We start from the raw sequence: 284,744 nt of genomic DNA, 5'->3' as shown, positions 1-284,744 counted from the left end.
CGCCCGGCTCTAGTTTTCTTCATGGTTGTCTTTTATAATCATGATGTAATACTTTATTATGTTAGTTCACTGTAATTTGTTACACACTCTCCTATTGGTAGTTGGTAAATTGTCTTGATTTTTTTTTTTCTTTTTTTTTGCGAGACAGAGTCTCGCTCTGTCACCAGGCTGGAGTGCAGTGGCACAATCTTGGCTCGCTGCAGCCTCCGCCTCCGGAATTCAAGCGATTCTCCTGCCTCAGCCTCCCGAGTAGCTGGGACTACAGGCACATGCCACCACACCATAGAGACGGGGTTTCACCATGTTGGCCAGGGTGGTCTCTATCTTTTGACCTTGTGATCCGCCCACCTCCCAAAGTGCTAGGATTACAGGTATGAGCCACTGCACCCGGCCTTGAATTCTTTTTCATGCTCTGTGAATGTGGCTTTTTTGCTTTATTTTAGAGAAATTATTATACTCCAAGAAGTGTATCTAAATGGTTATTTGACATACAGTGCTACAAACACTGGGTTAGTTTGATTAAAATGTTCCTGAGTAGTTTTGCTGAAATGGCTTTGTGTTTCTATGGGATCACTAAAGCCTTTTGTAACTTAGATTTCTAGCTAATAAGCGGCGTGCGTTTATCGTACTTGTGAATTTTCTATTATAGACATTTCGCTTACTCTTTCTGTGTAATGTTTGTTGTTTGGTTCTTGTTTTTTGAGGCAGGTTCCCACTCTGTGGCCCAGGTTGGGGTGCAGTGGCATGGTCTCAGCTCACTGTAGCCTTGACCTCGTGGGCTCAAGTGATCCTCCCACCTCAGCTCCCCAAGTAGTTGGGACTTCAGGTGCATGCCACCATGCCTGGCTAATTTTTTATATTTTTTGTAGAAACAGAGTTTCTCCACGTTGCCCAGGCTGGTCTCGAGCTCATGAATTCAAGCAATCCTCTCACCTCAGCCTCCCAAAGTGCAGGGATTGCAGGCGTGAGCCACTGTGCCTGGCTATTTTACGTTGGTTCTTTTGAATATATCCCTGAACAAAATTTGATATTCAGCGCTTTGTTGAAATGACCCTTTTTCTTTCACACCTCCACATCAACATTGATGTCTCTATTGCCACTCAGAGGGTCATGGCAGCCCAGGACTGCTGGGAGGACTGCAGTTCCTGAGTGCATGCTGGGCTCTCCGCCGGCTGCAGGGCCCTTACTGATTCATTTGTGCTGGTCTCTAGGTAAATGTGGCCTCTGTCAAAACTGAAGAAAAAGGCCGGGCTCGGTGGCTCACGCCTGTAATCCCAGCACTTTGGGAGGCCGAGGCAAGTGGATCACCTGAGGTCAGGAGTTTGAGACTAGTCGGGCCAACATGGTGAAACCCTGTCTCTACTAAAAATACAAAAAAAAAATTAGGCGGGTGTGGTGGCAGGTGCTTGTAAACCTAGCTACTCAGGAGGCTGAAGTAGGAGAATCAGTTGAACCTGGGAGGCAGAGGTTGCAGTGAGCCAAGATTATACCATCATGCTCCAGCCTAGGCAACAAGAGCGAAACTCCATCTCAAAACAAAGAAAAGACTGAAAACTGAGGAGGTTTTGTTCTATAAAAATGTCTCGGGGCTGGGCGTGGTGGCTCATGCCTGTAATCCCAGCTTTGGGAGTTTCGGGAGGCTAAGAGGATCACTTGAGCCCAGGAGTTCCAGACCAACCTGGACAATATAGCGAGGTCGTATCTCTCTAAAAAAAAAAGCCAGACATGGTGGTCTGTGCCTGTGGTCCCAGCTACTTGGGAGGCTGAGGTAGGAGGATTGCTTGAGCTTGAGAGGTCAAGGCTGCAGTGAGCTATGATTGTCACTGCACTCCAGCCTGGGTGACAGAGTGAAACAGTCTTTAAAAAAAAAAGTCTCAAATTATAAATACTTGTCAAAGCTTTTTTCTTTTTTTCTGAGACAGAGTTGCACTCTGTCCACCAGGCATCTGGAGTATAGTGCCAAGATCTGGGCTCACTGTGTCCTCTGCCTCCCGGGTTTGAGTGAGTCTCCTGCCTCAGCCTCCCGAGTAGCTGGGATTACAGGCATGCCCCACCACACCTGGCTAATTTTTCTATTTTTAGTAGAGACAAGGTTTCTCCATGTTGGTCAGGCTGGTCTCAAACTCCCAACCTCAGGTGATCTATCTGCCCGCCTTGGCCTCCCAAGGTACTGGGATTACAGGCGTGCTCCGCCGTACCTGGCCTCCGCCGTACCTGGCCTCCAAGCACTTTTTATTTAATTTCTACGTCACTTTTTAAATATTTGGTCTTGGCAGTTGGATTTTTAATATTTTGTTATAAATTATGTTTCACAAATGAGGTCACCTGTATGCTGTTAAGCACTTTATTATCTCACAAAACATGTCTTTATCACCTCGTGTAGTTTTTTTGCCGTTTTGGACCATGTGGTGCATATAGTGCTTCACTGTCGTCCGTTTGACCTGTCCAGTTTATTTTGATGAACATAGGCGGTTTTCCAGTTGCTCATTTTGCTTATAATAGTAAATTCAAACACTTCTGCAATAAACACCTTCTTTGTTTAAAGAAACATTATTTAAATGAACGTTTCAATAGCAAAAAAAGTAGTGATAGCTTTTCTCAAATATTTATCTCACCCTGAAACTGGTATGAATTGTTTCAATTTCAAGACACTTTAAATGCCGTTAGAAATTACATTAATAGAAATTGAGTCTGTGGGGTTGTTTTGTTTAGAGGCAGGGCCTTGCTCTGTTGCCCAGGCTGGAGTGCAGTGGAGCAGTCGTAGTTCACTGCAGCCTCACACCTAGGCTCAAGCAATCCCCCTGCCTCAGCCTCCTGAGTAGCCGGGATTGCAGGCGGACACCACCATGTCTGATTGATTTATTTTGTCTTTGTAGAGCTGGGGTATTGTCATGTTGCCCAGGCTGGTCTTGATCTCCTGGGCTCAAGCAATCCTCCCACCTCAGCCTCCCACAGTGCTGGAATTACAGGTGTGAGCCACCACACCCAGCTACAAATTTTTGATTGTATGAATAATTAAGCCAACTTTCTCTTAGACTTGAAATACTTTTTAAAAGTCTGTTTACTGACATGTAATACTGACGTGTTTTGTTTTTTTGTTTATATCAAAAATGAATATCTCAGAGGTGATATCTCAGGTGGAAATGGAGTATAAGTTTATATCAGACTTACAGAAAATCTTTCTTTGAACTTTTAATAACCTGAACCCAATTGGGTTATATTTAATTGTGTTTATTCTAGAATGTGACCTTTGACCTGCCATCAGATGCAGAAATGCTCAACAGCAGCTCCTGTGGAAAAGAGAACACTTCTGCCCCCAGTCTCGTGATCGGTTTTGGAAAAGAACATATGCTAACCCTCAAGTTCGCGAGAAATGCAACACGTTACAGCGTCCAGCTGATGAGTTTCGCTTATAACTTATCGGACACACACCTTTTCCCCAACGCAAGCTCAAGTGGTAAGAACCACAATGGGCTGATTGTGAATCGATAGAAAATTGGGTTGGAGGATTGTCTAAAGTTACGTTTAACTAAGTATTACAGGCTGGGCATGGTGGCTCGTGCCTGTAATCCTAGCCCTTTGGGAGGCTGAGGCAGATGGATCACTTGAGGCCAGGAGTTTGAGACCAGCCTGGCCAACATTGCGAAACTCTGTCTCTACTAAAAATATAAAAATTAGCCAGGTGTGGTGGCAGGGGTGCCTGTAATCCCAGCTACTTGGGAGGCTGAGGCAGGAGAATCACTTGAACCCAGGAGGTGGAGATTGCAATGAGCCAAGCTCGTGCCGCTGCACTCCAGCCTTGGTGAGAGAGTGAGACTGTCTCTAAAAACCAAAAATCACAGAGCCGGGTGTAGTGGCTCATGCCTGTAATCCCAGCACTTTGGGAGGCAGGCAGATCACAAGGTCAGGAGTTTGAGACCAGCCTGACCAACACGGTGAAACCCCTTCTCTACTAAAAATACAAAAATTAGCCTGGCACGATGGCATGCATCTGTAATCCCAGCTACTCAGGAGGCTGAGGCAGGAGAATTGCATGAACCCGGGAGTTGGAGGTTGCAGTGAGCTGAGATTGTGTCACTAAACTCCAGCCTGGTGATAGAGCAAGAATCCGTCTTAAAAAATAATTATAAAAAATATACATAAAATAAACTAAGTACTACAAATACTGTGTAATTGTAATTAGCCAGGCCTTTATAATTGTGATTTTTTTTTTTTTAAATAATCTAGAAACCAAGACTGTGGAATCTATAACGGACATCAGGGCAGATATAGATAAAAAATACAGATGTGTTAGTGGCACCCAGGTCCACATGAGCAACGTGACCGTCACGCTCCGAGATGCCACCATCCAGGCGTACCTTTCCAACAGCAGCTTCAGCAGGGGAGGTAGGACGCTGACCCTTGACCCTCTGGTGCTAACGATGGGGTGGTTGGGCTGCAGTGACTGTGGGTGACCTCACTTCTCTGTGTCCTGGCACTGGGCTCTGTGCTTGGAAGGCGTGTGCACACAGCCAGGGACACATCTCTGCAGAACGTTCTCAGACTTCTTCCTAGGGAAGGTGACCTGTAAATGTGGACACATGTCAATTAAAAAGGGTGGAAGACTAGGGTGAAATGTGCCAGGACAGATACAAGCTATTATGTGGTCTCACTCCTGTGGGAGCTAAAGAAGTGGGACTCAGGGAGGTAAAGAGAATAGTGGTCACCAAGGGTTAGGGGTAAAGTTGGTCAAAAGATGGAAAGTTTCAGGAAGCCCAGGTGCAGTGGCTCATGCCTGTCATCCCAGCACTTTGGGAGGCTGAGGTGGGTGGATCATGAGGTCAGCAGTTCAAGACCAGCCTGGCTAAGATGGTGAAACCCTGTCTCTACTAAAAATACAGAATTAGCTGGGCGAAGTGGCGGGCGCCCGTAATCCCAGCTACTGAGAGGCTGAGGCAGGAGAATTGCTTGACCCGGAAGGTGGAGGTAGCAATGAGCCGAGATCACACCACTGCACTCCAGCCTGGGAGACAGAGCAAGACTCTGTCTCAAAAAAAAAAAAAAGGTTTAAGGAAGACAGGAGGAATAAGTTGGAGAGATCTCTTGTGTAGCATGTGACTGCAGGTAATATAATATATTGTGGCTTGAATATTGCTAAGTAGATCTTAATTTTTCTCACCATAAAAAGATAAGTATTTGATTTTAGCTGTCACACAGGTAGATGTATTTCAAAACATGACACACATGGTAAATACATACAATTATGACTTGAAAATGTCAGAAGGGCAAAGCAGTTGAAACCTTTGTGCCTTCACTGGGCCAGAGATGATGGGATCAGGGTCACAGACCTCTCAGTTTGAGCCGGTTGCCTTCACACAGAGACCTGGTCTTAATCTCCACCAGCTCTGGCCGGCCAGCTTCGGGACAGGTGCAGAAGGACCAGCACTGGCTCTCTGAGGAGGTCAGGGCCGCAGTGATGCACCTGCTCATCCAGCACTGGCTCTCTGAGGTCAGGGCCACAGTGATGCACCTGCTCATCCAGCACTGGCTCTCTGAGGAGGTCAGGGCCGCAGTGATGCACCTGCTGATCCAGCCGCCGGGCTCTGGGGTCAGGCAGGGTTCAGGCCACCTAGCCCCAAGATCTTGGGCAGAGTAGTTAACCTCTCAGTTTCTTTGCATGTGGGTTGAGATTAAAAGCCTTTCTTAGAAGGTGGTTAGAATTAAAAGAGAAATGTGTGCAGAGTGTGTATCTCAGCATCTGGCACAGAGTAAGTGGCAAACACCCGGTAAATCCTGTTACTGTTGAGCTTCTCTCCGGAGCCTCGCAGTCCAGGCAGGTCATAGGTCATAGGTCATTGTCATTTTGCTGAAGCTTGAGGGCCTGTGCTTTGCCTTAGGGTGGCTCCTGGCTGGTAGAAGTGTGTATGGAGACATGACAGCCTTCTCTAATTTTAATTTTGAGAGCTGCTGTGGAGACCTTTGGTTTGCAGCGTTCCTCAGCATTCTTGCTTAAGGCTGAGGAGTGACTGCTGGGCTCCGGGCAGGGGTGGGGAGGACTCCTGCGGCCGACCCCTCACCATGCTGGGTTGGTCCTGCCCACCTCCGGTTTCCATAGAGCCCATGAGCTAAGAATGGGTTTTATGTTTATAAACTTAACATACCAAAAATCAGAAAAAGAGTATTTCGTGACACATGAAAATGATGTAAAATTCAGTGTCTATAAGTGAAGTTTTCTTGGAACCCAGCCACAGTCATTTGTTTACGCAGTATCTGTGGCTGCTTGTGCATGAACAGTGGCAGGGCTCTGTTGTCTTCAGAGAGCCGCAGCCCACAAAGTCTAAAATGCTTACTTTCCGGGACCAGAAGGCTCTCATTCATCTTGCCTTTCAGTACATCACGTCGTCTTATCTAAGAAAGCTTGGGGAGCTCACAGATTTTATTTTTAAAGGGAATAAAGCACAAGTCAGCTTTGAATGGACTTTGCTTTTGGATTTGTACCTTCTCTCCCAAGGATCTTAAAGGCAGGGCTGATGTGGCTGGGGGTGGCTCACTCCTGTAACCCCAGCTCACATGGAGGGAAAACTCTGTCACCGCGTCTTTCCTCTGCTGTCACTCCAGCAGCCACCATCAACACAGAAGGCCTCTGTGACCACATATGGCCAAGCTTTTCCCCACACACCAAGCAGTGGACACCAGCTGAGTGTCCTCTGATTCAGTTCTGACCCCATCTGCCCGGAGAAAGGTCAGGTCCCACAGGTTGAGGGCTCCATCCCCAAGAGTGCCCTCCTTGCAGACCAGTCGGAAATCTGGGCCTCCGGAACGTCTGACCGACCAGTTCAAGTTGGGGTTCTCATGACCCCCTCTTGGGTTTGATTAATTTGCTGGAGTGGCTCACAGAACTCAGGGAAACATTTATGGGTTTATTATAAATGATAGTGGAAAGGACACAGAGGAAGAGACACGGGGGCCAAGGTATGGGGAGGGACATGGACGCCGCGCCTCCGTGCCCTCCCTTTCCCACGGACGCCGGGCCTCCGTGCCCTCCCTTTCCCACGGACGCCGGGCCTCCGTGCCCTCCCTTTCCCACGGACGCCGCGCCTCCGTGCCCTCCCTTTCCCACGGACGCCGCGCCTCCGTGCCTTCCCTTTCTAGGATGCCAGCCTCCAGGAACCTCCCTGGGGTAAGCCGCTTTTGATCTTCCCAAACCCAGTCCTCTTGGGCTTCTGTGGAAGCTTCATGACCTCAGCGTGTCTTCTCCTAGCCAGTAGGGCAGGACCCTATCTGGGCAAATCTTAAGACCTACAGTCAGGCCTGGCCAGGTACTCACACCTGTAATCCCAGCACTTTGGGAGGCTGAGGTGGGTGGATCACTTGAGCCTAGGAGTTGGAGACCAACCTGGCCAACATGGTGAAAACCCATCTCTACTAAGAATGCAAAAATTAGCCAGGCGTGGTGGTGCATGCCTGTAGCCCCAGCTACTCGGGAGGCTGAGGCAGGAGTATCACTTGAACCTGGGAGGTGTAGGTTGCAGTGAGCCGAGATGGCGCCCCTGCACTCCAGCCTGGGTGACAGAGGGAGACTCCATCTCAAAAAAAAAAAGACCTATCAGAAAGGCAGGGAACATGAGAGTCCTGCCTTAGGACAGGTGAAAGGGGCCGGAGGTGGTGGCCTGACACACCCCGCATTATAACTGAAGACTGTAACAGAGGCTGTGGGTGAAAGTCATTCTAATCTCACATACACCCTTGAGGCTCTGAATTGCAGCATGCAGGTCAGTGTGAGTGTCTGCTGCTGCCAGGAGATGAGGAGAGGCCTTCAGAGCACATGGGCTTTGGAAAGACGGCAGAGTCTGGGAGGACCCGGCTGCGTGCCGGTCTCCAGAGGGGGCTGGGGGAGGTGTGCCCATGGCCCCCTGGTTCTCAGGGCTCCCCAGAGGCTCCTGCACCACCACCTCCCCCCGGGCAGTGCGGGGGACACGCTCCACGGCCTCTCCCTCCGTGTCCTCGGCCCTCGGCAGGAAGGACTCTGGTGTTTTGTATGCGATCGAGGAAGGGGAATGTGGGTTTGCATGTGTAATTCTGGTAGAAGGAAGAGGGTGTTTTCCACACTTACTTCTCGAGTTCTGACTTTTTAAACTGGTGGTTAGACACGATGTTTTGTTCGTGCTTCCAGCCTAACTTCTTGTGGCCACTTTACAGAAACTAGGTGGTAAATGAATGTGGATCACAGGTTAGACATTGTCAAAGCAGCGTAGGTTACGCGTTTTTCCTGCGTTGTGTGGCCGTCTAGACTGGAGTTTGGAGACTGGCCGGTTTTGATTGGGTTTTGCACATTTAACTTTTGCCTGTTTAGCCGTGTTCTGTAACATTCTATACGGGAGCAGCGAAGCCGCTTTTTTTGTTTTTGAGGCAGGGTCTTTGCTGTCTCCCAGGCTGTAGTGCAGTGGCACCGTCAAGCCCACTGCAGCCTCAGCTTCCCAGGCTCAAGTGACTCTCCCGAGTTAGCCTTCTGAGTAGCTGGGACTACAGGCACATGCCACCATGCCTGGCTAATTTTTTATTTTTATTTTTATTTGAAACAGAGTTTCACTCTGTTGCCTAGGTGGTAGTGCAGTGGTGTGATCTTGGCTCACAGCAACCTCTGCCCCACCCACACCGGGTTCAAGTGATTCTCCTGCCTCAGCCTCCTGAGTAGCTGGGATTACAGGCACCTGCCACTGTGCCTGGCTAATTTTTGTATTTTTAGTAGCGATGGTGTTTCACCCTCTTGGCCAGGCTGGTCTTGAACTTCTGACCTCATGATCCACCTGCCTTGACCTCTCAGAGTGCTGAGATTACAGGCATGAGCCACTGTGCCTGGCCCTGACTAATTTAAAAACAAAAAAATTTGTAGAGATGGGGTCCTGCTTGAACTCCTGGGCTCAAGCAGTCCTTCATCCTTGGCCTCTGAAAGCGCTGGGATTGTAGGCATGAGCCACTGCACCTGGCAGCTGAGGCTGTTTTGGAAAGGAGTGGTCAACCTGCAGCTTAGCCAAGGGCAGTGAGCGAGGTCTGTGAGCACATCCTGGATTGGGACGGCTGCCGGTGCCTGTGGCGCCTGTCACTGCAGAGCTTGGTGTGGTTACTGTAGCTCCTCTCTGCCATCTTCTGCTCTGTCCAGAAAGGGCTTTTGCACCAGGGCGCGGGGGGACTCCTGAGTTGTGTGTCTCAGAACCACTTGGGGTGCAGCTGTAGGCAAGGTTCCTGGCGCTCTCCTCCCCCAGGCAGAGGGGATGTGAAGGTGGGAATTGGCCACCGAAAGTTGAGATGGAGGCGGAACCAACAAGCGGCCGATGGAGTCACAGGCAGCAGGTTCCCCGCAGGGTCCCACCCTGGGTGTTTGGGGCTCACTTGTGCCGACTCAGCCCAGTGGAGATGTGGAGAAGATCGAACTGGGTAGAAATTACATAAATCCTATTTTTGAGTACCCACAGAAACAAGGTGGTAAAAGAAAGAACCTGATTTCAAGGTTGGTGTTGTGTGGGTGTGAGAGTGTCAGCCACAGAAGAGTCGGCAGAGCTCTACCTTGAGTTCAGTCTGCCTTGACTTTCAATATAAATGTGTGTTGTGAACATCTTGGTGGGTCAGATGCTGAGGGACAGAGTCACATTCAGACTGCTCAGTGCCCTCGGGGTGCTACGTGGCCCCTCTCCACAGACTCCCTGGACTGCGCCCTCCTGTCCAGGGCTTCAGATGCACCCACACTTGCCGCCTTCTCCCTAGTGAGGATGCCTGTCCATCCCCCCCACCGCCCCCTCCCCAAATGAAAACCCAAGACAGCTGGCTAGCCTTGCCCACCTTTGCATCTCTGCTCACACGTGGGGTCCTCACAGAGTTGCCTGACTTCTGTCCTGCCAGAGGGTCTCTGGCTGCTCTGTGTCCCACCTGGCTGGGCTGTGTGCGCCACGGACCCTCTGTTTTCTTCTGGGTGGTGTTTCCAGCACAATCCTGGCACCCATTTGACAGCTCAGGGAGCAGTGACTGAGTTATCACCATTTCCCATGGGGTGGGGTGGCCAGCCACGCAGCGCAGCCTCCTGTGTTCACTCCTTTGTGACAGCGTTCAAGGCCCTCTCACCCTCACTTGACGAAGAGGGTGGCACAGTGGACACTGTCCAGCCACGGGGCATCCTGGGTGGTGGGAGCCTGTGCCTGCCGCCCTGAGCTGTCTGCTGTCTGCAGGACTCAGCTCTTCCCTGCACATCTAGAAAGGCATTAGTGAGAGCACCTGGGGAGTTTCGTTTCTGAGTCTGGATCTTACTGTAACTGCTGCTGCTGATGAGAAACCCAGACCTGGATTCCCTCCACTGTACCTGCAGAGACGCGCTGTGAACAAGACGGGCCTTCCCCGACCACAGCGCCGCCCGCGCCACCCAGCCCCTCACCCTCACCCGTGCCCGAGAGTCCCTCTGTGGACAAATACAACGTGAGCGGCACCAACGGGACCTGCCTGCTGGCCAGCATGGGGCTGCAGCTGAACCTGACCTACGAGAGGAAGGACAACACGGTAGGGCCGGGGCCTCACCCACGGGAGGGGGTACGGCAGGGTGGGGCCGGGGCCTCACTGACGAGAGGGGGGACGGCAGGGTGGGGCCGGGGCCTCACCCACGAGAGGGGGGACGGCAGGGTGGGGCCGGGGCCTCACCCACAAGAGGGGGGACGGCAGGGTGGGGCCGGGGCCTCACCGACGAGAGGGGGGACGGCAGGGTGGGGCCGGGGTCTCACTGACGAGAGGGGGGACGGCAGGGTGGGGCCGGGGCCTCACTGAGAGAGGGGGGACGGCAGGGTGGGGCCGGGGCCTCACCTGGGAGAGAGGGGACCTGGGAGGGGGACAGCGCTGTAGGGTGGGCCTCACCTGAGGGGCGAACAGGCCTCTGTAGGGCCGGGGCCTCTGAGAGTGCACAGCTCTGCAAGTCATGCTTTAAGTCGGGATGGGAGCTCAGCTTGCAGGACAGGACCCTATAGGACAAGAGCTGGGGTGTCTGTGTCAGTGAGTCCGTCTTGTAGGCGCACAGCTGTCCTGCTGGTTCTGTTGTCCAAGGCTGCTGTCCCAGCAGGCCTGCGGAGCAGTGTGGCCCACGGAGCCTGAAATGTTCATGTGGCCCCTGATAGAACATGAGGTTTCTTTACATGTTTATCATGGAAACATTTAAGTGTTACATGTTTATTCTTTTCTTTTGAAACAGTTTTTCTCCCCTAATAGTGACGGGCTGTGGGTTTGCGGGGGCGAGTTTGCAGGGTTGACGGCTGCAGGGGGAGGTGGCGCTGGTTGGTGCTGTCCACGTGGGGACACCGCACTCCGAGAGCAGCCGTCACTCGGCCGGGAGTCATCTTGGGATCCGCAATCTGCGTCAGCGTGGACTTGCAGTGTTTCCTTCTGGTTTTGGTTAAAACAAATGTGGCCTTGAATTCATGATTTCAGGACTGTTTTTCTTTTTTTGAGAGTGTGGCGGACCCGAGCTGGGGTGATGACTTGCTTGCTTGTCTTACACAGACGGTGACAAAGCTTCTCAACATCAACCCCAACAAGACCTCGTCCAGCGGGAGCTGCGGCGCCCACCTGGTGACCCTGGAGCTGCGCAGCGAGGGTGCCACAGTCCTGCTGTTCCAGTTTGGGATGGTGAGGCTGGGCGTCCCCTCGTGCCCTGTGTCTGCTCATGGGAAGCAGAGTTAGGAACGAGGCAGCCTCACTTTTTTCTGCCTTTTTTTAATCCTGGTTAGTCAGCAGTCAATTTGGGTGGGGCTGCTGTGCCCACAGTGGGGTGGCTGCAGGGGTAAGGCTGCTGCTCCGAGGCCACGAGGCCTTTTGGCCTCAGACGCTGCTGCCCTACGGCTACGGGGTGGCATTTCTGCCTGGAGCACTCCTGTGCAGTGAGCAACACAGATAGGAAGAATATAAATGTCACTTGTCACTCTTTTTAAGGCGCTGTGCCGATGAATTAGCAGTTCAGTTTCTTATCATTTGAACTTTCCAAATCATGCTTTCCTGTGCCGTGAGAGCTCCTGCAGGCCCCACTTCCCAGAGACTCTGACTCTATGAAGAGGTCTGGAAGGACCAGCCTGGCAGCACAGGGAGGCTCTGTCTCCACAGGTAATAAAACGAGCTAGCCGGGCGCGGCGCTGCACGCCTGTGGTCCAGCTACTCGGGAGGCTGCAGCAGGAGGATCGCTTGAGCCCAGGAGTTCAGGTTGCAGTGAGCCGTGATCACACCATTGCACTCCAGCCTGGGCGACAGAGCAAGACTCTCCGAAAAGGGTCTGGAAGGGACTGACTGAAATTTTCATTCCCTGGAGACACACGGTGCCTTTTAGAGCCAGGATACTCTAGTTTTGTTCTGACACTAGAAACACAGGAAGTCAGGTCTTTTATCAAATGACCTTTCAAGTTTGACGATAAATGTCGGGATCTACTCAGTGGTTAAAGACCGTCTTTCTTTTTAAGAATGCGAGTTCTAGCCGGTTTTTCCTGCAAGGGATCCAGTTGAGCACAACTCTTCCTGATGCCAAAGGTGAGAACCCAAAGCTCTGGAGCCCCCGCCCCCACCCAGCGTCCTGGAGTCGCTTGACTTCTGTGTGTGTTGCAGAGCCCACCTTTAAAGCTGCCAACGACTCCCTGAGAGCGCTGCAGGCCACGGTCGGCAATTCCTACAAGTGCAACGCCGAGGAGCGCGTCCGTGTCACGAAGGCGTTTTCCGTCAACATGTTCAAAGTCTGGGTCCAGGCTTTCAAGGTGGAAGGTGGCCAGTTTGGTTCTGGTGAGTGTCGCCGAGGGCAGCTGTCTCGGGGTGTAGAGGACGCGCTTCAGACTCCACTCATGGATATGTAATCCCTTCTGTGTGGGCTGGGGCAACACCCCTGTTCCTCTGTAAGAAGCCATTTGTTCTTCCTGGTCTGAGATTCTGGAGGAAACTCCCCTGCTTTAGAGAGGCCCAGCGTGTCTCTGAGCTAGGAACCCCTGGTACCATTTGAGAGTAAGGGTGTCACTTTAAGAACAGTGGTGGCGTTTCTCCCATGAAAGTTGAATACAAAACCATCATCCAATGCGCTCTGTGTTCTAGGAAGCCCAGAGGCGCTGGACGCGGCACAGCTGCCCAGCCACAGCCCCCGATTCCAGCTGTGTGGTTTCCCAGCTGTGCAGAGCGTGCCAGTCTCTGCAGCGGCTTCCCCAAGCGACAGCTGGACCTGGAGCCGTGTGCCAGAGTTCCTCTTGCCTTGTGGCGGATGTGGGGGAGTGGTGGGAGAGAGGCCTGTCTGCAGGCCCCTGTGCGAGTGGAACCTGACGCTGTCCGTGTGTCTTGGCAGTGGAGGAGTGTCTGCTGGACGAGAACAACATGCTGATCCCCATCGCCGTGGGCGGCGCCTTGGCGGGGCTGGTCCTCATCGTCCTCATCGCCTACCTCGTTGGCAGGAAGAGGAGTCACGCCGGCTACCAGACCATCTAGCCCGGCGCAGGCGCAGCGGCCGCGGCCTCGGTCCTTTCCCTGGCATGGGGTCCTGTCGAGGGAGGCACAATTTCTGGCAACGTTTCTCAAATCTGCTTCATTCAATGTGAAGTTCATCTTGCAGCATTTACTATGCACAACAGAGTAACTATTGAAATGACGGTGTTAATTTTGCTAACTGGGTTAAATAACATTAATATTTACCAAAGTAGAACTCTAAGGAAGGGTGGGAGCGCTGCTCTCTCCGAGGGAGGGTGGGAGTGCTGCTCTAAATTGGCACTGGCTCAACTATCATTTGACTTTAAGATTCTGGTGTTTGGTTTCTTCATTCTTTACTGCACTCAGATTTAAGCCTTACAAAGGGAACGCCTCCGGCCGTCACAGTTGGGACGCATGAAGGTCACTCGTCGTTAGGCTGACATGCTCACACAGTTTCAACAGTAGAGAGGGAAAGTCCTAAGACAGAACTCCAGAGATGAGCGTCCAAAGTGCTCCAGTTCAGCTTTAAAGGCCAGGACGGGCTGGCCACACGCGGCTGGCGGCCCAGTCCGCGTTCCAGCGGCGGCACTCGGCGGCACGTCCTTGGGCGTTTCTAATGCTCTGCGGCTCAAGGGCTGGCACTTTTTTAAATATAAAAATGGGTGTTTTTATTTTTTTTGTAAAGTGATTTAGGTCTTCTGCTGACATTCAGGGTGATCCTGTTCTGTGCTGTGTACAGTGTTAGATCGATGCGCACTCCTGGTGTGTCGCCGCGGCTTGGGGGTTGTACACAGGATCGGCTCACGTAACGCATTGCCTGTAACAGTGTAATAAAAAGCCTCTTCTTTTTTGTCTGGGCCTTGTCCTTTTGTCAGCTAAAACGGGAGCTCGTGAGAGGACGTCAGGGAAACGGGGGTGCGGCTGGTCTTGGTGCAGTGAGAGGACGTCAGGGAAACGGGGGTGAGGCCAGTCTTGGTGCTGTGAGAGGACGTCAGGGAAACGGGGGTGTGGCCGGTCTTGGTGCTGTGATAGGGTGTCAGGGAAACGGGGGTGCGGCCGGTCTTGGTGCTGTGATAGGGTGTCAGGGAAACGGGGGTGCGGCCGGTCTTGGTGCTGTGATAGGGTGTCGGAAACGGGGGTGAGGCTGGTCTTGGTGCTGTGATAGGGTGTCAGGGAAACGGGGGTGAGGCCGGTCTTGGTGCTGTGATAGGGTGTCAGGGAAACGGGGGTGCGGCTGGTCTTGGTGCTGTGATAGGGTGTCAGGGAAACGGGGGTGAGGCTGGTCTTGGTGCAGTGAGAGGACGTCAGGGAAACGGGGGTGCGGCTGGTCTTGGTGCTGTGAGAGGACGTCAGGGAAACGGGGGTGCGGCCGGTCTTGGTGCTGTGATAGGGTGTCAGGGAAACGGGGGTGAGGCTGGTCTTGGTGCTGTGAGAGGACGTCAGGGAAACGGGGGTGCGGCTGGTCTTGGTGCTGTGAGAGGACGTCAGGGAAACAGGGGTGCGGCCGGTCTTGGTGCTGTGATAGGGTGTCAGGGAAACGGGGGTGCGGCTGGTCTTGGTGCAGTGATAGGGTGTCAGGGAAACGGGGGTGAGGCTGGTCTTGGTGCTGTGATAGGGTGTCAGGGAAACGGGGGTGCGGCCGGTCTTGGTGCAGTGATAGGGTGTCAGGGAAACGGGGGTGCGGCTGGTCTTGGTGCTGTGAGAGGACGTCAGGGAAACGGGGGTGCGGCCGGTCTTGGTGCTGTGATAGGGTGTCAGGGAAACGGGGGTGAGGCTGGTCTTGGTGCAGGGAGAGGACGTCAGGGAAACGGGGGTGCGGCTGGTCTTGGTGCTGTGAGAGGACGTCAGGGAAACGAGGGTGAGGCCGGTCTTGGTGCTGTGAGAGGACGTCAGGGAAACGGGGGTGCGGCTGGTCTTGGTGCTGTGAGAGGACGTCAGGGAAACGAGGGTGAGGCCGGTCTTGGTGCTGTGAGAGGACGTCAGGGAAACGGGGGTGCGGCTGGTCTTGGTGCTGTGAGAGGACGTCAGGGAAACGAGGGTGAGGCCGGTCTTGGTGCTGTGAGAGGACGTCAGGGAAACGGGGGTGTGGCTGGTCTTGGTGCTGTGATAGGGTGTCAGGGAAACGGGGGTGCGGCCGGTCTTGGTGCTGTGAGAGGACGTCAGGGAAACGGGGGTGTGGCTGGTCTTGGTGCTGTGAGAGGACATCAGGGAAACGGGGGTGCGGCTGGTCTTGGTGCTGTGAGAGGACATCAGGGAAACGGGGGTGCGGCTGGTCTTGGTGCTGTGATAGGGTGTCAGGGAAACGAGGGTGAGGCCGGTCTTGGTGCAGTGAGAGGACGTTAGGGAAACGGGGGTGCGGCTGGTCTTGGTGCTGTGAGAGGACATCAGGGAAACGGGGGTGCGGCTGGTCTTGGTGCTGTGATAGGGTGTCAGGGAAACGAGGGTGAGGCCGGTCTTGGTGCTGTGAGAGGACATCAGGGAAACGGGGGTGCGGCCGGTCTTGGTGCTGTGATAGGGTGTCAGGGAAACGGGGGTGCGGCTGGTCTTGGTGCTGTGATAGGGTGTCAGGGAAACGGGGGTGCGGCTGGTCTTGGTGCTGTGATAGGGTGTCAGGGAAACGGGGGTGCGGCTGGTCTTGGTGCTGTGATAGGGTGTCAGGGAAACGGGGGTGCGGCTGGTCTTGTTGCAGTGAGAGGACGTCAGGGAAACGGGGGTGCGGCTGGTCTTGGTGCTGTGATAGGGTGTCAGGGAAACGGGGGTGTGGCTGGTCTTGGTGCTGTGATAGGGTGTCAGGGAAACGGGGGTGCGGCCGGTCTTGGTGCTGTGATAGGGTGTCAGGGAAACGGGGGTGAGGCTGGTCTTGGTGCAGTGAGAGGACGTTAGGGAAACGGGGCTGCGGCCGGTCTTGGTGCAGGGAGAGGACGTCAGGGAAACGGGGGTGAGGCCGGTCTTGGTGCAGGGAGAGGACGTCAGGGAAACGGGGGTGAGGCCGGTCTTGGTGCAGGGAGAGGACGTCAGGGAAACGGGGGTGTGGCCGGTCTTGGTGCAGGGAGAGGACGTCATGGAAACGGGGGTGAGGCCGGTCTTGGTGCAGTGAGAGGACGTCAGGGAAACGGGGGTGTGGCTGGTCTTGGTGCTGTGATAAGGTGTCAGGGTTGTTCAGGGAAACGGGGGTGTGGCTGGTCTTGGTGCTGTGATAGGGTGTCAGGGAAACGGGGGTGCGGCTGGTCTCAGCACAGCCTGGTGTTGGGAGAGCTGACGTGGCCATTCTTACGGACGGTGGTTTTAGGTGGTTAGATGTCTCAGGATGTGTCTTTGGTTTTGAACAACGCGGCCATATTGCTGTGGTCTCTCCAGGCAGACACCCACCCATGTGTTGAAGAATACTGTCACAGTAAAAGCGGGGGGAGGTGAGGAGCGGGGCTGGAACGTGTAAGAACAGCACCCTTCGTGTCTGCCGAGGCGGAGCCCTTTGGAGCATCAGTGCAGGGCCCCAACATGGTCATCAGGGCTCCCCAGTTTAAGATGGAAAGTGGCTGTGTTCAGACCTGAGGCTCGAGATCAGATCACCTTTAAAAAGGCAGCGTCCCTCCCCCAGGCCACATGGGGAGTCCTCTCCTTGGTCCTGGGGAAGAAGGTGGCTGTGCTGACAGCCTTCAGAGCAGGAGCTCACTGTCAGGATCCGTAGACGTTAGTGAGGCTGAGGACAGACACCAGCGCCCCAGAATTCAGGCTCCAACCTGCATCTCAGCACCACGTCCCAGAATCTGGCTCCGAGAACTCAGAGTGGGTAAGGTCCCAGGTGGCCGCACACCACGTGCTCTTCTAGCAGGCCTTTCAAACAGCGGAGCCGTGCTGTGGGGCAGGAATGGCCAGGTGGGAGCAGGTGCCTAGCATGGTGAAGGCCACAGCAGTGGGTCCGAGCACTCTCAGACTCATCCTGGGTCTGAACAGTGCAGGGAGTGATGGGAAGCTCCTGGTTCCTGCTGCTGACCCAGCAGGCCCCCGTCAGCCCTTTGCAGATGTTTTAGGATTGTAGTGTCGTTAAGAGAGGATTCTGGAAGTAGCCTATACTAAAGCAAGCAGTGTCCGCCTGGAGGGGGAAGGAAGGCTTTGGAGGTCCCAGACCCAGCCGGGAGATCCCCCTGTGTGAGCCGGGCCTGCATGGCAGCAGAGCTGGCAGCACGTCCCCCGCAGGCGGCAAGGCTCTGACACCAGGCCTGTGATGCCGGTAGCCCCGCCTTGGAGGCACCAGCTGGCTCCACTTCCAGGGGAGTCACAGCCACTCCTGAGTTCTTTCTGGGCCAAACCCAACAAGCAGGTGACATCAGAGACGGTGCCAAGCCTGTCCTGTCCAAGCCTGGACCACAGCGTGCACGGTCCCTGGCAGGGGACTCTGGGTGCTTGGCTGGGGCTGGAGTGTTGGGACTGGGGCCAGAGGCCGGGGCACGGGGCGCCACGTCTGCACTGCGTGATGCACTGGCACCTTGGCAACCCCACCTTTGGCTGCGGAGGAGGAGGGCTGACCCCAGGGCCCCAGAGCGGTGTGGTGACTGATGGCCGGGGTGGCTTCTGCCCTGATGGTGGCGAGTTGTGAATTGGGACATTTGGAGCTGCTTGGCCCCAGCTTTGTTAATGGCCTGTCCCCAGGGCAAGGGGTACCTCCTGGCTCATGCGCCTGCCTCGTGCTTGAAATGAGGAAGGGCCCAGATGGCAGCGTGATCATATGGGAGGTGAACATCGTCCCTTGGGCATGGGGAGGCCACATCCTCTCAGGACGGCTGCCATGGCTGTGCTGCCTCTAGCGAAGGCCGGCCTCCTCCTGGGAGAAGTGGGGACAGGGTCTGCAAGGAGCACCTGCTGTAGATGGACACAGACCTGGAGACGCCAAGGGGAATTTACAAGTAGCTGCTGAGGGCACTGGCCAGCTCGGAGCAGCCTGTCCGCCCCCGACCACACTGTCTGTGCCTCCCTGTTGTCCCACCCAGGGCTCAGCCTGGCCTCAGAAATTCAGCCCCCGAGGCGGCAGGCAGGGTTGTCAGCGTGGCCAGGAGGCAGCACAGCTCGTCCGGACAGGACGGGAGGGAAGGGAGGCTCAGGGCCTGGAGCCGGGCCCCCTTCCGGCTGGGGCCCAGTGTGCCAAGGCACTCGGGCTACTTTAGCCCTGGTCCCTACGGCCAGCACGCTTGTCTGGTTCATTCATGTCACGTGATAATTTTTAAATCATTTAAAAAATTCCCTTTCATACATAGATACCATGGAATACTCTGCAGCCACGAAAGGAATGAGATCACATCCTCTGCAGGACATGGATGGAGCTGGAGGCCCTTATCCTAACTAACACACCGCATGTTCTCACTTGTAAGTGGGAGCCGAATGATGAGAACACTCGGACACAAGGGGAACACCACACACTGGGGCTGTCGGGGAGGGGAGGGGAGGGGACAGCATCAGGAGGAAGAGCTGAGGGATGCCGGGCTTAACACCAGGGTGACGGGGGTGACGTGTGCACCAGCCCTGCACACCCTGCACCTGTGCCCCAGAACTTAAAAGTTGTAGGAAAAAAATTACCTTTCTAAAGAGAAATCACCTACTACACGCAGGAGCCTCACATAAAGTGAACACTGTTCCACAGAAAGGAATAGAGGACGCTGCCGCCGGGAAGGCCACGGTGATCGCTCGCTACTCTAGTTTCCAGTGGGCTGAGAAACATCACAGACTCACAGGTGTTGGCATACTGTACTTTATTAGATACCCACATTCACATTTTATAAATTATTCATGTCTTTGGGTAAAAATAAGTTTTCTTTAGAAAAGTATGACTTCATAGCTAATCATCAAAAGCTGGTAGAATGACCTGATTTTAAACTTCTCTTTAAAAAAATTCACAACTAAAGTGTAGTGACGTCAAGTATTTACAGCGACAAGAGGGAAAGCCGTGACAGTTGGTCCAGTGTCAAAATCGTCGTCAGCCTGGAGCCGGGGAACCCAGGGCCGGGCGCTCTCACCCCTGTGCCAGCAGGCGGGCCCTGCAGCTCTCACGCAGTTTGGCGACAGTGGCCATGGATAAGCTTCCAGGTTCTGAAAATATTTTCTGGAATGCAAACAATTAGTTTAAAAACAAACCCAACACCACAATTCTACCTCAGCTGTCCCAGACTGCGGCAGACCGATGGGTGGGGCCTCGTGTCAGGCAAGGCAGGAACAGCCCACGTCCGAGGGGTTCTGGGGTAACCATCGCACTCCTGCCCTGGGGCCTAGGACCGCAGCTCTGCTGCTCAGAAATGTTGTTAAATGAATCAGCTGAAGCATTTAACTTTTTTTTTGTTGGTTTTTTTGCGATGGAGTCTTGATTTGTTGCCCAGGCTGGAGTGCAGTGGCGCGATCTCAACTCGCTGCAACCTCCTGGGTTCGAGCAATTCTACCTCAGCCTCCTGAGTAGCTGGGACTACAGGTGCACACCACCACACCCAGCCAATTTTTGCATTTTTAGTAGAGACGTGATTTCACCATGTTGGCCAGGCTGGTCTCGAACTCCTGACCTCAGTGATCCACCCGCCTGCAGAACCAGTTAAGGGGAAGGCTGCTCACTGTGGTGCAGGCTCGGGGTTGCCTCCCTGCACCTGAGCTGGGGCTGGACCTGCAGGACCGGGCTGCCCGTCCTTGAGGAGGCTGGGGCATCTGGAAACTCCTTAACATGGGCAGCACTTGCTTGTGCTGAAGTGTCCCTTGGATACCACGTGGTGAGAAAGAAGGTGCTCTCCCTGGAAAAGACCATAGCAGTGGGGCAGCGAGGGCACCAGCCGGGGGCCAGGAAGGACACCTGCAGCACCGGCAAGGCGTGGTCCCATAGCCACAACCACGCAGTGCCGTCTGGACAAAGCACACCCATCGCGAGGCTGTGGCAGAGTCAAATTACGCTTGGTGCCCCTGGTTCTCCCACTCAAGGCCAGAACCTTGGGAAATAAGTGGCCTGAAGGGCAGAGGCAAAGCGAGGGCAGAGGATGTCTGACCCACGTCTGCCACCCAGGCCCTCCTGGAAGTGCACGCTGCCCACCTGATTTAGGATCCTGTCAGGGCTGCTGGGCACGGGCTGGAGAAAGCTGGGGAGCTTCAGGCCACTGCCCAGCACGTGTGCTGACCCAGTGGGTGCAGATCAGGGCTGAGCAGGAGCCAGGCCAGGTGGCTGAGTACCCCCTGGGCTCCTGACGCCCCCTATCCTTACAGAAAGCTAGTTTGTGTTGGTTCTGTAACTTCTCATCTAACTCAAATGAATCCCCAAGGTCACACTACACCATCGGACACCAGCCTTCACTCACGAGCGCAGGGTGACGCCACACCGTCAGACACCAGCTTTCACTCACGAGCACAGGGTGACGCTAAACCATCGCACACCAGCCTTCACTCAGCGCAGGGTGACGCTAAACCATCGCACACCAGCCTTCACTCAGCGCAGGGTGACGCTAAGCCATCGCACACCAGCCTTCACTCAGTGCAGGTTGACGCTAAACCATCGCACACCAGCCTTCACTCAGCGCAGGTTGACGCTAAACCGTCGCACACCAGCCTTCACTCATACTACACCATCGCACACCAGCCTTCACTCAGCGCAGGGTGACGCTAAACCATCGCACACAAGCCTTCACTCAGCGCACGGTGACGCTAAGCCATCGCACACAAGCCTTCACTCAGCGCACGGTGACGCTAAGCCATCGCACACCAGCCTTCACTCAGTGCAGGTTGACACTAAACCATCGCACACCAGCCTTCACTCAGCGCAGGGTGATGCTACACCGTCGCACACCAGCCTTCACTCATACTACACCATCGCACACCAGCCTTCACTCAGTGCAGGCTGACGCTATACCATCGCACACCAGCGTTCACTCAGCGCACGGTGACGCTAAGCCATCGCACACCAGCCTTCACTCAGTGCAGGGTGATGCTACACCGTCACATACCAGCCTTCACTCATGATACACCGTCGCACACCAGCCTTCACTCATACTACACCATCGCACACCAGCCTTCACTCAGTGCAGGCTGATGCTATACCATTGCACACCAGCCTTCACTCAGCGCAGGATGACGCTAAACCATCGCACACCAGCCTTCACTCAGCGCAGGGTGATGCTACACCGTTGCACACCAGCCTTCACTCATGATACTACACCATCGCACACCAGCCTTCACTCAGTGCAGGGTGACACTAAACCATCGCACACCAGCCTTCACTCAGCGCACGGTGACGCTAAGCCATCGCACACCAGCCTTCACTCTTCAGGGTGACGCTAAACCATCGCACACCAGACTTCACTCAGCGCAGGGTGACACTAAACCATCGCACACCAGCCTTCACTCAGCGCAGGGTGATGCTACACCGTCGCACACCAGCTTTCACTCATACACCATCGCACACCAGCCTTCACTCAGCGCAGGGTGACGCTAAACCATCACACACCAGCCTTCACTCAGCGCAGGGTGACACTAAACCATCGCACACCAGCCTTCACTCAGCGCAGGGTGATGCTACACCGTCGCACACCAGCTTTCACTCATACACCATCGCACACCAGCCTTCACTCAGCGCAGGGTGACACTAAACCATCGCACACCAGCCTTCACTCAGCACAGGGTGATGCTACACCGTCACACACCAGCCTTCACTCATACACCATCGCACACCAGCCTTCACTCAGCGCACGGTGACGCTAAGCCATCGCACACCAGCCTTCACTCTGCAGGGTGACGCTAAACCATCGCACACCAGCCTTCACTCAGCGCAGGGTGACACTAAACCATCGCACACCAGCCTTCACTCAGCGCAGGGTGATGCTACACCATTGCACACCAGCCTTCACTCATGATACTACACCATCGCACACCAGCCTTCACTCAGCGCAGGGTGACGCTAAACCATCGCACACCAGCCTTCACTCAGCGCACGGTGACGCTAAGCCATCGCACACCAGCCTTCACTCTGCAGGGTGACGCTAAACCATCGCACACCAGCCTTCACTCAGCGCAGGGTGATGCTAAACCATCGCACACCAGCCTTCACTCAGCACAGGGTGATGCTACACCGTCACACACCAGCCTTCACTCATACTACACCATCGCACACCAGCCTTCACTCTGCAGGGTGACGCTAAACCATCGCACACCAGCCTTCACTCATACACCATCGCACACCAGCCTTCACTCAGCGCAGGGTGACGCTAAACCATCACACACCAGCCTTCACTCAGCGCAGGGTGACACTAAACCATCGCACATCAGCCTTCACTCAGCGCAGGGTGATGCTACACCGTCGCACACCAGCTTTCACTCATACACCATCGCACACCAGCCTTCACTCAGCGCAGGGTGACACTAAACCATCGCACACCAGCCTTCACTCAGCACAGGGTGATGCTACACCGTCACACACCAGCCTTCACTCATACACCATCGCACACCAGCCTTCACTCAGCGCACGGTGACGCTAAGCCATCGCACACCAGCCTTCACTCTGCAGGGTGACGCTAAACCATCGCACACCAGCCTTCACTCAGCGCAGGGTGACACTAAACCATCGCACACCAGCCTTCACTCAGCGCAGGGTGATGCTACACCATTGCACACCAGCCTTCACTCATGATACTACACCATCGCACACCAGCCTTCACTCAGCGCAGGGTGACGCTAAACCATCGCACACCAGCCTTCACTCAGCGCACGGTGACGCTAAGCCATCGCACACCAGCCTTCACTCTGCAGGGTGACGCTAAACCATCGCACACCAGCCTTCACTCAGCGCAGGGTGATGCTAAACCATCGCACACCAGCCTTCACTCAGCACAGGGTGATGCTACACCGTCACACACCAGCCTTCACTCATACTACACCATCGCACACCAGCCTTCACTCTGCAGGGTGACGCTAAACCATCGCACACCAGCCTTCACTCATACACCATCGCACACCAGCCTTCACTCAGCGCAGGGTGACGCTAAACCATCGCACACCAGCCTTCACTCAGCACAGGGTGATGCTACACCGTCACACACCAGCCTTCACTCATACTACACCATCGCACACCAGCCTTCACTCAGCGCAGGGTGACGCTAAGCCATCGCACACCAGCCTTCACTCTGCAGGGTGACGCTAAACCATCGCACACCAGACTTCACTCAGCGCAGGGTGACACTAAACCATCACACACCAGCCTTCACTCAGCGCAGGGTGATGCTACACCGTCGCACACCAGCCTTCACTCAGCGCAGGGTGATGCTACACCGTCGCACACCAGCCTTCACTCATACACCATCGCACACCAGCCTTCACTCAGCGCACGGTGATGCTAAGCCATCGCACACCAGCCTTCACTCTGCAGGGTGACGCTAAACCATCGCACACCAGACTTCACTCAGCGCAGGGTGACACTAAACCATCGCACACCAGCCTTCACTCAGCGCAGGGTGACACTACACCATCGCACACCAGCCTTCACTCAGCGCAGGGTGATGCTAAACCATCGCACACCAGTCTTCACTCAGCGCAGGGTGATGCTACACCGTCGCACACCAGCCTTCACTCATGATACTACACCATCCCACACCAGCCTTCACTCATGACACTACACCATTGCACACCAGCCTTCACTCACGAGTGCAGGGTGACGCTACAGCGTCGCACATCAGCCTTCACTCCCGAGTGCAGGGTGACGCTAAACCGTTGCACATCAGCCTTCACTCATGAGCACAGGGTGACGCTAAACCGTCACACACCAGCCTTCACTCACGAGCGCAGAGTGACACTACACTGTCGGACACCAGCCTTCACTCATTACACTACAGCATCGGACACCAGCCTTCACTCACGAGCACAGGGTGACACTACACCGTCGCACACCAGCCTTCACTCACAAGTGCAGGGTGACGCTACACTGTTGCACATCAGCCTTCACTCACGAGCGTAGGGTGATGCTAAACCATCGCACACCAGCCTTCACTCATGACACTACACCATTGCACACCAGCCTTCACTCACGAGCGCAGGGTAACACTACACTGTCGCACACCAGCCTTCACTCACGAGTGCAGGGTGACGCTACACTGTCGCACACCAGCCTTCGTGAGTGCAGGGTGATGCTACACCGTCACACACCAGCCTTCACTCATGACGCTACACCATCGGACACCAGCCTTCACGAGCGCAGGGTGACACTATACCATCGCACACCAGCCTTCACTCATGACACACCATCGCACACCAGCCTTCACTCACGAGCGCAGGGTGACACTAAACCGTTGGACACCAGCCTTCACTTAAGACGCTACACCGTCGGACACCAGCCTTCACTCATGAGCACGGGGTGACACTAAACCATTGCACACCAGCCTTCACTCACGAGTGCAGGGTGATGCTACACTGTCGCACACCAGCCTTCACTCATCACGCTACAGCATCGGACACCAGCCTTCACTCACGAGCACAGGGTGACGCTAAACCATCGCACACCAGCCTTCACTCACGAGCGCAGGGTGACACTACGCCGTCGGACACCAGCCTTCACTTACGATGCTACACCGTCGGACACCAGCCTTCACTCAGCGCAGGGTGACGCTACACCATCAGACACCAGCCTTCACTCAGGAGCGCAGGGTGACACTACACTGTTGGACACCAGCCTTCACTCACGAGTGCAGGGTGACGTTACACCATCGGACACCAGCCTTCACTCGTGACACTACACCATCGGACACCAGCTTTCCCTCATGAGCGCAGGGTGACGCTACACCGTCGGACACCAGCTTTCCCTCACAAGCGCAGGGTGGTGTTACACTATCACACACCAGCCTTCACTCACGAGCGCAGGGTGACACTAAACCATTGGACACCAGCCTTCACTCACGAGCACAGGGTGACGTGACACCATCGCACACCAGCCTTCATTCACAAGCACAGCCTGTTTTCACCAACACTGTCCTTAGGTCTTGTTGGAAGAAAACTGAGCCTCTAAAATCACTCAGCCAGGAAACGCCATTCAGATGTGTCACAAAATCAGCATATTAACAAAAATTACAATCAAGAAAAAAGGCGAGACTCAAATTGTGTTTCTAAGAATCAGAGGCTATGGAATGGCAGATTATGGGGGCCCCTTGTGAAACACGAACGCACAACACTCCAAACCCGTGTACACGGGTGGAGGCGGGAGCTGCGGCAGCTCCACGGCGAGACTCCGTCACCCAGTGCACCAGCGACTATGGGTGAGAGTTTAGATTCATTGGAAGGTTGTGCTGGGGGTGGTGACTCACGCCTGGAATCCCAGCACTTAGGAGGCCAAGGTGGGAGGATCACTTGAGCTCAGGAGTTTGAGACCAGCCTGGGCAACATAGGGAAACCCCATCTCTACAAAAAATTTTAAAATTGGCCAGGCATGATGACAAGTGCCTGTGGTTCCTGCTGCTTCAGAGAATGGCTTGAGCCCAGGAGGCGGTGACTGTGGTGAGCTGAGATCACACCGTTGCACTCCACTAAGGCGCAGATGGAGACCCCCTTCTCCAAAAAGAGCCGTGGCTGTCAGTCTTGCGGGAAAGAAGCCATCCACAGAACGACAGGCACATGGTCGTCTCCCCCAGGGCAGCCTGGGCTGCTCTTCCCCGTGCACTTCACGGCTCTTTCTGTTAATTATTTAGTGACATAACTCAGAAGGCTAAGACGGAAGACACCTTACTGTCTGTGGCCTCAAACAGATCTGAGGGGCTCAGAGTCCTGTTTACCGTTTAGTCTCGAAGCTGCTGCTCTTCGCCTTTGGACAAAGCTCATTCTAGGAAAATAACCCATCTCCGGCACACCCTGGGCACCGCCAAGCCAGCCAGCAAACGAGGTTCCTGGAGCAGACCCTCCCAAGGAGGCCTGGGCCTCGGCTCCCTCAGGAAGCTGACGCCCCATTAGGCTCTGGAACCTCACCCAGTGGCCACCAGCCTGACCTCCGAGGACGGGAGCTCTCCCCTTCCAGAGCAGGCACGCGTCCGCAGCGAAGCTCTCCAGTTTCACCTGACGAGCCCCCGAGTGAGTCACAGCTAACTGCTGCGTCCTCTGCCAAGGGCTTGTGTCTGACATCTCTCATTTCTTTTTTTTTTTGAGACTGAGTCTCACTCTGTTGCCCAGGCTGGAGTGTAGTGGTGCGCTCTCGGCTCACTGCAGCCTCCACCTCTGTGTTCAAGTGATTCTGCTTCAGCCTCCCAAGTAGCTGGGACTATAGGTGTGAGCCACCACATCCAGCTCATTTTTGTATTTCTTAGTACAGATGGGGTTTTGCCGTGTTGGCCAGGCTGGTCTTGAACTCCTGGCCTCAGGTGATGTTTTCGCCCTCAGCCTCCCAAAGTGCTGGGATTACAGGTGTGAGCTATTGCAATGGCCACCACTCTCTTCTCTTTGATGAGGCCCTGGCTACTGAAATAGCCCGCGCGCCCACCATGCTGCATCCAGAGGGGCCCTGAGCCTCCATCGCCTCTCAGGGAGCTATGAGCAGCATCCCGGGCCTGAGCCTCTCCTAGCCTCTTGGCCTCGTCAGAAGGCCTGTCGGGTGCAGCTCCCATGTCACCCTCATCAGGGCCTGAGTCTCTACCGCCCACGCCAGGTCCAGGACCCAGTGGGGAAGCCGGGCATCGGGAAGCCGCCGTTCCAGCAGCACAGGCAACAGACGAGGACAGCCTGTAGGTCCAGGAGCAGCGTCCGCGGGGAGAGGAAAGCCCTGGGAGGCCAGGCATGCAGGACAGAGCCGGAGGCTCACTGACACTGGTGCCCGTCCTGTGCACCCTCTCGTGGTCAGAGCAGCCCTGGGCTGCAGGGAAGGCGGGGCCCCCCAGGGGAGGGGACGGAGCCACGTGTGCCCCGTGAGCACCCGCAGACACTCACCTGCATGAACGTGTGACACTCCATCACGAAACTCCCTTTGGTAATCTGCTTAAACTTATCGCAAATGTCTGGAATGCTGGTGGCTTCCAAAATAAACTCCTGGTGCTGCTTAATTAAGGTCAGGGCCACCCGGAAGATAATCTTCGAGCCTTCGTTGAACAGACAGTCCCAGATCCGAAGCACTGTCTGCAGAGACACAGAAGCCCGTGTCACGCCCTGGCGACTTGCCTGCCCGCCCTGGGCCCCGAGCGAGGCGCTCACCTCCACAGGCAGGACATCCACAAACAGACAGATGAACCAGCGGGACACCAGCAGCGTCCACAGCACACCCAGCTGCTCCATCAGGGCTCCCACGGCCGGCAGCTTTGCCCGAACCAGCTCCCCCAGCACCTCCTGGTCGGTCTTGAGGCCCAGCATGGCCGGGGTGTAGTAATCTGCCAGGCAGGGGGAGAAGAGAGCCTAAGAAACTCTGCTCACCACCACGAGCCCCATTCCCCTTGCAGCCAAAGAAAACAGGGCCACCCCCCAAGGACCCCTCTCAGGAGGGAAGGAGAAGGTGGGAGAGGAAGAGTCGGGCTGAAGCCTGCAGACACAGGGCTCACGGGGAGCGACCCTCACAGCCAGGCCTTTTAGGACATCCCTGGGGCTGGAGGGCTGGGCTGGAGGCCGCCCGGCTGGGCGACAGTTAAAGTCTGCAGGTCGAGGGCCGGGCGCGGCGGCTCGGCCCTGTAATCCCAGCACTGTGGGAGGCTGAGGCAGGAAGAGCACCTCAAGTCAGGAGTTCAAGACCAGTCTGGCTGATAATGGAGAAACCCCGTCTCTACTAAAAATATAAAAACTAGCGGGTGTGGTGGCAGGCGCCTGGAATCCCAGCTCTTCAGGAGGCTGAGGCAGGAGAATTGTTTGAACCCAGGAGGTGGAGGCTACAGTGAGCCGAGATCACGACACTGCACTCCAGCCTGGGAGACAGAGAGCAGGACTCCGTCTCAAAATGATAAATAAATAAATAAAAATCTGCAGGTGGCAAACAGGGTCCTAAGGAGAGGCAGGCACCCCCAGGTTCCTAGCACAACTATTCACAACACCCAAGAGACGGAGGCAACCCACGTGTCCATCGGCAGATGAGTGGATAAGCAAAAGGTGGATGGCCACACGACGGAGTATCATTCAGCCTTAGAAGGGGAGGGAGTCCGGCCACAGGCCACAGCAGGGGGAGGGAGGGAAGGGGTGACGGGGACCAGGATTCTGTCTGGGAAGATGCAACAGCCCTGGAGAGGGCGGCGGCGATGGTTACGCCACGAGGTGAGCGGCCCTGATGCCACTGAGCTGGAAACGTGGGTAAGATGGCACATTCCGCGTTCTGTGCGTTTTACCACAACAAAAATAAAACTCAGACAAATGCTTCCAACAGCGTGTCCTTTCGAACGGACATTTGTGTCACCAAAGCACTTTTGCGTTTCCCACGTAACTTTTTAGCTTGTCCTGTAATGACTTACAGTCAATTTCAGTGCTTGGATTTGCACTGGGAGAGAGTTCAGCATGTGACCCGTGTGGTCGCGCCACACCCTCCCAAGCGCGCCTGGCCCCGTCCTGCAGGTGCACAGCCTCCGCTGATGGCTGTGCAACTTGGCCTCTTGCCATGCGGGGCTGAGCTGTTCTTGCTATTTTATTTATTATTTTTTTAGACAGAGTCTCACTCTGTCGCCCAGGCTGCAGTGCAGTGGCACAGTATCAGCTCACTGCAACCTCTGCCTTCTGGGTTCAAATGATTCTTCTGCCTCGGCCTCCCTAGTAGCTGGGATTACAGGCACCAGCCGCCACACCTGGCTAATTTTTGCATTTTTAGTAGACACAGGGTTTTGCCATGTTGGCCAGGCTGGTCACAAACTCCTGACCTCAGGTGATCCACCTGCCTCGGCCTCCCAAAGTGCTGGGATTACAGGCATAAGCCGCCGTGCCCAGCCTGTTTTTGTTAATTGAGTATCTCGGTTAGAATAGAACCATCACAAAAGCTGACGCAACATCACGGTCCTGTCATCGCTTTTCAGAGTCAGCACACAGCGAAGTCGGTTTAATAGTAAATACTAATGCCTCCGAAGGTGGTTTAGCCAGAGCCATTTCAGTGAGCAAACGCCAGGGATTAAAGTCCTCCCTTCCATATCCTTGTTTCGCATCTGCCTCTGGGGCTCTGAGCTGAGCACATCCTGGTCCAGCTGTGGGGAGAGGACGAAGAACCATCAGCGCCAACCCCGGTTCTGCAGGTGACCCCAACCCCACAGGTGGCGTGGCAGGGGGCCCTGAGCACCAGGCAGCAGGGGTCTGCAGAGAAGCGTAGCCTGACCTTGGCCCCGGATACAGAGAAGCTTAGAGCAGCTTCCAAAAATAGAGGCGCTGAACTCATTCCCTAAACTCCACGGGGCTGAGCCGGCCACCGAGGGGAGGATTAAACGAAAGCAGCAGCTGTTGTCCTTTCCTTGAACGTTGAGGGCAAGGCGGTTCCTCCCAGGCCCAGCCGGCGCAGCGGCCGCTCCCTGCAGAAAGGGCTCATCCCTCCGGGCTGACACGCAGGCGCTCATGCTCCCGGGAGTGACCACCTCACCTGGTCTTGGCTCACCTCCCTAAGGCTCCTTGTCCCTGTCCTCCTGGGGACATCCACACCTCTGCAAACAACCCAACACTACACTCGTCACCAAGGATCCGGGATGGCGCCTCCCGGGCCAGGACAGGAGGGGGCGCAGCTGTGACATTCCCCTCCATACCCCTCAGGGTCTGCGGTCAGATGTGGGCAGGGGCCACACACAGACGGTGACCACGAGCATCTCCACGTGGCTGCGGCTTCCTCCTCTCCACTCCGTTCCCACTCTCCAGATCTTCCTCCATGAGCACGTGTGAGTCCGAGACCACACTCTCACACGCACTCGCAGGCCGGTTCTCCAGCCGGGTGCTTTCAATTAGAAAATAAAGGCTATGAGGTGAAGACTCAAAAAACATTTTTTTTTTAAGAAAGGATCTCTACCTGTCACCCAGGCTGGAGTGCAAGGGTGCTATCACAGCTCACTGCAGTCTCGACCTCCTGGGCTCAAATGATCCTCCCGCCTCAGCCTCCTGAGTAGCTGGGACACATGTGCACCACCACACCCAGCTAATTTTTTGTTTTGTATAGAGACAAGGTTTTACCAGGTTGTCCAGGTGGTCTGAAACCCCTGGGCTGCCAAACATTAAATGGTTTGCACAGACTTCTATGAAGGGAGCTTCATTCCCAGGGGTGTGTCCCTCTCCCTACCAGGGCAGACACTCCTGAAATCTGCATCTCAAACCTCACATGCGGTGGCTCACGCCTGGAATCCCAGCACTTTGGGAGGCTGAGGCAGGTGGACCACCTGAGGTCAGGAGTTTGAGACCAACCTGACCAACATGATGAAACCCCATCTCTACTAAAAGTAGAAAAATTAGTTGGGCTTGGTGGCGCATGCCTGGAATCCCAGCTACTCAGGAGGCTGAGGCAGGAGAACTGCTTGAACCTGGGAGGTGGAAGTTGCGGTTTGCCAAGATAGCACCATCACACTCCAGCCTGGGTGGCAGAGTAAGACTCCATTTCAAAAACAAAAACCTTACAAAGCAGCCTTGTGGACTTAATTTCCCTGATTTCCTTCCCAGAAGCCTGAAGGTAATAGGTGCCCAGGATGGCGAACATGCCCAGGCTCCAACCACGCTTTCCCAGGTTGTGTACGACGCACGTGTTGATAAAAGTCTGTTTCTCACTCATTATTCAGTCTTCAGCCAGTCCTAGGTACAGAGCCCAGCTGGGGGACCTAAGGTGTACACGGTAAGAGATTTCCTCGTGCACACTCACACCACACGGGCACACATGTACACGCACACCACACACAGGCACACGAACACCACACAGGCACACGCACACCACACAGGCACACGTGTGTATATGCAAACCACACGGGCACACACACCACACGGACACACACACCACACAGGCACACGTGTACACGCACACCACACAGGCACACGCACACCACACGGGCACACACACACCACACAGGCACACGTGTATACGCACACCACACGGGCACACACACCACACAGACACACACCACACAGGCACACGCACACATGGGTACACACACACCACACGGGCACACACACCACACAGGCACACGCGCACCACACGGGCACGCACACCACACAGGCACACATGTACACACACACCACAGAGGCACATGCACACCACACAGGCACACCACACAGGCACATGCACACCACATTGGCACACACACCACACAGGCACACGCACACCACATGGGCACACACACACCACACGGGCACACACCACACGGGCACACACACACCACACGGGCGGGCACACACACCACACAGGCACATGCACACCACATGGGCACACACACGGGCACACACACCACACGGGCACACGGACATCACACACAGGCACACATGTACACATGTACACAGGCACACATGTGCACACGCACCACACGGGCACACGTGTATACACACACCACACGGGCACACACACCACACACAGGCACATGTGCACACGCACACTACACGGGCACACACACACCACGGGCACGCACACCACATGGGCACGCACAACACACGGGCACACGCACAACACACAGGCACACACGTGCACACGCACACCACGAGCACACACACACCACACGGGCACACACACGGGCACACGCACACCACACGGGCACACGCACACCACACGGGCACACACCACACAGGCACACGCACACCACACAGGCACACATGTGTATATGCACACCACACGGGCACACACACCACACGGACACACACCACACAGGCACACGCACACCACATGGGCACACACACACCACACGGGCACACACACCACACAGGCACACACATCACACGGGCACGCACACCACAGAGGCACACGAACACCACACAGGCACATGCACACCACATTGGCACACACACCACACAGGCACACGCACACCACATGGGCACACGCACACCACACAGGCACACACGTGCATACGCACCACACGGGCACACACACCACACGGGCACACACACCACACGGGCACACGGACATCACACACAGGCACACATGTACACAGGCACACATGTGCACACGCACCACACGGGCACACGTGTATACGCACACCACACGGGCACACACACCACACACAGGCACACATGCACACGCACACCACATGGGCACGCACACACGGGCACACGCACAACACACGGGCACATGCACAACAGGCACACACGTGCACACACACACCAAGAGCACACACACACCACACGGGCACACGCACAACACACGGGCACACGCACAACACACGGGCACACGCACAACACAGGCACACACGTGCACATGCACACCACGAGCACGCACACACCACGCGGGCACACGCACACCACACGGGCACATGCACAGCACACAGGCACACGTGTACATGCACACCACACGGGCACATGTACACCACACACGTGCACATGCACACCACACACAGGCACACACATGCACACACACACCTGCATCCCCTGGACAGTGTGAGGCAGAGCTGTAAACACACACCACACGGGCACACGTACACCACACATGGGGGCAAAAATGCACCACATGGGCAAACACACACCTGCCTTGATCCCCTGGACTGTGGAGTGGAGCTGTACATGCACACCACACGGGCACACACATGCACACACACCTGCCTCGATCCCCTTAATGGTGTGAGGTGGAGCTGCACATGCACAGCACACACGGGCACACATGTGCACACACACCACACACCACATATGGATACATGCACACATGCACAGCACACCACACACGGGCACACACACGCACACGCACGCCTGCCTCGATCCCCAGACTGTGAGGTGGAGCTGTACACACAGTGCCCCATCACACCAAATGCTCCAGGGTGTGCTTCCCCAAACAACGGCCTGGCCACCTAGGCCCGGGTCAGCACCACCTCCTAGTTCCCAGACACCTTCCGGAGGGGTCGAAGGACTCCGTGAGTACAGTTTCCACAAACACATCCCAAGGAATCCACACAAGAACGAGCTTAGGGAGCCACACTGACAAAAGGCCCAGGGACACACATCACGCCAGTTTCCCGGAGAAACAGGCTGGTCCGGGTCTGGGGCAGAAGGCTCACAGGATGAGACCAGAGCAGCCCGTCCTGCAGATGCGAGGCAGCGGATGGCACCACGGTCACGTGCCCAGGACTCAGGAGCCAACCACAAGAGGCTCCCGCAGGCCACAGAGGGGGCAACCTGAGCTCCAAGGACAAAAACCCTCCTGTGTGTGCAGCCCCGGAGTCCACGATTACACGGACACTCACCACTGCCCGGCCCGCTTCCAGTGACCAGACGCCAATTTATGATCTTGAGGGTGGGGCCGTAAAGCCCAGGGATCCAGCATTTATCCCGCCTCCTCTAAAAACTCATAACTCACAAGCATGTTTTTAGAAACACGTGAAGTGCTCTCGCACACGGGACATCTTGAGACGGAGAGGGAGGGCCCTGCTTTCCTACCATCCCCACCCTGCGCTGCTACGACCATTTGCCGCCAGCCTGTGACTTTTGCACCTAGAAGGTGACTAGTTAATAAAATTAAAGTCAGCTGAAAAGATAAAGCAATCGAGAAAAACAGAAAATAATGAAGAACAGCGAATGTTTACCGAGGTATTAACTTGGTTCGGAGTATGAATCAGTAACGCGCACCAAAAACAGAACTGCCTTTCCCTCTGAGCTCCACCACCTTCTGGACTCTCGATTTGAGATTATAAACAGGCAGTAAGGTTGCCCTAGGGTTAGAATGAGAAACTAGTGGAAATTCCCAATTTTCCAGACAGAACAAATCTTTGAACAGAAATAAAAGTGGCTAATCCTTCAGGTAACGAACGGAATGACTTTCTAAGTGGGGTGCGCAGAGCAGAGAGGGCCCCCCCGGCAGCGCAACAGACTCCCACAAACACGAGACAAGGAACAGACCGCTTCTTCCTAACTTCTCTAAGTTTCACTAATTCTTAAACCTGTCAGTTTTACAATGCTAAAAGTTTTATTTTAATATCTATAAATACCCAGTAGGTGTACATATTAATGGGGTCCATGTGATATTTTGATACAAGCATTCAGTATGTCATGATCAAACGTGGGCCGCTGGAGGCCGGCCGCGGCAGCTCACGCCTACAATCCCAGGCTGGAGTACACTGCCAGACACAGCTCACAGCAGCATCAACCTCCCGGGTTCAAGCTATCCTCCTGCCTCAGCCTCCCGAGTAGCTGGGATTACAGGTACCTGCCACCACGCCCAGCAAATTTTTGTATCTTTTAGTAGAGATGGGGTTTCCCCATATTGGCCAGGCCGGTCTTGAACTCCTGCCTCAGATGATCCGCCTGCCTCAGCCTCCCAAAGCGCTGGGATGACTGGTGAGAACCACCGAGCCCGGCCAGAATCTCTTTCTTTCTGAGGCTGAGCAGCACTCTGCCGAGTGTGTGCACCCCACTTTCCTCATCCATCCGTCTGCGGTCAGACACCTGGGTCGATTCCATCCTGGCTGCAGGAGCGGTGCCACGGCGCACGCTTTGACAGACACCCTGCAGCACAGTAACTTCCTTCCTTTTGAATACACACCCAGCAGTGAGAATAAGACAGATTTTGTGTGTGTGTGAAGGCAAAATAAATACCGTAAAATTTAATTAAAAAAAAAAAAGAACATGCAAAGGACTCTGCACTCGCTAGGTAAGACCCAGCCCCCAATCCTCCTCTGAAAGGCAGGCGCCCTCCATGTGCTGGGAGCTAGGAAGGGCCAACTTGGACTTGGCACCAGGCCGGGATTCACCAAGGCCTGGGAGTCTCCACTGCTGCCGGGAGACCGAAGGGCGGTTGGGGGGCTCTGGCTGTGGCGGGGCGGGGGGAGGTGAGGTGAGGGGGCTGGCTTTGGAGTCACCCGCTGGGGTGCCCCTGCCTGCACCCCACGCCAGCTGTGCAGGAGACCAGCCCCTCACCCTGGGCCCCACCTCTGTACTGGGAACGCAAGACCCCACCTAAGGTCCTGAAGCCCTGAGGGCAACGGACGCACACCAGCCAAGTACCCGCCTGGCACTCAGCCCTAAGACAGCCCTAGGACTGTAGCAACCACCCCTGCAGACAGCGCCGTGCTCAGGTGAGAGGGCCCTGGGAAAACCCGCCGCGCTTCCCAAGTGCCCTGCACAACTTTCCAGATTCCAGAAAAGGTGCAGAGAAGCTACCATGAAATAGCGTTTCTGACTTGCTTACGTGGTTACATTTCACAGGAAAAAGCTAACAGACCCGTTATATGCCAATCACACAAACTGAGGCTAGGTGTGGTAATCCCAACACTTTGGAAGGCTGAGGCGGCAGGATCACTTGAGCCCAAGAGTTTGAGACCAGCTTGGGCAACACAGCAAGACCCTGTCTGTACTCAAAATACAAAAATTAGCCGGGCGTGGTGGTGCACACCTGTAGTCCCAGCTAGTTGGGAGGCTGAGGTGGGAGGATCACTTGAACCGGGGAGGTTGAGGCTGCAGTGAGCTGTGATCGCGCCACTGTACTCCGGCCTGGCAACAGAGCAAGACCCTGTCACAATAAGTAAATACACTTCAGAAGTAGCTAAGATCTCTGGTTAAATACTTAATAGAAAACTGAGCAATTACTTAAATTTTAAGATCCCACTAAATGAGAACAACTATCTTAAGTCAGCAGTTTGTCAGCATACAACTCAGTAAAACTTTAAGTGCTATAATCAGGAGACCCCGAATGGAAAAGCAGCAACCACTTTTTTCCCTAATGTATAGAGTTATTTTTTTTTAAGTAGCTTATGGAGAAAGCTGGTACCGAGAGGCCCTGGATGGTACAAACAGCCTTCTGTGAACCACCTCACGGAGTCAGCTCACACCTAAGGTGCAAGTCCGCAGATCTGGAAACCGGTGCGTGCTGAGCCCGGCTGCCTGATTACTCGGTGTGATCTGATCCCAGAACAGATGCTCCTGACCCCAGAGATGAGCCTCCTGTGACAAAGCCGGCCCAACGGGGCGTGGCCCAGGCCACGTGAGCACCGCCCCCAGGACGGCGACCTCAGGGAAACCCTCTCAGGAGGACGCAGGAACACACCTCTGATGTGGCAAGTGGGGTGCCAGGAGCCCACCTCTGCCACAGGGCTGAGCTGTGGTCCCCACAGAAGGTGGCTTGTCGGTCCGTATCTCGGCCAGTCCTTCCAGTCAGAGCTGAGGTGTTTCTATGTGGAGTTATTATAACCTGACCTATTTCACTAGTTTTCAAGGGAAACCAGGTCAGACCCGTCTTTCAGGATGCAGGGTGCGGATTCAGGACTGCAGTGACTCATGACACGCCTGTCCCGAGACGCGGCCCCCTCCACCCTCAGACACGTGGCAGGACCTGGCGACCCTCCTCCTCTGGGGTGGCCGGGAACCATCGCCCGCCCGGGGAGCGGCGTCTGCACCTTCCCCTGCGTTCCTTCCATGCCTTGTTTGAATGGTGGCTGAGGGAGGTCTGCATGGGCTCTGGAAGAGGCCGTGGGTGTGGCAGGTGTTCTGGGCTGAGAACTCGGGGTGTGGGAAGTCTGTGCGTGGATGGTCACAGGCCACGGGTAGCGTGTCCTCGGGTCCCTTCCTAACTGAATTGGGATTAGCGGCATTTGCTGGTAAAAGTAACTCCCTTAACTGGACCCCCTCTAAGTGACGAATGAGCAATGCATCAGTCAGTCCTCCTGCGTTCCACAACGGTGGTGGGAGAAGCCCGGAGAGGCAGCTGTGCGGTGCAGGCCTCGGGCGGGGAGGCCTGGGTGGGATCTCAGCCCCTTGACTCGTTGGGGGCCTGAGTACCAGTTACTTAATCCCCGCCAGCCTCAGCCTCCTCCTTTGTAAAAGGACGACAAGGTGCATGACATTTTCAATGTCCAGACAGACTTGCCCCGTGGCCGCTGCTCCACAGCAGGGAGGGTCCGTGCTGCACCACCGGCCTGGAGGTCTCGGGCGGCTGCAGAAGGCTTCGCTCCACCCGTCTTTCCATCTGCACCTTCATGCTCACCAGGGAACTTGGCCGTGGGTTCACAGGCCTGGGGGCCGTGCAGGTCTCTGTTTTGTAAATTTCCTGTTAGGCACATTCTTCACCTGATGTTCTGCTGAGCTCTTTCTTTTTCTGCTTAGTTTTTTTTTTTTTATTTGAGTCAGAGTTTCACTCTTGTTGCCCAGGCTGGAGTGCAATGGCAGTCTTGGCTCACTGCAACTTCCACCTCCCAGGTTTAAGCAATTCTCCTGCCTCAGCCTCCCAAGTAGCTGGAATTACAGGTGCATACCACCACGCCCAGCTAATTTTTGTATTCTTAGTAGAGACGAGGTTTCACCATGTTGGCCAGGATGGTCTCAAACTCCTGACTTCGGGTGATCCACCTGCCTCGGCCTCCCAAAGTGCTGGGATCACAGGCGTGAGCCACGGCGCCTGGACTTTCTGCTTAGAGTTTTAGAAATTCGCACACACAGTCCAGACGCTAACCCTTTGTTCATTATATGGATCAAAGAGAGTTTCTCCGAAGCCGCAGCTTATCTTTTTACTTTGCTTGTGAAGACTCTCACCAAAATTAGTCTTTAAGTTTTCCTGTGATTGAAATCATTGAGGCCATCTATGCTTTTCTGAATTATGTTCAGTAACTTCCCTCCTCCCCACGACACGATTCTTATACATTTTGTTATCTGAGTTTCAAAGTTTTGATTTTTTACACGAGTATTAAATCTATCTGGAATTAAAATATGGGATTAATTTTTTCTTCCATGCAGTCAACGGTCACTGAATTACGTGTTAAACAGTCTTTTTCCCATTAATTGGCGTATCTCACAAAAGACATTCCTGCAGATTAACATGCCCGCCGACAGGCCGATTTCTGTCTGGCTTCGAAATCCTGTTCCATTGGTCTGTTCATCCACTCATAATTCAGTGCACTTCGGAAGGCTGACGTGGGAGCATCACTTGAACCCAGGAGTTCCAGACCGGCCTGGGCAGCACAGCGACGCCATGTTAATTATGAGAGCATTACAATATATCTCGAGTGTTCTTCCTTCAATCCTTTTCGGCTCTGCCCTGGATTCTTCCATATGATTACGCCATCCTTTCATTTCTGGAATAAAGTATCTTCAAATAAAAAAATACTTCATAACCATCTGCAGGTTCAAGTTCGTCATATTAATAATTGAGATTTACACAGTTCTATTCAGCAGTGAGATTAGCCTACATGGTGTCAAGGTTGTCCCAGCTTCATAACATGACATGATGAGCACTTTCTCTTTTTTGTTTTCTGCAAGATTGATTTAATTAATTAATCAATCAGTTATTTAATTAGACAGGGTCTTGCTCTGTCACCCAGTCTGGAGTGCAGTGGCCTGACCTCAGCTCACTGCAACCTCCGCCTCCCAGGTTCAAGTGATTCTCCTGCCTCAGCCTCCCAAGTAGCTGGGATTACAGGTGCCCGCCACGATGCCCAGCTAATTTTTGCATTTTTAGTAGAGATAGGGTTTCACCACGTTGGCCAGGCTGGTCTTAAACTCCTGACCTCAGGCGATCTGCCCACCTCGGGCTCCCAAAGTGCTGGGATTACAGGCGCGAGCCACTGAGGCCAGCCCAGTTCCTGTGATTTTATTTGAGACGGGGTCTTGTTCTGTCACCCAGGCTGGAGTGCAGTGACAGGATCTCAGCTTTCTGCAACCTCCGTCTCCCAGGTTCAAGCGATTCTCCTGCTTCAGCCTCCCAAGTAGCTGGGACTACAGGCGCGTGCCACCTTGCCCGGCTAATTTTGTATTTTTAGTAGAGACAGGGTTTCTCCATGTTGGCCAGGATGGTCTTGAACTCCTGACGTCAGGTGATCCTCCTGCCTCAGCCTCCCAAAGTTCTGGGGTTACAGGTGTGAGCCACCAAGCATGGCCACATTTTTTTTATCAGTCTTGCCAGAGAGTTGTCTGTCAGTTTTCTCAAGGGAACAGATTTTTGTCTCAGTTCACCTTTTCTTTTGCGTCTGTTTTCTGTGTCACTAATTCTCACCCTTTCACGTGAGCTATGTAGGTCTATGAGAACTCTGGAAATACATACCCCAGACTGGTGGCGGCACAACAGTCACCTCTGAGGAGCAGGCAAACGGACGTGCTAGTGAAGGCCGGTCGTTTTGTAGAGATGGGGCCGCCTCGCTTTGTTGCTCAGGCTGGTCTCAAACTTCCGGGCTCAGGTGATCCTCCCACCGTTCCCAAATGCTGGGATGACAGGTGTGAGCCCCTCTGCCCGGCCTTGTCAGTTTTTTGCTTGTTTTTGGTTTTTGTTTTTTTGAGATGGAGTCTCTCTCTGTCACCCAGGCTGGAGTGCAGTGGGGTGATCTCAGCTCATTGCAACCTCAGCCTCCCGGGTTCAAGCTGATTCTCCTGCCTCAGCCTCCTGAGTAGCTGGGATTACAGGCGCCTGCCACCACGTCTGGCTAATTTTTGTGTTTTTAGTAGAGATGGGGTTTTGCCATGTTGGCCAGGGTGGTCTTGAACTCCTAACTGCCAACCTCGGTCTCCCAAAGTGTTAGGATTACGGGCGTGAGCCATAGCTCCCAGCCGTCACTTTTTATTCAATAAAAAGTATTGTATTTTTTGAACTTCTGAAATGAGAGTGTATCTGTGCATTTCTTATATAACTTAAAAAGCAGCAATTAAGAGCAGGGCAACCGTGGCCCCAGAACGACCCAGTTCGGGTCACTCTAACTTGGAGAAGGACGCATATCCGCCGCCGTTCTCTGCCGCTGGGAGAGCTCCGAAGGGATAGATAACCCCGTTTCCTCCCAGGATCGGAACATTTTAGCTTCACACTTTCTTTTCTTTTTGAATCCAGACCTATTTGCACTGCAGTCTGGTTCAACTTAATCTCATAATGGATGTCGGAAATGACATCTCAGGGACTGAAGAAGCGCCCGGCCATCACACCAGCCCCGCGGGACTCGCCCCCGCCCTCTGGGTTGGCGCTGAGCCCCTGACCCGAGCTCCCACCCGCTGCTGCTTGGGGTCACCCTCCGCAAAGACGGGACTCGTGTCTGTTCACCAGAGTTTCCCACACCCCTCAACAGCGCCCAGAACATGACAGGCTTTCAACAAAAACGTGGTGAAGAGAACCGCACGGCCCACGGGGTGAAGATTCGCCACAATTCGCACGCGGACAGAACCGCAGCAGGCTGGGCCGTTTCCACGTTCGGAAGCCTCCTGACTCCACCTGCCTCTAAGGTCACCATTCCACCGCGGTCCAGGCGTTCACCGAACTGAGCTGAGACAGCAGCACCCTTTCTGCCCCGCTAGGCTCTGCCCGCTGCTGCTGCCACGCCGGGTCCCGGGATCTCTGTGGGGCTCCGTTCCTCTGGGGTAGGCAGCTCTCAAGCTGGTCTCTGGCATCCCTGTCTCTGCGCCCTTGGGTTGAGGGTGGCACGATTCCTCCCTGCCCTTAACAATGCGCTCAGGCTTCGCCCCGTCGGTGACACACACTGTGGTCTGTCAGTCGCAGTCTGGATCTGAACCAGGTGCTGCCGCGTACAGCAGCGTCAGGTCAGCACGCAAATCCTCCCGGCCCGCAGTGTCTGCACCCTGGAAACGGGGTGACTGTGTACATGGGCCGCGGCTGTCCTGAGGCCAGAACGAGGACGTGCGCGGCTCAGCGGGAAAATGACGACGCAGGCAGGAGCTGAAGCCACACTCGCCCCCCACGCTCCAAACACCAGGGACTGGCCGGGCTGCCCTCATATCCCTCTTCCCTGCAGGCTGAGCATGTGGCCCCCTTGACCTGGCACCACAGCCGGGCTGGGGACCGGCGGAGTGGTCCCAGCCCCTGGCCCTGCCCACCCCACGGCTCCTCGACTTCCCTTCACAAGTGACCTGACCTGCAGCTCGTGGCCTGCACCGGCCCTCACCATAACCGGCGGATAGGCTTATTCACTAATAAACACGTTTTAATTTCAAATAATTAAACATTAATAAACAGAAAAGTAGAAAGGTTTGAAAAGAATGATTTTCACCTTAAAAAGTAAGTGACTGTAGATACATACAGGGCAATTCGTGTACTCTCACGGGTGGTCTCAAACTCAGTAACAAACACACGCACGAAACCAAGTGAGCCTCTCAGAGATTCTGTGACCAATACGAACTGCACAGTGGTACTCGATGGACACAGAAGTTGCCAGCCGAGGAAAGGGTGAGCCAACCACACGGCTCCAGCTGCCCGCAAGTGCCAAGACAGGGCACAAGGCCCCCTGCCGGCCCAGGAGTGAGCGGCTGCTGCAGCTGGGACCTGGCCACTCACACGGGTTTCTCCTCTTCAACTCAACTGCAAAGACATTTTTTTTACTGCAAAAAGATTTTTGGCCAGGCACATTGGCTCATGCCCGTGATCCCAGCACTTTGGGAGGCCGAGGTGGGTGGATCACCTGAGGTCAGGACTTTGAGACCAGCCTGGCCAATGTGATGAAACCCCATCTCTACTAAAAATACAAAATTAGCTGGGCATGTTGGCACGCGCCTGTAATCCCAGCTACTTGGGACGCTGAGGCAGGGGATTTGTTTGAACCTGGTAGGTGGTGAGCCGAGATCGCGCCACCGCACTCCAACCTGGGCGACAGAGCGAGACTCCGTCTCAAAAAAAAAAGGATTTTAACCTCAACTCCTAAACAATTCAACCATGCTTTAATTAAATCTTGATTTCTCAGGGAAGTCATTTTGGTAGCACCAGAAACAGGATAGTTACGGCACAGGGTAGGAATGTTCAACGTACCAGGTAGTATTCTTCCAACAAGAGCATCTAACAGCCAAAAGGATTCTTCTTCGTTATTTGTGATGAGAATCAGATATCCTGCTATAAAATTCATTCCCTGAAATTAGAAAAAAGAGAAACAGAAATTCACACTGAGTTTACACGATTCTGCAACCCTTCGGCTACTGACTACCCGGATTCAGTCTCTCCTGCTCTTCCCCAAACCTGCGGAATTCCAGAATGGTCCGTCAGTAGCTCGCTGGAGTTGCCGAGCACCTACCATGCAGCGATGTGTTTCGCCGAGCTTACATGAAGAAAAGAAAGAGCAAAAGGAAATAAAGAAATCCTGAATACGAAAATTAAAGACTCTTCCACCAATGGTAACCGTGTGATATAATATAATTTACCACTGGTTTCTAAAGAAGTTTCTATCTACCAATAGCACGAAACTCTCTAACAGAGACAAAACTATATCAATGCCCACATTTTAGAAAAACCGTAAGGAACACATTCTGACACTCGGGTGTTGGGAGAATTTCGTGGTGGAGACCCTTTCGCGAAATCGACGTGCACACGTGTCAAAGGGCGGGTGCTGCCTGCAGCCATCACGGACAAGGCCCCTTCCATCGAGGCAGCCCCGGACCCTGGGGGCTTCGCAGCCCTGAGTCAGCGCATTTCCAGGCCACTGGGTTTTACGACTTAAATTCTCTTGTCGTTCATCTGTAATTTTTTTTATTTTAATTTTTTTAATTTTTTAAAATTTTTTTGGTGCTGTGACTTGGATTGTAATTTCTAAAATAAGTATTTTTCTAGTAATAAGGGAAAAGAACCCAGCTTCGGTCAACCAACATCAATTAACCGAGGGGCAGCCACAGAGCGCCAGGCCAGCAGCACCACAGCGGCTTCCGTCGCACGCGGATAGGGCGCCGTTCTCCCGCAGCCAGAGCGCTCACGGACACGCAGCCTTACGTGACCCCTGACCTGGAGCTCCCCTTAAAAACAGACCCGAAGAGTTTGACTCAAAAACCAAAGTAACCAGTGCGGAGATCACGTTCCCGAGGATGATGATGGAAGTGCTGGGAAGAACCGACCCCTTTGAGCTGATGACGGAAATGCGAGGAAGACCCCTGCGGCCGAGAGCAGACCCCTTCGAGCTGACGGTGCCACCGGTCCTGGGAGAGGGCAACTGTGCGGACGTCATCAGCACAGGGAAATGCAGGTGGGCAATCGTCATGCAGAAAACGCAGAACACGGCCGGGCATGGTGGGGGATCCCAGCCCTGTGGGAGGTGGAGGGGGGAGGATCGCCTGAGCTCAGGAGTTCAAGACCAGCCTGGGCAACATGGCAAGACCCCAATCTCTACAAAACATACAAAAACTACCCGGGCGTGGTGGCGCACCTGTGGTCCCAACTCCTTGGGAGGCCAAGGTGGGAGAATCGCCGGAGCTCAGTGAACCAAGATCATGCCAATGCACTCCAGTCTGGGTGACAGAGCGAGACTCTGTCTCTAACCAAAAAAAAAAAAAAAAAACAAAAAGCTAAAAAAGCAGGACACAAGCTCCTACGTGCACTGCATAACTCTCCACGTGTGCTATGCATTGAACCATGTCCGCCGCCCCCAAATTCATCTATGGAAGTGCTAACCCCAGTCCCTCAGGCTGGGACCCTGTTTGGGAACAGGACTGCTGCAGATGTGGTTACAGGGGGGTCAGGGTGGTGCAGGTGGGCCCGAGTCCAACAGCCTGGTGTCCTTGTCACAGGCGGAGCTTTGGACACAGGCACGCACAGGAGGACGCACGTGGAGACGCAGGCAGAGACAGGAGTGGTGATGCCACCCGCCGGGGGGCACCCAGGACTGCCAGGACCCAGCAGAGCTGGAGCGAGGCCTGGGACAGTCCCTCCCTCACAGCCTCAGAAAGAACCCTCCCTATAGATGTGGTGACCTCGGACACACAGCCTCCAGAGCTGAGAGAGAATTTGTTTCCACTGTTCACCAGGCTGTGGCGTTTCATTAGGGCCTACAGCAAACTAACAGGGGCACATCTATGCACACAACATGTACGTATGTGCGTAAACGTTCCAAAAACCACCTGAGCTCTGCCATTCTGTTAGTATATCACATTGTGTTTTGTTTTTTAAGAATAGAGATGGGGGGGCCGGGCGCGGTGGCTCACGCCTGTAATCCCAGCGCTTTGGGAGGCCGAGGCGGGTGGATCACGAGGTCAAGAGATCGAGACCATCCTGGTCAACAAGGTGAAACCCCGTCTCCACTAAAAATATAAAAAAACTAGCTGGGCGTGGTGGCGCGCGCCTGTAGTCCCAGCTACTCGGGAGGCTGAGGCAGGAGAGTTGCCTGAACCCAGGAGGCGGAGGTTGCGGTGAGCCGAGATCGCACCATTGCACTCCAGCCTGGGTAACAAGAGCGAAACTCGGTCTCAAAAAGAAAAAAAAAGAATAGAGATGGGGTCTTGTTATCCTGCCCTGGCTGGTCTTGACCTCTTGGCCTCAAGCAAACAATCCTCCTGCCTTGACCTCCCAAACTGCGGGATTATAGGCAAGCGCTGCCCAGGTGGGCGGTAGGGTTTGCTGTCTTTCCCAGGCTGGAGTATAGTGGTGCAGGCCTGACCTCCCAGGCCAGATGATCCTCTCACCTCAGCCCCTCCAGTAGCTGGGACCACAGGCATGTGCCACCACACCTGGCTAATTTAAAAATTTGTTTTAGAGATGGGGTCTCACCACCTTGCCCAGGGTGGTGTTTGCATTTTAAATAAAGCTGGTTTTGGCAGGGTGTGGTGGCTCACGCCTATAATCCCAGCACTTTGGGAGGCCAAGGCAGGTGGATCACCTGAGGTCAGGAGTTCAAGATCACCCTGGCCAACGTGGTGAAAGCCCGTCTCTACTAAAACACAAAATTAACCGGGTGTGGTGGCAGGCGCCTGTAATCCCAGCTACTCAGGAGGCTGAGGCAGGGGAATCGTTTGAGCCCAGGAGGTGGAGACTGCCGTGAGCTGAGATCGCACCACTGCACTCCAGCCTGGGCGACAGGGCGAGACTCCGTCTCAAAACAAAAAGCTGTTTTAAGCAGAATGATGTAGAGGGTTTCTCGGCCGTTCTACCTCAACTCCAGAAGGCCAAATCCTTGCTCCTGGACAGTCATAAAAGCTGCGAGCGGCAGGAATCCTGTCTGCAAAGGAGGGACCCTCCCAGCTTCACCCGAGGTGGCACTTCCTGCCCGCTGCAGAGCCGCACACGCCAGCCCGAGGCGCGGCTGGTGCTGGTGGCGGCGTCCCGTGGCTCTGCTGCTGGCCTGTCACAGGGGCTCTCCTCCTCACACACGTCTCACCCTCGGGAGCATTCACTCTGCCAGGGGCCAGGCCTGGGCCTGTCAGGCGGGGCTCAGAGTGCCAGTGGCCCACACTCCCGCAAATGTTCACTCAAACTGCATTTTCTGGAGGGTACATGCCTGACTCCCGGCTCCGACAGGACGTGTCTGGAGGCGTCACTGGGAATGCCAGTTAAAACAATTTAATTTGTTTCAAACCACCCATCAGGACGAGGTCCTTAACTGTCCTCCTATAAACATTTAAGCCACAACCCCTAGGAACCTGTGAAGCACACGGCCTGAGTGCCAGGAGAGCTCTCCAATCCCGGTGGCAGCCGCGGGCGCAAGGCTCCCAGCCACGGGGACTCACAGGCAGTCCCGGGCCGTGCGTGCACCTGAAACCTCGCGGAGGCCAGCACTGCCCGGACGCCTGCCCCGTCCTCGGCAGCTCAGAGACCGGAGCGGCACGAGCGGCTAAAAGCCCGGACAGGACACACCTGGGCGGGGAGACTGCACGGCTGCCCCGCATCCCGGCCTGTCTCCTCCGCCTTCATCTGCGCTCAGCTAGGCGGCCCCGGGAGGCGCGAGGACTCTCCCAACCGCACCTGCTGGTTCACACCACGGAACCAGCCAGCTGGGGGTAACAGTGTGGGTGGCAGACATGCCAGGAGTGGCCTCAGAGGACCAGTCACCCCGTACCACATATGCCCCACAGACCAGCACACGCACCCCACAGCACACGCACCCCACAGCACACGCACCCCACAGCACACGCGCCCCACAGCACAGCACATGCACCCCATAGCACACCCACCATATAGCACACACGCCCCACAGCACACGCGCCCCATAGACCAGCACACACACCCCACAGCACACACACCCCACAGCACACATGCCCCACAGAAGAGCACACACACCCCACAGCACACACGCCTCACAGCACACATGCCCCATAGACCAGCACACACACCCCACAGCACACACACCTCACAGCACACACACCTCACAGCACACACACCCCACAGCACACATGCCCCACAGACCAGCACACACACCCCACAGCACACACACCACAGCACATGTGCCCCACAGACCAGCACACGCGCCCACAGCACACACTCCCCACAGCACACACACCTCACAGCACACACACCTCACAGCACACGTGCCCCACAGACCAGCACACGCGCCCACAGCACACACTCCCCACAGCACACACGCCTCACAGCACAAGTGCCCCATAGACCAGCACACACACCTCACAGCACATACACCCCACAGAACAGCACACACACCCCACTGCACACGCTCCACAGCACATGCACCCCACAGCACACACACCTCACAGCACACGTGCCCCACAGACCAGCACACGCGCCCACAGCACACACTCCCCACAGCACACACACCTCACAGCACACGTGCCCCATAGACCAGCACACACACCCCACAGCACACACACCACAGCACATGTGCCCCACAGACCAGCACAGGCGCCCACAACACACACTCCCCACAGCACACACACCTCACAGCACACGCGCCCCACAGCACACGTGCCCCACAGCACACGCCCCTCAGCACACACGCGCCCCACAGCACACGTACCCCACAGCACACACACTCCCCACAGCACACGCATCCCACAGCACACACACTCCCCACAGCACACACATCTCACAGTACACGTGCCCCATAGACAAGCACACACACCCCACAACACACGCGCCCCACAGAGCACACGCACCCCACAGCACACTCCCCACAGCACACACACTCCCCACAGCACACGCATCCCACAGCACACGCACCCCACAGCACACGCGCCCCACAGACGAGCACATGCACCCCACAGCACACGCACCCCACAGCACACACACCTCACAGCACACACACCCCACAGCACACACACTCCCCACAGCACACACATCTCACAGTACAAATGCCCCATAGACAAGCACACACACCCCACAGCACACGCGCCCCACAGAGCACACGCACCCCACAGCACACACACCTCACAGCACACACACCCCACAGCACACACACGCCACAGCACACGAACCCCACAGCACACGCGCCCCACAGACGAGCACATGCACCCCACAGCACACGCACCCCACAGCACACACACCTCACAGCACACACACCCCACAGCACACACACCCCACAGCACACGTGCCCCACAGACGAGCACATGCATCCCACAGCACATGCACCCCACAGCACACACACCTCACAGCACACACAGCCCACAGCACACACACTCCCCACAGCACACGCATCCCACAGCACACACATCTCACAGTACACGTGCCCCATAGACAAGCACACACCCCACAGCACACGCGCCCCACAGAGCACACGCACCCCACAGCACACACATCTCACAGCACACGCACCCCACAGCACACACACGCCACAGCACACGCACCCCACAGCACACGCGCCCCACAGAGCACACGCACCCCACAGCACACACTCCCAACAGCACACGCATCCCACAGCACACACACTCCCCACAGCACACGCGCCCCACAGCACACGCGCCCCACAGCACACACACTCCCCACAGCACACGCATCCCACAGCACACACACTCCCCACAGCACACGCGCCCCACAGCACACGCGCCCCACAGCACACACACTCCCCACAGCACACGCACCCCACAGCACACACACTCCCCACAGCACACGCACCCCACAGCACACACACTCCCCACAGCACACGCATCCCACAGCACACACACTCCCCACAGCACACGCACCCCACAGCACACACACTCCCCACAGCACACGCACCCCACAGCACACGTGCCCCACAGCACACGCACCCCACAGAACAGCACATGCACCCCACAGCACACGCACCCCACAGCACACACGCCTCACAGCACACGTGCCCCACAGAACAGCACATGCACCCCACAGCACACACACCGCAGAGCACACACACCTCACAGCACACATGCCCCACAGAACAGCACACGCGCCCCACAGCACATGCATCCCACATCACACACACCTCACAGCACACACACTCCCCACAGCACACACTCCCCACAGCACACACACGCCACAGCACACGCACCCCACAGCACACGCGCCCCACAGAGCACACGCACCCCACAGCACACACTCCCCACAGCACACACACTCCCAACAGCACACGCATCCCACAGCACACACACTCCCCACAGCACACACATCTCACAGTACACGTGCCCCATAGACAAGCACACACACCCCACAGCACATGCGCCCCACAGAGCACACCCACCCCACAGCACACACACTCCCCACAGCACACGCACCCCACAGCACACACGCCTCACAGCACACGCGCCCCACAGCACACGCGCCCCACAGCACACGCACCCCACAGAACAGCACATGCACCCCACAGCACACGCACCCCACAGCACACACGCCTCACAGCACACGTGCCCCACAGAACAGCACATGCACCCCACAGCACACACACCGCAGAGCACACACACCTCACAGCACACATGCCCCACAGAACAGCACACGCGCCCCACAGCACATGCATCCCACATCACACACACCTCACAGCACACACACTCCCCACAGCACACACTCCCCACAGCACACACGCCCCACAGCACACGCTTCCCACAGCACACATAACCCACAGCACACACCCAACACACACCCCAGAGCACACACTCCCCACAGCATACACCCCCAACCCACACCCCACAGTACACACCCAACACACCCCACAGCACACACCCCACAGCACACATGCCCCACAGCACACACCTGATGACACACCCCAACACACACCCCAGAACACACCCGACAGCACACACCCAACACACATATACCCCACAGCACACGCACCCCACACCAGCACACACGTTCCACAGCACACGCCCCCACACCAGCACACATGTTCCACAGCACACGGGCCCCACACCAGCACACACGTTCCACAACACACGGGCCCCACACCAGCACACACGTTCCACAACATATGGGCCCCACACCAGCACACACGTTCCACGGCACACGCCCCCACACCAGCACACAGGCCCCACAGCACACACACACACACCAGCACACACGTTCCACGGCACACGCCCCCACACCAGCACACACGCCCCACAGCACACACACCCACACCAGCACACACGTTCCACAGCACACGCCCCCACACCAGCACACACGTTCCACAGGCCCACACGAGCACACACTCCCCACAGCACACACACCCACACCAGCACACACGTTCCACAGCACACGCCCCCACACCAGCACACACGTTCCACAACACACGGGCCCCACACCAGCACACACACCCCACAGCACACGCACCCACACCAGCACACACGTTCCACAGCACACGCACCCCACACCAGCACACACGTTCCACAGCACACGCCCCCACACCAGCACACACGTTCCACAGCACACGCACCCACACCAGCACACACGCCCCACAGCACACGCACCCCACACCAGCACACACGTTCCACAGCACACGCCCCCACACCAGCACACACGTTCCACAGCACACACCCCCACACCAGCACACACGTTCCACAACACACGGGCCCCACACCAGCACACACACCCCACAGCACACGCACCCACACCAGCACACACGTTCCACAACACACGGGCCCCACACCAGCACACACGTTCCACAACACACAGGCCCCACACCAGCACACACGTTCCACAGCACACGCACCCACACCAGCACACACGTTCCACAGCACACGCACCCCACACCAGCACACACGTTCCACAGCACACGCCCCCACACCAGCACACACGTTCCACAGCACACGCCCCCACACCAGCACACACGTTCCACAACACACGGGCCCCACACCAGCACACACACCCCACAGCACACGCACCCACACCAGCACACACGTTCCACAGCACACGCACCCCACACCAGCACACACGTTCCACAGCACACACCCCCACACCAGCACACACGTTCCACAACACACGGGCCCCACACCAGCACACACACCCCACAGCACACGCACCCACACCAGCACACACGTTCCACAACACACGGGCCCCACACCAGCACACACGTTCCACAACACACAGGCCCCACACCAGCACACACGTTCCACAGCACACGCACCCACACCAGCACACACGTTCCACAGCACACGCACCCCACACCAGCACACACGTTCCACAGCACACGCCCCCACACCAGCACACACGTTCCACAGCACACGCCCCCACACCAGCACACACGTTCCACAACACACGGGCCCCACACCAGCACACACACCCCACAGCACACGCCCCCACACCAGCACACACGTTCCACAGCACACGCCCCCACACCAGCACACACGTTCCACAGCACACGCCCCCACACCAGCACACACGTTCCACAACACACGGGCCCCACACCAGCACACACGTTCCACAACATACGGGCCCCACACCAGCACACACGCCCCACAGCACACGCCCCCACACCAGCACACACGTTCCACAACACACGGGCCCCACACCAGCACACACGTTCCACAACATACGGGCCCCACACCAGCACACACGTTCCACAGCACACGCCACCACACCAGCACACACGTTCCACAACACACGGGCCCCACACCAGCACACACGTTCCACAACATACGGGCCCCACACCAGCACACACGCCCCACAGCACACGCCCCCACACCAGCACACACGTTCCACAACACACGGGCCCCACACCAGCACACACGTTCCACAACATACGGGCCCCACACCAGCACACACGCCCCACAGCACACGCCCCCACACCAGCACACACGTTCCACAGCACACAGGCCCACACCAGCACACACGCCCCACAACACACGGGCCCCACACCAGCACACACGTTCCACAGCACACGCACCCCACACCAGCACACACGTTCCACAGCACACGCCCCCACACCAGCACACACACCCCACAGCACACGCCCCCACACCAGCACACACGTTTCACAACAGACGCACCCCACACCAGCACACACGCACCCACAGCACACGCCCCCACACCAGCACACACACCCCACAGCACACGCACCCAACACCAGCACACACGTTCCACAACACACAGGCCCCACACCAGTACACACGTTCCACAGCACACGCCCCCACACCAGCACACACACCCACACCAGCCCACACGTTCCACAGCACACGCCCCCACACCAGCACACACACCCACACCAGCACACACGTTCCACAACACACAGGCCCCACACCAGCACACACGTTCCACAGCACACGCCCCCACACCAGCACACACACCCACACCAGCACACACGCCCCACAGCACACGCCCCCACACCAGCACACACACCCCACAGCACACGCACCCCACACCAGCACACACGTTCCACAACACACAGGCCCCACACCAGCACACACGTTCCACAGCACACGCCCCCACACCAGCACACACACCCACACCAGCACACACGTTCCACAGCACACGCCCCCACACCAGCACACACACCCACACCAGCACACATGTTCCACAGCACATGCCCCCACACCGGCACACACGTTCCACAGCACACGCACCCCACACCAGCACACACGTTCCACAGCACATGCCCCCACACCGGCACACACGTTCCACAGCACACGCACCCCACACCAGCACACACGCCCCACAGCACACGCCCCCACACCAGCACACACGCCCCACAGCACACGCACCCCACACCAGCACACACGTTCCACAGCACACAGGCCCACACCAGCACACACGCCCCACAACACACGGGCCCCACACCAGGACACACGTTCCACAGCACACGCACCCCACACCAGCACACACGTTCCACAGCACACGCCCCCACACCAGCACACACACCCCACAGCACACGCCACCACACCAGCACACACGTTCCACAACAGACGCACCCCACACCAGCACACGCGCCCCACAGCACACGCCCCCACACCAGCACACACACCCCACAGCACACGCACCCCACACCAGCACACACGTTCCACAACACACAGGCCCCACACCAGCACACACGTTCCACAGCACACGCCCCCACACCAGCACACACACCCACACCAGCCCACACGTTCCACAGCACACGCCCCCACACCAGCACACACACCCACACCAGCCCACACGTTCCACAGCACACGCCCCCACACCAGCACACACGTGTGCCACAGCATGCGCCTGCTCCTCCTGCGCCCGAGGCGGAATAGAGGTGGTCAGCTGTCGCTCCCCGTCCTCCCTGCTGAGTAACAGCGTCCAAGCCTCGTGAGGATCAGGACGTGGAATTCATGAATGGGCTGACAGAGACGTGAGGCCCGCACTGCCCAACCTGCAGCTGTGGACGACAGCCTCAGGCTTGCGTCAGAGGGTCCCGAGGCTCACCTGGCAGTAGCCCACGGCCTGGTTATGGTGCCCGTATGCCAGCAGCACATTGTACAGGGTCTTCTGTAAGCAGGGCTCCGTGGTCTTCCGGAACTTCACGTTGTCGGGGAAGGTCCGGTTCAGGTCTGCAGGAAATTCAGGAGGAATCACCCACAGCTTTCTGCTCTGCAAGCCTCCCACCCCTCCAGCTGCCCCGAGGGTGGCCGCCTGGGTTCCACCCGGGACTTATAGACGGGTTTTCACCCTAGCTGCACAGCAGACTCAACACAGCCAGGGCGACGGGCTCACCAGGGCCAGGAAGGAGGGGGCGATCCCTGGACTCGGGGGCGGAGGGGACCCCAACCGTCCTTCCCAGACTCAGGGACAGCAGAGCAACCCCAGAGCTGGCAGCCGGGCCGTGGCGCCCCTCCTCGATGCCCGTCTCCTCCCGGCCCCCAGCACAGGCCTCCTGCACCTCGGACCTCACGCCTAGCAGAGGCGACTCTGCCTCGAGGACCCGGGGTGACAGGTGGAGAGAAATGCACACAAAACTTTGGGATGTTTAATTAATTCTGAAGATCCAAAACGGAAAGGACAGAATGAACCAAGACTCCTCAGAGATAAAGGACACGGCTGAGCGCTGAGAAATGAAGAAACCCCGTGTGGCCACTTGAGTGTGCGGGAGGCATCCCTGCCGGCCTCCTCCTTCCTCGGCACCAACCCTCCCGCCATCGCGCCCGGGCATCCCTTGGCAGAACAGTGGCCTGGCCAAGCCGTCCTGTGCCGGGGGACTCTAACCAAGCCTCATGCTGACCCAGCACCAGGCCTCATGGAAGCTGACCTCCACGTTAGCCCTGGACGCGGGCCGGGCAGGAAGGGGAATGCCGGCCTGACACCTCCGCTGGTTTCTGCTCCCACGGGCCCCACCTCTGTTAGAGGTGTTCGCCGGGCGCCTCGGGCGGCCACCAGCGGATGGGCGCTTTCTGCACAGGTTCCAAGATGGACTCACAGCAGCCCGCTGGCCATGACACTGAGACGGATGGGCGCGCGCCCCGCTCTGGAGGAACCCACCCTCCTATGGTCTCTGTAACTGCTGCAAAATACCGTGAGTCTGTTTCCGACCTCAGGGCCCAAGCCTCGTCTTTGCTTACAAAACGCTAGATTTGGGCAGAACATTAGTTCAATGGCTCAGAGCACGGTATTTCTCGTTGTGTTTTCTTACAAAAGAGCTGTGTCCCCCCTGGAATTCTAAACATTCCAAAAAACGGAGTCAGCCAAGGGGAAGTTAGTATTTTTGCTATTTCAGACTAGAGTGACTGGCTATATTCATTTCTACGTAATGTTGAGTTTTTCCATATATACATATATTTTTTGAGACAGGGTCTCACTCTGTCACCCAGGCTGGAGTGCAGTGGTGCGATCACGACTCACTGCAGCCTCAACCTCCAGGGTGCAAGCGATCCTCCCCCCTCAGCCTCCCGAGTAGCCGAGACTACAGGTGCACACCACCACGCCTCGACTAATTTACGTATTGATTTGTAGAGATGGAGTTTTGCCATGTTGGTCAGGCTGGTCCTGAACTCTTGAGCTCAGCTGATCCGCCTGCCTCAGCTTCCCGAAGTGCTGAGATTACAGGCGTGAGCCACCACCCTCGGCTTTTGGATACGTTTTGATGCCATCCTGTGGGGAAGGAGAAGGCCCATCTCTGCTGGAGGTGGACAAGCAGGGGAACCTTCCCTCTGGGCGCAGGTGGCCCGATGCAGGCTCTGCGGGCCTGGACACCCACTGTATGGCTCCCGAGAGAGGACTGACCCGGGTGCCTCCAATGACTACGCACAGGACCGTCACGGATCCAGCAGCCCCACACTCTGGGTACGAACCCACAGCTGGAAGCAGGGACCCCAGCAGAATCCGCATACCCACGCTCACGGCCGTGCCACGCGTAACAGCCGCACGGCAGGAGAGCCCCAGTGTCCACCGACAGATGGATAAATGAACAAACCTCGGCCTGCCCACGCGTGGATTGTCATTCGCCCTTAAAGAAGGAAGAAGTTCTCATGCGAGACGCAGCACGGAGGATCCCTGAGGAATGAGGTGAGGGAAAGGACCCTGGCTGCACAGGACGCAGCCCGCAGGGCTCCTCTTATGTGACCCTAGAGTTCCCAAAGCATGGAGACAAGCGCCCAGCGGGCTGCCAGGGCTGGGCGAGGTCCCGGGGGCCAGTGCTTGACAATGGGGGCCGAGGTTCAGCTTGGGAAAAATGAAATGGTAAATTTTATATTATGTATATTTTGCCATAATAAAAAAAAAAGACTCAGCCAGGTGATGGCTCACTCCTGTAACCCCAGCACTTTGGGAGGTGAAGGAGGGAGAATCCCCAGAGCCCAGGAGTTCAAAACCAAAGCCCCATCTCTACAAAAAATAAAAATTAAAAAAATGAGCCAGGCCAGGCGCGGTGGCTCACACCTGTAATCCAGCACTTTGGGAGGCCGAGGCAGGTAGATCATGAGGTCAGAAGATCAAGACCATCCTGGCTAACAAGGTGAAACCCCATCTCTACTAAAAATACAAAAAGTTAGCTGGTCCTGGTGGTATGTGCCTGTAATCCCAGCTACTAGGGAGACTGAGGCAGGAGAATCGCTTGAACCTGGGAGGTGGAGGTTGCAGTGAGCTGAGACTGAGCCACTGCACTCCAGCCAGGGCGACAGAGCAAGACTCTGTCTGAAAAAAAAAATAAAAAAGAGCCAGGTGTGGTAGTGCACACCTGTGGTCCCGACCACTCCCAGCTACTCAGGAGGCTGGATCAGGAGGATCACTTGAGCCTGGGAGGTTGAGGCTGCAGTGAACCATCACTGTGATGGCACCACTGCACTCCAGTCTGGGTAACAGACTGAGACCTGTCTTAAAAAAAAAAAAAAAAGGCCAGGTGTGGTGGCTCACGCCTGTAATCCCAGCACTTTGGGAGGCTGAGGTGGGTGGACCACCTGAGGTCAGGAGTTCGAGACCAGCCTGGCCAACATGGAGAACCCCCATCTCTACTAAAAATACAAAAAATTAGCCGGGCATGGTAGCAAGCACCTGTAATCCCAGCTACTAGGGAGGCTGAGGCAGGAGAATCGCTTGAACCCGAGAGGCGGAGGTTGTGGTGAGCTGAGATCGTGCCACTGCACTCCAGCCTGGGCAACAAGAGCAAAACTCCATCTCAAAAAAAAAAAAAAATCATCCAAAAAAACCACAAAACAGAGCCTTTAAATTCATTTTTCAGACAGCAGTGCTGTGTTTTAATATGCACCCCGCTCCCCACCGCACCCGAGCTCTCCTCTTTCCAACCTGAATCAGCGTTTCTGGCCGCCAGGCTGTGCATGTTTGGAGGCCTTTGGCGGTGATCACTCTGCGGTCAGGATGCAGCGTCTCCCCTGGTGGCCCCAGCACCAGCCTGGGGAGCCCCTCCCGCTGGCTCTGCCCTGTGACAGGAGACCCCCAGGACCCCCAGGACGGGCGGACGGGCAGCAGGATGCAGCCTGTCCTCACCATCCCAAGTCCTTCTGACCTCTCGGCACTTCAAAGCCACTGGGTTTTAAAAAATTAAGTATATTAAGAAAGAAAAAAAATTCTACCATACGCTGAGCATAAAAGAATTAAGAAAGAAAAAAAATTAAGTATATTGTGTTTAAATGTGTATTTCTCAAAAACTGTTAAAATCAGAAGGGCAGGTGTACTTTCTAAATTATTCAATTTAGGTTAACCGATTTTGTTAGCACTTTGAACTTCTGAGCGCTGGTGACCCTATGGCTATGTGATTACTGAGTAAATCAGAGGGGAAGGCAGACCAGCAATTATTTAGACACAAAAGCGGGGACGTCTGCAAGGCCACGCGACCAGCGCCCGGCACGCACCCGCGCGGCGACAGACGCCGCTCTCACTGTCCTGCGAGTCTTCACGGAGGATAACTGCTCCTTCGTGACCGTCTCCTTAGCAGCCAGCGAGGCCCGTGAGTATTTGCTGAGTGAATTAAGATCGCTGTTCTCCCCTTGCAAAGGCTTGTTTTGATTCTTTTGTGGATTTTGAAGACATCACGGCAGTGAAAAGCAGCAGGTGCACAGCTCACTCCTGGACACTAAGACCAGACACGGTGGAAACCGGTTCCTTCTGGCCCCAGCCCCTGTGCCAGAACCCCACCGCCACGCCTCACCTGTCCGGATGGCGTCCTCCAGCCTGGGGTTTCTCTCTCCCTGGAGAAGCCGGTGGTAGTAGCCGGGATTCTGGTCCATCTGAGCCTGGGCCCCACTCAGCGCCATCCAGACGCGGGCACGGTGCTCCAGCGGGACCCCTTTCCGGACGTAGCGCTTCACTAAAACCCGAGAGGACAGAGGACGCCTGAGCTGGAGCAGAGGCCCGCAGAGCCCACGCGCCTGACACCTGCCGCTCTCACCACTGTTCTTCTGAAATCAAACATTAAAAAGACCCAGAACTTCATCTCCACCAAAACTGGGACACACGCTCCTTTAAAAATTCTGCTCTCCCTCCCAACAGAGCACAAACCAGACCAGCTACAGAACCACCCCTACGCCCACTTCACCACCTAATGCCAGGTGGTCGGGACACCCACGCCCCCGATCAGATGGGTGCTCTGGAAAGTTCCCTGGGAGCTGTGCAGAGGAGCAGCGAAGGGGCGAAACAGTGGGAGGCCAAGCTGAGAACGGAGCCCGGCGGGGCTCGGCAGTGAGCCCTTGGTGGGACCCGCGGCGGGAGCCCACGGTTTCCGTGCCAGACACCTCTGTCCTGTGTGTGCAGTTAATATCTACCTATTGCAAGCTACTGCATTTTGTAGGGGTATTTTAATTGACAATAAATATGTGAAAAATTAGTAATTTTCTAATGGCCACAGAAACACGTAGGAACAGAAGCCAAAAGCCAGGCACCATCTCCATTAATCAATACTGAGTAATTTCCTAGGCGGAAGGAAGAGCTATGCATGACAAACACCCAAATTAATTATGATAAGTCCAAAGGGGTAAAACTGTGCTGTTAACCTACAAAACAGTTAATTCTCAAAGCAAATATTTAAAATGTTGCTGTTTCCTTTGATGCTGAACTGCACTATTTTTATTTTATTTTATTTCGAGATGGAGTCTGGCTCTGCCGCCCAGGCTGGAGTGCAGTGAGTTCAAGCGATTCTCCTGCCTCAGCCTCCCGAGTAGCTGGGATTATAGGCGTGCACCACTACACCCGGCTAATTTTTGTATTCTTAGTAGAGATGGGGTTTCACCATATCAGTCCGGCTGGTCTCAAACTCTTGACCTCGTGATCTGCCCGCCTCAGCCTTCCAAAGTGCTGGGATTACAGGCATAGAATCCTGAGGCATGAGCCACTGTACCCGGCCCTGCACATATTTTAAAAGAAACTATTCTTTTAAAAGAAACCATACTTTGGAAAAAGAAAAAAAGCATATGCAATTTGTGGAATTCCATAAGCTGCCATAAAAAGAAAAAACTCCGAGGCCCCAGCTGTATTTAGCAGATAAAAAACTTAAAATAACTTTATAGGCTACAATCAAGAAAAACGCTACAGGGTAAAACTTTATGCGCTCGAATTCCAAGGTGATCCACAACTTATGATCATCTGGACACAAGCATCTTAAGATGCAGGCTCTGGAAGGACAGACCCTTTTCTGTCCACTGGGCCTCCCACTCCTGGAAGGGAGCCTGGGAGGCAGTAAACGCTCACTAAATACGTGATGAATGAGACAAGGGTAACGAGGAAGGCCCAGAGGAGAGGGAGAGCAGACATAACGCCATCCGCTGAAAGCCAAACGATCCGTCTGAAGAAACCCTCTTTGCTGGTTTAGAAGCAAATTTGGGGATCGCATCTCAGGCAAGAACATCTCAGAACACCTGGCTTATTCACTCTGTTTACAGGAACATGAAAAACATGCTTTATTTGTAAAATTCTACTAACAACAACAATAATTCAGCCTGACTTTTTCTCCACGTTAGTACGATTCATACCGAAGTCTGGCGACAGGTCTCGTGATCCCTTAGAGGGCAACTTGACCAGGAATGCTCTGAGTGAGTTCTTAGTCATTCTGTGCTAAACAGCAACGGGGCGGGTCAAGGCCAGCACAGGCAGGGTCTGTTCTAACGGAGGGACAGAGGCTGAAAGGAAAGGCCATGCAAAAACCAGTGGTACTTCCACAAACTAATGATGAGGACCTGGAAATCATATATTTAAAATTGGGGCCTGGCGTGGTGGTTCACGTCTGTAATCCTGGCCCTTTGGGAGGCCATGATGGGTGGATCACCTGAGGTCAGGAGTTCAAGAACAATCTGGCCAACATGGCAAAACCCCGTCTCTACTAAAAATATACAAAAATTAGCTGGGCATGGTGGCAGGTGTCTGTAATCCCAGCTACTCGGGAAGCTGAGGCAGGAGAATTGCTTGCAGCCAGGAGGCGGAGGTTGCAGTGAGCCGAGATAGTGCCATTGTACTCCAGCCTGGTGAGAGAGTGAGACTCCATCAAAAAAAAAAAAAAAAAATACAAAAATTAGCTGGGCACAGAGGTGAACGCTTGTAATCCTAGCTACTCAGGAGGCTGAGGCAGGAGAATCTTTTGAACCCAGGAGGCAGAGGTTGCAATGAGCTGAGATCACACTATGCACTCCAGCCTGGGGGAAACAGTGAGACACATGAAAAAGAAAAAAAAAAAAGAAAAAATTCTAACAAAATCTTTGCAGGAGCCAAATGCTAATGCCACAAAAGATATCAAAGAAGCCAGGTGTGGTGGCTCACACCTATAATCCCAGCACTTTGGGAGTGGGGGGATCACCTGAAGTCAGCAGTTCAAGACCAGTCTGACCAATTTTGTATTCTCTACTAAAAATACAAAAATTAGCTAGGCGTGGTAATGCATGCCTGTAATCCCAGCTACTTGGGAGGCTGAGGCAGGAGGATTGCTTGCACCCAGAAGGCAGAGGTTGTGAGCCAAGATCATGCCATTGCACTCCAGCCTGGGCAACAAGAGCAAAACTCCATCCAAAAAAAAAAAAAAAAGAAAGAAATCAAAGAAGAATGAAATAAATTAATAGATAGACCATGTTCATGGATTGGAAGGCTCAATCTGAAGATGTCAATTCTTCCAAAGTTGATCTATAGATTCTTATATATACCTCCTATCACTGTTCCAGGAAAAAATACTTTGTAGACAATGACAAGCTAATTCTGAACCTTATATGCAAAGTGAAAAGAATCAAAACAATTTTGAAAATGAAGTTGGAGGAGACACATTACCAGATTTTATGCTTTACTATAAACCTACAGTAAGACAGACAAATGTGGTACTGGAGAAAAGTCTGACAAATGGAATAATGGGATATATTAAAAAATCCAGAAAGAGACCCACACAAACAGAATCAACTGCTTTTTGATAAAGGTGCAAAGAAAATTTAGTGCAGACAGAATAGTCTGTCTACAAAAGAATGACGAAAATAAAAAAAACACCAACAACATGAAGAGCTGGCAAGAATGTGGAGCGATTAGAACACTCAGACATTTGCGGTGGGAAGGCAAAATTTTACAGCCACATTGGAAAGAGTTTGTAATTTCTTAGTAAACATACACTTATCATATGACCCAGCAATCCCATGCAAAGTGTTTAGTCAAGATAAATGAAAACTAAGTTCCCACAAAAACCTGTAAGCGAATGTTTATAATGTTGCCTTTACACATCCCAAATGTTTTCAGCTGATGAACAGATTTTTAAGAATTTTAGTACATCCATAAAATCAAATACCTCAGCAATAAAAAGGAGTGAACTATTGACACATGTGAGGTCCTGGATGGATCTCCAATGCATTCGGTGAGAGAAACCAGACTCAAATCTGTATGATCCCCCTGATGACATCATGGAAATGGCTGAACTACAGGAATGGGGAAGAGGCTGGTGATGTGGGCAGTGGGCTGACTTCAAAGGACAGGATTGTTGAAGGTGACGGAGCCCTGATTGTGGTGACGACTGCCTAGCTGCGTGTGTCCAAATTCATAGACCCATATACTGGTAACGGTGAATTTTACTGTAAATTGTAAAATACTTTGACAGGCCAGGTGCAGTGGCTCATGCCTGTAATCCCAGTAGACTCATCTCTACAAAAAAAATCTTAAACATTAGCTGGGCACGGTGGGGCACACCTGTAGTCTCAGCTACTCTGGAGACCGAGGCAGGAGGGTTAGAGTGCAGTGAGCTATGATCATGCCACTGTCCTCCAGCCTGGGTGACAGAGCAAGACTCTGTCTCAATAATAATAATATCAGGGTTGTATTTAAAGGAAAGGTCAAAATGACTAAACGCCCCAGCTTTGGAGCCAGACACTCTGCTCTGCTATGACTTGCAGGCTCCAGAGCCTGAGCGTGGCTCAGTTTCCTCATCCGTAAAGTGGACAGAAGGCACCGAGCCTGCGCCCGAGGCCCCCCAGACAGCTCTGGCAGTTGGAGCAACACCCAGAAGTTTTACAGAACAAATAACTCCGCGAGTTTTTGATAAGTTTGTCATCTGAATTTACACTTTTTTGTTTTTGTTTTGAGACAGTCTTGTTCTGTTGTCAGGCTGGAGTGCAATGGTGCGATCTTGGCTCACTGCAACCTCCACCTCCTAGGTTCAAGCAATTCTCCTGCCTCAGCCTCTCGAGTAGCTGGGATTACAGGCACGCGCCACCATGCCCAGCTAATTTTTGTATTTTTAGTAGAGACCAGGTTTCACCATGTTGGCCAGGATGGTCTCGATCTCTTGAACACATGATCCGCCTGCCTCAGCCTCCCAAAGTGCTGGGATTACTGGGGTGAGCCACCGCACCCAGCCTATACTGTTTCTTTATAGAAGAATGAAAATGGTGCCGCTGGGCGCTGTGGCACGTGCCTGCAGTCCCAGCTACTCGGGAGGCTGAGGCTGGAGGATCGCTTGAGTCCAGGAATTCTGGGCTGTAGTGTGCTATGCCGATCGGGTGTCCACGCTAAGTTTGACATCAATATAGTGACGTCCCGGGATCGTGGGGCCACTACATTGCCTAAGGAGGGGTGAACCAGCCCAGGTCGGAACGGAGCAGGTCAAAACTCCTGTGCTGATTAGTAGTGGGATCGTGCCTGTGAATAGCCACTGCACTCCAGCCTGGGCAACAGAGCAAGACCCTGTCTCAATTTAAAAAAAAAAAGAAGAAGAATGAAAATGGTTCACTTGTCCTCACAGACTGACACTTTCCCAAGGGCAGGGCTAACCACAGAGCATCGCCAAGGTTTGGAGAAGTATGAAATATTAAGTCAAAACCGTTGGGGAATTTTTTTTAAAAAAGCTAAATCCAGACAACTGACTTCCGTCTACCCTGACAAAGTTAGGCAAATCCCCAGTTTTTTCGTGTATCTTTGAAAGTATGTTTTTTCAACTGCATTTTAACTTTCGTGGTGTTAATATTCACCAGGAAGGAGGTCTTGAAGAAGCCAACAGCCCTGAAGCTGCTCCCTTCTCGAGATGGAGAATGAAATAGGAACTCGATAGGACTAAGTCTGTTGAATTTAGTCTTTATAGGGAGGAAGAGCAAGCTGTCTTCCTAAGGGCTCCTGGTGGATATTTGCTATGGAAAAAGAAAAATACAATATTTACTGTACTCGCCAAGAGTGCCACCAGGCAGAATACATAATGACTGTCCCTTAAGATGTGGAATGCTGAGATTGGTAGATGACTGTGTTACTGGAGACTTTAACATGGGAAGTGCAGATGAAAATTCTCCAAAAGCAGAAAAAAGAACTCTACCACAGTGGGCCTGGAACACCTGGCAGTAAGAAGTCACTCCCATTTCTGGAATAACGCGCCCACTCCTGTTTTATGCCCAACTCTCTGCGCTTAGGGCTCTGCCAGTGCTCATGGGCTCCCTGATGGTCACACCGGGACCCAGGCCCCACGCTGGAAGGGACACACAGGATCAAAGACTACACATGCCTCCCGGAGTCACCAGCGACCCTACTCCCTGCAGAACAGGCCCACGCCCTGTGGCTGCCACTCTTCAGGCTGAGGCTCACATGGCATCAAAGAGATGTATTTGCTCCCAGACCCATTTATGCCAGTGATGCTGCTACTATAATTACACGGGACAATTAACGTTTCATAAATCAGCCCGGATGCGGTGGCTCCCGCCTGTAACCCCAGCACTTTGGGAGGCTGAGGTGGGTGGATCGCTTGAGCTCAGGAGGAGAACAGCCTGCCTGTCAACATGGTGAAACCCTGCCTCTACTGAAAATACAAAGAATTAGCCAGGTGTGGTGGCGCACGCCTGTAATCCCAGCTGAAGGCCACTGCCCTCCAGCCTAGCTGACAGAGCTAGACTTTGTCTCAAAAAACAACCAACCAAACAGACAAACAAAAGTAAATTTAAAAAATTAAAGCAAAAAGGAGGTCGTTGTTACTTCAATAATAAAGTGAAATTCTTAGAAAAAGCTCAAAAAAAAAAAGAGAAAAAACAAAAACAAAACTTGAATTAGGTGTGAAATAATTGGAAAGGGTGTGGGCGTGGTCGCTCACCCCTGAAATCCCAGCACTTTGGGAGGCCGAGGTGGGCAGATCACAAAGTCAGGAGTTCGAGACTAGGATGACCAACATGGTGAAACATGCCTCTACTAAAAATACAAAAAAATTAGCCGGGCTTGGTGGCGTGTGCCTGTAATCCCAGCTACTCAGGAGGCTGAGGCAGGAGAATCTCTTGAACCTGGGAGGTGGAAGGTTGCAGTGAGCCAAGATGGTGCCACTGCACTCCAGCCTGGGCAACAGAGCAAGAATCCGTCTAAAAAAAAAAAATTGTAGGGCCAGGCGCGGTGGCTCACACTTATAATCCCAGCACTTTGGGAGGCCAAGGAGGGTGGATCACGAGGTCAAGAGATCGAGACCATCCTGATCAACAAGGTGAAACCCCGTCTCCACTAAAAATATAAAAAAATTAGCTGGGCATGGTGGTGCACGCCTGTAGTCCCAGCTACTCGGGAGGCTGAGGCAAGAGAATTGCTTGAACTCGGGAGGCGGAGGTTGCGGTGAGCCGAGATCGCGCCATTGCACTCCAGCCTGGGTAACAAGAGCGAAACTCCGTCTCAAGAAAAAAAAAATTGTAAAGGATTGGGGAAAAGAATAAAAATCCGGGGGATTTTGCACTCAGATTGCTTTTCTCCTTTTCCCTGCTCTACCCAGAACTCCCCTCCCAAGTCCCTATCAGAAAGTGGGGGCAATGTGCTGGGTGGTTGCATAAAAAGGAAGATATGGAACCCAGGTGAGCAGCCCCTACTCAAAGAAAGGAGAGCGACGGGACAGACCCAGACGACAAGGGCGAAGACAGGAGAATGACTGTGCGGTTGTGTTTTCTGTAGAAACAAAAAGTTGATGCACGGCCATACATCTTTCCGATTCTCTGCCCTGACCGACCTCCAGGTCACAGCCACAGGACTTCCCATGGACTTCCCTTGCCCTCAAAGCTAACTGCAGAACCAAGTGTGCACTTCTGCTCCTGAGGGGGACGGAAGGACAGTCCCCTGTGGTCGTCTCTACAGAGGATGGGGGCCAGGGGTGGGAGAGAAACTCCTAGTTCCACTTTGCATCCCTTAGTATGATTCAAATGTTTACCCTTAGTATGATTCAAACGTAACTGACACTTTTTAAGTTCACGTCTTATATACTTTATGCCACTTTTTAAAATTAAAAGACCAGTCAACTTTTAAGAATAAAGCAGGTGCAGTGGCTCATGCCTGTAATCCCAGCACTTTGGGAGGCCGACGCAGGAGGATTACTAGAGGTCAGGAGTTCAAGACTAGCTTGGCCAACATGGTGAAACCCCATCTCTACTAAAAATACAAAAATTAGCCTGGCATGGTGGTGGGTGCCTGTAATCCCAGCTACTCAGGAGGCTGAGGCAGGAGAATCGCTTAAACCGGGGAGGTGGAGGCTGCCGTTAGCTGAGATCGCACCAATGCACCTCAGCCTCGGCGATATAGTGAGACTGTCTCAAAAAAAAAAAAAAAAAAAAAAAAAGAATTAAAAGGAAAAATAAAGAGACACACATTCCAATGGAAACATGTGCACATACAGAGACGACCCAGGGATGGGACGTGATGCATTTGTGGGACGCTTACAGGGTATTAGCTTCAGAGATGTGGAAGGCAAAGACAGACTGAGCTTTGAGGGTTTGATTTTATGAAATGCTGCCTTTACCACTGCTCGGGAAAGCCCAGTGGAGCTGCGCCCACACTCCCATCAGTGACAGCCTTAGGGAAGGAGGCTGTCTAGTGCGGTGCGGCTGGACCCTCACCACCCGAGCCCGACATTCCACCAAGCAGCAAGGCCCCATCAGCCTCACTCCAGGCAGCACCTCAGTCGGGCCCGCAGGCCATATCCCAGGACCAGGGCCCCACCCATCCACCGCTTTAGAAGCAGACCTTGGCTGGCTCGGGGGCTCACGCCTATAATCCCAGCACTTTGGGAGGCAGAGGTGGAAGGACCTCTTGAGTCCAGGGGTTAGAGAATAGCGTGGGCAACATAACAAGATCCCATCTCTATAAAAAATCTCAAAATTAGCGGAGCGTGATGGTGGTGCCGGCGATCCCGCTACACGGGAGGCTGAGCGGGGAGGATGGCTGGAGACCAGGAGGTCAAGGCTACAGTGAGTGGTGACCGCCCACGGCCCTCAGAGGGCTACCCTGTCTCAAATAAATAAATCAAAGCAAAAATTGATCTTGTCACACATTGCCTGGAAAGCCTTTAACAGCTGGCTTCTTTGTGCCTGGCTGTGGTCACCACACACCTCCAGCCCTCCGGCCAGGGGCAGGGTCCCTGCTTCATGTCCTGCCCTCCCCCCAGCTCCCTGCAGCCGGGTCAGCTCCCTTTCTCCAAGCTCAGCTGCCACTCACATCCCCCTTCTCAGGAAGACCCCAAGTCTCCCCTTTGACCTCACTTCCCTGCATTCCAAGCTCCAGGGCACAGGCGCACCAAGCCCTCACCCCAGGCAGACACTCCTGGGGTTCATTCATTGAACGCACAGGGGAGTCGCCGAGCAGTGCCCCAGGTTCTGAGGACTGAGCCCTGGATGAAAGCCCCCTGCAGGGAGGGTTTTTGATCTCGCAGGGGCTGTGCTGGGAAAGGCCGAGGTGAGAGCGGGGCGTCCTCCGCACCGGGAAGCCTGGGGGGCCAGGCCGGGCGCTCACCGAGGCAGGAGGCCCGGGTCGCGGGGGAGTGGAGTGGGGGGCCGGTCACCAGGGTGGAATCGAGTTTCGACCCACCCGGACCCCGCTCCCTGCTGGGAAGGGCGGTCTCCTCGGCCCCGCCTCGAAGCGGGAAAGCCGGTCCCGCGGCCGCCCGGGAAGGCCCCTCCCGCTCCCTCTCTGCACCGGGAGCCCGGACTTCGCCCCACGCACCTGCGCGGCCCCTCGGGACGCCCCCGCCCCGCAGCAGCCGCGACCACTTGACGGCCCTGCGGGTGAGCGTCACCAGGTAGCCGGCGAGGAACTCCTCGTAGGCGGCGGCGTCGAAGTCCGCGGGCCTCTCGAATCCGTACGGGTCGATCCTGCAACACCGAGAGAAGGGAGCCGGCGTCCCCGAAGTTTCCTCCAGGGGGTGGGGGGCCCACATGGGGACCGCAGCCGCCGGGGACGCCCGGACCCCGCGCCACCCACCTGGGGACCCGCGAGCGCTCGGCGGGCTCCATGCCGGGAGGGAGGCGCGCACCGAGCGGGGCAGGCGGGTCCCGAGTTCGCCTCCCGGCTCCCGGGCGCTGGAGTCCTTCCGGCGGGGCCGCGGGCGCGTGGGGCGGGGCGGAGGCGGGGCGGGGAGTGGGGAGGACCCGGGCGCGGGGGGGGGGGGAGAGGCGGGGAGGGGAGGGGAGGGGAGGGACGAGGGGGGAGGACCCGGGCGCGGTGGGGGAGAGGCGGGGAGGGGAGGGGAGGGACGAGGGGGGAGGACCCGGGCGCGGGGGGGGAGAGGCGGGGAGGGGAGGGGAGGGGCGAGGGGGAGGGGAGGGACGAGGGGGGAGGACCCGGGCGGGGGGGGAGAGGCGGGGCGGGGGGGAGGACCCGGGGCAGGGGGGGGAGAGGCGGGGCGGGGGGAGGGGCGAGGGGGAGGGGAGGGGCGGGGGGGGAGAGGCGGGGCGGGGGGAGGACCCGGGCGCGGGGGCGGGGCTGGAGAGGACTTGAGGGGGAGGATCGGGGAGGGAGGCGGGGCGGATGGGGATCGGGGAGGACGAGGGGGCGGCGCCGGTGCGGATTCTCCTGCGATTTCTTCAAACCTCGGTGCCTGGCAGACCCGACTCCCGTTTTCAACGTTCTCCGCTACATTTCAAGGCCGAGCCCCACACGCACATGAGAAGCCCGTGGTCCCCGCTCCCGCTCCGGGACGCCCGCTCCCCCCCAAGCCAGGGCCTGGAGCCCCACGCGGGGCCGCGTTGCCCCCACCCGCGAGCCAGGCCCGGGAGACAGGGGGCGCCCACCGGCCTGGGCTTCCCGGGAGAGTCTGGGCGGCTCCGGTCCTGACCGGCTGCTTCTCGGTCCGCGTCCCGTGACGGCGTCTGGGATTCCAGCTGCTTCTCCTGCCCGGGAGGGCCTCGGAAATTTGCCAAAACTGCGGTTTTGAATTTTGCTCTGGCGACGTGGCCAGGGGAGACTTCAGAGGTGACGTTTTGGGGCGTCCTCGCCCTGGGTCCCCCGAGGGTCTGGAGCGGGTGGGGGTGCGACAGGGGGTGTCCCGGAGGCCGCCGGGGATTCGGGCCCGGGAGGAGGCGCGTCCGGACTCACACGCACTTTCCTGCGAGAAGCGGCCCGGCCTCGCCGGGTGAGGCACGATCGCCGGCTCCGCGCTCCGCTGCGTCCGTCAGGGCCTCGGGGAGCTCACTCGGGACCTTCCCATCGAGCGCCGCCCGGGAGCCCGGAAAGCCGCGCGTGGAGCTGGCCGGTCCCTGGGTGGGGACGCCCGCCTCTGCCCTTCACGCTTCTCCGGCGCCCCTGCGAGACCGTGGGGGTCAGTGCGGGCGGAGCGGGGCCCCGACACGCTTCCTCCCGCTCCCGGTCGGCTGGTCCCGAGAACGCGAGCCTGCAGCCCAGCCCCGCAGCACCGGCTGCAAACACGCAGCGTCCCTCTGAAGGTCGCGCGGCCCCACTCTGCGCTCTGACCGCGTCGGGATGTTTGGACGACTTAAGCCGGGAGACGGGGCCGTGGCCGCCTGCCCCTCAGCATGCGGGTCCCTCACGACCCAGGGCTGACAGGTGGCCCCAACCCCCAGGGTCTCCCACCCCCGTCTGGGCTCCTCGCTGCCTACTCGGTGACTCCCTGAACCCCTCTCCAGTTCTGACTGAACCCCGTTTCCTACATTGCGTCTCTCGTCCTTTCTGGAGCGACGGACACAGTCCTCCTCCCCACGTCCCAGCACCTGGGGTCCTGCACCCAAACAGCCCCACACCACCCAGCTGCTGTTCCAACCCTAGGCCTGGGAGCCTCGGGCCCCCCTTCTCCCTAATTCCTGCGCTCTGCCCACGGAGATGGGCTTCTAACCTCCCTTCCCCACCACTGCCGTGGAAAGCAGCGTGGCAGGAGGCAAGACCGGGGCCGTGGGCTCCGGAGCCTGAGTGTGACGCCGGGACCGCCACCAAGTCTATCTTTGGGCCAGATGTAGGGAGAGTGTGGGAGCAAGTCAGATAAGGTGGCGCCCTCCAGGAAGAGTGGAGAGGAGAGATACAGAGAGGCGGGCGGGCAGACAGATGGCGGCAGCTGGAAAGGCCTTCTGCTCCAGCACAGGCCTGGCCACCCCGCACCTGAACAGCTTCCACCTGGTACGGTGTCCGCAGGTGCCGCCATTCACCAAGCACCCGACAGGTGCCCGAGCACCCTCACACAAACTCCCTTTCTGCAAAGCCACCAGCGGGGTCAGCCATGATGTAAAAGCCAGGGGCACACCCACCTGAGCCTGAGTGTGATGGCAGCCACAGCTGGCCCAGGACAGCGCTTCCCTGGGGACGCTCTGCGGCGCCGGAGCTCTGAGCCAGCTCACCCTGCGGTCCAGGGACGCAGAATCATCACCGCGGGGGACCCAGCTCCCCTGCAGGAGGCCCCCTTCACTCTGAGGGGCCTCAGGGTTCTGCACCCACAGTGCTCCTCCGCCCTTCAGGAATTCAGCTGTCTTGTTGCTTTTTTTCGTTTTTTTGAGACAGAGTTTCGCGCTTGTTACCCAGGCTGGAGTGCAATGGCGCAATCTCGGCTCACCGCAACCTCCGCCTCCCAGGTTCAAGCGATTCTCCTGCTTCAGCCTCCTGAGTAGCTGGGACTACAGGTGTGCACCACCGTGCCCGGCTAATTTTGTTTCTCCATGTTGGTTAGGCTGGTCTCAAACTCCCGACCTCAGGTGATCCACCTGCCTCGGCCTCCAAATTTCTGGGATTACAGGTGTGAGCCATGGTGCCCGACCCCTGCTCGTCTGCAGAAGCTGCTGCCCTTTGGAAGTTAGAAGGGCTTCAGGGGTACCTCAGTTCTGGGGCGCCCATCAAGATGGAATGAACGTCTAGCATCACCAAGGCCAGGAGGACCTGAGGAAACAGGGTGTTAGTCCCGAAGGACGAAGATGGCGGCGGCAGAACCCACCAGCAGCGGTCAACAGCCTGGGCATCTTCGTGGAGCCATGGCGAGTGCCAAACCCTGCCAGGCCCCGGGCCGTCCTGGAGCCCAAAGCCAGTCGAGCGACCACACACAATGCCCTGTTACAGGAGACCGGCAACTGGGAATGGGGAGGGTCGCCCAAATCTCACTGCAGTAAATCCCAGTGCAGCGACCCCAGCCCTGAGGGGAGGGCAGGTCTTGCAGGGGATGTCGGGTCCTGGGGCCGCAGGGCTGGCTGGGGACTGGGACTCTGCATTTCCAGCCGGCTGGCAGGAGACCCCGCACTGCGCAGCCGGGCTATGGAACACCTGACCAGCTGGAGACAGAAATGGGGGCCGGCAACATTATAGGTGGAAAGGGCGTGTGAATATTTCAGGGAGCGTCAAGCCCTAATCTGAGGCGTGTGTATACGTACATACGTAATTGTATATAACAGTGGTTGTTGTTTTTAATGACAGTTGACAGTGATGTGCTTTACCTGAGTCCTGTGATCCTGGAAGGTTAGGAAGTCCCCGCTTTGTGTTCTGGAAACCGCTCAGAACCCCAGACCCAGGTGACGAAGATGTCCCTTGTTTACTGTGACAAGGCTGGACACACCCTCCAGAGTCCTGACTTTTGCCCCATAAATAAGGAGCTGAACTGCTGCTCTCGCTGGAACCAAACGCGCCGGTCCAGGGCCCTGACCGTGGGCCCAGCCTCAGCCTGAGCAGGCCCCCGGGAGCAGGGCTTCCGACGCTGCTTTCTTGAACCTGCTGCTGATCAGCGGGCTCCCCCCATCCTCCCCACACCATGCTGCTCCACTCCAGACAAGAACACCGCTTTCTGCCCGACTCGAGACATCACAGGTCTAACACACTTGCAATCATCCTTTCAAAAACAGTACCAAGTCGAGATTTAAAAAACACTATTTATTTATGGCAACCACTCTTCTATGTTCTGCTTTTATGAACTGGCAGATTTGCTTTTTTTTTTTTTTTTTCCTTCGGTGAGGGGTGGTTTGTGACAGGGTCTTGTTCTGTCACTCAGGCTGGAGTGCAGCGGTATGATCTTGGCTCACTGCAGCCTGGAACTCTCGGGCTCCAGTGATCCTTCTACCTCAGCCCCCCAAGTAGCTAGGACCACAGGCATGTGCCACCACACCTGGCTAATTTTTTAGTTTTTGTAGAGACAGGGGTCTTGCTATGCTGACTAAGCTGGCCTCAAATTTCTGGGCTCAAGCAATCGTCCTGCCTCAGCCTCCCAAAGCACTGGGGTTATAGGCATCAGCCACCGCGCCTGGCCCTGATTCGTTTTCTATTTGACAAAAGAGAAGAGTACTTATGGGAAAAGGATATGAAGTCCGCAGTTGGCTTTAAAAATACTCCAGCACACCAGGCATGATGGCTCACGCCGGTAATCCCAGCACTTTGGGAGGCCGAGGCAGGCAGATCACTTGAGGTTAGGAGTTTGAGACCAGCCTGGCCAACGTGGTAAAACCCCGTCTCTACTAAAAATACAAAAATTAGCCGCGCATGGTGGTGCATGCCTGTAATCCTGGCTACTTGGGAGGCTGAGGCAGGAGAACGGCTTAGGAGGTGGAGGTTGCAGTGAGCGAAGATCACCACTGCCCTCCAGCCTGGGCAAGAGTGAGACCCTGTCTCAAAAACAAAACACAACAACAAAAAAAAAACAAAACAAAAAAAAAACACCAAAGGAAAAAAAAGGAGAGGGTAGATTAAAAACAAAAAAAAGCAACATGATGAAAATCTTTGAAGATGACCGAGGAGATGTCTGTGTCTGTTTGAAAATTTCCACGATAATTTGCCTGAAACGGTAAGGAGCGATGCCTCCTCCTTCCGGGGCCGGCCCTGCTGCCTTGACCACGGCAGCGCCAACAGGCCCAGGCCACGGCGAGTCCAGCTTCTGGGGCCAGGGGCTACCCTCCTCGGGAGCTGGGGTCGTAGGACTTTGCCAGCCTAGCACCACCTGTCCTGCCCTACCCACGGGCCTCCTGCCTGAAAGCAAGCAGGTTGCATGCGGGGAGCAGCACAGAGCTGATGGGGTGGGGCGATGGGGAGGTGTCCGCCGGGTTCCTCATCTGCAGGTCGAGAGGCGCAGGCCGGGTCTGAGCCATCCCTCTGCGCCTCCCGCCTTCTCTGCACTGTGCTCGAGGTCTGAGCCAGAGCGCAAGGACCTGATCTTCCGGGACAGGGTGATGAGCGGCTGTCCAGGAGAAGCAGGCTGTGGCCAGGCTGCATGCGGAAGGCCAGACACCGCGTGGGCCTGGGACCGTCGGCCTCTCCCTCAGCCGCACCGTCGCTTGGGGCCCGCAGGCTCTCGTCTGTCCTTGGGAGTGAGGGAGTGCACGTGACTCCCGGCTGCGCCCACTAAGCCATGCTCAGCAACCCTGGTGGTTTTATGGCCATCAAAGCCATAAAGTTGACCCAGCCCCCATTCATGACCGTCCCAAGCTCAGGAGGTCACCAGTGCAGGGGGCCCACCTGAAGGACAGTCACCTCAGGGCCACTCTTCCGGGGGTTCTGTCCGAGAAGCCCTTTGAAGAAGGAAAGCGGGTTCAGGGGGTGAGCTTGGTAAGGCGCAGGCTGACAGCTCTGGCTGAGTGGGGCAGTTCCCGGCCGCCTGGGCCTTCCTTAGGAAGCCGGAGGCTGACTTGGAGGCGGCTTTTAAGCCGGGCTCTTCCCGTCGCTTTGCCTCCTTCGTTCTTTCAACAGATTTTTGAACATCGGGTGTTGTGCTGGGTGCTGGGCATTGCAGGGAGCTCATGACTTGGTTTAGGAGAAAATGTTAAGAGTGCTACCCATGCCCAGGTGCGACTTCCCTGGTAGACAACAGGAACATTTTTATGAGATGTTGCAAGACGATAGGGCATTGCATAACAACCGCAATGAAGTTTTGCAAGACTGAGGCCGCCGGCGGTTCACGCCTGTAATCCCAGCACTTTGGGAGGCTGAGGCGGGTTGATCACTTGAAGTCAGGAGTTCGAGTCTAGCCTGGCCAAGGTGGTGAAACCCTGTCTCTACTAAAAATACAAACATTAGCTGATCATGGTGGCGCATGCCTGTAGTCCCAGCTACTCAGGAGGCTGAGGCAGGAGAATTGCTTGAACCTGGGAGGCAGAGGTTGCAGTGAGCTGAGATCATGCCACTGTACTCCAGCCTGGATGACAGAGCGAGACTCTGTCTCAAAAAAAAAAAGCTTTTCGAGAATGAGAGACAGCAGATCATTGTCCTGCCAGAGCAGGAAGCTTGGCGGGGGCTGCCGGCTGCTCCCCACCCCCATCTCCCTTCCCCAGTGGAGCCCACAGGTCCAGTGCTGCCCGCACCCCAGGGCTGCTGTGACAAGGGGCCACCGGCAGGGCCGGGCTGGACGGTGGGAATTCATTCTCTCGACTGAAAATACAAAACTAGCCGGGCATGGTGGCGCATGCCTGTAATCTCAGCTACTCGGGAGGCCGAGGCAGAATTGCGTGAACCCGGGAGACCAGGAGGCGGAGGTTTCGGTGAGCCGAAATTGCGCCAGTGCACTCCAGCCTGGGCAAGTCTTGTCTCAAAAAAAAACAGCAGCAGCTACTTTTTGCTTTAGCTGCATTCTTGGCTGGCCTCCACTCAGCGCTGGCAGCAAATGCTTGTCGCAGAGGAAGCCTGGGGGGATTTGCCGTGGGACCCAGCAGGCAGGATGCGGGTGCCCACCGGGGTGCTTCCTTAGCTCCCGTGTGAGGATGGGGAAGCCCGGGGGCCGCATCCTCCGACGTTCATGTGCCACGTAAGAGAATGGGGGGTGGGTGCTGGAAGCCCCTGGAGGGGACTGCACCGGGGTCCCAGGACAGCAGCTACAGTCACACAGGTGCCTTGTACTCCCTGACTGGCTGTTTTCTCCCAGGACTGACTGATTTAATCACACCCGTGGCAGATTGATCCCCGGAGAGACGAGGCTGGGGACTCCTGCCTGATGCCTGACCTGAGGATCTGACCCCTGCACACTCCGTGGGCATCTCCAGCTTGAGGCACACCCACCCGCAGGTACCCCAGAGCCCCCGCCAGCCTCCCAGAAGGTCCGCAGAGGGGCCTGCCAGCCCTGCAGCCCTTGGGCCTGAGCACAGAGCATCCGGGGCTGCCCGTCTCCCTGCACGCCTCTCTGGACTGAATGTGGACTCTGGTAACAGCTCCATCTTCGAGTCCCCAGTTCCCGGGACAGCTCCAGTTATTCACTGTGCAACAGAGCACCCCAGCGTTGTGGGTGGAACAACGTGCTCCTCACTGTGCTCTTCCCAGGTCCTGGGTGGCCTGGCACCTCCAGGCAGCCCTCGGGGTCTCTCCATCATGGTCGCCCTGGCGCATTCTCTCTGGTTCCAGGGTCCTTGAGAGAACACTGTGATCATGTTAAAGCCAAAAGCACTCCCGTGAGTTTGTAATTCTAATGGTTCTTCCTTCCACACGGCACCCAATTCATCTTGATGCTGTAATATCTTTAAAATATAAAAACTCCAAGTATGTTTGTTTACTAAATGACTACCACTATATAATAAAACAGTCCATGTAATTTCCTCTTAAGAACATTAATTAGGGTCAGGTGCAGTGGCTCACACCCGTAATCCCCGCACTTTGAGAGGCTGAGGTGAGAGGATCACTTGAGGTACAGAGTTGAAGGCGAGCCTGGGCCACACAGCGAGACCCCATCCTACAAAAAATTTAAAAATAAAAAATAAGCTGGGCATGTTGGCTCATGCCTTTGGACCAGCTATATGGGAGGCTGAGGTGGGAGGGTCACTGGAGCCCAGGAGGTCGAGATTGCAATGAGCAGTGATTACACCATTGCGCTCCAGCCTGGGCAACAGAAAGGGACCCTGTCTCAAAGAATACAAACAAAAATTTAAGAAAACCATGAATTAAGAAATATTTCCAAAAATGGAAAAATGCAGAAAAGATTCAAATTGGCTGGGTGGGGTGGATCATGCCTGTTATACCAGCACTTTGGGAGGCTGAGGCAGGCGGATCACCTGAGGTCAGGAGTTCGAGACCAGCCTGGCCTACATGGTGAAACCCCGTCTCTACTAAAAATACAAAATTAGCTGGGCGTGATAATGCATGCGTGTAATCCCAGCTACTCGGGAGGCCGAGGCAGGAGAATCGCTTGAACCTGGGACGCGGAGGTTGCAGTGAGCTGAGATCATGCCACTGCACTCCAGCCTGGGTGACAAAGCAAGACTCCATCTAAAAAAAAAAGAAGAAAAGATTCTAAGCTCCCTCGCTTTCTGCCGGGCCTGCTTTCCTCTTGAGGATCGGCCGCGTGATTTTGGCACATTGCCCTCTGGACGAACATCGCGTCCCTGGCTGTAAATTCTTAGTCACAGGAACTATGTTTGTGTGACTCTGCACGTCGACTGGCCTATCGCACCTGCAGCTCAATGAAACTTAAATGCATTTTGGGAATGATGGCAAGTAGAAGCAAAATGATATTTGTGAGCTATTTAAACACGAACCTCAACCTGCCAAGGCGTAAGGAGCCTCGCAGAAATACCCAGACCATCAGGACCCCCGTCTGGTTCCGGGCCCTGCCCTGTGTGGCGTCTCGCGCCCCGGCTAGGAAAGGGAGACTCCCAGAACAGTGGCTTCCAGCCTCATGCCCTTTCCTTGAGCAATTCACCTGCTCCACTTCATAAATGACAGCTTGTTCTATTTCATCAGAGCCCGCCCCACACAGAATGATGGCATTGTGCCCAACGTGGGCATGTTTGTGTGTGCCCAAGTCTGTGTTTCGGAAAGCTGATGTCAAGGTCAAATGATCAATGTTCCAAGCAGGGCACAGGCCAGGCCCGGCCGGTCAATGCCATTTCTGTCATCATCACAGTTTCCATCTTCCATTAGAGCGTTTCTCACTAAGAAAATGTGCCAACCCTGCCGATTCCGTGGTGGCATGCAGGCCAGTGGACGTCTCAGGGGACCCCACATGTGCTTCCAGGAAAAGCTGGAGCAGTTTTGGCTCCGTCCTCCAGCAGCCAACTCCGGGCTTCTGAAAGTTTTAGCTTCTTCTTTTTTTTTTTTTTTTTTTGATACGGAGTCTTGCTCTGCCACCCAGGTTGGAGTACATGGCGTGATCTCAGCTCACTGCATAAGAAGCTTGATCGTTTATTTGGAACGATCTACAAGCATCCTAAGATGTTCTCGAGTCCGTCAGTGGCGGGGATCGGCAGATGCTGAAGTTTGTAGTGCAAATGTGTGTAAAGCTAGTTACACAACGTTCCCAGGTCCTTAGGGCAGCGCCAAAGCAAATTGTTCAGAATGACCCCAAGGAGCCAAATCAATAAAAAAAATGCAATTATTATTTGTACATTAAAAACAAAATTTAATAAAATAACTATAAAAAACTGTGATCATAACCATGGGATTTGTTTGCAGGAGCCACTTAGGAAAGAATAATTAAACAAGCAGCCTGGAGAGACGAAAGTCCAGGAGTTGAGTGTTTATTTTTAGAGGCTGTTGACATTTATCAACGGCCACCTCCCTGCAGGCAGGAGCTGCCCCTCACTGCAGTTCCCCTTCACCCAGCCGACGTGCCTCCTCCCTGTCCATCAGAGCCAGGCCTGCGTGCTGTCCCTATGCCCTTTTTAACATCTGGCAATATACACATAACATAAAATTGACCCTCTTAACCATTTTAAGCTTGCAGTTTGGAGGCAGCAACTGCAGCCATGACCGCCGTCCTCTCCAGAACTTTCCATCCTCCCAGGTGAACCCTGGACCCGCTGATCACGCACTCCCCACTCCCTCCCCCGGCACCTGGCACCCACCTTCTCCTTTATGTCTCAGGGGATTTCACTCCTCTGAGGACCGTGCTGAGGAAAGAAAAGAACTTTCATCTGAGGAAGGCAAATCCTTTCAAATGATCGGGCCCAGAGAAACATTAAAATGGGACTGTGTTAGAGGCATTTGAACCAGAGCAACGCATCCTGAATAGGAGCTGGGTGAAAGGCTGAGACCTACCGGGCTGCATTCCCCGAGGGTTAAGGCATTCCAAGTCACAGGATGGGAGCGGATAGGAGGTGGGCACAAGACACAGGTGAAGACCTTGCTGATAAAACAGAGGGCAGTAAAGAAGCGGCCAAACCCACCAAAACCGAAACGGCCATGAGCGTGACCTCTGGCCGTCCTCGCTGCTGCACGCCCACCAGCGCCATGACGGCTTACAAATACCACGGCGACATCAGAAAGCTACTCTATACGGTCTCAAAGGGGAGGCAGGAATAATCCACCCCTTGTTTAGCATATCATCAAGAAATAATCATAAAAATGGCAACCACGGCCCTTGGCCGCTCTGCCTATGGAGTAGCCATTTTTATTTCTCTACTTTCTTAATAAACTTGCTTTTACTTTATGGACTTCCCCGAATTCTTTCTTGCAGGAGATCCAAGAACGCTCTCTGGGTGTCTGGATCAGGACCCCTGTCTGGTACCACCTTTCTGGCAGCCACAGAAGGGACAATAGTGGGGAAACCCTGCAAAGGCTAACTTTGGGTAAGTGGTAGGGTCCAGTAACGTCTTTCTTTCTTTTTCATTTAAAAATGTTTATTGCTTTTTAAAATTTACAAAGCCAACACATGATTATTGTAAAAAATTTGAAAATGTGGCCAGGTGCGGTGGCTCATACCTATAATCCCAGCGCTTTGGGAGGCTGAGGCAGGTGGATCGCCTGGTATTGAGAGTTCAAGACCAGCCTGGCCAACATGGTGAAACCCTGTCTCTACTAAGAATATAAAAATTAGCCCAGCATCGTGGCACGCGCCTGTAGTCCCGGCTACTTGGGAGGCTGAGGCATAAGAATCACTTGAACCCAGGAGGCAGAGGTTGCAGTGAGCTGAGATCGTGCCCCTGCACTCCAGCCTGGAGGACAGAGTGAGACTGTCTCAAAAACAAAATAAAATAAAACATATTTGAAAATGCAGATAAAGAGTATATTTTCACCACCTATAGAGTACTATTAACATCTTAGGATATGCTCTTCTTACATGTTCTTTTTAAATTAATTACTTTTTTAAATTAAATTTTTTTATTTCCATAGGTTATTGGGGAACAGGTAGTGTTTGGTTATGTGAGTAAGGTTTTTTTGTTTTTTGTTTTTAAATGAAGTCTCACTCTGTTGCCCAGGCTGGAGTGCAGTGGCATGATCTCAGCTCACTGTAATCTCTGCCTCCTTGGTTCAGGCGATTCTCCTGCCTCGGTCTCCCGAGTAGCTGGCATTATAGGCACCTGCCACTATGCCCAGCTAATTTTTTGTATTTTTAGAAGAGACAGGGTTTCACCATGTTGGCCAGGCTGGTCTCAGACTCCTGACCTTGTGATTTGCCCACCTCGGCCTTCCAAAGTGCTGGGATTACAGGCATGAGCCACCGCACCCAGGCATAAGTTCTTCAGTGGGGATTTGTGAGATTTTGGTGCACCCATCACTCAAGCAGCATACACTGCACCCAATGTGTGGTATTTTATCCCTCGCCCCCTTCCATCCTTCCTGCCTGAGTCCCCGAAGTCCACTGTGTCATTCTTATGCCTTTGCATCCTCATAGCTCAGCTCCCACTTGTGAGTGAGAACATACAATGCTTGGTTTTCCACTCCTGAGTTACTGCACTTAGAATGATGGTCTCCAATTCCATCCAGGTCGCTGTGGATGCCATTAATTCATTCCTTTTTATGGCCGAGTAGTATTCTATCATGTAGATATATGCATATATATATTTCACAGTTTCTTTATCATTAATTGATGGGCATTCGGGTTGGTCCCACGTGTTTGCATCTGCACACTGTGCTGCTATAAACACACTTGTGCAAGCATCTTTTCCTCTGGGTGGAAGCCCAGCAGTGGGATGGCTGGACCAGGCAGCAGTCCTCCTTTCAGTCCCCTAAGGAATCTCTACACTGTTGTGCACAGTGGTTGTGCTAGTTGACATCCCCGCCAGCAGTGGAGAAGTGTTCCCCGTTCAACGCATCCATGCCAACTTCTCCTTGTTTTTGATTTTTTTATTATGGCTATTCTTGCAGGAATGAGGTGACATGACACTGTGGTTTTGATTCGCATTTCCCTGATCGTTAGTGATGTCGGGCATTTTTCCGTGTGTCTGCTGGACGTTTGTGTATCTTCTTTTCGTAACTGTCTATTCACGTCCTTAGCCCATTCTTTGATGGGATTTTTTTTCTTGCTAATTTATTTGCGTTTGCTATAGATTCTGGATATTAGTCAGATGTATAGATTGTGAAGATTTTTTCCCACTTTCTGGGTTGTCTGTTTACTCTGCTGACTGTTCCTTTTCCCGTGCAAAGCTCTTTAGTTTAATTAGGTCCCAGCTATTTATCTTTGTTTTTATTGCATTTGCTCTTAGGTTCTTGCTCATGAAATCCGTGCCTAAGCCAATGTCTAGAAGGATTTTTCCAATGTTGTCTTCCAGACTTTTTATAGTTTCAGGTCTTAGATTTAAGTCCGTGATCCACTCGGTTGATTTTTGGATGAGGCGAGAGACGAGGACCCGCTTCATTCTCCTACATGTGGCTTCCAATCATCAAGGTGTCCTTTCCCCACTGTGTGTTTTTGTTTGCTTTGCTGAAGATAGGTTGGCTGCAACGATGTGGGTTATTTCTGGGTTCTCTATTCTGATTCATTGCTCTATGTGCCGATTTTTATGCTGGTACCACGCTGTTTTGGTTAAGTATGGCCTTACAGTACAGCTTGAAATCAGGTAATGTGATGCCTCCAGATTTGTTCCTTTTTCTTAGCCTTGCTTTGGCTATGAGGGCTGTTTTTTAGTTCCATATGAATTTTAGGATTGTCTGTCTAATTCTCTGAAGAATAACGGTGGCATTTTGATAGGAATTGCGTTGAATTTGTAGATTGCTTTTGGCAGTCTGGTCATTTTCACAACACTGATTCTACCCAGCCAGGAGCATGGGATGTGTTTCCATTTGTTTGTGTCGTCGACGTTTCCTTTCAGCAGCATTTTGTAGTTTTCCTCGTAGAGGTGTTTCACCTTCTTGGTTAGGTATATTCCTACGTTTTTGTTTGTTTCCAGCTATTGGAAAAGAGGTTGAGTTCTAGATCTGATTCTCTGCTTGGTCACTGTTGTGTATAAAAGAGCTAATGATTTGTGTACATTAATTTTGTACCCGGAAACTTTGCTGAATTCCTTTATCAGTTCTAGGAGCTTTGTGGAGGAGTCTTTAGGGTTTTCTAGGTAAACAATCCTATCAGCCAACGGCCACAGTTGGACTTCCTCTTTACCCCTTGGCATGCCCTCTCATTCTTTCTCTTGTCTGACTGCTCTGGCTGGGACTTCCAGTCCTATGTTGAGAGTGGTGAGAACGGGCCTCCTTGTCTTGTTCCAGTTCTCAGAGGGAATGCTTTCAACTTTTCCCCATTCGGTGTTATGTTGGCTGTGCGTCTGTCACAGATGGCTTTTATTACATTCAGGTACGTCCCTTGTGTGCCGATTTTGCTGAGAGTTTTAATCATAAAGGACGCTGGATTTCGTTGAATGCTTTTTCTGCATCTATCGAGATGATCACGTGATTTTGTTTTTAATTCTGTTTATGTGGTGTCTCACACGTACTGATTTGCATGTGTTCAACCATCCCTGCATCCCTGGTATGAAACCCACTTGATCATGAGGGAATAAATAACCTTTCGATATGTCGTTACATTTGTTTAGCTAGCATTTTGTTAGGATTTTTGCATCTATGTTCAGCAGAGATACGGGTCTGTAGTTTTCTTTTTTGGCTATGTTCTTTCATGGTTTTGGTATTAGGGTGATACTGGCTTCATAGAATGATTTAGGGAGTGTTCCCACTTTCTCTGTCTTGTGGAATAGTGTCAATAGGATTGGTACCAATTCTTTTTTGAATGTCTGGTAGAATTCTGCTGTGAATCCATCTGGTCCTGGCCATTTTTTTGTTGGTAATTTTTTGTTTTTTTGAGATGGAGTCTCGCTCTGTCACCCAGGCTGGAGTGCAGTGGCGTGATCTCAGCTCACTGCAACCTCCCCGTCCTGGGTTCAAGCAATTCTCTGCCTCAGCCTCCCAAGTAGCTGGGATTACAGGGCCCACCACCACATCCGGCTAATTTTTGTATTTTTAGTAGAGACGGAGTTACACCATCTTGGCCAGGCTGGTCTTGAACTCCTAACCTTGTGATCCACCCACCTCAGCCTCCCAAAGTGTCGGAATTACAGGCATGAGCCATCGCACCTGACTTTTGTTGGTAGTTTTTAAATTATCATTTCAATCTCGCTGCTTGTTATTGGTCTGTTCAGGGTATCTAGTTCTTCCTGATTTAAGCTAGGAGGGTGGTATTCTTCCAGGGATTTGTCCATCTTCTCTAAGTTTTATAGTTTATGTGCAAAAGGTGTTCATAGTAGCCTTGAATGACGTTTTGTGTTTCTGTGGTGTCAGCTGTAACATCTCTCGTTTCGCTTCTAATTTTTCTTATTTGGATTTTCTCTCTTCTTTTCTTGGTTAATCTTGCTAATGGTCTATCAGTTTTATCTTTTCAAAGAATCAGCTTTTATTTATCTTTTGTATTTTCGTGTGTGTGTTTCAATTTCATTTAGTTCTGCTCTGAGCTCAGTTATTTCCTTTCTTCTGCTGGGTTTGGGTTTGGTTTGTTCTTGGTTCTCTAGCTTCTCGAAGTGTGACCTTAGACTGTTTGTGCTCTTTCAGACTTTTTGATGTAGGCATTCAGGGCTATGAAGTTTCCTCTTAGCACCATCTTTGCTGTATCCCAGAGGTTTTGATAGGTTGTGTCACTATTGTCATTCAGTTTGAAGAATTTTTTTTTTTTTTGAGACCAACTCTTGCTCTGTCGCCCAGGCTGAAGTGCAATGGAGTGGTCTCAGCTCGCTGCAACCTCTGCCTCCTGGGTTCAAGCGATTTTCCTGCCTCAGCCTCCCTAGTAGCTGGGATTACAGGTGCATACCACCACGCCTGGCTAATTTTTGTATTTTTAGTAGAGACGGGGTTTCACCGTGTTGGCCAGGCTGGTCTCGGACTCTTGACTTCGTGATCTGCCCACCTTGGCCTCACAAAGTGCTGGGATTACAGGCGTGAGCCACTGCACCCAGCCATAATTATTTCAGTTTTCTTAAATTTATTGAGGCTAATTTTGTGGCCTACCATATGGTCTATCTTGAAGAAAGTTCCATGTGCTGTTGAATAGAAGGTATATTCTGTGGTTGTCAGGTAGAATGTTCTGTATACATTTGTTAAGTCCATTTGTTCCAGGGTATAGTTTAAATACGTTAAATCGTCTCTTCGTTGACTATCTTGATGACCCATCTAGAGCTGTCAGTGGAGCATGAGGTCACCCACTATTACTGTGTTGCTGTGTGTATCTCATTTCTTCAGTCTACTACTCACAGTTGGATGAACTTGGCCACTCCAGTGTTAGGTGCATATATATTTAGGACTGTGGTATTTTCCTGTTGGACAAGGTCTTTTATCATTATATAATGTCCCTCTTTGTCTCTTTTTTTTTTTTTTTTTTTTTTTTTGAGACGGAGTTTCGCTCTTGATACCCAGACTGGAGCGCAATGGCGCGATCTCGGCTCACCGCAACCTCCGCCTCCTGGGTTCAGGCAATTCTCCTGCCTCAGCCTCCTGAGTAGCTGGGATTACAGGCACGCGCCACCGTGCCCAGCTAATTTTTTGTATTAGTAGAGACGGGGTTTCACCATGTTGACCAGGATGGTCTCGATCTCTTGACCTCGTGATCCACCCGCCTCGGCCTCCCAAAGTGCTGGGATTACAGGCTTGAGCCACCGCGCCCGGCCCCTCTTTGTCTCTTTTAACTGCTGTTGCTTTAAAGTTTGCTTTGTCTGACATAAGAAATAGCTACTCCTGCTCACTTTTGATGTCTATTTGCATGGAATGTCTTTTTCCACCCTGTTACCTTAAGTTTATGTGAGTTCTTATGTATTAGATGAGTCTCTTGAGGCGGCAGATGGTTGGTTGGTGAGTTCTTCTCCATTCTGCAATTCTGTATCCCTTTTTTTTTTTTTTTGAGACAGAGTCTTGCTCGGTTGCCCAGGCTGGAGTGCAATGGCACAATCTTGGCTCACTGCAACCTCTGCCTCCTGGGTTCAAATGATTCTCCCACCTCAGCCTCCGGAGAAGCTGGGATTACAGGCACCCACCACCATGCCCAGCTGATTTTTGTATTTTTAGTAGAGACGGGGTTTCACCATGTTGGCCAGGCTGGTCTTGAACTCCTGACCTCGTGATCTACCGCCTCGACCTCCCAAAGTCCTGGGATTACAGGTGTGAGTCACCCTGCCTGGCCAGTTCTGTATCTTTTAAGTGGAGCATTTAGACCATTTATATTGAATGTTAGTATTGAGATGTGAGGTACCATTCTACTCATCATGCTATTTGTTGCCTATATATCTTGGTGGTTATTGTGTTTTTTTTTTAAAAAAAATTGTATTTTTGTTTCGTAAGTCCTGTGAGATTTATGCTTTAAAGAAGATCTGTTTTGATGTGTTTCCAGGGTCTGTCTCAAGATTTAGAGTTCCTTTTAGCAGTTCTTGTAGTGGTGGAGTGGTACTAATTCTCTTAGCATTTGTCTGAAAAAGTCTGTATCTTTCCTTCATTTAGGAAGCTTAGTTTCACTGGATACAAAACTCTTCCACTGATAATTGTCTCGTTTGAGGCTGAAGAGAGCGCCTCAGTCTCTTCTTGCTTTTAGGGTTTCTGCTGAGAAATCTGCTGTTAACCTGCTTTTTCTGTATCGGTTACCTGGTGCTTTGGCCTCACAGCTCTTAAGATTCTTTGTCTTAACTTTGGATAAGCTGATGAGGACGTGCTTAGGTGATGACCTTTTTGCAATGAATTTCCCAGGTGTTCTTTGAGCTTCTTGTGTTTGGACGTCTGGGTCTCTAACGAGGCCGGCAAGTTCTCCTTGATTATTCCTCCAAATACGTTTTCCAAACTTTTAGATTTCTCTTCTTCCTCAGGAGCACCAGTTCTTCTTAGGTTTGGTCATTTAACATAATCCCAGACTTCTTGGAGGCTTTGTTCATATTTTCTTATTCTTTCTGGATTGTGTTAATTTGAAGACCTTGTCTTCAAGCTCTGAAGTTCTTTCTCTGCTTGTTTGATTCTATTGCTGACACTTTCCGGAGCATTTTGCATTTTTATAAGTGCATCTGTTGTTTCCTGAAGTTTTGATAGTTTTTTCTTTTATTTCTTTTTTCTTTTTCTTTTTTTTTTTTTTTTTTGAGACGGAGTCTCACTCTGTCACCCAGGCTAGAATGCAGTGGTGCAATCTCGGCTCACTGCAACCACCGCCTCCCGGGTTCGAGTGATTCTCCTGCTTCAGTCTCCTGAGTAGCTGGGATTATAGGCGCCTGCCACCATGCCCAGCTAATTTTTATATTTTTAGTAGAGACGGGTTTCACCAGTTTGGCCAGTCTGGTCTCGAACTCCTGACCTCAAGTGATCCATCTGCCTCAGCCTCCCACAGTGCTGGGATTACAGGCAAGAGCCACTGCTCCTGGCCCTGTGTTTGCTTGATGCCATCTATTTCATTGACTATGTCTCCCTTTACTTCTTGTTTCATTTTGTTTATTTCCTTAGATTGGGCTTTGCCTTTCTCTGGTGCCTCCCTGATTAGCTTAATAAGTAACCATGTGAATTCTTTATCAGGTAAACCAGGGATTTCTTCCTGCTTTAGATCCATTGCTGGTGAGCTAGTGTGATTTTTTTGGAGGTGTTAAAGAGCTCGTTTTGTCATGTTACCAGAGTTGGTTTTCTGGTTCCGTCTCCTTTGGGTAGGCGCTGCCAGAGGGAAGGTCTAGGGCTCAAGGCTGCTGTTCACATTCCTTTCTCCCACGGGGTGTTCCCTTGATGTAGTGCTCTCCCCGTGTCCTTAAGGACATGGCTTCCTGAGAGCCAAGCTGTAGTGATTGTTCTCTCTCTTCTGGATCTACTCACCCAGCAGGTCAACCAGGCTCTGGGCTGGTACTGGGGGTTGTCTGCAAGGAATGCTGTGATGTGAACTGTCTGTGAGTTTGTCAGCCATGGACACCAGCACCTGCTCTGGTGCAAGGCGGGGGGGTGCCCAGATGGACTCTGTGAGCATTCTTAGCTTTGGTGGTTTAATGCACTATTTTTGTGCTGGATGGCCTCCACCTCCCGGCAGGCGCTGTGCTAGTGGGCGGGGCCCACTGAATACCTGTAGAACAGGTGGTGGACAGGGCCCTAGAAGTCCCAAGAGTATATGCCCTTTGTCTTCAGCTACCAGGGTGGGTAGGAAGGACCATTACATGGGGGCAGGGCTAGGCGTGTCTGAGCCCAGACTCTCCTTGGGCCGGTCTTGGTGTGGCATAATTCCCAGGTCAATGGAGTTATGTTCCCAGGAGAATTATGGCTGCCTCTGCTGTGTCATGCAGGTTGTCAGGGAAGTGGGGGAAAGCTGGCAGTCGCAGGCCTCACAAAACCCAGAAGGCCAACCTCACTCCCACTGTGCCCCCCACAATAGCACCAAGTCTGTTTCTAGACAGTGGGCGAGCAGGGTGAGAACTCGCCCAGGCCACCCGCCTCACAGCAGCGAAAGCAATGAGGGCTCTCATGCTTCCCACCTGTGGAGTCTGCACACCGGATTCACACCCTCCCCCGAGTTCTGGCCAGGAGGCTTCTGTTTGGCTCAAATTGTTACAAAGTTCAGCTGAGGTTTCCTTCTCCCTGCGGCCTCTTCCCAGTACCTCTGTCAGCCCCTCCCAAGGACCCATGTGAGGCAGGGCAGAAGTGACTTCCTAGGGGACCCAGGGAGCCCGCAGGGCTTTTCCTGCTGCTTCCTCTACCCCTGTATTTCACTCAGCTCTAGGCAAGGTTAGAATCTTCACCCTGATCGACACCTTCACGCTCCCCTGTGAGGGTGTGTGTTCTGGGGTGGGCGATCTCCCTTTCCCGCTCCCATTTGGCACTCACAGTACTTGAGGTGTCTCCTGAGTCCCGCAGGGGCTGACTGCTTCCTTCAGAGGGCCTGTGGGTTCTCCTGGCTTTCCTGATGAGTTCCCACAGTCGTCCTGGAGCAAACGTTCATGATTCGAGCCTCCACTCTGCTCTGTCTGTCCGAGCGCAGCTGCAGGTAGTCCCGCCTCCCGTCCACCATGATCCTGATGACTCCTGCTAACGTCTTTCTGGCGAACCATGGAAGGGACAATACTGCAGAGAGCTCCTGACCCAAAGGAGTATCATCTGTGCACACCAACTGGCTGACTTCCGGCGCAGTTTAGAGGAGTTTGAGTCTCTCCTAAGATAAAAGAGTGTTAAAGGTTCCACTCAGGCCGGGCGCGGTGGCTCACGCCTGTAATCCCAGCACTTTGGGAGGCTGAGGCGGGTGGATCACGAGGTCAAGAGATCGAGACCATCCTGGTCAACATGGTGAAACCCCGTCTCTACTAAAATACAAAAAATTAGCTGGGCATGGTGGCGCGTGCCTGTAGTCCCAGCTACTCGGGAGGCTGAGGCAGGAGAATTGCCTGAACCCAGGAGGCGGAGGTTGCGGTGAGCCGAGATCGCGCCATTGCACTCCAGTCTGGGTAACAAGAGCGAAACTCCATCTCAAAAAAAAAAAAAAAAAGGTTCCACTCAATAAAAGGCAAGGATGACCGACCTTGGGTCTGAGGCCCAACTTAGGAGGGTTAGCAGCCCCTCTCTGTAAAGTCCCTCCTGGCTGAGAATGGGTTTGGCACTACCGGATGTTAACTGCTATTCTCTTTGGGATAATCTGCCTTGTACTCTTTGCTGACACCTGTGGGTGACAGGATTAGACATGTACAGGATTGTGGGACATGGGGAGCTTTTTCCTCCACCAAAGGGGAAACCTGAGAGCTGATGAGACTGCTGGAAAAGGTCCCTTCACTACTGACAAGCAGCTGCCTGAACTTTTCAGTGTTTCTGTAACGACACCTTGCCTTCCCTACCCTGCCTCAGGCAATGCCTCTGTCACTCTGTGTGTAAAATGACTGAATGAATCATATCACTGTTTAGCTCCTCTGTAAAGTTTCGATTAGTGGAAAAGGATTTTTGAGGCTTAACAGTGAATCTGGTGAGCTTTGTGTGTCTTTCTCTATTGTTCTGTCATAAAGACGGGCACCTCAGCATGGAAGCAGGATTAGGGCCCCATAAGCCTAGTGTTCAAGGTGGCCCGGCAACCTGGTCAGTTCATGAGCCTAGTGTTCAAGGTGGCCCATCAACCTGGTCAGTTCATAAGCCTACTGTTCAAGGTGGCCCAGCAACCTGGTCAGTTCATAAGCCTAGTGTTCAAGGTGGCCCAGCAACCTGGTCAGTTCGTAAGCCTACTGTTCAAGGTGGCCCATCAGCCTGGTCAGTTCATAAGCCTAGTGTTCAAGGTGGCCCATCAACCTGGTCAGTTCATAAGCCTAGTGTTCAAGGTGGCCCATCAACCTGGTCAGTTCATAAGCCTAGTGTTCAAGGTGGCCCATCAACCTGGTCAGTTCATGAGCCTAGTGTTCAAGGTGGCCCATCAACCTGGTCAGTTCATAAGCCTACTGTTCAAGGTGGCCCAGCAACCTGGTCAGTTCATAAGCCTAGTGTTCAAGGTGGCCCATCAACCTGGTCAGTTCATGAGCCTAGTGTTCAAGGTGGCCCATCAACCTGGTCAGTTCATAAGCCTACAGTTCAAGGCGGCCCATCAACCTGGTCAGTTCATAAGCCTAGTGTTCAAGGTGGCCCATCAACCTGGTCAGTTCATGAGCCTAGTGTTCAAGGTGGCCCATCAACCTGGTCAGTTCATGAGCCTACTGTTCAAGGTGGCCCAGCAACCTGGTCAGTTCATAAGCCTAGTGTTCAAGGTGGCCCGGCAACCTGGTCAGTTATAAACTTTGCTGTAGGTCCCTGAAAAAAATGGGATGAGATTTCCTTCCTGTCATGTATCTCCTTGGGAGCTTAACCTTGTAACCATCAAGCATGTGGCCGTGCTTTCTCTTTTCACAATGGTGGCTTGGGTTCAGGGTTCAATTCCTGGCTTAGGGAATGAGTTATTTATCTTCTGTCTTTATTTATACGTGTTATGTGTGTGATGTTCATATAAAGGCTTTGATTAATTGGTTTAATAACAGTAAGAGCTTAAATCAGATACTTTATCGAAAAATTTAAAAAATGCCTTTTAGTTCATGTGACTTAAGTAATCTTTGGAAAATAAAGGCAGTTTTAAAGATTAATGGTAAAATAAAAATAGCTTAAAAAATGTAAACATTTGGTCTAAATTATGGAGGTCAGATATTAAGCTTGCTAAATGCTTTAAGATCATAAACTGCTTCTTTGACTCTTGAAAATTGTTCAATTTCCCTACTTTGGAGCATTAGATTCTAGACAAGGCTGGAGGCACTAAGGTAACAGTGACATCTGGCTTGTTTGGTACAAGAAGGAAGCATTGTGAAATATAAAATCGTGTTTGATTTTCTTTGCGCTGTATTTGTATAAATGTATTATTGGTATGCGTTCCAAAATTACTTTTAAAACTCCTATAATTCTCATATAACTTAATGTATGTTATTAATGGATATAATTGTTATATAAAATTTTGTATGCCACAGAAGTAACCAAATTTCCTTATCAACTGTGGCTTTCATAGTGGCTGTCCTAAGACGTTCTGTCACCCACAAACATTGCTGCCTCGTTCGGCCCTCTTTAGAAGGTGGTTTATAATCAGCTACAGGACTGGACAGCTGTCTTGAGTGCAGGTTTCTGATAACTTTTGTGACTGTGACATCAGAATGGAGGAAAAAACACTGAGACTTTCACGGAGAGCTGAAATGTTCATGAATATCAAACAGAAGTTAACCGCGTGGACTAAACTAATAGAAGTCAGAAGCAAATTTTTTAACTCTTTGCTTAAAACATCACTGATATATTTTGTTTCTTCCAGAATCAAGGAAACTTTTGAGCTATTTACAGGATTTAACAAGTGAGTAAAGTTTACTCATGTGAACGAAATTTGGAAACTAGTTGTAACTATTTTTAATTTATGGCAACATAGTTATTTGCATAAGTGAGATAAAAATCTGTTTTCTTTTGTAACAGGATACAATTGGAGAAAATGCTTATTTTACCAAGGCTTTGACTGGAATGATGAGTTTTCCTTAAGGAACTCAGCTTGACTTACGGAGCCAACAAAGCCCCTTGGGAAACCTGACCTAACACCTTCTCTCCACAGTCCCTGGACAGGGTTCCTGACCGGTGGTAAGGACAGAATGTCACTTTCTAACAGGCCCAGGACCCCCAAGTTATCTTGGAACCTCAAGAGGAGAGAAATTTACTCAGCTAATAGGTATCTGAGGGTTCAAACCCATGGCAGGGCTCAGCTCTAAAAAAGTCTTATCTAAGACTCCCTCTATGGAACAGAGTTCCATCAAAGCCAATTTAAAAACAGCCTATGTGAAAAATATCCTTTATACAGATAATCAGGCCAAGTATAACAAAGCCAATCGGTGTTACTATGATTTGTCTAGAGTACAAACGGGAAACTGGAGAAATGCTCTGTTTCAGGAGCTATTGTAAATTTGCTATTAAATTCTAGTGTCATCAGTTGTTTTTACATTTGTTTCTGCAATTTAGGCTAACGCTGCTTATTCCTGTGAACCAACCAGTGAACTCTGACTGCTGCTCAGGAGAAATAAAAGGGATGGGCAGTGTAAACACCTGAATCAATATTCTAATTCTGGGCACACCGGAATCGGCTAGCAACCGCGTATCATCTCGGGCCCAGCAACTGCCCGGTTGATGGAAAGTGTTCTAATTTGTTCACTTGGAGTGCTTTCACTTGGTCTGCTTCACTCTCGTGGAGTACACTGCTGTTGTACGTGTGCAGAATAAGCTTGCTCAATGTTTTCGTAAACTGAACACTTACTAACCATGCAGATGACACCTTCTGTTGGAATTCAAGAGTTATGAATGGCCCTCCCATACCGACACTTTCTGACCGAGCTCCTGTCTACGCTGAACACAAGAGACCCTAGAAGGCAGGAGTATCATCGCGCCCTATTCAACCTGAAGAAGTTACAGAAGATGGATCTTGGTCCCTCTGCAACTCTTAGGATTAAGGGCTCTCTTATAAAAGGGAAGGAGGGAATGTCAGACGCATTTGAACCAGAGCAACCCCATCTTGAGTAGAAGGTAGGTAAAGTGGGGCTGAAACCTTCTGGGCTGGATTCCCAGACGGTCAAGGCGTTCTAAGCCACAGGCTGAGATAGGAGGCACAAGATACAGGCCATAGAGACCGTGGTGATCAAACAGCTTGCAGTACAGAAGCAGCTGAAAGCCACCCAAACCAAAGTGGCACAGCACTGACCTCAGGTCATCCTCCACTACACGCCCACCAGCGCCATGACAGTTTACAGACGCCACGGCAATGTCAGGAAGTCACCCTGTGTGGTCTAAAAACGGGAGGCGTGAATAACCCAAACCTTGTTTAGCATATCGTCAAGAGATCGCCACAGAAACAGGCAGCCAGCAGCCGTCGGGGATGCTCTGCTACGGAGCAGCCATTCTCTGTTCCTTCACTTTCTTTCTTTCCTTTTTTCTTTTTGAGACGGAGTTTCGCTCTTGTTACCCAGGCTGGAGTGCAATGGCGCGATCTCCGCTCACTGCAACCTCCGCCTCCTGGGTTCAGGCAATTCTCCTGCCTCAGCCTCCCGAGTAGCTGGGATTACAGGCACGCGCCACCATGCCCAGCTGATTTCTTGTATTTTTAATAGAGACGGGGTTTCACCATGTTGACCAGGGTGGTCTCGATCTCTTGACCTCGTGATCCACCCGCCCGGCCTCCCCAAGTGTCCTTTACTTTCTTAATAAACTTGCTTTCACTTTACTCTGTGGACTCGCCCTGAATCCTTTCTTGCGTGAGATCCATGAACCCTCTCTGGGGTCTGGATCGGGACCTGTCTGGTACCAACTGGAGTCAACACCCTCCCATGTACTGAGCTGTGTGTTCCTGTCTTGGAACTTGCTAGCTGTGAATTAACCTAACAATGCCGCCCCCACGCGACAACCCACACCCTGCAGCTGAACGTAGCAAAGTTATTTCTGTAAACCAACAAGAATTCCTGAACAACAACTTTGTACCAGCCACTCCCTGTTCCCCTCCTTGCCTTTAAAATCCTGCTTGTAACGAAGGCCTAATGGGGCTCATATCCAAGGCTGCTTGGGTGAGAGTCTCCCAGGTAGCTGTCCTCACCTTGGCTCACACCAGCTCTTTAAATCGTAATTTGTGCCTAAGCCTCTTCCTTCTTGTCACCCTTAGGTAAGTGGCATCCTATGCAATCTGTCCTTCTGTGTCTGGCTAATCTCACTTAGCATGTGTCCTCAAGGTTCACCCAAGCTCCAGGGTAGGGAGCTTTCCATACGCTTTTGCAGCCCGCCTGGCCTCTGCTCTGGGAGTGTTCCAGAAATGAATTTGGTTGACTCTTTCCTCTTTGAGCTTTACTGGACACATTTCTGGCTTAGCGGGCCAAAGTCTGCTAAGAAGAAATCATCTCTGTGCATCAGAGGGGGAAACGGTGAGGACCGTATGCCCAAGGGCAGCCACCCTCTCAGAGGACGCTGAAACAGGACACCTTCACTTCCTTCTATCAAAGCCCTGGAAGAGAAAGGCGTGTTTTAAAAACAGACTGTTCTCATTAATCCTGTTGAAGTCTCACTCCGCCGCCCAGGCTGGTGTGCAGTGGCACAATCTCGGCTCACTGCCAGCTTTGCCTCCCGGGTTCAAGCGATTCTCCTGTTTCAGCCTCGTAAGTAGCTGGGACCACAGGTGCCTGTCATTATGCCCGGCTAATTTTTTGTAAAGACGGGGTTTTGCCACGTTGGCCAGGCCGGTCTTGAACTCCTAAGCTCCCCCGACTCTTAAGCAATCCAACTGCCTCAGCCTCCCAAAGTGCTGGGATTACAGGAGGAAGCCCTGTCTTTTCTTTCCTTTTCTTTTCAGACAGGGTCTTGCTCTGTTGCCCAGGCTGGAGTACAGTGGCACAATCTTGGCTCACTGCAGCCTCAGTTTCCTGGGCTCAGTTCATCCTCCTGCCTCAGCAGTGCTGGGATTACAGGCATGAGCCTCCATGCCTGGCAATGGGACCTCTTTACATGAACTGCCCAGGGACCTCCATAAATGTCTCTGAGTGCTGTGGGTCACGCCTGTAATCTCAGCACTGGGGAAGGCCAAGGTAGGATTGCTTGAGTCCAGGAGTTCAAGATCAGCCTGGCCAACATAGCAAGACCCTGTCTCTACAAAAAATACAAAAATTAGTTCACACCTGTGGTCCCAGCTACTCAGGAGGCTGAGGTGGGAGGACTGCTTGAGCCCAGGAGGTTGAGGCTGCAGTGAGCTACGGTTACAAAACTTCACTCCAGCCTGGGTGATAAAGTGAAACCCTGACTCTTAAAAATAAAAAAGTATCCCTGGCACCATGTCCTTCCCAGACAGAACAGGGAAAAGGGGTGGGTTTTACATCCCTGTGGGGCAGAGCAAACCCACACGATGAGCCTTTCAGGTGTGGGGGGCAGGAGCAGGGTGGGGGCTGTCTCCCATGGACCATCAGTCGCTCGGTTCAGGAGCCCAGGCCGATGCCAGGCGGCTTTGCCCCTCTACGGAGAGGACATGCCGCCAGCTCTACTGGCAGAGTGGCCGGGTCAGTGCCTGGCTGGACCACCCTGTGGCAGCAGCGACACGGGCATGGCTGTGACACCCCACATGGAGTGCCGCACACACTCACAACGGCCCATGAGGCAGGTCCCAGTATTCCCATTTTAGGGAAGAGAAGACTGAGGCAGATGCACCTGCACACATGGACACGTGCGCCTCCACCTCTCCTACCCAGATAGGTACACCCGTGCACATCACACATGCACATGGGTGTGTACATACTGCCCAGACATGGCCCTCCACAGCACAGGGGCCCACGATTGCACACACTCATGCACACACGTGTGTACACACACACCACCCAGACACGGCCCTCCACAGTACAGGGACCCACGCATGCACACACAGTCTGATACGCACACATGTGCACACACACCACCCAGACACAGCCCTCCACAGCACAGGGACCCACGCATGCACACACACACTAATATGCACACACGTGCACACACACCATCCAGACACGGCCCTCCACAGCACAGGGACCCACGCATGCACACACAGTCTAATACGCACACACGTGCACACACACCACCCAGACACAGCCCTCCACAGCACAGGGACCGACACATGCACACACAGTCTAATACACACACATGTGCACACACACCACCCAGGCATGGCCCTCCACAGCACAGGGACCCACACATGCACACACACACACTAATACACATGTGCACAAACAGCACCCAGACACGGCCCTCCACAACGCAGTGACCCACGCATGCACACACAGTCTAATGCACACACGTGTGTACACACACACCACCCAGTCCTCTCCAACACAGGGACTGACGCACGCACACAGTCATACACACACATGTGCACACACACCACGCAGGCATGGCCCTCCACAACACAGGGACCCACGCATGCACACACACACACTAATACACACGCATGTGCACACGCACCACCCAGGCATGGCCCTCCACAGCACAGGGACCCACGCATGCACAGTCTAATGCACACACGTGTGTACACACATACCACCCAGGCCTCTCCAACGCAGGGACCCACGTATGCACAGACACACTAATACACATGTGCACACACAGCACCCAGACACGTCCCTCCAAAACGCAGGGACCCACACATGCACACAGTCTAATACACACACATGCACACACACCACCCAGACGGCCCTCCACAGCACAAGGATCCACACATGCACACACAGTCTAATACGCACACATGTGCACACACACCACCCAGACACGGCCCTCCACAGCACAGGGACCCACGCATGCACACACACGCATGCACACACTCGTGCACACACACCACCCAGGCACGGCCCTCCACGCATGCACACCCTAAGGAACTCTGGAAACACCGTGTGACCTCCAGCGGCAAGGCGGAGACTGGAAGCCCCGCGCACTGTCTCCAGCTTCCAGGTCCCGATGCCAAGGCCGCCCCCGCCCTGAATCCACAAGGAGGTCGCCGGCCCGCTCCACAGCATGGAGTCGGCGCCGAGGTCCCCGCGCGTGCGCCCGCGCCCCTCTCCGGGGAAGGCAGCGTCCCTTAGGGGGCCGGAGCCCGCGCGCCACCCCGGCCGCCGCCCCCCGCCCCCCGTCCCCCGCCCCTGCCCGCTCTTTCCCACCCACCTCGGTGGTTCCCGGGCTCCCTCGCCTGCGGGACGGGGGCCGGCGGCGCCCCCTGGCGGGACTGGCGGGACGGGCGGGAGGCACCTGGCGCTCCCCTGCGCACCTGGGGGTGGCCGCCCCTCCCGGAGCCCTGGAGAAGCCTGGCGACGCGGGCAAAGCCACCAAGCCGGCGACAGGGGCACGGGCGTCCGTGCAGCCGCGCAGCGTCCAGGCTCACACGCAGGCCCGTGGTTTCTGAAGCGATGCAAACGCGCTGAACGCAGGACGCGGCGGCGGAAAACGTGCTCACGCATGCGCCGTGCGTGGACAATCGCTGCTCACCTTTGTGCGCGTTGCTCTTCCGTTCCCCCTCCACGTGTATTTACAGATTTGGATCTACTGTTTTATACTGGACTTTTTTTTTCTTTTTGATGGAGTTTCACTCTTGTCACCCAGGCTGGAGTGCAATGGCGCCACCTCAGCTCGCTGCAGCCCCCGCCTCCCGCATTCCAGCGATTCTCCTGCCTCAGCCTCCCGAGTAGCTGAGACTACAGGCGCGCACCACCACGCCCAGCTAATTTTTGTATGTTTAGTAGAGACTCACCATGTTGGCCAGGCTGGTCTCGAACTCCTGACCTCAAGTGATCCACCTGCCTCAGCCTCCCAAAGTCCTAGGATTACGGGTGTGAGCCACCACGCCCGGCCTTGTATTGGATTTTAAACATTAAATGGTACGATATTTTCCATTTCACAAAGTTCTTCCTAAGCTAATTTTAAATGACTGCATATTTCACTGAATAAGACACCATACTTTATTTACCTAATCTCTTATTGGTGGACATTTGTGTCATTTATGGCTGTATCTTGAGTAGTACTACATTAAACAGATTGCTTTTCCTATATATGGTTTCTCGAAGCTGGAATTGCTGGCTGTGGAGCCACACCTTCTAACGGTTCTGGACATTATTGCCAAATTGCTTTATAAAAAGAAAGAGCAATGTTTGGTCCCATCAGGAATGACTGTCTCAGCACATCCTCAGAGGTAGTGAGTGTTACTGATTCCTTTTAAAAACCGGGGGTTTATCAGTCAATGATACTCCAAAAGAAAAAAAGAAAAAAAGAAAATTAAAATTGGAGGTTTTGTAAACACCGCATGTTCTCACTCATAAGTGGGAGTTGAACAACGAGAACACATGGACAGAGGGAGGGGACCACCATACACCAAGGACTGTTGGGGCGTGGGGGGCCAGGGGAGGGATAACAGGAGGAACACCTAATGTAGATGACAGGAGGATGGATGAAGCAAACCATCATGGCACGTGTATACCTATGTAACAAACCTGTGCGTTCTGCGCATGTACCCCAGAACTTAAAGTATAATAAAAAAATTGGGGGCTTTGGTTGTCCATTTAATAGACCCATCAGAGTGTTGAATTTCATGTCTTTGACCACCACATATGCAGTATGTGGTCCGACACAGTACACCTGCTGTGGGTTTTGATGAGGACGCCCCGTGTGCTCAGTATATGATCCGATACAGCACGCCTGCCATGGGGTTTTGATGGGGACGCCCCGGTGTGTTCTTGGGTGCAGGAGGCAGAGTCCATCCTGGGGAATTTGAGCAGAAAGGGACATGGTGAGTGGTGTGGACAACTCCCGGCTCCTTGCAAGACGAGGAAAGGGCTTCCCGCACCGGCTAAATGAGCTTGCTTCTGTCAGCTTCCCTGGAAAACTCTTTCTTTGCACACCCAGGAGACCCCACATCACCAGCTCATCCTCGCCGTGGGCCCGGAACCTGCTGTGCCTGCTGCCCTGGGCAGTTTTGTCTCCCTGGCAGACCCATGTGCACCCCAGCAGTGAGGAAGGCTGGGGTGTGGGATATGGGACTTCTGTGCAGAGAGAGGGCAGGATTCACATTTTGGGGAGCTGTCGAAACATGGAAAAATATTCACACTTTGGGGTGGTGTCTTATTGACACGTTTGAGCCCTTTGGAATCTGAGATGAAGCCGAGCTCCCGTCCTAACTACACAGAGCTCAGAGAAGCCGCAGTTCTGAGTGTCCTGTCAGCTCTTTCTAGACTGCTCGTGCTCCACACATGTGGCTTCCTGCTGTTATCAAAGTCCAAGAATTTCATCAGTTTCTTATTTTATTTTTAAAAATTTTATTCATTTTTTAAAGACACAAGCTCCTGCTATGTTTTTAGAAAGAATAAAAATTTTATTCATTTTTTAAAGACTCAAACTCCTGGCTTAAGTGATGCCCCTAACTTCAGCCTCCTGAGTAGCTGGGAACACAGGTACGGCCACCGCACTGGGCTTCTTGATGATGTGATTATCATCGTCATGGATGGAGCAATGGAAATCTGTAATTTTTGGGTGTTATTTCTGCAGACCCGCTGGTGGGTTGACACCTTCCTCAGTTTGGGATTAAGACATGACTTTTAGTGGTACAGACGGCAAGAAACGGCCATCCAGAGAATTCAGCAGCTCTTTCTCCACAGCTCAACACAACATGACCTGTGGTCTTTTGTTCTGTTATTTTAAATTTTGTTTTCATTTGTAAATAGAGATGGGGTCTCACTCTGTTGCTCAGGCTGGTCTCGAACGCCTGGCCTCAAGTGAGCCTCCTGCAAGAAACAGACTCATCTGTCCAAACCCATAGAATGGACTCAGAGACCCTGAGAACAGTGAAAGTGAGACTTTTAATGCTGGTCTTGCGAGATGGGGTGTCTGACGAGCAGGCACACCCAGCACGGTTTCAACAAGTAATTTATCCTCTGGTGCACAGGCCCCTCCCCGGCTCCTCACATGCTGACTACTGTGGGGTCACCCCCTCCGCAGACGTCGCCTGTCGGGTGTTGGGTAGGGGCTTCTGGTGTTTTCTTTGGGGTTGTCCTGCCGCATTTTGTCGAAGCCCACAGCGTATCGCAATCCCAGCCGGCTCAGGGCTCTTCAAGCACTTGACTCATGACCTGAGTAGCTGGGCAGGCTGATAAGAACAGACAAACTTTCATCTTAGACCAAACTTCTTTAGCTGGGGTGAGGGCACCTAAGGGTGGGGGGGAGGGGGCCGACACGCAGGCATGGGTGGTCCAGGCAGGGGCCTAGTCACCCTGTTTCTTCTGTAGTCTGCTGACCTAAGCCGATCGAAGGCACCTTGTCTTGGAAACGGGCCACCGCACACACGACTTCCTTCCCTCCGCCTTGGCTTCTTTGTTCTTCCAGGAGAAGATGCCTCGGCACGTTCACGGGTTTGGGGTTTGCACGAACGGATTTTCTAACCGGCTGCTGTGCCTTCCATGGCTCCCCAGGCACCACGTGGGGCTGTGGACGTGAGCAGGTCAGTCCTCTGCGGTCAGAGAAATGGCGAGCACTGCTCAGCGGCTCAGTCCTGGGCGCTGGGGCCGCATGACATCCATTCCTGTCAAAACTCCACGGCGGCCATGGAGACTCGGCAAAGGCGGCGAACCTCAGACAGACAGGTGTATGCAAATGTATGCAAATGTATGCGCGCTTCCTTCTGTGGCTGGGGCTTTTTCTCCTGTTTAGGGGAAACGTTGTCTACCCCAAGCTTATGACAACATCCCAAGAACGAGGCTTGATCAGACTTCTATGTACACCAGTCTCACAGACGCCTTCAATAAGCACATTTAAAATAACAGTTCTAACGAAAGACTGTGTCATGGCCTAACTGACAGGGGTTTTCCTTCAGGACAGGAGGTGCCTGCACCATCCCACAGCCTTGGGTGCCTTCCAGTGCTCTCAGACTCGAGGTGTCAGCTCGATTCAGGAGAACAAGCTTTCCTCCTCCCCAGATGCCAAGACCCCGTGCCCACCCACGGCACAGCGGCGGCTCGGATGCAGGCATTCCCGCCTGGGTCTGGCATGAGCTTAAACCAATCACTGTTAAATCGTCACGAAAAGTCACTCACAAAGTTCCCCTGCATGCGGAGTTGCGGAGCTGCTGGCGGGAAGAGGGTGTCTCACTGGCCGGCTGGCCCTGTTACAACCATATTCCCTCCGTCCTTTCTGTTCAGCCTGCTGCCTCGTCCCAGCCCTCTGCACCCCCGGCCACCCGAGGCCCAGGTGCAGTGACCGAAGTCCAGCTCCCCAGGTCTTGACTGGACTGAGGGAGGGTCTGGGGAGCACATGGCCTTGTTTCTCCAAGGACACCCTAAGGGGCTCTCCTCCCACTCAGGCCCCCGGCCAGACCCTCCCTCCTGCCGGGACCACTGCCCCAGGCTGGCCACGTTCACCCCATGGGGAGTCCGCCCCTAGCCCCAGGCCTGAGTCCTGCCTCCGTCATGCAGTAGCTTCAACAATGCCAGGAAGAGATCTGTAACGGGAACGGTATTTTATTTCCTTTTCTTTGAAATTATTTCCAGTAAAATGTTAGTAAAAATACAGAGAGAATACAACAAATGACATTTAGTAATTTTTTTCTGACTAACCCATTTTAGAGTTGTTTATAGACAAAGAATATGGACAAGAAAAATTTAATAAATAGCTGTAGCGTAATACAGAACTCAACGATCGTAACTCAAGCAGCAGAGATATCCTAGTAACGAAATAAGGAAGTGATGCTGAGCCTGTAAAATCCTCCACAATGACCCTCCCCGACTGAGCATCCCGAGCACGGCCACACTCTCACAGCTGTCTCGGGACCTTCCCGCGGCCAGAGGGTGCCGCCACCCGCCTGGCTGCTGTCACCTGCACCCTGTGCGGCTCACAGCGGGCCTGTCAGCAGCCAGAAACCACAAAACACTGCCGGGAGGAGGCAGTAGACAAGCTGCTCAAATACGCAGAATTAATGACGCTAAGAAGCTAAAATAAATATCCTGTTTTCTTTCCTTTTTTTAAAAAAAAACCTCTGGGTTTTATGTAAAATGCCCGTGGGGGTGGTTAGCGCACCGCTCTTCTGATCTAGTTATTTCAACCCGGGAGGGGGTTGGCCTCAGCTTCGAGGAGATGGTGGTCGCATCTGCAGTGCGAATACTTCAGCGAGCTGTCTTCGAGCCACTGTACGGACCGCTCCAAATCCCCATGAAGTCACTTGCAGTTTTTTCCTGCCTACAGACCAGCTCTGGTGTTTTGAGCTGAGGGCGGCGTCACGCTGGGCTGCATCTGGCACACGGAGGGGACGGGCCAGCCGAGACTCTGCGCCCGCCAGACGGCGAGGGGTTCAGGCGCGACGCTTCCAGAGCTGTCATCTGGAGGAGATTCTCGCCATTTTTTCCATCACTTAAAATAAACCCACTCAGTGGCTTCTCCAGAGCACTCTCTGGTCTATTTAAAAATAGTAACACGAGTCCCACTGCTTCTCATTTTTAAAGGGAACAGCCAGTGAACAGTTTTACCTCCCGTGGCTGTCACCACGTTCCTGCCACTTGCTGCCTTAAACCCCAAACAGGTAAAGAGTGAGGGCAGTGCCGCTGTGTCTGGAGTGGGAGGGCAGCCACACAGACGCGGGGGTCCCTGAGCTCCCCCGGCCCCGGGGAGGATGACCCCCCCACCCCATCCTGAGCAGGGGCTGCCAACAGGACAGAAGCCGCTCCGTCAGCCTCTGCAGTTGGGCGTCTCCGAGAGGCCAACCCCAGCCGCAGCTGCGGCTCCCGGGACAGCAGGGACAGGGACCACCGGACTCCCGAGGCCTGCCTGCTCAGTGAGAGAGGGGACCCTGCCCTCCTAGCAGGGGCCCAGCGGCACCACAGCAAGACCTCTGTGGCCAAGTGCACGCCACACTCAGCTCTGCCCCCACCTGCACCCCCAGCCCATCCTTCGTGCAGCTGGCTGCCCGGTTCTTACACATGGGAGGTGCACCCAGCACTTAGGAGTCTCCACACACAGCAGCTAACACTGAAAACCCACACGCCAAGCAGAAGCCCCTCCAAGTGGGCCAGGAGCACGGCCCTCCAATTTATAGAGGAGGCCTGGGTGCTCTCTGAGGGGAGCTGTGGGAATCGGCCCCCCAGAGCTCAGCACAGCCCAGCCCTCCTTCCAGACACAAGGACCCCCATGTCCTTGCAGCGGAGGGCGGGTCAGACCTGCTGCATCTTAAATTAGTTGTTTGACTGGAAGGAAACGCGTGCAGTGCCTGGAGCATGACGTCACGGCGCCTGCTTGGCCCCCCAGAGCCAAAGCCACAGGTGCAATGGGACCCTTTGGTCTGCCGGGCGGACCTGGCCTGGGAAGAGAGACCCCGGCAGCCCCAGCCTCCCCGTGGATAGGACGCGCTTGCTAAACGCCCACTCAAAGCCAAGGTTGGAAAACACCAAGTCAGGAAACAGAGGTGCCAGCAGCAGGCCCCAAAGCGCCTTTTCACATGCTCAGGGCTGTTGCAGAAAACCTCTCAGCAGCGAAGGCAGAAAACACCGACACCTTCAAAAAGCAGGAATTAACTTTCCACAGGGAGAGCACCACCAACAGCCAGGGTGTGGGGCCGAAGGGTGACGGGCTGTCGGTCCCTCTGAAGATCTAGGTGCTCCAGGGCCTCGGGCAGCCAGGTGGCCTCACGGTCAGGGTTTTAGAGGCCACCGAGCGGCTGATGACAAGGAGGTGCATGGCCCCATCATCGGGAAAAATGTGCTTTAACACAGACGCACTGAGGAGGCCGGGCGCGGTGGCTCATGCCTGTAATCCCAGCACTTTGGGAGGCCGAGGTGGGTGGATCATGAGGTCAAGAGATCAAGACCACCCTGGCCAACATGGTTAAACCCTATCTCTACTAAAAATAAATTAGCTGGGCATGGTGGCACGTGCCTATAATCCCAACTACTCAGGAGGCTGAGGCAGAAGAATTGAATCTGGGAGGCAGAGACTGCAGTGAGTCGAGATTGTGCCATCGCCTTCCAGCCTGGTGATAGAGCAAGACTCTCAAAAAAAAAGAAAAAAAATAAAGAAAAAAAATAAATACACTGAGGAAAAGTCAAATAGTCCAGAGTAGCAACAAAAACCGTCTCAAGCAACCTGAGGATGGGCGGCTTTGATTTCCTTGCCTCTAGATAGCATTCAAATATTCCAGCCTGAAAATGCATCATCTCAGCACCTGAACAAGGCAGGAGTCGTGGGCCGTCTCGGGCTAGGGCAGGGAACACTTCTGCGCCATTCGGGGCGGGATCGGAGGACAGAGAACGAGGCTCTTGGGTCACTGGCACCAGCGGGCGCCTCCAGGGACTGCAGGGAAGGGCGGGTAGGCTCCCGTTCATTCTCCCACACCCAGTTTCCAAATGAAGCTTTCTTGGGACCCTGGCTTCCCGGGATCCATGCTGTCCCTTCCTTGGAACTTAATGTGGACATTTCCCGAGGCTGCTTCCTCCAGATGAGCCGGTTCCAGGCCGGGACCCCAGCATCCCCGCACCCTCTGGTGAGCGCCACATGGCCCAGCAGTCACACAGTACCCGGCACCTGCACTGGCGTCTGTGGCTGGAGGAAGCTCTGCCCTTTCTTTGGAGTCACCGTGGGGCGCGGCGGGGCAGGTGTGCGTCACTTTGGGACCACGGATGGTGGGTGCCACGTGGCCACATCAGAGCAGGGCATGGTGGGGTTCCGGCAGGGAGGGGTGGGATGCATCCCGAAGCACCAGCGTCCTGCAGGTTGAGGGGGACACATACACTGTGCCACCGAGGGAGGTGTGAGCTCCTCGCCGCAGGCTGTGAGAGGGGTGAGCTGGTGCCCTCAGGTGAAGACGCAAAGGACCCTGAAGGCCCGTGAGGCTGAAGGCCCAGACCTCTCACCCCAGCGGCCTCGGGAATCTGTGGGGCGACACGGACTCCACCCATGTGTAGCTCAGTCCCCCCAAGGTCAGCTTGCGAAGGGAAAGAAAATGATGGAAACAGGCGTCTCTGTCGGGGATGCTCCAGAACGAATTTGGACGCAAGATGACGCCTGAAGGCCCCGATGGGCAGATGCCGCAGTGCTGGGTGTGCCACGGCTTGGACTCGGGCCTCACTTTGGGAGATCAAAGGTGTCACTGGCCCTGAGGCTCATTGGTCTGAAGGACAAATCGAAGGCCCTCTGGTCACTGAAGCTCTGGGCTTTGTACTTGGCCAGGCGCGTGGACCTCTTGAGACGTTCAGGCTCTGACGCCTCCACCGTGTCCTGCAGGTCTCTCTTGGCCCTGGGGTGGTCTGGGGGCCCCTCCTGGATCGGGGCCTGGGGAGTCCCCCAGCTCCCAGCCTCAGATGTGAGCTCAGCCGGGCTCTTTCTCAGGCCCAGGGGAGAGGTGGCAAAGCTCTTGCCCCCGAGGGGGCGGCTTCCTGGGGGTGGGTGCTGGGCACCAGGCTCCCCCAGTCCACTGCCCCTCCACTGTCCATTGTCCCTGGGGGCTGGGCTTCCAGATCCTCCAATCCTGCCAGCAGTGGCCACTAGCTCAGCTGTGCCACTAATGGGCTGCTCCCAGGCCCGAGGCACCATCCCACAGGCCAAGGCCTGTCCCGGGGCCTCTCTCTGGATCTGCCTCTGGGGCTGTCCCTGGGCCTCTCTCTGGATCTGCCTCTGGGGCTGTCCCTGGGCCTCTCTCTGGATCTGCCTCTGGGGCTGTCCCTGGGCCTCTCTCTGGATCTGCCTCTGGGGCTGTCCCTGGGCCTCTCTCTGGATCTGCCTCTGGGGCTGTCCCTGGGCCTCTCTCTGGATCTGCCTCTGGGGCTGTCCCTGGGCCTCTCTCTGGATCTGCCTCTGGGGCTGTCCCTGGGCCTCTCTCTGGATCTGCCTCTGGGGCTGTCCCTGGGCCTCTCTCTGGATCTGCCTCTGGGGCTGTCCCTGGGCCTCTCTCTGGATCTGCCTCTGGGGCTGTCCCTGGGCCTCTCTCTGGATCTGCCACTGGGGCTGTCCTTGGGCCTCTCTCTGGATCTGCCTCTGGGGCTGTCCCTGGGCCTCTCTCTGGATCTGCCACTGGGCCTGCCCCTGGGCCACCAGGCTTCCCGGCCCCTTGGGGTCCCCTGGAGGTGTGGTTGGGTTCTTGGCAGCCCTGGTGCCCTCTCCCTGCACTGCTCTCCTCCCCTGCTCCTCCCAGGGTCCCCGTGGACACTGCTGACCTTGGTCACTGCGCTGGCAGGCACCCCCAACCCCAATGGCCGTCCCTTTGTCTTCACCCAGATCCTGCGCCCACTGTGTCCGAGGCTGTTTTGCCGCGGTCAGCACAACCTTCAGGCCCAAAGGCGCCACCCTTTTCCCTACATCACTGGGCTCGGGGGCCTCCTCCTGCGCCTGGTGACTCTGTTGCCTCCCCAGGTCTGCCTGGGTCGGGGGATGCATCTGAGATTCACCCCTCTGGGTCGGGGGACGCTTCTGGGTTTCACCTGCCTGGATTGGGGGATGCTTCTGGGTTTCACCTGCCTGGATTGGGGGATGTTTCCGGGCTTCACCTGCCTGGGTCCTGGGCTCGGAAACACTGGCCCAGAGCTTTGCCTGTGTGTCACCAGCAGTCAGGGGCAGGCGAGCCTGTACGTGGGGAGGGTCCCGCTGGTGGGTACCACCCACCCATCCCGTGTCCGCCTCTGCAGGGGGCACCACAGGAAGCAGATGGTCAGGCTCTGCCCCACGGGGAGAGTTGATGCCCTCCCTGCCCTTTCCCTGTGGGTTCTCAGAAGGCGATGGCGGGCCGCCAGGGCCATGGCTGGGGGACCCTGCCACACTCCCTGCCTGTGTTCTGGGATGATCGGAAGCAGGAGTTCCAGACTTTTTGCCTTTACCCAGAAGATTTTCTTCCACAGGCACATCCTTTCTGTCTCCCGTGGCCGCTGATGCATTTGAAATGTGTAATCGGGGCGCCTCTGGGTGCTGGGTGAGGGCTGCAGCGTCCTCCGGATGACGGGTGAGGGCTGCAGCGTCCTCCGGGTGCCGGGCGAGGGCTGCAGCGTCCTCCGGGTGCCGGGCGAGGGCTGCAGCGTCCTCCGGGTGCCGGGCGAGGGCTGCAGCGTCCTCCGGGTGCCGGGCGAGGGCTGCAGCGTCCTCCGGGTGCCGGGCGAGGGCTGCAGCGTCCTCCGGGTGACGGGCGAGGGCTGCAGAGTCCTCCGGGTGACGGGAGAGGGCTGCAGCGTCCTCCGGGTGACGGGAGAGGGCTGCAGAGTCCTCCGGGTGACGGGCGAGGGCTGCAGCGTCCTCCGGGTGACGGGCGAGGGCTGCAGAGTCCTCCGGGTGACGGGAGAGGGCTGCAGCGTCCTCCGGGTGACGGGAGAGGGCTGCAGAGTCCTCCGGGTGACGGGCGAGGGCTGCAGCGTCCTCCGGGTGACGGGCGAGGGCTGCAGAGTCCTCCGGGTGACGGGCGAGGGCTGCAGCATTCTCTGGGTGATGGGAGAGGGCTGCAGCGTCCTCCGGGTGCCGGGCGAGGGCTGCAGCGTCCTCTGGGTGACGGGCGAGGGCTGCAGCATTCTCTGGGTGACGGGAGAGGGCTGCAGCGTCCTCCGGGTGCCGGGCGAGGGCCATGCCTCTCAGGAGGCTCCTGCCTGCCACTCTACTCTTGGGCTCTGAGGACCCCCAGGGGGCCAGGAAGCCATGGCTGTGGGGGTCTGGAGGGAGAGACTCTCCTCTGGAATGGCTTTCAGACAAGGCTCTGTATTCCTCCTGGCCCAGCGTCTCTGGCTTTCCCACTGTGTGGTCTTCAGGGATCTGGGTGCCACCTGGTGCAGGTGTTGGCACGGCAAGGCTCACAGCACTCCCTGCAGCTGCCATCTCCCCACAGGCTTCGATACCAGGTTTGGGCCGTTCATTTAATGAGGACAGTGGATTCTCTTCAAAATCATGGCTAGTGATTTCCTCGGCCGCCTTCAGGGTCTGGGCGGACTCTGTTAGCCGTGGCCTTCTGTGCTCCTCCCTCACACTGGGCATGTTCGTGCCCGTCGGGGTGACACCCCCAGGCCCTATATGCTCCTTGAATGGTGTTGCCACCGACGTGGGGGCACCTGTTGGATTTCTTCCGGTCGGGGATGGCACTTGCTGGCCGCCGGAGGCATGGCCCGTGTTTCCCCTCAGACGGTTTTTCGAGGCTGCAGGAGGATTTGCTGCGGAGCCCTTGTTCTGCATGGATATTTCATTTGATTCTTGTAACAGATGCATCTCACCTCTGAGCTCAGAGGTCCTCTCTCCTGAAATATCCTCAGGATTCCTGGGACTGTGTGAACTATCAAAGCTGCCTCTGAGAATTCCCTTCCCGCCAGCAGGATCTGTCTGGGTTCTCTGTGTCAGAGCCGTCTCTGGGACACGGTGGTTGGCGCCTGCCGCCGGATGCAGAGCTGCTCGTGATCCCTGTGGTGAGGAGGCGCTGAGTCTCACCAGTGTCCCTGAAGGCTTGCTGGGTTCCACTGGAGCTCGGTTATCCCTTCTGTTCTCAGTCACAGTGGAAAACTGTGTGTGTGCCTTTTCAGCCACATTCTCTCCTCCAAAAATACGAGAACGTTCGTCTTCACCACTTGATGCATCTTGCAGCGTGGTGGGAGAGGCTGGCATTTCGTGGACGACTGGGATTTGGACAGTTATCCGTGGAGGCTCCATGCTGGGCTGTGTTGTCCCAGCAGCCTGGACCGATGGCATGTTCAGGGGTGGGATGTGTTCTGGCGCCTTCTGTTCTGGGAAATACTTCTGGGTGGCAAAGAGGGGGTGTCTCCCTGGCTCTGGGAAGCCTGTTCCTTCAGTTTCATCTTCCGAGCTGCACACAGTCATGGTGATTTCAGGGCCCTCCCCTGCACCCTCGCCCACGGGACCAGGACACCACGTGACTGTGGCTCCCCTCACCTCCTGCACGTCGTCTGCGGCGCTCTTTGCCGTGGGGCCCCACGGGCTGGTGGGTCCCAGTGGGGATGATGCAGGCACCAGGCCAGGACGGGCTTCGCCTGTGCAGGGAGCCCAAGAGGGGACCAGTGAGGGGCCAGCGTGGCCCTCCCTCTGAGCCGTCACTTGGGGCGTCCCGCGCTTCAAGGGGCTCGGCCGTCTTTGGGGCTCCTCCTCCAGGGGCCCCTTTCCCGCTGCTTTGTTCCCACTGGGCCCCGTTTCCCCGGCACTGGGGGGCATGCTGGTTTCTGCCCTGGGCTGCCGCCTCGCCTCCGAGTGGCTGATTTTGGTGCAGTGGGACAGCCAGCTCCTGGGGCCGCAGACGATGGTGGCGACGCTGAGGGCCGGCAGGGGATCGGCCGTGCAGGCCAGGAAGCGGGCGGGGGGCGTCCTGACGCAGGTGCTGGCCATGGCGGCCGTGTGCAGCACGCGCACTTCCGGCCGGTGCATCCTCTTCCGCTGCAGGTTCCGCCTCTTCCGCTCCTCCGTGCGCAGCCGCAGTGCGCCGGCCTCGGAGCACAGGCAGCTGCTCTGCTCGAACCTCTCGCGGAGCTTGGCCAGCGCCGAGCTCTTGCCCACGATCCTCGGCAGGAGGCCGCGCGCTCTGGGCCGCTCCGCCGGGGGCTTCTCCTTCGCCTCCTTCTCCTCGGCGGCCAGGAACTTCTTGAGGATGTTTTTCACGGGGCTCTTCCCGGCCGGGTGGCCCCAGCGGGGCTTCTCGCCGGGGCAGGGCTTTGGGGCCGGCTCCCTGGTCTTCTCCAGGAGCTTGTTGATGGCGGCACCCACGAGGCCCCTGCCCGGCCCCTGCTTGTCCCTGGAGATCAGCCGGCCCACCTCCCGGGTCCTCTTGAGGCAGCGCTCGCGGCCGGGGCCCAGGAACTTGGCCTGCAGGAGCTGGAAGCGCGTGGGCCGCTGGGCGGCCTCCTGGGGCCGGGGCTGCGGCTGGCGGCCGGCCCTGCCCTCCCCGGCCTCTGTCCCCGGCGGCCGGTCCGCGCGGCCCGTGACGTAGAGCAGCAGGCTGCTGAGGATGGCGCGGGCGGCCGGGTCGCAGGCCATCTTGCCCATCTTCTTCTTCAGGGCCTGGGCGTCGACGGACATGACGTCACCGCAGGTCTTGCTGCGCTTCGGGCTGCAGAAAAAAACGAATCGTCACTTGATTTTATCATCGTTTTTTCCAAGATGACTCCATAGGGCATGTCTCATGGGCCAATCCCATGTTCTCAGGGGCCCCAAGAGTCTGGTAGGGAGAAAAAGAGGTTGGGAACCAGGAGCTTTGGCTTCTGGGCTGTCCCTGCTATTAACTCGGGGGTGTCAGCGGTGCCAAAGGTTTTCTGGGTCACTGTTTTCCTGTTAAAGGTCGGGAATTTCTGACCCACGCTCCTCCTAAGGCCCTGAGGAGTTCACGTTGAACAGCTTTGTGAATGCATTTGGAAAACCACTTTGCATATGCAACGTATTTAAAAAAAATTAACAAACACATTTTGCTTGTACAGTAGGTAAAACAGCAAAGTATAAAGAAACGCCTATTCTCTGTGTGGCCTGTGTATGTCTCTACCTTTAAGTACGAGAGATAAAATTAACATCTTAAATTCTGCCATGATCCCGAGGACCTGGGTCCCTACAGCAGAGATTCTGAAGATTCGGCAGACGGCTCAGGTCTGGGGTGGGTGGAGAGGGGGAATGAATTTCTGCACAAGCTCCTGGGCAGGAACTATTACTGCAGTGACCAGCGGCCCCCCAGGAGCAGGAGAGGGTGGGCCTCAATACAGAGAGAAGGGGAGGAGGGCGTTGCAGAGAAGAAGGGAGGAGGACTGGGATCACCTCGCTGGGTCTACAGAACCTCTTTCAAAATGGCTTTCACAATGGCTCAGAGGACCCCTGGGGCTGGGGGCTGCCTGGAGCCCTGAGCGCCGCCGCCCCTTCCCAGTGAGACTTTTTTCTACAGGTCCACCAGGGATTCCTTCCCACTAGCCCAGCTTTCAAAGAGATGGGACCAAGTGGGTCCTGGCTGGAGAGACGGGGTGTTTGTGACTTGATTTGATGGTGTTTTCTGAGCCCAGGTGCAGGTTAAGTTCTGCTCCTGAACAGCCCTGACCACAGGAGCAAAGCTGGAAGGTCCCCTTGTCTGTGGCAGGGGTGGAGCCGTCTCTGACCTCTCCAGATGGTAATTTTGTGCAGAGGCACCCAGAATCTTAGCTGTCACACCTGTTAGTCATTCATTCTAAGGAGCTCATCAGAGATGAAGAACAGACTCAAGTATTTCAGGAAAAGCCACCTTCACGGTGCCATTTATGATGTTGAAAAATCGAGAGCACCCTCGATGTCGAAGAACAGGGCGGCTGCCCAAGGGCACGTCCTCGTTTGTAGGCGGAGAGTCGGCGGCTGGACGCGGCTGGTGACGCGGCACCAAGTGAAAAGCTCACTCTGACCCGATTGTTTTCAAGACGCTGAACAGGCTGAAAACAGACTGGAAGGAAATGTGTGAACGTACTTCTTTTTGTGTTTCTCTGCATTTTTCCCAAAAGAGAGAGCTCTGTTTTTGAAGCTGTGGACAGATTTCCTTGTGAAAATCTGTTGCCGAGCAGCTGTGATGGGGGAGGTGACAGTGGCTGACCACATGACCACGTGGTCGTGTTGCCGTGGGCACGCAATGACCCAGGGCCAGGACAGACCCCACACGAAGGAGTGGCAGGGCCACAGATGGAACACAGGATCCCGATTCCTCAGCCTCCCTGAGATGCCTCCCTCCCCGGTTCAGGGAGTTCCTGCGGCGAGAGTGTGTGCTGTTTGTCCACAAACCCCGGCGGGCACTGGTGCATCAAGAGGCCTTGCTGAGACCCGGATTTCGGGGCTGCACTGCCAACACCTCCCATCCACGGTCTGGTGCAGGGCCTGGGAATCTGCATTCTAAAGAGTTCTTGGTGACTCCGATGCTGCTGGTCCCGGGACCCCACCAAGAACCACTGAGGCAGACGCTCCTTCCAAACCCACCAGGGAGGAGACAGAAACAACTCTGAACCTGGGCAAGGGCACCACTTGCAGTGGGCGGGGGCAACTGTAAAAATAAACTAATCCACGGAGCAGCTGTGCGTCCTGGCCAGGGACACCCTTGTTCTGAGTCATCGGAGCCCACCCAGGAAGGAGCTGCTGTGTCCCCATGGCTGGTAAAGCGATCCCAGTGGCCCCAGAACTGCCCCGGCCAGCAGCTGCCCACACCCCCCTGAACCCAGAATGGACGGGTGCACCCTCCACCATGCTGTGGGGATGGGGAGGGCAGAGGAGCAGCCGACCTCAGGGTTGGGGACCAGCCTGGGGCATCGTGCTCCCTCTAAAGGCTGTACCCGCAGCCCCCGGCCGTCACATGGTCCCGGGCCCTACCTGCCTTCCACCAGGCGTCTCCGGGCACGTCCCCTTTGCTGTGATTCGGCCGCTTAAGGAGGGCTGTGCTCCTTTACCCGAGGAGGCTGATCTCCGGCTGTTGACAACAGAGCGTGTCATGCGTTTTGTCCCCACTCACTGGCGCATCAGTCATCTTAATGACTCTGCAGGTGACTCATTCGGATGACTGAACCAGCCGCGCTGACCGCTTGCGGTGGGGACATTCTGATCATCTGAATACAAAGACCACAGGCTCAGCCACGTGTGACGTCAATCTGCCACTTCCCACATCCCTGGCCGATGGCTCCTGAGCCCCACCGTCCAAATAGAAAGATGAAAAACAGCTGGAATTAAACGAGCTCATCCTCCTGCCTTGTTAGGAAGCGACTTTGGAAGAGGAGAGTAAACGGAGCTCCACGCTGACTTCTAAATTCCCACTCCGTGACCTCGAGTGGTGGGCAGCTGGGTGACGGGACCGCCCCCGCCACTGGGAGCCCCGTGTCCGAGCTGAGCACCTGTTCTGGCTGGTGCGGCTGTGTCGGTGGGACCCTCCTTGTGAGTCACGGTGGCTGGGAATCCAGTTTAGCTCTTGCATCACACAGCTAAGTCTGTAACCACTTGTGAGGTCGGGGTGTCATCAAGACCTGGCCAGCAGCCCACGGACTGAACGGCACACAGAGGTGACCTTGGAGGACGTACTTGGCCGCCGCGTCCAGCTCCTCGGCTGTCACGGCGGGCTTTCACCCTGCAGCGTGATCATCTGAGAAACGTTTTCGCCCGCAGAGATCAGGATGCTCTTCTGGGTTTATCGCTGAGGATCAGGGAGTTCAGCCAGAGCTAGAAAGTCCTCTTTGAGGGGAGCCCCGCCTTGCTGTGGCTGTTGGAGGTGTCAGCGGTCCAGGACGACGCCCTCGGCGGGAGTGAGAGAGGATTCCACAGCCCCTTCGCGGAGCCTTTGTGTTCCACAGTCATCATTAACCGAGGTCCTTCCTGGGTCTGGCCCGGCCACTCCGCCGATCCCCGCTCTCCTGCCGTCTAGCAGGGCTGCCCTCCCCGTCACAAGGACCTGCACCCACCGTCCACTATTGCGCTCACCCTCTCTGGTCCCACCCCTGGCAGTAGCCCCAGAGGAGCTGTGATCTCTGGGTCCCTTGAACCTGACAGTTCCTTCCTCCAGGGTCTGCACGAGCTGTCCCTGCCTCAGCGTGTTCTGCCCTCTGGACTTCACTGGTTGGGGCATTCTGGGCACTCATGGCCCACGGCTGCTGCTGGCACGTCCGGGTGTGTCTCACTGGTGACACCAGGTGTCACAGAACTCATCATTTTCTGAGATCCGAGTGCACTTTTTTTTTCTTTTTTTCTTCCGAGTGCACTTTTAAACAGGTCACCTCTGTTTTTGCTCAGCTCCCCACGAGAGCAAGGCCCCTCTGTGGGCAGGACCCGTGTTAGTTTTGATCTCCACTTTCCCGACCCCAGAGCAGCGCTGGGCACGGTAGGGCGGGCCGACTGCAGACCCATGGGCGGCGAACAGCACCCTAGGATGCTCGGTTCACCCACCCCCAGCACAGCCCCAGGAAGGCTCAGTTCATCCACCATCAGCAGCACCTGTGGAGACTCGGTTCACCCACCCCCAGCAAAGCCCCTCGGAGACTCAGTTCACCCACCCCCAGCACAGCTCTTCGGAGACTTGGTTCACCCACCCCAGCCGCACCCTTGGAGACTCGGTTCACCCACCCCAGCACAGCCCCTCGGAGACTCGGTTCACCCACCCCCAGCACAGCCCCTCGGAGACTCGGTTCACCCACCCCCAGCACAGCCCCTCGGAGACTCGGTTCACCCACCCCAGCAGCACCCTCGGAGACTCGGTTCACCCACCCCCAGCACAGCCCCTCGGAGACTCGGTTCACCCACCCCCAGCACAGCCCCTCGGAGACTCGGTTCACCCACCCCCAGCACAGCCCCTCGGAGACTCGGTTCACCCACCCCAGCAGCACCCTCGGAGATTCGGTTCACCCACCCCCAGCACAGCCCCTCGGAGACTCGGTTCACCCACCCCCAGCACAGCCCCTCGGAGACTCGGTTCACCCACCCCAGCAGCACCCTCGGAGACTCGGTTCACCCACCGCCAGCAGCACCCACGGAGACTCGGTTCACCCACCCCAGCAGCACCCACGGAGACTCGGTTCACCCACCCCAGCAGCACCCGCGGAGACTCGGTTCACCCACCCCAGCAGCACCCACGGAGACTCAGTTCACCCACCCCCAGCAGCACCCATGGAGACTCGGTTCACCCACCCCCAGCAGCACCCACGGAAACTCGGTTCACTCACTGCACAACCCCCTTTCCCTCCTCACTTTCCTGCCAGTTCCAGCCTCCACCCTGCCTGCCCTCTCCATGTCCAACCTCACTTCGGCCTTCAGCCTGGAACAGCCTTGCTGCCTCCCTGACAAGCTCCTATTCATCCTTCACAACCCAGCTCAGACACTCCCTCCTCAGGGAGCCTTTCCCAGAGGCCCAGCTCCTCGACATCCACAATGACCCACACAGACCTCTGTGTCCCCACAATGGGGAACAGCACGGATGCTAAGAACACCCCTAAATCACGGACTCAGAGAGGCCCCAGGACTTCTGGCCAACTTGCGCAAAGGACCCTGAGCGTCAGCTGAGGCACGCTGTGACTGGGGCTTCCCTCGTTGCCAGTCCCACAGTCCGGCAAAGCTCCCCTCCCTCCGACCCGCTCCCACCCCTGCTGCTGCCTGGTTGCTGAGTGAATACGTCCCCCTGTGCCTGAGCCCATGCTGCCCCTCGGGCTATCAGCCCCACTCCTCAAGGCCTCCCGCAAAGGCCCCTGGTCAGAGCTGAGCTTGGAGTCCGGCCGCCCGGTGTGACCACTACGTGCCCAGCAGTGCGGGGGGAGAGCAGGCCTCCCTCAGCATCCCCTTGGCACTTGGATGCGCTGCAGAGCCCTCAGAGAATGGAATGTCCTCCTCCCAAGGGCCAATATCAACGGCAGGGTGCCCGGCTTTCCTGATTTAGTTGTCGATGGCTCTGGCCAGCCACAGAGGTTGCTTGAAAATACGAGACCAGAGGCCACCACAGTGCAGGAGACACAGCCGGGCCCACCGTGGCATGGAGGCCCACCATGGCATGGACAGCAGCGCCGACGGCAGATTCTATGCTGGGGACCTTCCAGCCAGCAAGGCCTGGCGGTCACTCTTCTGCCCAGTCGGTGGCCATGCTGGGCTCGTCTATCAGCCTGGCCCTGCTGGGAGAGCCCTCGGGCAGGGAACACCCTCAGCCGCGGTTTCCTCCTTCGGGAGAAGGGCAGGGCTGGTTTTGCTCGGCAGCTGGGCCTGCGACTGTCTGGCCATGCCAGGAGCCTGCTCAGAACACAGAACAGCCTCAGCTGCATCACGCACATCGCGCCGGCCCCCACATGTCTGACGGGGACACTTGGATGTCCTCGGCCAACAGTGCTTAGGAAACACGTCCTGGGCCTCCGCGAACACCAGAGGCCTGCACTGCCATGTCCTGCCCCTCTGGGGATGAGCCTGGAGCCGCCGGCCCTCCCTCCCCACTGTGCTCTCAGGGCACCACGGCCTGCCTGGGGCACACGTCCTGGCTGTGGCTCCATCTGTGCCTGTGGAATTGCTCACGTCACTGTGGTTCCAATGCTCCTCTCACCAGGGTCTCTGCACATCTCCCTGCGTGCGCAGAGGCCAGCGTCTTCTGTTTTTATGGCTGCTTGTTCTGTGCCCGTTTTCCCCGGAAGCCATGAAGACCAGGTGGGCAACACCTCCCTGGGTATCCCTGGGGCAGTCAAGGAGAGGGGAGGGGCTGTTTACCAGTCGCAGCGGCAGAGCCCCTCCCTCCCACAGCTGCGCCTTCAGGCTCCTGGGGTTCTCACTGGTCAGCGGAGGGATGAGACGCCCTTCTGGAGACGCAGAGCTGCCAGTGTCCGGGCTGGGCAGGGTGAGAGACGCCTGCCAGCGATGTGGTCCCAAGCACAGTGTGGACCTGGAGAGGGTTTAACCAAAGGCCTCGAAGAAGCGGCCTCCATGGCCCGACTGCTGGGCTGACGATGTTCTGCCCAGAGGCCAGCGGGGCGTGGGCTCAACTGCCGACTCCAGGCCACCAGGCAGGGTCCCCCAAATTAGTGTTATAAAAAGAGAAGGGCTGGGAGTGGTGGCTCACACCTGTAATCCCAGCACTGTGGAAGGCCAAGGCGGGCGGATCATGGGGTCAGGAGTTCAAGACCAGCCTGGCCGACGCAGTGAAACCCCGTCTTGAAGAAAGGTACAAAAGTTAGCTGGGTGCAGTGGTGCACACCTGTAATCCCAGCTACCCAGGCGGCTGAGGCAGGAGAATCACTTGAACCCAGGAAGTGGAGGCTGCAGTGAGCCGAGGTCGCATCACCGCGCTTCAGCCTGGGCGACAGAGGGAGACCCCGTCACAAAAAAAAAAAAAAAAAAAAAAAAAAAAGGAGCAGCAGGCTTGCCTCCTTAGTAGTTTTTCTTTTTTTTAAGATTGGTTTTAAATAACACAAGTCCCTTTAAGCTGAGGCTCCTCATTTTACAAAGGCTGAGAAGCGATTACTAAAGAATCTAATATTAGATTTATGAACAAGAAAATCTAACACCAAGGGATGAGTACTTTCTAAAAATCCCGGAAGGCCAGGGGCCCGCCGGCGTCCTGCAGGGTGGCCGGAGCGGCCCTAGACCGCAGCAGACCCGAGCCGGCCGGTCCCCCCCCAGCAGCTTCTGAGGATCGTTGCCGCGGTCACCGCCCACCTCGTGCGGTGAGAACAAGTGTTTGCTCCCTGCTGATTTTTTGTGACAAGGTAGCAAATCGTTCAGACTGAACTAATGAATCAGCCAGAGAACCTCAGTACCTGTGTTTCCCGGAAATACATCTGGCTAACGATGGATGCGGCCTTTTGGGCCAGGATACCCCACAGCCTGGGCCTGAACATCCCTGTGTGACCTACACAAGATCTTATCTGTGCCTGACTTAGCTGCACCCACAAAGGGGCGTCTGGTCAACTGGCTGTGACCAACGAAGGGGTGTCTAGTCTGCCGGCCGTGACTGATGAAGGGGCCGCTGTCCAGCCCAGGCTGACTGAGGCTGTGAGCACCGGACGCTCTTCCAGGCCTGAGACGTGAGTAGGTCAGCAGAAGGTTCTGGGGATGTTCTCCGCTGCCTGATTACAGCAACTGCTTCGCGCCTCTCGGTACCTGTGGGGCACTCAGGGTATCGGATTCGTGAGCTGCTGTCACGAATCTGTGCTACGAATAAATAGAGTAGAAAGCACACGGATGAAGCAACAGGCGAAAATTCTAACACCTGATATAAAATTCACTGTAGTGTATTATGTTGCAACAGAATGCTGTTATGTAGGATAATAGCATTATTGAAGGTTAAATTCTGATTCTGAATAAGCAAACGGTGGTGACAGAAGAGCTTGCTGTTTTCTGAGGAAATTCATCTGAAATATTTACGGTGAAGGGATATAGGGTTGGCAAGTTATTCTCAAATGGTTCAGAAACAATTGTGCGTGTGCGTGCGCATATGTGTGAGTGTGCATGTGTGCCGTGAGAGAAGAGAGTATAATCAGGCTGTGGGACCAATGTTAACAGCTGCTGGCTCTGGGCGAAGGGGCATGCGAGTTGCCGGAGCTAGTTTTGTTTGAAACAAACTTAAAAATGAACCGTTAAGATGGGAGAGGGAGAAAGCAAAGCCGTGACGTGACAGGTGGCAGTCAAGGACTCCGACGGCGCAGACGCGTCCCGGGCGAGGCGATGCTTGGCGGAACCCCGGGATGCACCAGTGCCCGCTGTCGGGGCCCCTGATGTATGGACAGGGCTGCCCCCCGGATCTGCCGGCTGGTCATGGTCCCCACCGGCACCACCAGGGCCCCAGGTCGTCCAGCCTGTCCTGCCCGAGGCAGAGCCGGAGTAGGGAGTCCTGGGGGATCGCCATCCTCGGGCAGGGAGGGTGGGGAAGGCAGAGAGATGCCGCCCACGGGGCCACAGGCTGGTTCAGACCCTGGGGGCCGCCAATGTGGCCATCAGACAGAACGTCCACCATGTGTGTGCCCAGATCACACGCCGTCCCTGCCTTTGTCTTTCTAAGCCCTCGTTTGCTGACCAGCCGCCACTGCTCAGGGCGCGGCACACGAATCACGAGAGGACTCAGACTGTTCTTTAAGACCCCGTGTTAATACTTTTCCCGCAACAAACTGAGTGAACTGATAACTTACTTCTGCGCGTTAACTGGAAATGCGTCTACACACCAGGATGTTAACCAGGGGATCTGCAGTGCCTGCACTTAGACTGGAAAATCATTTCCACCCTAACGCAACTCTTGGAATGAATTTTAATGATGGAGTTTTTAAAGCGCAGACGTTTGGACTGAACATCAGTTTGGAAATCTCCCTCCCTGCTTCCTTCCTTCGCTCCTTCCTTCCCGGCTTCCTTCTCTCCTTCCTTCCTTCTCCCCCACTCCCTCTCTCCCTCCTTCCTTTCTTTATTCTTTCTTTTTTTTTTTTCAGGGTCTCACTGTGTCACCCGGTCTGGAGTACAGTGATGTGATCTCAGCTCACTGCAAGCTCAACCTCTCAGGCTCTGGCAATCCTCCTACCTCAGTCTCCCGAGGAGCTGGAGCTACAGCTGCCAACACCACACCCAGCTAATTTTTGTTTTGTTTTTGTAGAGACAGGGTTTTGCCATGTTGCCCAGGCTGGTCTCAAACTCCTGAGCTCAAGCAATCCTCCCGCCTCGGCCTCCCAAAGTACTGGGATTACAGGCATGAGCCGCTGCACCTGGCCACACCTTATTTCATAAGAATGTCTTGGAGAAAGAAAAATAAAAACTCCATCATTTAAACTGTGGACACCGTACATTATAAGATGCACCACAGTTTTAGGAAGACTGAATACAAAAATGCATCCTAGAATAAACTATGGCATCACTGTGCTGTGGGGAGAGATGAACTCCTTCTTGCCATAAAGAGCAGGTGTTTAGAAACGCCACTCACACAGTGGAAACCACCAAGAGCCACATCCACGGGGTATTTGAATTATGGCACAGGAGTACGGTGGAATACTACGCAGCAGTTAAAAAGGTGGGAATCGGTCTATGTATGGTGATACAGAAAAATATTTTAAAACCTAGTTTAATGAAAACAGCCAAAAGCAAACTGTGGCATATACCATACTTCCTTTGGGCAAAGAAGTCGCACATGCAGGCGTGTCTCACGCACGGGCGCACAGCCCGGGTGTGTGCGTGGAGGGAACTCCCAGGAGGAGGCTCAGGCGACCGTGGCCTTGTTATCTGTGGGTGGTTGGAAGCAGCTTTCCCCGCACACCACCGTTAACAGCGTTTGGATTCCCGAAGCTGCGCGCATGTCACTTTTGTAACAAAACGAACCCCGTGAGTGCCGTTCTGAACGGCAGAGTGGGCTCAGTGTTCCCTGTGCTTTCTACGGTTTTGTTTTCCTTTCGACTCGTGGGTCTCTCTGTCACACCAAAGTGGGGCAAGGCGGTGCTGGCTTTGGTTTACGATGCTTCTGGATCTTGTGTTCCTGGGTTTCGATCTATAGTCAGTTTGTAAATAGACTCACTTTCTGATTCTCACGGAGGGGTCAGATTTGCGGGTGGAGACCGGGTCCACCCTCTTTTGGATCCAGCGGCGCCTGCTCCTGCGAGCTGGCCCTTCTGCACAGCGGGGTCCGAGAGGGAAAGCCGCTTTCAGGTGAGCTGGCGAAGCGGGTTCTACTGTGTCACTTACACTGGCAAAAGCTCCGACTTACCTGAACTGGGTTTCTTTTCCTGAAAGGTAATTCTCAGTTAATTTCCCCACACCCACGGCCCTGGGGCGTGGACATGCGTGACGTGAGGCCCTTCACCCGCGTGTGCCTGTCTCGCGTGTTCCTCTGACTTAAAGCAGGAGTAGCAGCGCAGTTAGTCCAGTTACCGGGAGCGCAGCACAGAGCCACATCGCCGCAGTCTGTGCGGCCCAGGAGGCCACAGGTTCCTCCGCCAGCGTGGACTACGCTTCCCACAGCGAACGGGCCTCTCTAGGGAGAAAACAAAGCCTCCCCCCAGACACGCCTGCTCCCCCTACTGAATGAATGCAGGGGTCGTTTCCACCCAAGGGAGGTGGGTGGGCAGTGAGGCCCCTGGAAGCTGCGGCAGGGCCTGTCCGGGAAGCCTCGAGCCAGCGCGCCTGAGCGTGGGGTCCATGGCCCCGCTGTGAGGTCCAGCAGCCTCTCTTGCCAGTCCACTCCCACAGGACTCTCAAGTGGGAGTATAAAGACGCCACCACCTTCCCCTTTCAAATCATCCAATCAAAGAAGACGGAGCCCTTAAGGGAAGGGGTTTGCACTTCTGATCCCGGCACAGATTCCAACCAACCAGCCTTTCTGCCCCGGCCACCTCCTCTCCCTGAGGCCGGGCCTTCCCCCGGGACCCCAACTCCGCCCAGAGGCGAGCCCTTTAATGAAATCACAACAAAAAGACCAGCTCCAGCCAAGCTGCCCAAGCACAGTGGTAAACATCAGTCAACTGCTGTTTTGTTCACACCATTTGCTGCATGGAAAAATTATGTCCAATTTATTTTAAACAAGAGCAAGTGATCTCTTTTCCAAGAATCTGAGAGACAACCTCATCGCAGGAACAGCGCTTCCTGGTCAGTGAGCCTGGCAGGGCAGGCACGGAGGGGAAAGGCCTTCTCTGCCTTTGGGCCTGGCCCACTGAGGCCGAACAGAGAGATGCCGGCGCCGGCAGGAGGCCTTATGTCCGGTTCTCTCCGTGAGCTGTTTCAAAAGAGGTTGCTCTTAAAACCTAATGTGATTAAAAAGTCGTGTGGGGGTAAGAGCAATGCTCCTGTACGTGTCCCGCAGGCCCCAGTGTGGACTGTCCAGGCCCACACACGACCCACTGCAGAACGGTAGGGGGAGGGTGGCGGTGGGGGAGGCGGCGTTGGCCCTCAGGGGAAACGCACACCTGGAGGCAGAGGCGGGACGGAGGGTCTGCAGGGGCGGCTGGTGGGGAGGCCTGCCGGACCACCGCGGTTAGCGTTGTTGAAGTGAGTGAGCAAACAGCATTAGCTCTGCGACAGAACGAAATGCAGCGCCTGTCCCAGGACTGCGGGTGAGCAAGTGCGGCAGACCCACGCAGTGTCAACGACGGAGCGGGGGACAATTCCCGACGGACACGCGGTGTATTTTACGCAGCAGTTAGGATCTGAAGTTGGCAATCAAGAGTTAAATGTGGCCAGTCAGGCGCAGACTCTGCGGTGGAGCCGCACAGGGTCGCTTCAGCCAGGGGCTGTGCGTGGACACTAGGGGCCCTGGGGGTGGAATCGGATCTCTAGGGGGAAAGTGGCAGAAATGGCTTTACTTCTCCTCTGTGGACAGGCGGTAGAGAGCCGCGCCCAGGTCCTCCAGCTTCTGCTTGTCCTCCAGGTCCTGGTACAAGCCTTTGGGAACGAGGTCCAGGCCGTGCAGCAACCCGAACAGGCAGCCTGCGATGGTGCCGGTGGCTGCGCTCTCCCCTGAAAGGCAAACGCAGGCGGTCGCGGTGGGCTCCACCCGGCCAGGGCCCCCGCGAGACCCCCGGGGCTGGTCGCTCCTGAGGTGGGCAACGCTTCCTCCTGCCAAGCCCCCATTCTGCTGGGGGCAGCTGATAAGAGGGACAGGCAGGCTGGTGTGGTGGCTCAGCCCTGACATCCCAGCTACACAGGAGGCTGAGGCCGGAGAATCTCTTGAACCTGGGAGGTGGAGGTGGCAGTGAGCCGAGGTGGCCTCTCTGCACTCCAGCCTCAAAAACAAAATGAAAACCAAGCAGGAGGGGGACAGGCGCTCCCCTTCTCCCTCCCTGGGGTAGGCACCTGTGTGACGAGGTGTCTCAGCGCTAAGAGTCAGCGAGGTGCCGGGACTGTGCAGAGGGAGGCGGAGGGAGGGGAGCCCAAGGCCGCACGGCCCCACCGGGGACCCAGGGTCATGGAGGAAGCCCCTCCAGGGGCTGAGCAGGCTCCGTGCAGAGCCTTCCTGACCACAAGGGCCACATTTGTGTTTTCCCAGCTCAGGTCTGTGGTCAAGCTCAGCTCCAAGCCTCACTGAGTGAGGCAATTAGTCTCATAGAACCACAAGTCAGGGGGTCGACCTCACGGGTAGGAGCTGTCTGGAGCTGCTGCAGCCACTCTGATGGGCTTCTTCCTCTGCCTCCATGGCCAGAGACGGCCAGGGCATCACAGAGCTGGCATGGATGGAGCGGGGTGTGAGCCCAGGACCCAACTCCAGCCTGCGTTCTGCGACTTTGCACAGAGGCTGCAGAGCAAAGATGACGGTGACCTGGGCAGAGAGCCCCGTGAAGGTGGCCAGCCTGAGGCAGCGGCGGCAAGGGCAGGAGCCTCCGCACCTCCACTCCACCTCCTCCAAGGTCGCACTGCCCTCCAGGCTCGTGGACCAGGCAAGAGACTCTGGGTGTGCTGGAGCTCATGGCGGGAACCTGCAGCCGCACCTGTATCCTGTGATGTCCACCCATGAGCACCTTTAGGTCAGCAGGTGTACCCTGGAGCCAGTGCCATCCCAAAGTGGGTTCCAGAAAGGAAGGGAAGAACGTATATCCTGGGGGTCAGCAGGTGGCCCCTGAACATCTGTGGCCCTAGGACACCCCGAGGGGATGCTTCAGGAGAAGGCTTCTATCCTCCTGGAAGCCACAGCCATTAAGGAGAGAACATCTCACCTCCATGAAACATGGCCCGGTGACACAGCTCAGTCCAGCTGTTGCCTGCTGCAAGGAGGGCGTCATAGGCTATCATGGGGGCATCATGGCCTCGTCTTCCCCCTCGACCTTCTGAGCTCCACTTCCTGTAGGTCTGACAAGAGAGCTGTGGGTCAGCAGATGTGCCCAAGTGGAGCCACATCTGGGTACATTACAGCACAAGCTTTCTGGGCCCATCCTAGTGAACTGCCATTCCATCCACCCACCCACCCACCCATCCATCCACCCATCTGCTCACCCATCCACTCATCCATCCACCCATCCATCCACCCACCCAACCACCCATCCAATCATCCATCCACCCACCCACCCACCCATCCATTCACTCATCCAGTCACCCATCCACACATCTACCCACCCATCTACACATCCACCCGCCCATCCATTCACCCATCCGCTCATCCAGCCGCCCATCCACCTACCCACTCATCCACCCACCCATCCACTCACCCACCCACCCATCCACCCACTTATCCATCCACCTATCCATCCACCCATCCACCCACCCATCCATTCACTCATCCACTCACCCATCCACACATCTACCCACCCATCTACTCATCTACCCGCCCATCCATTCTCCCATCCGCTCACCCATCCACTCATCCACCCACCCACCCACCCATCCATCCACCCATCCACCCACCCACCCACCCATCCATCCACCCATCCATTCATCCATCCACCCACCCATCCATCCACCCATCCACCCACCCATCCACTCATCCATCCACCCACCCACCCATCCATTCACCCATCTGCTCACCCATCCACCCATCCATCCACCCACCCAACCACCCATCCACTCATCCATCCACCCATCCACTCACCCACCCACCCATCCACCCACTTATCCATCCACTCATCCATCCACCCATCCATCCACCCATCCACCCACCCATCCATTCACTCATTCACTCACCCATCCACACATCTACCCACCCATCTACTCATCCACCCGCCCATCCATTCTCCCATCCACTCACCCATCCACTCATCCACCCACCCACCTATCCATCCACCCATCCATTCATCCATCCACCCACCCATCCATCCACCCATCTGCTCACCCATCCACTCATCCATCCACCCACCCACCCATCCATTCACCCATCTGCTCACCCATCTACCCATCCATCCACCCACCCAACCACCCATCCACTCATCCATCCACCCATCCATCCACCCACCCACCCATCCATCCACTCATCCACCCACCCATCCATTCACTCATCCACTCGCCCATCCATTCTCCCATTCGCTCACCCATCCACTCATCCACCCACCCACCCACTCATCCACCCACCCATCCATCCACCCACCCACCCATCCATCCACTCATCCACCCACCCATCCACAAATCCACCCACCCACCCATAAATCCACCCACCCATCTACACATCCACCTGCCCATCCATTCACCCATCTGCTCATCCACTCATCCACCCACCCATCCACCCACTTGCTATGCACTTATTGAGCACCGCTGGTGTGCCAGACATTGCCCTAGTTCCAGGACAAGTCTTACCTTTTCCCTCTCTTCTGCGTCGTAATTGTCGGGGAAGATGGCTTTGTCTTCTGAGTCTTTACTGATCTTCCTCTCCTCCAAATAAAACTGCCATTTAGCTTCAAAGTAAAACCAGTGCTCCTGGTATTCTAAGCGTAAAGAACAGGATGAGCTGAACACAATGGCATCCATGGAAAGGAGGTGGAGGGCACTGGGGCAGGTGTAGGGAGGGAGGAGAAGTGGTGATGCCCCCCTCCAGCTGCAGGCATGTGGAGCATGTGGAGAAGCCGAGCACCTGTCCTGGAGTAAACAATTGAGCGACTGTCCAGAATTATGAACATGATGACCTTTGTAGCTGCTTTTTTCTTTCTTCCTTTCTTTTTTTTTTTTTGAGATGGAGTCTCGCTCGGTTGCCCAGGCTGAGTACAATGGCACAATCTCAGCTCACCCTAATCTCTGCTTCCCATATTCAAGCAATTCTCCTGCCTCAGCCTCCCAAGTAGCTGGGACTATAGGCTCATGCCACCACGCCCAGCTAATTTTTGTATTTTTAGTAGAGACGGGGTTTCACCATATTGGCCAGTCTGGTCTCAAACTCCTGACCTCGTGATCCATTTCTGTGCTGCGGAGCCAGGAGCGTGCAGGCTGCCCAGACCCAGGCCCGCAGCCCTCCTGCCTGCACTGAGGCAAGCACCCCTGCTCGACACACCCCACCTCCTGTTCCTAGGCACCGTGGGAGCCACAGAGGGTGGGAGCCGTGCAGGCCGCTGGGTGGCTGTCAGGCCCGAGGGACACGTGTGGATTGCACGCGGTGACGAAGCACAGACCTGTCTGCCCGGCTGTGGTGGAGAGTGCAGGGAGCTGGAGGGCTGCAGTAAGGAGGCAATGCTCCTGCCACAGAGTTCCAGGCCATAGGGAGGCCAGGAAGGCCCTAGGCCAGGACCTGGACGAGGCTCGTGGGCACCCGGGACTCGCAGGCCCTCTGAATCTTGGGGCCAACTTGGTTACATACAAGTAAAAGTGTAGGCCCTTCAGGGTCTTGTTCAATGAAATGAAATTGGAAGTGAAAGATGCAGAAGGAAGAGGGCAGCGGCCACAGGCGCATCCCGTGAACCTGCAGGGCCCGAACTCCTGGTGGAGCGCGGCCACAGGCACATCCCGTGCACCTGCAGGGCCTGATCCCCTGATCCTGGTGGAGCGTCAGCGTGGACCTGGGCGCAAACTCAGAGCACTGCCTCTCGCCCGAGTCGGCGGGGTTTGGCCAGTTTGGAAACAGACGTCCGAACAGAAAAGCAGAGAGCGAGTCTGTGAACTGTCCTCACTGCCTCACTGCGGATGGGCCGTGTCACGTGGACCGGTCGGAAGCCCAGAGCAGCGTCTCCCGAGGGTGTCCCCCAGGACTTCTGTCCTCTGGATGATTTTAGGTGTTCTGTTAAAAAGGGTTCTGTGTCAACGGAATTCCTAAAACTCTGGGTTAAACAAATTTGAGATTAAATAGATTTATTTGGAGAACTGCTTCTCAGAGCTTTAACTGGTGTCTGTGCACTTCAAATCCCTAAGAGAAAGAATAAAGTTTTTTGAAGAACAGTCGGAAACATTCCATGAATACCAAGCGGAGGAGGTTTCGCTGGTCAGATGGTTCAGACCGTTCTTCAGAAAACGCTTTGAGGAAACCATTTTGAATACCAGAGTTCAGGGAGAGCACTCGTTAATACACTGTGACTTCAGTAGTGGTGTGGCCCCATGCCCCGCAGCTCACCTGTTTCAAAGATGGGTTAGGGCGACTGTCCTGGGGTTGGGGAGATGACTTAGCCCGTGACTGCAGACACAACCTCGGAAGAAACCCGGGTGCCACAGCTTAGCCGTCCCCCACCGCTCCCACACCCAGCAGTGACGAATAAATAAAATGTGTTGTGGCCGCCAGGCGTGCTCGGCAGTCACGCTTTCTGAGGACGGCCACGCTGAGGGGGACACAGAGCAGCGACTCGAGCACGGGCTGACTCTGTGTGGACACTGACTTTCTTGCTCCCATCAGCACAGGCCTGGTGGCTGAGCGGCCCCCGAGCCATGTCCAGGCAGATACCCGTGGCTGCGCCCGCCGTGGGAAGCTGGGCACCAGCCCCCACAGGGCATTTCAGAACATGCCCCTGCACCTTCCGGGAAAATAAAGGGAGTCACTGGCTTTTCTGTTTTGAGAAGACGTCAGACCCCGTGTGGTGGCTCATGCCAGTAATCCCAGCACTTTGGGAGGCTAAGGCGGGTGGATCACTTGAAGTCAAAAATTCGACAGCAGCCTGGGCAACATGGTGAAACCCGTCTCTACTAAAAATACAAAAATTAGCCAAGCATGGTGGTGCACACCTGTAATCCCAGCTACTCGGGAGGCTGAGGCAGGAGAATCACTTGAACCTGGGAGACGGAAGTTGCAGTGAGCTCAGATCACATCATTGCACTCCAGCCTGGCGACAGAGCCAGACTCCGTCTCAAAAAAAAAAAAAAAAAAAAATCAAGAACACTTCAGCCTCAAGCGTTTTGAAAAATAAGCAAACTTGATCCCATATTCAAATCCTCCCTCTTTCTCCAGGACAAACTGGATACCTTATTTCCGATTTCCTCAACAATGAAAGACGCCAAAGGCTGCATGAAGCTGCCTATGCCCCTCCTGCCACCCGCTCCCCTCTTAGAGGGCACCTTCCGTGGGGTGGAAGAATCTTCTGGAACGGCCACAGATTTCCTAGTCCCACACCTGCTGTCCCTGCATCTGGCCAGCCTCATGGGGCTCCTGGGGAGAGGGCCCAGCCCTGAGCTCGCCCACAGTGGCAGAAGCAGAGCTCTCCCAGGCTGCACCATGAGTCTCACTCACAGCCCAAAGGCTGCCAGTAGCTTGGTGCCTCAGGCTGGGGTGGATGTGGACAGGTGGACCCACTGGAGGCAAACGTTCTCAGGGGCACAGGTCTCTCTGAGGCTCCATGCGGGGAGGCAAAGCCCTCCCAGGTGAGGGCAGAGGCAGACTGGTCAGGAGCAGCATGGGGCTTGCCTTGTGAGGCCAGCTCTGCTCACGTGGCCCGGACAGGCCTCCCAGTTCCAAGAGCGAACGTGCCTTGAAGTACTGGGGGCCTATGGAGGGGCTGAGTCTGAGCAGATCTGCTCTGCATGTGGACTGGCCGGGCCCTGGCCAGGGCCGGGGAGCTGCTCACCTGCCGTGTGCCGGATGGTCTTCCTGCAGTACTCTTCCGCCAGGGGCACCGCCCTCAGCATGTCTCTCCCCCACTGGACCAGTGGCTTTCCTTGTGCAGCGAACGACACAAACAGGGCCGTGCACAGGGAGCCCAGGAAGCCTGGAGGGGCGGGGAAGAGAGAGAGGCACCATCACCTGGGCCACCTGGGAGGGTCCCGGGACCACTGGACATGTGTGTGGGACCCCCGGGGAAGGGTTTGCTCCTTTTCTGTCTTATCCCTGTTCAGGTGCACAGTTCCGCCGTAATAACCACGTTTACACGGTGGACGTTCTCCATCCTCTCTAGACCTCCCCATCTTCCCAGACCAAAGCTCTGTCCCCACCCCACTCACCCCACGGCCCTCCCCAGCCCTGGGCCGCCCCGTTGACTTTTCTGTCTCTGGATGTGACCGCTCTGGACTCCTGCTCCTTATGGAACCACATGAGATTTGTCCCTTTGTCGTGGGAGATTCCACTCAGCATGCATCCTCAGGTTCACCCGCGTGGCCCTGTCACGTGATTTGTCCCTTTGTGGCAGGCACAGTCCACTCACACACATTCTCAGGTTCACCTACGTGGCCTGCCACGGCTTCCCTTCCTCTCCGTGGCTGAATCACATTCCATGTACAGATGAACACATTTTTGACTGCCCGTCATCTGCATGTGAACGCATGGGCTGCCTCCGCCTTTGCCTTGTAGACCGTTAGCATCTGCGGCCGGGGATTATCAGTTAATGAGCCTGTGCACGCAGAATGCTTAGATGGGGGCTCTCCTGACTCAAAAGGCCCTGCAGAGCTCCGGGGCGTCGTGCCCACTGGGGTGGTTCCTGTGCAGGGCTGACTCACGCGCCCTGCTGGTGGCTGGGGCTTTTCTCGTCTGACTTCTAGGCATGAATTAGCAGCTGGTGAGCTCATCAGCACAGACAAGCTCAGAGTTCATCCCAGAGGCATCTTCTCCCCTATTTTCTTTGGTATGTCAAATTTTACAACTGTTAACTGAAAAAAAAAAAAAAAAGAGTGTGTGTGTGTGTGTGTATGTATGTGTGTGTGTATTTTAATAAAACATGGTTAGGGAAGAAGCCAAGTCTGGGAGGCCTGTCCTGGTCCATCTTCCAGGGCCGTGGGGAACGATGGGGCCGGGGCTTCTGGGTGTAGGTACTGAGCTTGCCCCGCGGTCCACATAGCCAGGCGGGTGCCTCCCTGAGCACATGGCACTGAGCACGCAGCTCTCAGGTAACAGCCACGTCCAGCCCCACCAGGTCCCATCCACCCGCTGCACGGGCCTCACTAGACGCTAGTGTGGAAGCCATTGGACAGGACTTGGAAGAGACTGATCTGAATTACTCACAATGATCCTGACCATAACTAGGCTAACAATGCCCAGGGCTGGCAGGACAGTCCTGGAAATCCCATGGTCACTGTCCAAGTGGAGACAGCCCTGGGGAGGTCACCTCTTCCAAAGACATGAGCTCCCTCCTCTCACCGCCAGCCATCGTGGGGACTGCAGTGTGCCGGGCAGTAGTGGCAGGAGAAGTGACAGCCATGGCACTCGTGATGTAGCACCAGAGACGCAGTCATGCGGGAGGACCAGTGATGGCCGCGGTGACAGTACCAGTAGCCACAGCAACAATGGCGGTGGTACTCGTGATGATCACAGTGGGATCAGTGTGGTACCAGTGACTGCAGCAGTGGTTGTGGTATTAGTGGCACTACTGGTGGCATTGGCAGTGGCACTAGTGGCGGCGACGGCAGTGTTGCTAGTGACAGCAGAGGTAGGGTCGTTGCAGTGCTGCTGATGGGAGCAGCCGTGGCAGGGGCAGTAGTTACAGCACGAGTGGCCGTGCAGGGGAGTGGTGGCCCATGTGTGCCAAGCCCTCGTCCCACTGGGCACTGCTCCCAGGGCATCATTGTGCCACTCAGTCTTCACGAGAGCTTGTGGAGGGCATGACGATCACCCCACTTGTGGACAAGGTGCGTGGGGCTGAGAGGTTGCATTGCTTAATTTTGGAGCCATGTTGGCTTCAGAAGGGTTGGTTCTGCTGGGGACCCTGTGGGTGTGTGTGAGGCCCACGCCCACCCAGGAAAGTGGCGAGCCCACCGTCAGGGCACCACTGGCCAGAGGCAGGCCCCGGAGCGGGTGCCGTGTACGTTCTGACCTTTACACAGGGGCTGTGACACTGCCGTGCCGGGATGTCATGGGGAGCAGATGACTAAGCCCAGGCTGGGTCCCGGGTGAACGGTCACTGAACACGGCCACTCCTTGGAGCACGGCCACCCATGACAGATCATGCAGCAATGGGCTGCAGAGACGCTTTCCAGTGGCTTTCGGGCCACTCTTGGAGGCACAAATCAGGGCCTCCCTCGGCCTGGCAGGAGAGCTGCAGCAGTGGCAAGTCTATGAATCATTCTCAAGCCCAGGGCTCTGGCCCAGTCCCGACCTAGCCTACGGCTCTGCCTCTGCACAGCGACGCTCAGCTCTGGGCTCCTGGGAGTATGCAATGCATGCCGCTCTAGGCTTGTGGGAGGCTGAGGCAGGCGGATCACCCGAGGTCAGGGGTTCGAGACAAGCCTGGCCAACCGGGTGAAGCCTCATCTGTACTGAAAATACGAAAATTAGCTGGGCGTGGTGGTGCACACCTGTGATCCCAGCTACTCGGAAGGCTGGGGCAAGAGAGTCGCTTGAACCTGGGAGGCAGAGGTTACAGTGAGCTGAGATCGCGCCACTGCACTCCAGCCTGGGCAACAGAGTGAGACTCTGTCTCAAAAAACACAAAAACCAAAAAACAACTGTGGTTCTTGCCGCCAGAGGTGGTTTGAAAATGGAAAAGAGAGTTGATTTCATAAAATCAAACTCTTAGAACATTTTTGTTGATTATCATAGAAATAGATAAATTATTCAACTATTAAACGTGAAATAATTTTTTTTGAGACGGCGTTTCACTCTGTCACCCAGGCTGGAGTGCAGTGGCACAATCTCAGCTCACTGCAATCTCCGCCTCCCGGGTTCAAGTGATTCTCCTGCCTCAGTCTCCTGAGTAGCTGGAACTACAGGCGTGTGCCACCATGACAACTAATTTTTGTATGTGTTAGTGGAGATGGGGTTTCACCATGTTGGCCAGGCTGGTCTTAAACTCCTGACCTCAGGTGATCCACGTGTCCTGGCCTCCCAGAGTGCTGGGGTTACAGGCGTGAGCCACCACGCCCAGCTGTGGAGGTTTTCATTTTTAATTTGCATTCGGTTGTATCACTTAGCTAGCAGGAGTCCAGCACTGGCTCCCTTCCAGGCCTCTGACTCTGCCCCACCGTCTGGGTCACATGCCTTCCCTCTTACATTTTAACAATTTAGCAAAGTTGCCTGTGAGTGCACTGCTTAGGCCATCTGCCCCCAGGGTGGTAAAGGCGCACGCCTGGTTTGCCGCAGACTCGGTGGCGGCCGGGCCGGCACAGCTGCGTGTTGATCGAAGGCAGGTTGCTCGCTGCTGCTCTTGGGGAAGGGTGGCCGGCTCTGCCCTCCTCGTTGGGACGCCAATCACAGCAGATACTGAAAGGTAATCTTGAGCGAGGATAGCGTGGCTGTGGGCCGCCTTTGAATGTGCGTGAGGCTGGGACTAAGGGCCGATTGCAGGTGAGAAGTTGAGTCATTTTTGCTTCTTTAAAATGGAAGCTGACGAGCCACCTCCTCATTGCCTTTCAGTCACGCCCCAAAGTCAGGTGCTGCCGCGGCCACCCCAGCCTGGCCTCCCAGAGGCCTGCTTTCCACAGGACAGGCTGGGGACAGGGACAAACCCCAGTGAGCAGCTGGCCACCTGGCACAGACCACAAGGAAGTGCCATGTTAAGGGGCAACTATGATCCAACCCATTTCACCCTCACACAGCCCGATATGCAGGTGTAATTCACACGTGGCAGTTGCCCCATTATAGGTGAGGAACCTGCGGCCCAGGGGTGGAGCTGCTCCAGTGGCTCCCATGGCTCCCGTGGCTCCCGTGGCCTGTGGGTGGTGGGGCCCGCCCAGTGCACAGCAGGAAAATGCAGGAAATACCATAGAAACCCCGGTTCCTGACCCCGCCCGCACCCAAGCATTGGTGCGTTTTTCTTCCTTTGTTCCAACATGAATGATATCAAAACCACTGAGAGCTCTTTCCCTGGCACAATTTCTTCAACGTCACCACACTTATTGTCAATCTTGCTTTTGGGTTGAAAACAGACCTTAGCAAAGCAAGAGGTTAAAAAATGAGCCACCTCCCTCAACAAATAAAAAAATCGATGTGATCCCATGAGATTTCCAGCCCAGTGCCCAAGGCAGGAGACCTTCACCGCAGGCACGCGGCAGGTGCGGGGTAAGCTTCTGTCTCCTTTAAGCAGATGTGCAGACGGCCGCAGCTCCAGGCCCCCACCCCCACCCCACACTAACCTGTGGGATGGTTGTGGGTCATCCGGCCACACTCGATGCTGACCTCAATGAGGGTCTCCAGCCGCTCGGGCTTCCAGTACCGCAGGCCAATGCACATGGCCTTGGTAGCTGCTCCAAACCCTGAGCCTATGTGGAGAAGGAAGACCTGGTTTAGACTTCTGCTCCAGTAATTCCACCTCTGACAATCTAGCTTTCATGAATAATTTTAAAAGTGTGCGTAATAACACGTTCATCAGAGTGTGGTTGAAATGAGGGAGGCATAGGCAGCCCGCTCAGGTGCCTGCAATGGAAAGGAGACGGGACTAGTTCGGAAGCGTCCATGTATCGGGTGTTAGTCATTAGTTCAGATGCGTCCGTGTGTTGGGCGTTACTCAGTCACTAGTCCGGTTCTCAGTCACTAGTTCGGTTGCATCTGTGAGTCACGCATTACTCGGTCACTAATTCGGTGGCATCCATGTGTCAGGCGTTAGTCACTAGTTCGGTTGTGTCCGTGTGTCGGGCGTGGTGGTTAGTCACTACTTCGGCTGTGTCCGTGTGTCGGGTGTTAGTCACTACTTCGGTTGTGTCTGTGTGTTGGGTGTTAGTCACTAGTTCGGTTGTGTCTGTGTGTCGGTTCTCAGTCACTACTTCGGTCGTGTCCGTGTGTCGGGTGTTAGTCACTAGTTCGGTCGTGTCTGTGTCGGGTGTTAGTCACTAGTTCGGTTGTGTCCGTGTGTCGGGTGTTAGTCACTAGTTCGGTCGTGTCTGTGTCGGGTGTTAGTCACTAGTTCGGTTGTGTCTGTGTCGGGTGTTAGTCACTAGTTCGGTTGTGTCCGTGTGTCGGGCGTTAGTCACTACTTCGGTCGTGTCCGTGTGTCGGGTGTTAGTCACTAGTTCGGTCGTGTCCGTGTGTCGGGCATTACTCAGTCACTACTTCGGTCGTGTCCGTGTGTCGGGCGTTAGTCACTAGTTCGGTCGTGTCTGTGTCGGGTGTTAGTCACTAGTTCGGTCGTGTCCGTGTGTCGGGCATTACTCAGTCACTACTTCGGTCGTGTCCGTGTGTCGGGTGTTAGTCACTAGTTCGGTCGTGTCTGTGTCGGGTGTTAGTCACTAGTTCGGTTGTGTCTGTGTCGGGTGTTAGTCACTAGTTCGGTTGTGTCCGTGTGTCGGGTGTTAGTCACTAGTGCGGTTGTGTCCGTGTGTCGGGCATTACTCAGTCACTACTTCGGTCGTGTCCGTGTGTCGGGCGTTAGTCACTAGTTCGGTTGTGTCTGTGTCGGGTGTTAGTCACTAGTTCGGTTGTGTCCGTGTGTCGGGCGTTAGTCACTAGTTCGGTCGTGTCCGTGTGTCGGGCATTACTCAGTCACTACTTCGGTCGTGTCCGTGTGTCGGGTGTTAGTCACTACTTCGGTCGTGTCCGTGTGTCGGGCGTTAGTCACTAGTTCGGTCGTGTCCGTGTGTCGGGCATTACTCAGTCACTACTTCGGTCGTGTCCGTGTGTCGGGTGTTAGTCACTACTTCGGTCGTGTCCGTGTGTCGGGCGTTAGTCACTAGTTCGGTCGTGTCCGTGTGTCGGGCATTACTCAGTCACTACTTCGGTTGTGTCCGTGTGTCGGGCGTTAGTCACTAGTTCGGTCGTGTCTGTGTCGGGTGTTAGTCACTAGTTCGGTTGTGTCCGTGTGTCGGGCATTACTCAGTCACTACTTCGGTCGTGTCCGTGTGTCGGGCGTTAGTCACTAGTTCGGTCGTGTCTGTGTCGGGTGTTAGTCACTAGTTCGGTCGTGTCCGTGTGTCGGGCATTACTCAGTCACTACTTCGGTCGTGTCCGTGTGTCGGGCGTTAGTCACTAGTTCGGTCGTGTCTGTGTCGGGTGTTAGTCACTAGTTCGGTTGTGTCTGTGTCGGGTGTTAGTCACTAGTTCGGTTGTGTCCGTGTGTCGGGTGTTAGTCACTAGTGCGGTTGTGTCCGTGTGTCGGGCATTACTCAGTCACTACTTCGGTCGTGTCCGTGTGTCGGGCGTTAGTCACTAGTTCGGTCGTGTCTGTGTTGGGTGTTAGTCACTAGTTCGGTTGTGTCTGTGTCGGGTGTTAGTCACTAGTTCGGTTGTGTCCGTGTGTTGGGTGTTAGTCACTAGTTCGGTCGTGTCCGTGTGTCGGGCATTACTCAGTCACTACTTCGGTCGTGTCCGTGTGTCGGGTGTTAGTCACTACTTCGGTCGTGTCCGTGTGTCGGGCGTTAGTCACTAGTTCGGTCGTGTCCGTGTGTCGGGCATTACTCAGTCACTACTTCGGTCGTGTCCGTGTGTCGGGCGTTAGTCACTAGTTCGGTCGTGTCTGTGTCGGGTGTTAGTCACTAGTTCGGTTGTGTCCGTGTGTCGGGCATTACTCAGTCACTACTTCGGTCGTGTCCGTGTGTCGGGCGTTAGTCACTAGTTCGGTCGTGTCTGTGTCGGGTGTTAGTCACTAGTTCGGTCGTGTCCGTGTGTCGGGCATTACTCAGTCACTACTTCGGTCGTGTCCGTGTGTCGGGCGTTAGTCACTAGTTCGGTCGTGTCTGTGTCGGGTGTTAGTCACTAGTTCGGTTGTGTCTGTGTCGGGTGTTAGTCACTAGTTCGGTTGTGTCCGTGTGTCGGGTGTTAGTCACTAGTGCGGTTGTGTCCGTGTGTCGGGCATTACTCAGTCACTACTTCGGTCGTGTCCGTGTGTCGGGCGTTAGTCACTAGTTCGGTCGTGTCTGTGTCGGGTGTTAGTCACTAGTTCGGTTGTGTCTGTGTCGGGTGTTAGTCACTAGTTCGGTTGTGTCCGTGTGTTGGGTGTTAGTCACTAGTGCGGTTGTGTCTGTGTGTCGGGTGTTACTCAGTCACTAGTTCGGTTGTGTCCGCGTGTCGGGTGTTACTCAGTCACTAGTTCGGTCGTGTCCGTGTGTCGGGCGTTAGTCACTAGTTCGGTCGTGTCTGTGTCGGGTGTTAGTCACTAGTTCGGTTGTGTCCGTGTGTCGGGCATTACTCAGTCACTACTTCGGTCGTGTCCGTGTGTCGGGCGTTAGTCACTAGTTCGGTCGTGTCTGTGTCGGGTGTTAGTCACTAGTTCGGTCGTGTCCGTGTGTCGGGCATTACTCAGTCACTACTTCGGTCGTGTCCGTGTGTCGGGCGTTAGTCACTAGTTCGGTCGTGTCTGTGTCGGGTGTTAGTCACTAGTTCGGTTGTGTCTGTGTCGGGTGTTAGTCACTAGTTCGGTTGTGTCCGTGTGTCGGGTGTTAGTCACTAGTGCGGTTGTGTCCGTGTGTCGGGCATTACTCAGTCACTACTTCGGTCGTGTCCGTGTGTCGGGCGTTAGTCACTAGTTCGGTCGTGTCTGTGTCGGGTGTTAGTCACTAGTTCGGTTGTGTCTGTGTCGGGTGTTTGTCACTAGTTCGGTTGTGTCCGTGTGTTGGGTGTTAGTCACTAGTGCGGTTGTGTCTGTGTGTCGGGTGTTACTCAGTCACTAGTTCGGTTGTGTCCGCGTGTCGGGTGTTACTCAGTCACTAGTTCGGTCGTGTCCGTGTGTCGGGCGTTAGTCACTAGTTCGGTCGTGTCTGTGTCGGGTGTTAGTCACTAGTTCGGTTGTGTCCGTGTGTCGGGCATTACTCAGTCACTACTTCGGTCGTGTCCGTGTGTCGGGCGTTAGTCACTAGTTCGGTCGTGTCTGTGTCGGGTGTTAGTCACTAGTTCGGTCGTGTCCGTGTGTCGGGCATTACTCAGTCACTACTTCGGTCGTGTCCGTGTGTCGGGCGTTAGTCACTAGTTCGGTCGTGTCTGTGTCGGGTGTTAGTCACTAGTTCGGTCGTGTCCGTGTGTCGGGCATTACTCAGTCACTACTTCGGTCGTGTCCGTGTGTCGGGCGTTAGTCACTAGTTCGGTCGTGTCTGTGTCGGGTGTTAGTCACTAGTTCGGTTGTGTCTGTGTCGGGTGTTAGTCACTAGTTCGGTTGTGTCCGTGTGTCGGGTGTTAGTCACTAGTGCGGTTGTGTCCGTGTGTCGGGCATTACTCAGTCACTACTTCGGTCGTGTCCGTGTGTCGGGCGTTAGTCACTAGTTCGGTCGTGTCTGTGTCGGGTGTTAGTCACTAGTTCGGTTGTGTCTGTGTCGGGTGTTAGTCACTAGTTCGGTTGTGTCCGTGTGTTGGGTGTTAGTCACTAGTTCGGTCGTGTCCGTGTGTCGGGCATTACTCAGTCACTACTTCGGTCGTGTCCGTGTGTCGGGTGTTAGTCACTACTTCGGTCGTGTCCGTGTGTCGGGCGTTAGTCACTAGTTCGGTCGTGTCCGTGTGTCGGGCATTACTCAGTCACTACTTCGGTCGTGTCCGTGTGTCGGGCGTTAGTCACTAGTTCGGTCGTGTCTGTGTCGGGTGTTAGTCACTAGTTCGGTTGTGTCCGTGTGTCGGGCATTACTCAGTCACTACTTCGGTCGTGTCCGTGTGTCGGGCGTTAGTCACTAGTTCGGTCGTGTCTGTGTCGGGTGTTAGTCACTAGTTCGGTCGTGTCCGTGTGTCGGGCATTACTCAGTCACTACTTCGGTCGTGTCCGTGTGTCGGGCGTTAGTCACTAGTTCGGTCGTGTCTGTGTCGGGTGTTAGTCACTAGTTCGGTTGTGTCTGTGTCGGGTGTTAGTCACTAGTTCGGTTGTGTCCGTGTGTCGGGTGTTAGTCACTAGTGCGGTTGTGTCCGTGTGTCGGGCATTACTCAGTCACTACTTCGGTCGTGTCCGTGTGTCGGGCGTTAGTCACTAGTTCGGTCGTGTCTGTGTCGGGTGTTAGTCACTAGTTCGGTTGTGTCTGTGTCGGGTGTTAGTCACTAGTTCGGTTGTGTCCGTGTGTTGGGTGTTAGTCACTAGTGCGGTTGTGTCTGTGTGTCGGGTGTTACTCAGTCACTAGTTCGGTTGTGTCCGCGTGTCGGGTGTTACTCAGTCACTAGTTCGGTCGTGTCCGTGTGTCGGGCGTTAGTCACTAGTTCGGTCGTGTCTGTGTCGGGTGTTAGTCACTAGTTCGGTCGTGTCCGTGTGTCGGGCATTACTCAGTCACTACTTCGGTCGTGTCCGTGTGTCGGGTGTTAGTCACTACTTCGGTCGTGTCCGTGTGTCGGGCGTTAGTCACTAGTTCGGTCGTGTCCGTGTGTCGGGCATTACTCAGTCACTACTTCGGTCGTGTCCGTGTGTCGGGCGTTAGTCACTAGTTCGGTCGTGTCTGTGTCGGGTGTTAGTCACTAGTTCGGTTGTGTCTGTGTCGGGTGTTAGTCACTAGTTCGGTTGTGTCCGTGTGTCGGGTGTTAGTCACTAGTGCGGTTGTGTCCGTGTGTCGGGCATTACTCAGTCACTACTTCGGTCGTGTCCGTGTGTCGGGCGTTAGTCACTAGTTCGGTCGTGTCTGTGTCGGGTGTTAGTCACTAGTTCGGTTGTGTCTGTGTCGGGTGTTAGTCACTAGTTCGGTTGTGTCCGTGTGTTGGGTGTTAGTCACTAGTGCGGTTGTGTCTGTGTGTCGGGTGTTACTCAGTCACTAGTTCGGTTGTGTCCGCGTGTCGGGTGTTACTCAGTCACTAGTTCGGTCGTGTCCGTGTGTCGGGCGTTAGTCACTAGTTCGGTCGTGTCTGTGTCGGGTGTTAGTCACTAGTTCGGTCGTGTCCGTGTGTCGGGCATTACTCAGTCACTACTTCGGTCGTGTCCGTGTGTCGGGTGTTAGTCACTACTTCGGTCGTGTCCGTGTGTCGGGCGTTAGTCACTAGTTCGGTCGTGTCCGTGTGTCGGGCATTACTCAGTCACTACTTCGGTCGTGTCCGTGTGTCGGGCGTTAGTCACTAGTTCGGTCGTGTCTGTGTCGGGTGTTAGTCACTAGTTCGGTTGTGTCCGTGTGTCGGGCATTACTCAGTCACTACTTCGGTTGTGTCCGTGTGTCGGGCGTTAGTCACTAGTTCGGTCGTGTCTGTGTCGGGTGTTAGTCACTAGTTCGGTCGTGTCCGTGTGTCGGGCATTACTCAGTCACTACTTCGGTCGTGTCCGTGTGTCGGGCGTTAGTCACTAGTTCGGTCGTGTCTGTGTCGGGTGTTAGTCACTAGTTCGGTTGTGTCTGTGTCGGGTGTTAGTCACTAGTTCGGTTGTGTCCGTGTGTCGGGTGTTAGTCACTAGTGCGGTTGTGTCCGTGTGTCGGGCATTACTCAGTCACTACTTCGGTCGTGTCCGTGTGTCGGGCGTTAGTCACTAGTTCGGTCGTGTCTGTGTCGGGTGTTAGTCACTAGTTCGGTTGTGTCTGTGTCGGGTGTTAGTCACTAGTTCGGTTGTGTCCGTGTGTTGGGTGTTAGTCACTAGTGCGGTTGTGTCTGTGTGTCGGGTGTTACTCAGTCACTACTTCGGTCGTGTCCGTGTGTCGGGTGTTAGTCACTACTTCGGTCGTGTCCGTGTGTCGGGCGTTAGTCACTAGTTCGGTCGTGTCCGTGTGTCGGGCATTACTCAGTCACTACTTCGGTCGTGTCCGTGTGTCGGGCGTTAGTCACTAGTTCGGTCGTGTCTGTGTCGGGTGTTAGTCACTAGTTCGGTTGTGTCCGTGTGTCGGGCATTACTCAGTCACTACTTCGGTCGTGTCCGTGTGTCGGGCGTTAGTCACTAGTTCGGTCGTGTCTGTGTCGGGTGTTAGTCACTAGTTCGGTCGTGTCCGTGTGTCGGGCATTACTCAGTCACTACTTCGGTCGTGTCCGTGTGTCGGGCGTTAGTCACTAGTTCGGTCGTGTCTGTGTCGGGTGTTAGTCACTAGTTCGGTTGTGTCTGTGTCGGGTGTTAGTCACTAGTTCGGTTGTGTCCGTGTGTCGGGTGTTAGTCACTAGTGCGGTTGTGTCCGTGTGTCGGGCATTACTCAGTCACTACTTCGGTCGTGTCCGTGTGTCGGGCATTAGTCACTAGTTCGGTCGTGTCTGTGTCGGGTGTTAGTCACTAGTTCGGTTGTGTCTGTGTCGGGTGTTAGTCACTAGTTCGGTTGTGTCCGTGTGTTGGGTGTTAGTCACTAGTTCGGTCGTGTCCGTGTGTCGGGCATTACTCAGTCACTACTTCGGTCGTGTCCGTGTGTCGGGTGTTAGTCACTACTTCGGTCGTGTCCGTGTGTCGGGCGTTAGTCACTAGTTCGGTCGTGTCCGTGTGTCGGGCATTACTCAGTCACTACTTCGGTCGTGTCCGTGTGTCGGGCGTTAGTCACTAGTTCGGTCGTGTCTGTGTCGGGTGTTAGTCACTAGTTCGGTTGTGTCCGTGTGTCGGGCATTACTCAGTCACTACTTCGGTCGTGTCCGTGTGTCGGGCGTTAGTCACTAGTTCGGTCGTGTCTGTGTCGGGTGTTAGTCACTAGTTCGGTCGTGTCCGTGTGTCGGGCATTACTCAGTCACTACTTCGGTCGTGTCCGTGTGTCGGGCGTTAGTCACTAGTTCGGTCGTGTCTGTGTCGGGTGTTAGTCACTAGTTCGGTTGTGTCTGTGTCGGGTGTTAGTCACTAGTTCGGTTGTGTCCGTGTGTCGGGTGTTAGTCACTAGTGCGGTTGTGTCCGTGTGTCGGGCATTACTCAGTCACTACTTCGGTCGTGTCCGTGTGTCGGGCGTTAGTCACTAGTTCGGTCGTGTCTGTGTCGGGTGTTAGTCACTAGTTCGGTTGTGTCTGTGTCGGGTGTTAGTCACTAGTTCGGTTGTGTCCGTGTGTTGGGTGTTAGTCACTAGTGCGGTTGTGTCTGTGTGTCGGGTGTTACTCAGTCACTAGTTCGGTTGTGTCCGCGTGTCGGGTGTTACTCAGTCACTAGTTCGGTTGTGTCTGTGTCGGGTGTTAGTCACTAGTTCGGTTGTGTCCGTGTGTCGGGTGTTAGTCACTAGTGCGGTTGTGTCTGTGTGTCGGGTGTTACTCAGTCACTAGTTCGGTTGTGTCCGCGTGTCGGGTGTTACTCAGTCACTAGTTCGGTTGTGTCCGTGTGTCGGGCGTTAGTCACTAGTTCGGTCGTGTCCGTGTGTCGGGCATTACTCAGTCACTACTTCGGTCGTGTCCGTGTGTCGGGTGTTAGTCACTAGTTCGGTCGTGTCTGTGTCGGGTGTTAGTCACTAGTTCGGTTGTGTCCGTGTGTCGGGCATTACTCAGTCACTACTTCGGTCGTGTCCGTGTGTCGGGCGTTAGTCACTAGTTCGGTCGTGTCTGTGTCGGGTGTTAGTCACTAGTTCGGTTGTGTCTGTGTCGGGTGTTAGTCACTAGTTCGGTTGTGTCCGTGTGTCGGGCATTACTCAGTCACTACTTCGGTCGTGTCCGTGTGTCGGGCGTTAGTCACTAGTTCGGTCGTGTCTGTGTCGGGTGTTAGTAGTTCGGTCGTGTCCGTGTGTCGGGCGTTAGTCACTAGTTCGGTTGTGTCCGTGTGTCGGGCGTTAGTCACTACTTCGGTCGTGTCCGTGTGTCGGGTGTTAGTCACTAGTTCGGTCGTGTCCGTGTGTCGGGCGTTAGTCACTAGTTCGGTCGTGTCTGTGTCGGGTGTTAGTCACTAGTTCGGTCGTGTCCGTGTGTCGGGCATTACTCAGTCACTACTTCGGTCGTGTCCGTGTGTCGGGCGTTAGTCACTAGTTCGGTCGTGTCTGTGTCGGGTGTTAGTCACTAGTTCGGTCGTGTCCGTGTGTCGGGCATTACTCAGTCACTACTTCGGTCGTGTCCGTGTGTCGGGTGTTAGTCACTAGTTCGGTCGTGTCTGTGTCGGGTGTTAGTCACTAGTTCGGTTGTGTCTGTGTCGGGTGTTAGTCACTAGTTCGGTTGTGTCCGTGTGTCGGGTGTTAGTCACTAGTGCGGTTGTGTCTGTGTCGGGTGTTAGTCACTAGTTCGGTTGTGTCTGTGTCGGGTGTTAGTCACTAGTTCGGTTGTGTCCGTGTGTCGGGTGTTAGTCACTAGTTCGGTTGTGTCCGTGTGTCGGGCGTTAGTCACTACTTCGGTCGTGTCCGTGTGTCGGGTGTTAGTCACTAGTTCGGTCGTGTCCGTGTGTCGGGCATTACTCAGTCACTACTTCGGTCGTGTCCGTGTGTCGGGCGTTAGTCACTAGTTCAGTCGTGTCTGTGTCGGGTGTTAGTCACTAGTTCGGTCGTGTCCGTGTGTCGGGCATTACTCAGTCACTACTTCGGTCGTGTCCGTGTGTCGGGCGTTAGTCACTAGTTCGGTCGTGTCTGTGTCGGGTGTTAGTCACTAGTTCGGTTGTGTCTGTGTCGGGTGTTAGTCACTAGTTCGGTTGTGTCCGTGTGTCGGGTGTTAGTCACTAGTGCGGTTGTGTCTGTGTGTCGGGTGTTACTCAGTCACTAGTTCGGTTGTGTCCGCGTGTCGGGTGTTACTCAGTCACTAAAAGCAGAACGATTGGTGGCCTAGGGACATGCTCATGATACGCAGCGTGCTTTCAAGGTTTTCCTTGTAAAAACAGTTTCATTGAGTTATAACTACATACAACAAACAACACAGAGTTAAACACGCACGTCCTGATTTCTATGCAGGTGTACACCCGTGACCCAGCACCCAGGCGCAGAGTGAACTCCTCTGTTGCCCCAGAAGCTGCTGGTGCCCTTTGCAGTCCGCCTTCCTGCCTCTCCTCAGCCACCGCTGCGGCCGTGCGCATTACTCCTGTGTCCCAGGCCCCGTGTGAACGGAATCCGCAGAACGTGCCGTGCTTTCCGCCTGACTCCTGTCACTCCACATAACCGCTCTGAGAAGCGCCCAGGTTGCTGCGGATCCATAGCGATTCCTTTTTATGGCTAAATAGCTCCCTGTTGCATTGATCTGCCATGCCGCTCTATCCGCTGACCTGCGGGGGATGTTTGGGTGGTGTCCAGTCTGGGGCTCTGAGGTGAGGTGCCAGATCCTGGTGTGGACAGAGGCTGCCTCTTCTCCTGGGCAAATGCCTGGTGGCAGAGCCTCCAGATCATGTAGTGATGAATGAACTTTTTTGTTTGTTTTTGTTGTTTGTTTGAGACGGAGTCTTGCTCTGTGGCCCAGGCTGGAGTGCAGTGGTGTAATCTCAGCCCACTGCAGCTCTGCCTGCTGGTTCAAGCAATTCTCCTGCCTCAGCCTCCCGAGTAGTTGTGATTACAGGGGTGTGCCACCATGTCCAGCTAGTTTTTGTGTTTTCAGCAGAGATGGGGTTTCACCTTGTTGTCCAGGCTGGTCTTGAACTCCTGACCTCAGGTGATCCACCCACCTTGGCCTCCCAAAGTGCTGGGATTACAGGCGTGAGCCCCTGCACCTGGCAGAATGTTTAACTTTTAAGGAAACTGCCAAACAGGTTTCCAGAGTGGCAGAATCCCTCCGTGTCCCTCCAGCAGATCTACCACATCCCTGACAGGACTTGCTACGCTTTTTAAAATTTTAGCCATTCTGTTAGGTATGTGATGATATCTCATTGTGGTTTTATTTGCATTTTTCTTAGAACGAAAGATGTTGAGCATGATTTTGTGCTTATTGGCCACCAATATATCTTCTTTGGAGAAGCTTTGCCCCGTGTTTTATTCTTTTCTAAAAATTTTTGATAGGCCAGCTTGGCCAACATGGTGAACCCCATCTCTACTAAAAATACAAAAATTAGCCAGGTGTGGTGGCAGGCGCCTGTAATCTCAGCGATTCAGGAGGCTGAGGCAGGAGGATCACTTGAACCCAGGAGGAAAGTTGCAATGAGCTGAGATCGTGCCACTGCACTCCAGCTCGGGTGATAGAGCAAGACTCCATCTCCAAAAAAAAATTTTTTTTTAATAGTAGAGTTGGTGTCTCTCTATGTTGCTCAGACTGGTCTCGAATTCCTGGTCCAAGCGATCCTCCCGCCTCGGTCTCCCAAAGTGCTGGGATTACAGGTGTCAGCCACTGCACCCGGCCCTCTTTCCCCTTTTTGTCTGGGGTTGCTTGCTTTCTTCTTATTAAGTTGTAAGAGTTCTCTATGCGTCTGGATTCAAGTCCTTATCAGATATCTGCTTTGCAAATATTTTCTCCCAGCTTGCACTTGCCTTTTCATTCATTAAACAGAGCTTCCTGGAGAGCAGAAGAATGAATCTGGGAAGTATTCCTCTTCTTCAATCTTTTGGAAGTTGTGTACAATTGATATTATTTCTTCCTCAGATGTCTGGTGGAATGCCCTGTGAAGCCATCTGGGACTGAAGCTTCCTTCCTTCTTTCCTTCCTTCTTCTCCTCTCTTCTCTTTTCTTTTGATGGAGTCTCACTCTGACTCTGTTGTCCCGGCTGGAGTGCAATGGCACGATTTCAACTCACGGCAACCTCTGCCTCCCGGGTTCAAGTGATTCTTGTGTCTCAGCCTTTTGAATAGCTGGGACTACAGGTGTGCACCACCATGCCTGGCTAATTTTCAGTAGACACAGGGTTTCACCATGTTTGCCAGGCTGGCCTCCAACTTCTGACTTCAGGTGATCTGCACACCTTGGCCTCCTAAAGCGCTGGGATTACATGGGTGAACCACTGTGCCCAGCCTGGGCTTGCAGTTTTCTCTGTAATTGCTTTTTAAAATTTGTTTGTTTGAGACGGAGTCTTGCTCTGTCACCCAGGCTGGAGTGCAATGGCACGATGTAGGCTCACTGCAACCTCTGCCTCCTGGGTTCAAGCAATTCTCCTACCTCAGCCTCCCAAAGTAGCTGAGATTACAGGCACGCACCACCATGCCCAGCTAATTTTTGTATTTTTAGTGGAGACAGGGTTTCACCATGTTGGTCAGGCTGGTCTTGAATGCCTGACCTCAGGTGATCCATGCACCATGGCCTCCCAAAGTGTTGAGATTACAGGCGTGAGCCACTACACCTGGCCTTGTAATTTCTTCCATAAGATGTAATGCTATTTAAATGATCTATTTTCTCTTGTGTGATCTTTGGTAGTTTACGTCTTTTAAAAAATTTGTCCTTTTAATCTAAGTGTTAAATGTATCGGCATAAAATTGTGAATAATATTCCTTATTTTCCTCTTAATTTCCAGACTCTGTAGTGATTTGACTCTCTCATGGTTCATGCTGACCATTTGTCTTTCTCCATGTCAGTCCAGCTAAAGGATTATCAATGTTTTGATCTGAAAGAACCAGCTTTTGGTTTCATTAATTTGTTCTACTCTTTTTCTGTTTTCTATCATTGGTTTTCACTCTGATCTTCACTATTTTCTGTGTTTTTCTTTTTTTTAGACGGAGTTTCGCTCTTGTCGCCCAGGCTGGAGTGCAATGGCACAATCTTGGCTCACTGCAACCTCTGCCTCCCGGGTTCAAGCAATTTGCCTGCCTCAGCCCCCCGAGTAGTTGGGACTACAGGCATGTGCCACCACGCCTGGCTAATTTTATATTTTTAGTAGAGATGGGGTTTCTCCATGTTGGTCAGGCTGGTCTCGAACTCCTGACTTCAGATGATCCGTCCGCCTCCCTCCCGAAGCGCTGGGATTACAGGTGTGAGCCACTGCGCCCGGCCTCAGCTTCACTATTTTCTTTCAGTTTAGTTTGCTATGAGTTTTCCGGTTTTTAAATGTGAAAACAGAAGCCAGTGGTTGGAGCCCTTCGTGCTGAAAGCAGTGCCTGTGACTGTGGGTTTCTCTGTCTCTCTTCATGGCGCTGTCAGCTTTTGCTTCGCATATTCTGAAGATCTGTTATTAGGTACAGAGACGCCTGGGCTTGTTATGTCCCCCTGCTGAACTGATTCATTTGCCATCACAAAATTGCCTTCTTTATTCTTGGCAATATTCTTTGCTCCAAAATTTACTATATATGCTCCAGCCTTCTTTTGATTAGTGTCAGTGTGGTGTATTTTTCCATCTTAAAAAAAAATTTTTTTGAGATGGAGTCTCACTCTGTGGCCCAGGCTGGAGTTAGCGGCACAATCTCAGCTCACTGCAACCTCCGCCTCCTGGGTTCAAGCAATTCTCCTGCCTCAGCCTCCCGAGTAGCTGGGATTACAGGGGCCCACCACCGTGCCCAGCTAATTTTGTATTTTTAGTAGAGATGGGGTTTCACTATGTTGGCCAGGCTGGTCTCAAACTCCTGACCTCAGATGATCTGCCCGCTTTGGCCTTCCAAAGTGCTGGGATCAAAGGCAGGAGACGGCACTCCCAGTCTGTTTTTCCATCTTTTTAAAAACTTTAAATCTATTTATGTCTTTACATTTAAAGTGTTACGCAAGTGCACAGGTGGTTTTGTTGTTTTAGTGCATTCCTTGGCGAGGCGCGGTGGCTCACGCCTGTAATCCCAGCACTTTGGGAGGCCGAGGCGGGAGGATCACAAAATCAAGAGATCGAGACTATCCTGGCTAACATGGTGCAACCCTGTCTCTACTTGAAAAAGATACAAAAATTAGCTGGCCGTGGTGGCACGCGCCTGTAGTCCTAGCTACTAGGGAGGCTGAGGCAGGAGAATCGCTTGAACCCAGGAGGCGGAGGTTGCAGTGAGCCAAGATCGTGCCACTGCACTCCAGCCTGGGCGACAAGAGCGAAACTGTTTCAAAAAAATAAATAAATAAAGCCCCATGGGGAAGCTCAGTGCCACGTGGACGGGTGTTCCTTAAGGAGATGCCCCCGCTGGCCAGGCTGACCGGGAGGGGCCCCCTCCCATCAAAGGGATTCTAGGCAGATCTTGGTCTCACTGAAGCCACCTGGAGATGCCGGGGGTTAGTGGGAGACAGTCAGGTAGGGAGCACAGGGGCCCCAGCAGGGTGGCGCTAGGGGAGAGGAGAGGATTTCCCTGACCCTTTTCGTTGAATGGTGTGTGCCAGGCGAGGAGGTAGTTATTGGGCTTCAGCTGAGCGCAGCCTTCGATGGTAGCTGGGTCTGGCCGGCGTTCTGGAAGCTTCTCAACAATTTCCACATAGCACCTCACCATCTCCCGGTACAGATCATCCAGGCACCAGTAGTCTGGGGAAGAAAGGGTAGGCAGACATCAGAGCGAGCTGTGGCGTGAGCTCTGGCTTCCCTCCCGTGGGGTTGGGCAGGCTTCCCAGGGTTCAACACCCAAGGCCACAGCCCCAGCGAGCTTGTGGCAAGGCAAGAGGCAGCCCAGTGTCTTCAGGGAGGTGGAGAAAGGTTTGGGGATCTGTGCTACACAGCCCTGGCTGCCGAGGGAAGTTTACCATGCGAACGATTCACTGGAGATTTCATTCTGACCTCAGGCATTCTAGTTTGTTGCTGCGCTTCTTATTCTGGTTACACGTGAGAATCTAGAAGAGACCCCCCTGTGCTCATTTTCTAATGGTCCCATCCACGTGGCAACGAGCGGGACCGACACTGGCCTATGCCACGGGCTGGTAACGCAGACGGTGGAGGCTGACGCGCCCAGCTCTGGCTCCTTCTTCTCTTGCTGGAAACCTGGGTGCCACAAGGACAGCTGCCACCAAGCGGTATCCCCAGCCCCATGAGCGGTGTTCTGGAAACAAGGGTGGGCCGGATGCCCTGAAAGACCCTGGGGCAAGAGGGTGAAGGAGCTGGACACACAAGAAACCTACCGTGTGCCCAGCATCGCACCTGGGAGTCCAGACATCCTCCCTCAGCGAGGGCTGGTTCTTATTTGCCATTTTCCCTGATAAGGCTCAGTGAGCTTATGTGTATTGCCCAAGGCCAGAGCTGGCAAATGTGTTTGCTTGCAAGGCCCAAGCACTTCTGTGATTAAAACTAACCCGCAGTGTGTGGATGGAGTCCACACAGCCTCTAAAATCAGAGCCCGGGTGCCCGGCCACGCCAGGATAGGCTGTGGCAGGCAGATGCCTAGGTGGGGCCGGTGAGGGCGCCCCTCCCGACGGCCACTTTAACACCCAGCAGCTTCTTATCATTCTACACCAAAGCTGCGCTCTGCTCGCTCCGGGCTTGTGGGTCGGCCCGGGAGAGGCCACTGCTCACTTTTCCTTGGTGATGGATCCCCCACTTTTGGGGAGGGTAGGGGTGGGCATAAGCAGGGAGAGGGAGGGGAAGACGGAGGCCTGGCCCACTCTCCATGGGGCAGAAATGGCGCTTGGAAGCAAGAGACGCTCCTGCTGGTAGCTGGAGCCTTCCTCAGCCGCATCAGAGCCAGACGTCCTAACTCGGGTGGGTTGGTGAGATTAGGAAGGGCACTAGGCAAAGGCACTCCCTCCTCCAGGACTTGAAACCTCAGCCCTACAGCTGCAAACCCCTGGAGAGAGCGCTCAGGGCCCTGTGGCTGCAAACCCCCCAGGAAGAGAGCCCAGGAGCAGGGACCTGTGGCTGCAAACCTCCAGAGACAGCGTGCAGGACAAACCCCCACCGGACAAACCCCCAGAGAGAGCGCACAGGAAAAACCCCAGGAGAGAGCCCGCAGGACAAACCCCAGGAGAGAGCGCGCAGGACAAACCCCAGGAGAGAGCGCGCAGGACAAACCCCAGGAGAGAGCGTGCAGGACAAACCCCAGGAGAGAGCCTGCAGGACAAACACCCCTGAGAGAGCCCGCAGGACAAACCCCAGGAGAGAGCCTGCAGGACAAACACCCCAGGAGAGAGCCCGCAGGACAAACACGCCAGAGAGAACCCGCAGGACAAACACCCCTGAGAGAGCCCGCAGGACAAACCCCAGGAGAGAGCCCGCAGGACAAACCCCAGGAGAGAGCCCGCAGGACAAACCCCAGGAGAGAGCCTGCAGGACAAACACCCCTGAGAGAGCCCGCAGGACAAACCCCAGGAGAGAGCCTGCAGGACAAACACCCCTGAGAGAGCCCGCAGGACAAACCCCAGGAGAGAGCCTGCAGGACAAACACGCCGGAGAGAGCCCGCAGGACAAACCCCAGGAGAGAGCCCGCAGGACAAACACCCCCGAGAGAGCCCGCAGGACAAACCCCAGGAGAGAGCCTGCAGGACAAACACCCCTGAGAGAGCCCGCAGGACAAACCCCAGGAGAGAGCCTGCAGGACAAACACGCCGGAGAGAGCCCGCAGGACAAACCCCAGGAGAGAGCCTGCAGGACAAACACCCCTGAGAGAGCCCGCAGGACAAACCCCAGGAGAGAGCCTGCAGGACAAACACCCCTGAGAGAGCCCGCAGGACAAACCCCAGGAGAGAGCCTGCAGGACAAACACGCCGGAGAGAGCCCGCAGGACAAACCCCAGGAGAGAGCCCGCAGGACAAACACCCCTGAGAGAGCCCGCAGGACAAACACGCCGGAGAGAGCCCGCAGGACAAACCCCAGAGACGGTGCTCAACAAGCGCAGGACAAACACCCCCGAGAGAGCGCGCAGGGCCCTGCGGCTGCAAACCCCAGAGAAGGCTGAGGACAAGGACTGCCTGTCGTGTCCTCCTACTGGCCAGTTCCCCCACCCAGCCCAGCAGAGGCCTCTGGAGAGTGAGGGGCAGTCCTGGGAGGTGTGGCCAGCTGGCCTGTGCAGTGTTGTCTATACACATGATGTTGTGCTATGTACACAGTGTTGTCTACACACATGGCGCTGTCCAGTGTGCACGGTGTTGTCGTACAGGCACAGTGCTGTCATGGGGCACAGTGTTATCTACACGCATGCTGCTGCCCACACTCGCGGTGTCATCTACACACGTGCTGCTGTCTGCACTCCCCATGTCTACACGCATGCTACCATCCGCACTCACGGTGTCGTCTACACGCGTGCTGCCATCCGCACTCACGGTGTCGTCTACACGCGTGCTGCCGTCCGCACTCACGGTGTCGTCTACACGCGTGCTGCCGTCCGCACTCACGGTGTCGTCTACACGCGTGCTGCCGTCCGCACTCACGGTGTCGTCTACACGCGTGCTGCCGTCCGCACTCACGGTGTCGTCTACACGCGTGCTGCCGTCCGCACTCACGGTGTCGTCTACACGCGTGCTGCCGTCCGCACTCACGGTGTCTACACGCGTGCTGCTGTCCACACTCACGGTGTCTATCCACACTCACGGTGTCTACACGCATGCTGCCGTCCACACTCACGGTGTCGTCTACACGCATGCTGCCGTCCGCACTCACGGTGTCGTCTACACGCATGCTGCTGTCCGCACTCACGGTGTCGTCTACATGCATGCTGCCGTCCGCACTCACGGTGTCGTCTACACGCATGCTGCCGTCCGCACTCACGGTGTCGTCTACACGCATGCTGCTGTCCGCACTCACGGTGTCGTCTACACGCATGCTGCTGTCTGCACTCCCAGTGTTGTCTACATGCATGGTGTTGTCTTATGTGCACAGTATTATCCACATGCACAGTGTTGCCTACATGCTTGGGGTCTACATGCACAGTATTGCCTACATGCATGGTGATGTATGTGCATGGTGTTGTGTGTGCATGGTTATGTGTGTGCATGGTGTGTGTGCGTGGTGTGTGCATGGTGTGTGCGTGGTGTTGTGTGTGCATGGTGTGTGTGCATGGTTATGTGTGTGCATGGTGTGTGCGTGGTGTGTGCATGGTTATGTGTGTGCATGGTGTGTGTGCATGGTGTGTGTGCATGGTGTGCATGTGTGTGCGTGGTGTGCATGTGTATACATGGTGTTGTGTGTGCATGGTGTGTGTGTGGTGTGTGCATGGTATGTGTGCATGGTGTGCGTGGTGTGTGTGCATGGTGTGTGGTGTGCGTGGTGTTGTGTGTGCAAGGTGTATGTGCATGGTGTTCTGTTTATGGTGTTGTGTGTGCCTGGGATGTGTGTGCATGTTGTGTGTGCGTGGTGTGTGTGTGTGTTGCATGTGTGTGCATGATGTGTTGTGTATGCATGATGTACGTGCAAGGTATGTGTGCAAGGTGTTGTATGTGCATGGTGTGTTCGTGGTATGTGTTGTGTGTGCATGGTCTGCACATGGGATGTGCATGGTGTATGTAGTGTGTGTATGTGTGTGCACAATGTGTGCATGTTGTGTGCATGTTGTGTGCATGGTGATGTGTGTGATGTGTGTGCATGGCATGTGTGCATGGTGTGCATGCAAGGTGTATCTGCATGGAGCGTGCATGGTGTGTGTGTGTGTTGTGTGTATATGGTGTGTGCATGGGATGTGTGTGCGTGTTGTGTGGTGTGTGTGCATGGTGTGTTCATGGTGTTGTGTGTGCATGGGATGTGTGTGTGTGATGTGTGTGCGTGTTGTGTGCATGGTATGTGTGCATGGTGATGTGTGTGCGTGGTGTGTGTGCATGATGTGTGTGTTGTGTGTGTTCATGGTGTTGTGTGTGCATGGGATGTGTATGCATGGCGTGTGTGCATGGTGTTGCACATACATGGCGATGTGTGTGTGGTCTACACATGTTGTCTACATGCATTGTGTTGTCTACATGCACATTGTTTTACATGCACGCACGCCCATGTTCATCGCCCTAGTTCGAGTCAGGGAGGAGAGAGAATGTGGTAAGACCATGGCTTGGGAGACACAAGTCTGGCTGTCTCATGGGAGAGATGTGAAGGCTACATTCCTGCAGGAATTAGTCACCTTTGCCTGCACACGAAGCCCCTGGGTGGGGGTAGAGCTGCATGGCTTTGTTCAGGCTGGGTCTAAACCCAGCATGTGCCACTCGCAGTCACCAGCATGGTCGGTCCACGAATAGCCTTTCTCAGCTCTGTCCTGGGTTAGCAAGCCTAGCCCTTCCTGTGTCCCCTAAAATGATTCATTTTATTCTGGAATTAGATATGAAATGTCTGTATTTAACTGAAATTTGCCTTTTCAAAGCAAAAAGAAGTCCATAAAACAAAATGGCAACAGAAAGCATTGTCTTTTCAGGTTAGAATTTAAGCTACAAACAGATTTTCAAAGCTGCTAGTCTTGGGCTTCTCTCTGGGTCTCTTTCCTTTGGGACATTCAACTCCTGTCTCCCGTCTTCCCCGTCTGGTCTCCTGAAAGACAAATCAGTTTATAAAGCTGTCTGAGGCCGGGCGCGGTGGCTCACGCCTGTAATCCCAGCACTTTGGGAGGCTGAGGTGGGTGGATCACCTGAGGTCAGGAGTTCAACACCAGCCTGGCCAACATGGGGAAACCCTGTCTCCACTTTAAATACAAAAATTAGCTGGGCATAGTGGCACGCACCTGTAATCCCAGCTACTTAAGAGGCTAAGGCAGAATTGCTTGAACCCAGGAGGCGGAGGTTGCGGTGAGCCGAGATGGCGCCACTGCAATCCAGCCTGGGCAACAAAAATGAAACTCCATCTCAAAAATAGAAAAAGAAAAGCTGCCTGAGTCTCCCAACTAACGTCTCAATAAAGAAAAGGCAAAATGCCAACGTCCAGTGAGCTTGTAGCAAAATGTCAAGTGTTTCCAAACGTTTTCCATAAGCCAAAGTGCCATTCTTCGTTATCAGGGCCCACAGGCGAGATAGGCGCTGGCTCCGTGCCCTGGAGGCCGTGGCCAGGCGACACCTCCTGCTGTGTGTGCTGGACCCTGAAGCTGGGGCTGCTGAGTGAGCCTCAGGGCAGAGACACCTCAGATGTGCCTTCGGCCACACGGGCCTGCTCCACCTCCCACGTGAACCCAGGTGCTTCCTCACACTTCGCTGGCTGCTCCATTTAATTCTTTGTAACGCTGTGTGGAGGAAGGCCTTGGGAGGGAAGCGACAGCTCCAGTTTTCCCAGGGAGCAGAAGTGGGGAGCTGGCACACACACACCTGCGAAATGCTTCCCCTCTGCAGGCCTGGCGCACACACACACCTGCTAACTGCCTGCCGAGTGAGTCGGTGAAAATGTGCTGGCAACACGGACTTGCCACTCACGGCCACGGATGCCGCATGGAAGCAGGAAGCCACAGGGGCTGCACCTGCCCCTCTGACCTACGCTTACTCTAGCAGCAAAGCCAGGGTTTGCCAGGCCACACGGCCCCGTGGCTCGCGAGGTGAAGGACTTACAGTGCAGTTTACTTAAAGATGCCAAGTGTGGTTCCATTTGTAAAAGTTGGCCTGTCTTTGGAAAACATGTTGAGAGCTAATGCACACTCCAACAGTTACGATACCTGCAGGCCACCATGATCTCAGTAGTCAGGGAGGGTGCTTACGAGCATGGGGGCCAGACTGTATGGTTCCCGTCCAAGCCTGCCACTCACTGGGCTGTGTGGCACGGGGCAAGTGCCTGAACCTCTCTGAACATCAGTTCCTTCCTCTGAGACGGATAAAATCAGCCCTGTGGTGACGTGAGGAGCGCGTGTGGATAGCGTGCATGAAGTAGCGTACAGAAGTGCTGTGGACTCAGCACTCACCATTGTTTTGCTTTGTAGAGAGGGAGTCTTGCTGTGTTTCCCACACTGGTCTAGAACTCTTGGGCTCAGGCCATCTGCCCATCTCAGCCTCCCACAGTGCTGGGATTGCAGACACGAGCCACTGTGCCCAGCCCTCACCATTGTTAACACAGCCCAAAGCCCCGCTCCATAGGCTACGATTCGTTATTTACAGAGAAAAGCTAAACTTAAGAGAAATTTCAACTGATTTTTAGTGAGTTGAAAAAAAACATGCTTGCTTTGGTTTCTAGAGGGGCAAGTGATTCCAGGGGTGATCCCGGAGGCCTGTTTTTCATGACCCATAAACTAGATGCTGCGGCAGCACAATGAACCCTCCTCGTCCACAGCTGAGGACTGTGAAAGCTTGGAGCAAACTCACTTTCCTCCTTAAAAGCAGCTCTGGAACGTCTGTAACCCTTTCACTGTGTGAGTTTCGTGTCCTGTCGGGCCGACCTCCATCGGCGTGTTTGTGGAGTGTCCTGCGCTACTGCCCTCCATGTGGACCCAGCAGGACCAGACCCACAGCCACAGACATTGCCATTCACAAAATGCCCACCAAGTACCACCGGAGATGGGACACGTGGAGCTGGTGTGAGTGCACACACGGCATCAGATGCCCAGAGGAAGCCACACTCAAGAGTGAGCACCCACTGTCTAAGGTGAAAACAAGCCAGAGCCTTGTTCCGAGCGCATGCTCTCCCACGGGCATCTGTGTGTGGGGTGCGTCTGCTCTGAGCTACGGGGACACAGCGTGGGGCCGCTGGTCCTAAGGGCACGCGAGAGGCCGGCTGGAAAAGCAGAAGCAGGAGCTCTTCAACGCCTCCTGGTCTCCAGAAAGCCGGGGAGCCTTATCTTATCACCGGCACTTCAGCTCTGCCGTTATTTAGGGACCGGCCACAGGCTTGATGACATTCCTTCGCCGTGAGCACATAACTAAACTGGGCGCGTCCACAGCAGACGAACGGAACGGTGGAGTGGACGCACAAGTGAAATTCCATCGACCTGGCCGCAGCCCTCAGATTTGAACTCTGTCATGATAAACAGCACCCACGGGGTTTTGAACAGTTCGTAGGGAAGTTGGGCTGTGTGTCTGTGTACCTGCTCTTTCCCTGACACTCATGCAAAAGCTTGATCCTAAGATCAATTTGCTACTTAAAGATATTTTAAGAAGCTTTGTCTCCAATCTCGTCCAATCAAGTTTACGTCATTTTCTTAGAACACATTTGCGTACGGGCAACTCTCCAAGCTGAACCATTCTGGGAGATGATATTCTAACCTTAATTCGTTGGAATTTAGAACTAATCCCCAAACAGTATTAATGGGTCCACATTTCAAACTGGCTTATTTTACATCCCTTTGTAATGAATTCGGAACAAAAAGGCTTGATCTCTGCAGAAGTGAGCCCTCAGCTTACTCCCACCACCGCGGCGGAGAGAGGCTTAATTGGCTTTAACTCTATTAGCAATGCTAGGCTTAGTCAGCGCTTTACAAATACAAGTGAAAAGACACATTTAAAAATTGAATCTTAGTAACCTGCAAAGTAATGCTGTCACCCCCAGAGAAACCACAGGAGAAACACGATCTGCCACGTATCAAATCTGAGGGACACCGGTGTCTATTAAATTGCCACTTTTAGCAGCGGCATCAGGTAACACTACCGGCTGAAGGACCACACTGCCTTCAAAACTCCCGGGGGGTTACTGGGAACGTGAGCAGCCACAGCGTTCCCTCCACCCTCTGCCCGCACAGCAGTGCGCGGCGGGGCCCAGTCCTACCTGTGGTGAGGGCCTGGGCGGTCACCATGTGCATGATGGTGTTGTCACTCACAGGCCATTCTCCTGGCGAGAGTACAAGGTGGTCCAGGCCCCCGGAACGGCGCAGCTCCTCCTGAATCTTCATGCCTGCAGCGCTGTTCTCCTGGCAGACGTTTCTGTAGCCAAGCGCATCACCAACGCTCCCCAGCAGCATCGCAGCCTTGAACTTCTCCATCTCAGGAGCCAGCTCCTCTTACCCTACAGCTGCAGAGTCTCCTGGCCTTCTGCTGCCTGCCGTGGTCTGCCTGACTTTTATAGTGGTCATTGTGTCACTGTCGGAGCGTCCTCTGATGGCCAGGCGTTGTCTGTCTCTGCAGGTGGCACCAATGAGAGGAACTTTCTGTCCCCCACGTGGGAGGTGTCAGCTTCCTTCTGCGTCTGGACAAGCACCAGCTCCTCAGCAAAGGAGCCTGCTGGCTTCTCCCAGCACTCAGAGCACCTTCAGAGCGTTGACAGAGCAGGGCTCCTCTCGCTGTCCCTGGAAGGGGAGTGGCACTTCCCCGTGTGTGGTGAGGGCGTGCCCTCACCCCTTAGGCAACAACCCATCTGCTGTCTCTGTAGTTTTGCCTTCCCTGGACGTTTCAAATACAATGTGTGGCCTTCAGCGTCTGGCTTCCTGCACTCAAAATAATGTTGAGATTAATCTGTGACATGCAGTTTTATCTTTTAGAAAACTTTCCGATTATGTGTTTTTGATAGAAAACTTTAAAAAAAAATGCAGTGTAAAGGGAACAAAGTTTATATAGCTCCTGTGTGAAAAATGATGGTGTTTCCTCAGCATGCAGTGTTTAACGGCTCTCAAATAACTGAACCGCATCGTGAGGGAGAAAGTCGTCAGCAGAGTGCAGGCTTCGCTGGAACCTCCAATCTGGCCCTCGGTCAGCTCAACTATTTACAGCGTCCCTGCCAGCTCATGAAAAGAATATTCAAAAATATGAAGAGGCAGGGGTAAGGCAGAATGCATACAGTCAGGGCTCCTGGTTTGAAATAAATTCGGAGAACAGTCCATTTCCCGACCCCCACCCCTGGACAGGTCTCTGTAGAGGCCGGGTGCCCAGTGGGGCTGTCTCTCCCATCTCCCTCCTTGGGGCCTGGCTTCCATCAGACCTAGGGGAAGCAAAGGGAGTTACACCTGGACATAAGAAATGCATCTGATAAAAATAAAACTCTTGTAGTGTACAGCAAGATAGGAGTAGGAAGCATTTAAGTAACTGGTGTTATACCAGCACTTGTTAAAACAGAGCTTCTGAAGCAGTGAGCTAAGCTTACTCTCGACTGTCTGCTGGTGGAGCCAGCCATCAGCAAAATCATGCCAGCTAGCACGATCCTGAGAAACAAATGGTCCTTCACTCCCAGCACTATGGGAGGCCAAGGCAGCTGGATCACCTGAGGTCAGGAGTTCGAGACCAGGCTGCCAATGAGATAAAACCGTCTCTACTAAAAATACAAAAATTAGCCGGGGGTGATGGCATGCACCTGTAATCCCAGCTACTCGGGAGACTGAGACAGGAGAACTGCTTGAACTCAGGAGGCGGAGGTTGCAGTGAGACGAGATCATGCCATTGCACTCCAGCCTGAGCAACAAGAGCAAAACATTGGCTCAAAAAAAAAAAAAAAAGCCAGTGCAGTGGCTCATACCTGTAATCCCAGCACTTTGGGAGGCCGAGACGGGTGGATCATGAGGTCAAGAGATTGAGAACATCCTGGCCAACATGGTGAAACCCTGTCTCTACTAAAAATATAAAAATTAGCTGGTGTGGTGGCACTCGCCTGTAGTCCCAGATACTCGAGAGGCTGGGGCAAGAGAATCGCTTAAACCAGGAGGCGGAGGTTGAAGTGAGCTGAGATTGCCCTACTGCACTCCAGCCTGGTGACAGAGCAAGACTCCATCTCAAAAAAACCCCAAAAAACCAAAAACCAAAACCACCAGCATGCACACAGCTTCCCTATCCAAGCAAGACGGACATGAGGGGTGGCCCTGCGTTCAAACGCCCACCATTTTAGGCAGAACTGCACTGCGGGGCCAAGGTGTGTTGTTTTGGGAAATATCAGAGCCCTGCTCAGCACTTCAGTTGATTCTCAGGTGGCAGAAACCTTTGCTGAGAGCACTATCTGGCTCCTTCAGCAAACAGGATGGGATAAGGTTCGCTAATTAGTTTATTCAGTAAATATTTGCAGAGCCTTGTTTTGTACTAGGAACTGTGGACGTAGCAACAAATGTCAGAAGACAGTTTGCCCCTGGCCCCATGAAACCTGAAGTCTAAAATGGATATAAACTTTTATTAAGCTGAAATACTACAATGACATGTACGTCACGAAGAGGAGCTGACGATGTCGACTAGGGAACGCCTGGCAGGTGCACGGTGAAGGTGCAGGTGTCTCATGTTCCTCGGACCCCCGTGCTTGGCCCTGCATTTGCCTCTGATAAGGGAGTTTGCAGCAGTGCGTGCCGGCACACGTCCCCCCCCAACACCCCCATAAATCCTGACTGTCGAGGGATCTCTTAATTCCTCACCAGAGCTACATCAGGCACAGTGCACCACTGAGAGGGAACGCCATGACAGAGTTGGCTGAGGACCCGGTTACCCAGCCAGGGCTGGCAGGCCACACACAGGGGGCAAGGGCTTGCCTACTGGTTGCCAGGCAGGGCTGTTCCGTGCCCGCCGGTTGCCAGGCGGGGCTGTTCCGTGCCCGCCGGTTGCCAGGATGGGCTGTTCCGTGCCCGCCGGTTGCCAGGCGGGGCTGTTCCGTGCCCGCCGGTTGCCAGGCGGGGCTGTTCCGTGCCCGCCGGTTGCCAGGCGGGGCTGTTCCGTGCCCGCCGGTTGCCAGGCTGGGCTGTTCCGTGCCCGCCGGTTGCCAGGCTGGGCTGTTCCGTGCCCGCCGGTTGCCAGGCTGGGCTGTTCCGTGCCCGCCGGTTGCCAGGCTGGGCTGTTCCGTGCCCGCCGGTTGCCAGGCTGGGCTGTTCCGTGCCCGCCGGTTGCCAGGCTGGGCTGTTCCTGCCTGCCGGTTACTAGGCCTGGGCTGTTCCTGCCTGCCGGTTACTAGGCCGGGGCTGTTCTGTGCCTGCCGGTTGCTAGGCGGGGCTGTTCTGTGCCTGCCGGTTGCTAGGCGGGGCTGTTCTGTGCCTGCCGGTTGCTAGGCTGGGCTGTTCTTGCCTGCTGGTTGCTAACCGGGGCTGTTCTGTGCCTGCTGGTTGCTAGCCGGGGTTGTTCTTCCCTGCTGGTTGCTAGCCGGGGCTGTTCTTGCCTGCTGGTTGCTAGCCGGGGCTGTTCTTCCCTGCTGGTTGCTAGCCAGGGCAGTTCTGGCCTGTTGGTTGCTATAGCCGGGGTTGTTCTTACCTGCTGGTTACTAGCCGGGGCTGTTCTGTGCCTGCTGGTTGCTAGTCGGGGCTGTTCTTACCTGCTGGTTGCTATAGCAGAGGCTGTTCTTACCTGCTGGTTGCTAGCCGGGGCTGTTCCTGCCTGCCAGTTGCTAGGCCGGGCTGTCCTGTCATCCCAGGACAAGAACCCAGATGCTGACACCTGTAGGCAGGCATCCCTGCAGCCAAGGAGAACTGAAAGGACACCACACCCAAGAGAAACCAATTTAATGCTTCTGTTAGCATTTCACAACATGCAGGACTCAAATGTATACAACAGAAGAAAAAAACCCACAACTGAAAAGCTTTTGTCCAGTGATTAGTATTTTGCTATCTATTGACAATCCCTTAGAACTTTAAATCTCAAAAACAAAAAAGCACTGCAGATCTCCATCATTTATATAGAATTATCTGAATTTTACAAACTCTTCTGAACAGAACAATTACATGTCAAGAATCCAGGAAGCCTAGAAGGTGCTTTAATATTTTTGAGGTTTTTATGAAAGCCAGTATTTTGTATTAAACAAATGCTCTCTGAGAATCGAAGCCTTCTAAAGGCAGACATGGCCCAGTTTCCTGTTAGAGATTTGGAAGCAGAGCCTCGGGAAGGCCTGTGACTTGTCCATCACTTGACCAGTTGGGCCAGCTGGGACCAGGCAGATCTCCGGGCTGCAGGTCCCTTCCAGTCCTGTCCCTGCTGCCCTCTGGGATGATCTCTGCTGAGAAGTATTGATAGTTTGTCACACGAACCTCAGCCATCAGATGTTCCTGAAGCCAACCCAGCTGTGCGTCTGGGCCGTGCTCTCACACTGCAGCTAGGTTGTCTGCGGCAAGTGACTCTCCTCTCTCCTGGGGAGCAGCTCCAGCTGGTCCGTATCCTGCACGGTACTGCAGGGGGGCAGCAAGGCACGAGGGTCTCCGCACACGTGAGGTAGGGTCAACACAGTGATGTCCACAACTCGACACCAGCCCTCCACGCCTCGGCGGCACTCACGGGTCCTCTTTCACCAGGCAGACACGAACAACAGATGATAACATGGCTCAAAGACAGCCTTCAGCTCACCTATCAGTTGAAGGTTTTGGGACTGGGTTTTTTCGGACAACGACGTACATTTGAGCTTCCAAATGTGCACGTCTACACAGAGGTCTGGATGCTGGGTGCGATGGGCACCACACGAGGGTGGAAACCAGCTCATTCGATTTGAGAATTTACTATTCATCACTCATAAATGTTTTTCATGGAAAAATGCCTTTTTAAATGTAATTAAAGAATATTAAAAAAATGTACTTTATGAAACTTCTCGGGCAGTTCAAGTAACATTATTGAATGAAGTAAAAGAGGCCCACTGACATATAAACTGTGAGACAAACTCTGCTGGAATCGTGACACGTGTGCTGTTGCTGTGCAAAGCTACATGGGGACTGAGAACCATGAAATGATTTTCAGATGAATGTCTAGAGAAAATGAAAACAAAAACAGAGCTGATAAATCTAGATATTCGATAATTCAAAAATATAAATCTTGAATTCCTGGCACCAATTTTAAAAAACATTAGACTCTATGACAAGATCATCTTCTTTAGGGCACATTCTTAACAGCTTTGATGTGCATGAAACACAGCGTCCTGCATAGGACACACGCCACGTCTCCAGTGCGGCGGCAGCGTCACTCAGCGGGCGAGCTCTGCAGCACGCTCTGCGCTCCCACAGGCGGCGCTTCAGCTCCACCCTACTGTTTTGTGAATATTAAAAAATCATGCAGAAATCTCCTAACGCAACAGCTATGATGACAAATCTCAAACATCCAAAGTAGCTGCGTCCTGAGGAACTTCCTGCGATGTCCACAAGGCAGCCGCTGCTGTCCTCCAGCAGAACAGGGTAACTCTTCTGGTTTCACGGCTGGTCAAGAATGACTTCTGGAATCAGTAACAATGCACCCAGGAACGACCAAAATCTCCTGGCAGGATGCAAATCATTTCATAATCTTACTCCAGCTTAACCTGCTGCCTAGAAAGGGCTGCGCTTTCCACCTGTGACTACTGGCCGGGCATATTCTACAAAATCATCTATAAGAACGGGCCAAGCTCCTAAAGGAAAGCAAACAAACAGAAAACCCGTTAGAGCACAGCTTGTATCTTCAAAGCATTGTGCCACATATCAATCCAACATTTACATCTAAAGAACCCAAATGATTTGAGACCCATACCGTTCATGTTTCACAGAATGAACCAGCCCAAGTCACCCTAGCAAGGGCAGGTCAGGAGCCCTGGTGTGTGCGTGCTGTTATGCCCAGGGGCCCGTGGGCTCACAGTGGACCCACTCCTCGGTGAGTGCTCCACGAAGTCACATCAGCGGCTCAGGAAGGGAGCTAAATGGACCCACATGGAGCAGGAGAGTAGGAAGCACGTTCCTCCAGTCATCGGCATTCTTGGCAGCGGGGGGGTTGCTGCCTCCTGCCCATCTTCCCAAGTAGGACCCTCCCTGCCTCTCCCCACCGGCAGCCCTGAGTGCCCTGTGAGCTCCTGCACTGCTGCCTGGAAGGCTCTTGGAAGCTGTGTTTCTGTCGATATTCAACGATCCCTTCTTTCATATGACAAGCATTTACTGGGTGCCTCTGATCTACGGATGGTGCTAACTGTAGAGGACACAAAGAGAAATATAAGCTAAAACAGGAAGACAGACACGTAAACCACCTGTCACAAGGCACCGTGCCAGTACTGAAAACAGATCACTGCCTGCAGAGGGGGCAGTGAGGAAGCAAAGTGGGCGGGGTCTAGAGGGGAGGCCTTCCACTCAGAGACCATCCCTTCCCTAACATGGCAGTGTGCCCAGCACACAGCAGGCTCCAAAGGCCCTCTGATGCAGCGTCCTAAACACAGAGGAAGACAAGTATGTAGAGATATATTTATGCAAGTGGATGGGAGTTGGAATCTCCAAGTAAACCTACGTAGTGCAATGCAGAACTGACCTAAGGCATCGTGTGGGATTGAGAATTTGGGAGTGGTGGTTTCCAAATACCTAACTCCATGGCTCTACCTTGGGGGCCACATTCAATTTTGAAATGCTTTGGCTTAGAGGACTTCTTGATTTAAACTAAATATAAAGCCCTATTCTTCTTTTGTATGATTTACAGAAAATAATAAGGAAGGGTATAGTATTATCACCACCCCATCTCAGTGATGGGTCACCACTCTAGAGGCAGGAAAAGTGAACGTTCTCAGGTGTAAGCATTTCGGTCAATCATCTGAAGCACAATTTCCAGTACCTTCTTCATCGTAGTTAGACATATCATCTGCAATCATGTTTCCAAAGTCCAGCAGGAGATTCCAGGTGTCCCTTGGAATTGATCTTTTGTGATGTTCCTAATACATAAGAGAAAAAAAAAAACCCAAAAACCCCACCGGATTTAAGATACAGAGCTTAACTCTCTTATAGTCTAGCGTCTAGTGTCTTCAATTAACGAGTGATGTTCAGTTAATGATATTTGATCAGGAATAAGTACAATAATAAAATTGTTAGAAGTTAAAAGTAATAGCGTTCTGTATAAATGTGAAGTGCTACAACAATGCCAAGGTCCAAATATAGAAAGCAGACTTATTAAAAAAAATTTTTTAAATATTACAATGATAAACTCCTGTTTCTGTTAATTTTAATCTTGTTACCTGTCCATTAGCTGCATCTAAATACATATATTCATGAACAGCTCATAAGCTTGTCTTGTATTTTATAACATTAATGCTACCAAATTAAATGTAGTTTTCTGCAACTTGTTTTTTTCCCATTCAGCATTATGTTTGAAACATATCCAGGCTGAGTGTGTGAATCTGCGTTTGTTTGCATGGCTCTGAAGCTGTGCTCCATTGCACCGATGTTCTGATTTTTAAGTCCGTTCTCTTAAGGATGGTCACTGGCTTTTCCAGAGTCCTGCCGTTACGACTACGCTGTGAGCACCTTCACCCCCATCTCTGCGCACAAGAGCGTGAGGTTCTCTGGGAAGCATCTGTGATTTAGGTTTGACCTCAGGTAAGTTGTAAGGGGGCTGCAGGGACAGCATCACAGACCTCTGGACATTTCCAGAGAAGCAAAGCAGCACATGATGTAATGAAACACACAGCTGCGAAGATGCCTCCCTGTGGCAAACCCGCAGACTGAGTGACATCACCTTCCACATAGAGCTCCACCCTCCACCTGCCATGCTCTCTGGCTGCCAATCTCAGATGAGGAAACAGAGGCATGTAGAAGTGACCTGCCCAAGGCCACAGGACTCGTAAGTGGCAAAGTCCATGTCACCCGGTGTCAGCTGAATATAGGCAGTGCGGGTCGTGGCCCAGCCGTGGGTTGGGCGGTGGAGGGCCACTTCTTTCACTTTTGTGGACAGAACGGCAAGAGGTCTGGGCATCTCTGCCATCACTGGGCCTGGGCCACTCACTTCCAACAACCCAAAGCTGCACCTGCTGCCAGCAAGACGGGTTGGTATGACGCAGCCCTGCCCCACACCAGCAAAGTGTCTCTCTGGAGGCCCACGAAGGCCTCCTTTCCTCCTTAGCATGGTAAGACACACTTAGAAATGGCCTCAGACCATGGACACAGGCAGTGGCTGGGCAGCAAACCAGTCTACAGAAGTGTGGTACTGGCACCCTGTCGAGGATTCAGTTCTCAGTGAAGACAGCATTACCGCCCGGGTCCTCGGAGGAGACAACACGGGGCTGTTGGGGTGGCAGTCTCCAGGACCAAGAGGACCTGCGGATCTGTGTGGGACGCTCGCCTGCTGAACACCACCTCCACGCATGTGGGATGATGACATGCAGCCTCACAGCTACCGCCTCCCTCCACAGTGGGCACAGAGCGAGATGCAGGAGGACACTCACCAGTAAGAATGTGTTCCAGAGATCTAAAAACTTAAACCTTCCAGATAACACTAATTTCCAATATGCAACAGCCATTTCTAAGTCTGGCAAAAAGAGAGAAAGAGTGGTTAGTAAATCTCACTGTCTTTTTCTGCTGCACAAAAAACAACGACTTCTTAGCACATCAATATTTACTTAATCAACAAAATGTGGCAATCCCACCCAAGAGTCACGGAAGTGCTCCTGAGAACCATACATAGTCTAATTTTATAAATCTGGGAAAACTTCTTTAAAAAGGATTTGTATACTAAGTTACTTGAATATGCACATAATCTCCCCCTAATTAATCAATTATGGAGACTCACATTTCCATACATACCGGGTGTTCTTTAAACCTGACCTGATATGGATACTATTAATGCATATCGTTTGTTTTTAAAAATAGGCCACTGGCCTGACTGTTGAACATCAAAGGGCCAGTTTAGAAAGGAAGGGACACACTGTTCTCCAAATAGACCCGCCTTGTCACTACTTGAGCTGAGACAGACTCTGTTTCACAAGTAATTATAGACCCTGCACAGCTAAGACCATGGGCACCAGCAGGGAAAGCACTCTCACTGACACAAGGACATCTACACATCTACACGGCATGTCATTCAAAGCCGAGGCCCTCACTTTCCCAAGGGAAGGAGTGATTATTTCACGACTTCTATACAGATCTCTGCTACTGAAGATGTCTAATAGAATATGAATGGTGAGTTTCAGGGCTGTCTCCAATCCAGAGTTTGTGAAATACTGATGTATTCTCTGCTCACCGGAAGCTCGATAACGATTTCTTTATCTATGCTTGCCACAGGAAGTACGTAAAGTCACCTCCTTTATGTGCTGTGTGCACGTTGTTAAAGTCACCTCCTTTATGTGCTGTGTGCACGTTGTTAAAGTCACCTCCTTTATGTGCTGTGTGCATGTTTTTAAAGTCACCTCCTTTATTCATGCTGAATAGTGTTCACCACTTTTAGGCATAAACAAACATTTTATTTTATATAAAATAAGCTAATGTGAAAAGCAGATTAATAAATATGTTAGGTAATATATTAGTTTAAATGCAAAATACATAACTAAACATCTTTCCAAAGATTTTTTTCTAAATCTGGCTTAATCCCACTTAAACAGAAATTATTAAAGTAGGAGCTCTAGCAAGATGACCAGGGTTGATCATTATTAAAATGGGATAAGCAATAGGTGTCTGAGTAGCAACCAACTTTAAATAAAATGCCTCCATATTGCCTGTGCAAAGGCTTCATTGCCACCTTTCTCAGTTCTGAATACCCTGGAGTCTTAATCAAAAAGAAAGACAGAGTCAGAAAGTTCCAAGTAACGGAGACACGGAACAGCTCTCTAGGCCTTACCGATGGGACCCGCAGTAAAATGCTAAGATGATTAGTCTTGTCCTGCTTATAAGTCTACATCCTTATCACTTAGGAAGGACATTAATTGAAATCTATATTCAACTCATCTTAATGATGTAAAGCTCTCACATTGAGAAATGGACGTGAACCTGGGGAGGAAAAAAAGATAAAGTTTTATGGCATATATTTAATCTGGTTACTTTGGGTTAGTTTTGGTCCTAAAAACTTTTCTTACAAAGGACCTGATTTGTATGTTTGTAAATCACATTATCAAAAGTATATATATGATTTTTCAGTATTTATTATTTATATAAAAATGTTTGATATTGTCCTCATGGACTCAGCCATTTGCGAAACAGTTCAACAACAACAACTCAGAGAGGCGGAACTTGACAGTGGAAATTAAGACCAATAGCTCCTCTGGTGGCTACATCTTTATAGCCGCTATTTTCTTTCCAAGCACCTTTAAAAAGTCTCATCTCCTACGTGAAAACATGTTAGAAGACACATTACTATTTAAAATTCATGCTTGTGATGCTCACTCAGGATTAGACAATGAAGAGGTGTCCTCTGTCAAAAGACCTTAGGGCAGACATAAGAATTAGCTAGCTCTCATGAAATCTTACTTCCTCAAACATCAAGATTCTCAAAGCTGGCCTAGCACAGTGGCTCACACCTGTCATCACAGCACTTTAGGAGGCCGAGGCAGGAGGATCACTTGAGGTCAAGAGTTTGGGACTAGCCTGGGCAACACAGTAAGACTCCCATCTCTCCAAAAAAAACCTTAAAAATTAACCAGGTACGGTGCATGTGCCGATAGTCCCAGTTAGTTGAGAGGCTGAGGTGGGAGGATTGCTTAAATCCAGGAGCCTGAGGCTGCAGTCGTGATCACACCTCTGCACTTCGGCCCGGGGAACAGAGCGAGAACCTCTCTAAAACAAAATGTTAAGCCAGGTGTGCTGGCCTATGTCTGCAATCCCGGCACTTTGGGAGGCTGGGGTGGGAGGACCGCTTAAGCTCAAGAGTGCGAGTCTGCAGTGAGCTATGATTGCACCACTCCACTCCAGCCTGAGCAAGAGAGCAAGACCTTGTCTCAAAATGAATAAATAAAAAAAATTTTTAAGTGTGACTATTGACTTCAAAATAGGCTAAAGGATATTAAGAAATCAAACAAAACATGAAAGACCACAAATGAGAATTAGGAAAACTTAGAAATGAGGAAATGACACTCGAGAATTAGAAACAAAAGAAAAACATTCTGGAAATTACTGAACTAGAAGGCACATGAGGGAGATAAAGACGCCACACTCTGCATTAACGTCTCAGCCAACGACAGGCCACATACGTGACAGCGGTCCCACAGGACTGCAGCAGCGCATTCCCACTGCACCTTTTCTAGGCTTCGGTGTGTTTGGACAAAGCCTCACCATGCTGTCACAGTTGCCTACCACACTCAGTACACTCACATGCTATCCAGGTTTGTGTCCCAGAAGCCATGGGCTGTGCCATCCCGCTAGGCATGCAATAGGCCACGCCACCCAGGTCTGCAAATGTGCACCCTGTAATGTCACACAAGGATGCGACCGCCTAATGCTGCATTGCTCAGACCTCATCGCCGTCATCATGTGACACATGACTGCAATGATTTCAGAGGAGGAGACGCTGAAAAAGGAAGATCATTTTTACAATTGAAAAAAAGAAGCCTGTAATCCCAGCACTTTGGGAGGCCGAGGTGGGTGGATCACGAGGTCAAGAGATCGAGACCATCCTGGTCAACATGGTGAAACCCCGTCTCTACTAAAAATACAAAAATTAGCTGGGCACGGTGGCGCGTGCCTGTAATCCCAGCTACTCAAGAGGCTGAGGCAGGAGAATTGCCTGAACCCGGGAGGCGGAGGTTGCGGTGAGCTGAGATCGCGCCATTGCACTCCAGGCTGGGTAATGAGAGCGAAACTCCGTCTCAAAAAAAAAAAAGAAGTACAGATAAAAAGGACCAAGAGAAAGTGACCCGCATTGCTGAAGACCTAACTCCCCGGAGGACCCAACTCCACAGGGGACTCAACTCCAATGATGTGGGTAATAATAGTTCCCGAGGAGTCTAAAACCAAATACAAGGAACAGAGCAAATGCTTAGCGCTACAATTCAAGAACATTTTCCCTGAAATTATAAAAAGATTAGAAAGTACTTACTGAAAACACTGAGCCTCATATATGAGAACACTGACCACGGATGACCCACAACACCCAGACAAATTTTAGCAAAATTACTGGGCTCTAAAACAAAAGAAAAAAATGGCCTTTGTTTGGGAATCCAGGCAAAACAGTAAGTAACTTATAAGGCCAAGAAGACTGGCTTATCATCGGTGTGTTTGACACTAACAATCCACGCCAGAAGAAAGTGGAGTGACACACTGAAGACATTCAAACAACAGAAGCCCTGGAGATGAGCAGGGGCTGCTGGGGAACGCAAGGCCAGGACCAAACAAAGCGACAGGGGAGGCCTGGCCATGTGCCTGGAAAACAGAGGCAAGGCCAAACTACTTTTTTAAATGGGGGGAGAACGTATGACCGCCCTGCTTTCCTTTTTCACTACTCAGAGTAATTACGCTGGCGGAGACAGCATTTGTTTCATCACTCTGAGCCTGTGCTGTAGGTGACCTGGGATTGGGCTAACACGTCAGAGTGGGTGTTCTAATGCTATCATCACCCGCACCCTTGAGAACCAGAGCAGAAGGGACACACGGCTGTAATACAGACAAGCTCAAGTAGGAAAAGTCATCTGCAGTCCTGAGTGTGGATCAGAAGCAACCACATGAACAAACGTTTAAATAAAAAGTCCCCAGGTGAGCCTCTGCTTACTGAAGAAGCCTAGAAGCAACGACTCTGTGAATGAGCACCAGCCGCGACTCCGTCATGGCCTGAAGCCAGTTTCCACTAAAAGAAATCAGGGCTTCTTGGGAGAAAAGCGAGTCCAGGTCTGGGGCAGAAGGTGACTGGACGAGCCCAGGACAGCCTGTCATGCAGACAGGAAGAAAGCGGTCACCACCACAGAGCACACCAACAGCACTCCATGAGCTCACAGGGACGTGAGCAAACTGACCATCGGTGGAAGGAGGCAGGGAATGCACTCGCCTCCTGAGGTCACCCTGCCTGTCTAGTGGGCGGCCCCTCCGGCACCCAACACCAGGAGACGGAAAGACTTCCTTCTGTGATCATCCCAGCTCACAAACAGAAAGGACAGGACAGGCACTCATCACTTCGCAGCCCCGAGCAGGGCTGGGGTCTTGGCCCTGGGCAGCAGCTGCTGGTGTCCCTAGGTGCCGGACACGGCAGGCTCCTGAGCCGAGACGCAGCGGGTACCGCTACTGTTGCCCAAGAGGCAAAGCAAGAGCTGAACAGGCCCCACGCGCCTCACACGGCAGCTACTGTAATTTAGTAACCACAGCACGGGGCCGAGATGTGTGTCAGCACCTGTATCTCTCACCAGCCCTGTGTCTCTCTCCTGCCTCTGTCTCCTGTGCCTCTGTCCTTCCGCCGTCCCATGCCTGTCTCCTGTGCCTCTGTCCTTCCGCTGCCCCATGCCTGTCTCCTGTTCCTCTGTCCTTCTGCTGCCCCATGCCTGTCTCCTGTGCCTCTGTCCTTCTGCTGCCCCATGCCTCTGTCTCCTGTGCCTCTGTCCTTCCGCTGCCCCATGCCTCTGTCTCCTGTGCCTCTGTCCTTCCGCTGCCCCATGCCTGTCTCCTGTTCCTCTGTCCTTCTGCTGCCCCATGCCTGTCTCCTGTGCCTCTGTCCTTCCGCTGCCCCATGCCTCTGTCTCCTGTGCCTCTGTCCTTCCGCTGCTCCATGCCTGTCTCCTGTTCCTCTGTCCTTCCGCTGCCCCATGCCTCTGTCTCCTGTGCCTCTGTCCTTCCGCTGCCCCATGCCTCTGTCTCCTGTGCCTCTGTCCTTCCGCTGCCCCATGCCTCTGTCTCCTGTGCCTCTGTCCTTCCGCTGCCCCATGCCTCTGTCTCCTGTGACTCTGTCCTTCCGCTGCCCCATGCCTGTCTCCTGTGCCTCTGTCCTTCCGCTGCCCCATGCCTCTGTCTCCTGTGCCTCTGTCCTTCTGCTGCCCCATGCCTCTGTCTCCTGTGCCTCTGTCCTTCCGCTGCCCCATGCCTGTCTCCTGTGCCTCTGTCCTTCCGCTGCTCCATGCCTGTCTCCTGTGCCTCTGTCCTTCCACTGCCCCATGCCTGTCTCCTGTGCCTCTGTCCTTCCGCTGCCCCATGCCTCTGTCTCCTGTGACTCTGTCCTTCCATTGCTCCATGCCTGTCTCCTGTGCCTCTGTCCTTCCGCTGCCCCATGCCTCTGTCTCCTGTGCCTCTGTCCCGCTGTCCCCCATGTCTCTGTCCCTCTGTCCCCTATGTCCCTGCCCCTCTGTTCCCCTGCACCTGTGTTCCCTGTCCTTCTGGCCATGTCTGTTCCTCTGTGTGACTGCCCTCTCAGGTGATCACTGCACACCTCCCAGTGCCCAATCCAGCTCCACGTCCACCTTCACTGCAGTCCCTGAATCCCTGCTGCAGGGTTAGGAAGTGACAGCTAAGGTGAATGCAGACTCCTCAAGTAAAAAAAATATTTATTATGGTCCACACAAATGGTCCATAAAATGGACTACAGTATTTTTAAATAAAATGCAAAAGTAGGCTGAATTGTTGGTATGTGGGCTGGGTCTACGTGCCATAGACCTAGCAATATGAGCTGACACAGGACATTTAAAACTTAAGTGTGTAAACCCAGACGTTGAGACACTATCAACTGAGATTTTCAGGCACATAGTTAAACTCATCTACCTACGTGCTGGGCAAAGTGTGGAGAGGAAAAGAAACCAGAAGCGGGTGGTAATGTTACAGCTGGGCCAGGCGTGGTGGCTCATGCCTGTCATGCCTGAGCTCAGGAGTTCGAGACCAGCATTGGCAACAGAGCAAGACCTTGTCTTTACTAAAAATTAAAAAACAAAAATGAAAAGCAGCCAGATGTGGTGGTGGATGCCTGTAGTCCCAGCTACTCAGAAGGCTGAGACGGGAGGACTGCTTGAGCCCAGGAGATGGAGGCTGCTGTGACTGTGCCACTGCACTCCAGCCTAGGTGACAGAGAGAGACCCATCTCAAAAAAATCAAACCAAAACCCAAAATCATTACAGTAGGCTATACAGAAATCACGTGCTCAAGTCCGCCGACAATCTCACTGCGATCTAGCATTTTACGTATTTGGATTTCACACTCACCTAAACCCTTCTGCCCCGGGTTCTTAGCGAAGGTAAAGGTGAACTGATAAAAGTCTTTAAATCTGGCTGTGTCTTTCAGCTCCTGCTCCAGTCTTGGCAGAAGAGCCTTTAGCTTCTCCGTGCTGTCGCACCTGCGATGACAAACAGTGGTTTGTGTCCTGCGGCGGACATGCCTCCCCAGTCGACTCTCCCCTTCCCCAGCGTGCAGGAACTGTGGCCAGGCACGTGGCTCCAGCAGGAGACCGAATTCTCCACCTTCCCTTCCCAGGCGTGGCCTGAGGGCTCTGTTCTAAGTGATGAGGTAAGAGAAGGTTAAGGCGGCAATGTCTCCCTTGCTAAAAGGAATTCAAAATGCTCTAAGACAGATACTGGTGGCGGCCGCTCACTCTGGGAATATACTAAAACTACTGAGTTGTAGACTTTAAATGAGGGAAAATACGGTATGTGAATTAATCTCAGTAAAATTATTAAAAGAAAAACCCAGAACCAACATCTTTTGCCCTCTTCTTGAGAACTGGGACAAGGGCATGGTCTAACACCGTAGCTGTGACCATGGAGAGAGGCCCCTGCCCTGCAATGACAAGATGGCACGGGACGAGGTAACAGAAAGATGGAAAGATCCCATTTCTCAGTGACTTGCAGAATGGAGTCATCCTGCCAGCCTGGGCCACTGCTATCTCTGTCCGGTCATACAAGTGAAAAATAAACTCATATAAATCTTAAGCTACCTTATTTAGGTATCTCTTCATTACAGCAGGTTAGATTTAAAATATCCAGGTATTGTAAAACAGCTCTATATTGTTTTAAAATTGGATTTTCCATCAAAAAGTCAACAACCTTTAAAAACAGTCAACAGCCTTTAAGGCAGAAAACAAGAGTAAAACAAAGTCTCTTGAATTTTGACTGCACGGTAAAGAGGAGACTAAAAGCAACACTGATCCGCTTACCGCAGTAGAGCAGAGGTAAGGAGAGCACACTGGGAGAAAGCCCTAGAGCAGCCAGAAAAGTCTGTAAAGACATCCACAGAGCAGCACGAATGTACGGCTCAGCCAGTCCTGTGCTGCACAGTGACATTCCGGTCAGCAGCGCGTACGTGACAGCGGTCCCATAAAATTATAATGGGACTTAGATTCCCGCCACGTCGGGGTGTTAGAGCCATTGCAATGCCTAGCCCAATGCGTTACCATTTCCACCTTTAGGTGTGCTGAGATACACAAAGACTTACCGTTGTGTCACAGCTGCCTACAGTATGGAGGACAGTTCACAGCCTAGGAGCACAGGCTGTACCATGGTGTGTAGTGTGCTGTACCACCTCAGTTTGTGTAGGTTCACTCTGTGATGTGTGCACAATGAAACTTCCTAATGATGCACTTCTCAGAACGTGTCCCCGTCTCTAAGCGACACGTGACTGCACTGCAGGTGAGCGTGAGCAGTCACCATCCACGTCAAGGGTGGCAGCGGGGGCCAGGTGCTGCGGCTCATTCCTGTAATCCCAGTGCTTTCAGAGGTGGAGGAGGGAAGATCATTTGAGGCCAGGAATTTGAGACCAGTCTGGGCAACAGAGGGAGACCAGTCTCCACAAAAAATAAAAACTAACCAGGCATGGTGGCATGTGCCTAAAGTCCCAGCAACCAACCCACAGTACCCCAGTTGGCACGACAGAGTATGACCCTCTTTTTTTTTTTTTTTTTTTGAGACGGAGTTTCGCTCGTTACCCAGGCTGGAGTGCAATGGCGTGATCTCGGCTCACCGCAACCTCTGCCTCCCGGGTTCAGGCAATTCTCCTGCCTCAGCCTCCTGAGTAGCTGGGATTACAGGCACGCGCCACCGTGCCCAGCTAATTTTTTGTATTAGTAGACACAGGGTTTCACCATGTTGACCAGGATGGTCTCGATCTCTTGACCTCGTGATCCACCCGCCTCAGCCTCCCAAGAGTATGATCCTCTTAAAAAAACTGGGGGTGGCAGCTGAGGGCTCTTTCCCATTTCAGCCTCCTCTTCCCTCCAGGGAGGCAAAGACAATCACACTTCTGGGTCAGGCCCTCTTTGCCGCCCCCATCTAACGGAGCAGTCCTCCACCATGCCTCTGGTTGGTTGTGAACAGGAACTCACAGCATGCACCATCTCACGTCTGGCTGTTTCTGCCTTTGCGACGTCTGAGAGGTTCGTTCCTGTGGGTACTCACAGCTCCAGCTGCTCATTTCCTTTGCCATATAGAATTCTTGTTACATCCATACTTTAGGGTTCATAAATGCGACTGTTGGTGAACATTCTGTTTCTAGTTTCCTGGTTTGGAGTAACGGTGTCAACATTTCTGTACCCGTATCTCAGCATACCTGTGAATGCACCACATCGGGCACACATTCCAGAGTGGACAGCTGGGTCACGGTCTGTGCAACTTCCATCTAGTAACTGGTGTCACACAGCACACTAGAGCTCCCGCTGCACGCATTTTCACGAACAGTTGCTGTAGTGTCTTAGCTTAGCACTCTAGAGGGTCGCTTGTTACGGGGTTCCATTTCACAAGGTTTCCTCTGCATCTCCCCAGTGAATGAGATTAAGCACCTTATACTTTCGCCGGGCCTTGTGCATCCTCTTTTGTGAGGTATTTGTCAAATCTTTTGCTTGTTTTTCAACGTCTTTTTCTTATTGTTTTATAGGAATTCTTTATACATTAAAGATACAAGCCTTTGTCAGGTATTTCTGAAGAACTCTCACACAGAACATGGATTGCCTTTCTATGACCCTTATGATGCTTCTTAACCAGAAGTTCTTATTTTTAGTATAATACGCTGTGTCAGTATTTTTTACAGCGATTTATTTTTGTTGATGTTTTAAAAATTATCCTATTGGATAGTCATAAAGATATTTTCCTATGCTATTTTCTAGAGACTTTTTGCTTTTGCCTTTCACACTGAGATCTACAATCTATCTGAAACTGATCTTTACATATGGTATGTGGTAGAAATCAGGATTTTTTTCTCCAAAATACTAATTCTCCCAGTATCATTTATTGAAGAAATGTCTTTCTGCACTTAAGGCTAGCTCTATCATGAACCCGATGTCCCTACCGTTCATGGACTCTTTCTGAGCCCTCCACGCTGCCACACTGGTCACTGGTCTGTTTATCTGATCTGGCACTTGATGCCATGTAGTCTTAATTATTGTAACTTTAAAAGTTCTAATTATCTGGTCGAGCAAATCTTCCCATCTTGTTCTTTTTCTTCAAGAATTGTTTTTTGACTGCGCATTTTCACATAAATTTTAAATCAGCTTGTCAAATTACACATACATAAATCCACTATCTTTCGGATTTTTAAATTGAGATCACATTCGGTATAAAAACCTAAGGATGGGCCAGGAGTGGTAGCTCACGCCTGTAATCCCAGCACTTTGGGAGACCAAAGTGGGCAAATCATGAGGTTGAGAGATTGAGACCATCCTGGCCAACATGGTGAAACCCTGTCTCTACTAAAAATACAAAAATTAGCTGGGCATGGTGGCACATGCCTGTAGTCCCAACTACTCAGAAGGCCGAGGCAGGAGAATCACTTGAACCTGGGAGGCAGAGGTTGCAGTAAACTGAGATTGCTCCACTGCACTCCACGCCAGCCTGGCGACAGAGCGAGGCTCCATCTAAAAAAAACCCTAAGGTTGAAATACTGTGTTCCAACCTATCAATGAAGTATATTTCTCCATCTATTCAGGTCTTCTTTCCTGTCTCTTGATGAGTTATTTTCTTCTCTATGGGAGTATCACACATTTTTAATCTGATTTATTCTAGGCATTTTGTATTTCTGAAGATACTAAAAATGACATGTATTTTAAAATTTACCGTTTTGCTGACTGTTGCACTTGGCGTCCTGAAAATAACAGGTCTTTATTTGCAGAACTTGGATCCTGTGGTTTGGCTAACATCACTATTGATCCTAATATTTTATCCACAGATTGGACTAGCTATGATTTCCTGTCTAATACTGAAAAGAAACAGTCATTCAGCTTTTTTCCCTGTCTCAAAGGGAAAGTGGCTTACAATTCCAGTTAAGTGTGTTTGCCATATGAATTTTTTTCTTTTTGGTCAGATTAAGAACTGCCCCTTTTATTCTTAGTTTCCTCTTTTGTTTTGTTTTTTAAATGAAGAAATGCTGAATTTGATCAAACCCATCTTACAATCCTTTTTTTTCTGTTGTTAACGTGGTAAATTAATTACACTGACTGACTTTGGAACATTAAGCAGATCTTGCATTCCTGTATATAACCAACTTTGTCTTGATGTATCATCCTGGGCTTATCATCCTGGGTTTTTTGCTACTGACTAGTCAGTTTTCTGATACCGTGTTTAGAATTTTTGCATCTTATGATCATTTTATGTATCTTCTGATTCTTACACCTGAGAGTGGCCTATCATTTTCCATTCTCAAACGTTCTTCCTCGGTTTTGTCATGCAGTTTGTGCTGGCCTTAAAACAAATTGCAGAATCTTTCTTCCTTTACTGTTTTCTGGAAGATGATGCTTAAAATTGGAGATTTTCCTTTCATTAGGAGTTTGGTAGGATATGCCAATTAAGTCATCCCAAACAGGAGTTGTCTCTTTGAGGAAATTTTAAATCACAGGCTCAAATTCTTAAGAGTTACAGAACTATTAAGATTTTCTATTTCTTCATGTGTCAGTTTTAGTAAGTTGTATTTTTAAAAGACCTTATTTCACATAGGCTGTCAAATGTACTGGCATAAAGCTCTTTATAACAGACTCTTTGTTTTGATGCTTCTGGCACCTGCCTATCATCCTGTCCCCTTTTCATCTATGTATGTTACTTGTGATTTACCACATTTACAAGTCTTTTCAAATAACAAGCTTCTGCTTTACTGATCCTCCCTAATGACTTCTTTTCTATTCAATTATTCTTCTTGCTAAATTAATGCTTCTTTAAAAACATTAATTCTTTCCTTCTATATTCTTTTTCTATTTCTTGAGATGGAAGCCTTTGCTCACTGATTTTCAGCCTTTCCTTCTTTCTAAAATATACATTTAATAAGCTGAATTCTATACATACATAGTATTTTCATCACGCAAGATATTTTCTAAATTTCATCGTAACTTCTTTCTCAACCCAAGGGCTATACAGGATTGCAACATCCACACATAGCCTACCTAGTTATATTTTTGTTATATTCCTAGTTTAACTGTACTGTAATCAGAAAACACACCCTGTAACATTACAAACCTCTGTGAATTGTTGCAATTTACTTAATAGCCCAGTTATCATCAATTTTTATTAATGTTCTGTCTTTTATCAAGTTTTTTTTTTTTTAACACCAGGACAGAACATGAACGTAGTCCCCCACTACCACAAATTACGTAGTCCAGTTTCCTACATTTGGGAAAATCAAAGGTGTCAGCACATCTGGAGTACCATGGATAAGCCTAGCCTGGGAAAACCACCTTCACGACCATGGCATCTCTCCGTTCTGTTGTCTTTTGAAAGGAATACGTAGTCCCGAACATCGAAGGCAACGGTCTAAATGTTCTCCTAGGCCATCTGTTGTGCTGTCCAAATCTTCTATTTACTCATTAATTTTTCATGTACTCATTGTATCAGTTACTAAGATGTGTGTGAAAATTTCTCACTTTGATCATGGATTTGTATCTTTCTTTGTAGTTGCTTATTTTTGCTTTCAATACTTTGGGACTATTCAATAAATACAAAAGAAATAAGTGCAACTGCCTTTCTGGTGAGATAAACCCTTTATTATTATGAAGTTATCGGTGGAGTTGCTATATGCCTCCTTATCTGTAGTTGTTGTACGCCTCAAAGCTGTTTTAGTTGTATCTATTTCAAACAATATGGACAGTTGATATTTAAAAATCCATGTGGGTCAGGCATGGTAGCTCCCGCCTGTAATCCCAGCATTTTGGGAGGCTGAGGTGGGTGGATCATCTGAGGTCAGGAGTTTGAGACTGGCCTGGCCAACATGGTGAAACCCTATCTCTACTAAAAATACAAAAAACAGCCACATGTGGTGGTGGGCACCTGTAATCCTAGTTACTCGGGAGGCTGAGGCAGGAGAATTTGTTGAACCCAGAAGGCAGAGGTTGCAGTGAGCCAAGACTGTGCCATTGCACTCCAGCCTGGGCGACAAGAGTGAAAACTTCATCTCAAAAAACAAAACCAAAATTAGACAGTGTGGTGGTGGGTGCCTGTAATCCCAGCTACTTGGGAGGCTGAGGCGGGAGAATCACTTGAACCTGGGAGATGGCGGTCGTGGTGAGGCGACATCGATCGTGCCACTGCACTCCAGCCTGTGTGACAAGAGCGAAACTCCGTCTCAAAAATAAATAATAAAAATAAAAATCCATTTGGCATTTTATTCACTTACATTTAATTACGTAATTACTGACACACTGGGCTTAAATACTCCATTTTATTATGTGCTTGCTATTTGTCCTGCCTAAGTCCATTTTCCTTGCATTTCTTTGGATTTAATTTTAAATTTTGGTTTTTTTCGTTTTTGAGACAAGAGTTTCACTCTGTTGCCAGGCTGGAGTGCAGTGGTACCACCTCGACTCATTGCAACCTCCGCCTCCTGGGTTCAAGCCAGTCTCCTGCCTCAGCCTCCGAAGTAACTGGGACTACAGGTGTGCACCACCATGCCCAGCTAATTTTTGTATTTTTAGTAGAGTCAGGGTTTTACCATGTTGGCCAGGATGGTCTTGATCTCTTGACCTCGTTATCTGCCCACCTTCGACTCCCAAAGTGCTGGGATTAAAGGGGCGCGAACCACCGCAATTCCCCCCTTTATTATTCAGAAATTATATAGAAATCATGTATTCTAATAATTACACATTTAATAGCAAATATTTTCTCCTATTATTGTGCCTTTTTCATTTAAATGGTATCTTTTGACAAGCAAAAATTTTTAACTTTGATGAAATCGATCAGTTTTTTCCTTTATGATCTTTTAGCATCTTCTCTATGAAAGTGTTTAACCCAAGGTCAAAAAGATCTTCCCCTTTGTTTTTTCTGAAAACTTAAGAAGTTTTAACTTTCTTGTCCAGCTCTCCGATCTGCCTTGGTTTTTACGTATATGAAGTACAGACTGAGGCTAATTTTTCCACGCTTGTCCAGTTGGTTCAACACTACTGGTTGAAAAGACTCCCTTTTCCTCATCTGAAATGTCTTGACATCTTTGCAAAAAGCAAACACTGACCACAAAGGTGTGAGTCTATTCTGGATTCTCTATTCTACTCACTGTTCTGATTGTTACAGCCTCAGAGACTTGAAATCAGGTAGCAGAATCCTCCTCCTTCGTTCATCTGTTTCAAGATGGTTTGCCACTTTTGTTTTTAGTCCTGCTATGTGATTTTTATATGTCTAGTTCTTTGGCAGTTTTTCAGTGACGTATCTGCTGAACGAATGACAAAGTTGCTTTGAAGTCTACAGAAACCTTCTCTTCCCGGAGCCCCCGAGGCCCATTTCCATGGCCTGTTCTTCTGTTGGCTCTTTTCATGTAATCCTGCTTCCTCACAGGACTGTGTATTCCGGTTTTGTCCTGAACATTGTATTAGAAATAATGCAGGATAAGATATTTTTCCAAATACCATTTTTATTTGCCTCTGCCAGGTACCTGTGAGCACTAGCAACGTGGAATTACCTTAATCCAATTTTAGTGACATATTTTCTAGTCTCTCTAGATGACTTGAGCTAGGAGTTCCCACGAGGTCTTCCAGTTCACCCTGACTCTTGAAGTACAGGTCTTCAGACCCCAGGCTTGAGTATTCCAACCTTGAAGACCTGGCAGACCTCAGTTTTCAGCTGTTGTCCCTGTACCTAAGAGGCTATCAAAAGGGGCTGTCGAAAGAACTGCTTTTCTGCGGAAAAGCAGCCCCAGCTGCGGGGCTCACCTCTGGAGACTTCCGTTTCACGGCTCTTCACTGTCGTGTTAGCTCCTTAATGCCTTGACACAGATCTTTTACCTGGTTCACCATCTCCAAACACAATGCTCAGAGATTTTACTCAGTTTACTTAAGAATCCCTAGGCCTCTAATGAAATGATACAGGATTAGCTGTTAAAAGCAGGTATTCTACTAACCTCAGTCAAGAGAGTTAATAGCCATGACAAAGTGTGAAAAAGATAAAAAATAGAGACACAAAAGCTCAAGTATTTTTTAAAGCTTAGCACTATTTAGACTAAGAGCAAATAGTTTTAAAAGCACTGAGATTTTTAATCTCTACATTATAGTTTAGTATAAAGCTTTAGTACTGACAAAATGTTTTCCTTCTTAACAGCCCCATGAGATGTGGACAGCAGTATTTATCCGTCATAAACTTGTAACCTAAGATCACATTCTACATACTCGAGATAAGAGGCACAAATCACCTCGGCTATTCTGGGAAAGACTCACACACCCGAAATCTTTAAAATATGTTAAGTTATAACAGATAACAGGGTAATAGGAATTTAAAAAATTTCTTTGTATATTTTTAGATAATGACTAAGAAATGTCGGTATTTCCCTAAGCAGCATTTATTTCCAAAATTTCCCATTTCAGAGAGATTTTAATAGATGGGATAATGTATCGTACCACCAACAGAATGCTTAACAGGTATTTTCCATTCTAAAACTACTGGTAATTCACCTAGACTCTCCTAAGTGCAACGAACATGAATAAATATGCTGTCATACCATGGTCATGATATCTTTTGCTTGTTTGGTTTTATGCACCCACAGAGAATTTTGTAAGATATTACAGACAGTGCCTGACTTACAATGTTTAAGACTTTTCTGGCTAAGTGCAGTGGCTCATGCCTATAATCCCAGAGCATTAGGAGGCCGAGGCAGGAAGATCACTTGAGCCCAGGAGTTCAAGGCCATAATGGGCAACACAGCGAAACCCTGTCTCTACAAAAATTTTTTAAAAACTTAGCTGGGCATGGCAGCACCCAACTGTGGTCCCAGCTACTTGGGAAACTAAGGTGGGAGGACTGCTTGGGCCTGGGTGGTCAAGACTGCAGTGAGCCAAGACTGCGCCACTGCACTCCAGGCTGAGTGACTAGGAGAGAAATCCCATCTCAAAAAATAAAAAAAAAAGATTTATTTTGACTTTATAAGATTATGGGGTATTAAATGCATTTTTAACTTATGATTTTTTTTTTTTTTTTGAGATGGAGTCTCACTCTGTTGCCCAGGCTGGAGTGCAGTGGCTCACTTCAACCTCCGCTCCCCAGGGTTCAAGCGATTCTCCCACCTCAGCCTCCCAAGGAGCTGGGATTACAGGCGCCTGCTACCGTGCCCAGCTAATTTTTGTATTTTTAGTAGAGACGGGGTTTCACCATCTTGGCCAAGCTCCTCTTGAACTCCTGACCTCGTGATCCACCCTCTTCGGCCTCCCAAAGTGCTGGGATTACAGGCATGAGCCACTGCGCCCAGCCAACTTATATTTTTAAACTTAAGATGGGTTTGTCAAGATGAGAAGCATCTATATTAGAAATAGTTTATCATCTAAACAGACAAGGCTATAAATAGAACAGATTCATCAGTTTAGGACAGGAAACAAGTTCTCTATTTTTTCTTTTCCCTCGGCTGCTGTAAGTATATGCTTTAAGAATAAGTTTACTATAAGGTTTCAAGCTCTCTTCAGCAGCTAAAAATATGCTATTCTAAGTTATCAACGCCGAAATCAGAATATGAGAAATATCAGCCCGTCAAATATGGTGGCTTTTACACCATCTCATGAAACACACTTTGTTGTTTAACAACAGGGATACGTTCTGAGACACATGTTGTTAGGCAGTTTCATTGTTGTGTGAACATCCTAGAGTGTATTAACACAAACATAAACATATCTGAACATAGAGAAGTACATTAAAATACAGCAGAGATGATAATAATTGTACTCCTGTATAGAACACTTCCCATGAATGGAGCTTGCAGGCCTGGAAGTTGTTCTGAGTGGTGAGTGAATGTGAAAGTCTAGGGCACTACTGTACACTATGATAGCTTTTACAAACACTATACACTAGACTATTACATTTATTAAAAATATTTTTCTTTCTTCAACAATAAATGTTAGCTTACTGTAACTTTATAAACTTTAAAATTTTTAAAAACTTTTTAACTCTTGACACTTAGCTTAAAATATAAACACATTGTACAGCTGTACAAAAATATTTTCTTCTTTATATTCTTATTCTATATACTTTTTTCTACTAAAATATGTTTTTAACTCTTTTGTTAAAAACCAAGACACAAACACACACGTTAGCCTAGGCCTACACAGGGTCAGGATCAAAATCACTGTCTTCTGTCTCCACATCTTGTCCTACTAGAACAGGGATGTCCAATCTTTTAGCTTCCCTGGGCCGCACTGGAAGAATTGTCTTGGTCCACACATAGAATACACTAACACTAGCAAAAGCGGATGAGCTTTAAAAAAAAAAATCACAAAAAATCTCATAATGTTTTAAGAAAGTTTACAAGTTTGTGCTGGGCTACATTCAGAGCTGTTCTGGGCTGCAGGTTGGACAGGCATGCACTAGAAGGTCCTTGGGGCAGTAACAGGCATGGAACTGCCACCTCCTATGATAACAATGCCCCCTTCTGGATACCTCCTAAAGGACCTGCCTGAGGCTGTTTGACAGTTAACTTAGGGGAAAAAAAGAAAAAAATGGAGAAAAAAACCGACACAGCCAAGTAGCAGTAGCTTCCGCCACATATCCTGCAAAAAAAAAAAAAAAAAAAAAAAAAAATGTTGAATTAGGTTGGGCGAGGTGGCTCACGCCTATAATCCCAGCACTTTGGAAGGCTGAGGTGGGTAGATCATCTGAGGTCAGGAGTTCAAGACCAGCTTGGTGAAACCCGTCTCTACTAAAAATACCAAAATTAGTTGGGCATGGTGGCAGGTACCAGTAATCCCAGCTGCTCCGGAGGCTGAGGCAGGAGAATCACTTGAACCCAGGGGACAGAGGTTACAGTGAGCCAAGATCGCCTCACTGCATTCCAGCCTGGAGACAGAGTGAGACTCCATCTCAATTAAAAAAAACAAACAAACAAAAAAAGCAAACAAGTAGAAGGAATACACTCTAAAATAACAATAAAAAGTATAGTACAGTAAATACATAAACTAGTAACGTAATCATTTGAATTATCGAGTATTATATATGCACAAAACTGGATGTGCTATGCTCCTATACGACTGGCAGTGTAGTAGGTTTGTCTGTACCAGCGTCACCACACACAGGTAATACATTATAAGACTGTGATGTAGGAATTTTTCAGCCCCATCTCAACCTTACAGGACCACCGTCATGTAAGTGGTCCACTACTGACTGAAATGTCATTATGTAGCGTATGACTGTAGTTCATTAAGCTTAATGATGAAAAGACAGTTACATTAGGCCCTTTCATTTACTTTTGTAACTTATCTGATAAGTGAGAAACATCTTCAAGTTATTAATGAAGGCTTTATCCCAATCCCGTAAGTAGAACAGAAAAATATTACAAGCAAAAACCGAAATGACATCTTAATTAATTTTTAACATAGCAACATAAGAAATTCTACATTTAGTATACAGTATTATGAAATAACATGAATGAACTGAACCTGGTATTTACTGCCAATTCAAAATTGGAAAGAAAAAACTCAAAAAGAAGAAAATGAGTTACAAAAGGAATATAAAAAAATTAAACTATGAAATGAAATAAAGCTTTACACTGAAAATTAAAAGGAAAGCAATGGCTTAATAGTGCAGACACACAAGAAATTTTTAAGATACACGAATAAAATGAACAGATATGAAATTAATTTTTACAAGTTGCTGGAAAATAATTAATGTTGAAAGTATTTTCAGTTCTGAAAAAATTTAAGCTAAGAATAATTTACTTACCCAAGTTCTGTCATGCCATCTAGAAATTCCTTCCTGCTAAATTCACACTGAGTTGCTGCCCTGAACTTCCACGCTATGACCAACACACTGATACTGGCAGGATCTAGGCTCAGATCATCACAAAACTGTTGGATCCCATCTATTCCAATTTTGTTTTCATCTTGTGGGTCTGTAGTTAACATCAGGGGAAAAGAAAGTTATACTTTTTTGAAAAGTAATTCTAAAATAGGAGGTTTGAATCCTATCATTCTATTATACTACCTACTTCTAGCAAGTGTGTTTCCAATACATCAATCAACAGGCTGCAGAGGAAAGAAATAGTGAGCAACAAATAATGTAGCCAGAAAACTGTCCTATTTTTAAAATCTAGGTTTCTGGATTTGAGGGGGAAAAAAATCATTGACTTTTTTTTTGAGAAGATCTGATGACTAAGAAAAATTTAATTTCCTTAAAGTGAAATAAAAATTTAAGTTTATAGAAATTTAGCTCACCCAAAGGCAAACTGCTACAAAAATAGTGAATTGATAAAGTGTTTGTAATACCTCAGAGTTATCACAACTCTGCCAAAGTAAATGAATGATTGATGTTTTTCTTCTTAAATGATTTCATTTGCTAGTTCTAATGGTGCTGGACAATAACTATTTTTCAGAATCATTTAGCTTATGCATCCACATTTAATAGCTTAGAAATTCAGGCTCCCCACCCCCTATTTCTAGTTTAAAAATAAAATTAAAGAACTTAGCATTTGTTTATCAGAAAATCAAACAGTAACATATATTAAAAGCATCCCAGCAAGACTTCACTAAAGCTAGTAATGTCAGATAGATTATGTATATCATAACATATCATAATGCATATGTCAAAAGTAAAAGGTGACACAGAGAACCTGTAGCTTCTTTGCTCAAATAAAGATTAGGTATGAGAGACTTTTCTTCCCCTTCATACGAAATTTAACTTTGGTCATTTTAAGTAATATATTACTACATATATACAGTTACCAAAGAAAAACTGGTGACTAAATGAAGGAAACCATAAACATCCTCCTAACTCTATTCTCTTCTATCAGGAGAAAACAACCTCACCCATAGTTTATGGGACAGAGGTTCTATTAAAAAAAACCCCCACTTATTACCTTATTCAATTCCACCTCCTTACATTACATTTCAGGAATAGAAATACTGATCTACAAAGCTCTGACCTAATAAACCATCTCAGTAAATTTCATTACAACAATGTTCAATATTTCAAGTAATTTTGCAAGTACTCATTTGTATGTTAATATAATAACTGTTATATTTGTCAACAGTCTTAGAACTATGTTTATTTTTAGGGTCTAAAACGATGACACCATGTCTCTACTTTAACTGACTATAACTGCATGATAACAACGAAGGGACGAAGCTTCAATAACTAAAGGTACAATTTTCCACTTATACGCAAGTATTTTTCCAAAGGGAGCTGTATATATTTAAATAACTTAAAAAAAATTTGCATAGCATATGACTTACAAAATTCTTAGCCAAAAATTCTTAAAACAGACTAAAGCTTAATTAAAAACGATTTTAGTTTTTTGGGAACTATAATAAGTACAAATCTGATTTGTTTGTTTTACCACTGACTAAGTTTCGGAGCCAAGATTTTTTAAAGGCAATTTTCAATCCATTTTTCAGATCTAAATAGAAAGAGTAAAGCGCACACACAGTATTTGGCCGGGCACAGGGGCTCACGCCTGTAATCTCAGCACTTTGGGAGGCCAAGGCGGGCGGATCACGTCATCAGGAGTTTGATAGCAGCCTGGCCAATATGGTGAAACCCTGTCTCTAAATAAAAATAGAAAAAATTAGCCCAGCGTGGTGGCGTGCACCTGTAGTGCTAGCTACTCGGGAGGCTGAGGCAGAAGAATCACTTGAACCCGGGAGGCGGAGGTTGCAGTGAGCTGAGATGGTGCCACTGCACTCCAGCCTAAGCAACAGAGCAAGACTCTGTCTCAAAAAAAAAAAAAAAAAGCAAAAAATGAAAATAATAAATAAACAAGAACTTAAAGCCAAGGGAATGATTCTATATTTGAGCTAATACCTGTTCAAATGAGGGTCAAGGTTTGGTTTGGTTTTCACGTTTTGGAAAACTTAGTCTTAAAAACTGCTAGAAAGAAAGAGCTAAATAAGTCAGCTCTTAGCCTGCTGCCTCTGCCTCTGCACCGGATGTGAAATGTGAAGGCTGCAGAGGGACCTGGATCTGCATATGCTCATCAAGGCAGTCTAGAGTTCAAGGCACAGCTGCATTTTCACAAGAAGCTTTGATCTAAGCACTGATGTCAATAAAAATCACGACTGTTCACAATCTGCAACACAAGGTTTCTTTGCCGAGAGCTTTTCCCAAAGCCTCTCTAACCATGGAAGAAGCTATTTCAGTGCTGACATGCCACTACCCAGGCAAGGAGAACACTGAGGTTTACCCTTGCTCCAGGATCATCTTCGTGATTTGGTGGTGTTCTTAACCTTCTCACCATCAATATTTCAGCCTAAATAGAAGCGCTTGAAAACAATACCGTATTAACAGACTCGATCATGCTGACACCAAGCCTCCCAGCAGTGGCTTTTCCCTGACAGGCTGTGCGACCTCAGACTCACCACACAGAACAAGTGGGCATGGGCCTGGTCCTGATCCATCACTGACTCCCCTCTTCTCGCCCTCCCCTCCCCCCGCCAATCACAGTCCCAGCCCCATTTAAATGGGAGAAAGTGGATTCTGTAGCTGAGCGCCAGGAGGAGAAGCAAGAGCGGCCTAGAGACCTCCTGCCGCCGGCACCAGAGCCCTGGACACGCAGTGCGCAGGCCACTGATGGAGGCGGGCATCCGTCCAGCTTTGCGGCCGACCCCTCTTACCTTTGTACCTGCCATACAGCTGCTCCAGCTTCTTCTTGTCCACAGTGTTCCGCGTGGACTCCCTGTGGAACGAGTCTGGGTTTTGGAAGAAGCTGTCCGTGGCCTCGTCTAGTCTCCACTCATTCTGTGTTAAGCAGTAGATAGCAGTTCTCTCACCAGCCTGAGTGCATGCCATAAACTGGCGGACCTTGTCCCTCTGAGACGATTTAAGCTTATGCTTTGGGATGCAAAAGAAGTAGGAAAGCCAGTGAAGCTGTCAGGGTCTGTCCCAGCCTCCAGCCTAACGCCTGCACTTAACTGGGCAGAATCACACAACATAAACTTTGCTCTTCGTCAGTTAAAACGACTGCAGCCTTCTGAAAACTGAAACTACAGCACCTACACAGTAACCAACAGGCAGTCTAAGCTTCAAAATCATGAGAATGAACATTTCACACAAAACACATTCTGACCTCGACCCAGTCACTCTGCATGAAGTATGACTATTGCTTTTCTAAAAATCTCCGTACGCCTCCCTCTGTCATGCACATCTAACCCTCTGATGAAACAGGGCAAGGACTTCACAGCATCACTGGGGGCCCTCGCTGCAGGGTCTTCTTTGGCTTCAAGTAAGTTCAGGCTCTAATGACCGGGAAGAGGCTGTGCAGTTTGGAGACGTTAAGTTTTCCCCAGTTTAAAATCAGCAGAATCACACTGATGAAAACGTACACCAATAACTAAGGAGAGTGTTAAAAGTAATTTATAAACGTTTCACAAGCAGGCATAAAAAAGCCTGTTATGATTAAATGGAAACAAATACTAATAACAAGAATGTCTCTGTATACCAGACAGAAATAAAATGAAACACAGGACAGAGGCTCTGGGCAGGCAATAAATAACAAAACTGCCCAGCAGCTGTACTATATATAGTGTATAATGAAACAAAGTAACATCTCGACACTTCCAGATATAGGAGGGCTGAGTTTCCAGTTATCTAAAGTAACTTGATGATGTAATCCCAGCACTTGGAGGCCAAGGCAGATCACTTGAGGTAAGAAGTTCAAGACCAGCCTGGCCAACATGGTAAAACCCCATCTCTACTAAAAATACAAAAATTAGCAGGGCGTGGTGGCGTGCACCTGTAGTCCCAGCTACTTGGGAGGCTGAGGCAGGAGAATCGCTTGAATCTGGGAGGCGGAGATTGCAGCGAGCTGAGATCCTGCCACTGCCCTCCAGCCTGGGCGACAGAGCAAGACTCTGTCTCAAAAAATAATAATAATAAACAAATAAAGTAACTTAACGAAAACAACACTGGAAAAGAAAGTGATTTACTAACTTCTCTAAATCCAAACAGACCCTAGAATCTACTGGATACTAACGTTTTACAAAAATGCTTTCCACAATAAGGGGGTCATTTTTTACTCAAATTTTTATAAGGAATTTATACTCAATCTTGTTCAAATAAAAATGAGACAACTTATAAAAACACATGGAATGAATCCTAACATAACTTACAGAAATATATAGAAGGTATGGATGAGAAAACGTGAGATTGGAGACAAGGCGTACCAGGAGGCCAGGGGTGCTGTTAGTACAGGGACATGCCTGTCACACGTCAGAGCTGGAAATCAGGCTCCAAGCTTCCCCAGTGCCACAGCAAAGAAAACATGACTAGTTAGGAAAACCCGTTTTCATAGGACCTAAAACCTTAGCAGCAGCTCAGAAGTGGTACAGACCCTTCTGGCCTAAAACCTGAGGGAAACGTCTCCCGTGGCGCCTCACAAAGTCCAACGCTCCCTCGTGTATACCAATTCCTCGCCAGAACGCCAACCGTGTACAGCAGAGCCAGCTTCTGGAATTTTTTTTTTTGAGACAGGCAATCAAAAAGCATGGTGCCAAAATACCAGAGGACAATTCTGCAGAAACATTAAGATAATGCTGTCCAGATAGACACTCGCCCGCGTGCACCTGGGACCCTGGGGTCCTCAGGCCTCTCAGGAGTTCCACAGAACTACCTTCCTGAGTGTTAGTGTTCTAAGCTGTCACCGGCCTTGCTCACTCTCATTCTCACCAAGTGCACAGCAGAGGCTTCCACAGGCTGTATGGCTTGTGATTATCACAGGGCTGAACACGAGATTTGAGAGCCTATCTTTTATCGAGCCAAAATTAAGATATTTGCAAAAAATAATGGGTTTATTATTGCTAATTAAATAGAGAAATATTTCAATACTTTCTATTTTAATTTCTAATATGGTAAATATTGATGACTATTACCCACATAAACAGTGGCTCTCATTTAAGAATGACTGGGGTTCAACGTTCCAAAGACTGGGGCTCCAATCATTCTTAGAAACATACAGGAAATGTGGTTCGCATACACCATGGCATACTACGCAGCCACAAAAAGGACCAAGATCATGTCCTCTGCAGCAACATGGATGGAGCTGGAGGCTATTTTCCTAAGTGGACTGATGCAGGAAGAGAAAATCAAATGCCACATGTTCTCACTTGTAAGTGGGAATTAAACACTGAGCATATGTAGACACAAAGAAGGAACAGACACTGGGGCCTGCTTGAGGGTGGCAGGAGGGAGAGGATCAGAAAACCACCCACTGGGTACTGTGCTTCTTACCTGGCTGACGGTATCATCTGTAAACCAACCCCCATGACACGCTACTGACCTTTACAACTAACCTGCACATGTACCCCTGAACCTAAAAGAAAATAAAAAACAAACCCCAAAACAATGTAAGACTCCTGAGACGAAACACTTTGAGAACTGCTAATTCAGGGGAGTCCAGGGAATTAACATTTCGGCTACTCAGAACGATGAGTGTTGAGCATTTGGGAGTCTTGGATCCCTTTTGGAATGTGAGGAGTCATCGTTCTGCCCTCCAGGAAAACATATATGAACCTCACACGCACAGGCAGCTTTGCATAAAGTTTCAGGGGGTTCACAGATGGCTTAGGTCTATCTGGAAAGTCCTCAGAAGGTAGGAGAAGGTAGAAGTCAGGTTAAGAACTGATGAAGAAGATCAGAAACCTTCACTCAGCCACCTTTCTCTCATAATGTTCCAGACAGCAGCCATCTCGGGCTTGTGGGCCACATGGTATGTTGCAAAAGCAGACAGCCATAGTGTTCCAATAAAACTCAACTTACAAAAACAGACAGCTAACTTGTGGGCTGTAGTTTGCTGACCCTGACCTACATTCTAGAGGAATAAATGGATATATATTCTCTATATTATTTCCTGAAATTGAGCTTTTGAAAAGAACTAAACAAAGAATTCAAGGTTGTATTCTCTGGTAAGATCGAATTTAGCTAAATTAATTCAGATCCCATATTCTCTGACAGTAAGCTGATAAAAGATAGAGCTAGTGTCTTTTTATGAAGCTGACAGCCTTCTCAAGCAAAGCCAAGAGCTACCGTAAAAAGTTTACGATAAAGACACAAGTGCAACCCCCAAAATGGTCCACCACTAAGAACAGCCATGACATCCTCATTATGGAAGCGGCCATCATTGCTAGATTTAAAAATTCTGCCATGTTACACAACAAAATTTAGTATATCCATGTAACGGAACAGAATTTGGCCATAAAAAGGAATGAAGTATTGATACATGCCACATGGATGAAGCTCAAAAGCACGATGCTGAGTGAAAGAAGCCAGGCAGAAGAAGCCACACAGTGTACAATTCCACTTAGATGAAATATTCAGAATGGGCAAATCCACAGAGAGAGAAAGGTGAGTGGTAGCCAGGGGCTGGGACAAGGGAGGAGTTGCGAGTGACTGCTGACGGGTGCAGGGCTTTCTTTTGGGGCAACAAAAATGTCTTAAGACTAGATGGAGGTGGTGGTTCCACAAGTTTGTGAACATACCAAACACCATTTAATTGTACTCTTTAAAATAATTTTATGTCACATGAATTTCACCTAAAAAAAATGTCAACATTGTACTCATTAGACCCTCCCAGACTATTCAGCAGAGAAATATCCTCTTGGGTGACTGAATTATTCAACCAGCATTATACAACTGATGGCTCCACATCAAGAGATCTGGAATGTGGACAGCTGGAAGACATGACAGTGTATGATCCTGAGCTCCTGCCGATCACCCCTTGAAGCCTCCTCTAATATGTGACAACATTGTTACACCAGCAGCCTAATTTCCTAGAACTCTAGTAGAACAGATGCAGGAGCACAGGGATTCAAAGTGGTTTTGGATCATTACTGTTAGCTACAGAGGGAACCGAAAGGTATCGAGAAACACGAAGATCCCCCTGCAATCTACTCAAACTGCCTGATGTCACAAGATACGCCATCAAACCCTGAACCGCACGGTGGTGCCAAGGCACTGGCTCAGAATGAGCAAGAGCAGCTCTGAGGTCTAGGCTTAGCCCATTAACAAGTCTCTGGCCAGTCAACAAAGCTGCAATCATTTGATGTCACCCCTTACAGGTTTCTCCATAAAATAACAGCAATTAAAGCAATGATGAGTAGCTAAGTCTAAAGACTACGTGCTTCATGTCCAAAAGTGACTAAGAGAGCCAAGTGGCCTCTTCTAAAGAAGGAAACTGGCATAAAGCTTCTTAGGAAACAAAAAGGCTCATCAACTAACAAACTACAGGGAAAGAAAGAAGCCCCGAGTGCCCTGAGACAAGACTAAACTCAGGTCAAATTAACAAAGGCCCAGACGTTGGCAGGAAGCTTTGAGTGTACCCAGATAGGACTGAACCCAGGTCAAACTAACGAAGGTCGATCCACTGTGGAACCAGGGCCGCCCTTCAAGCTGACTACCTTCACCGAGGCTTACCATGTCAGGCAAATTCAATTATTAAGGCCAGCTTTTCAAGTGTGTATGTAGGGGGGTATTTTCTAGGTTTCACTATTTTATTCTGTTAAAATGTACACAATTCTTGAAATAAAAATCCAGACAATCCAGCGGAGACAGCAAATAAAATCTCTAAGCTATAAAAAGTCTTAAACATTTTAACTGTGACTTTGTGTAAAACTACTCATATAATCTGGCATCAAGGATACCCACTGGTCAAATGGAAAGAAATTACTCTTAGAATGTCCTTGCGTCAACTTACAAGGGGCTGGCAGGCCAATCATTTTGATCAAATAAACTACATAAGCTTATGGATCACTTTGACGCTGTTCTGGTGTAGAGCACACTTGAGGAGAGGGAGTGAAATTCACCCCGCTCCGCAGCAGTGGAGGAGCTGATCTATGCTCACAGACGCTCCTCTCCCGCATTCTGAGCGTCTTCAACTTTTCCCCAAGCTAAGTTCCTGTCCACTCTGCCCCTTTCCTCCTAAAAGGTGGAGCGAACTACCTCTACCTGCCCAGGTGTGCACCCTAACTCATGCCACCTCGCTGCAGCCCTGCCTCCGCAGTGACCCCTGAGGGTCACACAAGCCCGGCTGCTGCAGTCAGTGGGATCTTCGCAAACGCTCTTCCGTTCAGCACTGCTGATGGCTCCCTTCTCCTCTAAACCCCAACCTCTTGATTTCGACACATTCTAGCCTCCTGGTTTCTCCTACCAGCCCTTCTCAGTCTCCTGTGCGGCTCTTCTCTTATCCTGACACTCTGTCCTCACCCTCCACCCCCTCTACTCGTCACCGTGTCCCCTTCCCGGCTCTCTGTGCTTTAGCCAGGGCAATCTTTCAGCTTCTAGACGACGCCATCGCCTGCCACCAATGCATCGTCTGTGCGTACCGTTTCTTCTGCCTGGAGCCGCGCACGGCTGCCCCGGCACTCACTTTTTCTCTAGCTAATTTGCAGAGAAATTCTCCAGAGTTCAACTCACATCCTCAGCATCTGACACCCCTCCCCCGCCCGCATGCTACGGGTTCCTGGAACCCGTGCCTTGGCCCTTTAAAACAGTTGTGTATCCGGTGCCCGTCTCCCCTGCTGGGCCATCAGCTCCTTCCGCCGCGCCAAAGTCACGCCTGGCCCGGCACGCGGCACCGCCGGCGGCACGCTGCTGGCCTCTGCGGCGCTGTGTGCTGAGTCCCAGCCATCACCACGGTTCCCACCACACTGCAGAGCAGCCGAGGTGCGCCCCCGGCGGCCTCCCTCCCGGGCCGCAGAACTATCAGCCGCACAGACGCACGGCGACAGCCCCCGGCCGGAGCCCGCCGCCTCTCCTTCCCTCCAGGCCGCAGGGCGGCCCCGCCAATCCGTGCTGCTCGCGGATGCCTTCCCTGCGCTGTTTCGGTCGCCTGCACGGACGCCCGCAGGAGCAGCCGAGCCCTCGCGTGCGTCCACTCCCGTTTTCGAGCCGACCTGGGCGGCCCCGGCCCAAGGCTCCCCCCGGCCCCGGCCCCGCCGCCTCACGGCTCCCCCTGGCCCCGCCGCCCCACGGCTCCCCCAGGCCCCGGCTCCGGCCCCCAGCTCCCCACGGCCCCGGCCCCGCCGCCCCACGGCTCCCCCAGGCCCCGGCCCCGACCCCGCCGCCCCACGGCTCCCCCAGGCCCCGGCCCCGACCCCGCCGCCCCACGGCTCCCCCAGGCCCCGGCCGCGACCCCGCCGCCCCACGGCTCCCCCAGGCCCCGGCCCCGACCCCGCCGCCCCACGGCTCCCCACGGCCCCCGCTCTCCACTCACGCTCAGTCGTCCCTCGCCGCTCCGCGGCTCCCGTCAAACCACGGTCCCGCGCCTCCCACGCCGCCGCTCCGGCTCGCAGGCCCCCGGCGCACTCCTCCCTCAGCCCTGCCCGGGACGCCCCACACAGCTCGCCGCGCTCGGCCCCACCGATCCAGTGCGCCGCCAGCGCCGACCTCGGCGCCCGACCCCGACCCCGACCCCGACCGGCAGAGCCAACGCCAGGGAACCTACCATCTCCCTCGCGCCGACCGCCTCGCGCCGGCCCCGGCCTTCTGCGCAGGCGCGGCGGTCGCTCCGCCCTAGTCCCAAGACGGCAGTGGCCGGGGCTCCGGGACGCTGGCGGGAGCCGGCCGCGGGGACTCCCACTCCCGGCATGCTCAGCGCCGCCCGGGGGCCGACGGGAGCTCTCGCACCGCCCCTGCCCCAGCGCTCCGCCTGTTCGGCGCCGCCATCCCCCTGTCGCCCCTGCTCGTCCCGCCCTCTGTGAGGGCCGTGGCTCGCGCCTGCGGTGACCGATGCCGGCCTGAGGCTCCCAGGCCCCACGCCGGCCGGGAGGTGCTCTTGGAAGAGGAGGGCGACGAGTCGGTGCACAGAACTCCATCTCCCGACATGCCCTGCACCGCCCCGCGGCCGACGGGACACGCCCACGCCCCGCCTCTTAAAGGGGGCTGCGTCGGCGTCTGGGCGGGGGCGCCTGTCAGCTGGGCGGCGGCCGCTCCTTCCCGGCCTCACGGCCCCGGTCCCGCCTGGCAAAGGATGAAGGGAAGCCCTCGGGCGCTGCAGTCCGAGGCGAGAGACGGCGTGCCTCTCCGCCCCTCAGCTCCCGGCGCCGCAGAGCCCTGCCCAGGCCGCGCGCGGGACGGTGATGCTCTGGCCGGGCGGGTGGGCGCGGCCCCCTGCGTCCCGGTGAGCGCCGGGCCTTGTCCTAACGGGGCTGTTTCCCAGGGGTCCCCTTCCTTCCTTTCCTCTCCCTCCCCGGGGCTCCCCTTCCCTCCCCGGGGCTCCCCTTCCCTCCCTCCCTCCCCGGGGCTCCCCTTCCCTTCCTCTCTCCATTCCTGGGGCTCCCCTTCCTTCCCTCCCCGGGGCTCCCCTTCCCTCCCTCCCTCCCTCCCCGGGGCTCCCCTTCCCTCCCTTCCTCCCTGGGGCTCCCCTTCCTTCCCTCCCTCCCTGGGGCTCCCCTTCCCTCCCTCCCTCCCTCCCCGGGGCTCCCCTTCCCTCCCTCCCTCCCTCCCCGGGGTTCCCCTTCCCTCCCTCCCTCCCTGGGGCTCCCCTTCCCTTCCTCTCTCCATTCCTGGGTCTCCCCTTCCTTCCCTCCCCGGGGCTCCCCTTCCTTTCCTCTTTCCCCGGGGCTCCCCTTCCCTCTCTCCCTCCCCCGGGCTCCCCTTCCCTCCCTCCCTCCCCGGGGCTCCCCTTCCCTCCCTCCCTCCCTGGGGCTCCCCTTCCCTTCCTCTCTCCATTCCTGGGTCTCCCCTTCCTTCCCTCCCCGGGGCTCCCCTTCCTTTCCTCTTTCCCCGGGGCTCCCCTTCCCTCTCTCCCTCCCCCGGGGCTCCCCTTCCCTCCCTCCCTCCCCGGGGCTCCCCTTCCCTCCCTTCCTCCCCGGGGCTCCCCTTCCCTCCCTCCCTCCCCGGGGCTCCCCTTCCCTCCCTCCCTCCCTCCCCGGGGCTCCCCTTCCCTCCCTCCCTCCCTCCCCGGGGCTCCCCTTCCCTCCCTCCCTCCCTCCCCGGGGCTCCTCTTCCCTCCCTCCCTCCCTCCCCGGGGCTCCCCTTCCCTCCCTTCCTCCCTGGGGCTCCCCTTCCTTCCCTCCCTCCCTGGGGCTCCCCTTCCCTCCCTCCCTCCCTCCCCGGGGCTCCCCTTCCCTCCCTCCCTCCCTCCCCGGGGCTCCCCTTCCCTCCCTCCCTCCCCGGGGCTCCCCTTCCCTCCCTCCCTCCCTCCCCGGGGCTCCCCTTCCCTCCCTTCCTCCCCGGGGCTCCCCTTCCTTCCCTCCCCAGGGCTCCCCTTCCCTTCCTTCCCTCCCCGGGGCTCCCCTTCCTTTCCTCTTTCCCCGGGGCTCCCCTTCCCTCTCTCCCTCCCCCGGGGCTCCCCTTCCCTCTCTCCCTCCCCCGGGCTCCCCTTCCCTTCCTCCCTTCCCAGGGCTCCCTTTCTCTTGCAGGCGCTGTCTCCTGGGTTGGGTGGTCTGTGTGGCCTGGGGTCCCGGTCCTCCAGGCCTTGCCTAGGCATTCTTGGCTGAGGCCCGCATTCTAACCTGGTATCCACCTGCGTTCCCACCCTGGCCGCCCGCGTGGACGCCTGTGGCGTCGGTGAGCCAGGGTGTGGACGCCTGCGCTGGAGAGCAAGGCTGCTGTGCTTCGGGTCCCTGGTCACTGCCCGTTTTTCTGGTTACTCTGTGTTACACATTTATCTTATTTACCGGCTTTTTCAAAAGGATTGTCTTAATGATTGGATTGTTTAGTGAAATATATGTATATATCTTTTCCTACAAACTTGGCTTAAATATTCTGAAGCCTTTTTGTTGTTGAGACAGAGTCTTGCTGTCGCCGAAGCTGGAGTGCAGTGGCTGGTCAAGGCTCAAGGGATTCTCCCGCCTCAGCTGCCTCAGGAGCTGGGGCCACAGGGGCTACCACGCCCCACTAAGTTTTTCATTTTTAATAGAGACAGGGTCTTGCTATGTTGCCCAGGCTGCTCTCCAACTCCTGGCCTCTGGCAGTTCACCCACCTCACCCTCCCAAAGCACTGGGAATATAGATAATTGTGTCATAATACACCAGTGGCATGAACCACCGCACCCAGCCTTTTTATTTTGAGATGCGACAGATTCACATGTAGTTGTGAGGAGTAATATAAACAAATCCTAGAGTGCCTTGCCCTGTTTTCTGCAATGGTAGCACCTTGCAAAACCATAGTATATGCAGGAAATTTCCATTGATCAGATCCCCTGACCTGCTGAGATTGCACCAACTGTATACGCACTAGTGAGTGTCAGTCTACAGCTGTGCGTGTAGGGCACGTTGGGAGCCAGATGCACCAACTGTATACACTAGTGAGTGTCAGTCTACAGCTGTGCGTGTAGGGCACGTTGGGAGCCAGATGTAGGGCTGAGGGCCCCACAGGGTCGTGGGGTGAGCCTTACGCTGTGCTGAGGCACAGGATCCGAGAAATAAAGAGACAGGACACAGAAGTACAAGGAAAATGCAGCTGGGCTTGGGGGGCCACACCACCTATAAGCGGAGTCAGGCAAGGTCCCGAATGTCCAGAAGCGTATTTATTGTGTATAGGTTGGGGGCAGGGCAGTGAGTGAAGTCATCTTTAAGGATAGTGATAGGGTCGTGAGCAATAAAACATGGGGTCCACCCCCATTAGGTCACCTAGGCCAGGAGGTGGACGGTGCGCAGCAAGGGGCCGGTTCCCATGAAGTCAAGGGCTGTGTGCAGTAAGGGGTCCACCCCCATTAGGTCACCGAGGCTTGAAGGTGGGCCGTGCGCAGTGAAGAGGGTGCAGTGTGCAATACCTCTATCTATGTGCAAACTACTTCTAAGAAGATTTATAGGAGGATGCTTTAAGTCACACAGCAGTGACAGAGCTGTCAAGGTTACCGCCAGCTTCTGGTAGCTTCCAGTGGGTTCTATGGGAAGATGCTTTTCAAGCAGCACAGTAGCAAGAGCTGGTAAAGTTCACAGTCATCAAGGTGGATTGCCGTTCTGAGGGCAGCCTTCCACAAGAACTGGAGCAAGGTCCTACAACTCCTTTATCAGGAGGAGTGGCTCTCGCTCCAAGCCTGCCATACAGCGAGTATCTTTACGATATTGAACGCTGCTGCCTGGGCCATGGGTTCTTGTCCTGGTATGACTGCTTTCCCTTAAATCATGCTCTGCACTGTGTCTGCTCTAGGCATTCCTCCGATTATAAGCTGCTTATTCCTTAATTCATGCTCTGTACTGTGTCCACTCTAGGCATTCCTCCAATTATGAACTAAGATATAATTATAGGTATATATGTAGGATAATATTCTTTAGGCACTCATACTATCAACTATTATATGATTATATATAGAGGATTATATAAAGGGATTCATCCAGCCATTATTTCTATAATATATGACTATGTAAAGGATTATATAAAAGGAAATAGCTGAGTAGTAACACTATAAAGTGAGATATTCCTCAAGCCGTAACTGTTCCAGGGTTCTGTTTAGCTCTCGTTCCTCGGTGCCTATATGGGGGGTTACCCACAGTGTGTCTTCTCAATGAAGTTGAGATTTTTTTCTCTTAGCCTTGAGATACATCCGCATTGTTATATGTATCAATAGCTCAAGATGCAGAAATTCTAAGAATTCATTATTTAAAAAGTAATCCCAGCACTTTGGGAGGCTGAGGCAGGCAGATCAGCTGAGGTCAGGAGTTAGAGACCTGCCTGACCAACATGCTGAAACCCAGCCTTTACTAAAAATACAAAAATTAGCTGAGTGTGGCGTTGGACGCCTGTAATTTCAGCTACTTGGAAGGCTGAGGCAGGAGAATGGCTTGAACCCAGGAGGCGGAGGTTGCAGTGAGCTGAGATCACACCACTGCCCTCCAGCCTGAGTGACAAAAGCAAAACTCAGTCTTAAAAAAAAAACAAAACAAAAAACCACACCACATTACAGGTATTCAAAGTCTTTTTTTTTTTTTTTTTTTTGAGATGGAGTCTCACTGTGTCACCTAGGTGCGATCTCAGCTCACTGCAACCTCTGCCTCCTGGGTTCAAGTGATTCTCCTGCCTCAGCCTCCTGATTAGCTGGGATTACAGGCGTTTGCCACCATGCCTGGCTAACTTTTGTATTTTTAATAGAGACAGGGTTTCACTATCTTGGCTAGGTTTATCTCAGACTCCTGACCTCATAATCCACCTGCCTCAGCCTCTCAAAGTGCTGGGATTACAGGCATCTGTCACTGTACCTGGCCTCCAAAGTGTCTTTTTAATAATTAGAACAGCTAAAGATGCTTACTTATTTACTCAAAAAACATGCTACAATTTGGTAGTCCATAGGATTTTGGAGGCAAGTTTGAAGGTAAAATGAAATGAGTTTGAAAAAAAGAGTGATTTGTATTTTAAGGATCCATAAATAATTTCACTTTCATGTTATGAGTATGTTTCAGTGGGAAATTTTAGTATAACTACAAGTAAAATCCTCCATAAATCCTCATAAAAATTAATAGCTCCCTTTGAGGGACACCTAATTTCAGGAACCTGATTGAGGAAGGAACCGGAAATGAACACAGAGGTGTCATTCACACATGAGCTCTGTTGAAAGTTACTTTTCTGGAGCATAAAATCCATCAAAGAATCACTTTTTGGGATCTTTTAGGGGAACTGGGAGGTGTAAGCGAAGCATCTCAAATTTCTATCTTGGTTCTGGAAAATACTAAAAGTGCACTTGTGAAGTAGCTGTTGATTTCTTTAGCTCCCTTGGCAGGAGAGGAGCTTAGCAATTGAGTGAGTCATTAAAATAACAGCTTAGCAATATTGCTAGGCATGACTAAATGATTGCCTCATTGTTTGTTTTTAAGGTGGTAAATGTGTACTCAAGGGTGTACACGTGTACTTAAAGTGTATTGAAACTAACATAAAATTGGCTGCAAGAGCGTATTATCATTTATCCTACCCCTGTTCCAGGTAAGTGACGCCTCCGTGGAACGTGCTTATGTCCCTTTAGGAGTCAGTCTCCAAGATTGTTCTGTAATTGAGCACTTTCTAACCAGAATATCGTCTCTTGTTGGTGACTTTTGCTGTGATTCTGATGCGTGACTCCTGTTGTCTGACACCGTCTTCAGGACCTGCTGAAGTGCGCACAGTCGCTGAGCCCTCACTGAGTCATCTGGCCTCCAGGCTTTTTGAGTTCTCCTGTTTGTTTCTGTCAGCTGCCATTTCATGGCTTGGGCAGAATGCTGCCTCCAGAAATGCCACCCTTCCTTTTGCTGCATCTAATCCGTTTTGCCTGGGAAACGAGATGAAACTATTAGAATTTGGGTTAGCGGTGAATACAGATGTATATTTTAGTAACCAGGTGTCCAGGCTGGGGAATCTTTGGAATATGTGGCGACTGAGTAGGGATTCCTGACAGTCCGTGGGATGCCGCTGGAAAGAATGGTTAGCTTAATGTTTTGTTGCTGTTTCCTTTCAACCGGGAATCTGCGGAAGTGGCAGGTGTTGGTTTTGCTGCCTTTTTTGGCTTAGCTGCCTGTCATCTTAGTGGCTAAATTCCACGGACTCGGCTTTTATTCCTTCTTCCAGAGTCTCGGTTTCCAGCCTCTAAGCTCACTCTGCCTTAGTGGCCTTTGCTGGCCGCTGTCTCCACCTGCTCCCTAAACGGTGCTCAGTCTGGGTGCACTGCCCTGCCCCTGCTTGTCACCTGGACGCCACGGCTACTGCCGCACTGAAACCGTCCTCATTCCCTCAGCAGTCATGTTCAGAAAGCAAGTTCCTGTCTGTGCTCTGCCTTGCCGGGATAAATTAACATACATTGTTTTAGGTCTTCCTAAAGAAAGGTAGAGAACGAGACTGAATTTGGATGATAGCAAAAAGTTCTAGAGATCTAGGTATTGTTACATATATATATGTATATTTTAAATTCTTGACATCTTCTTAACACTTGACTGTAGACTGACTTTGGCCATGTGGCAAAATTTCAAATGATTTTAGAAAGTCCACAAAGCTAATGGTAGGTAGCTCAGAAAATTTTTTTTCTGGAGTGACATTGAGTGTGGTGTCCCCAGACAGTCCACTGACCTCTGAGGGGAAGGTGATGGTATTTTCTGGGTTTTGATAACATGGACTCTCTCTTTTTTTTTGTTTTGGAGACAGAGTTTCGCTCTTGTTGCCCAGGCTGGAGTGCAATGGCATGATCCCGGCTCACTGCAACCTCTACCTCGCAGGTTCAAGGGATTCTTCTGCCTCAGCCTCCTGAGTAGCTGGGATTACAGGTGCACGCCACCATACCCAGCTCATCTTTGTGTTTTTAGTAGAAATGGGGTTTCACCACGTTAGCCAGGCTGGTCTCAAACTCCTGACCTCGTGATCTGATCACCTCAGCCTCCTAAAGTGCTGACATTACAGGCATGAGCCACTGCACCTGGCCAACATGGACTCTCTTAAATGGACTTGGTTTCTATATTTTGCACATGGTAGAGTTGGTAGAGATATGAGGCTGTTTTCTTTAAAAAAAAAAACAAAAACAAAATTGCCTTTAAACCTTTCCATAAAGATGTAACTGACCTTTAATCATCTCAACGCTTCACAAGGCACCATACAAGGTAGACAACATTCAGTATTTGATTTTAATCTCAGCGCCATAGTTTAGATGTTGATGTTAATCTAGGAAAGACTATGTTTTCTTCAGAAAGGTATCAGTTTTCTGGATATGATTATTTAATACGTTGACTCTGATGAATAGTAATGAGTCATTATTCAACCATATGTGACAGTAACTCTTTTCCAGCTGAAAATGTGTATCTGAGATGCGAGGTCAGCAAGGCAGAGACCTGTGGGTTGCCGTGCCCTGCCCTCCAAACCTGGGTCATGAAGGTGTTGGGAAGAAGCTTCTTCTGGGTGCTGTTTCCCGTCCTGCCCTGGGCAACTCAGGCTGTGGAGCACGAGGAGGTGGCACAGCGTGCGATCAAACTGCACCGTGGGCGGGGGGCAGCCGCCACTCACAGCCGGCAGTGGGTCCGGGATAGCTGCAGGAAGCTCTCAGGGCTTCTCCGCCAGAAGAATGCGGTTCTGAACAAACTGAAAAATGCAATTGGAGCAGTGGAGAGAGACGTGGGCCTGTCGGGTGAAGAGAAACTGTTTCAGGTGCACACATTTGAAATCTTCCAGAAAGAGTTGAATGAAAGTGAAAATTCCGTTTTCCAAGCCATCTACGGACTGCAGAGAGCCCTCCAGGGAGATTACAAAGACGTTGTGAACATGAAGGAGAGCAGCCGGCAGCGCCTGGAGGCCCTGAGAGAGGCAGCAATAAAGGTCAGTCAGAGAGAGAGAGAGACAGAGACAAAGGTGGAGAGCGCGTGCCCGCGTCCTAGGGAGAGCCCACTGCGGAGCTGGGGGGCAGGGAGGAAGGGAAGGCGTGAGTGCTGCCGATGTCTCCTAGGTGTTGTCTTCCTAGGAAGTCACATCTAGAAAAATCTCTAATGTGAGGGAGAATCTTTTCCTGTTGCATGATAGTGTAGTTCTTACTTCTAGAAGGAGCCACTCATGGTTTTCTCTACGGAGAAGTCCCCTGGTAATTCAAAAAGTTACTCAAGTTGTATTAGTAAACTGATACAAAAATAAATATAACTTAAATCAACATTTTTCTGAGTTTCTGACAGGAGCTCCTTTTAGTGTGAGGTTTCACTCTTGTTCAGTGGCATAATATCGAAAATAAAAATACTAAAATTGGTTTTAAACTAATGTATACATTTCAGTTTAGGACTTTGACCAAGTATGCTTTTAAAACGATGAGAAGTTTCTGAATTACTGTATCAGTTGTTGTCTTAGGTATTCTTTTTTTAAAGCCATCATTTCTTGAGTACCTGTTCTATGCCAAGCCCTTTAAATATATAAAATCATCTTCACAGAAAAACCTGTAGGATTATTCCACAGCCTAAAAATTGGAGAAAATACAGACATGAAACTTTCTTTACTGAAACGTATCTTGGGGGAGAGAAATAAGATCATCAGGCAAATGTATAAATCGAGGTTTTCAATAACACCGATTCATTTGTCTTGCCTGTGTGGTGTGTGCGTCAACTGTGACTGGACAGTGGAGACGTGACAGTACCTTGGTAGTAGGGTCTAGATTCGTGGCTCTTTTATTATAGAGAAAAAACATGAGTTTGAGTAACATTGGCTCAAATATGCACACTTCGTAACATGTCAACAGTAGTTTAACATACACTAGTTATTATCTCCTGTGCCGAGATTCTCCAGGTGCTGGTGACCTGCGGCTATGCTAGCCCTCCAGTCACATGCTTGACCTGCAGCTGTGTGTCAGTCAAACCTGCAGCTGTGTGAGACCTGCAGCTGTGTGTGTGAGACCTGCAGCTGTGTGTGTGAGACCTGCAGCTGTGTGTGTGAGACCTGCAGCGGTGTGTGTGAGACCTGCAGCTGTGTGTGTGAGACCTGCAGCTGTGTGTGAGACCTGCAGCTGTGTGTGAGACCTGCAGCTGTGTGTGAGACCTGCAGCTGTGTGTGTGAGACCTGCAGCGGTGTGTGTGAGACCTGCAGCTGTGTGTGAGACCTGCAGCTGTGTGAGACCTGCAGCTGTGTGTGCGAGACCTGCAGCTGTGTGTGAGACCTGCAGCTGTGTGTGTGAGACCTGCAGCTGTGTGTGAGACCTGCAGCTGTGTGTGCGAGACCTGCAGCTGTGTGCGAGACCTGCAGCTGTGTGTGTGTGAGACCTGCAGCTGTGTATGAGACCTGCGGCTGTGTGTGTGAGACCTGCGGCTGTGTGTGCGAGACCTGCGGCTGTGTGCGAGACCTGCGGCTGTGTGTGTGAGACCTGCGGCTGTGTGTGTGAGACCTGCGGCTGTGTGCGAGACCTGCGGCTGTGTGTGTGAGACCTGCGGCTGTGTGTGTGAGACCTGCGGCTGTGTGTGCGAGACCTGCGGCTATGTGTGTGAGACCTGCGGCTGTGTGTGCGAGACCTGCGGCTGTGTGTGCGAGACCTGCGGCTGTGTGTGCGAGACCTGCGGCTGTGTATGAGACCTGCGGCTGTGTGTGTGAGACCTGCGGCTGTGTGTGCGAGACCTGCGGCTGTGTGCGAGACCTGCGGCTGTGTGTGCGAGACCTGCGGCTGTGTGCGAGACCTGCGGCTGTGTGCGAGACCTGCAGCTGTGTGTGCGACACCTGCAGCTGTGTGTGAGACCTGCAACTGTGTGCGTGAAACCTGCAGCTATGTGTGAGACCTGCAGGTGGATGTGACCTGCAGCTGTGTGCGAGACCTGCAGCTGTGTGCGAGACCTGCAGCTGTGTGTGCGAGACCTGCAGCTGTGTGTGAGACCTGCAGCTGTGTGTGTGAGACCTGCAGCTGTGTGTGCGAGACCTGCAGCTGTGTGCGAGACCTGCAGCTGTGTGTGTGAGACCTGCGGCTGTGTGTGTGAGACCTGCGGCTGTGTGTGCGAGACCTGCGGCTGTGTGTGTGAGACCTGCGGCTATGTGTGAGACCTGCGGTTGTGTGTGCGAGACCTGCGGCTGTGTGTGCGAGACCTGCGGCTGTGTATGAGACCTGCGGCTGTGTGTGTGAGACCTGCGGCTGTGTGTGCGAGACCTGCGGCTGTGTGCGAGACCTGCGGCTGTGTGTGCGAGACCTGCGGCTGTGTGCGAGACCTGCAGCTGTGTGTGCGACACCTTCAGCTGTGTGTGAGACCTGCAACTGTGTGCGTGAAACCTGCAGCTATGTGTGAGACCTGCAGGTGGATGTGACCTGCAGCTGTGTGCGAGACCTGCAGCTGTGTGCGAGACCTGCAGCTGTGTGTGCGAGACCTGCAGCTGTGTGTGAGACCTGCAGCTGTGTGTGTGAGACCTGCAGCTGTGTGTGCGAGACCTGCAGCTGTGTGCGAGACCTGCAGCTGTGTGTGTGTGAGACCTGCAGCTGTGTATGAGACCTGCGGCTGTCTGTGTGAGACCTGTGGCTGTGTGTGTGAGACCTGCGGCTGTGTGTGCGAGACCTGCGGCTGTGTGCGAGACCTGCAGCTGTGTGTGTGAGACCTGCGGCTGTGTGTGTGAGACCTGCGGCTGTGTGCGAGACCTGAGACCTGCGGCTGTGTGTGTGAGACCTGCGGCTGTGTGCGAGACCTGCAGCTGTGTGTGTGAGACCTGCGGCTGTGTGTGTGAGGCCTGCGGCTGTGTGTGTGAGGCCTGCGGCTGTGTGTGTGTGAAACCTGCGGCTGTGTGTGAGACCTGCAGCTGTGTGTGTGAGACCTGCGGCTGTGTGTGCGACCTGCGGCTGTGTGTGTGTGAGACCTGCAGCTGTGTGAGACCTGCGGCTGTGTGTGTGAGACCTGCGGCTGTGTGTGCGAGACCTGCGGCTATGTGTGTGAGACCTGCGGCTGAGTGCGAGACCTGCAGCTGTGTGTGTGTGAGACCTGCAGCTGTGTGTGTGAGACCTGCAGCTGTGTGTGAGACCTGCAGCTGTGTGTGAGACCTGCAGGTGGATGTGACCTGCAGCTGTGTGCGAGACCTGCAGCTGTGTGCGAGACCTGCAGCTGTGTGTGCGAGACCTGCAGCTGTGTGTGAGACCTGCAGCTGTGTGTGTGAGACCTGCAGCTGTGTGCGAGACCTGCAGCTGTGTGTGCGAGACCTGCAGCTGTGTGTGAGACCTGCAGCTGTGTGTGTGAGACCTGCAGTTGTGTGTGTGAGACCTGCAGCTGTGTGTGAGACCTGCAGCTTTGTGTGCGAGACCTGCAGCTGTGTGTGCGAGACCTGCAGCTGTGTGAGAGACCTGCGGCTGTGTGTGAGACCTGCAGCTGTGTGTGTGAGACCTGCGGCTGTGTGTGTGAGATCTGCTGCTGTGTATGTGAGGCCTGCAGCTGTGTGTGTGAGGCCTGCGGCTGTGTGTGTGTGAGACCTGCGGCTGTGTGAGGCCTGCGGCTGTGTGTGTGTGAGACCTGCGGCTGTGTGAGACCTGCGGCTGTGTGAGACATGCAGCTGTGTGTGTGAGACCTGCAGCTGTGTGTGTGAGACCTGCAGCTGTGTGTGCGAGACCTGCAGCTGTGTGTGTGTGTGAGACCCGCAGCTGTGTGTGTGAGACCTGCAGCTGTGTGTGAGACCTGCAGCTGTGTGTGAGACCTGCAGCTGTGTGTGAGACCTGCAGGTGGATGTGACCTGCAGCTGTGTGCGAGACCTGCAGCTGTGTGCGAGACCTGCAGCTGTGTGTGCGAGACCTGCAGCTGTGTGTGAGACCTGCAGCTGTGTGTGTGAGACCTGCAGCTGTGTGCGAGACCTGCAGCTGTGTGTGCGAGACCTGCAGCTGTGTGTGAGACCTGCAGTTGTGTGTGTGCGAGACCTGCAGCTGTGTGTGTGAGACCTGCAGCTGTGTGTGCGAGACCTGCAGCTGTGTGTGAGACCTGCAGTTGTGTGTGTGCGAGACCTGCAGCTGTGTGTGTGAGACCTGCAGCTGTGTGTGAGACCTGCAGCTGTGTGTGTGAGACCTGCAGCTGTGTGTGTGTGACCTGCAGCTGTGTGTGAGACCTGCAGCTGTGTGTGACCTGCAGCTCTTTGTCAGTGGCATCAGATGATGTCTCGTGACTACTTGGAAATTGAGGCAACAATGTTCTTCTGGCTCTGGTCATCTCTGCTGTCCTATGTCCCATCCTTTTAGCTAAGAATAGATGTTTAAAAGTAAATTATTGATGAAATATAATTGTGTAAAATAGATTAGTAAGTTACTATTTCCAGCATCACTCATCGTTCCCCAAACGAGTAATGCTATTGGTTTCCACATGTGTTTTGAAACAGTTTTCCCTTGTAACTTGAATTTGACTGTGCATCGAATTTAGATGGTAGCTCCACATTCAGGTCTCACGTCTGGTTTTAAAGTACTGCTGCACTCACATGATAGGGCTGGAGCAGTGTCACTGTGGAGGAAATGACTTGTGTGAGTAGATGGCCTACAGATACTACACTGCTTTTGTGTAACAAATGTTTCTCACGTGTTGACGTACGTGTACAGAAAACTTTGCCTAAGCATTTCGCTAAGCTTAGTTATGTTCGCATAACTGGGACACGTGACTTCCCTAGCTGACCAGTTTCATTATCGACATATGGAGAGGGGCATTTGACCAAAAAAGCAGGAGAATTGATTGAGAAAGTCATGTCCTGGCTTATTTCTTCATGTATCTCCCTCTTTTCTTACAAATGAATAGGAGGAAACAGAGTATGTGGAACTTCTGGCAGCAGAAAAGCATCAAGCTGAAGCGCTGAAGAATACGCAGCATCAGAACAAAAGTTTATCCATGCTCGATGAAATCCTCGAAGATGTGAGAAAGGCAGCAGACCGTCTGGAGGAAGAGATCGAGGAACATGCTTTTGATGACAATAAATCCGTAAGCCTTCAGAACACTGAGCCACGTACTGATTGGAAGGCGTGTTGTTGAAATTGGTCACGTGTTTGTTTTTAGTGTAGTCATAGAGAAAATGATTTGGTCTTGTGGAAGTAAGCTCATCATGCCTTTATTTTCCTTTGACATTTTTAAGACCGGCAGTCCGTTCCCCTCAGCAGCTTGTGTCCATTTTCCAGAGACCGGATGGATTGGGACTCTGCTCTCAAGAAAGCGTGGACATTGGGTTTTAATGCTGATCTCCTGGGTGTTACCAGAAAGGGGCCCTAGTCCAGACCCAAGACAGAGTTCTTGGATCAGGGCGACTCCACAGAGTAGAGTGAAAGTGAGGAAACAGAGAGTGAGCACCCTGTAGGCAGAGCAGTCCTGAGGGCACTTTTTATGATTGTTTCTTGATTACATGCTGAGCAAGGGGTGGGTTATTCATGAATTTTCTGGGAAAGGGGTGGGGGTTTCCTAGAGCGGAAGGTTCCTCCCATTTTAGACCACATAGGGTAATGTCCAGACGTTGCCATGGCATATGTAAGCTGTCATGGCGCTGGTGGGAGTGTCATTTCACATGCTAATGTATTAAATTAGTGTATAATGAGCCGTGAGGACCACCAGAGGTCACTTTCACGGCCGTCTTGGATTTGGTGGGTTTTGGCAGCTTCTTCACGGCATCCTGTTGTGTCAGTGGGGTCTTCGTGGCCTGTATCTTGTGATACAAGTCTTGCCGACCTCCTGTCTCATCCTGTGACTAAGAATGCCTGTCCTGGAAAGGCAGCCCAGAAGGTCTCATCCTCATTTTACCCTGTGTTCAAGGTGGAGTCGCTCTAGTTTGAACGCCTGTGGGGAGGGGGAGCAGTGAACGCCTTACAGAAAATGATCTTTATCTCTGAAGCAGGAATTCAGGCTGTTCATTTGGTGTAGTGTGTTTAAGATTCTAAGAAAAAAAGTGGGATTGATGACGAAAATTGACTGTGGGTCTTGATGAGGACTTACGAAAAGGTTGGGTAATAAAAAATCAGAATAAGATTAGAGAAGAAAGCGGAGAGAGTAAAAATAGAGCAGAAGAAATAAGGGGTTTAAAAATCGACTAATTATGGAATTAGGAGAACTCGTGTGAATTTTTTGAAAGCATGTGAAGTGGAGGGTGGAAAGTAACAGAAAGCCTACACCTGCCCGTTACTAAGTCACTTCTTTAACTGAGAAAGAAGTCCTGATTCACTGCTAGTGACCGTTGACTGTTACATGTTTAACATTCTTCTGTTTAGCATTCATTCTCTCAGATTCGAAAGCACTTGATTGATTTTAATTGCATAACATTATTATTCTTACAGGTCAAGGGGGTCAATTTTGAGGCAGTTCTGAGGGTGGAGGAAGAAGAGGCCAATTCTAAGCACAATGTGACCAGACGGGAAGTGGAGGACGGCCTGGGCCTCAGCATGCTGATCGACTCCCAGAACAACCAGTACGTCCTGACCAAGCCCAGAGACTCAACCATCCCACGCGCAGATCACCACTTTATAAAGGTAGTGAGTCACGTGGTGGGGACGCCCGCCTTCCCCCCATTTGTCCTGGTTCACAGTGTCAGGACGACCAAGGTTCATCTTCTGAGTGTGATACTGGAGTGTACAGCCTTCCTTCTGAGAGATTTTACTAGAATTCCCTACATTTTCTGTGATTTCAGCCATCTTCCCTTAATTTCTAATCTTTTTTTCTGAAGGAATAAGATAAATTTAAAATGAAAGTTAATTTTGTTTTGGAGAATTTGGAAGACTTTTTGAAATTAGGAGCTACTGTAATGGGACTAAAGCTTTTAGTCGTCTAAAAACTTTTCACTAAAGTTAAAAATCCTTAAAAGGCAGAGAGGTCTTGGCCAGGGAGTTATATATGGCTTCATTTAGTCCTGGGGTACAGAGTGTGAGAACCCATCCAGCAGTGTGGCGTTCCAGATGGAACTGGATTCAGACCTGTTTCCTCCCAGGAACTTGGTCTAGAAAAAGCCTTTGCAGGGAAGTACTTGAAGCTGAGGGCATCATGGTCCGGGTGGTCACTAAGGAGGGAGCGGAATGGCGGTGACAGGTGCAGCTCCTTAGGGAAGCCTGGCAGGACCTAAGAAACCTTCAGGTCTCCAGCAGATCCTGGAAGTTGGTATAGGAGCAGAAACCAAGCCAGAGAATCTAGGCTTGAAGATGGTGCTGCCACAGGCAGGAGAAAGAAGACCAGCCAGAGAGAGATGTGGTCACAACAGAGCGGGCCCTCTGCTGCGCAGCACCGTCAGTGCCCTCCAAGAAGGGGCAGAGGTTTCCGTGAGGTTATTCTTTCTCCCGTGGTAATGAATCAGCAATTTCCAGGGAGAGGTTTTGAGGCTGTGTAAGCATCCTGCCCCTCGCTGACCTTCAGACTGCAGGCACAGCCGTGTTAGCACTCACTAAAGATTCCTGCCCGCACCCGTCATGGTGAAGCCACATGAACTGCGTTTTGGACATCAGCACTGAAAGTTTCCCAGATTAGAAAACTCAGTGGAATTCTACGACTCAGAATTCTTAGAACACTCTGTGGGGCTTGAGCAGAACAAACATTTCGCTGTACAGTCGGCCCTCTGTGTCTACAGGCTCTGCATCCTCAGACTCAACTAACTGTAGACGAAAATATTCAGAAAAAACCCAAGAATAACAATACAGTAAAAACTTCACATATAGCAGTTTCCATTGTGTAGGTGTCATAAGTAATCTAGGGGCACTTTATGCAGGAGGATGTGCTCGGCTCCGTGCACACACCATCCTGTTTCGCTTCACAGACTTGAGATCCAAGGATCTGGTACGGGGGCAGGGGACGGTCCTGGAACCACTGCCCCAAGGATACTGAGGGTGACTGTAATCTTCAGGCCATGAGGAGCTAACTGCATCTATTCCCAGAATACGCTCCAGGTTTTCAGCTTCTCTTGGACCCTCAGCAGCAGGAAAATCTGTGGGTTTGTCTTCACTCTTCATCCCCATCAGATGAAATCAGGGAACTATGTCCTGTCCTGTTTCTTAGCCAGCCAGCCCTCTTCTTACCGCTTTATCTGACACTCTGTTTCTTATTTTGTTCTTCTTCAGGACATTGTTACCGTCGGAATGCTGTCCTTGCCTTGTGGCTGGCTGTGTACAGCTATAGGATTACCTACAATGTTTGGTTATATTATTTGTGGTGTACTTCTGGGACCTTCAGGACTAAACAGTATTAAGGTAAGAACAAAATTTAACTGTTTTGGTATCTGCTTAACAGAATATAAAAAAAATTCATAATGACTAAAAAGTGTTGAATGTGAATTAATGAAGATACCAGTTTGCTATAAACCATTTCGAAGAAGATGGTCTTTCAGGTTTCATGGGAAATCTTCTCTGAACCCTACGGAAGCCGTTGTGCCTGTTAGTGAAGGGGTGGAATAACTAGAGACAACAGCCCTGCCCATTTCTTTCCATTCTGTTAGTTTTTTTTGTTTGTTTTTGAGACGGAGTTTCGCTCTTGTTACCCAGGCTGGAGAGCAATGGCGCGATCTTGGCTCACCGCAATCTCTGCCTCCTGGGTTCAAGCAATTCTCCTGCCTCAGCCTCCCGAGGAGCTGGGACTACAGGCATGCACCACCACGCCCAGCTAATTTTTGTATTTTTTAGTAGAGATGGGGTTTCACCTTGCATTCTGTTAGTTTTAAGGAGTCCTGTCTAGTAACACGCTGGGCCAGGTTATTCAGACTGCCCTTCACATATTGAATGCAACCAAAGTGCTTCATTAACTGTATTTTTTTTTTTTGAAACAGAGTCTTGCACTGTCGTCCAGGCTGGAGTGCAGTGCGCGATCTCGGCTCACTGCAACCTCCATATCCCAGGTTCAAGTAGTTCTCTGCCTCAGCCTCCTGAGTAGCTAGGATTACAGGCACCTGCCACCACAATGGCTAATTTTTGTATTTTCAGCAGAGTTGGGATTTCACCATGTTGGCCAGTCTGGTCTTGAACTCCTGACCTCGTGATCCACCCGCCTCAGCCTCCTAAAGTACTGGGATTACAGTCGTGAGCCACCATGCCCAGCTGTGTATGTTTTTTTTTTTTTTTTTTTTTTTGATAATTCCACTGGGCATATTAGGACATGATTGTTTAGTTAAGTATACTTAATATGTTAAACTTGTAAAATTATATGATCTATTTTTTGTGTGTTTTTCAGTCTATTGTGCAAGTGGAGACATTAGGAGAATTCGGGGTGTTTTTCACTCTTTTTCTTGTTGGCTTAGAATTTTCTCCAGAAAAGCTGAGAAAGGTAAGGACCTCATCGGCCTGTCGCTGCCTCTGAGGAACTTGACATCATGTGCTTTTGGTTTACTTACTTTTAATACTTGTTGATGCATTAACTGTCAAATTAAATGTTTTTAGAATAGAATATGATATTTCAGTTTGATATTTTTGGAGCAAATTCAAAAAGTTAAAAAACATGAGGTTTGAAAGAATAGCAATTCAATGAAGAATTGGAATGAGCTTTCACATGGCCAATTCAGGAAAGGGCTGAAAAGTGAAGTGTTTGAGCTTGAATAGATGGGTCCCTCCCGGAAGGTACAAAACTTTTAGAGGGACAGATGTCACAGAGGTTACATATTCAGTGTGTTACCCTAGAAAAAGCTTTGTAAATTGGAAGTGCGTTAATTAAAAGACTGTTTTTCAACAGACACCTCAAAAGAGAGGAAAGTAGCTGCTTAAAAGCTGGGGTGGGAAGAGATACAACGAACACTGTTGGTAAGAAAGGGGCCCCTGTGAGTTAAGATCAGATACGATTTTGCTGCAGTGCTAGCTGGGAAACTAGTATCGACTTAGCAGAAGTTTTTAAGCGACTGTAGTAGGCATTCTTGAACCAGATTCATGAGAATCACAACTGTATACCCTTTTTTTTTCCACAAAAGACTTGATCATTTTAAACGAAGTGACTTAATTTACAGCGTCTGGTTTGCCTAATCACTCAGCCCTCTCACGGAGTATTCTTTCTTTTTTAAATTTTTACTTTTCTTATTTCAGTAGGGTTTTGGGGAACAGGTGGTGTTTGTTTATGTGAATAAGTTCTTTAATGGTGATTTGTGCGGTTTTGGTGCACCCGTCACCCAAGCAGCAGCGTTGTGTACAGTGTAAACTCATCACAATGTGCATCTTTTAGCCCCCGCCACCCTCTACCCTTTTCCCCAAGTCCCCAGAGTCCACTGTGTCATTCTTATGCTTTGCATCCTCATAGCTCAGCTCCCACTTGTGAGAACATACGATGTTTGGTTTTCCATTCCTGAGTTACTGCACTTAGAATAATGGTCTCCAGTCCCATCCAGGTTGCTGCAAATACTGCTATTTTGTTCCTTTTTTTTTTTTTTTTTTTTTGAGACGGAGTTTCGCTCTTGTTACCCAGGCTGGAGTGCAATGGCGCGATCTCGGCTCACCGCAACCTCCGCCTCCTGGGTTCAAGCAATTCTCCTGCCTCAGCCTCCTGAGTAGCTGGGACTACAGACCTGCGCCACCGTGCCCAGCTAATTTTTGTATTTTTTAGTAGAGACGGGGTTTCACTTTGTTGACCAGGATGGTCTCGATCTCTCGACCTCGTGATCCACCCGCCTCGGCCTCCCAAAGTGCTGGGATTACAGGCGTGAGCCACCGCGCCCGGCCTATTTTGTTCCTTTTTATGGCTGAGTAGTATTCCATGGTGTGTGTATATATACACACACCACATTTCCTTTATCCAGTTGTTGATTGATGGGCATTTGGGCTGGTTTCATATTTTTGCAATTGCAAACTGTGCTGCTATAAATACGCGTATGCAAGTATCTCTGTCGTATGACTTCTTTTCCCCAGTAGTGGGACTGCCGGATCAAAGGGTGGTTCTACTTTAGTTCTGTAAGGAATCTCTGCACGGTTTTCCATAGCGACTGTGCTAGTTTACATCCCCACCAGCCGTGTACAAGTGTTCCCTGTTCACCACATCCACGCCAACGTCTATTATTTTTATTTTTTGGTTATGGCCATTCTTGGAGGAGTAAGGTGGTATCACACTGTGGTTCTGATTTTCATTTCCGCAATCATTAATGATGTTCAGCATTTTTAAATGTTTTTTGGCCATTTGTATATCTTCTTTTGAAAACTGTCTATTCATGCCTTTAGCGCACTTTTTTTTTTTTTTTTTTTTTTGAGACAGAATTTTGCTCTGTCACCAGGCACCAGGCTGGAGTGCAGTGGCGCGATCTCGGCTCACTGCAACCTCTGCCTCCTGGGTTCAAGCAATTCTTCTGCCTCAGCCTCCCGAGTCGCTGGGACTACAGGTGCACGCCACCACGCCCAGCTAATTTTTTTTTAGTAGAGATGAGGTTTCACCATGTTGGCCAGGATGGTCTCGATCTCTTGACCTCATGATCCACCTGCCTCAGCCTTCCTAGTCCACTTTTTGTTGGGATTTTTTGGTTTTTTTCTTGCTGATTTTTTTGTAGATTCTTCTTTGTAGATTCTGGGTATTAGTCCTTTGTTGGATGCACAGACTGTGGAGCTTTTCTCCAGCTCTGTGGGTTTGTACACCTTTTTGAAGAGCTGTCTAGCAGTTTGACCTAAGAGCCTTAAGGTGTCCATATGCCTTGACCCAGTAGTTCTTTTAGGTCTCTATCCAAAGCAAAGAATCAAACATGAGTTTTTAAAAATTTACCTTCTAAAGGTCTCAGCTCCCCAGTATAAGCTTTTAAGAAACAGTAGAACCAGTCCTGAGTGTCTAATGGTCAGTTGAACTGTGCCATGACTACTGATGGACGATTAGATAGCCATTGCAAAGTTACGGGAGCATGCGGCAGCAAAGGAAAATGTTTGTTATAATGCTAAACCTGGGGGAACAAAGGAGCACGTAACATGACTGTGGCAATGTAAAAGAAACACGAATACGTGGGGAAATACAGGAAGTAAGGGAGCCAGGGAACCATGGGTGGCTGGCTTCCTCTCCAGATTTTCCAAAGTTTCTGTAATAAGCAGTATGTATTTTGTCATTATAAGGAAAAGTAAACTTTTCTTTTAAAGTCTCGTGTTTCCTTTCAGTAGTGAACTCTGATCTCCTGGTATCTTTTCCTTTATACTCTTCCGTTGGCTTCCTCAGTTCATCCTCTGCCTAGAACTCTGTTTTCTTTCCTCTTCTGCTTTTCCACTAAAAACTCCATTTGTCCATCACCTCATTGCTCTCCCTTTCCTGTGAGCAATCCTGAAGCTCGAAAGACATTCTGAATTACTTTAGGGGGGTCTCCAGGTACTTTGTATCTTTTATAGATCTTGTAAATTATTAATTTATGAACTCAGAGATTAAAGAGAATTCACCACTCTCCTGGGTCCTAAGGAAAAGCGGGCCCATCCTTACTGTTGACCCTGTGAAGGAGCATGTTGGCAGGTGCGTGAGGGGCATGGGCTGCGTGGCTGCTTGGCCTGTGGAGTGTGTTGTGGGTGGGGAGTAAGAGGGCATGGGCTGCGTGGCTGGCCGGCCTGTGGAAGAGTGTGTTGTGGGTGGGGGGTGGCTGGGGGGTGAGGGGTGGGGGGGTAAAGGGGCGTGGGCCAAGTGGCTGCCCGGCCTGTGGAGGAGCGTATTATGGGGGAGGGGTGTAAGGGGGCATGGCTGCCCGGCCTGTGGAGGAGTGTGTTATGGTGGGGTAAGGGGCCGTGGGCTGTGTGGCTACCCAGCCTACAAAGAAGCATGTTATGGGTCGGGGGTAAGGGAGTGTGGGCCATGTGGCTGCCCAGCCTGTGGAGGAGCGTGTTACGGGGGGAGTAAGGGGGCGTGGCTGCTCAGTGCCCTGCCTCACCACTGTCCCGAGAGGCTCCGTAAAAACCAGAGGCCTCCGTTTCATGGTGCAGCATGGGCTTGTCTGGGTGTGGGTGTGAGCGTGTGTACGTATAATTTAGAGAAGTTTACAGCAAACCCCTAGGGGAGGCGGGAGGGGACGCAGCTCTGGCTGTGCAGTGAGCTTCCACAGGGCACGTACCTGCCGGAACATTCATTTCCTCTCCTACACAGTGAGGAATCTGGAAGATTCAAGTTTCTTTTGGCTCTGCGTTTTTGTAGTTTGTATTTTTCGCTACTGTAGTATTCACAGTTAAATAAAAAACATTGTGTAACGTAACGTTAAGATAATTGTAAGCAGTGTGAGCACGTGTTTCATCAGTGCTGCTGTCTAAATGGTGCTTCCGAGGGTTTGCACCCAGTTCTGAGGTGCCTGCTTGGTGGTGTAGACTTGGGGGCTGAGGAAGAGCCTGGCGTTCTCTGTGAGTTGTGCTCAGCTGCTCTGTGTGGTGACAGAGTCAGATGCATGGACGGACACTGCATTGGGACTTAGGAAACGTCTGTGAAACTCCTTGCTGACACCTGACTGAGTGGTGCTGGGCAGGTGTCTGGGATGTACAGGTGTCTCGGCGCTTAGGAGGGTCTCAGGGTCTCCTGGTCCCAGCTCCTCACCCATTCCTGAGCCTGTGCTGCTGCCCCTGGCAGGAGCCCTTGGAGTCCAGCCCCACTCTGGTTCCTGGAGACAGCATCCCACTGTTTTTCTAGGTCTGTGAACTCAGATCACAGAAAATGACATTATTAAGCAATATGTTTATTTTCCCCTTTTTATTACTCGGGTATAAATACCTGGCCGAGTTTCAGAACAGCCTGAGTTACCCGGAGTAGCTTTTCTGATGAGCTTCCTGCCACGTGGGTTAGCCTGCACACCCCGCTTGTGGGTGGGAAAATAATTTCCTTGGGTTTTTGAAATGTTAATAATTGCCAGAAGGCCTGTCTTAGGACCTCTAAAGGTATCCTTAGAAACTACTTGAAACGCTGACGTCCCGAAGCCCTGTAGTGCGATGCCGAGGCAAGCGTCCCCAGCTCTGTTCTCGCCGTGGTAACCGCTGGCCCCTCTAGCTTGACTTCAGCTGTTCCTTAAACTTGATCTCTTAAGAGTCTGTCAGTTTCTACCTCTCTCTCGATTGTTCATAGAGTCATTGGGGTTGGGAGTTTTGTTTGCTTCTCCTATCTTATCTGTTCTTCCTACAAGTACCTGTCGAGCACCTGTGATGTTCTGGGCCCTCCAGGGCTGCAGGGGCCCAAGGTGTGTTGGGCTGGTGGGTGCCAACTGAGGCTGTGTGTGATGTCAGTGTGCCCCTACCCTGTGGCTTGTGTTTTGGGATTTCAGGAGAATGTGTCTTAGAAGAGGAAGAAGACGATGACTGAAGAGGCGGTATTTGAGGCTGGGGTCCTAGTACAGAGGGAGCCAGGCCACCCAGGAGCCCGCCCGTCAGCACATCCTGCCCTCTAGCGCGCATGCGGCCACCTACAGATGCTGACTTGGGTGGGCCTGCAGGTGGGGTTTCTGATGCGTGCACAGGTCTCATGTTGAACAGGAAGCTTTTTACTCTCACCTGTGCCCCTGTGGCCGTTCCTGGAGCTGTTTCCCAATGTGGCGTCTCCACACCTTGCTCCCAGGGCCCTCCTGACCAGAGTGTGGGGTGACACAAGATAATAAGGTCAGAGAAGGTTCACTCTGGTAATGACCTCAGAGGTAACAGAGTCTCGCCTGTTCTCCACAGATGTGGAAACTAAAGCTAGAGAGATTGCTACCCACCCAGGGCGCACGGCGAGTCAGCGGCAGGTCAGGCCTCAACTCCAGGTGTCCCTTGAGGCTTAGGGAGACCCTAAATCAGAGTTGGAGAACACTGCTCACAGGAGTAACCCCTGAGCCCGGGGGCCTGCGCGGGTGCTTCCGTTGCTCTTCGGCTGTGATACTAGGAAGAGGAAGAGTTGAGATTAGCACTGCGATAACCCTCCTGATCGCCAAGTGTAGGAAGCAGAGAAGAGAAATTCGGAAGCTGCCTTTGTGGGGACTGACCCTTCCCCTTCTTGTGGAAGGAGAGAGGGCCCGCGGCAGAGGGGGCCGAGCAGAGTAGAGACTGAGTCTCTGCAGCCCAGAGCTGTTTGGTGGCTGGTGGGCTTAGGGGATGGGTCCCCTCAGAGCCACCTGTGTACACTGGGGCTGGTGGGCTATGCGAGTGAGTCCCCCAGAGCCATCCATGTATGTTGGGGCTTCTGGGCTATGCAAGTGGGTCCCCTATAGCCACCTGTGTATGTTGGGGCTTGTGGGCTTGGTCAATGAGTCCCCCTTGAGCTGCCTGTGTATGTTAGGGCTGGCGGGCTTGGTCAGTGGGCCCCCCAGAGCTGCCTGTGCCCAGCTGCTCCACGACACCTGTTTAGCCACACAGCCCCTGCATCCTTTCCTTCTAGGGCCCCCCCCAACTTTCACTTTCAGTAGAGGGCCTAGAATTAGGGAATTGATGCTTATTTTGATTGGGATCATGCAATGAGGAGAAAAAAAAATGAATGAGTACTTCAAGTAGAATAGGAGTTCAGGTTAATTTATTTGGTTGATATGTAATATTTATGTTTATATAAATAGGTAGTTTGTTTTATTTGATAATCAAAATGTGCTTCTTTTCCCCCTTTCCCTCTCATTTAACAGTGCTGAGTGCACCCCGAGGCACTTGATAGCGGCGCCGTGATTTTCGGACCGCGCTGCCTAGGTTCACGTCTTGTTTCCAACACATACTGACCACGTGACCCTGGATGAGTCACTTAACCTATGTGTGCCTCAGTGTTTTCATCTGAAAGTGGGGGAAATTGTCATCTTGTCCTCAAGTTGTTCTGAGGATTAGGTTTTATGTACACACATGGGGAGAGAGTGCGTGTGTGTAATCGACACGTGTGTGTGTATTGTGTGTGTGCAGCCCTGTGACAGTGCCGGGCACTGAGGAAGCCCAGTGTGAGTATTCATCGTGTTAAGATGATGATGTTGGATGTGTGACCCCAGTGTTGCTTCCTAAAGGCTCAGCTCTGCCTCCTTTCCTGGACGTAGAAATGCACAGTCTGCATGGTGTGGTCATTGCCTGTTGTCACTAAAAAGTGTGTGAATCGCTGTGTTCTCTTTAAGGTATGGAAGATCTCCTTACAAGGGCCATGTTACATGACACTGTTAATGATTGCATTTGGCTTGCTGTGGGGTCATCTCTTGCGGATCAAACCCACGCAGAGCGTCTTCATTTCCACGTGTCTGTCCTTGTCAAGCACGCCCCTCGTGTCCAGGTTCCTTGTGGGCAGTGCTCGGGGTGACAAAGAAGGTAGGTGACGGCGTGTTCCGAGCGCGTGTGTAGTTCATGCTCGCGTGTAGGTGACGGCGTGTTCCGAGCACATGTGTAGTTCATGCTCGCGTGTAGGTGACGGCGTGTTCGAGCGCGTGTGTAGTTCATGCTCGTGTGTAGGTGACGGCGTGTTCCGAGCACATGTGTAGTTCATGCTCGCGTGTAGGTGACGGCGTGTTCGAGTGCGTGTGTAGTTCATGCTCGTGTGTAGGTGACAGCGTGTTCCGAGCGCGTGTGTAGTTCATGCTCGTGTGTAGGTGACGGCGTGTTTGAGCGCGTGTGTAATTCATGCTCGTGTGTAGGTGACGGCGTGTTTGAGCGCGTGTGTAATTCATGCTCGTGTGTAGGTGACGGCGTGTTTGAGCGCGTGTGTAGATCATACTCGCGTGTAGGTGACGGCGTGTTCAGAGCGCGTGTGTAGTTCATGCTCGTGTATAGGTGACAGCGTGTTCCGAGCGCGTGTGTAGTTCATGCTCGTGTGTGGGTGACGGCGTGTTTGAGCGCGTGTATAATTCATGCTCGTGTGTAGGTGACGGCGTGTTCCGAGCGCGTGTGTAGTTCATGCCCGTGTGTAGGTGACGGCGTGTTTGAGCGCGTGTGTAGTTCATGCTCGCCTGTAGGTGACGGCATGTTTGAGCGCGTGTGTAGTTCATGACCGTGTGTAGGTGACGGCGTGTTTGAGCGTATGTGTAGTTCATGCTCGTGTGTAGGTGACGGCGTGTTCCGAGCACGTGTGTAGTTCATGCTCGCGTGTAGATGACAGCGTGTTTGAGTGCGTGTGTAGTTCATGCTCGCGTGTAGGTGACGGCGTGTTTGAGCGCGTGTGTAGTTCATGCTCCCGTGTAGGTGACGGCGTGTTCCGAGCGCGTGTGTAGTTCATGCTCCCGTGTAGGTGACAGCATGTTCTGAGCGCGTGTGTAGTTCATGCTCGTGTGTAGGTGACGGCGTGTTTGAGCGCGTGTGTAGTTCATGCTCGCGTGTAGGTGACGGCGTGTTCCGAGTGCGTGTGTAGTTCATGCTCGCGTGTAGGTGACGGCGTGTTCAGAGCGCGTGTGTAGTTCATGCTCGTGTATAGGTGACGGCGTGTTTGAGCGCGTGTGTAGTTCATGCTCGCGTGTAGGTGACGGCGTGTTCCAAGCGCGTGTGTAGTTCATGCTCGTGTATAGGTGACGGCGTGTTTGAGCGCATGTGTAGTTCATGACCGTGTGTAGGTGACGGCGTGTTTGAGCGTATGTGTAGTTCATGCTCGTGTGTAGGTGACGGCGTGTTCCGAGCACGTGTGTAGTTTATGCTCGCGTGTAGATGACAGCGTGTTTGAGTGCGTGTGTAGTTCATGCTCGCGTGTAGGTGACGGCGTGTTTGAGCGCGTGTGTAGTTCATGCTCCCGTGTAGGTGACGGCGTGTTTGAGCGCGTGTGTAGTTCATGCTCGCGTGTAGGTGACGTCGTGTTCCGAGTGCGTGTGTAGTTCATGCTCGCGTATAGGTGACGGCGTGTTTGAGCACGTGTGTAGTTCATGCTCACGTGTAGGTGACGGCGTGTTCCGAGCACGTGTTTAATTCATGCTCGTGTGTAGGTGACGGCGTGTTTGAGTGCGTGTATAATTCATGCTCGCGTGTAGGTGACGGCGTGTCCCGAGCACGTGTGTAGTTCATGCTCGTGTATAGGTGACGGCGTGTTTGAGCGCGTGTGTAGTTCATGCTTGTGTGTAGGTGACGGCGAGTTCCGAGCACGTGTGTAGTTCATGCTCGTGTATAGGTGACGGCATGTTTGAGTGCATGAGTAGTTCATGCGTGTAGGTGACGGCGTGTTTGAGTGCGTGTGTAGTTCATGCTCGCCTGTAGGTGACGGCGTGTTCCGAGCGCATGTGTAATTCATTCTTGTGTGTAGGTGACGGCACGTTTGAGTGCATGAGTAGTTCATGCGTGTAGGTGACGGCGTGTTTGAGTGCGTGTGTAGTTCATGCTCGCGTGTAGGTGACGGCGTGTTCCGAGCGCGTGTGTAGTTCATGCTCGCGTGTAGCTGACAGCGTGTTCCGAGCGCGTGTGTAGTTCATGCTCGCCTGTAGGTGACGGCGTGTTGCGAGCGCGTGTGTAGTTCATGCTCGCGTGTAGGTGACGGCGTGTTTGAGCGCGTGTGTAGTTCATGCTCGTGTGTAGGTGACGGCGTGTTTGAGTGCGTGTATAATTCATGCTCGCGTGTAGGTGATGGCGTGTCCCGAGCACGTGTGTAGTTCATGCTCGTGTGTAGGTGACAGCGTGTTTGAGTGCGTGTGTAGTTCATGCTCGCCTGTAGGTGACGGCGTGTTCCGAGCGCGTGTGTAATTCATTCTCGTGTGTAGGTGACGGCATGTTTGAGTGCATGTGTAGTTCATGCGTGTAGGTGACGGCGTGTTTGAGTGCGTGTGTAGTTCATGCTCGCGTGTAGGTGATGGCGTGTTCCGAGCGCGTGTGTAGTTCATGCTCGCGTGTAGCTGACGGCGTGTTCCGAGCGCGTGTGTAGTTCATGCTCGCGTGTAGGTGACGGCGTGTTTGAGCGCGTGTGTAGTTCATGCTCGCCTGTAGGTGACGGCGTGTTTGAGCGCGTGTGTAGTTCATGCTCGTGTGTAGGTGACGGCGTGTTCCGAGCGCGTGTGTAGTTCATGCTCGCCTGTAGGTGACGGCGTGTTTGAGCGCGTGTGTAGTTCATGCTCGTGTGTAGGTGACGGCGTGTTCCGAGCGCGTGTGTAGTTCATGCTCGCCTGTAGGTGACGGCGTGTTTGAGCGCGTGTGTAGTTCATGCTCGTGTGTAGGTGACGGCGTGTTTGAGCGCGTGTGTAGTTCATGCTCGTGTGTAGGTGACGGCGTGTTTGAGCGCGTGTGTAGTTCATGCTCGCGTGTAGGTGACAGCGTGTTCCGAGTGCGTGTGTAGTTCATGCTCGCGTGTAGCTGACGGCGTGTTCCGAGCACGTGTGTAGTTCATGCTTGCGTGTAGGTGACGGCGTGTTTGAGCACGTGTGTGGTTCATGCTCGCGTGTAGGTGACGGCGTGTTCCGAGCACGTGTGTAGTTCATGCTCGCGTGTAGGTGACGGCGTGTTTGAGCACGTGTGTGGTTCATGCTCGCGTGTAGGTGACGGCGTGTTCCGAGCGCGTGTGTAGTTCATGCTCGTGTATAGGTGACGGCGTGTTCCGAGCGCCTGTGTAGTTCATGCTTGCGTGTAGGTGACGGCGTGTTTGAGCACGTGTGTGGTTCATGCTCGCGTGTAGGTGACGGCGTGTTCCGAGCGCGTGTGTAGTTCATGCTCGTGTATAGGTGACGGCGTGTTCCGAGCGCCTGTGTAGTTCATGCTTGCGTGTAGGTGACGGCGTGTTTGAGCACGTGTGTGGTTCATGCTCGCGTGTAGGTGACGGCGTGTTCCGAGCACGTGTGTAGTTCATGCTCGCGTGTAGGTGACGGCGTGTTTGAGCGCGTGTGTGGTTCATGCTCGCGTGTAGGTGACGGCGTGTTCCGAGCGCGTGTGTAGTTCATGCTCGTGTATAGGTGACGGTGTGTTCCGAGCGCCTGTGTAGTTCATGCTTGCGTGTAGGTGACGGCGTGTTTGAGCGCGTGTGTGGTTCATGCTCGTGTATAGGTGACGGCGTGTTTGAGCGCGTGTGTAGTTCATGCTCGCGTGTAGGTGACGGCGTGTTTGAGCGCGTGTGTGGTTCATGCTCGCGTGTAGGTGACAGCGTGTTCCGAGTGCGTGTGTAGTTCATGCTCGCGTGTAGCTGACGGCGTGTTCCGAGCACGTGTGTAGTTCATGCTCGCGTGTAGGTGACGGCGTGTTTGAGCACGTGTGTGGTTCATGCTCGCGTGTAGGTGACGGCGTGTTCCGAGCACGTGTGTAGTTCATGCTCGCGTGTAGGTGACGGCGTGTTTGAGCACGTGTGTGGTTCATGCTCGCGTGTAGGTGACGGCGTGTTCCGAGCGCGTGTGTAGTTCATGCTCGTGTATAGGTGACGGCGTGTTCCGAGCGCCTGTGTAGTTCATGCTTGCGTTTAGGTGACGGTGTGTTTGAGCGCGTGTGTGGTTCATGCTCGCGTGTAGGTGACGGCGTGTTCCGAGCGCGTGTGTAGTTCATGCTCGTGTATAGGTGACGGCGTGTTCCGAGCGCCTGTGTAGTTCATGCTTGCGTGTAGGTGAAGGCGTGTTCTGAGTGCGTGTGTGGCTCATGCTCGTGTGTAATGACTTTTGGATTCACTATTGGGGGCCTGTGAGGATAAATTCTAAGTCTTACTTCCCCTCTTAGGACATTCCTAATAATTGTGGATACTGGGGCTTGTATTCATTCCGTAAGGAACTGATGTTCCTGTGAACTCAGCTCCTCCAAACCTTGACTTCTCCACTTGATTAAGAAAAATGCCCATCACATGCTTACAAATTTAGGATCGTTTGAGGGTCAGAGAGAAATTGGACCAAGATTTTGAAAAACCACTGAGAACTGGAAATGACCTAAGGTGAGGAAGTCATGTATGGGGTCTGGCTGCTTTAACTCTAGCAAGCACCGGGAATGGACAGACTTTTTCTTCCTGAAATCAAGGTGCTTTGGTAACTGAAGGTGTCCCCTGCTCTTAGGCTTTGGCCTTAGTTTCATTGTGTGTATGAAACATTGGCGCCTCTAAATCTGGACTTTGCTTAGTGGAAGCCGTCTTGCTCGGAAGCCTAGGCAGGACCATGTCCCTGTGCAGGGAGGCTTTGGCAGGGTTACTGTTTCTGACAGCCTGCTTACTCACTGGGTAAGTTGTCACTGTTTGGCTCTTATTATAAAAGTCAGTAAAATACAAGGTGGAAATGTCACAGTGACTTCACTCTGACGTTCACCCTGCACTGAACACATAGGCATAGAACTAGAGAAGCCATGAGAAGAGAAAACCAAAGAGCTGTGTCTGACCTCTCCTTTAAACCATCAGGCTCTGTGCCTCTGACAGGAGCCCAGAGCCTGAGCAGAGCTGGCCGTGGGCCACCAAGCTGGGTGCTGGAGCACGTAGGACCCACACGTGCCCTCACTGTCTGATGGGAAGTTGGGAAGCTTCCTTCTATGAAAGGAGACAGGGAAGACTTTTTAAAAATCTGCTGCCTTCTGCTGGGCCTGAGGCTCCAGTGGGACACGGATGCAGCCTCCCTGCTAGACGCTGGATGGGTAGCCCTGGCCACTGGCCTCCTCAGTTCTGGTCCCAGCATCTCTATGGGCTGATCTTAGGGTCAGCCCCATCGTGAGAGCTGGACAGGGAAGTAGGGTCGAGGGCCAAGTGAAATGGAAAATGACTAAGTGGAGATCAGGAATGATGCGTGAAAACAGTCCTGGTTTAGTGGCCCGCACATGAGAATACGCACACCTGCAAAGAAGTGTGTGGCTGGAAAAGAGCTGACAGACTCAGCAGTCACAGTGTCAACTCCCCTTATGGACAGAAAAGCTGAATAATTACTTCAAAATAAGTGTGCAATACATATAGACTCAGAGCCCAGGTGCTGGACTGGAGAGGGCCGGAGAGTGGATGGGGAGGGTCAGTGTATACAGACTCAGAGCCCAGGTGCTGGACTGGAGAGGGCCAGAGAGTGGATGGGGAGGGTCAGTGTATACAGACTCAGAGCCCAGGTGCTGGACTCGAGAGGGGCGGAGAGTGGATGGGGAGGGTCAGTGTATACAGACTCAGAGCCCAGGTGCTGGACTGGAGAGGGCCAGAGAGTGGATGGGGAGGGTCAGTGTATACAGACTCAGAGCCCAGGTGCTGGACTGGAGGGGGGCGGAGAGTGGATGGGGAGGGTCAGTGTATACAGACTCAGAGCCCAGGTGCTGGACTGGAGGGGGGCGGAGAGTGGATGGGGAGGGTCAGTGTATACAGACTCAGAGTCCAGGTGCTGGACTCGAGAGGGGCGGAGAGTGGATGGGGAGGGTCAGTGTATACAGACTCAGAGCCCAGGTGCTGGACTGGAGGGGGGCGGAGAGTGGATGGGGAGGGTCAGTGTATACAGACTCAGAGCCCAGGTGCTGGACTCGAGAGGGGCGGAGAGTGGATGGGGAGGGTCATTGTATACAGACTCAGAGCCCAGGTGCTGGACTCGAGAGGGGTGGAGAGTGGATGGGGAGGGTCAGTGTATACAGACTCAGAGCCCAGGTGCTGGACTCGAGAGGGGCGGAGAGTGGGTGGGGAGAGTCAGTGTATATAGACTCAGAGCCCAGGTGCTGGACTGGAGAGGGGCGGAGAGTGGATGGGGAGGGTCAGTGTATACAGACTCAGAGCCCAGGTGCTGGACTGGAGAGGGGTGGAGAGTGGATGGGGAGGGTCAGTGTATACAGACTCAGAGCCCAGGTGCTGGACTCGAGAGGGGCGGAGAGTGGGTGGGGAGAGTCAGTGTATATAGACTCAGAGCCCAGGTGCTGGACTGGAGAGGGCCAGAGAGTGGATGGGGAGGGTCAGTGTATACAGACTCAGAGCCCAGGTGCTGGACTCGAGAGGGGCGGAGAGTGGGTGGGGAGAGTCAGTGTATATAGACTCAGAGCCCAGGTGCTGGACTGGAGAGGGCCGGAGAGTGGATGGGGAGGGTCAGTGTATACAGACTCAGAGCCCAGGTGCTGGACTGGAGAGGGCCAGAGAGTGGATGGGGAGGGTCAGTGTATACAGACTCAGAGCCCAGGTGCTGGACTCGAGAGGGGCGGAGAGTGGATGGGGAGGGTCAGTGTATACAGACTCAGAGCCCAGGTGCTGGACTGGAGAGGGCCAGAGAGTGGATGGGGAGGGTCAGTGTATACAGACTCAGAGCCCAGGTGCTGGACTGGAGGGGGGCGGAGAGTGGATGGGGAGGGTCAGTGTATACAGACTCAGAGCCCAGGTGCTGGACTGGAGGGGGGCGGAGAGTGGATGGGGAGGGTCAGTGTATACAGACTCAGAGCCCAGGTGCTGGACTCGAGAGGGGCGGAGAGTGGATGGGGAGGGTCAGTGTATACAGACTCAGAGCCCAGGTGCTGGACTGGAGGGGGGCGGAGAGTGGATGGGGAGGGTCAGTGTATACAGACTCAGAGCCCAGGTGCTGGACTGGAGAGGGGCGGAGAGTGGATGGGGAGGGTCATTGTATACAGACTCAGAGCCCAGGTGCTGGACTCGAGAGGGGTGGAGAGTGGATGGGGAGGGTCAGTGTATACAGACTCAGAGCCCAGGTGCTGGACTCGAGAGGGGCGGAGAGTGGGTGGGGAGAGTCAGTGTATATAGACTCAGAGCCCAGGTGCTGGACTGGAGAGGGGCGGAGAGTGGATGGGGAGGGTCAGTGTATACAGACTCAGAGCCCAGGTGCTGGACTCGAGAGGGGCGGAGAGTGGATGGGGAGGGTCAGTGTATAGAGACTCAGAGCCCAGGTGCTGGACTCGAGAGGGGCGGAGAGTGGATGGGGAGGGTCAGTGTATAGAGACTCAGAGCCCAGGTGCTGGACTGGAGAGGGGCGGAGAGTGGATGGGGAGGGTCAGTGTATACAGACTCAGAGCCCAGGTGCTGGACTGGAGAGGGGCGGAGAGTGGGTGGGGAGGGTCAGTGTATACAGACTCAGAGCCCAGGTGCTGGACTGGAGAGGGGCGGAGAGTGGATGGGGAGGGTCAGTGTATACAGACTCAGAGCCCAGGTGCTGGACTAGAGAGGGGCGGAGAGTGGATGGGGAGGGTCAGTGTATACAGACTCAGAGCCCAGGTGCTGGACTGGAGAGGGGTGGAGAGTGGATGGGGAGGGTCAGTGTATACAGACTCAGAGCCCAGGTGCTGGACTCGAGAGGGGCGGAGAGTGGATGGGGAGGGTCAGTGTATAGAGACTCAGAGCCCAGGTGCTGGACTGGAGAGGGGCGGAGAGTGGATGGGGAGGGTCAGTGTATACAGACTCAGAGCCCAGGTGCTGGACTGGAGAGGGGCGGAGAGTGGATGGGGAGGGTCAGTGTATACAGACTCAGAGCCCAGGTGCTGGACTGGAGAGGGGCGGAGAGTGGATGGGGAGGGTCAGTGTATACAGACTCAGAGCCCAGGTGCTGGACTGGAGAGGGGCGGAGAGTGGATGGGGAGGGTCAGTGTATACAGACTCAGAGCCCAGGTGCTGGACTGGAGAGGGGCAGAGAGTGGATGGGGAGGGTCAGTGTATACAGACTCAGAGCCCAGGTGCTGGACTGGAGAGGGGCGGAGAGTGGATGGGGAGGGTCAGTACATATACACTTGCAGCCCAGGTGCTGGACTGGAGAGGGAACCTGATATGTTTTCAGAACTCAACACCCAGAGGATAAAGGGAAATAAGCCCACCCAGGTATGTTATGTACTGCAGCAGAGCGTGAAGGGAAGTCTGAACTCTTGGCAGAAAAGACAGGTGGTCTAAGAAGGAACAGCATGTAAATGGGCTGACAGGACGCATCTCAGCAACCTCAGGTGGTGGAAGATAGCGGGTAGGTATCCCACACCCTTGGGAGACAAGTCACATGTGTCCAGCAACAGTACCATGGAAGAGTTGGGGGTGACATGCCGGTATTTCTGATGTGCGAAGACCCCAGAGCACCGCCCACCCTGCCGTTTCCACGGGGCCAGCACGGGCCCAGCAGAGGCAGAGCTGGGCGTGGAGACAGCAGGGAGACAGACGGTTCTAGAAGGTGATAAATTTAGTCAACTATGCCTGTTAGAAAAGGAAGTATTTGAGTTTGTGGTTTTGAAGGCCTGGCTAAAACTCTACATAGTAAGAAGATAGGAGGGTTGCATGTTTGGGAAGGAGTTGGACTCAAAGACTTGGACTTGGAGAGGAAATTTATAATTAAACCTGTTAAATGTGTGATAGCCCCACAGCCCATTTAGAAAATGTAAGAAATTTACAATTAAGCATGTTAAATGTGTAACAGAATTACAGCACATTTAGCAAATGTAATTTGAAAAAAAGCTTCAGGAATAAACTTCTCAAAAGAGAGCTGTGACTTTTGAGGATAAAGTCACAAATGGAGTGAATTTGTGTTCACAGAGTTCGTAAAAAGACCTATTCATAAAGATATAATTTCTGCTCAAATTTATAAGCTTATAGCTGTTCCAATAAAAAAATATGGCAGGGTTTTTCATGAAACTGAACAAACTGATCCGAAAACGTATGTGGGACCAAAAGGCCAGAACAGCCAAGATTACTTTGAGATGAGGAGCCCCCAGCAGCTGTCGGGACTGATGATGTCACCGTGGGTAGTGGAACCACAGGCTGAGATGGAGCTGGGCAGTGGGGCCCACAGCCCAGACGCTGCGGAGAAGCTGGAGATCAGCTCACCAGGAGTGGGAATTGGCTCTCCAAATGGAGGAAAATAAGATTAGCTTGGCTTTAAACTAGGAGAAGGAAATAGAAAATCTCTTTATCACCTTAGAGTAGAATTCCTTAAAATATAGCAGAATTCAGAAGACAAAATGCTGATACATGTGACACATTCAACTTCATAACTTTGTTTTTCATACTAACGTCACTGTGGGGAAAACTGTGTAACTCACTGAAAGGTGGGGTCTCGCTCTGTCGCCCAGGCTGGAGTGCGGTGGCGCGATCTCGGCTCACTGCAGCCTCCGCCTCCCGAGTTCAAGTGATTCTCCTGCCTCAGCCTTCTGAGTAGCTAGGACTACAGGCACGCGCCACCACGCCCAGCTAATTTTTGTACTTTTAGTAGAGACGGGGTTTTACCATCTTGTGATCTGCCCGCCTCAGCTTCCCAAAGGGCTGGGATTACAGGCATGAGCCACTGCACCTGGCTGAAAGGTTTGTTTTTTTTTTTAAATAAGCCACAGGCCAGAGGAAGACATTTCCCATAGTTGTTTATTGTTTGTTTGTTTAGAGCAAAGGATTAATATTCATAATGTTTTAAGAACGTCTGTAAATCCAAACCAAAAATTAACCTAATGGGAAAATAGGCAGAATATCTGAGTAAGTAACTTACTGGAGAAGAAACCTGAATGATGAGTAAACGTGCAGACAGGAGCCTCGCTAGTAATCGGGGTTGCAGGCTGAGGGGACTGAGATAGAGGCCATCCACATGAGCTTGCTGCCAAGCTGTTTTAGATCGGGTCTTGCCGTCACCCAGGCTGGAGCACAGTGGCTCTATCTTGGCTCACTGCAGCATCCTGAGTAGCTGGGACTACAGGTGTGTGCCACCATGCCTGGCTAAGTTTGTTATTTTTTTGTAGAGATGGGGTCTCTCTGTGTTACCCAGGCTGGTTTTGAAACCTGGCCTCAAGCAATCCTCCTGCCTCAGCCTTCCAAAGCGCTAGGACTGCAGGCATGAGCCACCACACCTGGCCCTGGGAAGCATTTTTAACCTGATGCACCCTTGGCAAGAATGTGGAGTTGCGAGATCTGAGCATTCTCCATGGGAATGTAAATTGGTTCAGCCACTCTGGAGAACAGTTTTACAGTCAGAAAATTCCATTTCTACAAACATAGCCTGGAAACTCTTTGCAGAGTATTATAATTCAAAACAGCATTTTTATTTTTTATTGTTATTTTTTTGAGACACAGTCTTACACCGTTGCCGGGGCTGGAGTGCAGTGGCACGATCTTGGCTCACTGCAACCTCCACCTCCCAGGTTCACACGATTCTCCTGCCTCAGCCTTCCGAGTAGCTGGGATTATAGGAGCCCGCCACCGAGCCCAGCTAGTTTTTTGTGTTTTTAGTAGAGACAGGATTTCACTATGCTGGTCAGACAGGTTTTGAACTCCTGACCTTGTGATCTGCCTGCCTCAGCCTCGCAAAGTGCTCAGGTTACAGGCGTGAGCCGCTGCGCCTGGCCGACAGCAGTATTTTTAATTGCAAAAAATTGATTAGCTGAATGTTCAGTAACATGCTGGACAGTTAAGGTGTATTCATACACTGGAATGCTGCGGAAGCTAATGTGAATTACTCCTGTAGTATAGAAGGAAAAATATAAGATGTAGAATACAACGTATTTATATAAAGTCTGAACTTTACATACATGCAAACTTTTACAGTAAAAGCCAGAAGTGTTTGAGAATGACAAATGTGTCAGGGTGCCCCTGCCAGAGACGGGGAAGGTGTGCGATCAGAGGGAGGCAGGCGGCAGCCGCTTGTGACATTTCTTTCAGAAGCTGGGTGATGGCTCTGGTCATTGATGACATGATGCTTTGTACCTTTTTTCTTAATCCAAAGTATTTTATAATAATTGTTTTTGAAACCAGGTAACCACTAAAAAGTGGAGAAGCAGTTTATAATTTCCAAATGCTACTGTTTTATTTCTATAGTTTTGTAGTAAGTTTTGAGACCAGGAAGTGTGAATCCTCCAACTAACTTTGTTTGACTATTTTGGCTGTTTGGGGTCACTTGAGATTCCGTATAAATTTTAGGATAGGTTTTTCTATTTCTTCTGAAAACATTGTTGGGATTCTGATGGGAATTGCATTGGATTTGTGGTTGTAATTTGGGTAGTATTGACATCTAAACAATATTAAGTCTCCTGGTCCATGAATACAAGATACCCTATTTAAGTGTGTCTTTCATTTCTTTTAGCAGCGCTTTGAAGTTTTTGGTGTGTAAGTGTTTTGCCTCCTTGGTTAACTTTGTCCTAAGTATTTTACTCTTTTTGACCTGTTGTAAATGGAATTGTTTTCTTAATCTCCTTTTCAGATTGTTCATTTTTAGTATATAGAAATGCAGCTGACCTGTGTGTGTTGATTTCGTGCCCTGCAACTTTGTGAGTTGGTTTATTCTAACAGAATTTTGTGTGTGAAATATTTAGGATTTTCTACATTTAAGATAACCCCATCTGCTTACAGGATCATTTAATTCTTTCTTTCCAATTTGGACACCAGCCTTATCTCTCAGAGAGGCACCCTGAGATGTGTGGTTAAGAGGATGTCTGGGGCTTCCCTCAGGAGGGTAGAGTGGAGGTTAGCATATGAAACAAGGTTATTCTACTTGATCGTGGAAACTGGATTATCTGTTCCTTGAGATCCACTGTATTTCTCTTTCTACTTTTGCATATGTTTGAAATTTTATTAGAAATTCCTATAGATGGCCAGGCACGGTGGTTCATGCCTGTAATCCTAGCACTTTGGGAGGCTGAGCCAGGCAGATCACATGAGGTCAGGAGTTCAAGACAATCCTGGTCAACATGGTGAAACCCTGTCTCTACTGAAAATACAAAAATTAGCCGGGCGTGGTGGTGTGTTCTGTAGTCCCAGCTACTCAGGAGTCTGAGGCATGATAATTTCTTGAAGCTTGGAGGTGGAGGTTCTAGTGAATCGAGTTCACGCCACTGCACTCCAGCCTGGGCCACAGAGTGAGACTCCATCTCAAAAAAAAGAAGAAGAAGAAAAAGAAATTCCTGTATAGCCCAGACTTAAGACTGTACCACCAGAGCTTAAAGGTATCAACTTTGACCACACCAGAAGCCTCAGTCTTATGTGGATTTTGGTCAAAATTCTCCTTTTTATTTCTCAAGATATCTAGCCAGTTCATGTGATACTGGGGCCTAAACCCTCCAAAGGGCCCAGTAAATGTGTAATTCCACTCTGCCTTGCCTGTGCTGAAAACTCACAGAGGAACAGAGGAGGCAGGCAGCTGGAGGCCTGAATGGCAGCTGGATCATGAAGAAGGTGTGGGTTGCATACCTGGCAGTGATGAGCTTCTTAGGCCTCATGCTTAACCTCGGAGCAAGACTCTCACCACCCAGCCACATGCCACTGGCATCCAGAGGCCTCTGTGGGCAGGGTCTGCCCTGTGGAACTTAGGTCTGCGAGAGAGACTCAAGACCAGGAGCCGTGGCTGGCTGCTTTACCAAAGGAAGAGGGGCTCTATCCATTCCCAGGAAGAGGGCTCTTGTCTCTCTGGGCGTGAAGTAGGTGGGACCAGGCAAGAGGCCAGGAGTGGCAAGGAGACATTCCCTTCTTGTGAAAATGCAAGCGAGGGGAAAAGAGGTTTCCCCAACAACGTGCTAGAATATTCATGCAGCAATTTTTATACTCGTGGTAAATGGAATTCCTGAATGTCCGTCAAGAGATGAATGGATAAATTGTGGTCTGCTGTGCCACAGTTTTAAAAATGAATCAGAGCTTTGTGCAGCAGCATGGATGGTTTTCAGATATAGTCGTGGTCAAAGACAGCAAGTTGCAGAAATGTTGATTCTGTGAAGTTTAATATGAGAAAATAATGAACCCAGCATTGTTTCCAAGTCTATAATGTTACATTAAGCAGAAGTGCATTCAAGGGATGATGACCTTTAAGAATAAGGTCAGGTGGGGAGTGTGGGTGGAGGAAAGGGTCCCAGCGGCAAGAGGTGTACAGAGCTCCTTGGTGGCACTCTTAGGACTTTATTTCTTTAAAAATTGGAAGCAAATGTGTCACAGGTTTAAACGTCAGCAAAATTCCTTAGTGGGTATGTGAGCATTTGATATACTCCTTGTTTTCTGTATATTTAAACTTTAATAAAAGGAATGGAAAAGAGGAAAAAATTAAAATGGTTGTAGTAATAAGCACAAAAAAAGTGCAAATTTCAGAAAGATGACAGTAGTAAAAGTGTTGAGAAGTTAGAGAAGCTGCACTGTTTCAGGGAGTGATCATCTCCCTCTCACCTGATTGCACCGCTGGAGTTTGGTACCCATCCCGGCTCCGAGCACTTGCCTGCAGCCCCGTGAACTCCCCGCGAGCAAGGCCCTGTGGGTGTGGACTTGGGCTTCTGCACAGGGACTGTGGTGAACACCTACCTGGTCTCTGCAGAGTCTGTGGTGCATGGTCTAGCGGATGACAGTTGAATGCCTGTTGATTTAAGCCAGTTCACTATGACTGGTGCAAAGGAAGAGAACAAAATATTTAAAACATTTACAAAATGCTGGCAGTAATGTCATCAAAGGCTATGTCTGAAAGGTGAGATGTAGTGAGAGATTTTGTTTTTTTTAAGTAGAAGGGGTGCAGGTGTGAATGTGTTATCTGCAGAAGATGGGGGGTAGCTCAGCTCCTTCACACGCTACAGACTCTCATCTCGCAGTCGCCCTCCCATCTTGCAAAGGCTGCGAGATGGAGGGAGGTGCGGCGATCACGAGCCCAGCAAGCCTTGTGGTGAACATCACCAATTTGTGAAGCGTCTGCACAGACAATTTATTATCTCTGAATCATGTAACCCTAAAAGGCACAAAGCTGTAGCCACAACAGCTAACGTGATCATCTGTTCAGACTGTTTTAAAATTCTAGGCCAAGACACTTTGTTCACCGAAAATTTAATTTTGTATAATAAGTAAATCAAGCCTTCTAAAATGATTACCTGAACTTCTGTCCAGAAAGAGATTTTTGCTGGCATGGAGGGGGTTTTGTGTGGTTCTGCTACTTTTTAAAAATAAGCCTTTTCTATCAGATTGGTCTTTAAAAATCTGTTAATAGCAGCAGCTTTATTATTGTTATTATTATTTCTTTTGTTTTAGACGAAGTCTCGCTCTTGTCGCCTACCCTGGAGTGCAATGGCGCGGTCTCGGCTCATTGCAGCCTCTACCTCCTGGGATGAAGCAATTCTGCTCCAGCCTCCCAAGTAGCTGGGATCATAGGTGCCCACCACTACACCTGGCTCATTTTTTGTGTTTTTAGTAGACGTGGAGTTTCACCATGTCGGTCAGTCTCTAACTCCTGACCTTAGGTGATCCACCCACCTCAGCCTCCCAAAGTGGGCCACCATACCTGGCTGCTTTTCGTTTGTTTGTTTGTTTGTTTGTTTGTTTGAAGACAAAATATCTTGTTTGGGGTGAGGTTGGGGAATGACAATTTAATTTTTAGAAGCATATTTACTAGAGTTCATAGCCAGAACTGTGTGTTGAAAATGGGGATCTTTGGAGGCGTGTGCAAGTTACTGAATTCACGAAAAGCGTTTCATCATTTTCTTTTCTTCTTTCCAGAGTTGTTACTTAGTCTCTTCAGCTAGGCATGCCTACTGCTGTTCTGCCCTCATGAGCTAGTGTTTGTCTACCGAGCCTGCTTGGTCTCACAGCGAAGGCTCATTCCGTGTGGTGGCTTGGGTGGGTCCGCACATTTGGACACCACATCTGTGTTCGTCACACAGAGGAGGCTTATTCTGTGCAGTGGCTTGGGTGGGTCTGCACGTGTGGAACACACCACATGACCAGAGGAGCCTGAGTCAGGCCTTCTGCAGTAGCTCAGGGAAGTTATCCAGGTAAGAAGCGAAGGCTTCTTCGTGTGTTTCTGGGACGCAGTGAAGTTGGTGTGATTATCTGTCATCTTGTTTTTGTCATGAGGTTTTTCGATAACTATATAAATAACGGGAGTAGGAGAAGTAAGGTGTTTTGGTGACTCGCTTTACAAGATTTTTAATCTTAAAATCCCTCAGTATTTGTTCTCAAAGAGATTTTAAAGTCTATTCTTGAAAATGTAAAGTGCCCAAATCGTTTATTTTGGAAGTGTGCACAATGGCAGTATTTTGATTTCGGCTACTTTGAGTTGCTATAGACCTGTCTTCAATGCCTTTCCCCCCACCACTGCAGGCGACATTGACTACAGCACGGTGCTCCTCGGCATGCTGGTGACGCAGGACGTGCAGCTCGGGCTCTTCATGGCTGTCATGCCGACCCTCATACAGGCGGGCACCAGCGCGTCTTCTAGGTAAATGCTTTGTGGACACAATGTGCCTTTCTAGTTTAAAATCCATGTAAAAACACTACTTTATACCTTTTCCAGAGAGATGTTCTGAACTCACACGGCTCAGGCTTCTGAGCGCAGACCCCGGAGCGGCACTGCCTTGCTCACTGCTTGGCTCTGCGCTTAGCTGCTCCTCACCCTGAGCGGGTGACTTATCCTCACTGTTCCTCAGTCTTGTCTTCCATCAAGTGTAGGAGGGCAGTAGTGCCCACCAATGGAGTAGTCAGAACTGAGTGAGGTCAGATACGAACATGTTTAGAACAATGCCTGGAACATCGTAATCGATGTGGGTGGGAGGGGTCTGTATGCTTGTGTGTGTGTGTGTGGGGAGGGAGTATCTGTGTGTGTAGGTGGGGTATATCTGTATGCTTACAGGCTGTGTGTGTGACGTGTATTCATGTATATCTGCATATATTTGTGATGTGCCTGTGGGGGGGCATGTGTAGTGTGTGTTGTGTAGCATGTCTGTGGAGGGTATCCGTGTGTGTATGTGGGTGTATCCGTGTGTGTGCACGTGTGTCTGTGCGTCTGTGCACGCATGTGTGCCATGTATACATGTATATCGATGCCTGTGTGGCGGTGGGGGCATGTGTCTACATTTGTGGAGGGGTTGTGTGTGTGTCCTGTTGTCTGTGGGGGTATCTGCGTGTGTATGTGGGGGGTATCTGTGTGTGTGCATGTGTGGTGTGTGTGTGTATATGAGAGCGATCATTGTGTAGTTGTCATTGTTGCTGTCATCATCATTACCATTCCCCTGATCCTTCTGTTCATTCTCCCAACATAGTATCGCCAAACGTCACCTGCACTTGGTTGGGTTCATATGGAGAGAGACGCCAAATGGGAAGAATTAATTTATCCAGAAAGTTGTAGGTCATGCCGCATATACAAGTACATTCCAAGAATCTCAGCCATAAAATAAGTCCAGTTGCAAAGTCTAGGATGCCTCTGAACCTTAGAGGACTGTGAGCTGGAGTTGGTTTCAAGCCAGTACCCTGTACTTTACGTATGTGAATATTGTGCTTTGGATCTGATCTCGAGGCTGCCTTCATTACGTTTATTATGACAGTGAGTACAACGGGTCAAAACTTAGGAGGCATTTTTCAAACTTCTTTTGGAATCGGATTAAAGTACCAGGACGTGTCTCGTGCTTTATTTCTTCCTTTCTAACCTGTATGCTTTTGGGTTTTTTCTTGCCTTATTGCACTGGCTGGAATGTCCAGTACTTTGTTGAAAAGGATTGTGTGAAAGGACATCTCTGCCTTGCTCTTGACCTCTGGGGAAAGCGTCAGTCTCTCACCATTAAGCATGATGATACCGTCAGTTTATTGTAGACTCTGTTTGTCAAGCTGAGGAAATTCCCATCTACTCCTGCTTTGCTGAGAGCTGTTATGATGAATGGGTGCTGCATTCTGCCAGTTGCTTTTTGTGTACCAATTGATGTGATTATGTAACCTTTCTTTTTTAGTTAGATGGCATAATGGATAACATCGATTTTTGAAAGTTGAACCAGCCTTACATACCTGGGATGTTCCCACTTGGTCTAGGGATACAATTATTTTTATCCATTGCTGCCTTCAGTTTGCTAATTTATTGAAGATTTTGGGGTCTCAGTTCATGAGAGATATTGGTGTGTAGTTTTCTCCCTTTTTTTTGGATGCTCTTTGGGTTTTGGTATTAAGAGTCATACTAGGTTCACAAAATGTTTTGAGAATTTTTTTTTTTTTTTTCTGGAAAACATTGTATAAAATTGTCAATTCTTCCTTAATATTTGGTAGAATTCTCCAGTAAAATCCTCTGTGTTATGAGATTTTTGGGGGGAGTTTTCTTTTCTTTTCTTTTTTTGAAACAGAGTTTTGTTTCACTCTTCTTGCCCAGGCTGGAGTGCAGTGGCTCAATCTCAGCTCATCGCATTCTCCGCCTCCTGGGTTCAAGCGATTCTCCTGCCTCAGCCTCCCGAGTAGCTGGGATTACAGGTGAGGCACTACACCCGGCTTATTTTTGTATTCGTTAGTAGAGATGGGGTTTCACCATGTTCATCAGGCTGGTCTCGAACTATTGACCTCATGATCCACTTGCCTCGGCCTCCCAAAGTGCTGGGATTACAGGCATGAGCCACTGCACCTGGTCTTTTTTTTTTTTTTTTTTGAGACAGAGTTTCACTCTTGTCACCTAGGCTAGAGTGCAGTGGCACAATCTCGGCTGACTGTAGCCTCCGCCTCCCTGGTTCAAGTGATTCTTCCGCCTCAGCCTCCTGAATAGCTGAGATTACAGGCGCCCGCCACCGCACCCCGCTAATTTTTGTATTTTTAGTAGAGTCAGGGTTTCTCCTTGTTGGTCAGGCTGGTCTCAAACTCCTGACCTCAGGTGATCTGCCCACCTGGCCTCCGAAAGTGCTGGGATTACAGGTATGAGCCACCACGCCCGGCCTTGTTCCTTGTTTTCTTGATTTTCTTTATTTTGTTGTTCTCAATTTTATTAGTGTCTACCCTCACCTTCCTTCTTGCTTTGAGTCCATTTTGCTCTTCTTTGTCTAGGTTCTTATGGTATGAACTTAGGTTGTTGATTTTAAACTTTTCGTCTTTTCTACTGTCAGCATTTAGTGCTATAAATTTCCCTCTCAGCACTGTTGTATCTGCATCTGGTATTTTGATATGTTGTGTTTTTATTTTCATTTTGTTAATGAGTTTTTTAAATTTCCTTGGATACTTCTTTGACTCACGGATCGTTTAGAAGTGTTGCTTAGTTTCCAGCCACCTGGAGACTTTCCTGAGGCCTGTCTGTTACTGATTTCTAGTTTGAGTCCACTGTGGTCCGAGAACGTTTTGTGCGATTTCAGTTCTTTGAATTTGGTTGAGGTTTGTTTTATGGCCAGTGATGCCGTCTGTGGTAAATGCCCCGAAGTCACTCGGGAGGAAAAGCAGCGTACTCTGCCGTTGTTGAGTGGAGTAGTTGACAAACGTCAGTTAAGTCCTGTTGCTTCGCTGCACTGCTCGGTGCTCCGGCTGTCGTGTTTCAGCCGTCGAGGGAGATGGCGTTGAAGTCCCTTGTCGTAACTGGGCATTTGTTTCTCCTTTGAGTTCTATCAGCTTTTGCTCTGTGTACTTTGGGGCTCTTTTGTTGGGTACATACACATTTGGGAACATTTTGTCTTCCTGGTGGATTGTTCTTGTTATCATTATGTAACACTTCTTTTTGCTGTTGTTTTTCGAGAGGATACTCTTGCTCTGTTGCCCAGGCTGGAGTGCGGTGGCGTGGTCTCAGCTCTCTGCCCCCTGGGTCCTAGCGATTCTCATGCCTCAGCCTCCTGAATAGCTAGGATTACAGGTGTATGCCACCACACCTGGCTAATTTTTGTATTTTTTAGGAGAGATAAGGCTTCACCATGTTGGCCTGGCCAGTCTCGAACTCCTGGTCTCAAGTGGTCTTCCCGCCTCAGCCTCCCACTGTGCCTAGCTATATTTCTTTCATTTCTAGTAATTTTTCTTGCCTTGTAATTCACTTTATCTGATATTAATATAGTCCCTTTTGGCTTTTTTTCTTTTTTCGGTCAGTGTCTGTAATAGTGTATCCTTTTCTTACTTTTTTTTTTTTTTGAGACAGAGTTTCGCTCTTGTTACCCAGGCTGGAGTGCAGTGGCACGATCTCGGCTCACCGCAACCTCCGCCTCCTGGGTTCAGGCAATTCTCCTGCCTCAGCCTCCCAAGTAGCTGGGATTACAGGCACGCGCCACCACGCCCAGCTAATTTTTGTATTTTTAGTAGAGTTGGGGTTTCACCATGTTGACCGGGATGGTCTCGATCTCTTGACCTCGTGATCCACCCGCCTCGGCCTCCCAAAGTGCTGGGATTACAGGCGTGAGCCACCGCGCCCGGCCTCCTTTTCTTACTTTTACTTGCAACCTAGTTATATGCCCTTGTGTTTGAAGTGAGTTTCTTGTAGAGAACACATCGTTGGATGACTGTTTTAATCCACTCAGCCAGTCTCTGTATTTTAATCGGTATGTTTAGGCCATTTACACGTCAGGTGAATATTGATGTGTTGGGACTGAAGTCTGTATTTTATTCGTTTTTTTGTCTCTTGATACCCTTTGTCTTACATCCCTATGCGTTACCTGCGTGTTTTCAGGAACTCGTTTAGACTGACATATTAAGTTGTCAGTGTGTTGCTCTGTGAGGTTTTCTTGGCCGCTCTGGGTGTTACGTAACTTATCACCGTTGGCTGGAATCCACGTTTTGCCACTTCATAGGAAACGTAGAAGCCTTATTTCCACTTAGCTCCCTCCTCCTCCCCACGTGTTCAGTAGTCATGCACTGCGTATTGGTCAGTGATGGCCCCTGTACAGCAGGGGGCCCGTAGGATTCTATGGACCTGAACAGTGCCCGGTGCCTCGTGAAGCTGCAGCTGCCGTAATGCCGCAGGGCAGGGTCACGCCCTTGTGCTTGTGCTGGTGCTGGTGTGAACAGACCTGCTGCACGGCCGGTCAAGCCAAAGTCTCACGCACCCAGTTAGGTACCGTACAGAATACTCGGTAACGGTAGCAAGTCACTGTGTTAGTGGTTCCTGCGTTTACTGTACTATACCTTGTTATCATTAACTTAGAGTGCACTCCTTCCGCTCACAAAGAAAAGAGCTGTCAAACCGCCTCAGGGAGGCTCTTCAGGAGCTATTCTAGAACAGGCATTGTCATCAGAGGAGAGGACAGCTCTGTGCCTGTTATTCCCCCGAAGACCTTCCAGTGGAACAAGATGTGGAGTTGGAAGGCAGTGATATTGATGATCCTGACCCTATGTGGATTTAGGCTAAAGTTTGTGTCTTGGTTTTTAACAAAAAAGTTTAAAAAGTAAAAAAAAAAAAAAAAAGAAAAAAACAATATAAAGAAATAAAATACGTTTGTACAGCTGTGCAATGTTTGTGTTTTAAGTATCATTACAAGAGCGTCAAAAAGTGTTTAAAAACCTTAAAGTTTATAAAGTAAAAATGTTACAGTGAGGTAAGGTTAATATTGAAGAAGGAAAAACATTTTTAATAAACGTAGTATAGTGGGCCTGGTACGGTGGCTCACACCTGTAATCCCAGCCCTGTGGGAGGCCACGGCAAAGGATTGCCTGAGCTCAGGAGTTCAAGACCAGCCTGGGCAACATAGCAAGAACTTGTCTCTACCAAAAATAAAAATAAAAAAAGAAACTTAGCCAGGCGTGGTGGCGTACACTTGTAGTCCCAGCTACCCGGGAGGCTGAGGCAGTAGGATCGCTTGAGCCTGGGAGGTAAAGGCTGCAGTGAGCTGTGATCATGCTGCTGTTCTCCAGCCTCAGCAGCAGAGCGAGACACTGTCAATTTCGTGTAGCCTGAGCGTGCAGTGTCTGTGACGTCCCCAGTGCTGCACAGTAGTGTCCGAGGCCTTCACATGCACTTACTCTACTAGGGCTGTGCCATTTGTATCTTTTTTACTGTATTTTTAGTGTCTATTTTCTGTGTTTAGATATACAAGTACTTATCATCGTGTATTCAGTACAGTCACGTGCTGTGCAGGTTTATAGCCCAGGAGCAAGAGGCTGTACCACACGGCCTAGGTGTGTGTCTGGTTGTGTAAGTGCACACTGGGATGTCTGCAAAACGATGAGATGGTCTCCCGACGCATTTCTCAGAATGTATCCCCATTGTGAAGTGACGTATGACTGTATAATTGTTGTCTTTTCTCTACTTTTATGGAATACCACATCAGATGGTGTTATAATTCTAAGTTCAGACATCAAATAGAATGTTTTTAACTCAGGAGGAAAAGGATAATCTATTCTGCTCACACCTCTTTTTACCCATTCTGATGTTCTTTTCCTTCTGCTGTTCCGAGCTATGCTCTGTAATCATTTCCTCTCTGTGTAGAGAACTTTCTTTGGTCATTCTTTTATAGTTAACCTGCTGGCCACAAATTCTCTGTTTTTCTTCATCTGGAAATGCCTTTGTCCCCACTTCGTGCCTAGGGCACCTCACAGGACGTGGATTTCCACGTGGTGGCGCTCCTCCTCCAGTGCCTGGGAAGCGCGTCCCTTCTCCTGGCTTCCGTGTTCCGCCTGCGAAACTCACTGCCATTTAGACTTATGCTTCTCTCTAAGGGCTGTGAGGGCTTTCTCTCTGGCAGCTTTCACGGTTTTGCTGTCTTTAGTTTTCAGAAATTCTATTACTGTGCGTCCTGCAGCAGACTCCTGTGGGTCTGCTCTGTGTGGATTCACTCGGCTCTGCTCTCCGTAGGTTACCATCTCTTCCTAACAGGAAGTTCTCAGCCAGCGTTTCCTCACGTCGTTTTTCAGTCTGCTTGCTCTCTCCTCCTGGCTTTGCAGAAACTTAGAAATTGCTCTTTTGTTATGATCCTGTGGGTCTCTGAGGCCTGATGGTCCTCGGTTCGTTCCTCTCTGTTCAGGCAGATGAATTCTGTCTCTGTCCTGGGTCACCGGTTCTGCCTCTCGTGTCCACTCTGTCACCTAGCCCATCCCCAGAGACTTTTTATTATGACTGTATTTTTTTAGTTGTGTAATTTCCACTTCCTTCTTTTATGTAACGTCGTTTCTTTGCCGAGGCTGTTTTTTGTTTGTCCACAGTGTTTGTGGCTTTTTGGAGGGTTTTAATCGTGGCTACTTCAGCGTCCTTGCCCTGTAATACCAGCATTGATTCGTCTGGATGTGAAGTCCCGCACTCATCTTTTCTCCTTCGAGTTGTGCTTTTCCCGATTCTTAATACGATGATCAACTTTGTGTGTGTCTTGGGTGGTCTGTGTTTTATTAGGAGGCTTTAAACCAGCAGCTGCCCCGTGGAGGGCAGTATGAGGCCTGGCCGGGGTGTTCTGCTTCCTGCCAGGCCCCAGCCCTGCCCCTTCCCGAGCGGCTCACAGGCGCTTCCTCATGGCAGACGGTGGGGTGGAAGAAGTTTTTAGATCTTTTAACTTTTGCCAGATCTTAAATCTTCTCTGCTGTTGCTAGCTCAGCCAGGCAGGCAGGAAAAGAGGAGGAAGGAACGGCTTTTTACCTGAGTTTTCCAGTGGCTCAGCCCAGGCTAGAGCTCCAGCTTGGCCATGCTCTGGCCATGCAAGCCTTGGCAGCTTTCTGTGAATTGGGGAGGACGTGGGAACGGTGCCTACCTGGTGGGCCATGGGAAGACTGAAAGAGAAAACCAGGCAGGGCACCCACTGCAGCCACTGGCGGAAGCAGCGGTTCAAGTTTCTTCGCTACGGGTCCTTGTGATTGCTATTTTCCTTCAATCCAGATGTCTTTAAATATCAGAAAAGTCACCCTTCTAGTCCCAGCCTCAAAATCAAAACCAGTTCTTATTCCTTCTGGCTACAATGTTCAACATAAGTGGAAAAAAAAAAAAATGGACGATAGAAGAGTTGTATGCTAGCTGGAGAAGACTTCTATTTAAGAGGTCTGAGGCCGGGCACGGTGGCTCCCAGCACTTTGGGAGGCCAAAACAGGCAGATCACACAGTCAGGAGTTCGAGACCAGCCTGGCCAACATGGTGAAACCCCGTCTCTGCTAAAAATAAAAATAAAAAAATTAGCCAGGCATGTTTCTTGCAGGTAAATAACGAGGAGTGACCCAGCTGTTCATTAGTCAGTATTTACCTGCAAGAAACAAAAATACACATCCACATAGAGACCAGTACACAGTGGTGATGGGGTGCAATGGTGTGAACGCACGTGATGCCACAGGGCCACACACTCAAAAACGGTTAACATGGTACATTTTATGAGTATTACACCACAATGAAAAACTTGTACGTGAATGTTCAAGCAGCATTATTCATATAGTTAAAAAGGATTAAGAACTCAAATATCAATTAGATAACAAGTAGATATTCAAAACATACTGTTTCTCAGCAAAAGAATATTATCCAGCTGTAATAGGGAATGAACAGAGATTCATCCTAAGCATGGATGGACCTGAAAACACAGCGCCTGTGAAAGGACCAGACGCAAAGGCCACACACTGTGATTCCATTCACACAAACAGCCAGACCAGGCCAGTCCTAGAGACAGAATGAATTACTGGTTGGCAGAGGCTGGGAGACTGGGGGAGACGGGGAGTGAGTGCTGATGGGTACAGGGTTTCTTTGTGGGGTGATGAAAACATTCTAACGTGGATTGTGGTGATAGTTGTGTAACTTTGTGAATGTGCTGGAAAGCATTGAATTAGACACCTGAAATGGGTAAGTGTACGCTAAATGAATCATATATCAAAGCTGTTAAAATATACACAATATGTTAATTAGACATAGAACATGAATAGACAGGCTAGAAATATATACATAACGAGGTGTTAATGACTTTCTATTGTAGACGCGTAGATTTGCAAATTTTTCTACTGTATACACTTCTCTATAATTTAGGAAACCTTTTAAAGTATCAAAGAAATAAAATTAGTTGTAACATGATAGAGTCCGCTTCCTTCTAAGTTTTATTCAGAATTGACCTTCATCATTCCTAGATGAAAGAACAAAGTCCTCTCAGAATACTTCGCAGGTAAAGAACAAACACAGGAGGCTGTACAAGAACCGGAGAAGCGCGTTTATGCACATGTGAATGACAGGGTTATGTTTCTTGTTTTATAAGGTCTCTTACACGTTAATAAGAAGAAATATTAATAGCTCAGTTGAAAACAGGTCAGCAGCAAGAGCAGCTGCTACAGACGAGTGAAGTGGAGAACACCTACCCTCACGCCAGAAAAGAGTCCAGCTCCGCCTGCCCATCAGGCTGGGCACCATTAGAAGTTGGGTGGTACCCAGGTTGAGAAGCGGGGGGTCTTGGGGGTCATTGTTGGCATGGGAATTGGAACAGCCTCCTGGCAGCCCACCAGACAGCACCTGTCATAGTGGTGGGTGCCTGGCTCCGTTAGCACCCACTGCCACCGTCAGACCCACAGGCTCCTCGGTCACCGCAGTACACAAGAACCAGGATGGCGTGGAGTCCGTGTGAGAACCGGGACGGCCCTTGCATCTGGCTGAGTAAATGATGGTGCACCCTGTGAAGGGGCCCTTCCTCACCTGTCAGCGGGTCAGGCGTGTGCTGTTGGGAAGCTTGTCCGGATACACTAAGGGGACTGGCAGAACGGCCGTGGACATGGTGTGGCCCTGTGTGCAGATGAAGAGCACACACGTGTGGACCTGCAGGTGGCATAGCGGCGAACAGGAGTGCGAGAAACTCGCCAGGTGGTTGTCTTCAAAGGTCAGAGTTGAGCACACTTCTGATTGGTGTCTTTCTGAGCCTTAGGACATTCTGTCCTCATCACTGCATTTAATGGACACTGTGGGAGTCTTCTGGGATTTAAAGCTAAATCCAAGCCCTGGGGATGGTGGCCGCAGGAGTTTGTGTAGCCGTTAGGGGCCAGATACCTGGGTCGTCCCCAGCTCTGCACTGGGCGCGTGGCCTGGAGCAGATCACCTGGTCTCTGCCCCGTTCTCATCTGTGATGTAGCAGTGGGGATTGTGCAGTTCTTACCAGGCTGCCGTAAGAGGTGCCCACACTGCTCTAGGGGCTCAGGATGCAGGGGTGAGCTCAGCAGAGGACATTCCCCCCTTGGGGAGCTGCTGTTGTAGGAGACGTAATGAATGAATAATGAATAAATGAATGGCAGATAAGATGTCCACGGCAGGAAACCACCCTGCAAATGATTCAAACAGGATGACGAGCTGGTGGGCAGCAGTGAGCCTCCAGGCTGGCCCGGGCTCTCCCTTTGGTGACATGGTTAGAATTTGAGGAACACAGCTGAGTGTTGGGAGAAGAGTCAGGTGGGGACCTCCCAGCCAAGGGGCTCTGTGGCCCGTGCGGGTGGGCTGCTTGCTGGGCTGGGGCAGTGAAAGGGCACAGCAGGGCACAGAAGCCTGGGTTCCATCCCAGCGTCCAGGAGCTGATTGAGGTTCACAATGAGCTGTTCTGCCTTCTGTGTGGGGAGCAGATGGGTGAGGAGGCGGCCACTGAGCTGCGGGGGCAGGGGTGGCAGCCCAGACAGGGACCGCAGTGTTGGGCCCAAGGCCAGATGTGGGCTGGGCAGTGTGGGGGAGCTGTCAAATGCGGCAGTCCTGGCCTGCTTGGCTGTGAGTCCATCTCTGCCTTCCAGGGCTGCAGAAAGGGGCCTCCCTCCGAGACTGGAGACTGCAGACTGCAGACATGGGTCCTGCAGTGAGCTCCGGAGAACGCTCCCTCCTTCCCTCTCTCCTAGGTCACAGGCACAGGCCCTGCAGTGAGCTCCAGAGAACGCTCCCTCCCTCCCTCCCTCCTAGGTCACAGGCGCGGGCCCTGCAGTGAGCTCCAGAGAACGCTCCCTCCCTCCCTCCCTCCTAGGTCACAGGCGCAGGCCCTGCAGTGAGCTCCGGAGAACGCTCCCTCCCTCCCTCCCTCCTAGGTCACAGGCGCGGGCCCTGCAGTGAGCTCTGAATGGCGCTCCCTCCCTCCCTCCCTCCTAGGTCACAGGCGCGGGCCCTGCAGTGAGCTCTGAATGGCGCTCCCTCCCTCCCTCCCTCCTAGGTCACAGGCGCGGGCCCTGCAGTGAGCTCTGAATGGCGCTCCCTCCCTCCCTCCCTCCTAGGTCACAGGCGCGGGCCCTGCAGTGAGCTCTGAATGGCGCTCCCTCCCTCCCTCCCTCCTAGGTCACAGGCGCGGGCCCTGCAGTGAGTTCTGAATGGCGCTCCCTCCCTCCCTCCCTCCTAGGTCACAGGCGCGGGCCCTGCAGTGAGTTCTGAATGGCGCTCCATCACATTTGCCTCTGTGGCTGCTGTTGATCCCTTCATTCCATTCCTCTCTGCTTCAAGCCTAGCTCTGCTCTGAATCCCCCAAGGAATCTGGCAGTTTGAGATTTGCATTTCCAGCGCTTCTGCTTTAAGCCTGACTGCAGAGGCTGACACCCTTGGGAATCATAGGTTTCTTCCGTGGAGGAAACTTTTACCAGAACTGTGGCCTGACTGGTGGAAGGCTGGAGTAAAATATAGGTTTGTGAAGACTATGGATAGTGGTGTCTTTCCTGGTGATCTGTTCCGAGATCTGGGTAGTATATTCTAGAAAGAACATAGTAGAGAATCACTCTGTCTGAATCACGGACTTCAGAGCTGGCTGCATTGGGAGAGCCTTGCTGATGCTCACTGGAGTTCATACATCAGGTCCGGTGGGACAGAGCGTGCCATTGCCTGACGGACACTCTCACGTGCAGCTGAAGCCTGACGAAGAACTTTATTTCAGGCATCGGCTGAGATAGGAACGCCGTCAGTCGAGAATCTTCACATCCTAGAATGTGTATCTGCACCGAAGTACTGATGGCAAACCAATCCAGCTTCTACCTTAGGGTCACATAACTTCATTTCTGAGATGAGGATGACTCATAGGGTTTGTTTTATTTGAAAATAAAGATGGGTATGATTCAGTTAATTTATTTTGTAGCATGTTAAGGGAAAAGTGCAAGATTCTTCTATTGAGTTTTAGAGAACTTTTTTCCCACAGTGAGATCACCTCTCTTTTTTTTCTTCCCTAGCATTGTCATGGAAGTTCTGCGAATTCTGGTTTTGATTGGCCAGATTCTTTTTTCGCTAGCAGCAGTTTTTCTTTTGTGTCTTGTTATAAAGAAGTATCTCATCGGACCGTATTATCGGAAGCTGCACGTGGAAAGCAAGGGGAACAAAGAAATCCTGATCTTGGGAATATCTGCCTTTATCTTCTTAATGTTAACGGTAATTCTCAAACTATGTGTTATATTTATGTAATCTGATGTATAGTCTGTTTCACTGAAAACTTGTGATCCATTCTTTAGCTTTCCATTTTAATTATGGTTAAAATATTTGAAACATTTACTAGTATTTATTTTATACAGTTTATTATACTACCCATCAATATATAATACAGTGAGCTCAGCCTGTTTAACTGGTTTGACTCATACTCTTAAGCATTTTGCTAAAGTACTGCTTGTGAGTACTTCATTAAAAACAAATCTGTGTAGTGACTCACGCCTGTAATCCTGGCATTTGGGGAGGCCGAGGTGGGAGAATCGCTTGAGCTCAGAAGTTTGAGAACAGCCAGGACAACATAGTGAGGACTCCTTCGCTACAAAAAAGTATAAAGATTAGCCCGGCGTGGTAGCGTGCACTTGTAGTAGCAGCTACTTGAGAGACTGAAGCGGGAGGGTTGCTTGAGCCCAGGAGGTCAAGGCTGCGGGAGCTGTGATGACACCACGGCACTCCAGCCTGGCTGGCAGAGCAAGATGCCATATCAAAACAGAAAAACAAAAATCTGTGATCGTAAAAAGCTCCATAAGCACCACGGTCACACTATGCTACTCTGACTTACATTTTTACATAGCTTTGCACCTGAAATACAAGATTTAAGTTTGGAAAGACAATTTTTAATTGTTTGTTGCTCACATGCTAATTAACTATATAACTTCTGCTGCATGTGAAAGGTTGAAAAAATAAAGTTCATTTTAGAAAGTGGGCTTCTCACTGAGACCACAAGCTTTCCACGAGAGGGGGCGGGAAATGCTCGCGGACCCCCCACAGAGAGCCTCGGGAGTCCCCACAGGCAGCGCACCTGTGTGCCGTCACCATCGCCCCAACGGCACGCTGTGCGCCTCAGCGTTCAGCCCGGCAGGTGCACTCCTGCCATTTATCCCAGAGACTCAAAGCCGTGTTCACGCGGTAGCCTGCACACCGGTGTTTCTAGCAGCTTTATTCGTGTTAGCCAAAAACAGTCCAAAGGTACTTCAGCGGATAAATAAATGTTCAACAAACTGAGCTATGTCCACACCACGGCAGGCCACCCAGCCGTAAAACCACTGGCACACGCCTCTCCCGAAGACTGCATACTGTGTGGTGCTTTTTTTTTTTTTCCGAGACGGAGTTTCGCTCTTGTTGCCCAGGCTGGAGTGCAATAGCGCGATCTCAGCTCACCACAACCTCCGCCTCCTGGGTTCAGGCGATTCTCCTGCCTCAGCCTCCTGAGTAGCTGGGATTACAGGCACGCGCCACCATGCCCAGCTAATTTTTGTATTTTTTAGTAGAGATGGGGTTTCACCATGTTGACCAGGATGGTCTCGATCTCTTGACCTCGTGATCCACCCGCCTCGGCCTCCCAAAGTGCTGGGATTACAGGTGTGAGCCACCGCGCCCGGCTTTTTTTTTAATTTAAATTAAATCTTTATAAATGGAACTCAGCAAGTTTTCTCAGTTGCTCTGTGCCATCTGGCAAAGTTTCAGTGACTTCAGAGTGGGCCAGGCCCAGGGTTTGTGCTAAGGTGGTGTCCTCTGAGCTGCTGGGAGTGTGTGGTGCTTTTTATGTTGCATTTGTGAGGTGAGAAGATTTGGAAGTTGAGAAGGGCTCGTGGTTCCCAGGAGTTGAGGAAGGGTGGTCTGGGGAGGGGCTGGGAGTGGCATTCGGTGCTTTGCTGTATCCGTGTCAGCACCTGAGTGGGGTCTTGTCTGTAGTGTGGCAAGATGTTACCACTGGGGAAGCTAAGGGGGGCGAGGACGTCATATTATTTCTTAAAACTGCAGGTAATACTTAGTTATCTCAAAATAAAAAGTTTCCTCCAGGCGCAGTGGCTCACACCTGTAATCCCAGCGCTTTGGGAGGTCAAGGCGGGTGGATCATCTGAGGTCAGGAGTTTGAGACCAGTCTGGCCAACATGGTGAAACTCCGTCTCTACTAAAAGTGCAAAAATTAGCCGGACATGGTGGCGCACACCTGTAATCCCAGCTACTCAGGAGGCTGAGGCAGGAGAATTGCTTGAACCCAGGAGGCAGAGGTTATAGTGAGCTGAGATTGTGCCACTGCACTCCAGCCTGGGTGACAGAACAAGGCTGTGTCTCAGAAAAAGAAAAAAAAAAAGTTTCCATTTGAAAAAGTAAATTAACAAAAATTATTTCTTATACATGATTTAATTGCCTGCTAGTATTTGTAACCTTGGGAGAAAACTATGATTTGGTTCTGTTCATAGTGATCTTAACGATTGCAAGAGTTTGACTGATTTAAATTTTTACATTGCTTTATCCATTCCAGAGTGTTTTTCTTTGTGAAAGTAACTCCCAGCGAGATTGTCTTATCTCGACAGCCTCCGTGTTGCCCTCCCGTAGCTTCTTCGTTACGGCGACTCCCTGGCTCGCATTGGGCAGCACTCACCGTGCACCTGCTGCTGCACGCCAGCCCGTGGGGAGCTGGGCTTTCCGCATGGGCACCAGATGGCACAGTGTGTGCTTTCCACTGTCAGGCTCAGCGTTTGTTTCCATTTAGAGCTGTTAGGAATAGAGCTGCTGTCCATTCTCGCGTTTTCGGAAGGTGCTTTCACTGCTGATGAGCCTAGTTCGGTACCTGTGGAGGTGGGGTTGCGGGGATCACCATAATCAGGAACTCAGCCCTAGTCATGACGTGGGTTTCCCCGAAGTCGTCATACCAGCCCACCGTGCTGTGAGCGCACAGGCAGGACGCACTTAGCCTCCCCGCACCGCGCTCCTCAGCGTCCCCGCACCGCGCTCCTCAGCGTCCCCGCACTTTCCCCAGGTGTAGAGCGTGTCCTCCCGCTGTGCCATGCGCGCACCGTGCCCCTCAGCATCCCCACGCTTGCTTCAGGTGTAGAGCATCTCTTTACTGAGATGAAATTCACATAAAATTCACCATTTTAATCATTTGAAAGTCAATATTCAAAATGCTCTGCCACCATCACCACTATCCGATTACATCCACCTCCCCAAAGGAATCCCCATAGCTTTCAGTTCTCCCCCAATCCCCTCGTGGCCCTGTGCAAGTGGCCATGGATCCACTTCCCAGCCCTGTGGGCTGCTGCTTCCGGCCGCGTCACATGGGGGCGTCCATGCCTGGCTTCCCCTCAGCGTCACGTCCTCCAGGCCTGGCTGCTGTTGCAGCACGCACCAGCACTTCATCCCTCTTCTGGCTGAAAAGCGTTCCGTGTCGGGTGGGTTTTGCAGACGTCTCGCAGCTTGTGACTTGCCTTTTCGCTCTCTTAATGGCGTCTTTCGATGAACGGAAGTTGTGAATTTCAGGGTCATCCGGTTATGGACTGTTGTCTTTGTGGCTGTCTCTGTGTTCTTGTGAAAGATGCACCTGCCCCCGGGCCATGAAGATGCTCTTCACTGTTGTCAGTGAGCTCCTGCTGTGCCTTTCTCATCAGCTTTGCAGCCCATCCAGAGATGAGCTTTTGTTGTGTTGGAAGTGAGGAAGTGGATGAGGATGCTTTCATTCACGCCTCTCTGAATGCCACGCGCTGAAAAGACCTCTTGCCCCCTGTTCCATAGCATCACTCTGTCAAAAACTAGCCGTGTGTGTGTGTGTGTGTGTGTGTGAGAAAGAGAGACGTGTACTTGTGCAGTACATGTGTGTTCTTTGTGTATGAGGTATGCACATGTGTGTGCTTTCTGGCATGTGTACATGTGTGCATGCCTGTGCTCTGTGGTGTACTGTGTGCTCTGTGTGGTGTACAGGTGTGGCATGTGTGCAGTATATATGTGCACGTCTTTCATGGCATGTATACATGTGTGGTGTGCATGCATGTGCTTTGTGTGTGTGCACTGTGTGCTTCATGTATGGCATATGTACATGTGTGTGCTTTGTGGTGTGTGGATGTGTCTGCATGTATTCGTGCTTTGTGGCATGTGCACGTGTGTGGTATTTATGTAATGTATGTCTGCATGCATGTGTGTGCTTTGTGTGCTGTGTACATGTCTGTGTGTGTGTGTGCTTTGTGGCATGTGTACATGTATGTGGTGTGCTTTATGTGATGTGTGTCCATTTGCATGCATGTGTGTGCCTTGTGTGTGGTGTATGTGTCTGCATGTGTGTGTGCTTTGTGGCATGTGCACGTGTGTGTGGCATGCTTTATGTGATGTGTGTACGTCTGCATGCGTGTGTGTGGCATTTGTACATGCATAAGTGTGTGCTTTGTGGCGTGCATGTGTGGTGTGCATGTGTGTACCTGTGGTACGTGTGCATGCGTGTGTGTGCACATGCTTCTCTGACTCTGCCCACCTGCCCTCAGCTGCACTGTGGCTTGACCTCTGGTCGTGTTGGGCCCAGCTTTGTTCTGTGCCAGGGTCATCTTGGCTCTATTCGTACTCTTTCCAAATTCCACTTGCGTTTTTAAATTCATCTGGTCAGTTTCAGACTCACAAAAGACTACTGGCGTTCCCGTGTGTCTGTCGCCACGTGAGAGAGGATCCGCCCTCCGCAGTGCTGAGCCCTGACGCTGCTGTCGCAGCCTTCCGTGGGTCTTGCGGGGTTTTGCAGTGTCAGGTGCAGGCCTCTTAGGTTTAATCCTCAGGATGTGACTTTTTGGTGCTGTTATAAATCACAGCTCTTTACAAGTTTCTTTTCTTTTCATCTGATGCTGTTATCTTCTACAGCTTTATTTTCTCAAAATAAAAATCATGTTTCAGGTTGGCCGGTATCAGCCGTGCCTCATCCAGAAGGCTGTCCTGAGCCTGCATTTCACAGAGCTGCCGGGCTCCTGTGTCCTTCCTGTCCAGCCGGCTCTCTGATCCGGCCCGCGTATCTAGGTATTGAGATCAGCCGCTGCGGACACACCAATGCTCCTCTCTGGCGTCACACCCTCCCAGGGCCCTTGCTTGTCCTCTGTTGCTGTCCCTCTGCTTTGAGACTGGGAGTGGGAATGAGTTTCTAAAACCACCACCAGGCTGTTCTGATTCAAAGTAAAGAAAATATATCACAAATATTTAAAACAATTGGAAAGTATTCTCATTTTAAAAATTCACAGCAATCTGTATGGGTATTTGTTTCAAATATTTTAAAATAATTTTATTCGCCCAGTAAGGTGCATTCAGCTAACAGCAGCCTCCACGTGCTACCTGTCAGACCTAGCAGAGCCCCAGGACCAAAGGCACGCTCCGTTTGCACAACCTCTGTGTTTTGCTGTGGTGGCTCTGCTGAGTCTCGGGGTGTCCTTGGGACGGGGTAACCCTGGTGAACTGTGGGGCCTCATGTAAAGCTCAGTCCTCCCTCTCTCAGGTCACGGAGCTGCTGGACGTCTCCATGGAGCTGGGCTGTTTCCTGGCTGGAGTGCTTGTCTCCTCTCAGGGCCCTGTGGTCACTGAGGAGATCGCCGCCTCCATTGAACCCATCCGTGACTTTCTGGCCATCATTTTCTTCGCCTCAATAGGTAATCTTCCTTCTTTACATAATTGTGTTTGTTAAACACATGCCGAGTGGTTCTGTAATATGTTGATGTGCATATATGCATGTATATTCATATTTTATATAGCAAAAATGGTTATCTTAAAAATTAAGTGTTTTCAGAATATTTCCATTTGGATTGCTAGTAACCAGGAGCTATTTTCTACTTTATAGAGTCCGCAGAGAAATCTTATTTTATTTTACTATTTCTTGTGTCCAACTTTTCCTTTAGATTCAGGGGTGCATGTGTAGCTTTGTAACATGGGTAATGAGCATCCAGGGGGTTGGTGTACAGATTATTTTGTCACCCAGGTGACGAGCACAGCACTCAAGGTAGTTTTTAATCTCACCCTCCTCCTCCCACCCTCCACCTCACACAGGCCCCAGTGGCTCTTGTTCCCGTCTTTGTCCACGTACACTTGCTGTTTGGCTCCCACTTTTAAGTGAGACCCTGTGGCATCTGGTGTTCTGTTCTTGTGTTAATTCACTCAGGAGAATGGCCTCCGGCTGCATCCGTGTTGCTGCAAAGGATGCGATTTCATTCTGTTACGGTTGCTGATGTTCCACGATGTGTATGTACCACGTTTTCTGTATCTGGTCCACTGTTGATGGACTGGGATTTCCTGACCTTCCTTTCACTTATTTTAGACGAAGACTAATACAGTGGATCAGGCCTGACCCGATTTTTCCCGTGTTTCCCCAGGCCGCGCTGACCGTGGTGTGTGACCCGGTGTCTGGTCAGCCACGGCTTCATTGCACGTGCATGTTTGAGAGCTGCTCTTGCTAAAAATCTAAAATTTCATAAATGTGTCGTTTACACGACATATTTATCTTGATTATCTTCAAACTAGGGTTGTTTTATGTTGAGAACCCTTTCTATTCACATCATAATTGTGCGTGTTTTTGCCCTAAGTATATCAGGGAATTCAAGCTAATTTTTCCTCCATCTGAGAAAGCTGCTTAGAGCCCAGTTTTGTCTCTAACTCGGCCAGGACCTTATTTTTGTTCTGGAGTCCAGGCAGCACATAGATGGCATCCGCCCACTTCGGACGGCACCTTTGCCTCTGTGCGTGGGACCTGACGTCCACTTCCGGGTGGCAGAAACGGGGGTGGAGCTCCCAGAGACTCCGCTGCAGGTCAGCCACAGCCCGGCACGCTGGCAGGCATCACTCTCGGGTTCCAGCTCCGAGGCTCATGCCCGCTGGATGAGGCCCAGGCCGTGCTTCTGAGTTGAGGCTGCATCTGAAGGGTGTGAAAGGGGAAGGGCAGTCTTTAGGCCCGGAGTGAGGAAGTGCTTCTGTGCCGAAGGATGGCCCAGAAGGCGCCACGAAGCAAGGTCGGGGTCTCACGGACAGCGCGTGGCAGCGTGGCTCTTCCCACTAGACCGGGGTTCGGCCAGCTGCGGCCCAAGGCCTGCTCACCAGCTGCCTTTATAAACGAGCTTTCTGGAGGCAGCCGCGCCGTCTCGTTCGTCTTCATCGGCGGCCGCTGCTGTACTTCTCACTAGCTCAGGCCATCAGCAAAATACTCCAGACTGGGCGGCTCAGGCAGCAGCTGTTTACTCACAGCTGTGGGGGCTGGAAGTCCAAGATCCAGGTGTGTGGCGAGGGCCATGGCTGCTCCACAGATGGGGCCTCCTGGCTGTGTCATCTGTGGCCCACCCTCCATGGTCTGTGCAGAGATTCGGTTCTCAGGATTATGGCCTCATTTTGGCTTAAGTGGGTCCCACAGACCCTATCTCCAGATCAGCCGCACTGGGGCTGCAGCCTGAATGCAGGAGTTTGCAGCAGCACAGCCCAGGCCACAGCAGGTGGCCGTGGCCCATAAAGTACAAAGTGTTTTCCATCTTGGCCTTTGTGGAAGACGCCCGCCCCGCACCCCATCCTAGTTCCTAGTGACTCCCGGCTTTGCCGACAGCGTCAGACGTTTGCTGCGCCTTGTTGTGACAGTTTCAGCAAGGATTTCATTTCCTCTCCTCACGTTCTCGCAATCAGAAGCAGGCCCCGCTGTCTCTGGGACAGCGCTGGAGCTCGCTGTTGGGCGTCCCCCCCGATGGATGGACACAGGCGTGCGCCCCCGCCAGCCTCGCTCACCTTCACGCCGTGGCCCGGTGTGTGTGCAGGCAGTGTCCTTAGCACGGCCCGGAGCGGGCACGTGCCTCACACGGCATGTTTTACTTACTCAGCCTCTAGATCCACATTGACTGTCGCTCACTTTTGTTGCTGTTTTGGGGACTGACTGGAAGGCATTCAGCTCCATAATTTTTGGCTCACCACCCCCGACGCCTCCCTCTGCCCCCCAGACCAGGAGCTCTGAGCTCAGGCAGGGTCTAGTGAGCCATGTCCCCAAGGCAGCCCCGCCTTGAAGAAGCTTGCAGCCCAGGGGTAGGGTGGGGGTCAGATGCAGGGACACAGCCACTCAGCTCAGCTGGGAGCACAGGAGCCTCCAGGGCATCAGCGACCCGCCGCCTGCCAGGGTGAGGCGCGTGCCAGGTGCAGAGGCGGAGGCTCAGGGATGCTGGGAAGGAAGAGGCTGGTGGGAAAGTCCAGAGGTGGGAGGTGGGAAGGAAGCCTGGACTCTCTGGAACAGGACATTCCCCAGCAGGAAGGAGGCCAATGGGGCTGGAGACATAGGGGAGGCGGTCAGGAAGCTGAGGCGCTTTCCTCGGGGCAGCAGTGAGGAGAAAATACAGCCCGGTGCCCCCAAGGTGGGGAGTCCTACGTACCTTGGGCTGCAATGTGAGGGCCCCTCTGGGGAGGGGTGAGAGCATCCCCTGTGCCAACACTGTTGTGAGCTTGTCTCATTTGTGCCAGTGTGCACGTAGGGCTGTGATGGTAGTGACCTCCTCAACACCGATGTGGCCAGAGGCAGCCTGGATGGAGCGTTGCAGCAGGGCAGAGGCACACGTCCTGACGGGAAGCAGGACTGGGGTCAGGGTTCAGCAGACAGCTGGCAAGAGCGGGGAGTGGACCCCAGGCTACCCTGGGGCTGAGGCTCCTGAGGGGGACACGGTGGGGCCAGGCTGGTGATCAGGTTTAGAGGGGCCGTGGGGAACGCCGAGAATGGGCGTGGAGGGGGCAGCTCCGAGACCCACACCCAGGAGGAGGGGCCGTGGCTGGAAGACGGGGCATCGGGAGAAAGCGGCTTTCAAGCGCAAGAGAACCCCAGGTTGGGGAAAGAGAAAAAGGGAGAGTGTTTACATTTGTGTTTCTGGGTCAGGTAGAGACACTGGTTTGTGAACAGCTGAAAGGTCGTGGGTCTGTTCCACTCACTTAACTCTGGGGCCTACATCCTTCCAATCCAGAGGAGGCTTCTGGGCTGCCAGGGATCCTCCAAGGGCAGGCGGCCCCAGGGTGAGGCTGGAGAGCTCAGCCCCAGCACCTCCGGCCCCTCTGCGTCACTGGCCTGGGTGGCTCGGTGGGCAGCCACACGGTTTTAGAGAGCCCCGACAGCAGAGAGAAGACGTATGCAGAGACAGTATTTCCCATCGTTTTTCCCTTCCTTATTCTGCCAAATGAAGAAGGGAAAGGAACACTGACCGCAGACGTCCCGTGAGCGTGGCCCCCCTGGGCGCTGTGGGCTGGTGGGCTCTGCGGCCATCTGAGCTCAGCTGGGATATTTCCTCGAGGACCGATCGCCATAGATCAGCAGACAGAGTGCCGCCTCTGTGCGCTTTGCTGTGCTCTCTGCAGCTGAGGCCTGATGAGGGAGTGGAGCAGGATTCCACCACGTGAGACGGTTCCCCCGAGGCAGCCGTTCCCGTTCGCTCCGTGAGAAAGGGGCAGCTTTGTGGCATTTGCTGGTGCTTTCCCAAGTGCACTTAGGATTTAGGATTTTCATTCCTGTATTGAAGCAATGACACCCTGAAGCTGTGAGGAATGGGTGTGCATTGGGGGAGGCTGTCCTGTGGTCACAACATGTCTGTCCTGTCCCCAACAGGGCTCCACGTGTTCCCCACCTTCGTGGCGTATGAGCTCACGGTGCTGGTGTTCCTCACCTTGTCCGTGGTGGTCATGAAGGTAAGGGCTGGCAGGATCCGCGCCCCTCACAGTTCGCAGGCCTCCCTGTGGCCCTGGTTTCCAGCGGGGCGTGCAGCAGGCCTGCGGAGCCGGCCCTGCCCCTCGTCTCGGAGGAGGCAGATGTGGGTTAGGCTGGGTGGTCTGGGTTTGTCCGTGTGATCCACTGTTTAGAATCGGGGTTGTTTAAAGAGGGGAACTACCTTTCGGGACCCTCAGGATGGGCCTTGGCTGTACTGCGACCCGCCATCTTCTGACAGAGGCAGACATTTTCTACTAATGAACCTAAACCCTTAATTCTGCCTCTTTGTTCTGTGTGGATTATTTAAGATGTTTTGTGTGGATTTGGTGCCTTCAGGTATTGGAGTGCCCCAGCGCGTTTCCCCACTTTACGTGTTACTCAGGGGCCATCGCGGCGTCCCCGTGGTTTCTGTCTGGGTTCTCTATGCGGGTCCAATCTTTAGCAGTGACGTGAGCAATCACTCTTACAGTTTCTCCTGGCGGCGCTGGTCCTGTCTCTCATTCTGCCGCGGGGCAGCCAGTACATCAAGTGGGTCGTCTCCGCGGGGCTGGCCCAGGTCAGCGAGTTTTCCTTCGTCCTGGGGAGCCGGGCGCGAAGAGCGGGCATCATCTCTCGGGAGGTGAGTGGCTTCCCCCTGCCGCGGAGCACTCGGGGCTGCACGGGCTGCACGGGCTGCACGGGCTGCACTCTGGGTTTGAGTCGGGCGTGGCAAAGGCAGCTCAGCTGGGCCAGGCTCCTCCTCCGGATGGGCACACAGAGACCTGGCTTCTCTCTGCTCATCCAGCATGTGGCGTTTTCAGAGGAAATAACCTTTTACAACAATTCGAAGTAAGTGTCAGATGTTTCTTCTGAAAGAAAACTTTTTAAAGCTGAACTGCCAGTGTGCACACAAGTATCGCCCAAGAAACATGAAATGCCACTGTGCCCTGAGAGCTGGGTAGACTTCCTGTCATCACCGGGATGGCCCTGGGCATCAGATTCACTGCGCGTCTCCTTGCACTTGTAAGTGTGAGGGCAGTGGAAGTAATTGCTGGAAAGTAGAATTGCTTGCAGGAAGCTTCTCCTGAGGCCCGACCCGAGGCCACATTCCCAAGGGCAGGGAAGCCGCGTCCCAGGGTCGGCCTCGGGCAAGCACAGGCTAGGGCTGCTGCCCTGTGGCCCGTCAGGACTGACCACGCACCATTGATCTTCACGTCACCGTTGCTCCTACATCCGAGTGTCCTTAACTTCTGGCTGTACTTTGATGTGCTTCCGAGAGATAGTAGTGGATTCACGGTGTGCAGGTGCCCTCCGCACTCGGTCAGCGTGACCGCGCTCAGCCTCCACCCCCCCATCCGCCACCCCCGCGCAGGTGTCCCTCCCACCACTCAGCGTGACCGCTCAGCTTTCCTGTTGCAGGTGTGAGTCCGGACGCTCTCTGTGACCCGCTCTGCCCTTTGCTGTTGCAGGTGTACCTCCTTATACTGAGTGTGACCACGCTCAGCCTCTTACTCGCCCCGGTGCTGTGGAGAGCTGCAATCACGAGGTGCGTGCCCAGACCAGAGAGACGGTCCAGCCTCTGACTGCACGGAGATGATGGACCTTGGAAGGGAAGCCTATGGGGAGTGAGCACTTAGATGGCCGGCGGCTGCCCCTTCTGGGAAGCTTGTGCCTTGGCAACGGAACAGCTCTCTAGCCAAGCATCAGTGCAGTCGTGTTTTCCCAGCTTTTGCAGAATGTTTCCGTTCTGTTTCAGAATTTTCCAGAGTAGTTTATCTGGGGCCAGCTGATCATGTGCAGTAGACCTGGGACGCCGCGTTTCACCAACCGCCTTGGATGTGTTGCCTGGATGTGCCTTTTTTTTGTCCTGAAATTATTATTGATTTGTGTTGTGAGTTCATCAGTTCATGGTTCTTTTCGTAAAGAAGCAAAGTTAGAAGGCTTTTAAAAATGTACAACTTCAGAATTATAATCTATTGGTCAAATATTTGTTATTGAACATTTCTGTGGTACGAAGCTGTAATCCTGGCAGTCAGCTTGGAAGCTTACTTCTGATTCTTAAAGTCTATGTTTTCTATAATGAGACAAATATGGAGGCCTGTTTTCCTTTTATTATAACTATTTTAAATAAATAGTTTCATGTCAATTTCTATTAGATGTATCACTTAAAATATTTGGTTTTGAATCACAAGAACTGCATTCTTTAATAAAGATAATTTATGATCAGGGTATAATTAATTGAAGCTTATTAAAATCTGTTTATATTAATTTTTTGTGTTGAGTTAATCTTTACACAAAATTTCAGCCGGTTTTTTTTGCTAAGATGATTTCTATATTATGCTATTCTCCATAATACAGTGTTAATTGATAAGTTCTTTTTATATTTAAAAGTATATTTTGGTGATGATGTGCCCTGTTGCAGAAAACCACACAGGTGAAGATCTGAGCCTCACAAGGACTTCCCTGAGGGGCGCTGTGCCCGTCTGTTCTGTGCTGCTGTGATAGAACGCCTGAAACTGGGTCATTTAAAGAAGACAAACTTATTTCTCACAGTTCTAGAGGCGGGGACAAGATGGAGGTGCTGGCGGGTCAGGCCTGCTCTCTGCTTCCAGGATGGCACCTGGAATGCTGGGTCCTCCAGAGGGAGGAGGCTGGGCGCTCACGTGGTACAAGAGCAGGAGGGTGAACCCACTCCTCGGGCCCCTTTGTGCGGCAGCACCGATTCACGAAGGCAGATTCCTCCTGATCAAAACACCTCCCTCGAGACCTCACCTCCCAAGTCTTGCGCTACAGATCGAGGGGACAGAAGCATTTGACCCGTAGCAGGTACCTTATCGGGCTTTTTCAATTACACGAATGTTTTGACAGATAAAATTCAACACATGTATTGTGTACAGCATAGCAAGTACTGTAAGCCAGCGTTTTCCTGCAAGTATCAGCTTTAAGAGCCTAGCAATTTGACCAAAATACTTGAGATGAAGATAAAAATGCCAGGTGTAATGATGTATTGCACATATAAATTAATAAATTAAAGCATTTTGAAATAAGCTGTATCTAGTCTGAAGCAAATTAATGGAGAAATGATACAAACATGTTTATTTTTAGAAAATAGCATGGGTTTTCATTTCTAAATGATCCCAAATTGTCTAGCACCATTTTCTCCTCCACTCGTTCTGAGGTGTGAGATGTTGCCAGGTGCGTGTGAGGCGTTCTGGGTGTGGCCTGTCCACCTGAGGCTGACTTGCCCGTCGCTTTGCCACACCTGTGACACTCCATCTCCCCTGTGCACACGCCTTCTCCCCATCCAGGGGTTCAGGATACAGTGAGTCCCTGCGACAGGGTGACTTTGTCTTCAACACCTGTGGCCACCTGGGGCTTTTTAATTTTGTTAAACTGAAGGAAACCTACTTGATGAGGGTGACATCAAGTTCCCCCAGAACATGAAATTAGCCTCACTCTGCAGGATGAAATAAGAGGTGCACTTAGTGACAAGAGAAAGCATGTCAGGACACTCAGGTAAGACCCTAACTGCCCGGGGGGGGTGTCTTCAAAGCCCCAGCTGGGCCCACCTGCCCTGTTCCAGCCAAAGGACATGGTTCTGTGAACCTGTCACTCCTGTTTTCACCCCCACCTCTCTGCTAACGGCTTCCTCATCCATGACCTGCCCATCTGTCCCTTGCTGACCCAGCAGAACCCTTTCTCGACCTCATGACCCCTCTTCCATCCAGACCTTCCAGAAAGCTGCACCCTCCCCATCCCATCCCCATCATGTCTGCCCTTCTCATCCAGATGGGGCTCCCCGAGCCACACCAGTACCCAGGAGCCACGTTGCCCCCACCCTGCTCTCAGCATTTCCCCAGTGTGTAGCCTGTCCCTAGAAAGAAGTAGGAGGATGGCCTCAGGGTCCGTCTTATGGGACACGTTTTCTGGAGGCTAACCAGCCTGGTCATAACAACTTCATCTTCAGTTTGAAAATTGGCATCTGGTTAGGTCAAATCCTGCCAGATCAACATCTGAGGCCAGGCTTATGAAACTGAGCTTGAGGCTTAAGGCTGGAGTGGTGCTGGCGGCCTCGACAACAGCCTGGACAACAGCCAACAACAGGGAGTGCCTGGGCCAGGTGTCCCCGAAGCACGGACCCCAGTGGCCCAGTCTCATGTCTCGAGCTCCAGCCGTGAGCTTACGCAGACTTCACACTCCCCAGCCACTGGTGTTTTGTTTTTTTTCCGACAAAAACCAGCCATTCTCAATCAGTAAGGCCTCTGAGTCTGTAAGGCCAGTTTTATTTCTTCTTTGCTATTTCTGCTTCTGTGTCCTTCCCCCCGCTACCCAAAGGCTGCCTTCCATCTGCCCAGGCAGAGCTGCATCACCCAATAACACCCAGCTCAACTCGAACAGGCCCTGGGAAAGTAGGAGCTTGGGGAAAGACCCACGGGCCCCCACAGCAAGACTGCAAGGGTTGACCTTAAACATGGGTCAACTGAACATTTATAAACAGGATACCTAAGTTCTTGGGATATTGCACAATGAAAGAAATTGCTCTATTTGAAAATTCTATTTCATCATAAGAAAATATAAAATTCCAGCATATCGGAAAGCATCATGAACAAATTGAAAGCCAAACAAAACTGGGAAAAATATTTTCAATACATGGATAAAAAATCCTAACACTGTTACATAATACATAAGAGAAGGTTCATATGTATTTTTTGAATGAATGAAACTTGCAATACTTTTATTAATGTCACAGGAACTTATAAAAACTGCATCCATTTTGGTTTCCTTTTATAATTCCTTCAGTTCAGCCCATTCCCATAGCCACGTGCTCATCCCCACAGGACTAGGCAGTGCCCGCCCTTGGTGCCTGCAGCACACCCTCTGGGACGAGGCGATGGCCTAGAGGCTACATCCCGGTCCTGGTGGTGCTGCCTGTCTCCCTGTTCCTCCCTGCTCCCTGCTCCCTTCTCCTCTCCCGGCTTCCCCGCCCCGTATTTCCCTGATTATATGGTTTGGCTGTGCCCTCACCCAAATCTCATCTTGAATTGTAATCCTCATGGGTTGAGAGAGGGAGCTGATGTCTCCCATGCTATTCTCATGATAAGTGAGTTCTCACAAGTTCAGATGGTTTTAAAAGTGGCAGTTTTTTCCTGCGCTGTCACTTCTGGAGTGTTTTGTTGTTCTGGAGCTGCCTTGTGAATAAGGATGCGTCTGCTTCTCCTTCCGCCATGATTGTAAGTTTCCTGAGGTGTCCCCAGCCTTGCAGAACTGTAAGTCAATTAAACCTCTTTCCTTTATAAATTACCCAGTCTTGGGGAAGTTCTTCATAGCAGTGTGACAACAGACAAACACGCCTGAGTCCCTGAGTCTGTGACACTCCTCATTCTTCAGCATGGGCCTCGCCCAGGACGGGGTGCTCATCCCTCCTCCCATTCACAGCCCGCACCATGACCGTGGTGTCCTTCAAGTAACACTGCTGCCACCCCAGGGACTCTTCCGTGTGATTCCAGTGCCCCACCTGCGTCCCTGCTAATCCTCTGGAGATTAGGGGTCCGTCCGAAGCCCACGCCACCCACGTCCTTTCATCCTAGGTGCCTTCACCACCATCCAGGACTCCAGGGTCACAGACACGTGCTCACGTCACCGTGAGGCCGGGCCCTCCAGGGCCTCACATGTACAGATGCCACCCCCCTGGGGACCCGGTGTTTGCCCTTCCTCCGTGTCTGCCTTTTGCTCAATCTCTCAGTGCCCTCAGGGAGTCCTTTCAGAGCTCATCAGGGAAACCTCTGGGCTCCTCCCCCTTCATCAAGTCGCTGGGAAGCTCTCAGGCTGGCTGGGGAAAGCTGCACCCACTGTCAGGGGCCTGGCAGAGAGGCTGGCCTCATTTTTCAGTCACTTCCAGAAGGAAGGAGGGTGCTTCTCCTGAGAGTAGTGAGGGGTTGTGTTGAGAAACATTAAGTTTATTACCCGGCCCCCGTAGCTCCCCTGTGAAGAATACCTTTTAATTTGCAATTAGTGGTAGGCGGTTAACAGCTGCCTACTTGGTAGTTTCTGAGTTATGAGTAAATACAGAACGCCTATTTATTAATAAGGATCACCTGTTTAAGAGAGACTAAATTCGTGGGTCAGAATCTGCTCGGGGCCTTCAGCCTGGAAAGCTGTCAGCCCCTGAGCCTCTCAGCTCGATAGCCTGCCGGCCCCCCGCGGATAGATCCACTCTGCTGTTCTATCTGGGATCTGCCTCTCATTACCTTCAGCACCGCCTGGGTGGGGGTCTCCCAGCCGAGCTGGTACTTGGCAGCGTTGATGTCCTGTGACCTTTGCCTTCCCTTGCCCGGGGGAGGGTGATGGGCATCTTTTTGGCTTTAGTTTAAGTAGCAAAAGAAATGGAGTGTCCGAAGAATGAGGAGTCGGCCGAGGGTGGGGCTTCTCAGTGAGGGGTGGGTCCTCTGGGTGTTATGAGGGCTTGGGGAGAGGACCCTACCCCACTGCCAGGGAGTTGAAGCAGAAGTTCCCATGGGACATGGAGGGGGACCCAATATCCGATTCTACAGCACAGCATGGACACCTGGCCCACCCCGCCTAGGTCCCCACAGGGGCTTGAAGACCACAGGTTCCCTCCAGAATGTTCTGGTTTGATTCTGAGAGCAGGAGAGATGCCCCTAAATATGGCTGAGGTTGAATTTCTGGCTAGGTAGGTGGGAACTCACAGCCAAAATTTAATTAAGGAGAATAAACATTGTGCCACCTCATGCCTCGGAGTCCAGCAGGGCAAGTCCACAACTGCTACTCAGTGAGCTTCCCCTGGGCCGGGAGACTCCCTGGACGTTTGTAAGAACAAACCCACCTTCCTGCAGAAAAGAAAACAAGGTAACATAAAAAAGAACAAAGCCACTGGGCTGGGGTTCCCTCTTCCCAATCAATCGACGGCTCATCGTCAACACTTGGTGTGATGAAATCGGGCCACCTGTGATTTTTATCAGTGGCACGTGAAGAAAGGAACCCCTGAGCACGAGCTGGGCATGCAAAAGTGGGCGTGTGAAAACACACTGTGGACAGCTAGGACATTACAGGAGAGAGGAGGAGACTGACTGGGGTTCCTAAGTGATCGAGGATTCGGGCAGTACATCAGGTTATTAGAAGTTAACATTTCTTTTCACCTATAATCCCGGGGGTTGGGACAGAGAGGTGTGGCTTCCTCCCAGAACTTTAGTTAATGGGCTTCTACAGGGCAAGCGGCTGCAGGACTCTTCTCTAGACATTCCAGGTGAACCAAGACAAGAGACCTGATGTCAGCTCGCGCTGGGGAGCAACGCCCCCAGGAGACCGACCCGCCCCCTCACAGAACTTCGGGGAGCAGGTTAGCATCGTCCTCTTCAATATGAATGACAACCCTTGCTGCTCCCAGGCTCATGCCTGCAATCCCAGTGCTTTTGGAGGCTCAGGCAGGTGGATCGCTTGAGCCCAGGAGTTTGAGACCAGTCCGGGGAACACGATGAGACCTAGTTTCTGTGAAAATGCAAAACTTAGCTGGGTGTGGTGGTGCGCGAGTAGTCCCAGCTGCTTAGGAGGCTCAGGTGGGAGGATGGCTTGAGCCCAGAAAATCGAGGCTGCAGTGAGCTATCATTGTGCCACTGCCTTCTAACCGGGCAACAGAGCAAGACCTGTCTCAAAAAGAAAAAAAATATACATACACACACACATATACACACATACACACACACAAACACATACACACACATACACACATATACACACATACACACATACACGCACACATACATACACACACATACACACAGACACACACACACACACACACACACGGATATGAACAGCCTCCACCTAGGGGCTTTCTTACAGATCTTTTCCTACAGGAAAGACCAAAGCAAAAGAATGAAAACAGAGAATTCAGGAAGCAGAAAAAAATGTCAGGAAAATGTTTTAAAAACCTATCATTAGGCCGGGCGCAGTGGCTCACGCCTAGCACGTTGGGAGGCTGAGGTAGGCAGATTGCCTGAGCTCAGGAGTTTGAGACCAGCCTGGGCCACACGGTGAAACCCTGTCTCTACTAAAAATGCAACAACAACAGAACATTAGCCAGATGGCAGCCGGTTATGGTGGCATGGAACTGCAGTCCCAGCTACTCGGGAGGCTGAGGCACGAGAATCGCTTGAACCTGCGAGGCAGAGGTTGCAGTGAGCAAGATCGCACCTCTGTACTCCAGCCTGGGTGACAAAGCGAGAGTCTGTCTCCAAGAAAAAAGAACAATAAAATAAAATAAAAACTTATTAATACACTGTCAAGGATGTATGAAAAGATAGTACATCCATAAAGTAAGAACACAATATCATGAAAAAGAAATAATCAAGAAAAAACTTTCTTTGAGATGAAAAAAAAAGATAAATAAAAACACTTGGGAGAGATGGAAGAGACAGTGGAACCCAGGCGCTTGGCCAGTGCACCTGGGACCTGGGGACCTTCCCAGCTTGCTTCTGGACAGCTCTGTCCCTGGTGTCTTTGGTTCTTTTTCTGGACCCTCTTTTGGCTGGATGATGGACAGCCTGGTTTGATCCTCTAATTTTCTTACATTTTCCCTGCCATTTCCATTTCTTTTTCTTGGTCATATGGGCCACAGATACCCACACAGTCAATGAAAAAAGCCCCTTACGAACCTCATCATCATAAAATTTCAGAACACTCTGAAAAACAAGAAAGTTCTAAAAAGCGATAGGAACAAAATCAGCTCTCAGGCAAGCGACAGAGATAAAAAGGCTTTGGGCTTCTCAACAACACAAAGGCAGTAGAGTGAAGCTGTTGAGAGTCCCCAGGAAAGTAATTTCCACCTAGGATCGGACCCCTGGAGAGTGAGCCGAGAAGCCCATAATAAAGGTGTCTTCGGAGTTGCAGGCCCCTCCTCCAGAAGCTGCTGTACAAAATGTTGTTTCATGCAAATTGACAGGAAGTAAAAAAAGAAGAAAAAAGAAAGTGTTTCAAAGCTAAGAAAGATGGCTTGGGTCCAGCGCACAGAGCACCACCCTGAGGGGATTGCAGGGAGAGCCCTGGGACAAGAGCTGCCCACGGCGGGAGAGCAGCTGTCAGCTCGGAGGGGCTGGAGGGAGGGAGCTCTCTAGGAAACAGACCACTGGTCCTCCACGCATCAGGTGTGTGTGTGCAGGTGTACATGGGTGGACGTGTGCACACAGGTGTGTGCAGATGTGGGTGGGTGTGTGCACAGGTGGGCATGTCTGCACACGTATGTGGAATGTGTGTGTGCAGAGGTGTACAGGTGTGTAGAGTGCATGCAGGTGTGCATGGGTGGATGTGTGTGCACAGGTGGGTATGTGCAGATGTGTACGGGTGTGCGTGCACAGGTGGGTGTGTGCACAGGTGTGTGGGACCTGTGTGCAGTCGTGTAGGGGTGTATGTTTAGGTGCACATGCATAGGTGTGTGCAGATGTGCATGTGTGGATGCGTCCAGTGTGTGCGCATAGGTGTGTGTAGGTATGTAGTTGTGTGTGCAGGTGTAACGTCCCTCATGTGTGTGGAGTGTGTGTGGGGCTGTGTGCAGGGGCGTGTAGGTGTGTGTGCAGGGGTAGTGTCCCTTGTGTGTGGGGTGGGTATGTAGACGTGTGTAGATGTGTGTGTGCAGGTGTTTGTAGGTGTGTGTGTGCACAACCATGTACACATTTGCCTTTACCTGAAGAGGGTTCACAGCTTTCATCAGATTTACTACAGGACCAGAAAGCTCAAGAGCAAGTCTCATGAAAGGTTCTCCAGCAGCTTTTTGAGGCTTTATTCCCAGCCCAGCAGTAAAATTTGTGTCAGGGAATGACAGGGCCCAGGCTCCTGCCGGATATTAGAAGCAGAGCCCCATTCAGGCATTTGCCGGCAAACTTAAAGTGACCGCAGCCTGTTCCGCTATATATTTATAGTACTAGTTACTAGCTCTCTCTCCCTCTCTCTCTCTCTCTCTCCCTCTCTCTCTCTCTCTGCTTAACTCTTCACTTCTGCCTCGTGGGACCCAGGGATGAAAGATGGCCCTCCCGACTCATGGGCCCCTCCCTACCCAGGATCTGTCAGTCTTTGTGGGTGTTTGTATGCCGATGCACACGTGTAGGGGTGTGTGTGTGCAGGTGTGTGTGCAGCTGTGCATGTGTGGGGGCCGAGTTGAATTTGCACCTTCCACTAGAAGAACCAGGGGTTGCCCAGGCTGAGTTTCCCTGGTTCCCTGGGTCGGGGGGTCGGGGGGTGGGGGGGCAGACAGGCAGTGGGCTCCCAGCCCCAGGGCGATGGTTAGGCTGGTGTATCCTGGACACGGATCAGACATGAGCCTCAGGGCATCTGCCACTGCAGCAAGTTTCCCATGTGAGGCACCCCAGGCACACAAGGGGCTGTCCATCAGATGCATCTCATAGAAGGCGCACGGTAATGTCATATCCGGCCCCTGCAGTTCCCCATAGGGCAGCGTTGCCACCCATTCTGGTACTGGAACCCCAGTTTAGCAGGAGGCTCCCACAACAACTTGGCATAAAGAACAGCCTGAAAGCACGCAGCCTCAGGGAGAGTAGGCCCTCACCCACTTCTTAGTCCCATACTGTGCTGAAACAGTGACAGAGCTTTCTGAAGAGATCCCTTAGGCCACGTGTTGTTCCCACGGTGTCAACACGTTTAGGACTTGGGGCTACTTGGCACAGCCCATGTCATCTAGCACAGGGGCTCTCAGGTTTGAGAGGACATAAGAATCATGAGAGGGCTTCTCAAAACCCAGTTGCTGGACAACCCCAGAGGTCTGGGGTGGGCCTGAGAATGTGCATTTCCAACAAATATTCAGGTATTGCTGTTGAGCTGGCCTGGGACCCCGTCATGAGGAGCCTGGATCTGCACAGTTGTCCCTCCTTACGTATTTGCTGATTGGCTGAATGAGTGAATCCAGGCAGTGAGGACAATGGCACTCAGAAGAGGGGCCCAAGGAACAGAGCTGGGAGTGGTTGCTGTGTTGAGATCCCTCGAAGAATGGTTTAGAGGCTTGTTTCTCAAACAGCAACCTATCAGTGGAGAGCAAAGTCAACGTGGAGGACTGTGACTACCATTGGAAAGAGGAGGAGAAGAGAATAGACGGTGAGGGTGCACCGTCTCATGAAGCCTTCGGTTCCATTTTACACCCACTTCCCACTCGTGTGCTTTGTGTGTGCTGATGATGCATGAAGTAGCTTCTCACTCAGGCAGTCAGGAAAGTCTGAAGCCACCAGGTGTAATGTCACTGAGGAAAGGTGGCCAAATGGCAGGGGCAGCAAACTGAAGCCACCTGGCCTGGTCAGTGACCAGAGGGCTGCAAAATGAAGTCCTGGGAACCCAGGGCTGGGGGTGCTCTCCAGGCAGGGGCGAGGCCGTGGCGCTCTCTCCGTGGGAGTGTAACTGGAATCTTTCCTTTCACAATCTAACTAGATTGTTTCATGATCTATGAGTAAGATGAACTGTGGCCCAGAGAAATAGACCCAAGAACTAGGGGCAAGAGAAGTACGAGGGCATGTGAGGAAAGACTTGAGAAGGGATCCATGGAGCTGCTGTCTACGTGAAGGATTACAAGAAAAGGGCGGCGCTGTTCCAAAGCTGACGGTTGTTAAATGGGGGTGACTGTAGCGCTGAAGTTCTCCGCTGCTTCAGTGGTCTGGGGCGAGACGTACCTACGAGCCAATGTGTCCACAAGCTGACGTGTCCGAACCCTGTGGGAAGACAGCACGTTTCTGGGGGTTTCTCTCTAAGCCCGTGCTTGCTTCAGGTGTCAGCGTCTGCTCGCACCCCCTGAGCACGTGCAGGTCTGGCCGGGGTCGCACAGGTTTTGAGATGGGCATTTCCTCCCCCAGCATCTCGGGGCATTCTTGGCAGCCCCAGAGGCCAGGGGTTCAGGACGCTAGCCACTGCTGCCACATCCTGGGCACAGGGAGATAGCCCAACGACAGACAGATGGGTCCCATGGGCCTATGGGTGGGTGGTGCAAGAAAGTGAGCCCTGCCGCGGAAGCTGAAGGTCACTTGCTACGCAGCTGAACTGCAGCTGAGACCCTGCTACTCACTAAGACATGGCCCTGCAAGTTGGTCCTGGATGCTGGGGCTGGCTGCATGAAGGTTTCCAACTGAGGAAACGGTGGCCATGGGGGTCCAGTTGTTCACTCAAGGCTGCTCAACAGGAAAGTGACATCAACAGAGAAAGCCCTGTAATAGGGCGGTGTGCAGAGCCCTTTCACACACCGGAAGCTGACTTCAGAGGCTGTTTCTTCACTGCATTGATGGGCAGCTTTGAGTTGGTGTTAGTCACTGCCACCTTCCCTCAACATTTTAATTGAAATGTGAAGATTCAACAGACGTTATAGAATAAGAGGTCAAAGGTACCCTGAGGACTACATGGGCACATCCACAGGTAAGGCTCCGGGCCAGGGTTCACATCCCAAAAACCTGCTTTCAGGAGAATGTTTCTCACTCCAGAGGGGAATTCAGTGTCTCCAGAGACATCCACTGCTCTTTATTCTCAGAAGGGCTGCTCTGAGTCTCACGAGGGAAGTGAAGGGTCAAGGCATGTGAATGGCAGTGAGAGCCTTCTACATGGACAGCACCCCTGTCCACAGAGTGGCAGAGAAGAGTTTGTCCCTGGAAGGGCTCCATATCTGGAGCTTCAAGGCTGGGGCCCAGGAGCGCTACAGTGACAAGCTTCATAATGGCTCCCTCTGCTCAGGCTGTCGCCGGTTCACAGCCACACGACCAGGAAGGAATGTTAAGCACCTATGTAGTGCCCACTCCACATCGCTCCTACCCTGCCCTCAGTTTCAGAAGCTCAGTTGCAGACCACAGAATCCCTACTAGCAGGTGGAGGCAGACTGAGATTTCCTCAGGGATAAAGACTACTGGTCTCCCCGTCTGGGCTGAGAGCCGTCGGACGTCACTGCCAAGGATGACGCAGCAGGAGAGGTGCCCAAGCATTAGCAACACCGGCACTGGGCCCCAGGCACGTCTCCACAGTCCCCACGATGTTTAAAGGCTTTCTGGGAGGCCCAGGCCACTCCTGTGTGGCTACACCTCTTGTTGGCCAATTCTGCCCCCAAGTTTCATGCAGGTAAAGCAGTGTGTAGAGCCCAGGTCACAGGTGAAGGCCCAGCTGTGAAGGCCTCTGGCAAGGGGTGATCATACTGCCCACGCTTGGTGGTGCAGAGGGGATCTGAGGCCAGGCAGACTGGGTTTTGATGAATCCGATACGCCAAGCTGCCTGGAACAGTTATAAGAAAAGCTTTGGACTTCGTTCCGCATTCAAAACAAGGAGGCCTGGGGGAAGCACCCGGGGCCCAGTGCGGTGGTACACAGACTCCAGCAGTGCGGTCCTACTCTCCTCGTGTGTTCGCGTGGGGGTCAGACCCCAGGACAAGGAATCTGGGGAGTGGGCCCAGAAACACTGCCAGTGAAGCCGGAGAGGGCTCCGGTGTGGCAAAAGGTCCCCGGGTGTGGGAGCTGAGCCTCCTCCCCTCCCAGCAGTCCTGGTGCCAGCTTCCACAAGCATAGATGCTCCGCATGCCTGTGGGTGGTCCCACTCGGAAAAGTAGGCTCTGGCTGCCACGTGCCCCTCCCTTCCAAGGGCTCTGCTGCCCCCCAGTGGCTCACTTTGCTCGTGGCGCTGAAGCAGAATCCTGTTCAAAAGCAGTCAGGAGGCGGCGACACTTCTCACCTCACTCTTGAAAGCCCGCGGGTGGGCCAAGTTTCCACTTTGAAATCCAAGTCAGCACTGCTTGAAATTAACAAGTTGTCCAGTGACCTGCTTCTGGGATTGCCACACCGAGAGGGGTACACGGTCCTTAGGCAAATACGAGAAAGCAAGTCTCAAGGAAAGTAGGTTTTGTTTCTAGAACACTGGTGGGACCCAAACGTGTACCACATGAGGCTTTTTAGACCCACATTCCACCTAGGACCGGGCCAGTGAAGAAGGATTTTGAACACCAAGGAAGCTCTCAGTTCATCATTAGTCACTGAGATGACACTGTTACCATGGGAACGAGTCTGGGCCTTATCTCACTGCATCCATCCCTGCCCAGTTACACCCCACTACCGCACTGCAAGCAGGGGCTTTCAACTGTGAATCTGTCGACATCACTCCCTGAGATGACACAGGGCCCACCACGAGTGGTGTGAGCCACAAAACGCACAATGGCCATGCTGACTGCAAACCACAGAATAAAATAAATGCATGTGAGTTCACGTTGCTCTCGTCACTGACCTTGTCAACAGGCCAACAGGGAAGAGGGACCGACTGCTCTTCCCTGCAGGAAAACCTGAACGGATAAATGCCTGAGGAAAGGGGGAAACTCACGGAACTGATTGCTGCCAAGACCCCCGTGGATGCCAAAATCACAGAAGTTCCAGGAGAATCAGGATTTGGCCTCCCAGTGTCTCCAGGACGATTACCCACTACAGAGGAAGGCAACTTGACCAGAAGACTCGGCAGACACCCCTTGGACCTGTAGCTGGAGGCATCGACTCAGGAACCACTGAAAAACAGCCTCACCTCCATAGGATGCTTGCCAGACGGGCTGGACCTCATCCAGTCCTGAGAACATGAGACAGCAAAATCCATGCCCAGGACCCAGAACAAGCATGGTTAGGGCTGACATAGAGTCTGGCTCTGTCACCCAGGTTGGAGTGCAGTGGCACAGTCGTGACTCACTGCAGACTCCAACTCCTGGGCTCTAGCAATCCTCCCCACTCAAGTAGCTGGGACCACAGGCACATGCCACTGCACCCAGGTAATTTTATTTTATTTTTTGTAAAGATGAGACCTCATTGCGTTGCCCAGGCTGGTCTTGAACTCCTGGGCTCAAGCCACCCTCCCACCTTGGCCTCGCAAAATGGTGGGATTACAGGTACAGGCCATGGCATCACACTGGGTGCTGGGTTTAATATCTGTGTCCCGGTCATGCCAGACATGGATAGGAGGGTAGCCAGGGAGGATCATGTGGGAACTCTGGGTACTATTTCTGCTACTTTTTAGTAAGTCGCAAATTCATTCAAAACAGAGTTAAAACAACACCAACAACAACAACAAAGATCCATCCACTTGCCCCAAACTCTTCCTCAGCTACCACTCACTCTGAAGATAAAGTTCAGAGTCCTCCATTCAGACTTAAAGACCTTCTCGCCAATTCCCTGTGGTCCACAAGACCTCAGCTGGCTCTCTCCACTCATCCCTGAGATCTTAAATCCACAACACTTCATTGGATCAGCTTTCCTGACAACAACATTGCCAGGTCTCTCTCTGTGGCATTCTCGTAGCTCCTAACAGTACTTACGATGGCTGTGGTTAACTCAGAGCCTGAGAAACCCACCCCTCAGATCCTCTGCACAGACCCAAAAGTGCTCCCCCAGTCCATCCCCTCAGACCCACAGACCCCTTCCACAGACTAAGACACTTCCCACAGACCCCTCCCACAGATCCACAGACCCGTGGCAGTCCCGAGACCCTTCCCACAAACTCATAGACCCTCCCCTCAGACCCATAACCTCCGCACACCACAGAACTGTCCCACAGATCCACAGACCATCCCCTACCTTCACAACCTCCCATCAGACATGCAGACCATCCCTACCCCACAGACACTTCCCACAGACCCACAGAGCCTCCTCTCCCTTCAGATGCTCCCTCAGACCTGCAGAGAGTCCTTCGGTCCCTCAGACTCTGTCCTCAGATCCTCCCTTCATACACTCAGACCCTCCTATCAGACCCTCGGACCCTCCTCTTAGACCCACAGACCATCCCATCAGAACGCAGACCCTCCCCTCAGACCCTCCGACCTTCTCCTCAGACCCTCCGCTCAGACCCTCAGATCCTCCCCTCAGACCCTCAGATCCTCCCCTCAGACCCTCAGACCCTCCCCTCAGACCCTCAGACCCTCCCCTCAGACCCTCAGATCCTCCCCTCAGAACCTCAGACCCTCCCCTCAGACCCTCAGACCCTCCCCTCAGACCCTCAGACCCTCCCCTCAGACCCTCAGATCCTCCCCTCAGACCCTCAGATCCTCCCCTCAGACCCTCAGATCCTCCCCTCAGACCCTCAGATCCGCCCCTCAGACCTTCCTCTCAGACCCTCAGATCCTCCCCTCAGACCCTCAGATCCTCCCCTCAGACTCTCCCCTCAGACCCTCAGACCCTCAGATCCTCCCCTAAGACCCTCAGATCCTCCCCTCAGACCATGAGACCCTCCCCTCAGACCCTCAGATTCTCCCCTCAGACCCTCCCCTCAGACCCTCAGATCCTCCCCTCAGACCCTCAGATTCTCCCCTCAGACCCTCCCCTAAGACCCTCAGATCCTCCCCTCAGACCATCAGACCCTCCCCTCAGACCCTCAGATTCTCCCCTCAGACCCTCAGATCCTCCCCTCAGACTCTCCCCTCAGACCCTCAGACCCTCAGACCCTCTCCTCAGACCCGCGCCTCAGACCCTCAAATCCTCCCTTAAGACCCTCAGATCCTCCCCTCAGACCCTCAGACCCTCCCCTCAGAGCCTCAGACCCTCTCCTCTGACCCTCAGATCCTCCCGTCAAACCCTCAGACACTCCCCTCAGACCGTCAGACCCTCAGATCCTCCCGTCAGACCCTCAGTGCCTCTCCTCAGACCCTCAGACCCTCCTCTCAGACCCTCAGACCCTCTCCTCAGACCCGCGCCTCAGACCCTCAAATCCTCCCCTAAGACCCTCAGATCCTCCCCTCAGACCCTCAGACCCTCCCCTCAGAGCCTCAGACCCTCTCCTCTGACCCTCAGATCCTCCCGTCAAACCCTCAGACACTCCCCTCAGACCGTCAGACCCTCAGATCCTCGCGTCAGACCCTCAGTGCCTCTCCTCAGACCCTCAGACCCTCCTCTCAGACCCTCAGATCCTCTCCTCGGACCCTCAGATACTCCCGTCAGACCCTCAGACCCTCTCCTCAGACCGTCAGACCCTCAGATCCTCCTGTCAGACCCTCAGACCCTCTCCTCAGACCCTCAGACTCTCCCCTCAGACCCTGAGACCCTCTCCTGAGACCCTCAGACCCTCAAATCCTCCCGTCAGACCCTCAGACCCTCCCCTCAGACTCTCAGACCCTCCCTTCAGACCCGCAGACCCTCCCCTCAGATCCTCTCCTCAGACCCTCAGATCCTCCTGTCAGACCCTCTCCTCAGACCATCTTGTCAGACCCTCTCCTCAGAGCCTCAGACCCTCCCCTAAGACCATCAGACCCTCCCCTCAGACCCTCTCCTCAGACGCTCCCCTAAGACCATCAGACCCTCCCCTCAGACCCTCAGATCCTCCCCTCAGACCCTCAGACCCTCTCCTCAGACCCTCTCCTCAGACGCTCCCCTCAGACCCTCAGACCCTCCCCTCAGACCCTCAGATCCTCCCCTCAGACCCTCAGACCCTCCCCTCAGACCCTCAGCCCCTGAGACCCTCCCCTGAGACCCTCCCCTGAGACCCTCCCCTGAGACCCTCCCCTCAGACCCTCCCCTCAGACCCTCCCCTCAGACCCTCAGCCCCTCAGACCCTCCCCTCAGACCCTCCCCTCAGACCCTCCCCTCAGATCCTCCCCTCAGACCCTCAGACCCTCAGACCCTTAGGTGGGCCGAGCTTCTTCCAGTGTAGATGACGGTGCCGTCTTCCCGCGCAGCGCTGCTGTCATCCTGGTGTTCCCGGCGGCCTTGCTGTCCGTGTGCGTTTCCGGCGGGTCCCTGGCTCCTTCCGGTGCGGGCTCCTCAGCCCTGAGCGTCGTGTGCGCGTGGCGGCGGGCGTGTTCTGTCCTCAGTTCGTGTGGCCTGCGCGGCGCGGACACTTCCTGTCTGTGTGCTTCGCAGACACCGGCGGAACCTGTGGCGGGACCTGCAGGGCCCCGGCTGTCAGAGACCGGAGTGAGGGTCTAGATCCGGGGCCCCGGCGGGCGACAGCCGGGCCCAGAGCCACAGCTCCGACGCGCGGAATTCACCTTTAGTCGTGAGAAGGAAGACGGAGAGAAGGAAAAGGCGCGGGCCAGAGGGAACCCGAGCTCTCTGTGGAGGCGGCTTTCTCTGAGGCCTGGCTTCTTCTGGTCAGCGTCCTGGGGCGCTATGCCACGCAGGGGCGCTATGCCAGGCAGGGGCGCTATGCCACGCAGGGCCGCTATGCCACGCAGGGGTGCTATGCCAGGCAGGGCCGCTATGCCAGGCAGGGGCGCTATGCCAGGCAGGGGCGCTATGCCACGCAGGGCCGCTATGCCACGCAGGGCCGCTATGCCAGGCAGGGCCGCTATGCCAGGCAGGGGCGCTATGCCAGGCAGGGGCGCTATGCCACGCAGGGCCGCTATGCCACGCAGGGCCGCTATGCCAGGCAGGGCCGCTATGCCAGGCAGGGGCGCTATGCCAGGCAGGGGCGCTATGCCACGCAGGGCCGCTATGCCAGGCAGGGCCGCTATGCCAGGCAGGGCCGCTATGCCACGCAGGGCCGCTATGCCAGGCAGGGGCGCTATGCCACGCAGGGCCGCTATGCCACGCAGGGCCGCTCTGAACCCGGAAGGGGGAAAGGCATCTGGGCTCACCCCACCCCACCGCACTCTGCAGCCCTGTTTGGTCCTGACCCAGTTTTCTTGCCTGCCCCCGTTTGAGGCCCAAACACTGCGGTTTGAGCTCAGACAAGGTGAGACTCAGGCTTTGAGTGAGAACGTTTCTTTTAGACGTGTCTTTGACAATTTTCTGTAGAAGGCTGATCCCTGAATTGTTTTCAGACGGTACCAGAATGTCAAGTGGTCACATCCAGCGGTGTCTCTCACCAGCCTGTGTCTCTCCGTGAAATCTGGTCTGGTTCCATCATGGATTTATTTTCCTGCCTCCCAGTTGGCTAGATCTCAGCTCTTGAGGCCAGCAGCCCCTGACGCTGACTCCGCCACCGCTCGCCCTCACCCTGGCAGCCCTGTCTAGTGATGGCTCACTGGGAGCCTGGCTTGGGGTGACCTCTGTGCCAAGGTGTATGGTCATTTCCCTGGCTTCTTGTTGGAGTCCTAATCTGCCAAAGGAGAAGATGACCCTGAGCTACTAAGAACAGTCTTCCTTTGTGTCAGGACACAGGGACAAACATGCGCACCAAGAAAGGGAAGATGGTAAAGAGAAATCAGTGGACAAGTGTTGTGGCCAGGCAGGCGGTGCAAATGAGCTGAGTGTGGCATCGACGGGGTGGGAACTTGGTGCCGCTCAGCCTTGACAGGCAGCTGCTAAGTAGTAATGCACAAACACTGGCCAGATCGTTTGAGTTTTAAAGAAGATGCCAGAAATATACACTTCTGTATAAAATTCTGTAATTTTTAAATGTTGGCAATATTCTTTTCCTTTTTTCTTTTTAATCCTGGGTAGGGTAAACCACTAGTTTGCAACTTCTGTACCAAAAAATGTTCTCTCAATTTTTAAAACTAAGATTTTGTTTTATATATTTACATAGAACTACAGAAAAGTGCCCAAAAAAGAAAAAGTGCCTGTAATAATTTCACTGTTAACAAAATTATGTAAAGTAAGAAGTAAAGGTAGCTCTAAGGTCCCCTTCACTTCTCAGGTTTGCTGACATGTGGTAGAGAAGGGGCCGTATAGGCAAAGGTGAACATGTGGAAGCCAGGGGAGCCCTCGAAGTGGGCAGGATTTGAAAGGACTGACAATGAGGAGAGCTTGCCCTCAGGTAAGAAGACAGGGTTGATCCTTATCTTTGTTTCAGTGGCAGCTGCACTCATGCATGCACGGTTCAATTCTTTTCTCTTGGTTTATATGTCCATTGAACATAACAAATCCTAGCCGGGTGCGGTGGCTCACGCCTGTAATCCCAGCATTTTGGGAGGCTGAGGTGGGTGGATCACAAGGTCAAGAGATCGAGACCATCCTGGTCAACATGGTGAAACCCCGTCTCTACTAAAAATACAAAAAATTAGCTGGGCATGGTGGCGCGTGCCTGTAATCCCAGCTACTCGGGAGGCTGAGGCAGGAGAATTGCCTGAACCCAGGAGGCGGAGGTTGTGGTGAGCCGAGATCGCGCCATTGCACTCCAGCCTGGGTAACAAGAGCGAGACTCCGTCTCAAAACAAACAAACAAACAAACAAACAAAAAACAAATCCTAGTGTAACCACAGCCTTGCCCATGAACATGATGACATACAGCTCCCTAAGTTTTCACCCTGAAAGTAACCAAAGAACTCCTCTGACCTCGATGCTTGTTATCCTTTCTAGCTTGTCCCTTTACAAGGGACAATTATATTTATTATGCTTACATATGGTTTTGTATGTGGAATTGCTGGGTAGCAAGGTGTGCAAATATTCAACCTAATAGGATTGTGCCAAATTATTTTCAAAAGTGGCTGCATCAGCTCACACTCCCACTGGCCATGTATCAGAGATGGCATTGGGCCACAGCCTTTCCAGTATTTGCTATTGTCGGACTTCTTAGTTTGTCTGTCATATGGGCATAAAATGATTTTCTGACTGTGGTCGTGATCTGCATCTCCCTGATAATTAATGAGACCAGGAATCTTTTCATATGTGTATATATATAGGCCCATTGACAACACTGACTCTTCTGAGCCGTGAACAGCACATACCTTTATATCTTTAGTTCTTCTTCTTTCAGTTGTATTTTGTAGTATTCTGTTGTACACATTTCTCGTTAGAGTTGTTCCTTGTATTTCATATTTTGTTCTATTGTTAAATGGCATATTGGTTTTATTTCTTTGGATTGGTTTCTTAAATTTTATTGCTGTATTGTATACATATAGAAAGGTGCAAATATCACAGGTTTACAGCTTGAAGAATTTTCACTGGACTCACCTATTTAACCTAGACCCAGATCAATGAAACACAGCTTCCCCAGCACCCCACTGTGTTCTCTTTCATTTATTTCCACTGCCACTCTCACCTTCCAACCAGCAGCCTCTGTCCCAACTAGGTTCATTTTGCTTGTTTGGTACCTTATAATCATGGATCCATACAAAATGTAGTCTTTTGTGTCTTGCTACTCTTGCTCAAAACAGTATTTATGGGGAATTTTACCCCATTACTGCCTGTAGTTGTACACAGTTCATTCCATTGTGTGACTGTGCAGAATTTGTCCTATTGTCAGGGAGCACTGGGACTGGTCCCAGTTTGGAACAATCACACATAGTGCTGCCTATAAACACTGTAGAAGATGTCTTTGATAGGCACATGCATCGATTTATCTTGGATATATATTTCTGGGAGTGGAATTGCTGGACCATGGAGTAGTTGTATGTTTGACTTCATTAGGGAATGTGAGTCAGTTTTTTTTTTTTTTTTTGAGATGAAGTCTCACTCTGTCACCCAGGCTGAAGTGCAGTGGTGTGATCTTGGCTCTACAACCTCTGTCTCCTGGGTTCAAGAGATTCTTCTGTCTCAGCCTCCTGAGTAGCTGGGTCTACAGGCATCCCCCAACATGCCCAGCTAATTTTTGTATTTTTAGTAGAGACGGGTTTTCACCATGTTAGCAAGGCTAGTCTCAAATTCTTGACCTTGTGATCCACCTGCTTTGTCCTCCCAAAGTGTTGGGATTACAGGCATGAGCCACCGTGCTTGGCTGTGAGTCAGTTTTTCAAAAGAATATTAACATTTAACACTCCCACCACCAATATATGACAGTTCCAGTTGTGTCACATTCTTTGCCAACACTTGACATTGTCAAGTCCTTGCCTTTTAGCCATTCAGATGAGTATGAAATAGTATTTCCCTGTGCTTTCAATTCACGTTTTTCTGATTACTAAAGAGTCTGAGAACATTTTCATGTTTCCTGGCCATTTGGATTTCTTCTTTACTACAGCTCAAGTCTTTTTGACAATCTTATAACTGAGTTATTTTTCTTTTATTTATTAACTTGTAGTTGTTCTTAATTGTTCTGGATATGAGTTCTTTGTTAGATATTTGTAAATATTTCCCTAGTCTATGAATGTTTTTTAAACTTGCTTTTGATGAGCAAGAGTTTTAAATTTTGAAAAAGTCCAAGTTATACATTTTTTCTTTTATACTTGATACTATTTTTGCTCTATTTAAAAAATTCTTGCCTATCCTAAACTCCCATTTTCTTCAAAAAATCTAATTTTAGCTTTCATAAAGCTAAAATTAATGTAATGTAATGTCATACAATTTAATTTGGGGGGTTTGGTGCGAGGTAAAGATTAAAGTTCATTTTTTTTCCATATGAGAATTCAGTTGATTCAGCACCATTTATTGAAAAGACTTTTCTTTTCCCTTTAATGGCATTGATGCCTTTGTTGAAAGGATCTATGTTGGGATTTTTTATTCTGTGTCATTGGTCTCTTTAGCTATATTTATTTATCCTTATGCCATCACTACATCGTTTTAATGTGGCATTGAAATCTGGTAGTATAAATCCTTCAACATTGTTGTTCTTGAAGACTGTCTTGGAATTAGCAGGTCTGTTGGTATTCTATATAAATTTTCAAGTTGGGTTGTCGCTGGAAAATCCCAAGCTACTTGTTGATTAAACAACACACTTGTAGATAAGACATGGTCCTAAATAGAAATTTCAAAATATTTAATTGACCTAAATGAAAATGAAAATACAACTTATCAAAATTTGTGGAGTGCAGCAGACACAGTGCTTAAAGAGTACTTACGGCATTGACTGCATATATTAGAAAAGAAGAAATATCTTTCTGGGCGCGGTGGCTCATGCCTGTAATCCCAGCACTTTGGGAGGCCGAGGCAGGTGGATCACAAGGTCAGGAGTTCGAGACCAACCTGGCCAACATGGTGAAACCTCGTCTCTACTAAAAATACAAAAAATTAGCTGGGCATGGTGGTGCGTGCCTGTAATCCCAGCTACTCGGAAGGCTGAAGCAGGAGACTTGCTTGAACCTGGGAGGCAGAGGTTGCCATAAGCCAAGATCGCGCCGCTGTACTCTAGCCTGGGCGACAGAGTGAGACTCCATCAAAAAAAAAGAAAAGAAAAGAAAATAGAAAAGAAGAAATATCTAAAATCAACAGTCTAAGTCTCTACTTTAGGTAACTAAAAGAGATGAGCAAATTAAATTCAACGTAAGCAGAAGAAAAGAATTAATAAGAATTAGAGCAGAAACCAATAAAATGAAAACAGAAAAAGAGTAGAGGACGGAATATGTTTTAATTTATTCTGTGAGGCCAGCATTAACCTAATATCAAAACTAGACAAAGATATTACAAAAAAAGAAAACTATAGACTTGTCTATTTTATGAACATAAATGCAACAGTCCTCAATAAAAAACTAGCAAATCAGAACAGGTGCGGTGGCTTGTGCCTGTAATCCTAGCATTTTAGTAGGCCAAGGCAGGTAGATTACCTGAGGTCAGGAGTTCAAGACCAGCCTGGCCAACATTGTGAAACTTGTCTCTACTAAAAATACAAAAATTTGCCAGGCGTGGTGGTGGGCACCTGTAATCCCAGCTATTTGGGAAGCTGAGGCAGGAGAATCACTTGAACCCGGGAGGCAGAGGTTGCAGTAAGCTAAGATTGCACCATTGCACTCTCTCCTGGGAGACAAGAGTGAAACTCTGTCTCAAAACAAACAAACAAACAAGAAAACTAGCAAATCAAACCCAGAAATGTATAAAAAAGAATTATACACCATGAACAAGTGAAATTTATAATCATGACCAAGTGGTATCTATCCAGGTCTGCAAGATTGGTTCAACATTTAAAAATCAATTAGCACAATAACATTACATTAGGAGAAAAATCACATGATCATATCAATAGATGTAGAAAAAGCATTCCACAAAATCCAACACTTATTCATGATTAAAAAAAAAAACTCAGTAAACTAAGAATAGAGGGGAACATCTTCACTTGGTAAAGAATATCTACAGAAAACCTACAGCTAACATCATACATAATGATTAGAAACTAGACTCTTTCCTGCTAAGATTAGGATCAAGGCAAGGATCTTCCTTCTCACCACTCCTTTTCAACATTGAACTAGAGGGTCTAGCAAATGCAAGAAGACAATAAAAGGAAATAAAATGTATACAGATTGGGAAGGAGAAAACAAAGCTTCCCTTGCCTGACTGTGTATGTAGAAAATCCAAAAGAATTGTTAAAAACTCCTGAAACTAATAAGAAATTGTAGCAAAATTGTAGGATATAACAAAAATCAATTGCTTTTCTATACACCAGTAAAAAAAAGTGGAACTTCAAATTTAAAACTCAGTAGTATCTACAGTAGCACTAAAAAACATGAAATACTTAGGTTTAAATCTAACAAAATACATATAAGATCTATATGAGGAAAACCACAAAACTCTGGTAAAAAAAAAATCAAAGAAAAGCTAAATAAATGAGACATCCCATGTTCATAGAAACTGACTTAATATTGTCAAAATGTCGGTTCTTCCCAGCTTCATCTATAGTATAGATTGAATGCAATCAATCTATAAACTCAACAGTAAGAAAATGAACAATTTGATTAAGAAATGGGCAAATGGGCCTAGTGGCTCACACCTGTAATCCCAGTGCTTTGGGAGGCCGAGGCAGGTGGATCACCTGAGGTTGGGAGTTTGAGACCAGCCTGGTCAACGTGGTGAAACCCCTTCTCCACTAAAAATACAAAAATTAGCTGGGCATAGTGCGCACCTATACTCGGGAAGCTGAGGCAGGAGAATTGCTTGAACCTAGGAGGCAGAGGTTGCAGTGAGCTGACATTGCACCAGTGCACTCTAGCCTGGGCAACAGAGCAAGAGTCTATCAAAAAAAAAAAAAAAAAGAGAGAGAAGAAGAAGAAAGAAATGGGCAAAATACCTGAACAGACACCTCACCAAAGAAGCTATACAGATGGCAAAGAAGATAAGCATATGAAAAGATCCTTCACGTCCTATGTCATCAGAGAAGTACTAATTAAAACAGCAATGAGGCCGGGCGCGGTGGCTCAAGCCTGTAATCCCAGCACTTTGGGAGGCCGAGGCGGGTGGATCACGAGGTCGAGAGATCGAGACCATCCTGGTCAACATGGTGAAACCCCGTCTCTACTAACACAAAAAATTAGCTGGGCATGGTGGCGCGTGCCTGTAATCCCAGCTACTCAGGAGACTGAGGCAGGAGAATTGCCTGAACCCAGGAGGCGGAGGTTGCGGTGAGCCGAGATCGCGCCATTGCACTCCAGCCTGGGTAACGAGCGAAACTCCGTCTCAAAAAAAAAAAAAAAAACAGCAATGAGATATCACTATACATCTATTAGAATAGCAAAAATCCAAATTGTTGACATCAAATGCTGGTAAGAATGTGAATCAGCAGGAACTATCATTCATTGCTGGTGAGAATACAAAATAATATAACACTTTGGAAGACAGTTTGGAGTTTCTAAGAAAACTAAACAAATACTTACCATGTGATCCAGCAATTGTGCTCCTTGGTATTTACCAAAATGAGTCAAAATATTATGTCCACACAAAATTCTACATATGGATGTTTATAGCAGCTTTATTCATAATTGCCAAAACTTGGAAGCAACAAAGATGTCCTTCAATAGGTGAGTGGATAAACAAACTGTGATACATCCAGATAATGGAATATTAATCAGTACTAAAAAGAAATGAGTTATCAGGCCATGAAAACACATGGAGAAAGTTTAAGTGCATATTACTAAGTAAAAGAAGCCAATCCAAAAAGGCCACAACTATATGATTCCAACTCCATAACATTCTTAAAAAGGCAAAACAGTGGAGACAGTGAAAAGATCAGTGGTTGCCAGGAATTAGAAGGGAGGGAGGGATAAAATGACAAATGCTGGTAAGGATGTGAATCAGCAGGAACTGTCATTCATTACTGGTGAGTACAGAAGATTTTTAGGGTAGTCAACTATTTTGCATGATACTATAATTGTGGATACATGTCATTATACATTTGTTCAAACCATAGAATGTGCAACACCAAGAGTGAACCCTAATGTAAACTATGAACTATGAATGAGAATAATGTGTCAGTGTAGGTTAATTGATTGTAACAAATGCACCACTCTGGAAGGATGCTGAGGAGTCTGTAGGTAGTGGGAGAGGAAGAAGGTATATAAGGGCTCTTTGTACTTTCTGCTCAATTTTGCTGTGAACTTAACAATGCTCTTAATGAAGTCTGTTTTTTGAAAAATTAGGTTGTCGGCCGGGCGCAGTGGCTCATGCCTGTAATCCTAGCACTTTGGGAGGCCGAGGTGGGTGGATCACCTGAGGTCAGGAGTTCAAGACCAGCCTGGCCATCATGCTGAAACCCCATCTTAAAAAATAATAATAATTAAAAAAAAAAAAAAAAAAGAAAACCACACAAAAAAAGAAAAATTAGGTTGTCAATTTCTACTGGAAAAAAAAAAAGCTGAGATTCTGATTGAGATTGCATTGAATCCATAGGTTAGTTTGGGGAGAAGGGCCATCTTAACACTGTTGTGTCTTTTAATCCATGAATATATTGTATCTCCAATATTTTTGGTCTGCTTTAGATTTGTAAAGCAATATTCTGTATTTTTTCAAAATAACTTTTATACATCTAAATTATTTCCTAATTAGTTACTATTTTTCATTCCATTGTAAATATTCTTTTTCTTTTTCTTTCTTTTTTTTTTTTTTTGAGACAGAGTCTTGCTCTGTCGCCAGGCTGGAGTGCAGTGGTGCGATCTCGACTCACTGCAACGTCCGCCTCCCAGGTTCAGGCAATTCTCCTGCCTCAGCCTCCTGAGTAGCTGGGACTACAGGTGTGCACCACCACGCCCAGCTAATTTTTGTATTTTTTAGTAGAAATGGGGTTTCACCATGTTGGCCAGGATGGTCTCGATCTCTTGACCTCATGATCCGCCTGCCTTGGCCTCCCAAAGTGCTGGGATTACAGGTATGAGCTGCCCGGCCTCCATTGTAAATATTCTTAAATGACATGAAAATATTTTAAAAATACATTATCCAATAGTTTGTTGGTATATAGAAATGTAAGTGATGTTATTTTGCATTGAACTTATATCTAGAGTATCTGGTAAGTTTACTGATTAACTTTAATTGAGTCCTTGGTGCTCTAGATATAAAATCATCATCTGAGAATAAAAAGAATTTTAGTGCCAGGCGTGGTGGCTCACGCCTGTAATCCCAGAACTTTGGGAGGCCGAGGCGGGTGGATCACGAGGTCGAGACCATCCTGCTCAACATGGTGAAACCCCGTCTCTACTAAAAATACAAAAAATTAGCTGGGCACGGTGGCACGTGCCTGTAATCCCAGCTACTCAGGAGGCTGAGGCAGGAGAATTGCCTGAACCCAGGAGGCGGAGGTTGCGGTGAGCTGAGATCGCGCCATTGCACTCCAGCCTGGGTAACAAGAGCAAAACTCCATTTCAAAATAATAATAATAATAATAATAATTTTATCTCTTCCTATTCAATATTTGTGCCTTTTTATTTCCTTTTTTTGTCTTATTGCACTGATTAGGACTTCCTGTTTCATTTGAATGGAAATGAGATTTTCTCTTGATTATTTTGCAAATTTCGAAATACAGAGAAATTGAAAAAATAGTAAAATACACAATCATACATTAAGCAGTTTTAAAAAATCATTTTTCCATAGTTTTTCTCTGTCCTCCCTTCTCTCTCTCTCTCACTCTCCCATCTGAAAGTACATACACAAAAATACACTTTTTTCTGAACCACTTAAAAATAGTCAATATTGGCCGGGCGCGGTGGCTCAAGCCTGTAATCCCAGCACTTTGGGAGGCCGAGGCAGATGGATCAAGAGGTCAAGAGATCGAGACCATCCTGGTCAGCATGGTGAAACCCCGTATCTACTAATACAAAAAATTAGCTGGGCATGGTGGCGCGTGCCTGTAATCCCAGCTACTCGGGAGGCTGAGGCAGGAGAATTGCCTGAACCCAGGAGGCGGAGGTTGCGGTGAGCCGAGATCACGCCATTGCACTCCAGCCTGGGTAAGGAGTGAAACTCCGTCTTAAAAAAAAAAAAAAAAGTCAATATTATGACACTTAGTATCTAAATTCATCACTGTATCTTTTCTAAGAATAAAAATAATCTCCCAAACTACCAAAATGCCATTATCACATTTAGAAAAATAATAATTTCTTCCTTTTTTTCACGTAATATTTGGAATATGTAAGGTCTTTCCCTATTGTCCCCAAAATATCCTTTATAGCTTTTTTAGAAAGCTTTATTGAGATAAAATTAATAATAATTTTAAAAATTTAGAACAAGTTCACTGAACTGAGATATATTAATAATATTTTAAAACTATGGTATATACATATGTGTGTGTGTGTGTATCTGTCTTGCCACTTTAACAATTTCAAGTGTAGAATTCAATGATATTAATTACATTCACAATGTTACTAATTATTTCCAAAATTTTTCATCACCCCAAACAGTGCTCTGTAATCATTAAACAATAACTACTTACCCACAGTCACTAGTAACTGCTAATTTACTTTTTGTCTATGAATTTACCTTTCTGGATACTTCATATAAGTGGAATCATACCATATTCATCCTTTTGTGTCTGGCTTACTTAGCATAATGTTTTAATGGTTCACCCATGTTACAGCATGTATCAGAGTCAGAATTTCATTCCCTTATATGGCTGAATAACAATCCATTATTTCTACATGCTATGTTTTGTTTATCCATTTATCTGTTGATGGGCACTTGGGGTCTTTCCACCTTTTGACTATTGTGATTAATGCTGCAGTGAACACTGGTATACAATGTCAACCGTAAATGTTTATGTGTGTATATTTGTAGTATAGTTGTTCCTTGGTATCCATTAGGGATTGGTTCCAGGATCCTCTGTGATACCAAAATCCATGGATGCTTAAGTCCGTTATATAAAAGTATTTGCATATAACCCAAACACATCCTCCTGTATATTTTAAATCATCTGTAGATTACTTATAATACATAATGTAATGTAAATGCTATAAAAATAGTTATTAGACTATGTTTAGGGAATGGCAATAAGAAAAAAATCTGTACATGTTCAGTACAGATGCAACCATTGTAGATCTAAATATATTTTTGATCCTACGTTGGCTGAATCCACAGATGTGGAATCCACAGATACAATGAGCCAGCTGCATATTGTCCTATTAATGAGATGTGTTACGTTGATTATCGTATGTTGAACCATCTTTGCATTTGTGGAATAAATCTCACTTGGTTATTGTGTGTAACATGATGAAAGATATAAGTCTACAAATCCAAGACGTTCCATGAACTTCAGGTAGGGTAAACTCAAAGAAACCCACAACAAGATATATAATCAAACTCAAAAGACCAAAGGGAATTTTGAAAACAGCAGGCAAAGTGATTTGTCACTTAAAATGGATTTTCAATAAGATTAATAGCCAATTTCTCATTAGAAATCATGGAAACCCACTGCCTAGTGGAATAATACATTTAAAGTGAAGGGGAAAAAAACTCTGGAAAAAAAAAAGCCAAAACCTGCCAACCCATAAATTCTTTCGCTGGAAAAACTGCCCTTCAACACCAAAGGAAATATTAAGACATTCCCCAGATAAGCAAAAGCCAAGGAGTTCGTTACCACTAGACTTGCCCTGCAGGAAATGCTAAAGGAGATCCCTTCAAGGTTGAAATGGAAGGACATCAGACAGTAACTTTATAAAGAAAAAGATCTTTGGTAAATACATGGTAACTACATGGGCAAATAAAAAGCCACTATTATTATATTTTTGGTTTATAACTCCAGTTTTTTATTTCCTACATGATTGAAAAGACAAATACATAAAAATAATTTTAAATCTATGTTATTGAGCAGAAAATATATAAAGATGTAAATGGATTGAACTCCTCACTCAAAAGATATAAACTGGCAAAATGAATAGAAAACACATTTTGTATGCTGTCCACAAAAGACTCACTTTAGATCTAAGGACACTCATAGGTTGAAAGTGAGAGGATAAAACAAGATATTCATGCAAATAGTAACCCAAAGTGAGGAAGAGTGGCTATACTAATATCAGCATAGACTTTGAGAGAAAAACTGTCATGAGTGACAAAGAAGGATATTATATAAAAGGGACAATTTTTGAAAAGGTCAGTTCACCAAGAAGATACAACAGTTACAAATATACATGTACTAAATATCAGAGCTTCTAAATATACAAAACAAACATGGACAGAATTGAAGGGAGAAACAGACAACTCTATAATAATAGTAAGGGACTTCAGTCCCCAACTATAGATGTTGGATAGAACAGCCAGACAGGAGATCAATAAAAAAATAAAAGACTTGAACAACACTATAGAGCACTTGGACCTAACAGGCATACATACAACACTCAACGACGGCAGGACACAATTTTTTCTCAAGTGCACATGGAACATTCTCCAGGGTACAGTCCCTGGAGACATTTCCTGTACCTTGTGAGATAGCAGTTCGTTAAATAATAAGTCTTACTTACTTATTTATTATTTAAATAAATAATAAATAATAAGACTTGGAGTCTATTTATTGCCCTGCTTCCTAGTTACTCATCAACCCAGTAAGCAGGTCAATTCGTTGAAGAATTTTTTAAGCAAGAAGCAGCATGACCTTATTTATTTATTTATTTATTTATTTCTCTCTCCCTCCCTCCCCCTCCCTCCCTCCCTTCCTTCCTTGCTCCCTCTCTTCCCTCTCTCCTTCCTTCCTTTCTGATGAACTCCCACTCTGTCACCTAGGCTAGAGTGCAGTGGTGTGATCGTTGGTCTTACACAATCCACAATCCCAGCCTTTCAAGTACCTGGAATTACAAGTGTGTGCCACCACACTTGGCTAATTTTAAAATAATTTTTTGTAGAGACAGAGTCTTGCTACATTGCCCAGCCTGGTCTCAGACTCCTGGCCTCCCAAAGTCCTGGGATTACAGGGGTAAACCACCATGCCTGGCCTAATCTCTAATTTTAAAATATCACTCTGCTGAATAGATAACAGATTAGACTAGACAAGATTGGATGAAGGGAGTGATTTTTATAGTCCTCAATGGAGAGGATGCTATCTTGGTCGGGGTAGTGTCAGAGGAGATGGAAAAACAGAGAGGAATTAAAGATATGTCAAGTTGGTGAGTGGTTGTAGTGAGTGAGGGCAAATGAAGTATTTGGCTTCTAGGTTTCCATGTGAACAACTAGGTGGATGTCTTAGCCTGTTTGGGCTGCCTATAAACAACAGAAATTTACGTCTGATGAGGGATGAGGGTCTTACTTGCTGGTTCATGGACAGCCATCTTTCTGCTGCATCCTCACATATTGGAAGGGGCAAAATGGTTCCTCTTGGGCCTTTTTTATTAGGCTTGCACATTGCAGGCTGTTGCCCCCCAGGCAGCTCCTTGTGTTTAGGAAATGCACCTAAATACAGTGGGAGGCAGGTGCACCCTCCCACTGTTGAAGATGCACTGTTACTTTGCTGCCATCCAGGGTGGGAAAGCTAGGGGCTGGAGGACGCACAGCCCTTGGAAGGCTCCCAGGCAGGACATGAGTCTGGAGCACAGTGCTCCGATGAGATCTGGCGCAGACTCATTCTAGCATCTGTTCAGCGTCCTGGTTCTGTCTGGTCTGGCTGCTTGGTTCTTGCTTGCATTGTTTCTTCCTTTTTTTTTTTCTTTTTGAGATGGAGTCTTGCTCTGTCACCCACGCTGGAGTGCGGTGGCACAATCTTGGCTCACTGCAACCTCTGCCTCCCAGGTTCAAGTGATTCTCTTGCCTCAGCCTCCAGTATAGCTGGGATTACAAGTGCCCACCACCAGGCCTGGCTAATTATTTTGTATTTTTAGTAGAGACAGGGTTTCACCGTGTTGGCCGGGCTGGTCTTGAACTGCTGACTTCAAGTGATCTGCCTGCCTTGGCCTCCCACAGTGTAGGGATTAGAGGCATGAGCCACTGTACCCGGTCTGCCTATGTTGTTTCTGAGCTGGCACCTTGATTAGCAGTGATCCTGCAGCCGCTTTTAGCTCATGCTGGCCACAGTTCATTTGCATAAGGCCCCTTGGTTCCTCATCTTCTAACTGATGTCCTATCTTGGATGTCTTTCTCCAACTGCCCCTCCTCACCTCTCTGAAACATGAGTCTCTGCACCAATCAGAAGACTGCCAGTTGTCTCCCAATATCTGTTCTCCACATTATTCTTTTGTAGATCTTTAAATGCTTAGGCAGTCATATGGCCCAGGGTATGACTCTATTTCCAGTATCTTACAGGTCAGTGTGGCCGTGGGCTAAGTTCTGGACGATGGGACAAAATGCTAAGAGCATTTTCCAAAACTGATCTGTTGTCTGTGCACGTGCTTGCACACACACACACACACTCAGAGACACCTGTGCATATTCTCAGCTGGTCATAGTCTCTTAATTGTCACCTTCTCCATGAAGTGTTGCTGACTGTGTGCGGGAAGAAATCACTGTTCCATGCTTCCATGCCCGCTTCCCAATCATGAATATGAGCTTGTCCCACTAGGTCACATCCATTATAACTGCAGGTGCATCTGTCTCTCCTGCTTGACTCTGGGCAGTCTCTTATTAATCTGTATAGTATCAGCACCGAGCGTTGTGTCTCGCAGTTAGTAGGAGCTCAGAAATGCTTGGGGAGGGAGGAACGCGGGGAAGGCAAGGCTTTTGAAACTGCGGTTTGTCTTCTTATTAACAAACTGTATTTTTATCCACATTTCTCAGTTAAAGGAATCTGCACATCACGGAGGTTAAGATCACTTATTCACAGTGACGTGACGCCCCTTCATCTAAGATTTCGGGTGTGCAGTGGACTGCTAAGATCCTCCTGGTGAATCCGTAAGAGGAGTGGGCAGGCAGCAGAGAAATGCCCAAAGGTACTCACTTGCACATGAGGCAACATTTCTCAAATTATTCCATAGGCCCCTGGAGCTGGCTTCACCTCGGGCTGATGATGAATGCGTGCTGTGGGGGAAGGGGACAATGCCAGGAGACCATGGATCTTTTGACCTGAAGTCATGGGACTCCACAGAAGCACATCACTCGACATCATCCTAGCCAGAGTGAAGCAAGCTGCAGGGCAGGGACACTTCAGGAGAACTGTGTAGTCAATGGCCAAGGTGCCAAGGGGTCTCTCATCGCAAAAGCCAGAGAAGATTCCAGATCAAAGCAAGGGAACACGTCTAAGGAGTAGGCAAAGCTGGTAAATTTGGGTAAATTAGACTTTCATAAATTTGGTGATATGATCCTCTAGAATTTGTCAGATCCAAGGAGTGGTTTTGAAACAACTGTGGCTTCAGACTATAGATGAATGTGACAGTCTTTAAGGTAGAAATAATATTATAGCACACTAATTCGGCAGGACCACAAGTGACCTTCCTTCCAAGAGGGAGAACTTGGGATCTGACTGGGAATTTAAAAAAGGAGTAATAATGCAGGAAAGAGTAGGAGAGAGACAAAAATGTCTTTGTGTCTGGGGGTGTGGGGGCTCAGGAGTGGTGGTCTGCAGAGCAAAGGAGAGCTGCGCAGGACACACCAGGAGGCTGGGAAGGCACACAGATGTTCCTGTATTTTATGATACACTCTAGAGATGCCTTTATTGACATTTTACCAAAGATCGAGAAAATGCCGTTTACCCATAACCAGGAATATCATTTTTTTAAACTCTCCCCATAAATTCCATGAGTCCCCATCCCCTCCTTGTCCTCCCACCGAAGGTCTCTCGTCTTGGTGATGGAAGGCAGAAAACAGGACACGGCTGGAGAAAACCCCAATGTCATTGAGGAGGGAAACGAAAGGCAATCTGAATATGTAATGAGCAGATTTAAAATGAAAACGGGGTTAGGAAGTCCTCTCTCTGAAAGAGGGGACAGTTTAATGGGAGTGTGGAATTGGCAGGGAGAGTTTGCACCATGCCTGGAGACTCTGGAGCAGGCACACACACAGCTTTTGGGAGATGAAGACTTTTCCTGGGAAGGACACGTTCACATCTAGTACAACACAGCACAGGCCATTTCCATGTAATATTCGGGACGGTAGCTGACCTGGTGCCCGCGTGCACAAAACAAGACATTTGGCCCCAGCCATAGGGCTGAACCCAGCCTCTGGAATGTGGTGCAAGTCAACACCTGAACGAGTGCATCATTAAAACAACCTGGTCTCAACAGCCCAAGCTCCAGAGATAAAGGGAGGCCAAAGGCTTAGATAAATTCCTAGGGTTCTGGGCTTACTTAGGAAGTTTGCATTTCAGCAACCCAATTGAGGCATTGCAAGGCGAGGCAGTGGCTAAAAATATTTGGATCATCAACCAAAAATTTTAGAGGGAATTCTGTTAACTTTTGTTAACAGAAATGAGGACTTTCTGTGGAGTATGTGGCTATGGGGAGGCAAAAGGGAGTAACTTTTTGCCCCCTTCTTAAGCCACACACAGCCCCATGAGCATTCATTGCCGCGCACCTTGTGCGTGATGAGTATCACAGTACAGTGATTTTTGTGCAGAAATTTATTTGAATAATGTTAGTTATCAGCAATATAAACACTGTTGAATTATCAAAATCCTGAATTTGTGGGGAAGTTTTTTTTTTGAGACGGAGTCTCACTCTGTAGCCCAGACTGGAGTGCAGTGCCGTGATCTTGGCTCACTGCAACCTCCACCTCCTGGGTCCCGGTTCAAGCAATTCTCCTACCTCAGCCTCCCAAGTAGCTGGGATTGCAGGCATGAGCCACCATGCCCAGCTAATTTTTGTACTTTTTTTTTTAGTAGAGATGGGGTTTCACCATGTTGGCCAGTCTGGTCTTGAACTCCTGACCTCCCAAAGTGTTGGGATTATAGGCATGAGCCACCGTGCTGGCCAGGAAGAGGTTTAAGACCCCAATCTTGGACCCTACACGTGTATCCTCCTAACCAGAGCCCCCAGGTCTCAAGAAGTCCCCTGAAGCCGGGAGGGTGTCACTGCTGCCATCAAAACTCCAATATTGAAATTTAGGAACACAGAAAGAGTTCCTGTGAAAGAGAAGGAATGAAACTAGGACGACAGGGCCATTTGAGGAACATCAGTGTTCTCTACCTATTTGTGTGAACCAGCCCGAAGGAAGTGAGCGTTTCTGGTAGTCTTCAAAGAAACCTGTGCTAATTTATAAGCAGTTTAAGCCAGGCGACCACAGCTTACGGGGGTGCAGCCTTGCCTGAGGGGCAGGAGTGGCCAAAATCAGCATAAAAAATGCAAAGTGGACTTCGCTGTAATAATACGGGCACAGGCAGATAGGCCTTTGGTCAGCTCCTCCAGTCCTCCGTGGATATTCACTGCGTTCGGGACACACCAGGCTCGGCCACCTGCTGTGGACCTGAACTTCGGACTCTTCTCTGGCCTCGCCCGCCCTTGGCTGGGGTGCTAGGGCCGGGCCCTAGGGGCGGGGCCCTCCAGGGTGGATAAAGTCTCCAGGGCTTGGGGACCACCAGGCTCACGATGCAATGAAACTGTTTCCTTCCCCTGCTTTCCCTCCCGAGTCCCGGGCCAGGCTGTCTCCAGTGGGCACCGAGGACGCTCAGAATTGTTGGGAATCTGGGCGGAGGCTGGGCATGGGCTTGGAGGCCCTACTGGGTCCAGCAGAGGCAGCGGCCTCTGTGCCACGCACGCACACACACCTCCTCTCCTCCGTGTGTCCACATACACACGTCTATGCACACACCTGCTCTCCATACATGCACAGCCCAACACACAGTCGGCCCTTTATGTGCACACACACTCGCGAACACAAGCGCACCCCCTCGTACCTACAGGCACGCATACACCCGACCCCGCTCTTCCCAGTGCACACACCAGTCCCTGCCCCCCCACCACACACACTCGTGCACACACACCGGACACACCCGGCCCCCCACCTGCTGTCCCATGTGCACACACAATCGTGCACACACAATCGTGCACACAACCGGCTCCGCTCCCCCACGTGCACACACACTCGTGCACACACCAGTCCCCGCTCCCCACGTGCACACACACTCGTGCACAAACCAGTCCCCGCTCTCCCACGTGCACACACACACTCTTGCACACAGCCGACCACCCCTTTCGCCAGACACACATCGTCACAGGCGCGCACAAACGCGGCCCCTTGGCCTCCGAGCGCACGCCGCGCGCGCGCACGGCCTGTTTCAGCGCAGGCCCCGGCTTCATCTCCGCACGCGCACGCGCACACACGGACACGCGCGCACAGCCCCTCCCCGCTCCCCCAGGGCGCGCTGCACTGGCGGGAGGAGCGGGAGACAAGAGGAGCCGCAGAGGAGGAGGAGGAGGGCGCCGAAGGCGCGAAAAGGCGCGCAGGCGCGCTGTGCGGAGCGGGCCCGCCGCCGCCCACGTCACCGCGCCGCGCGCACGTCACGCCGGCCCGACGCTCGGCCAGGGTGAGCCCCGCGTCCCGGCGCCACTCGGCCCAGGGCAGGGACCCCGCCACGGCCGGGACCGCCCGGTCTGGCCCCCGCCCGCGCCGCCCGGCGCCCCGCGCCGCGCCCTCCCCGCGCCCGCGCCCGCGCCCGCGCGGCCAGTCCGGGCAGCCAGGTGCGGGCGGGCAGGGGATGCCGCGGGAGCCGCGGGCGGGGGCCGGGGGCGCGAGCGGGACCCCCGGCCGCCCCATCCCGTGCCCTCGCTGTGTGTAGTCGCCGCGCGGCCCCGACCCG

At 51.9% G+C, this 284,744-nt stretch overlaps 5 protein-coding genes and 1 long non-coding RNA gene across 12 annotated transcripts in view; 3 read left to right on the top strand and 3 right to left on the bottom strand.

The window, feature by feature from the left end:
* Positions 1-14,291, top strand: part of LAMP1 (lysosomal associated membrane protein 1) — a 23,049-nt gene extending 8,758 nt beyond the window's left edge. Inside the window, exons 3-9 of the mRNA XM_021667892.2 lie at positions 3,241-3,457; positions 4,228-4,386; positions 10,337-10,524; positions 11,512-11,637; positions 12,459-12,525; positions 12,601-12,771; positions 13,319-14,291. Of these exons, the coding sequence (XP_021523567.1) occupies positions 3,241-3,457; positions 4,228-4,386; positions 10,337-10,524; positions 11,512-11,637; positions 12,459-12,525; positions 12,601-12,771; positions 13,319-13,458 (1,068 nt within the window). The 3' untranslated portion in view covers positions 13,459-14,291. The remainder of the gene's footprint in view (positions 1-3,240; positions 3,458-4,227; positions 4,387-10,336; positions 10,525-11,511; positions 11,638-12,458; positions 12,526-12,600; positions 12,772-13,318) is intronic.
* Positions 14,292-19,164: 4,873 nt separating this feature from the next.
* Positions 19,165-66,438, bottom strand: GRTP1 (growth hormone regulated TBC protein 1). Of its 3 annotated transcripts, XM_064361830.1 has the most exons (9): positions 57,051-57,141; positions 56,755-56,975; positions 54,861-54,940; positions 54,387-54,538; positions 52,880-53,004; positions 42,182-42,278; positions 27,604-27,776; positions 27,343-27,528; positions 19,165-19,531 (listed from the first exon to the last, which is right to left on the bottom strand). In XM_064361830.1, the coding sequence occupies exons 4-9, from the start codon at positions 54,415-54,417 to the stop codon at positions 19,442-19,444; spliced, it is 702 nt and encodes a 233-aa protein (XP_064217900.1). In that variant the 5' UTR covers positions 54,418-54,538; positions 54,861-54,940; positions 56,755-56,975; positions 57,051-57,141; the 3' UTR covers positions 19,165-19,441. The 3 variants fall into 3 exon arrangements, with proteins under 3 accessions (XP_064217900.1, XP_064217899.1, XP_064217901.1); XM_064361829.1 differs by lacking the exons at positions 54,387-54,538; positions 54,861-54,940; positions 56,755-56,975 and adding an exon at positions 66,290-66,438 and having other exon boundaries at positions 57,051-57,209; XM_064361831.1 differs by lacking the exons at positions 56,755-56,975; positions 57,051-57,141 and having other exon boundaries at positions 54,861-55,772.
* Positions 66,439-76,394: 9,956 nt separating this feature from the next.
* LOC105729762 (uncharacterized) lies at positions 76,395-90,377 on the top strand. The gene is made up of 4 exons (XR_001110297.2): positions 76,395-77,022; positions 88,437-88,475; positions 88,592-88,750; positions 89,126-90,377. It is a non-coding gene; the product is annotated as an uncharacterized LOC105729762 (long non-coding RNA).
* Positions 90,378-98,126: 7,749 nt separating this feature from the next.
* On the bottom strand, positions 98,127-153,255 carry ADPRHL1 (ADP-ribosylhydrolase like 1). Its single transcript, XM_064361828.1, has 9 exons — positions 150,754-153,255; positions 142,546-142,710; positions 128,852-128,977; positions 124,420-124,560; positions 121,244-121,371; positions 119,677-119,809; positions 118,330-118,483; positions 104,167-106,679; positions 98,127-103,605 (listed from the first exon to the last, which is right to left on the bottom strand). Exons 1-9 carry the CDS (start codon positions 150,965-150,967, stop codon positions 101,732-101,734), a joined length of 5,448 nt encoding a protein of 1,815 aa, XP_064217898.1. The 5' UTR covers positions 150,968-153,255; the 3' UTR covers positions 98,127-101,731.
* A 1,106-nt stretch (positions 153,256-154,361) lies between these two features.
* DCUN1D2 (defective in cullin neddylation 1 domain containing 2) lies at positions 154,362-187,293 on the bottom strand. Of its 2 annotated transcripts, none has more exons than XM_064361825.1 (7): positions 187,256-187,293; positions 180,435-180,651; positions 177,550-177,718; positions 165,667-165,797; positions 159,019-159,101; positions 157,416-157,512; positions 154,362-156,237 (listed from the first exon to the last, which is right to left on the bottom strand). In XM_064361825.1, exons 1-7 carry the CDS (start codon positions 187,256-187,258, stop codon positions 156,158-156,160), a joined length of 780 nt encoding a protein of 259 aa, XP_064217895.1. In that variant the 5' UTR covers positions 187,259-187,293; the 3' UTR covers positions 154,362-156,157. The 2 variants fall into 2 exon arrangements, with proteins under 2 accessions (XP_064217895.1, XP_064217897.1); XM_064361827.1 differs by lacking the exon at positions 187,256-187,293 and adding an exon at positions 187,025-187,043.
* Positions 187,294-187,915: 622 nt separating this feature from the next.
* TMCO3 (transmembrane and coiled-coil domains 3) lies at positions 187,916-250,365 on the top strand. 4 transcript variants are annotated; one of them, XM_064361824.1, is made up of 13 exons: positions 187,916-187,930; positions 194,496-195,019; positions 199,903-200,082; positions 201,420-201,611; positions 203,184-203,312; positions 204,286-204,378; positions 211,067-211,253; positions 226,762-226,879; positions 238,423-238,618; positions 243,915-244,065; positions 248,019-248,098; positions 248,587-248,736; positions 249,566-250,365. In XM_064361824.1, the coding sequence occupies exons 2-13, from the start codon at positions 194,576-194,578 to the stop codon at positions 249,677-249,679; spliced, it is 2,034 nt and encodes a 677-aa protein (XP_064217894.1). In that variant the 5' UTR covers positions 187,916-187,930; positions 194,496-194,575; the 3' UTR covers positions 249,680-250,365. The 4 variants fall into 4 exon arrangements, with proteins under 4 accessions (XP_064217894.1, XP_012326093.2, XP_012326092.2 ...); XM_012470670.2 differs by lacking the exon at positions 187,916-187,930 and having other exon boundaries at positions 191,813-195,019; positions 249,566-249,642; positions 249,853-250,365; XM_012470669.2 differs by lacking the exon at positions 187,916-187,930 and having other exon boundaries at positions 191,813-195,019.
* Positions 250,366-284,744: the final 34,379 nt, after the last annotated feature.

The sequence above is a fragment of the Aotus nancymaae genome, unplaced genomic scaffold (genome assembly GCF_030222135.1).
Source record: "Aotus nancymaae isolate 86718 unplaced genomic scaffold, 86718_ANA_hifiasm-v0.15.2.pri h1tg000044l, whole genome shotgun sequence".
NCBI classification, from domain to species: domain Eukaryota; kingdom Metazoa; phylum Chordata; class Mammalia; order Primates; family Aotidae; genus Aotus; species Aotus nancymaae.
This window is presented reverse-complemented; position numbering and strand designations above follow the sequence as displayed.

Coding starts and splice junctions, on each gene's coding strand:
- GRTP1 (XM_064361829.1), bottom strand. CDS start 57,156: ATGGCGCTGAGTGGGGCCCAGGCTCAGATGGACCAGAATCCCGGCTAC. Junction 53,005..57,050: donor GGAGGACGCCATCCGGACAG/GTGAGGCGTGGC, acceptor AATTTCCTGCAG/ACCTGAACCGGACCTTCCCC. Junction 19,532..27,342: donor AGTGTCACACGTTCATGCAG/GTGAGTGTCTGC, acceptor TTTGCATTCCAG/AAAATATTTTCAGAACCTGG.
- ADPRHL1 (XM_064361828.1), bottom strand. CDS start 150,967: ATGGAGAAGTTCAAGGCTGCGATGCTGCTGGGGAGCGTTGGTGATGCG. Junction 128,978..142,545: donor CACACCATTCAACGAAAAGG/GTCAGGGAAATC, acceptor TTCTCCACATAG/GCTCAGGGTTTGGAGCAGCT. Junction 103,606..104,166: donor GGACGCTGCAGCCCTCTCCC/GTCACCCAGAGA, acceptor AGGACGCTGCAG/CCCTCACCCGTCATCCGGAG.
- DCUN1D2 (XM_064361825.1), bottom strand. Junction 165,798..177,549: donor GATGGCATGACAGAACTTGG/GTAAGTAAATTA, acceptor TTGTCATCGCAG/GTGCGACAGCACGGAGAAGC. Junction 157,513..159,018: donor TCTGGAACACATTCTTACTG/GTGAGTGTCCTC, acceptor CTTATGTATTAG/GAACATCACAAAAGATCAAT.
- TMCO3 (XM_012470669.2), top strand. CDS start 194,453: ATGAGTCATTATTCAACCATATGTGACAGTAACTCTTTTCCAGCTGAA. Junction 200,083..201,419: donor CTTTTGATGACAATAAATCC/GTAAGCCTTCAG, acceptor TTATTCTTACAG/GTCAAGGGGGTCAATTTTGA. Junction 244,066..248,018: donor CATTTTCTTCGCCTCAATAG/GTAATCTTCCTT, acceptor TGTCCCCAACAG/GGCTCCACGTGTTCCCCACC.